The following is a 288,358-nucleotide window of genomic DNA, read 5'->3' on the forward strand; positions in this document are numbered from 1 at the left end:
GGGCTTGAACAGTTTTGGTTCGATTAAGACAATTTTGGTCACATGGTGGCATACTTTAAACCTATTATTCACGCAAAGTTTTACCCCGATATAATCATTGTTGCTTGATATGCATAGTGGATAGTGAAAGAATCAGATGGAATTGTAAATGGTGCTATATGGGAAGGAGGCGTGGTTGTAGTCCGATTTCGCCTATTTTCCCACTATAACATAGAAATATGAAAAGAACGTTATGCACCGAATTTGGTTGAAATCGGTTAAGCAAATCCCGAGATATGGGTTTTCACCTAAAAGTGGGCGGTGCCACGCCTACTGACTAATTTTGAACACGGTTCCTATAAAGTTATCTTATACCATTTCAGAGATAAAATTTAATGTCTCTGGCGTGTTTAGTGCTTGATTTATCGCGCTTTTAGTAGTTTTTAACAGTACCGTTATATGGGGAGTGGGCGGAGTTGCCACCCGATTTCAACAATTTTCACACTGTAGGTAGAGGTTCTAAAAACATAAGGATATATGCACATTAAACCTATTAGGGGCGGGACCATGGCCATTTAAAAAAAATTTTAACTGCAGATGCCCCTCCCTAATGTGAGCCTGTGTACCAAATAACAATCTTGTATCTTATTGCGGAGCTTAGTTATGGCAATTTATTTGTTTTTGATTAATGGCATTTTGTGGGCGTGGCAGTGGTCCGATTACGCCCATCTGCAATACCAACCGTCTTACGGTACCAAGAAACATGTCTACCAAGTTTCATAAAGATATCTAAATTTTTACTCAAGTTACAGCTTGCACGGACGGACAGGCGGACAGACGGACGGACGGACAGACAGTCACCCGGATTTCAACTCGTCTCTTCATCCTGATCATTTATATATACATAACCCTATATCTAACTCGATTAGTTTTAGGTGATACAAACAACCGTTAGGTGAACAAAACTATTATACTCTGTAGCAACAGGTTGCGAGAGTTTAACTAGATAAAATCGAATTAATACTACCCCTCATATACCTAACATAAGATTTTCAAACTTTCGTTGGCCTTATACCGTATATATCGGTCAATATGTAAGATATCTTGGCAAAATTATCTGAATGTATATTCGTAATTTTGGATATACTTCAGTTTAATGTCGAAAATACAATTAATTGCGATCTTCTGGTTTACGTTTTATATATCAACTCAATATATTAAATGTAGTTTCTTCGGTTAAAGTTTATGTCAGATATATCTCATTTCAAGATGATTTTAATATAATTTTCGCTGACGGGAAGTAAAATATATCAATAATATACTAAGTTTATTCGATATCAATATTTTTGATTTGATTGTAATCCATTCAGGGCAATGAATGCTGAATTCTTTGGAACATATTTCAATCTGAAATTTTGCCGTTACCTGGATGTATTTCCTCAGCTATGACCCTTGCAAGTTGCAAGAGTATGGAATGTTTGGTTCGACCCGAACTTTGCCCTTGCAAACGCAACTTTCATTATAGGATATATATTCGCTTAATTTCATGTTTATAATAAATCCAATGTAAATAACTCAAATGAAATACGTGTGATACCAACTCAACTAAATAGTATGTATGGGAGCTGGGGTGATTCCCAGACCGGTTCCGGTTCCCGGACAATTTCGGCAGCAAAGTATAATACATGCAATATATTTTACATATTAACCGATAGCCAACCGGAAGTTTGAAATTCCTATATTAGGTATATGGGGACCATTGGAAGTATTGATCCGATTTTCGCCTTTTGGCACCAGGACCCATTATTACCAAGAGAAGACGTTCTATTAATTTCAACTAACAGATCGATATTTTCTGTAAAAATTCAGCCACAGGCATTCAACTCCACATATGTTATTGGTCTCTTGGCTTCATGAGCTAGGTTCGGATTTAAACCATTTTTAGACGTGAGATGTTATACTTTGAGAGAACTATTTGTTCAGGTTTTATCCCGATATCTTCATTGAGTGAAAGAATCAGATGAATTAACAAGAAAGGAAGGGCTAAGTTCGGATGTAACCGAACATTTTATACTCTAGCATAGTCAAATGACATACTCGTTTGAGATTTCTTTATATATTTTAATAATTAGAAGTATGAACTGTTGCCTCAGTTATTTACATTCACTGTGAAATTAATTAGAATAATTTGTAAATCGTTCTTATGTTCTGTTGTACACGCTTATAATTGATTTTATATAGAATTAATTACAACTGTATTGAGGAGTATGAAAATAAATATTAAGTTTTTTGACAGTGAATAAAATTTTTTATTTATTTTATTGATATTATTATACATGTTTAGCTTAATATTAATTAATTTTAATAACTTTAAAAATTATATTATTATATTAATTTGTATATAATACTTACAATATTAAACATAAATTGTTATAGAGATTCTTATACATATATCCAAATTATATCTCTTTTCTCCTTATACTATTTAATCTCTATTATATATTTATACTATAATGTCTTAAATAATAACAAATTATACATATAATATAAATTTTCTTAATTAGATTGTTTAGATATTTTTCTTAAAATCGTCTTAAAAATTATATAGATATACTTGAAAAAAAAATTTAAGAACTATTGCAATAAGTCTGAAAACTTAAGTTCGAAATAGAGACACAAATACTGTCATGATAGCTGTGTACTGTCTCAATATTGCATTAACATGGGAAGGATCCATCTTTGAAAATGCCCAATCGATTTGTGTACCGGCAGGTGTAGTTGAATATTCTGCACCAAGCAGGGAACTAAAGTTTTTTTCTTGGAGCAGATTTCCTATTGTAGTCCCTGTAGACATTAAACAAATGTTAAAATCTCCAACAATTAGCACATTTTGATTGCCCAACTCAGAAGTAAGGACTTCCTGAAGTTCTACAATTAATTGTCTGACAGAGAAAGCTGAATTTCTATATAGAACCAGAATATTAATATTAAAACATTTAAACAAAACCGCTTCTAAAACTTTGCGTCCTGAATAAATTTTCTTTACAGCCTTTGATTCTATAGAGCAAGCAATACTATGCTTTGCATATATTATAATGCCCCGTTTATTTCTGTTGGTTGTTTCCGTGCTATCTATCCTCAGCTCGTTAGTTGGAGTAAATCTTGGCATATCAAAACTTTCGCAAGGATAACTCAAAGTTTCTACATAAAACATAAAATATCTGAAGATAGCATCAAACAGTCGCTTTTTATATCATTAATGTGAGCGTGAAGACTCTGAACATTATGGAATAAAATTTGATGTCCTGATGTTCGGGAAATCATAAAATTGAAACTTGTTGTCAAAGCTTTATTTGTTAGGAGGAATAAAATTCCCTGTGATGAATAGACCTTCTGCAGAAGTAGCTCGACTACAAGCGACATATATTGAAGCTCTAGGCATTCTGGGTCGAGTATGAACTACAACTTTATGTGGCACCCTGACTTTTTTGAATAGTTATTCCCTCAGCCGGAACAACTGGAAACTGATTTCTTTCAATTGGAATTTGTTCATTTCTTTTATATTGAAAAGATTTTAGAACTGTTTTAGTTGGGGTCCAAGAACTTTCTAGAGGACTGTGGTTATGCTTTTGATAACCCAAATAACTTTCTAAGTGGCTGACCGAAATTGTCATTAAGACTAATGACATCAGGGAATGTCTGAGGATCTTCAAGGTTGATCCTGGGCGCATTATTAAGCCAATACATGCCATGTACTTACGGGGAACCGTACACTCTCCAGTAGAAATTTGTGACAAAATGCTCTCCAAAAATGTCTGCGTTATCTTTAAAGAGCTTAAGAATTTGTCGATAGCGGTAGTCAAAATATCTAGCAAAAGTAACCGCGTCTGACCGAATTAAGGGATATCTATTTTGAGTTGTTAAACTGTTGGCTTCCTCTTCCGAAATATCTTCAGAATCAACAGTTTTAGAGAGGATGACCAAAAGGTCAACCCATTCAAGTTCTGCATCCGATAAAGAAGGTTGGAAGCCCAAATTGGCGAATCATAGCGATTGCCTTTTTCTTCTCAGCTTTCCAGTGCTCGGGAGAGGATCTCTTTCTCCCCTTTCAAAACTTTGTAACCATCATCGTATTGAATCAAGTTTTGAGCAAAGTTTTCGTTTAATAGATTTTGGGCCGTAACTCGGTTGCGGCCTGAAAACTTTCTAAGGCAAATGGATGTACTATTCTTAATTTGTAGCAGTTCTAATTTTTTGTAATCATAGAACAATTTTGGAATGTTACACGCTCTTGTGTCAAAACTGCGAATTTCAGAACGTATTATCTTGCTATACGTTTCAGAGCATGTACGCTTCTGCCCAACGTATATTGTTCCAAATGATAACTCTTCTGAATTATTATCTTGAATTATGTCAATTGGTCTTTGTCCTTCACCTGGCGTTATGACTAAATGGTTATAGTCCAAGTTTTCTACAGGAATATTGTCCAAAAGAGTTTCTTGGCCGCCGGGATTTAGCTCTGAAAGTAAAAGAGCCGTGGGAATATTATCACTTTAAGGATTATCATGAGAAGTTTGTTCCGCATGAAAAGATTGAACCAATCGGGAATCTTCTGAAGATGCAACAAACGGAACTTTTTCTTGGTTATTAAATTCTGAAATCCAGTTTTCATTAATATGTATATTGTGCTCATGACACAGAGAGGTATTCACTAAGAATTGCAAAGCTCCCATAACCTTTGCGGGGCGTATGGTATCGATCATGTAATCAGGATTGTATTCCAAACGCCTTCTTAAGTGAATTTGTATCACATGAGCCTTATCAAAGGACCGAGGTAGAGATGTCACAATTTTGTTAACAGAAATTGGTATTTCAGGAAAGTCTAGACCGTTAGCTAAACATTTTTTTGGAACGTTCTTTTTAACAATCACATTTTTGCAAGTAGCACAAAAATTGTAATTTCCATCTTCCGAAGGATATTTTTGCATTAAAAGAAGGCGTATGCAGGATTCGGGTGACCTTGCGCACAAGTTTCGGAGTTTTATTTGCGAACTTGGTATGAAAACCATAATCCGCCGCAGCAAATTTATATTTCAGTAGGGCCTTTATTTATATTTTGGAAATAAATGTTTTTGAAATTGCCACTATAATCAGTTTCTATAACATAATATCTTCTTTCGTTAATCGCATACGTTGGGACTGCCTTTCGTTTCCAATTTGCCTACTGACCTCTATAAAGGCGAACCTGACTTTGTCTAAGACGTCTCTGATTCAAAATTTCTTCCCTCATACCCCTCCTACTAAGCTCTCGACTTGTGTTTCTCTATCACGCTCCTCTCTCCTTACTTCAGGATTTCTTCTTGCATGTTCTCTTTGCATTTGATCACCTAGTGTTCTTACTTTGCTCATCATAACGTACCTCGGGATTTTCTCGACGAGATCTATGACCGCGAGCATTTTTTGTTTGCTCTTCAGAGTGTATTTGTGGATCTTGCCGCCTTGTTCTATGTTGAACAGTATTTACAACTTCCTTAACATATCGAACCTCGAGATTTTCACGCCGAAATCTATGTCCCTGAGTATTTCTGCTTTGCTCTTCAGAGCGGATTTGGGGACTTAGACGACTTGCCCAATGTTGAACAGTATTTAAATTTTGTTCAAAAGACCGTACCTCGAGATTTTCCCGCCTGGTTCTATGTTGATTTGTATTGATTATTTGTTCGGAAAGACGTACATCATAATCTAACCTACGATTAGCGTGACTTACAGTATTTTGTGACTGCTCACTATAACCTAGGCATAATTAATTAATAATAAATGGCTTATTATATAAAATATTTGTACAAGTAGATAATACTTATATAATTCAGTTCGTCCGGGTGTGAAAAGTTGGATCCTAAGTGCTGCTCGCTTTCACTGTAGTACAGTCCTTGCTATGACTCCTTTCCTGTTCGGTGTATAGGTACTATGGTATACTGGTGCACATATGTATATGTGTTTGCTCGCCACTGTATATAATTATAGTTTAAGCACTATATAACTAATACACAAAAATTAGTTTAAATAAAGCACTTTATGGTCAAGAAATCTAGTGTAACTGAAACTACAAACACAGTGTACTGATATTTATTATACTCTTGCAACATGTAGCTACAGAGTATAATAGTTTTGTTATGGTATATTTTTGTACACACAGCTTACGTACTTTTGTATACCTATATACTACATAGATATTCACAAACATAATAACACATTACATTTAGTTATATTTATATTTTAGAAATTAGTAATTTATTTAAGTGCTCGGAAACCCCCTGCGTAAATTGCTTTTGTCTAACGCTTTTTAAAACAGGGGTTTCAATGGTACCTATTTTAATGGCCTGCCCATGAAGGCTTAATTAACAATAACTTACATATGTTATAATTAAATACGGTATACATATATGCAGAGCAGGTATGGAGATTTTCTTCTTTCTGTCTTAATACCTAAACCTTTCATAAGCTGCCAACAGTTCGCAGTTTATCTTAAATTATTAAAAACGGTCTTTAGACCTTTTGATACTACACAACTAATATTTATCTCACGCGATTTTTTCTAAAATGATATTTTTGCTCTATAAAAAGGTCAGCACTCTAAGAAACTTGTTTACATTGTTGTCTGGTATATTTGTTATAAGTTCAACATGATGGCTGAGAAAATATGTGTACCTATCCACTAATTATCACCAAATATTAGAAGAAATAGATGTATATAGAAATCTATATCTATCTCGATTAGTTTTAGGTGATGCAAACAACCGTTTAGTGAACAAAACTATACTCTGTTTCAACATGTTGAGAAAGTAAAATAATCCTGCGAAAGAATTCAACATTTATTATTCGATTATTATTTGGTATCATATTAACTTATGTTATTGATCATAGATTTATTTAGTATCAATACTATTTTTAAGCTATTTACTAGCAAAAAGTTAACTTTAACAAAAAGAAGATATTTAACTCAATCATGCTATACCTATAAGATATAAACTGAGCTAAAAGGGGTTAGATTTAATATGTGGGGTATATGAGGTTGCTGTTGTACCAGAGGAGTGGAAATCAGTATATTAGGGTTATAAGGATTAAACAAAGGTCTAGACAAATTTCATTCGTATGCAGCGATAAACTACAATATTTTTAAGAAAAACTGTCCATTTAATTTCGTTAAATTATCAAATTAATGAAAAAAATTATATCATAAGTAGTACATGTAAGCTGGGCATTCGGCATTTAACTATTGTACAATATATCTAATATTTTAAGTTTATTTAAAGCCAAATGGAAGTTGCAATTTTTTACATATAGTATGCCAGAGCAAGGGTCTATGTATCCCCGATAATGGGTACTAAGGCTGAACGGAGAATTTTGTACTCTTGCAATTCGCAAGAACCAAAGGCCAGGAAATTCCTTTAGGTGTGGCAAAACCTTATATTAAAAAATGTTGAGAAAGAATTAAACATCCATTATTAAAAAAAATCGTGATTAAACTAGAATCAAATTTGGCATTTTCTTGACTTATATTAAAGGCCATAAACTTAGTCGCAGTTTTATTGCTATATTTTAGTTCGCGTCAGCGAAAACTATATTAAAAAAAACAAAAACATCTTGAAGTGAGATATACACAAGTATGAATGTGATATTAACTCGACCAAAGTGGCTAAATTTTATATTATAGGCTTGTTCCGGTTTAAAGTCAGGTAGAAAAACGGAAATCATATATATATTGGGGATAGAGAAAGATATTGTTTTTAACCCTGCTCAACTATACTTGAGTATAGAGAATATATTTTGAATCAATTTTATATATTTATAAAAAAGTAATGAAGTTCTAAGTTCGGGTGTAACCGAACATTTTATACTCTCGCAACTTGCAGGGATCAAAGCCCGGGAAATTACTGCAGGTGTTGGCAAAATTTTATATTGGAAGAAGTATTGATCGGATTGAACCAATTTTTGACACAAAGACATACATACATTTATATATTTAATATACGAATTTGAGTTATATGTCTTACACATTAACCGATATTTTCGGTAAAAAGTCATCTATAGGCACTGGGGTCCACATATTGAGTACCTAGGGGCTTGAACAGTTTTGGTTCGATTTAGACAATTTTTAGTCACAAGGTGGCACACTTTAAACGCATTATTCGCGATATGGGTAGACCCCAATACAATAATTGTTGCTTGATTTGCATAGCGGAAAGTGAAAGAAACAGATAGAATTTAAAATGGTGTTATATGGGAAATAGGCGGGGTTGTAATCCGATTTCGCCCATTTTCGCACTATAACTTACAAATAAAAGAGGAATATTATGTGCCGAGTTTGGTTGAAATTGGTTAAGCAGATCCCAGGATGTGTGGTTTCACCTAAAAGTGGGCCGATTTCACCTATTTTCACATTGTTGATAGAGGTGCTAAAAACATTTGTTATCAGTGAATTTTGTTATTATAGTTTGAGCGGTTTAGGAGATATGCACATTAAATCTATTAGGGACGGGACAACGCCCACTTTTGAAAGAAATTTAAACTGCAAATACCCCTCCTAAACGTGATCGTGTACACCAAAAAACAGTTTTGTATGTTTTTGTGGAGCTTATTATGGCAATTTATTTTTTTTTTAATAATGGCGATTTGTGGGCGTGGCAGCCCATCTCTTTCATCATTACGAGCGTCTGCAATACGAACCGTCTTACGGTACCAAGAAACATGTGTACCAAGTTTCATAAAGATATCGCAATTTTTACTCAAGTTACAGCTTGCACGGACGGACGGAGGAACAGACAGTTACCTGGATTTCAACTCATCTCTTCATCCTGATCATATATATATACATAACCCTATATGTAACTCGATTAGTTTAAGGTGATACAAACAACTGTTAGGTGAACAAAACTATTATACTCTATAGCAACATGTTGCGAGAGAATAAAAATTGTGTTGTATAGGAAGTTGCCGTGGTTGCAAGCCGATTTCGCCCATTATCACACTGTAACGTAACGTAAAGATGTCAGGATAATGTTTAGTTGAAATTGAGCGATTCATTTGCGAGATATAGGATTTCACCTAAAAGTGGGCAGTGCTACGCCCTATGTAATTTTTACACTGATAGGAAGTCCTTCGTATAATTTTTGTTGTGAAATTGAATGTTAATAGCGTATTTATTTAGTCATTTATCGCGCATTTAGAAGTAGAAACATAATCGGTGTACTCGAATGAGAGGTGGAGGTGGTTATCATCAGATTTCAACCATCTGATGAGGTGCCGAAAGGATTTGTTAGTTTAATTGATGTTATTTTAGTTTTTTTTTTTTTTAACAAATGTACATTAAATCAGTTAGAAGCCGGATCCACAAGCCAAATTGCAGTTTTGTGTCATAATTTGAACCTTACTCATAGCATTTTATCACGATGTCTCCATTTTAACTAAACAGTCACTCGGAATTTAGCTCGTCTCGCCATCCTGATCATTTATATATCACATTTTTTGTTCATTTCTGGACATATTTATTACAAATAACTCTCCAGAATACATTAGAGAATTAATTTCGTTGTTGTATTATATATTTGGATAAAATTCTCTGTGCTGTATTCATATATACTTACCTATTTGATTATTTTTTCGATCTCCATTTCCTTGCTTTGAAATTACTATGCAATATTTTGTAAATTATTAGAAACTCAATAAATTGTTTGTTGATATATCTGAAATATTTTAGAGTTACTCATACCATAGTTACAATTAAATATGTTTTTATTAATATTATATGTTCATATTTATTATTATTACCTATGATATCATACATAAAATTTCATTTGTGATTATCTAGTATTAATTCAATTGTAATACAATAATATTTTTTGTCATTCTATACTAAAATTAAGTTATGTTTGTAAATAAAGTTTATCAATTTTTTATTTGCAATACTTATTTTGCTACACTTATATACTTGTAATTAAATGCATATCGATATAGATTAACTTGGCTGTAACTTATCACAGCTTACACTGAACTGTTTAAGCTTTTATTTTTAAAGTAAATCTTTTTTAAAACAAAATAAAATCATTGTGGTGACTGTCTGTTGAGTTCTGTTCTGATAAATAAACATATGAAGCAAAAACAAGGATCTCAACAAATTTGATTATGTTCGGTACAAATTTAATTTTTATCTATGAGAGCTCCTCGTTGTATCTGCAATAATGCCTTTCAAGACTTCTTCTCATACGCGTAACAAGTTGCAAATGGACGAAGAAGAAGACAATCCTTGCAAAAAATTATGACAGCAATCTGTAAGAATTCAATTAGCTTGGAAACGGTCGGTCTAATTTTGTAGCCTTCTGGGTACAATAAGCATCCTGAACTTATCCTGGACTTGTCGAATTTTTAATTTTATGCTAAGATGTAATGCACTCCAATGCAATAAAATGTGTGTTATACTATTAAAGAAAATCCGTCTCCCACAAACTTTAGTTAAAACTCTTCAATAGCTCGAGGGATCTCAGAGTGATAGATATAAGAAAATTGTTTTGGCTCGAACGTATTCTATGTTATTGCAAAATGCTATATCTATGTTACCGAATTGGCTTTGGATATTCGTTTATATTCTACCTATGTGTTGGAATTATTATACTCTTATAAAACATTTTGCTCACAGTGCTTTACCGAAAACAATAAAGAATCGGTTAGGAATAGTAATCAAATGGTTTTTATTAACATTTTGGTGATATTTTTTCTGCTAAGCTTAAAAACTCCAGCACAAACTGCCATAAAATTGATTTTGTGTTTCATTTTCTATGCTTAATTTATAATATTTAATTAAAAGTTCTGTATGTGTTTATAATCAATTTAGCTGAGTCGATTTATTTATGTACGTCTGTCCGTCACCGATATCAGATTAGGATATAGCTGTAAACAGACTGAAATAAGAAGGGTATTGTAGCTTCAGTGCAGCCGAAGTTAAAGTTTTTGCTGTTTTTATTATTACATTTTCATTATCATATAGATGTATGTTATCATTACGTAAAACTAATTCCAAAATACAATCGAAAGCGTTATACGCACTTTTAGATATCTTTGCTGTAATGCGAAGTTGAAAAACTCGTACCCCGCACTTACGTATATAACTGCGCACAGGTATAAAAACACACTTGCAATAACAGTGCATAAAAGTGTAAATCACAAACATATTTTATGAATTTTTTCTGCGAAGTGTGGCTATGTGTGTGTACATATCGTTGTTATTTGTAAATATACAAGTATAGTTGCTATGGCCAATTCAATGAGTGCTGCCACACGACATGCACACCTACATAGATAAGTATATGTTTACTTCGTAGGCCCACGTACCTTGTTAATGAATAGATTTTCACCACTTCACAATATCAAAATTTTAGAAGCAAAAACCCGGAAGCCAACACATCAGAGGAGACAATGATTGCGAATATTTTTATTCCAGCGTAGTCCGTAAGCAATTAAATTTTATTATTCGTTCCGAGTAACGATAGGCAAGTGTTTGTTGAATGTCGAGATCTAAATTTCAGTTCATTCAGAAGGAAGCAGTATCATTTTCTTGTTTTATTAATGCTGATATGATTCTGATTCTAAAATGAATCAAATATGACAAATGCACTGGAAAGAGAGCTAAGATCATGTAGTTAATAGCTCAGGTGTTTAAAGTTCCAAGACTATCAATTCCATTGATAGCCTAGAGGGAACATTAAATAAAATTTATCAATCTTGCAGTAGCTTAACTTTAAGAATTCCGCAAAGTTTCCGCTACATCTGGCATCAATAAGGAAGTTATTAAGCTTCAAGTGTAGGGGGAAGATTATATTGAGACTCCCAGGAGGAATAACTTCATCTTGAACGGAGTCTATTTTGTGTACCATAAGTTAATTTTATAACTGTGGCTTTAAGTTTATGAACAACAATTTGTCTAAGTCCATTCGTGTGCATTAAAAAATTACTGATTAAAGGGAACTATATTATGTTGTCCTGCAGGATGCTCAACTGCAATATATTTACATACTTAAATACTTATCTGTGAGTGGAAATAGCATTCTACGAGCTTGTATGCTATATGGTAAATAAAATCAATTTGTCACATTTGGTTTAGTTAAAATTGATACTTGGTATAGGTCCTTGTTTGTGAGCGTGTATAAATGCATTTGTTGCCTTTGAGAGTTGATCGTTAGTTGATTTGTTGTAGTCAGTTTGCTTTATTTCTTCATTTTTCAGCGCGCGAGTATTTAAAATGCAATAGTTACTTTGATTAGGCACTCACTAGCTCAGCAGTGTACTTATATCAATGCGGTTGCATATGTGAATATTCATGGGAATAGTCCCCAATAAATATTAAACATGTATAGTATATTCCAGGCGCTCCTGCTCCTTTTTCTCATGGTATCTGTTGGACAAACGGAGGATGGAGATAAATAAGTAAAGAAAATAGTCGAGTGTTTGTAAGTGTGTAATTAGGAGGAGTAATGGACTACTAATATACCCCTTTTCTATTCACTTAAAAAAAATTGCTTTAACTCTATATGGACCAGGACAGATTAGAGCACGAGTGTGAACATGCCCTCTGCCTGATAGTGGTTTTGGGGTTAAAACCTCCACATTACATTGCTAACCTTAGAAATGAAGTAATAAAAGGCGATTCTTATTGGTGGAAAATTCTCCACAAGGAACATTGGTTTCACGTTCAATGTAATGGATATATTTTAATAATATTACTTCTAAATAGTAAATAAATATTTAAACTATGCTTGGTTCCAGAGTAACAATTCTCCTCTTGCCACACTTATTCGTCGTAGGACAGACGCGCATATAAATATCAATTGTTTACGAAAATTTAATGAGGTTTGCGTAAATAATTCTTACCTTGCTAGCAGTGAAGTCAATTCCTCTCGATCCATCTTGGCCAATTGTCCGTCGGTGTTTTCCATAACACGTTGCACTTCCAAGTCCAGTGCACGTTGCTCGCGATCGCATTCAGCTTCGCTGAATTCACGCGAATCAGTAAAACCCGACGGTGGACGAAAACCCAGGTCGCCCGCAGCCACAGCGGCTATGGTGGCCGTAAAGGAGGTACCCATATCCGAGTTAACCTCACTGTCTACACTGTGGAAAGCGATGAAAAAACACGAAAAATTTTAAAATTAAATGCAGCAATATTATAAACGCTTTGATGTACATAAGTATTTTTAAATAAATATAAGTAAGCATGAGTAATATAGAATAATATTTAAAGAGCGACTAGTTGCAGTTCTCACGGTTTACATACTCGTATTCGGATTCCTTTGAAAACTTGACAGATTTTGGCTTTAAATATACCTATATCTTCGAAACGAGTTTTTTTTAATATAATAGGCAAATAGTAACTTGAAGAATAAAGAGAAATAACATCAAGCAAGGATGATCTGAGGTCGGGTGTAATCAAACATTTTATACTTGTAATTTTCAATGGTCAAAGCCGGCATGTTTTCAGGTATTTACCAAAATTTAATTACTATTATATATATTTCTAAATAAAATACGGGACAGACTTCAGAAATCCCGCATTCAAAAAAGGTTGCATGGTGCGCAAATAAGTATCAAACGTGATTGGATTACTGTAGTGTTTACCGTTGAGTCAACTTTTGTATCGTTCAACCCCTTGAGACGTGTTTGTCTAAGAAAACGATAAACATTTATTCAAAGTAGTGCAAGCACTCCCAAAATATGCATGTTTATGGATATTTCTTTGCTGATCGATTTCGGGTTTTAAGTGGCTTCACAGAAAACCTGAACGCCATCAGAACGATAAAATGGAATAAAAATAATTTACTGGAGTCAGCTGCAATGCTTAACGTCAAAAATAACGGAATGGATACTGCAAGAAGACAATGATCCTAAACATACGAGCAGACTCTGTTCTCAATGGAAACAAGCAAACCATTTTGTTGCTTTAGATTGGTCATCACAGTCAACAGACGCCAATCCAATAGAGAATCTTTAATAAAAGCATTGATATCAGGAAAACTTTTAACGTTAACAAACCATTTCATTTGGCTACTCCAACATACCTAGATGTCGCTTCCTGTGGAATATGCAGAAAATTAGGTTGAAAGTTGCCATCTAAGATGTCCGGCTATAATAGACAACGAGGGAGATTGGAGTAAGTATTGATTTAACGCAGCTAAGACCAAACAACGTATTTTCTATAATTACAACATGTTTCCCAAAAAACGCTACCTACACTTTGGAAAACGGAAACGTTATTTTTTAAACACACTGTATATGGAGTATTAATAGGTTCCACGAATTTTCACACTGTCAGAGGTAATGCAAAGAGTACTTGCCCTCACAAATTTGGTTGATATGCAATAACTTTAGTGGTTTGGCGATAAATGCATTTAATCTATAAGGAGGCGGCCACGCCCACTTTTCAATAAATTCCCAACAATAGACGCTCTTCTTTACTACGTTTCGCTATACCAAATTACAGTTTTTTACCTTAATTTGCGGCATAGTTACAGAAGAAAACTTTTTTCTGTAGAAACGTGTCTGGACGTGTGTGAAATTTCAAATCGATATCTAAAACTGAAGGACTAGTTTTTGTATATACTGACAGATGGACGGACGGACCGACAGACAGTCGGGTATTGTAAAATTGACTCAGCTCTTCTCACTGATTATTTATACATTGTACAAGTATATTATATATAATATATTTTAAATTGTCTCCGAAGGTTCCTTCTGAGTGTTATAAACTTCGTGGCAATATTAACTTAATATACTCTGTTCATGCTACAAAAATAATAAATAATCGTCTTGTTATCTAAAGTTTATGTAAAAGTATACATGTAAGTACATCTAAGATAGTTATAGTATAGTAGTTTAAACCGTATATTTATACTCATATATCTGGTTTTAAAAAATGACAATTAAAATACTTCACTTATTACTGAAAATACTTAAGTCCAAATCATTGACTAAGAAGTAGGCGCCACTGTTAAGAAAAAAAGTGAACAAAAAATAAGAAGTAAATTTCAAATATTATATTACACTGAGTAACTTGTTTCGCATCTGGTTGAAAATAATTTCACAAGTGTTGTTTTGACTTTTTTTCGCAAAACATAATACTGCAATGTACATACCAACATATGTATGTATTTCATTACTCTAGTCTCTAACGTGTATTTGTGTCTAATTTGTTATCAATTCAAATCAATTTTCTTTGGTGGTGTTTGGGGTTTAGGTACCTGAACTACCTGTTGTTACTTCCAGGGCCTATTCTCCGGTCCAGCGTTTGATGCTCTTTTCCTTGCTGTTGTAATTGCAGTTGTTGCTGTTGTTTCCTACTACGATGTCCACGTTTGTCACTCTCTCCACTCCCAATTCCACCTCCAGCAATTCCTGCGCCATCAAGCACCTCGCCCAGTTGCCGCCGTCCACTTATTCGTCGGTCCACCGGTGAGGACTGTTCATTGTTGGATTCCGTGCTCGAGTCTGGTCGAAACATATCTGCAAAATTGTATAAATAGCGAGCGACAGGCTTATTAGCATGCGCGCCACGCCCATACGCACCTGCAGCTACGCGCCTATCGCTGCTGCGCATCGACTTACAAGGAACTCTATATGTTGGCATATTGGAAAACTCAGTACTGGGACTTATACTCGTATCGGACTCCGATTCACAGTGTGCGCCAGCCACTACTCCACCAGAATCGCCTACAACTCCACTACCGCTACCACCTCCACCACCACTACTGCTGCTGGCGCTCTTGCTACCGCGTCCGCTCTTCTTCGAATACCCCGATTGTGACCCAGCCACCATGGTCATCGATTTGCTAAGTGTAGATTCATCTAAAATACCGATTGAACAAAATAAAGAGTATACGAAAGGGAATAAATGTAAACAGTTTTCATGGGTAAATAAATATGTCTTAATTTATATGGTAGAGTAGTTTACCGTCCGTGTTGAAGTAGCGCTGCTTGTGCCAGCTAGACTTGGACTTGACATGCCCGAATCCGCCGCTGCCCGGTATCAAAGGATAAGCTGTAGCATTGAGATTGTCGCCCTCTGGATGCCCGAAAGTTTTAAATTGCATGGTGTAATCCATTGGGGAGGCGGAAACACCATCACGAGGTGGTGCTTTCGAAGAAGAGCCTGCACCCGTGCCCGTCCGTCCACCATTCACGCTGAATGTAGCATAAGGCGAAATCTCATACATTTCTACATTAAATACCCACAACAAGAAAATAATTCAGCAAATGATGAAGTTATCTAATTACTGCCATTCGTCTACTCGTCCGAAAAGATTTGCTTTGTTAGTGTTCCTCATACACATTGACCGCAAATCATCTCGCTACCTCACTTACCTGATTCGTTTCCTTTATCTACAGTTTTCACTGGAGAAGCGCTGTACACCTGCTGATTGCGTCGATTGTCATGGTCTTCCTTGTAATCACCGGGTAGTGTACGCGACTCGTAGCCATCGGCCATGGGGCCGCACAGAGTGCGACGATGCTTAATTGTTAAAGCACTGTGACAGAGCAACATGGAAAAGGGAGCAAGTGAAACGGAAAGAATCAGGTAGGTAAAGAGAAACAATGATAAAGAATTGTTCGAGAGAATGTTGAGTGTGTTCCTCGAGTGCAATAAAGTTCAAATGAAATACGTGATTTCGTCGTTGTGCCAATTAAATTGTTAGAATTGCTTAGAAAAAATGTTGGTCTATTAACACGCAATCTTCGCTGATAACAAATGTGTTTGATTGCGAAAGTAACAGTAACATCAACTACTTCTGAACATTTTCTTCTAACTCAAAAGTTTAATTGAATATAAACAAGTAGCATTTAGTTAATATTTAAAATGTGTAGGCTGTTAAGCAGGTTTTATGTTTATTGCAATACAATAAAATATGGCAATAAATTTGTATTATATGGACTGAAAAATATTTTGCCTAACAATTTATCTTAATTTTGATCTCGGCTTCTAATCGGTCCAATAATGTACATTAATATTGTTACCGATTGTATTGCCATATTCGAGGTAGTCGATAGCATTAATTCCTTGTTAGTGCCAACAAATACACTCTAGGAACCCGGTAGGTCGACTTTTGTATTTTTAGGCGTTTATTTTGACTTTCACCGCAACAATCATTCAGCGGACTGCCGATTGGACTCAGGTATTATATTACATATTATCATGATGTACCAATATTTTATCCCTTGCCCAAATCGGTGCAGAAACGTTGTACTATGAAAGTCGAACACGATTGTTTTTTTGATCGATGTTTAAGGAACGCTTTTTTTTTGTAAAACTTCGTAATTTATATGATAATATGTTCAAGGAATTCCTTTAAGATGCCAATTCTGTTGGTATGTAATTATTTTCAAATATAGAAAAAAACCATTCACTTCTGAAAAGTATTTTAAAATAATTGTGGAAGTAAACGTAAATAACTCACTGAAAAAATATTTTTATAGAGCCCTTACTAATTAAAACTGACAGCGATTGAATTTTCGATGTGCTTTATGCATTTCATGACGAGCCTGTCGGAGTAGAAGCCGCACAGCGCAGATGCCATAAGTACAAAAGAGTAGTTTTGCTGGCGACTCTAGACTTCCGATACGTCTTGAACAGCGCTAGATAGGCGGACATGATCGACGCTCTCAAAAAAAAACTTTAAAATCCCCAACTACCTCAGAGCTGTGGAGTGGAGCTACCTCAGCAATAGAACACTGCTGTACCAAACTAGAGAGGGATCACGACAGATAGGGGTTACGTCAGGAGCTGCACAAAGAAAGCTGGGGCTAAACCATACTTGTGGAACATCAGCTACGATGCCATACATAAATGGACGACATTGCTGCAGTAATTACATGAGACATAGAAGATGCGCGAAGAAAGCTAAACCAGGTCATGATGCGGACGCAAGCATGGCTCGACTTACAAAACATCCAGCTCACTACGGAGAAAACAGAGCTACTATTGCTAAGAAATAAGCACATACCTCCCAAAATAAGTATGCAAACGACTATGGATACTCTAAGGACACAAAAAGCGGTGAACTACTTAGCCGTAAGATTGGACCCCAGATTAAGCTTCTGGGAACAAATCCAGCACGCCGCAGGAAAGGCAGCGAAAATCACCTCCCAACTCAGCAGACTAATGGCCAACATAGGGGGGTCCAGCCAAGAAAAGAGAAAGCTTCTAATGTCCACTGGCGTAAGGTATTGGCAAGAGTACACCACACTGCAGCCCTCAAAGTTGCATCAGCTTACCGAACAGTGTCAGGTGATGCAATATTTTAAAAAGCTGAGGGAGCTAAAGAAAATGTCTGAATACAACAAGAGCGCATTAGACCAAATTAAGAAAGATACAGCGACAGATGGACGGCCAGACTTATAAGAGACCTAAACGATGCGACTGCAGACGACGCTGAACACATATTCCTTAAACGTGAGCAATGGAAAATGGAACAAACCGCCGTAGAAGACCAGGTCGGTCCAATAAACGCGAACAACTTAATCAGCGTCATGATGGAGAGCGAAGCTAACTCGGCTATTATACAGAAATTCGCAGAGACTTTGCTATGCAGCAAAAAGCGGTACCTGGACGCAGGTGAGCAGATGTAAATCTCTCAATGAGGAAAATGGAATCACTGATGATGCGGAAGGCATTTTTCACCCCCTGACCCGCAAAAAAAAAACCTGTCGGCGGCAAGACTAGAAGTGTGAGCTTGTAGCGAGCTCTCAGCCACGCTTTTTCACATTTCCGTGCACCTCAAAACTTCATATTTATTGCACTCTTCCGTTATTTTGAGTTTTACTTTTAATTTATAGTACTTACATGGTAATGATAGCCACGGTGATGATAACGATGACGATCAATGTTGAAAACCAATCACCGTTGGTGGGATTTGTTGCATTTATCAGATTGTTCATCAAATCATTTTCCGATGGGAAAACCTGTGGTGGTGGTATTGTCACTCCATCCAGACTCGTTGTTGCAAAATGATAGTGTTCAGTGGTTTTACCAGCATCATTTGTGGCCGAAACGCGCAGTTGATACCACTTGGCTGGCAGGAAATCGCAAAATATTAAATTTTCGCGATTCTCTTCGGCATTCGAGATGTCGGATGTGACGACCGTCCAACGGATGTCCCCTGTGTACAAATTTTAAATGGAAATGTTGATTGCTTGCGGTGCAACGCAAAGCGCTAGGGTTGACGTTAAGGACGCATAACACATATTACATACACATACACTCGGATCAAAGCATATGAGGAGCGAGAGTGCTGCGATGAGGTGAAATAAGGTAAATGCAATGCACCAAAAGCACAGCGGTATGTACTTATATATAGGTGCAAATAAGTAGTTATGTACGAATACATGGAACTTGATAACTGAGTAAGTATGACAGTAATGCAGTGCGATTTCTAAATACATTTGCTGTCACAGCTCTAAATACAATATAGTAGCAAATATTGTTGCAGTGCTCTTGCATAGGTTCATAAAAATACATTTACTCACTTCTATGTATGTGTGCGTACATGTAACAGTAACACCTCTGTAATCTCGCCAAACTAGCCAGGAAATATATCAGTTAGCATCTGTAACTTTGTAAATAAGCTGGAACTAGTCTGGCTCATAAATAATTTAAATTGTATTAATTATTGGACAACTGATAAATAAATATAATACACAAGTGTTTACTATATAATAATAATGCTATATATAAAGTTTATTGTTTTACAATATAAAGCAAAAAACGGAAATTTGATTCATAATTATATTCGTGTATTTTTTGAATTAGTATGAGACTGGCATATTTTGTACCAAAATCTAACAGAACACGAGATGTCAGGAATTCAGTTGACTAACAAGTTGCCCTTGCGGCATACACTAGTTGCAAAGTGGTTTATAACTAGTTAGTTGGATTGCAACTGTTCCTCCAAATTGACAACTTAATAATGAGGCTGATTGAATTATTGATTGAGTTGCATTTTCTCTCAGTTCACTAGGCCAGTATATGAAGTATAAATGACTGCCATTTATTGATTGGCATCAATTTTGTTAATATTGCAATTTATGAGCTTCGCTTTTACTTCTCTGACATATTACTGCCAATATGTCACGAAAACCCGAAATTTCATTAGAAGTTCAAAACCTAATAAACAGCCAGCTTGTGGAAAAGTTACAATAGTTCTCTAATTTTTCATAATACTAAATATATTGTACTACTATACTTTAATGCTGAAATTTTATGAAACCGGTTCACGCATTATCCCAGTTCACATATAAAATATTACATATTATACATATATTGATAACCATGACTCTAGCAGGCTCGATGGCACAAACCATCCCACACTTTCCTCACAATAATACAAATATTTTTCGATCAATATTACTGTCAGCTTATAAAGAGTGATCTATTTCGAGGTTCTCTACTTTTTTGAAGGAAAAAACACAGAAAATTGAAATTTTATAGAGAATGTTTATTATCATTCGAAAGAACGTTCTTTAACATTTACTTTTTTAAGATTATCTCTTTCAAATGTTGGCCGCGGCTACGTCTGGATGGATCATCCGTTGAGTTCTTTTTTCGATGACTCGTTCGAGCATTTACGACTGGTAACTGGTGAATGACACGCGTGATGTTTTGCTTAAAGGCCTGAATCGAAGCGAGATTGTGCGCATAGACTTTAGACTTTATATATTCCCAAACCGAATGTCGCCGAGATCACGAGCTTCAATTTCATACATCAAATAGTCAGTTATCATGGCGCGATAACGGTCGCTATTGATGGTTACGTTCTCACCGGCATCATTTTTGGAGTAATATAGACCGATGATTCTACCGGCCCGCAAACCACACCAAACAGTTGTTTTTTCTGGATGAAATGGCAGATCTTGCTCTTTGTCCCAAATGCGGCAATTTTGCTTGTTTACATATCCATTGAGCCAGAAATGGGCCGCATCACTAAACAAAATTTGGCTGGAAAACGTCGGATCTTCTTTTTTAGAGCCCATAGAGCGAAGCGATGAAGCTTGGGAAGGTCGAACGGCTTCAGTTCTTACACAAGCTGTAATTTGTTCGCTTTCAATTTAATATCTCGATGTAAAGTCGTTCCATACGTCAGTCCGAATTGCTGCGGACTGCGCCGAATCGACTCTCCATGGTGGTCGTGTATACTCTCAGCGCGTTTTTTAGTTTTTTTTTAAATTAATTATTTGTAACTTTTTAGTTTAATGGGTTATAAAAGCATGTTTTTATACTCTCGCAACATGTTGCTACAGAGTATATTAGTTTTGTTCACCTAACGGTTGTTTGTATCACCTAAAACTAGTTGAGTTAGATATAGGGTTATATATTAGGTAAGGTAAAAAGTTCGTTCGGTTTTTTATTGATTTTTCAAAAGATGATAACTTTGTGTACATTTGTCCGATTGAAGTCAAATATGCGCCGTTTTGTTCGTAAACTTGTTGCCAACGAGATGCAAACTTCATTATACCCCTCTCGTAGAAGACTGCGTCCCTATTGCCAAAAAACTCTCTTGAGACCAACTTCTCACCATTAAGCGCGTTCGCCATGAACAGAAAAAGATGGTAATCACTTGGTGCCAGCTCCGGACTATAAGGTGGGTGCATTAGAACCTCCCATCCGAGCTCCAGGAGCTTCTGGCGAGTCACCAAAAACGTGTGTGGCCTGGCGTTGTCCTGATGGAACACAATTCGGCCTCTGTTGATCAAAGATGGCCTCTTCTGGATGAGTGCTGCTTTCAAGCGGTTGGTCAAGTTGCCAGTAGAGGGCCGAATTGAGCGTTTGGCCATAGGGGAGCAGCTCGCAGTAGATGATTCCTTGCCCATCCCACCAAACACACAGCAAAACCTTCCTGGCCGTCAATCCGGTCTTGGCCACCATCAGGGCCGTTTCCCCGAGCTTTGACCACGACCGTTTGCGCTTGATGTTGTCATAAGTGACCCATGTTTCATCGCCAGTCACAATCCGCTTCAGAAACGGGTCGATTTTGTTGCGATTCTGCAGCGATTTGCAGATGGAATTTCGGTCCATCATGTTTTTTGCGTTAGTTCGTGTGACATCCAAACATCGAGCTCCTTTTTTGAATCCAAGGTTATGCAAATGGTTCCAAACGGTTTTCTGGCTTATCTTTAGTTCCTAAGCAATTAAATAAGTGCTCACGTGACGGTCTGTTTCCACTATTTCCATAATTTTATCGCAATTTTCGACGACAGGCCTCCCGACGCGTGGTGCATTTTTGACATCGAAATTACCGGAACGGAACCTAGCAAATAACTTTCGTGCTACACGTTCGTTTACAGTATCGGGCCCATAAACTAAATTGAAGTTTTCAGCCGCTTTGGCTGCTTTTTCGGTTTGATCGAAGAAAAATTGTAAAATATAGCGAATTTTCTCTTTGTTGGTGTCCATCTTTGACGAGCGCTCACAACGAACTGAGTAAATCAATCGAAAAACTGTTAAAGACAAACTTTTAGCGCGAATAAACACGATTTCAGCGTGACATGATGCGACACGTAACACTAGTACTATAGACAATAACGCCATCTCTTAGATAAAAACGGAACGAACTTTTTACTTTACCTAATATATATAAATGATCAGGATGAAGAGACGAGTAGAAATCCGGGTGACTGTCTGTCCGTCCGTCCGTCCTTCCGTCTGTTCAAGCTGTAACTTGAGTAAAAATTGAGATATCTGTATGAAATTTGGTACACATGTTTTTTGGTTCCGTAAGACGGTTGGTATTGCAGATGAGCGTAATCGGACCACTGCCATAACTAAGCTCCACAGTAAGATACATGACTGTTATTTGGTAAACAGTTTAAGTTTTTGTAAAAAGTTGGCGTGGTCCCGCCCCTTAATAGGTTAAATATGCATATCTCCTAAGCCGCTAAAGCTATAATAACCAAATTCACTTAGAACAAATGTTTTTAGCACCTCTAGTGACAGTCGGAAAATGAAATCAGGTGACATCCCCACCCACTCTCCATATAAAGGTACTGTTAAAAATTACTAAAAGCGCGATAAATCAAGCAATAAACACGCCAGAGACATTAAATTTTATCTCTGGGATGGTATGAGATGACTTTATAGGAATCGCGTTCAAAATTAGTCAGTGGGCGTGGCACCGCTCACTTTTAAGTGAAAACCCATACCTTGGGATCTGCCTAACCGATTTCAACCAAATTTGGTACATAACACCGGATTACAACCACGCCTATATCCCATAAAACACCATTTTAATTTCCATCTGTTTCTTTCACTTTCCACTACAAAAACAACAATGACCAAGCAAACCAAGCAACAATGATTGTATCGGGGTAAAACTTTGCGTGAATAATGCGTTTAAAGTATGCCCCCTTGTGACCAAAAATTGTCTAAATCGAACCAAAACTGTTGAAGCCAATTGGTACTGAATATATGGTCCACAATGCCTATAGTTGACTTTTTACCAAAAATATCGGTCAATGTGTTGTGTAATTGAAACTCATATAATAAAATAAAACAATGAAAATCGCGATACTTGTATGTTTTTGTGCCAAAAATTGGTTGAATCGGATCAATATATCCTTTTATGCAAAATTTTGGCAACACTTGAATTAATTTCCCGAGTTGCGAGAGTATAAAATGTCCTGTTACACCGGAACTCAGAACTTCCTTACGTGTTTGAACTATATTTATTACTGAGCCGCACGTGGTTTTTTCACTTTCTTTAATGATGTGTTTGAGTAAACTTGTTATTCAAATAACAGCATGGAAAGTTGATGCTTTTCGCTGCATAGATTTAGGGGCATTTTTTTGCGGGATGCATAGTTCATGCTTTTTGCTGCAAAGTTTTGTAGTCGTCTATTTTTCGGTTCGTCCCTTTTCACAGTGTGTAACAGGAATGGCTGGGTAACCTCACATACCAAATTTGATTGGAATTGGTGCAGTAACATCTGGATAGAGGATGTCACCTAAAGGTCGGCGGTCCCACGCATTCCACATTGTTAAATTTTTACAACCCCTCTTATAAAGCTCTATCAGCACTTTTAGTAGTTTTCAACCTAACATACCGTTATATGGGGAGTGGACCTGGTTTTTATCTGATTTTACCCACTCACAGCGTATGAAAAAGTGCTAAAAAGACTTCCTCTCAAGAAATTTGGTTGAGTTAGCTTCAGCGGTTTGGATAAGTCAACAAGGGTCCCTTCTTACCACGATCCTCTGTACTAAATTACAGTTCGGTATCTTAAGTTAGTGCTTAGTTATGGCTCTTTATAGGTTTTCTTTCAACGGCGTTTTGTGCGAGTGGTAGTCGTTCGATTACGCCCATCTGCAATACCGACCTCTCTTAGGTGCCAAAGAAAATAGGTATGTAGCAAAGTTCATTAAGATATTAAGATATCTCAACTTTTATTGCACATAAAGACGACCTGAAAAAAGTTACAAATATACAAGTGAAGCTAATAAAAGTGTTTTAAAAAGGAGTTAAGTGTTCTGGTAGTGGATCAATGTATGCCTCTACACTACGTCTTTGCTTTAATCGACTATGCATTTGGTCTTGTTTAGAAAATGAAAAGGCAAACGTTGGCACTAAGTGGAAAGAGATATTGTGAATTGGGGTGCTTTCCGACCCATGTAGAATTTATTATACACGTTGTATTGATATCGACAGGACTACCACCCTTTCTTCCAAAATTTTTTTCTAAATCAAAACAAACTATTATCAGATTATAAAGCAGTGTCAAACTTATAAGTTATTTCTCAAAATCCCTAATGAAGTTGAGTTTTACTTAAATGTTAAAAATTTAGCGAAAATCACAAATATATTGAAATTATTTGCTAGTTGCCTTAATTGCTTTCAGGATTAATTAAAATCTGTAAAACATGGATTGAATGAACCGTGTTAGTAACACACATTTAAAAAGTAAGGAAGGGCAAAGTTCGGGTATAACCGTACATTTAATACTCTCGAAATTTTCCGGGTATATATTATTAGGTGTCGATTCAACTTTATTTTAAAGAAGTAAGGAAGGGTAAACTAGGGAAAGTATCGCCGTGATTTCATCCATTTAAGGCAAGAAGATACAGTTTTTAAGAAAGAGATTATTTATTAATTTCATTACGATTTCTTACACATTGACTCATAGATGCGGTATAAAATGAACGGGAAGCTCGAAAATAATTATGTTAGGCGTATGAGGGCTAAGGAAGTGTTGACCCGATTTTACCCCCTTTTAGCACATATTATAGTTCGATTCGACAATTTTTGGAACTAAGAAGAAATATTTGAAGACACTATTTGTGCAAAGTTTTATTCTGATATCTTCGGGATGTTTGATTTGTATATTATAAAGTGATGAATCAGATGGAGTTTAAAAGTCTATTGTATGGAAAGTAGGCGTGGTTGTTATCTGACTTCATCCATTTTCACAGCGATGATAGGAATGTTTGGGTAATCTCACACACCAAATTTGGTTAAAATTGGTGCAGTAAGGAGAGAGAAATTGGAGATATAGGATTTCACCTAAAGGAGGGTGCTGCCACGGCCATTGTCCAAATTTTATACCTGCTCCTATAAAACCTGTACCGTGAGTGGACGTGGTTATTACCTTATATTATATTATCCATTTTCTTAGCGTATAAAGGAGCGCTAAAAGGAGTTAATCTCAGGAAGTTTGGTTGAGGTAGCTTCAGCGGTTTGAAATATACGAAAATTTAATCATTTAGAGAGCGGTGCTACGCCCATTTTAAAAAAGTTTTAGTCCACAGATGTCCCTAGTTATTGCAAGCCTCTGAACTAAATTACAGTTTTATATCTGAATTTGGTGTTAAGTTATGACCCTTTATAAGCTTTCGTTTAATGGCGTTTTATAGGCGTGGCAATAGGCAGAAAAAGTACGAGTATAAAGAAATTTTCATCAAGATATCTCAATTTTTACTCAAGTTTTCGCTGCATCGTCAAACGGACGAAGAGACAGTCATCCGAATTTAAACTTGGCTCGGCATCCTATCTCGAGTAGTTTCAGGTGATACAAACAACCGTTAGGTGAATCAAACAATCATTTATATTAGGGATATGAAGATTAGTCTAAGGTCTAGACCGATTGGGGCTATGAAAGGACCTGGATGGATTATGCTAACTTTTGACGTCACTTATGTATATTCGAGAATATGTTTCCACGCAATTCTAAGAAGATAACTCCCACATTGTCAGATACGTATAAAGCTTGATAGAATAACGAAAATTATTATAGGTGGTATATGGACGCAGAACAGATTTTACATATTTTCCGATACATACATTTACATATTGACCGATACATACGGTACAAAGTCAACTGGATGTTTGAAAATCTTATATTAAGTATTTGGGGGCGGTGGAAAATATTGACCCGTATTTAACTTTCCTTTTGCTTGTCATTAGAACACATGGTACCATGAAAGGCGGTCTTTAAGTTGTATTGTTATATTTAACATATTGGGCGTTATTTTCGGTAAAAAGTTATGATTCCGTTTCGACGTTTTTTAGATGCCAGTTGACCTTGCTTGAGCGGACTATTAGTGCAAAGTCTTATCCAGATATCTCGATTACTTGATTTTTATACTGTAAAGTGCAAGAATTAGATTGAATTTGAAATTGTGTTATATGGGAAGTTGACATGATTGCAGTCCGATTTCCCCATTTTCACATTGCAACGTAACGTTAAGATGTCAGGATAATGTTTAGTGGAAATTGGTCGAAATTCTGAATATTTGGATTCCACCTAGATGTGGGCGGCAGAAAGATATGTTTATTGAACCTATTAGCGGGGGACCCCCGCCCCCGTTTGAATATTCCTACTAGCAAGGAACTCGTACACCAAGATATCTGAACTTTTACTCAAGTTATTGCTTGCACTGGCAAACGGTCGGACAGACGTACGGACAGACAGTCAACCGGATTTCAACTCGTTTCGTCATTTAGTTAAGGTGATGCAAGCAACCGTTAGGTAAATAAAACAATTATACTCTGTAGCAACATGTTGCGATAGTATAAAAATAATGCGCCCTAATGCACACTGAATATTCAAACTACAACAGCAAATATACATACCATACATTATGCATAACTATATCTGTATCTATTCATAAGCATGAAAATGAATATAAACAGCGTACGTGTAGATTTCCCCACGTGCCTTCAATGTTACAATTAAACCCTGGCACTTTCCATACGCATACATACACATATATATTTACATACTGCTATACACCTGTTAGTGGCAAATCTAATTTTGTATAGGAAATGTGCGACTTTACCTAAATACAAGTAGAAAATGGCTGTTCAATAAACTCTAAAACCGCAACCGCAACTGCGATGCCTGAAATGCTTCGTAGCGGTCTAGTCTATCAACACTTTATTTTATTGTATTTTTGTTGTATTCTGCGTCGACTACTATCAAAAGCTGGTGACAAAAATATTCAATTACAAAATTCTGCGGACAAAGCCGTGTATGTGCAAACCACAATCGCGTAACGATTTTCCAATCAATGCAAACTCAGTCATACATAAATAAATACGAATCCAGCCCTATACGAAAATTACAATAAGTACCAGTGGCGGATCTACGGGTGTTTCGGAGAATGTTGGTACGATAGGAACATAATCGAAGGCTTTGGCAGCAGAGTTAAGAGATTGTATTACAAAGAAGTCTGCCAGAAAATCACCTTAAAAAAGTATGCAAAAAAACTGCAATCTAAGGTATGGGAATACCGTGTTTTTCTGAAATGTGGCTCCAACAGAAAATGAAATACCGAAAGCTGTATTCTCAGGCCAAGCAACTCTCGCTCCACTAAATTTAAATGCTCTACGTTTTATATTTAATGCGACACTTTCTCATTTCAGTAAATTACTTACCGAGCGGTCGGTGCTCAATGGAGAAGTGATGTATGGGGCAGCCACCATTGTTCCACGTTGATAGTTTCAAATTCACACAGGACGCGTTAGTGGCTATCAGTTCATTCCCGTTCGGCGCCTGTGAGGCTGTATTCATTAAAATATTTAATAAATATTTAATAAATAGTGTTGAATTGCTGCTAAAATTTAACCGCATATAAATATAGTTATAAAGCCAATTTTTACTCTGTACACACTTTACCCGTATACTCCTGTTAAGAGTTAATGGATAAAGGTCATTTAGCCTTTTGAATTGTCCCATATGCATACTTAGTTCTGCCATAAGTTTTGTTACAAATTTAAGTCGTTATAAAAATGAAACTACACTACATTTTTTAATGACGTTAATTATATTTAATAATGCATACATTAAATGATCGATATAAAAAATTTTGTTAGAATTGTTTCCCATTTGCTTTCACACAAGCCTTAAAACGATTCGTCCATCGATCAATAGCAGCATGCAGAGCTTCTATACCTATAATTGACGACGCTGCTCGAACCCGAGATTGGGGTATTCGAGAGACCATTTTCTCCAACACTGACCACAAACTGTAGCCCAATGGATTCAGACGTCCAATAATTTGCAGCTATGAAACCAGGAATATTGCTTTTAACCCAATTTATGGTTTTTGCCTTGCAAGAAGATTCAATGCCCTACATTAAAAAAAGTATTGCTTAACTGCCTTACCACGCCTTCTATAACATCTCATTCTCTTTTACAGAAGAGAAGAGATGCATTTACATTAGAATTCCCACGAACCATTACAGCAGTTGGATGGTGACCACGTTAAACCCTTGGAATAACTTTTTGTTTTGCTTTTTCGCGTAGATTTTGTCGTTTTACTTATAATAAACTTCTTAAACAGTGAACAATTTTTTATCTGTAAAAAATATATTTTCATGGCTGTTGACCGCGTGCCACTAAAGAAGCCGTTTGCTTCTGTTAGCCTAATTTGCTTCAGGCGCGTTGTCAGAAGATGACAAGCTGACCGACAGACCGATAGGGTTGTGGAGATCAACTCGAATATGTCTTGACATGGATCTGGTCGATATTTCCATCTCTCCTGACACAATCTTCTGTTTTCAAAGGGAATTTCATCAAGAAGTTTGAGGATTTATCGCTTTTCCGGGCCGGTAAACACACAATATAAAAATATTAAGTTTTTTGAGAAGTTTATAAACTTCACTTGCACTGTTTCCACACTTATGTAAAAATCAAATAACACGTAGAATGTTGTAGTCAAGGGGTGTATGGGCCAAACCACCACCATTTATTAAAATCACAAAAATAATACGTAATGTACGTAATGGAAAATTTTTGAGCTCAAATTCGTAATCAAGACAGCTCAAATACCCCCACAGACCAACTGTTACCTTTAGATTTGTTGAGTAGTGTTGTACAGGGAGATGGCTTGACTTTGAAGTGACTTATCTCCTAAACTATTAACAATTTTGAGTTGCATCAAAAGGTGAGAAAAAGGCCATTTTATTAATTTCCATTATGTAATTGAAATATATTTTTAAAAATTAAGATTTCTCCAAAGATTTAAAATCTTTTATTGCTTAGCCTTCCTTACGCTATACAAATCGACGATCTTCAGACTCAAAAAGATTAAATTTGGACTCTTCTGTAAAAATTACAGAATCCCAAAATTTGTTATCACGGTGGATATACTTTTTGAAATATAATAAACGTTTCGCAATATTTCTCTTCGATAAGCGTAGTTTACTCTTAAGTTATGTGAAACCAAGAAGTTCCGAACAGTTTGCGGGTGGCAACTTTGCTTTCAGCCTGGGGCGTGGACATTTTTTTGGGCTACTATTAAGTCTTCCAATAATAATATGTGTTTTTTGAAAATATTGTTTACTTCGCGATTAATTTTGTTCTCTTGCCCATATTTGACTACCTGAACTTCTAAATCTTTAGATGGACCATTTTTTCTTCAAAAACGCACAAAATAAATTCGTTTACCAAAGAACACATTTGACTTTACTCAAATAATACCAGACAAAAATAATGGTATCTACTTGATAACTGCATTTAAGGTTGCCAACACCAAGTTTTTGTTTGGCTGCTCAAAAGTGAGATATTCAAATTTTTTGCAAGCGGTAACATCAAAATTTATTAATTTTTATTTTTTTTTAAATATTCAAAATACATAAGATTCTCATACTGTTACTTTTGATTGCAGTTTAAAAGCCGAAATAGTTTATGAGAAAATTCCCTTTAAAATTTAAGCCTCTCTCTAGGTAAAGGTTTTTTTTTTGATTCTCTGTCTGAGTAGATATATGGTGGAATCCAAAAAATTATAATGAAAAATAACGGAATTTTTTCCTCGCTATATACATTTTAAACTTTGAAACAGAATTTATGGCAGAGCTAAGTATATAACTTTACATATGTATGGTATTTTTCGAGTCTTTATCCCATATTATATTAACCATATCCAGTTTCGCATTATTTCTGCCTACCTTCACATCGAGCATAAACACAATCTATTTAAATTTGCTTACCTTTGCCCTTGGTCCAGACGTTAATTTCCTCACTGGACACGCCGTCGCCGACAATGTTATGCGCCGATATCTTGATGATATACTGATTGCCACATTTCAAGCCCGTTATCGTATAAGCGTTATTCTCCGGCATCAATTCGGTCTGTGTCCATGTCTCTCCTGTGATGCGGTGCGAAATGGTATACCCCTGCAATGGGGCACCACCGTCGTCCGGCGGATCCCAGCTGACACGTATGCTATCAGCTGACGCATATTGCACAATGATTTGGGGGGCGAAGGGTGGCTTCATGGCAATCACTTGATATTGAATCTCATCGCTTCCGAACAGATTATTCGCCGTACAAGTGTAATTTCCGGACAGACTGCTCTCTACGCCTGTTCACCAGTACCGTTGTCGATTGCCATTGGCCATTCAATTTTCACCATCCCACGTGTGGTTATGTGCGATTGCCAAAATTTTCAATATGTAACGTAATTTTTTTGCATATTTTTGTTGGTTAATTTTCGAAAGCCGTTAGTTGTGGTTGTGGCATGCAACGCAAAATAAATTAAAATAGAAAAGGTTGCAAATATGTACAGCTACATGGAAAATTGAATTTTTATTTTACAGATAATTGGAATTCAACGCGGCATTTCTCAGCTGAGTGAGTGGTCGTGTCTGCTTGACTAACCAAAAATATGCACAAGAGTGTCGTTTGGCCACCAAAGTGGCCAGGCAGCGTAAACAGGCGGAAGTAACCGCATTGTGCGAATAATATATTAATTCGAGAAGCGCTTGATGGAAATTAGATTTTAAATTACCTAGCTGAAAGGCTATTAGGTTTGAATATTTCAGAAAACCATTTACGTAAACCATACACCAAATACCGGACATGTCTATAAAATAGAGATTATTAAAGTCATACTTACGGTGTAGTTTTAGATTTCCTTCGTTAGTCACCTCATAAAAGGGACTGAATGTGACAGGCCGGTCTCTAGTTAACCATCTAGCTCGCGGCGTCGGATTTCCCACAGCCAAACATTCCAAAATCAAGGCAGTGCCGACAGCTTTCCGAACTAGTTGGCCAAAAGAAGCGATCCGTGCAGGGGCTGTAAGATTACTAATTATTTTCAACTTTTACTTAGAAAATTTTGAAGCGCGAAGTGCAACCTTCACAACTTCTTAAATGAAAGCGTGTTGGCTATAAAATAATAAAACATTAAAGTCAGTTCAAACTGCTATTAAAACTACTAAGATTATGATATAATATCTTAATAAGCGTTGATACTTTCTTTTTTTAATTTGTTTTAACAGCTTTGTGGGAATATTTGTCAATAACAATTTAATCAAAGAAATTTTAACAAATCGCAATAATTTTAATTATTTTTTTTACATATACTAATACTCGTATTTAGATTTCTTTGAGTATTTTTAACTTTTAATTAAGTGATAAATAAAAGAAGAAACCTGGAGATATAAATTATTTAAAAATTAATCTTCGAACATAAATAAGTTATTGTTGAAGTGACGTGAAACCAGTTTCATCTATCCTGATTAAATTGGAAAAAAGTTAGTGTGCTTCTGAATCTTCATATTAAAGAAGATTTACTATTTTAAGTTGCAACACCTTGTGAAAACAGTGGCGATGTGCTATTTAATGAAATAGACAAAAAAATTAGTTTATAGAATTACCTTGGGTTTTACTGCTGTCGGGTCGCTCTTACTGACAGGTAGGTGACGCAAACGCTCACGATAATTTTTGGATTATTATTGATATAATTTAGATTGATTTATTAGATTAGATTAGAATAATTTAGTGCTGGGATTATAAAAACTAAGCTGCCAATTTATGATAGATTTTACAAAGCGAAATTGCTTAGCTTAGTTAGTTTATGTTATGCATAAACATGCGTGAGTGTACATACATATGTATATATGCATTCAGAATTTAATTACGAGTATATGTAGGGTAGGTGCGAAAATTTAAAACCATCTCGATTTCGCATACCTGTCTTTTAATTAAACTAAAGAAAAACCGAAATCATAACCTTGCAGGACACAAAAAATATTATACTTCAGTCATTGGTATCTTTTAAATAAAATTTGCGATAATCACGAGAACATTGATTTTTCTCCGTGAACGAATTAAAGCAATTACACACATATCAATCTTTTCGTTTTCACAATGAACAGCGCGGTGTAATAATATTTTTCACCTACTGTTAATTTAATTTTTAATTTTCTATAGGATCGATGAATTATGTTGTTGTTGTTATGGATGCCGCTTTACTGCATTAACGTGCTTACAGAGCCATCAATCAGAGGGCTGGTGGTCGAACGGACCGCATACCCTGTCACACCTACATACACTCTGACACACTTACCACGCGTATTTGTGGCCTGCGCAACCACAGATGTTGGTTCTCCCTCTCCAACGGATGTTGAGGCAGAAACCCAGAATTCGTACATTTGGTTTTCTGCAAGCCCGCGTGCTTCATAAGTCACCGGATAACCATTCTCATCGACGCGCACCATATGAGCTGTTCAATGATGGATAATCGAGGAGGAGATGAAAGAGTAAAAAAAATCAGTAACAACCGCAACAGAGTAAGGCCTCAATAACAAATCATATAACGCGTGAATATTTTTATATTTATTATAGTCAGTAAGAAACGAGAAAAAATAGTTTCGAAATTGTACAACGTTTAATCAAAACCTCCTTTCCCCATCGTGACAATATTTTTTTAATGGCGATTTTTGCGTATTAATTCTTACTTCTTGTACACCACTATGAAGATGAGAATGATATGGCTTGAATCTGCTCTTTTTGGTGAAATTTTATAACCAAACAATTTTTTGACTGATATCTTAATTAAATTAAGTGGACGGCACATGTCCAATCTCATAGGTAAATTTGAAAATTCGAAAACAAACTCAAACGGTTGCTAATTTCACCAATAACGAAAACTTGTTCAATAAAAAAATTAATATATTTACTTCTAACAAATAGTGGGAGTATTTTCTGAACATTTCGTTAATTAATGGAGTTTTCTTTTCTCGATGAAAGTGTTGTATACATACATACATACATTTCTATATATTGTATATGTACGTAAATAGACCATTACACCTTATAAATGTGCTCCATTTTTTAGATGATAGAGAAACAAAAATTTCGCCAACCAACTCATTCTCAATTTCCATTATTGAACTTGGCAAAATTTACCGATTCATTATGATTAGCAGAAAAACTTGATTTACAAAAAACTATAAAAGCGAAGAATAAACATCCGCTAGGCAACACGCAAATTTGACAAAATTTTTGTGAGATAAAAAACGTTGTAAATGATTTTAAATTAATCAGAAAAAACTAGCAAGATTATCTATTAACAACATTTTATTTTAATTAGCTTTTGCACTCACATTTCGCTTGCCCTTTCCGCCCAGCTTCGCGCGAATAAACTGTGTAATGCGAAATTATTCCATTGCGATTTTTTGGCGGCAACCACGAAATCAATATTGAATCAGCCGTTAATGCGGCTGCTTTTATAGACGCTGGAGCGTCCGGCACATCATCCTCAGTTTGGCAATATAACGGTTGACTGGACAAACCGTCCCCAGTTGCCGTATATGCCAACACACGTAGGGAGTAATTAGTCGCCTTATGGAGAGTGTGTAAGTAAGTCTCCAGATTGGAGGTACGCTTCACCTCCAATTTTGCGGGGAAGTCAACTGGAAATATAAAAACAACAAGTCATGAAGGGCTAAGTTTGAGTGTAACCGAACATTTTATACTCTTGCAACTTGCTAAATACCTTTAGGTGTTAAGGAAACTTTATATTAAATATTGCGATGGAATTCAACGTTCATTATTCGACGAAATCGTGAATGAATTACAATCAAATTTTTATCTTATTAACTTACATTCATTAAGATACCTCACATACCATCACAAATATATAAGGAGTCCCTAGATGTTTGAAAATTTTGATCGTAGTTATATGGGGGCTAGGGCAAGTTTTCGACAAATTTTATCCATTTTTAATACAAAGATATATTACGATTAGAGAAACACGCTTTTTCAATTTCAATTAGTCAAAATTTTTCAATAACTCGAAAATTTGTCTAATAGAAAAATAATTCTCTTTGACCTTCTATAATATGTCTCAGAGATTGACTGATATTTTCGATCGCAATAGGAACTGGGGTCTACATATTTGGTACTTAGGGGATTTTATAGTTTTGGCTCGATTTAGACAATTTTTAGCCTCAAGATGGCACGCTTTAAAGGCGCTATTAGTAGTAAAGCTCCATTCCGATATATTCATTGCATCTTGATTTCTAGTGGAGGTGGGAGGTATGCGAGGTTGTATTTTGATTTAGCCCATTTTCATGCCGTAACATATCTGTATAATGTTACCTACCGAATTTAGTTGAAACCGGTCTAGCAGGTCACGAGATGTGCGTATTCACCTAAATGTGGGCGGTACCATCCAATTTTGACAGCGGCGCCTATAAAACCTTCTCCTATCATCTCAGGTGTCAAATTTTATGCCTCTGATGCATTTATTTATAGATTTATCACACCTTTAGTATTTTTTAACAAAGCCGTTTTTTTGGGAGTGGGAGGGGTTATCATCCGATTTTAACCATTTTCACACTATCAGTAGGGGTGCTAAAAAGATTTGCCATGAGAGTGAATTTGGCTGCTATAGCTTTAGTGGTTTAGGAGATATGTAAATTAAACCTATTAGAGGACGGGGCCACACCGACATTTTCAAACTTTTTAAACCTCAGATGCCGCTCCCTAATGAGATTCCTTATACCAAAGAACAGCTTAATATCTTATTGTGGAGCTTAGATCAATTTATCTGCAATGCCAACCATCTTATGGTGCCAAGAAATATGGTCCCAAGTTTCATCGAGATATCTCAATTTTTCTCAAGTTACAGCTTGCACAGGCGGACGGACGGACGGACAAACAGTCACCCGGATTTCAACCCTTAATCCATCTCGATTAGTTTTAGGTGATACAAACAACCGTTAGTTGCAAGATTACAAAAATGTTGCAATAAATTTAGCATTTATTATTCGAAGAAATTGTGAATAAATTGCAATAAAACTGGTATCTTTTTGACTTACGAGGTTTGTTCAAAAAGTATTGCGAATTTTGAATTTTCGCGGGCCACGTATATTCGACTTTCAATCGCATTGTTGCGTTACTTGTATGTTGGTACTCATATCCCTTACTTATACTAGTCAGCAAGGTCTGGTTATGCAAGGTCGGTTTTGAATGTTTAGTTGCTTGGACGCGTATTGGTTCGTCTTAGATTTTTGCTTTTTCCAAAAAATGGGTCTTAGAATTTGTATACAATAAGGCCAACCGGAAGTTCGAAAATATTTCTATTAAGTTTGGTATATGGGGGCTATGGAAAGTATTGACTCGATTCAATCAAATTTTTTATATACAGATATATTGTTATGAAAAAAATATTCTCGCCTAATTTCAATAATATATCTCACACATTGACCGATATTTCCAGTAGAAAGTCAGGCATAAGCTCTGGGATCCACATTTAAGTTAAGTGGAGATTGAATAGTTATGGTTCGATTTTGACAATTTTTAGACTTGAGAAAGGCAATATTCGTGCAAATTTTATCCCGATATATTAATTAGTGCTGGAAAGAAAAAATATCATATGGAATTTTGAGTTGTGTTATATAGCGTAGGCGTGGTTGTAGTCCGATATTTAATTCCATTTTTGCACTGTAACATGGGAAGGTCAAAGTAGTCCTACGTATTAAATTTACTTGAGTAGGTCCGGAGATATATAATTTTGACATATGTTCCTATAAAGCCCTTCTGTGCCATCCCTGATGTAAAATTCAATGCCTCTGACGTATTTAGTTATTGATTTATCGCGTGCTGACGCAAGAGATGTTGAAATTATTTGTCCGGTACAAATTAGGGTGATTTAGCTTGAAGGGTGTGGGAGATATATACATTAAGCCTATTAGCGGCTTAAAACTTTCAAACCACAGGTGCCCCTTGCTACCAAGTTACCAAGTTTTATCTCGATATCTCAGTTTTTGCACAGGCAGACAAACAGACATCCGGATTTTAACTCGTATTCTACAAAACTCTGCGGCAAGAGTATAAAAATGTTGCGAAAGAATTCAACTTGCAAAATTGTCTTACAAAATTATACATATTATAGGTCGTAACCACTTATTTTTGATTTCGTGTCAAAAATACTCGTATGTAAATCAACCAAATTAATCAAATGAGTTATATGTGTTTGATATAAACTCAACTAAAGAGTTGATAGTAATGTATTGATTTTATTAGGAAAAATAATAATCGAGAATCATTATATAATATTAGAGACATGAGTTTTAGACAAAATTCTGGACCAATTTCATTCATAATTATATTTCAGCGCTATATCAAATTATGGTCCGCATAATTTCATTAAGGTGTCACACATTTTAAGGCGTTAGGGGTAGTCAGAATTTTTCGTTAAATGTAATATCTTGAAAATATTCTCTGAAAATTTCACGTTGATCCGATAATTACTGTTTGAGCTATTCCACAAATAACAAAGAGCCCTTGGGCACTTCAAAGCGGTCGGAAGCAGGTAGCTAGCGGCAGCTGCAAGAAACTTTAAATCCGTTTTTCTCAAAACTATGTTTTTCGAATTAGTGACAATTGTAACTCGAAAACCGCTCAGTAGATTTTAATGAAATTTATACAGCTTTTAGAATACATAATAAACTCTGGCCTGATCGAAGGATTTTTTTCTTTCAAAAATTTCGATTTTTTAACTGGTGATTTTTTCCTAAATTTTTGAAAAAAAGAGAAAGCTTCGATCAGGCCCAGGATTATCTATTTATAGAACTATTTTTTTTTATCCAATTGATTTTAAATGAATCTTTAAGGACTTACGATTGTCACAGCAAGGACCTTTTTTGGAATTGGGTCAACACAGACAGCTATAACTTTGAAAATTAAAATTTTTTTGTTTATGAAATTTTCGTGACTTCAAGTCAAAACATTGTATAATAATGCCATATTACTACTTTTGTAAAATAACATGATTTAATAGCAAAAAAAAAATTAGAATATTCTCACTTTTTCCTGCCTCTGACTACCCCTAACCCCGTAATAAAGTAAAATTACTGAAATCGCTTTTTTAGAGCTAGGAAAAAAACTCAACTTTTTGGACTGAGGTGGCATATCTTAACAGCACTATTTGTTCGAATTTTTGTCCCAATATATTCATTGGTGCCTGATTTGTATATTGTCAAGTGAAAGAATCAGATGGAATTTAAATTTGTGTTACATGGGAAGGTCGGCAAAAATCACACGCTAAACGCTTCCCGAGGGTGCCGATTGGTAATAGATACCACAGTATTACGACGTCACGACCCTACCTGGGAGTTCAATCTTCGCGATATTCGGGCTGAAAACGTCGAATACGGCGCACCAAACGCTTCAAGGTAGAATACCGCATCAACGTTTTGGCCGGGTGGTACAAATTCTTTGTGGACAATACCTTTGGAATCATAAAAACAAATCAGCATTGTCTTCACTTTTGACTTCTCCAGGCGCGATTTTTTGGGTTTCAGATCATTTCTCTTTTATGTCCTCACGACCACTTTGAAAACGTTGAAACCACTCGTGCATTCTGCTACGGGATAGGCAATCATCGCCATAAACTTGTTTCATCAATTGAAACGTTTCGGTAAAAGTTTTAACAATTTTAAAACAAAATTTAATGCTGGCTCTTTGTTCGAAGCTCATTTTCGCACCGATGACAAAAACATACTGACACTTAAAACGCAATCGAGTTTACTATGTTACTGTTTACGGTGAGTGTACTTCGAGGTCTGAGCTTGTAGACAGACTCTCTAATCTAGACACTGAGAGTGAGATTTTGAACGACTTTCAAGAAGACAGAGAGAAGACAATAATTAATGTGTTTTCTCCAAATTAATCCACCATCGCAGTTGTTGAAGGAGCTGGTAATAGACAGTAAAGAATCCAGGTGCTTGACTATACTTGGATGCGACTCCAATGCGATACACACGTTATGGAGCAGCACGTATCAACGAAAAGGTGAGTTGCTCTTTAACTACCTACTAGGCACTGGGTTGAGGAAAACTAACTGGCAGATGCACCTGCAGGAGCTAAAAAGGCGTATTCCTATGATTCCGCCATTTCAACCAAGAAGCAAGTAGGATCTAGACGCAGCAATTAAAGAAAGCCTTCTTGTACTGACAAGGAGTGTCCTCACAACAAGAAGTATATCTATATACACAGACAGCCAGGTAGCTTTGAGATCACTAAAGCCTTTTAGGATTTCGTCTAAGTTAGTGAAAGAATGCCTTGAGCTCTTTGTGGATCTAACATTCTATTTCACGATAAACCTGCAATGGATCCCAGGTCATAGTGATATCCCAGGGAACTGTGTAGCAGATAAACTAGCCAGAACAGGAACCACCGTACAACTAGAGTCCGGAAAAAAGGGAATATTTATGCCTCTGGCTCCTTGTAAATATTCAATTGACAAACTTGTTATAAACATAGCAGAGTCTCGATGGAATCAATCATTGACATGCTCAACAAGCAGGCAAACGAGGCAGGATAATATTTATATGCAATAACTATAAACACAAAAACGAGTGAAAGAACCACCTGTTGAGATAACCAAGAGTTAATATCAACTCCGTGTAGCGTACCAATTGTGCATATGTTTACGGGTCTTCGTGCTCTCGCATAACAGTTTCTTTCTAAATATAAACTTATAGATACACATTTTTCTTGTGCAACATTGATAACGGGACAGAGTAATATCTTACATGCACTTTAAAGGCACTACTGTCTAATACATATTAACACCATCCACCAGAGAAGGGCGATGGCGCTGCATGCTTTTCCTACTTACATTCCCGATAAAGTGGTGGCATGTGGGAATATGTGAGTGTAAAATACATGTATTTGTAGTGTTCGAACTCACTTTGATTCACAATTGGCCGATATAAAATTTTATAGCCTTGGATTATTCCACCATGAAATTGCAACGGCGGCTCGAGCCAGGATATCTTCAGACTTTGCGACGACAATGCGGTACAGTTAACATGCCGCGGCGGAGCTTCAGGAACTGTAAAGAGAAACCAAAGAAAAAATACACATTTTCCCTTTAATACTTGTAGTTTAAAATATAAACACATAGTTATAGCAATCGGTTATCTATGCTGCAGTTATATGGCAATACAAATGAGTAGAGTGTGCTAAGGAGCTTTACGCGGCAATCACAAATAACAATATTTCAAGTTGGAAAAATCTAATGATAACTGTTCTACAGCGCTTTTGTTGCCTCAGGTATAATATCGATTTTGGATAGATTTGTTCAGCTTAAGAAAATATCAATGGTTTTGAAAGATTTGCTGTTGTATATTTTAAAATCTTTATTTTCATTTTACTTTCCAAAATTTAGAAAAAAAATACACAAAATAACTGAAATCTTTGTAATGTCGGTTTTGTTTTCAAAAATAATGCATCCGAAGTAAATAGAAAAGCAAATGTCGAAAACATATGTTATATTTCCATAAAACTGCATTGATTAGCTTCTCTTTTATAATTTTCCAGTCGACAATCCTTTTTTAAGAACAATCAGTAATCTGCTATCATGTGACTATCCCATCAAAAATGACACCTTTTTTCCATCACTTTTAAATTATAGTTGAACCGTTTCCCTGTCCCTTACTATAATTTCCAAAATTATCAGATAATGTATCCAGATTATAATGGAGATAGTTTAACTCAATATATTTAAATTTGTTCCTGCATTCTGACAGTTTGCTAGCATCTTTTGCACAACTTTTTTTCATAATTCGGTACTTAATGTTTACCTAGGTAATTTTCGATTATCAACACAAACCTTTTACACGATTCACTTTTCAGACCAGTCATAACTTTGATAAAATCTGTATCTTTCAGTAATTGCTGTATCAGATCACCCTCTTATTGACATCCATTGGTAGACTGTACCGATATTTAGGTATTTGGCGGCATCATTGTTTCTGAGTAGTCCATGAGAATTACTTTTGAAACGGAAGCGAGATTTTCATTGAGGAAAGCAGGACATTCTGTAGACTGTAATTCTAGATATCTTAAAGTTAAATTTTTAATAAAGCCTTAAAACTTTGCGCATATTTTCGGAAAGGAGTCTAAAAAAGGGTATCACGTGATGTTGGTATGCGCGAAAACGATGCGCAGAACCCGAATCATGACTGGAAAACTAAATTTTTATTACTAACAAGCCGATAATTATCAAAATATTAGATATGCAATTATCATAAAAAGAAGAGCACATTCAATATTTTATGAACAAGGTCGAAATCTGGAAACCTCAAACCATTAAAATTTGCTAAGATATCCAGGGTAACAAACATTTTATTTGTTTTTAGAGCTGTGGAATGAGTATGGACTGAACGACTCTTAAACCGGTTCTCAAGGTTCGTATAACATTAACTATAGGTATGTAAATGAGCCGAAGGATCGATTTAGTTAAGGAAGCGATTGGTATATATAGCTTATATTCAGTCATTAAAAATGCGAAGTCCAATACAAAATTAGATTGTGTAGTTTCAATTTCGGATAACTTTAGCTGGTTCCCCTATGCTTGATTTGTCTTACAGGGAATTAGAGAAGAGCACATTGGCCGGCATTTACCCACACACTACTAAAAACTGCAGACAAACTGTGGTTATACAAACAGCACTTTTATGTAAGTGCCAGAGGAACAAAAGCTCTTAAAACAACATTCAACACCTATAAAATTACTCACCACCCTCGGCTGTCGTTCCGAAAATGGCAGCACTCCAGGGTCCCGAACCAAAGCTATTGAGTGCTCGCACAGTCACCGCGTACCTGGTGTATTTGCGCAACCCGCGAATGGTTGCTTTTGTGGTGGCCCAACCACTTACAATTACCGACTTGAGTGAATTATTGACAACGCTAATGTAGTTGATGTTCTGTTTTTCCTCGCTGCAGTTAACAGTATAGCCGATGAGTTCACCATTCCAAGATTCACGTGATGGTATCTGCAAAGACGTGAAAAATTAAAATGACAAGACAAAGCGTTATTTCAAGTAAGTAGAATGAAATATGTGCATATATTTGTATGAATAAGGGGAAAATTGTTGTTTTTGCGCCCACAAAAAACACATGATTGCGGGTGATTGCCGTTGATACGAGTAAGTGGCTCATATAAATGTTTATTTTTACGAAGAAAGCAGTGCTCTCGATAAATTAACGTCAGATCTGGTAGTCGCTCAAACTATTATATTATATTAGCCACACTAACTACGGGTTGATGCCCTTTTACACTATTCAGTGTGAGAAACGGACGTGTGAATAAAAATTTTAACAAGGTTGTTGGCGGGCTCACGAAAATAATTCTATCTAGTTTAATACAGGCAGTGGTTGAACAGGGCTATTAGCAAAGCAAGATTTTAAAAAATTAATTCGAATGAAATCTAACAAAAAATTTACTCTAATTATTGGAAGAGTAAAATGTATACAATTTGTAACGATGTAAGGAATCTTTTGTGTTTGTAAAGAGTATCATAGCTTCAGTACAATCGAAGTTATCGTTTTTTCTTGTTTTCCCCATATGTTGGTCAGAGTAATGCATAACATTTAACGCATTTCCATTTGTCATATACGTATTAGATAGGAAACCTAATACTACAACAAATGAGGATGAAGGTCAAGTTCGGTTGTAACCGAACATTTCACACTCTGCCAACTTTTAAGGATCAAATCCGGGGAAAGCATTATTTTAAAAATTTTGTTTGACGAAATCGTGAATGAATTACAATAAAATTTGTATATTTTTAACTTTTATTAAACGTCAAAGATTAAGTTAGTTTTATAACTATGTTTTACTTCCCTTCAGCGAAAATTACATTAAAAACATCTTCAAATGAGATATACATACATATATGATATCAACCCAACCGAAGATGCTAAATTTAATACATTGACGTTTTGTGCAAAACGTCAAACACAAGATAGGAATTCATTACATTAGGGTAAGGTATAGACCAATTCCATTGTAATTCAGTGCTGAACCACATAATTTTTAAAAGAGCTTGTCCACTTAATTTTACCAAAAATATCACATATTTTGAACAACCTAAACGGTATAAAAAGCGTGGGAAATCGAAAATCACTATTGGGGACAGAAAAGGTCTGGGCTAATTGCACACACTTTTGACATTACTCAGATATACTCGAGAAATTATTTAAAAAAAATTTTAACTCGTGTAATGACCGCCATATTTGCCATAAGGTTTGTTATTGTAACGAAAATCATTATACTTAGCATATGGGAGTTAGAAGTAAAGTTAACTAGACGTTTAAAAGTTCCGATATTAGTTATATGTTTAGAACAAGTTTTTACTTGATTTTAACCCTTTTAGGCACAAAAATGCACCATTATTAGAAAAATAAGCTATCTCACATATTTGCCGATATATGCGGTATAAAGGCAGCCGGAAGTTCAAAAATCTTTCTATTAGGTATATGGTGGCCAATGATTCAACCCATTTCTGATATACAGGCATACTATTATCAGAAGAGAGTACTCTCCGAATCTATAATATATATATTATTTCACAAATTTTCCGATGTTTTCGATAAAAAGTTCGCAATAGGAACTGACTTAAATAATTTTGGTCAGATTTGAACAATTTTTGGTCATAATGTGGCACACCTCAAAAGTACTATTCGTGCAAAGTTTCATTCCGCTATATTCATTGCTTCTTGATTTTTATACTGGAAAGAGAAGGAATAAAACGCAATTTTAAATTGTGTTTTATGGGAAGAAGGCGTTTTGTTTGTGTGATTTCGCCTGATTCGGCTTAAATCGGTCCAGTAGGTCCCGAGATATGGGTGTTCACCTAAATGTGGGCGGTGCCACACCCTTCGTCCAAATTTGACACCGGCTCCTATTAAGCCTTCTCCTATCATCTTAGGTGTCAAATTCTATGTCTCTGACACATTCACTTATAGATTTAACGCAGTTTAAGTAGCCGGACGGACAGACAGTCACTCGGAATGCAACTCATCTCGTTACCCTGATCATTTATACATTATATATATATATAACTCAATATCTATCTCGATTAGTTGTAGGTGATACAAAGAACCGTTAGGTGAACTGAAGAGCTGCAAAGTATATAAATACTACTTGTGAAGAGGTGGTCTGACCCTATTGGAGAAACTGAAAACGTAGATGACAATCCAGGAAGAGAGAGGAATCACGTGACATCTAAAAGTCTAACTGTTCTCCTTTTGGAGAAAAAACCACTGCTAAGAGAAGTTATAATGAGAGAATAATTGTAGATATATCTCTAAATCCAATATGATACAGACTTCAGAGATCTTGTATTAAACGCAGCAGAACTGTAATCTAACCGATACTTTTAAAAACACATATTGAAGAAAAGTTGCATTGGGCGCAGAAAGCATCGACCGTGATGTATTGGAGCAATGTAATATTTACCGATTAGCCAACTTTTGTATTAGCTAAGAAAAGGAAAAACATTTATTAAAAGAAGTGTTAGTTGAACCCTCAAAATATGTATGTTTAAGGATGCTTCTCTGTCCATAGGTTTTAGGTGCTTCACAGAAACCTGAACGCCATTAGAATGATAAAATTGTATAAAAATGATTTACTGAAATCAGCTGAAATTCATTATGGCAAAAAATACTGGTTGGATATTGCACGAAGGCTATGATCCGAAACAAAGGAGCAGAGTGTGTACTCAATAAAACCATATTGTTACTTTAGATTGGTCATCACCGTCAACGGATGGAGAATGTTTGCGTTTAAATGAATGACCAAAATGTCTAGACAACATTTAACGTCAACAAAAGATTTCATTCGGCTACTCCAACATACCTGGAGGTCACTTCCTGTGGAAAAATTTAGTTGCAAGTTGTCATTAAAGATGTCAGGCTGTAATAGGATTAGAGCAAGTATAGTATGAATGTCAGCTATAAATAACAATGAATTTTCTTAAACTACATTTTTGTTTAATTCATCAAACATTTTAATGTCTCTCAAACTTTTCTTTTATATCGTCTACTTCGAAGCCTGATTGATTTAAGATTAAACGCTTTGATAGAGAACGTGGAATGAATTTGACATCTGAATGGGGTCATTTCTATAACTGTATTAATTTTTATGAGATGATGCATATAATCATTACATAATAAAATTAATAAATTCTTAAAACTTGGCTATGGCATAATTATTTATTAACAGATATCTCTTTAGATTTGTTTACATTAAGTCGGCAAAACGAAAAGGTGAGAAAGAGAAGCTACATTAACCTGAATGTATTGTAATTTGAAGACTAGTGAATGATGCATTACATATTGAACAGAACGTAGTGAAACACATTAACTATTTACTTTTATTTAATTCAAGATAGAAGCAGTAATATTGTTAACACAATTTTAAATAGTTATTCAAAGCATTTTACGTGGCCGAAATACTATAGACAAAAGGGAAACGCCAACAACATAAAATAAAGTAAATTGTTGATATAATATACTTTGAATTTGTATACTCATGTTGCAATTTTTGTAAAGAGTACAATAGTTTTGTTCATCCAACGGTTCTTTGTATCACCTAAAACTAATCGAGGTATAAGGTTATATATACATATAGAAATGATCCGCATGTAAAGAAGAGTTGAAATCCGGATGTATGTCTTTTCCATCCGTCCGCCCGTCTGTCTATGCAAGCTGTAACTTAAGTAAAAATTGAGATATATTTATGAAACTTGGAACACATATTCCTTGGCAGTATGAGAAGGCTGGTATTGTAGATGGACGTAATCAAATCATTGTCACGCCCGAAAAACGCCATTAATCGAAAACAAATAAATTGCCATAACTAAGCTCCCCAACAAGATACAAGACTATTCTTTGGTAAAACGAATCGCATTGGGGAGGGTCATCTACAGTTTAAAAAATTTTGAAAAAGTGAGTGGGGCCCTGCCGTCTAATAGGCTTAAAAACAGTTACGCTATAATAAACTAAATTAACTCTGGACAAATATTTTTAGCACCCTTACCGACAGTGTGAAAACGGTTGACTTCTGACTCACACTCTCCATATAACGGCTTTGTTAAAAACTACTAAAAGTGCGATAAATATATAAATAAAACCGTCAGAGGTAGACAATTTTACACCCGAGATGAAAAGAGAAGGTCTTATAGGAGTCACTGTCAAAATTAGACGTTTGGCGTGGTAACGCCCACATTTAGGTGAAAACCCATATCTCGGAACCTGTAGGACCGATTTCAACCAAATCCGGCGGCAACATTACTCTGATATACAGATAGATACAGTCTGAAAGAGGGCACATTCGGACTACAAACACGCTTACTTCCCATTAACACAATTTTAAATCCCATCTGGTTCTTTCACTTTTCAGTATACAAATCAAGCACCAATGAATGTATCGGTACAAAACTTGGCACGAATAGTGCCCTTAAAGTATGCCATATAATGACCAAAACTTATCAAAATCGGACCGATATCATTCAAGCCCCACAGTTACCGAATATGTGAACCCCAGTTCCTATTGCGAACTTTTTATCGAATATATCGTTCAATCTGAGAGATATACGAGTATTATAGAAATTTGGAGATAATCATTTTTTGATAATAGTATGCCTGTATGTCAAAAATGAATTGAATCGGATCAATAATTCCCTTAGTTCTGATATATCCAATAGAGAAAGATATATCCGGAGAAAACTTCCGGCTGACTTTATACCGCATACCCATTTCAGCCAAGATGTATGTCAGTTATGTTATTGAAATTAAAAAAGCGTGTTTTTCTAATGATAATGTATATTTGTGCTTATAATGGATAAAATTGTGTAAAAACTTGCCCTGGCGCCCATATAACTAATATCAGAATTTTCAAACCTCCGGCTGATTTTACTCCTTATATAATATAATATATTGGTGGTGGTATATGAAGTACCTTAATGAAACTCTGATAGCATCTTTTTCTGTTAATAAATGTAGTAATACCAAAAATAGATAACATCGGGTCAGTACTACCCCTAGCTTCTACAAGTATATACCTAATATAAGATTTTCAAACTCTTGATTGGCTTTATACCGTATAGAATATCGGTCAGTATGTATATATCAATATGTATATACCCTGCACAGTGATTTTCGCTTTTCAGCTGACTTTAAACCGTTAGGTTGCTCAAAATGTGCAGAATTTTAATGAAATGAAGTGGTAATGGCTTCTTCAAAATTATGAAATTATATTAAGTTTAGCGCTGAATATGAATAGAGTTGGTTAAGACCTTGGTCGAAATCTCATATCCCTAACATAATGAATTCTGATCCTCTGCTTGACGTTTTTCACATCAACTCAATATATTAAATTTAGCTTCTTCGGTAGTGTTAATGCCAGATATATATTATTTGAATGACTGTAGTATAATTTCGCGGACGGGCAGAAAAATATAATTGTAAAAGTAGTTGGAACAATGAATGTTGAACTCGTTCGCAAGCTAATCGAACGCCAACAGTTAAATGTATTTCCCCTGCTTTGATCTTTATTTGTTACCGAAATTTTCCACAATATCGGATCATAAAGCACATGCGAGCTTTTATGGTCAAAAAATCTGATTTTTTACATTTGAAAGTCATCTGTTAGTGTTAATAGAAACCATGTAAGAAGTACATACAAGTATAGTATCACTAACCTGCCATGTCACAATCAGTTCACTTTCGCCACCAGTTTGCACCTGCACATTTGAGGGTGCTTCGGTTGGAGCCTCTTCTTGAGTTTTCAGCACAATAGGATCGGTGAATGGACTCCGCTCGATTTCGTTGATTGCCTGCATGCGAATGAGAAAAGTGGTTGCCGGTGTCAATCCTGTCACAATGGCACTTTCCCTCAAATCGGTGTCGTAGCTGTCAATACAAAGCAACAACAATGACCATGAATACCATATCTTCCATCCTACCAAGAGTGTGATGGGATAAGCAAATATAGCTTGTAACAGCGAATGAATGCATATATACGCGTGGTATATGCTGCACCCATTCATTGACTGAATATTAACGTACCTCCGGCTAATACTCGTCGACGGCAGAGTGACATTGATGATGTTTGGATCACTCCAATCCCCACCCGCCATGCCAAGCGCAGCATGTGACTGCAGATACTTCAATGGCTGATATTGTACGAGATAGCTGAGTACTGGCGAATTGCCATCGAATGGGCGGCGCCACGACAGTTTTACGGTGCGTGAGCCCACCTCAAAGACTTCCAGTACAGATGGAGTGTCAGGACGTTCTTGAACGGCCAAGAAGATGACGAACTCAGTGCGTCCATACGGATTTTCGGCAATGCAACGATAAATGCCCGAATCGTGACGATCCGAACGGGCAATGGTCAGCTGTGAGTCGACGCCCTTATCCGTTTTCATTTCCGCAATGCTAAAACGGAAATTGTTTAGATCAATTCGGCCATTGTTGTGTGTCCATGAAATCGCGATGGGCTCGTCGCCTTTCGCCTGGCAGTCGAGACTAACGGGGTCATTGCGTCGTGATGATACATTGCGTGCCCCTTGTTCGAAGCGGGCGGGTTCTAAAATAAACAGTTATGAATTGGCAAACCCCCACACGAGCAAAGTGAGGTAAAGGGTTGGAAAATCATTTGCTTGTAATTCCGCGTAAAAGTTCGCTTACCATTCACATTGATACGTATAATTTTCTTGAGACCGACTCCAATATCATTTGCTGCGTGACACATGTAGTAGCCCTCATCAATGTCCGTGGCTAGATTAAGCACTAGCGAGTTGTTGCGCATGCTGAGCGGCTTAAAGTCTTGTGACAGTTTGCCTGCAGAAAAAGTTTAAATATACATTCAGTGCGATACTTAATATATTTGAATGTTTATTTGTAAATTATATGGTGCTAAATCATGCTTTTTTGCTAATTTTTTGCATTATAGTTTTGAATAAGCAGTACCAGCTGCTCAGCGTATAATTGCCCATCAATGCTAAACTAGCTTAATTAATATTCTAACATTCCTGGCATAAGTTTATTTGCTTTTCTCAACACTCTCTTTCGCCAACATTTTTGTACTTTGTCTGCGGCTTTATCCTTTTAATGTGCTTTGCAGAATCGGCAACCACCCCAAAATACGACCGACCGTAATTTAACTTGCGAACACAAAGTCGTCGTCTATAAAACTTTAATAAACTCGTATTTCAGGATTGAGCTTACTACTGCCGAGTTCGCTCCTTTCACTTGCCTTGAGCAGATTGTTCATTTTAATCGATTTTTTTGACCGAACCTGGTAACCGATTTGCAGCAGACAGCCGCTAGAGATTTGCAACAGTGCGAGCTGTACCCACATAACGGTTTAACACGTATATACAACTACTACTTTTTCAAATTTCTCATGCTGTAGCTTTTTCGTATCCTTTTTATAGAAAATTTACTTCTGTGAACTACTTACCCTGCCCTTTGAACCAGGTAATAGTTGGAATCGGATATCCTTCCGCCTCGCAATTTATCGATATTGTATTGCCAAGCATGATGGCCGTGTCCATTGGCTCTAGCGCCCAGCGTGGCGCAACTAAACAAACACGTTCGACACACACACACATTCACATGTGCACAAGCAGCGAAAGAAGTGAAATCAGCGTGCGCGTCGGAAATGCGATAACGAACATGGTGAGTTATGTGTTGTTGGATGAGATGAGCAGCATCGTTTTGTGTAAGCAGAAAAGTAGCAAATATAAGAAGTAGAAAAGTAAATAATAAACTTAAAAGCAATGTGTTTATGTGAATAAGGAATGTAAAAGGTTATTTGCTCTATGCCTCTTAAGAGTTTTTCTATGGAAGATGCGGGGACTAAAAACCGAACGCGATTTATTTCAGTGAAATAGTCTTGTAAGGGTGTTTACATACAATACATACTATAATTATACAAAAAGAAAAAATATTCAAAGGCAGTAAAGATAACTAAATTCAGTCGTAATTGAAGTATTTAAGTATCAGTCTTGTCATTAAAGCAATGTTTCTGTAACTTCTTACAAACTGTAGCAAGGGATCTGTTAGATGGTCAAAATTGTATTATAAATGGCACTGACAAGCATTATAACCTGGTATACCCGCTATTGAGAATATTACTATAATCGAACAACTTCATTGTATTAATCGAAAATTAAAATGGGCAAACTGAAACATTTTTGTCCGATACAGCTATAAAAAGGAACAGACTTGGGAAAAGTCATTTAAGAATGTCATATGACTTATACATTTTTCTAAAAAATGGTGCTATTAAAAAGTCAAAAAATTAATTTTATTCCACATTGGGCAAAACGAATATGAGTTTTGTTCTTTAAATTGTGCAAAATTTGTGCGCTGTAGGACTGATAAACAATTTATTTCTTTTCCTATATAATAAATGTTACCGTTCTTTAAGAACTAGTGAAACTCTGTGAAGAGTTTAGGAATGAAACGTTTATAAATCAAATCGTTATTCCGACAAAAAAAATAGATAAAATAAATTAAATAAAAAACCTATACGGGTCAATTTTATCGTCATATGGAGAGAGATAGGTAGTTAAAACAAGTAAGGCACGGCTGAGTTCGGATGTAATCGAACATTTCATACTCCCGCGATATCAAAAGGTCAAAAGGGGAAAATACTTTCAGGTGTTGCAAAACTTTGTATTAAACAAGTAAGGAAGGCCACAGACAAAAAGATACACTGTTATTAGAAAGAGATTATTTCTGAATTACATTAAGATCTCTTCCATATTGACCGATATAAAGTTAACTGCAAGTTCGAAAATGTTCGGTAAAAAATCAGACAAATGCACTAGTGTCCAGATATATGGTGTCTGGGTTCTTGAAAAGTTATATCCCTATTTCGACAATTTTTGGACTTAAGATTAAATGCGTTGAGGGCATTACTTCTGCAAAGCTTTATCCCGATATATTCATTGGTGCTTGATTTTTATATGGAAGTGAAATAATAAGATGGAATTTATAGTTGCGTTATATTGGCTGTTGTCCAATTTCGCTCATTTTAAAAACAGTGTATGATCGGAATAGTTTGATAACCTCACATTCCAAATTCGGTTGACATTGGTCACAAAGTTCTTGAGATATATGTTTTCATTTAAAGGTGGGTGGTTCCACTTACATTCTCCAATTTTTAAATCTGCTCCTATAAAGCTCTTCTCCGGTATCGTGAATAAGTGAGATATCGCACTTTTAGTAGTTTTCAACATAACCGTTATATAGGGAGTGGGAGTGGTTATTATCCGCTTTTATCAATTTTCACAGTGTAGAAGAGATGCTGAAAATAACTTTTTTCTAAAAAAGTTTTATTAATTTAGCTTCAGCGGTTTGCAATAGTGCTTTGAGGTATTTCATTTCAAGTCTAAAAATTGTCAAAAATTGCCAGTTACCGAATATGAGGACCCCAGTACCTGCTGCTAACTTTTTATCAACAAGTGTGATAAATTATTGCAATTCGGAGAGAGTATCTTTCTGACAATAGTATGCCTGTATGTCAAAAATGAATTGAATCGGGTCAATACTTCCCTTAGCCGCCATGTACCTTATCGACATATTTTCGAACTTCCGGTTCACTTCATCTCGCTTATATCTGCCAATATATGAGCTATCTCAATAAGTTAATTGAATGTATTTTGCTTAAAATGGTGTATTTTTGCACCTAAAATAAGCCACATCGAGTGAAAACTTTCCCTAGCCCCCATATTACTAATCACAGAATTTTCAACGATCCGATTGATTTTACTTCAAATATGTTTGTGGGGGTGTGTGAGATACCTTAATGAAACTCGGGTCAATACGACCTAATATAATATTTTCAAACTTCCGGTTGGCCTTATACCATATATTATATATTAGTCAATATAGCATAGCAAAAATAACAGAATATATAATATTTAATGCACTACAGTTTAATGCCGGAAATTTCGGAATTTAGTCTACAAATCACCCCAACTCTCAAATACTACATATAATGATTATCGTTATTCTAACAAACCATATGCCGTTCAATGTGTTAATTATATATTTATAAAATTGCTTGAAAATGTTCTCTAAAGTATACCTCAGCAATGTCAAAATTAATTCAATCAGCCCTTACATTTCTCTTTCCCTCCGTAGCTGTATAATAATTTCCGACTTTCCACCTGACAGAATGCGTTACACTTTAATAAAATGAAATGAAAAGTGTCTTACAAATTGTGTGGAAATATGAATAAAATTGGTCTAGACTTATATGACCATTCGTCCGGGTTTGGCCGGGACAGTCCCGGATTCCGAGTTAAGCCGTCTCGGGTTTAGATATTAAAACAAGAAATGAAATTTTCTCAATAAACAGAACAAAAATACAACAATGCAGATGGCCCACTCTGTATGTTCTATTTCTACATTCTACATTCGGTTTGAATATACTTGTATTGAATTATGTAGTAGATTTTGGTGCGAACGTCAGCGCTGATCAAATACGATCAACTGGTTGGTTACTGCAAAACTCGGTTCATTGGCTTGAGAGAAGCTTTCACCCCTCAAAAAGCCGGATGTATCTGCCATTTTTTCAGTTCAGGGGAAAATATATTTTTATTAACAGAAATTTTTCCAAAATCGAAAAATGATTTAATTATTATTTCAATAACTTTAGGCCATGATTTTCGAAGAAACAATAAAGAAAAAGGCGATGATATTCCAGCAGTTGCAATTTACAAACACTTGCAACATTTAATGAACACAATTACTTTCCGTTGCAAATAAAAGCGGAAATGGAGAAGCTGAAGAAAGAAAACTATGACTTAAAGCAATTTGAAGTAGAGGCGAAACAATTTCGAAGTAAATATTTCATTTTACACTTCAATTTCCGTTTTTTCATTTTTAATTGTGTTCAATATGTCAATCAGGTGATTGGTACGAATATCTTGATATTTGGTTGGGTGCCACTCACTGATAAACTAGACTGGGAAATTAAAAATACTTAATTTTCATCACAAAAAATATAATTTGAAAGCATCACTACTACACTACTTCACATAAGCTGTTCGAACAATTCACTTATATTTCTCAATATATAGGTGACAAACGAATTAATGAATGAAGCAAAGAGCAGACATCCGTTGACAAACGTTGGGTTCAATGTTTTACTTTTCTTTTGAAGCAAAACATACCATTCGTTGAGCTCCCAGAGATCGTTGAATATGCTCTGACACTACCAGGAACATAGGCACCAGTGGAACGCACATTTTCCACCACTCGCCTTAAAGTAAGCACCGTGAAATCGATTTTATTTGTTAAAAATAAAATAAAATTGTCTTGTTTGGAATTTTTCACTCAATTAAAATCGCATCCCGAGATTCTTCGAAAAATAAGTCAACAAGAGATGATGTATTTGTTTAAATAAAATTACCCTTAAAATAACGATAGTTTTAATTATAACGTTAAATATTATTTATTATTTATAATTACTAAGTAAATCTAAAGATAAGTCAATGACGCGCGGATTTTTGAGGGAGAAGTCATAAAAATTTTCATTTGTTAACTTAAGAGTTAATTAACAATATGAAAAAAAAGAATAATTTAAATTCATACAGATTTCGCATAGTACAATTATTGAACTATAACTTCTGAAAATTTCATTAAAAAATCACTAACAGTTTTATAACTATTAATTTTTTAACTAAAAGCAGTAAAAATTTAGAACTAAAAAAAAATTGTTGCTAAAATTAAAATTTAAAAAAAAAACTGAGCGGCGGATTAAAGTACTCACATTCAAAGTTGATGATCAAGCGGAAAATGGGAGGTCCACTTGACGTGTTTTCACTCATTAAAATTTGCTAAGACCAACCAGGACAAAAAAAAATATTTTGTTTTTGTAGAACTATGTAACATAATGTTTCAAATCGTATCCAAAGTACGATTTACAGAAACGCTATTGGCTATAGTCTTAGGCGGCTATAGTGTCAATAAAGTGCAATGAGATATTAAAACTTTGATCTCAGGTTAACTAACTTTTAATCGCAAGAGTGCTCAGCAATGATTTCCTCTCAGGCAAAGTCCTAAGGCAATTACTTTGAAATCTTCTTAGATTCATTTGCGGGTATTTGAGCTCATAATCTAAAAGAAAACTCAAGAATGTGCACATTCGTGTATTTCACATCCCGTAGTCATCCCTTGTCCCGTTACTTACCTCGGACTTGTAATTCGGCAGTGTAGTTCACCTTGGCTGCCGCATTACTCGCATAGCAGGTATATTTCCCGCTATGCTTTGCGCTGATATCCTTGAACACCAATAGCGAATAGAATTCCTCCTTTTTCTCAGTAATCTGTGAATTTGTGGAACAAAAATAACACACGAGAAATTTAAAACAAAATTAAAACGTCAAGTGAAAGCACAATCCTATAAAAATATTCGGAAGTTTGGCTGTCGTGCAGATTCGTGAAGTATGCTTGTAGTATACCAAATGCCTGTATGTTAATATGTATGAGTACTTGGTGCATACCTGAGAATAGTATATGCCCTTGAAAACGCTTGGTATCTTTTTTTTTGTTAATTTAATGTTAAAAACAACTTTCAGACTTTGTTTCAAAAGTGTTGCTGTGCAACCCTCCGGTAGATAGACCTCATACCAAAAGGAAGTGCATTTTCGCTTATTTGTCGTGTAATAAATAAGTTTTTCACTAGCACTTTTCAACTTACTGCAGTCACATTTGAACTTCTGGTTTTATTCTTTGCTACTCACTGTGGTCGATCATGTGTATGTGTATGCATGTACTTTCAGAGTCCCATGGATTTTTGGATTGATCAACTCACCTGCAAACTTGTCGGTATGGACATGTCATCCTTCTTCCAACTGAAATAGATTGGCATATCACCAGATGAAACGGCACAAGTTATCTGTGCACGTCCTCCCTCTTGCAGATTCTTGGGAAACTTGAATGCTTCAATCACTGGTGGACCTGTAGGGGAGAAAGCACAGTAAGATGAGAAGAAGATGAAAGTTATTTTGACACACAATAGTTGCGGGGGAAAGTTTATTGAACAAAAATCCAATACACAGTGCGTTCAAAAAATAACATTTTTCCTTTGCGCGATCAATTCGCGAAAAACTGTTTTTATTTTATTTTTTGCAAATTAACACGACCACTGACGCCTAAAATTCGAGCAGTTTTTACGATCTTCTTAATGTGTCACGTCTTGCCGTGAAATACAAAAACACAGTATTAGAAAAAGTTTGAAGCAGCCTTTCTATTAAAAAAACTGCAAAGTATTTTATAACGAGTTGTGCATTTGTAAAGAAGAGGTCTGATCATTATGGAGATATTGGAGACGTAGATGACAAGCCGAGAAGAGGGAGGAATCACGTGACATCTAAAAGTGAGAACAAAGCTATTGTTCTCCTATTTGAGAAGAAACCATTGCTTAGTCTAAGAGAAGCTACAAACATTTTTTTAAAAATAGATTAGATATATCGTTAAATACAATACGGGACAGACTTCAAAGATCTGTAATTCAAAAAAGATTGGATTGAGCGCAAGAAAACATCAACCGTGATTGGATCACTGTAATACATATTAACCTATGAGTCAACTTTTTTATTGCTCAACCTTTTGAGACGTGTTTGGCTAAAAAAGGACAACATTTCTTTTCCTTTGGTCATGGATTTGGGGTTTTGAGGTGCCTCACAGAAAACCTGAACGCCGTTAGAATGATAAAATTATATAATATAAACAATGATTTACAGAAGTCTGCTGAAATGCTTTACGGCAAAAATAACTATTTAATAAACGTATTCTTGTATGATATGAAGTGAAATATTATTCGCTATTAAATTCCAATTTAATTTCAAATTCTGCATAAAGAGTCACATCATATTTCTGCCGCTCTACTTGATCTTTGTCGAATATAAGCAAATATGTGAGATCTTTAACCGGCATTAGGTAAATATGTGATCATAGAAGTAACGTGGTAATAAAAATTGGTGAAATCGATGAAATTAATTTACATATAATATGTTCCCCAAACCTCAATATAAGCAATATTGGTATTTCCGTTTTTCCAGTTGGTTGTAATTCATTCATAATTTCGAATATTCATAGTCATATCCAATTGAGATGAACCTTTTTATACTCTCGCAACATTCTGAGACCCTTAGGTTTTCAGATGGTCGATCCACAACCACGCCAACTGTTTAAGCGTTTCCGTTAAGCGGAAATTTGTTAAAAGAGTAATCAATTAAATTGTAGGTAATATGAAATTCATGACCTCACTCGTTTTTACTTTGCAGTTTTCTACAAAATTATTCTTATTGAAATATCCATATCATATATGCGAGTTTTCCTTAAACTCCTATAATAACCATGAGCAGATACATAAATACTAATTAGATAACACGCTCTAACTTTCTATTACATCTTCTCTTAATCCTAACCAAGCGTAACATCCTCTCTACTTACTGTTAACATTTAGTTGCACATCGCGCCGCGCCTCCTCTCCGGCCCTGCTCCTTACAATGCATGTATACATGCCCTGATCACGGGTCGGTTCGACATCCTTGATGACAAGATAGCCGCCCTGCTGCACTGGTGTCATCAAGTAGTGTGTGTCTGCAAATAGAAAATAGAGCCCAATAAAGTACCGGCAAAGCAAAAAGCATATGTGTGTGTACACATAAACGGTGGGAATACAAACAGTAAGTGCTAAACTGGAGCTGACAAATAAAGTGTAGTGAAAAAAAGAAAAACTCGCGCTCGTAAAGTTATGGTAGTGAATGTTAAAACTATCACATTGGAAACTGCATTTGCTCACAAAATCCTGAACAAACGGACAGCAGTATTGAAAACAAAAGCCCGGAGGGACGATGTGCTGAACCAACAAAGGCAAAAATTAGATTGCGAAAGCGTTAATGCATTATTGCACTGCTTTAACACTCCGTGCTGTCACTTTTCTTTAAACCTTGGCGTTTTTACTGTTTGTCACTACACTTTGTTAGTATCTTTGCTGCATATGATGTACATAGCAACACTATAACTATACAATGTACATGTATTGTATCTACTATATGGATGTGCACGTTCGACGACAATTTGTCTTACTTGATGTCAATTCCTGATGTCCTTTCTCCCATCTAATTTGTTCGATTGGATAACCGGAAAATGGACAATGAACAATTATATCTTCGCCGGCGACAGCTTTTATGGGGCCAATGGCGCGTACATATGGCGGACCTGTAAGATAAAGAAATGGGAATAAGAAATGTTATTAAGTATGTTGCAGAATATATTTTAATTATTAATATATTATAAAAAGTATATATCATGTTTTCTCCAAGGTAAACTACTGAATCGATTGTAGTAAAATTAGGACATTGTGACCAGTTTGGTACAACTTAAAAGATAGGATAAGTAATATTTCACTCATTTTAAAAGTAAAACAAATAAAAATAACAACAATATATATGTATATTTCTAAATAATATTTTCACTGAAATGAATAGTTTATTACAATAGTATTTAATGTATATCATAGCCACAGCAACGTGTGTATGGTATATATGCATGTAGTATTATCTAGGGAGTATTCACGGTCATATCCTTCAGTTATGCGATTAATATTTCGTACTGATTTCTAGGTGCTTTCGAGGTAACTCCAGAGCATAATAAAATTTCACAAACACTCGCAACTGAAACCCCTACACATTTTGAGGCATCTCTATTCGTGTATTGTGCAGGGCTTGCTGGAACACGGTTATTTTTCAAACATTTTAAAATTACATACTCCTTGAAATCACATGACGCTGAAATTAATACACCACTTGTACATGAAATTTTGAATAAGCTGTGGCATACTTACGTTATATATACACTCAGAAGAATCCTTTTTCAAAGATATAATAAAGTTGTTTCATAAAAAAACATTCAAAATATTTTTCTTGAAATTTCTTAAGACAAAATTTTGTATGTGTGCTAAAATTATTAACATTTTGCACCGAAGGTTTCTTACTAAATGTATTTTTGATAACACAATAAGGCTTTCTTCAATCAGCATATTGTCTTCCAGGACAAAAGCTAGGTAGAGATTGCATTTGATTGCATTTCCATCAAGTTGATTCAGCGCAACAACCCGTCGGTTGTCGTCCAACATTTGTTTAGCGGCATAATTGTAGACGCAAGGCATTTCACTAATTTACATTCATTGCTAGAATGCGCATATCAATAATTTATGCATGCTTTTATGTGTCCCTAGCAGATTAGTAAACACGCCAAACTTACATACACAGATGTTAGTGCAAATGCAATGCAAATAATGCGAAATTCGCAATTAGTTTACACATGTACATACATATATTCATATAAGCACACACACTCGCACTTACACAATGAGAATAATACACACCTGTGTTGTAGCTCGGTAAGTTTGTTTGGTATTTAGTTCTTACACATAAATACATACATATGTACTAACGCATGTACAATGAAGCTAAAACCATAGCAGCATTCAGCAGCAATAAATTATGAGCGCCACCAATGCACACACAATCTCTGTTGTCATAAAATATGCATTTTCTGCTGTACGTATTTGCTTAAAGCCGCAGTTGCCAGGAGATGTGCATTATCTGCTTAAGTACACTAACACACACTCTCACGCATGAGAAATAATGGCTTGTACATAAACAATTGTTTCCCGCTTCGTCCGACAAATAATGAGCTTTGCACTGATATACAATATATGCATGAGCATGTATGCGTGTGCTATGTGCGTGTGGTGGTTGTTGTTGTTATCGCCAAAATGTTCACTTCACTTGACATAGTCATAGTGGTGAATTGAGCGAAGTTAATCATTATCTTATTAATGCATTACCACGTTTTTAATTATCGCAAATTTGTATTGTGATGAAAATTAGATTGACTAAAAGGATTTGATGTCGGATAATAAGGGAAATTAATTAATCGTAGTGTGGAAATTATATAATTCCTCAAATTGATTTAATTAGTTATCTGAGGCCATTATTAAATTACAGATGAGTTAGTTCCATTTTAAAAGATATATTATGTTTTAATTGGAGATTTTAGCGTTTTGTAAATATGAGATTCGAGTTTTCATTCATTTGTTATTAACGAATGAATCCAATTGTAATATTATATAACTCTCAACCTTTTAAAGAACTTTTCGCCTGGAAAGTAGTTTTCGAAAAGGCTTTCCAACTGGAATTAAATGACAAGATTCCTCCCAAACACAGTTTCTGAATAAAATTTTATTCATGAAGTTAAAGGTTTCTTGCATCTACTGGATACTGGTCTCCACTCAAAACTCGCTTATTTTTACAAAATTTCACCCATATTGATCAAATAAGCTGCTTTTGATTTTGAAATGCGCATTTGCCCAATCAATTCCACATTTCTATATCAGAATATCTTACTATAATTTCTCATCAAACGTGCTTAAAAGTCTTCTCTTCTCCAACATTTAATGAAATGTCAACAGGGAAATCGGCGCTAAAAGAATCTGATGAGAAAAGAGAAAACGGCATGTCTAACTTTCCTTTCAAAAAGGATATTAAATTTAGCTTTTGTATAACTTTTAGTTAAATATTTTAAGTTCTTCATATATTTTGAAGTTTAAAAAGTAAGGAAGGGCTAAGTTCGGATGTAACCGAACATTTCATATTATCACAATTTGAAAATATCAAAGGCTGTGAAACATCTACCTTACCTTTAAAAAATCCTGCGAAACAATTCAACATGCATTATTCAAAGAAGCAGATGTAGCAGATACTTAGTTTTATTAATATGTTTTGCGTGTTTGAAATATTAATATTAAAATCAATTTTTTTTTTCAAATAAAATAATTCCTGGATCGATATCGCACATTTTCGGCACTAAAACAAACCATAATAACTTTTTTTTTAATCAATGTACTATTTTTTTTTATTGTATAGGAAATTGTATTTTATTTTATATAATTAATTATTTTTAAAAATTGTGGTACGAAAATGATCTCCATGCTCAGCCACGCATGCGACACCTAATTAGAAAATTATTTATTGCGGCCTGAAGTGTTGAAGTCGAGATTTCCTCAATTATTTTTTTAATAGACTGCTTCAAATCAGTCAGATTTATGGTTTTGTGCGCCTCTTTCTTGACATAAGCCTATAAAAAAAGTCTGGTGCAGTCAGTTGATTTTGGGGGCCAGCGGAAAGTGGAGTTTCTTGATATTAATTTTTTTTCAAAATTTCGTTGGAGCTCCGCAATAACCGGTATGGCTATGTGGGCAGTTGATCCATCTGGCTGGCACCAAACGCTATTTAAAGAGATACGTCAAAGTTTTTTAAATATATTTTTTAGTAATTAATCGAAGAATTTTTCTCTCCGATAAATATTTTTGTTTTTACAAACAATTTAAGGCCGAAATTTCGGTGAAAAATCGATTGTTGTTTTTGAGTAACCCCCATTTTACTAAGTCTTAATATATATGTAGTTAAAAGATACAACAATGTGTATACATTTTTGTATCAATAAATTTAGAAGTTTTCTCAGAAAAACTTCTGGAAAATTCACTTTTTTCGGCTTTCTAACTGTATATAACCCCTTATGAAACTGTGCACCACACAGTGACTCGTTCTGGTTAAAGTTCCGTCTCATGGATTATTTCTGGATTTGATTCACTCCATCGATCTTGGATTGCCTGAATTGACGATGCAACAGCCACGATTGTTTCTTGAACACGAACATACGGATCTCGATGGTACGGTCTTCTTGCGATACTTCCAGATTCGGCAAAAATGTTTACCAACCTCATAATGAAAAATTTATAAACCGGGTTAATACTACCCTCTACTACCAGATACCACTTATAATACTTTTCGTTATTACACCCAATTTAATGCCGAATATGTCTGGTTCTGAATATGTCGGTCAGTGAGTATTAACATTTTTTTATACTCTCGCAACATGTTTATATATAAAATTGATACAAAATATATTCTCTATGGTCTAGTATAGCTGAGCAAAGTCAAAATTAATATTCTATATCCTCAATATATAATATATATGATTTCCGTTTTTCAACCTGACTTTAAGCCGTATCAAGTTTATAATAAAAAAATTAGCCACTTTGGTCGAGTTAATATCACATTCGTACTTATATACAATATATATATTGTATATCTCACTTCAAGCTGTTTTTTGTTTTTTTATACTCTCGCAACCTGTTGCTACAGAGTATAATAGTTTTGTTCACCTAACGGTTGTTTGTATCACCTAAAACTAATCGAGTTAGATATAGGGTTATGTGTATATAAATGATCAGGATGAAGAGATGAGTTGAAATCCGGGTGACTGTCTGTCCGTCCGTCCGTCCGTGCAAGCTCTAACTTGAGTAAAAATTGAGATATCTTTATGAAACTTGGTACACATGTTTCTTGGTACCGGGAGACGGTTGGTATTGCAGATGACCACTGATCGGACCACTGCCACGCTCACAAAACGCCATTAATAAAAAACAAACAAATTGCCATAACTAAGCTCCGCAATAAGAGTTAAATTTTTTTTTAAGTGGGCGTGGTCCCGCCCCTAATAGGTTTAATGTGCATATCTCCTAAACCGCTAAAGCTATAATAACCAAATTCACTGGAAGCAAATGTTTTTAGCGCTTCTACCTACAGTGTGGAAATAGTTGAAATCGGGTGGCAACTCCGCCCACTCCCCATATAACGGTACTGTTAAAAACTACTAAAAGCGCGATAAACCAAGCACTAAACACGCCAGAGACATTAAATTGTATCTCTGGGATGGTATAAGATGACTTTATAGGAGTCGCGTTCAAAATTAGTCAGTGGGCGTGGCACCGCCTACTTTTAAGTGAAAACCCATATGTTGGGATTTGCTTAACCGAGTTCAACCAAATTCGGTGCATAACGTTTTTTTCATATTTCTATATTATAGTGCGAAAATGGGCGAAATCGGACTACAACCACGCCTGCTTCCCATATAACACCATTTTCAATTCCATCTGATTCTTTCACTTTGAACTATGCATATCAAGCAGCAATGATTATATCGGATTAAAACTTTGCGTGTATAATGCGTTTAAAGTATGCCACCTTGTGACCAAAAATTGTCTAAATCGAACGAAAACTGTTCAAGCCCCTAAGTACTAAGTATGTGGACCCCAGTGCCTATAGTTGACCTTTTACCGAAAATATTAGTCATTCCACAAAGAAATCTCAAACGAGTATACCATTTGACTTTGCGAGAGTATAAAATGTTCGGTTACATCCGAACTTAGCCCTTCCTTACTTGTTTTTATGTAATTTTCGCTGACACGAACTAAAATATAGCAATAAAACTGAGACTAGGTTTTAGGTCTTTAATATTAGGTCAAGTAAAAAGGATTTTCGGTTTTTATCTAAGGGATGGCGTTATTGTCATACATCATGTCATACTATACGGCGCTAAAAACGTGTTTATTCGCGCTAAAAGTTTGTCTTTGACAGTTTTTCGATTGATTGACTCAGTATGTTGTAAGCGCTCGTCAAAGATGGACACCAGCAAAGAGAAAATTCGATACTGTAAACGAACGTGTAGCACAAAAGTGATTTGCTAGGTTCCGTTCGGGTATAAAATTATGGAAATAATGGAAACAGACCGTCACGTGAGCACTTATTTAATTGCTGAGGAACTAAAGATAAGCCAGAAAACCGTTTGGAACCATTTGCATAACCTTGGATTGAAAAAGAAACTCCATGTTTGGATGCCACACGAACTAACGCAAAAAAACATGATGGACCGAATTTCCATCTGCGAATCGCTGCTGAATCGCAAGAAAATCGACCCGTTTCTGAAGCGGATTGTGACTGGCGATGAAAAATGGGTAACTTACGACAACATCGAGCGCAAATGGTCGTGGTCAAAGCTCGGGGAAGCGGCCCAGACGGCAGCCAAGACCGAGTTGCTCCCCTATGGACACACGCTCAATTCGGCCCTCTACTGCCAACTTGACCAACCACTTGAAAGCAGCACTCATCCAGAAGAGGCCATCTTTAATCAACAGAGGCCGAATTGTGTTCCATCAGGACAACGCCAGGCCACCCACGTCTTTGGTGACACGCCAAAAAGCTCCGGGAGCTCGGACTTGAGGTCCTAATGCACCCACCTTATAGTCCGGACCTGGCACCAAGTGATTACCATCTTTTCCTGACCATGGCGATCGCGCTTAATGGTAAGAAGTTGGCCTCAAGAAAGGCCTGTAAAAATTGGCTCTCCGAGTTTTTTGCCAATAGGGACGCAGCCTTCTACGAGAGGGTTATAATGAAGTTGGCATCTTGACTTAAATCGAAAAACCGAACGAACTCTTTACTTGACTTAATATAAGTCAAGAAGATATTCAATTTGATTGTAATTTAATCACGATTTTATTTAATAATGGATGTTTAATTCTTTCTCAACATTTTTTAATATAAGGTTTTGCCACACCTGAAGGAATTTCCTGGCCTTTGATTCTTGCGAATTGCAAGAGTACAAAATTCTCCGTTCAGCCTTAGTACCCATTATCGGGGATATATTGACCCTTGCTCTGACAAACTTTATGTAAAAAATTGCAACTTCCATTTGGCTTTATATAAACGTAAAATATTAGATATACAATAGTTTAATGCCGAAAATGTGTGAAATCGGTCCACGAATTTCCCCAGCTCACATGTACCACTTACGGTATATTTTTTTTCTTTAATTTGATAATTTAATGAAATTAAATAAACAGTTTTTCTTAAAAATAACGTGGTATATCGCTGCATATGAATGAAATTGGTCTAGGCCTTTGTTTAATTTTTATACCCCTAATATACTGATTTCCGCTCCTCTGGTACAACAGCAACCTCATATACCCCTCATATTAAATCTAACTCCTTTGGTTCAGTTTATATCACATATATCATGTTTGAGTTAAATAGCTTATTTTTATTTAAGTTAACATTTCGGAGAAAAAATGGTATTGACACTAAATAAATCTATGGTCAATAAGATAAGTTAATAAGATACTAAATAATAATCGAATAATAAATGTTGAATTCTTTCGCAACATAGTATAGGTTTGTTCACCAAACGGTTGTTTGCATCACCTAAAACTTATCGAGATAGATATAGATTTCTATATACATCTATTTCTTCTAATATTTGGTGATAATCAGTGGATAGGTATACTTGTACATATTTTCTTAGCCATCATATTGAACTTATAATAAAATGTAAAAAAGTTTCTTAGAGTGCTGGACTTTGTATAGAGAAAAAATATCTTTCTAGAAAAAATCGCGTTAAATAAGTATTAGTAGTGTAGTATCAAAAGGGCTAAAGACTCTATTTATGTGGTAATAGATAAAAGGGGGCCACATCGGTTTAAATGCTACTTTCTATTATTTCAGTTTTGCGACACATTTTAATATGAAGGTCATGAGGTGAACTGTAAACTCAAGAAAATTACATTTAAGTACTTTTTGGGATTTACCCAGCGCCGTTGGCAGCTTATGAAAGGTTTAGATATTAAGAGAGAAAGAAGAAAATCTACATACCTGCTCTGCATATGTGTATACCATACCCAATTATATGTAAGTTATTGTGAATTTAGCCTTCATGGGCAGACCATTTAAAATAGGTAAAATAGATACCCCTGTTTTAAAAAGCGTTAGACAAAAGCAATTCACGGAGGGGTTTTCCGAGCACTTTAATAAACTACTAATTTCTAAAATATAAATATAACTAAATAATCTGTATTATTATGTTAGTGAATATCTACGTAATATATAGGTATACAAAAGTACGTAAGCTGTGTGTACAAAAATATACCATAACAAAACTATTATACTCTGTAGCTACATGTTGCAAGAGTATAATAAATAGCAGTACACTGTGTTTGTAGTTTCAGTTACACTAGATATATTGACCAGCAAAGTGCTTTATTCAAACTAATTTAAGTGTATTAGTTATATAGTGCTTAAACTATAATTATATACAGTGGCGAGCAAACACATATACATATGTGCACCAGTATATCATAGTACCTATACACCGAACAGGAAAGGAGTCATAGCGAGGACTCAATTACAACGAAAGAGAGCAGCACCTAGGATCCAACTTTTCACAGCCGGACGGACTGAGTTATATAAGTATTATCTACTTGTATAAATATTTTATATAATAAGCCATTTATTATTAATTAATTATGCCTAGATTAAGTAGAAAAGTCGTCTTCAGAATCGAAGACGTATGAGAGTTCTTCGTGGAAAATCTTTATAAAGTGATAGTGAGAAGTCACAAAATACTGTAAGTCACGCTAATCGTAGGTTAAATTCTGATGTAATTTTAATACTGTTCAACATAGGACACGACGTCTAAATCCCCAAATCCGCAGAGCAAAGCAGAGATAGATAGATAGGGGACATAGATTTCGGCGCGAAAATCCCGAGGTTCGATACGGTGCGCAAGCTGTAAATACTGTTCAACATAGAAAAAGGCGGCAAGATCCACAAATTCGCTTTGAAGAGCAAATAAGAAATACTCGAGGTCATAGATCTCGTCGAGAAAATCCCGAAGTACGTTATGATGAACAGAGTAGGAACACTAGGGATCGTAGAGAACTTCGCGCAAGAAATCCAGAGACGTCTTAGACAAAGTCAAGTTTGCCTTCGTAGAGATAACCCGCTCAATAGGCAAAAATCAATGACAGTCCCAACGAATCTGATTAACGATAGAAAAGAATGTTATAGAAACTGATAATATTGGCAATTTAACGAATTTCAAAAACATTTATTTCCAAAATATAAATAAGGGCCCTACTGAAATATGTATTTGCTGCGGCGGCTTATGGTTTTCACACCAAGTTCGCAAATTAAATTCCGAAACTATTGCGCAAGGTCACCCGAATGCCGCATCCGCCTTCTTTTTAATGCAATAATTTCCTTCGGAAGATAAAAATTACAATTTTTGTGCAAAAATGCGATTGTTAAAATGAACGTTCAAAAAATATGTTAAGCTAACGGTCTAGACTTTCCTGAAATACCAGACTGTTTGAAAAGTTTAGCCCCAATTAAAATAATTTCAATGCCTTCAAGCTCAGTCGAATCCCAACTGAAGTTATCCTTTCTACTGCAAAAGACTTAGTTAAACGAATTGGTATAAGTAAAAATAGAATATTTTGGAAAGAGTTAAACTTTTTAAAAAATTTTCAAATATATGATTACAGTATATAAAAAAATTGTTCTTTTTAACAATTCTGTGGGTTAAATTTTTGGAACCTTCTGTTAGTTTGATAGCACGATCAAAAAGCCGCATCCTCTAGAAAGTTCTTGGACCCCAACTAAAACAGTTCTAAATTCTTTTCATCATAAAAGAAATGAACCAATTTCAATTGAAAGATAGCAGTTTCCAGTTGTTCCGGTTGAGGGAACAGCTATTCATAAAAGTCATGGTGCCGCATATAATAAAGTTGTAGTTTATACTCGACCCAGAATGCCTAGGGCTTCAATATACATATGTCACTTGCAGTCGAGCTACTACTGCAGAAGGTATATTCATCATAGGAAGTTTTATTCCTCATAACAAGTTTTTTTAATCGGATCCTGTACTTAGGGTACTGAGGGAATTGAGCACAAATAAAGCTCTGACAACAAGTTTCCTTTTTATGATTTCCCGAACATCAGGACATCAAATTTTATTCCCTAATGTTCAGAGTCTTTATGCTCACATTACTGACTGTTTGATGCTATCTGCAGATATTTTTTTTGTTTAGTAGAAACTTGGAGTTATCCTTGCGAAAGTTTTGATATACCAATATTTATTACAATTTTAATACAAATGATGCATAATCGTTCGTAAAACTATTACCTATAGCTGAAACCCGCGACTTTGTCCGAGTTAGAACTATCAAATTTTTATGAATAAATTATGATTTAATAGTTTAAATGAACAATTAACGATATGTACTACCTTGTAATAATAAAGAAAAATTCTATGTGTATTTATCAATGGTACGCAATTTGTTTTTTATTATGAATAAATTAAACAATTAAGTATAAGTTAAAACGTGTTTTTTAGAGATACGTATTGTTTTTTAAAAAGTTAAAAAAATGGTATTTTTATAGCTCATATAATTTTTTTAATTACACAACTTAAATAATCTATACAATTTACAAAATAAAATATAAATTTTTTCACTTTCAATTAAATCTATATGCTATTTAAATAAAAACATAAAAACAATAAAAATAAAAACAAATAGATAGGATATATATATTTATAAACTTATAAAAACTTCAAAAATGATTATAATAAACTTATTATAATGCCTCCTTATAAACAATATTAGGTGTACAGTTATCATTTGTTAACATAACAATATTTGAGGCTTCACTTACACGTGAACATGCGACATATAATTGTCCATGACTAAAGCATCCTTGACTCAAATCAATACCAGTTTTCTTTAAAGTTTGACCTTGCGATTTATTAATTGTCATTGCAAAGCTAACATTAATTGGAAATTGTAATCTTTTGAATTGAAATGGATAATTTGATGGAATGATAGGTATTCTAGGTATAAATACTGTTTCGTCTTTACCATAACCAGTCATAACTACTGCTTCAATGATATTTTTTTGTAGAGAAATTACTCGTAATCTCGTTCCATTGCAGAGTTTTGGTGGATTTAAATTTCGCAGTATCATAATAGGAATACCAATTTTCAAATCTATTTCATGTTGTGGAAGACCAGGTGCGTTTATGCTATTTATTGCCAGGAATCTTTTCCATTATAAGCGTATTAAGTAACGATACTCGATCATTTCTTGGTGCTAATATAGATCTCTCGCACAACCACGAATCTTCTTTGGAGGTTAGATTGTGAATATCGTCATAAATATCTGATATTAAAGTTTGAGTATCGGCAACGACATTACAGAGAGCAGATGGGATTTCAATGTCGTGGTTAGAATTTATTTCTGGATATTTTCCTTCGCCAATATCTAGGAGAATTTTACAAAATTCTGCGCCACTGGATTGTGCTCTCATATTTTATTTTAGATGAAGCTTCTCGATATTATTCCATAGTACTGAACGTTTCAAACATGCATTAACCTCATCTGCTCGTGTGCCTTTAGCTATAACAGGTAATGTTTGTATAAAATCTCCTGCAAATAAAAATACTACTCCACCAAATAATTGATTATTATTTCTTAAGTCTTTCATTGTTCTATTCACTGCTTCAATAGATACTTTGTTGGCCATAGTGAATTCATCCCACACAACAAAAACACAATCTTGTAAAACTTTGGCTTTATAACTATTTTTTGATATACCACAGACTGGATTTTCCATATGGATAACTTCTATAGGAATCTTGAACATAGAATGGGCTGTTTTCCCTCCGGGAAGAAGAGTTGCAGCTATTCCTGATGATGCTACCGCTATAGCAATTTTCTTCTCTGAGCGTATTTTTGCTAATATAAGGTTAATCAAAAATGTTTTACCAGTACCACCTGGAGCATCTAAAAAATATACACCTCCATCATTTGTATTTACTTTTTCGATAATAAGTTGAAAGATTTGATTTTGTTCATTATTTAATTTTGGTTCATTATTATTTATCGTATGTTGAAGTTCAATTGGATTGAATTTAGTTTGCTCAATATATTCTCTATTTAATGTATTAATAGATTCGTCAACTAAATATGGATATGGTTAACCATAATGATCAATGGTGTTTCCACCTATTGACAGTACTACGTTTTGTAATGCAAGAAGTGCACGATTAATTATATCATCAATATAAGAATTTATATCAGCATCTGGGTATTGACGTTCAAGATTTCTTCTAAAATCTAATATAAAGTGACTTTTGAACTTATTCCATAATTCTAGTGGATAAGAAGTATTACAAAAAACCAATATGATAGCGAATAATTCGCGCAGCTTAGACGCACTGCTGCTTATCGTGGCATCTGCTAATGTATCGTGCCAGTGATTATCATTTTCTAATAAACCAAGAGCTAAACATGCTGCTTGATATGTTGGATATACGATACCGTTTACTATTCTTAATTTTTCAAATGAAGTTGGACCTCTGACAATATACAATAACATTCGTAGATAATCTCATTCTTGATTGTTTGGGTGTACTGTATAAACTCTTCCAAGAGTATGCTCATGAAAAATACCAGGATAATTATTGACAGGAGTACCACGGCGTCGCCGTTGAAACGTTCCATTGTTCTTGTTAAATGTATAGTAAGCTGGTACCTCTTCATAAAGTAAGGTAGTTGCGAATTCGTCGCTCTGACATAACTTGAAAAATGCCATCAATGTTGTATTTTTTGGATTGTCCATTGCTTCTTGGATATTACTTGGATCAAAGTAAACTCTTTGACCATTTTCCAAATATATATCTAGTGTGTAACTGGTGGAAAGCGTTCATGAATAGAAAACGATAGCATACGCCATACTACTTCAGAAGTACTAATGTATCTTCCATTTTGATATGAAGTTATTTCATCTTTATCATTTTGTACACTGAATATAGCTAAGTCTGAACCTTTATTGACGTATTTGCATATATACTTTATAGACTTGACACTATTGCAAAGTTCGACATTGATGGGGATTATGAGCGCCACATGGACCATGCACCATATGCGTTTTTACAATTTCAAATAATTCGGGATCATCTTCTTTATCTGGCAATTCTGCAGAAATAACATCATCAATTTGTTCTGCTGTCATTTTTATTTCTAACCATATTAAAATATGAGCATGTGGTAATCCACGTTTTTGCCATTCAACACTGTACATATAACAGCGGACAGAACCAAAAATTTTTCCTTTGACTAAAAGATCCATCATTCGTTTCAATTTTTGTTTAAAAACTCTCGACACTATGTCATGACGATCGGAAGCTAATTGTCCCGCGAATAATTCACGGGTGATTTCATCCCATTTAGGATTTGTTGTAAAAGTTATAAATAGATCAGGCCGTCCATACTTTCTAACATAACAGAATGCATCTTGTGTACGTTCATGCATGTACCGAGGTCCTCCCGTGAAAGATGAGGGCAAAATAACCAACCGTCCTAAGTTATCCGCATCTTCATTTTGATTCAAAGCATCTCGTAGGTGAATATAATTTTCGACTCTGAGTTTTTTCTGATTACATCGAAAATACAATAGTCTTTCTGTTTCAATTTTTGCATATACATCTACTATGTATTGATTAAATAATTGTTTGTACTGATGTAAATGATTGTATTCGTTTTTTTGAATCATTAATCGGTAGCAATAATATTGTAGTGCGGAAACTTTTTTATTGAAAACTGTTCTACCTGTATTGGGATTAACTTGATTAATTGTGATATGGTATCCGTCCTCACCAGTCATTTTTTCTATGAAGTATAATATCTCGTTTATCACATTGTTGATCTACCAAGAGTATAGACACTTCGTTGTTGCTGGTTCATTATGGCGACCTCTATGCTCTGTTGATGGACGATGATCCGCATTTACAACAATTTTGTAATTACATTCATTTGAGTCAGTTGGGAATAACTGAAGCGCCGTTTTGAAATCACGGACGTAAGGATTCGTTTCATCAAGCATTGACTGTAAGCACTCTAGCAACGAAGCATTCAGAACTGGAAAATGATGTAATCTCGTATCCCTTTGCTGCTTATAATCACTCAGAAAATATATTTATAAGAATGATTCTCGCTGATTATTCTTTGGGAGAAGGGAACCGATTAAGTGATACACTTGTACTTGCACTTTAAACGTTGGCATAAAATTCCCTTCATTTACTTCTTTTGCACCAAATGATGTCATTTGGAAGGCAGAATTATAACGTCGAATGTTGTTAAGAAAATACTGCGAATATATGTGATCACCGCACAATAAAGATTGAAGTGGTTCAGGTGGCTGCTCAATTGGATCTAGACGTACTTTTCCTCCAGAACAACAAATACCAGTTGATTCTTCTTTCCATTTCAAAGCTTTACAATACTTGCACACGTCAGTCATTGAACCAATTTCTGCTTCAGTGGAATAACTTACATTGGGATCATATTCAAATCCGCTATTATATTTACCTTGCCATAGACTATTACGTCCAGTAGTTTTTCTTATTTGATCATTTCTAAGGCGTCGTGATCTAGATTCATCTGACTCTTGATTTCGTGTATTTGCATGTCGTATACGATTTGCTTGATTTTGAATATTTTTATTACAGTAAAATAATATTATTCAATATTATGATGTTTTGCCTTTGTGATATTTCTAAATTTGTCCTCTTCATATGTGTATTAAAGCGACTAAGATAAAAGACCGCAGTGCGACGAATTGTGTTGAACATGTCGATGGGAACTCGAGTCTCAGTCAATGTATCTCTTGGAAGATATAACAGTTGGAAAAAAGTGTCCTTTTCTGGATCAATATTTTTGGATATGAATTTATTAATTATTAAAGATACATCTATGACTACAAATAAGTTTTCGGTGACTACAAAAGCGTTACTTACATTTGAACTTAACCTGAGGAAAATACTATTTGTCCATATCAATATATTTCGTTATTAAACAATAATTATATGTTTGGTAATATATATATATATATTATATCGTTTGGTAACTCAACTAAAAAAGCAAACTGCGTTTATTTACATAAAATATATCCTATGTTACTCCCAAAGGCTTCCTTTACATGTCTGCAAAATTTCATTAATCGGTTCAGCCGTTTCGGAGATTACCCGGAACAGACAGACAGACAGACAGACAGACAGACAGACAAAGAATTTTATAGGTATATTTTATAGGTATATCAGCATCAATTACTGCTTGTAAATGTCGTGGCATTAAATTCTGTAAATTTTCAGTTACATCGGGAGAAGTTTCGGTTCAAGTTCCGGCAAGGACAGTTTTTAAAGTTTCATATTTGCGTATTTTGTTTTTTAGAACGTCCTAAGAGGCCAGTCTCGAACAACTTGCGCCGTGTTCTTTGGTTAAAAATTCCAATGCTTTATAAGACTTAAACTATTCCTAGTTGCCTTCAAATTGTGTTCCAATACGTTTTTATAAACATTGACAAAAATTTAGAACACCTTTGATTAAAATTTAAAGTATTACCTTTGCTTATAAGAGAGCGCATTACTCTAAAGTCTCTTGATAGAAAAGTGCGCTAAATCCATGTCCATGGCTAAATTTATATACCACACATAGTAATATTAATACTTAAACTTACCAATGAACAAATCAACTATTGTATATGGTAAATTGTCTAGATAAACCGGTTATTGACATGAAATTACGCGGTCAAAATGAACTTTGAAAATTTACGGAAATATATTTCTCCTAGCATGGCAGCATACTGAGTGTTGCAGGGTATTTCAAGTGAATATGCTAAAAATGGAAATCAAGAAAATTGAGTCGCAAGAGATGTTGTTAAAATGTAAGAAAACACTCAAACGTTGGTCAAAATGGGTTCTGTTTTTATACTCTTGCAGTCCAGAATGACGAGACGAGTTGAAATCCGGGTGACTGTCTGTCCGTCCGTCTGTCCATGCAAGTGATAATTTTAGAAAAAATTGAATAAATTTCGCAACCAAGATGGTAGAGATAGGCTTTTTAGGATATGATGTGAAAATTGGACAAGAGGGGCGGCACCGCCCACCTTTAGGAGAAATCCTATATCTCAGCAGCTACTTGTCTGATTTCAACCAAATTTGTTACGTGAGGTTACCCAAACATGTCCATTAGATTAGATACTGTTAAAAGGGCGAAATCGGATGACAACCACGCCTAATTCCCATATAACAAAATTTTTAAATTCCGTCTGAATCTTTCACTTTATAGTATACAAATCATACATTGCACAAAAAGTTTCCACAAGGTATTTTATCTTGCGTAGAAATCGCACTATAAATTATGCCAAAAATGGGTAAAAGCAGGTCAACAACTCCCTTTAGCCCCCATATACCTAACATAAATATTTTCGAACCTCCCGTTCACTTTATACCGCAACTACCAGTTAATATGTAAGAAATCTTAATGAAATTCAGAAAGATTCTTTTTCTAGTAACAGTATATCCGCTTTTCTTAAATGCATGAAATTACGGTGATACTTTCCTTAGTTTTATATAAAGTTTTGCCAAAACCTAAATGTGTTCCTCCGCCTTTATTCCTTGCAAGTTGCAAGAGTTTGAAATGTTTGCTTACGCCTGAATTTAGCTCTTCCTTACTTGTTTTGTTTGCTGTGAAAATAATTGTATGCCATTTATGATTTGAACAAAATGTTAGCCAAATGAACACAATGGGTCCGTTTGCATATTTCCACCCGTTTACGCCAATGACGAAGACCGGTGCAGAATTTCGGCTGGAAGTTCGACTATAGTGCGCTGAATGTCGTCTTCGAGCTTCTTGAACGTTGATGATTGATTGGCGTAAACCTTTGACCCCAGAGAAGATAATATATAGGCGTTAAATCGCATGATCTTGCCAGCCATTTGACTTTGCACGCAATGTGTCCATGTTTATAAGAAAGAAGATAATTTTTCAGATTTCTGGATTTTCTGGAGAACGTGAATTTGCGTAATAATCTTGGAAAATTTCCAAGCGTTGTACCAAAATGAAACGTGACACGTTGGCAAATTTTACTGAACACTTACTGTCAAAATAACGTCATCTCTGTTGGTAGACGCTGTCGGTACAGCTCACACGATACTCCAATGTGTACACGTACTTTACATATTTACAAACACACACACCGAAGTAACTATTTCCTTATGAAAGTATAAAAACTCACATGAGCTCATGAGGCATCTGTGCACTGGCATATTAATAAATAAAATCGATTTCGACGTCACAACTCGGCAACGCTTCGGTTATTTTTCCTCATTTGCCGCATGAACGCAAACTCTAAATGTGCTCAGGATTGCACTTTTTATAAGCGACCGTTTGCGGTAACTATGTACATAGCAATAATGTATGAGTATGGAGTATGAAAAGCAGATGGTTATGTACAGAATCGAATAGTCAGTCGGGTATCTCTTCGCACTGCTGCGCATGTATAAGTATACACTTGATTGGCACAAGCAGTAGTTGGTTGATAGACTCACTCGTAGGACAACTACATTTATCATCTATTTGACTATTCGAGTATATTCGGATATACTTGTGAGCATGCGAGTGTTTCCTCAATGGAAATGCATACATTTGCCCAGCAACAACTGTGCGCTGCTTGTTGACAATGAATGCAATAAATTCCTTTATTCAATTCTTTATGGGGTCGTTATTGCTTTGGTACAGCGTTGGGCATGAGTGCAAAAGCAAGAGGCCGAAGAACGGTCTCACAAACTATAAATAATAATAAATAAGTATCATTGTATTGGTTGCAAAATGTTTATAATGCTTATCAATCTCGCATATACAGATATACATTTTTGTAAAGAAAGATAAGTGCTGTCTCCGTATAAAGTTCTTTCACAATTTACAACACTTGATTTATTTCTCCGCCACTACAACAAATATTAGATATTAGTTCTTTATTGGGTTATTATTGTCTTTAAAGTAGACCCATTTTAAAATTTGTTTGATCCCCAATTCCAAGTAACAGAACCTAATCCTTTTTTTATACGGCTGTTGTCAGATAATTTGAAACAACACTTATTAGACGCCTTTTTCAAAAAAAATTCTGTTAAAGTCACTCCAGAGATGTTCTATTGGGTCAAGTTGTGTGGAGGATTACAAAATATTGCTAGAATTTTCGTATCCAAACTTTTCCGTTAGTTTCGCTGCGGGCTATGAGTTTTTATCTGCATTTGCTACAAATATTATAAAATTAAAAGAACTGAATTCATAAAAGCCACGACTGTCCCCAGTTTCTTACCAACACATTTTTTTTGTAACAGTAGGCACCCCACAGTTTTAAAAAACTTCTCATAAATAGAACATTCATTCAGAGACGGCTGATAACATATAGTACATTCTCATTAGTCAGACGTTATCAAGAAACAAAACGCTAATAGAAAATGGCAGTTCGCTTCAGCATATGCCATATACAACATTAAGTTTTAACACTAGGATTATCTAAAGCATACGTCTACAATTATTGGCATCGATCTCAAAGTTTCGCCCAAAAATTATTTTACGATTTGTATGCTTTTAAAGAAACTGGGTTCAAATGCTCTGTACCTCTATGGAAATACATAATTTTTTAATCTGTTTCAAAATATATGGAAAGAGCTCGCCTTAATGTACCTAGACCTCAACAGACATACCATAAACAAACGAATGCCGACTCAAGCTCATAAGCTTAATAAAGTAGAAATAAAATTTTGATTCATGTGCTTTGTACCGAAAAGACCCACATAAATGTATATGTAATCGTTTCTCGATGCATATTATTACATATGTATGTATGTGTATGGATAAACCATATGCACGTTAGCAAAGCTCAAATTTAATACAGACACAAAATCTTCCATTAAGTTCTTGCTGTTTATTTGAGAATTTTAACCTAACAATCTTTTGCGCAATATCTGGCTCTATGAATATAACATACCTATTGGACATATGCGAAATCTTGCAGCATCAAACGTCAGAGATTTCCATGTCGGTATCGTCTTCGGCACATAATGTACATGTATAATACATACGCATACATCAGTACATACGAGTATGTGTGCTTTGATACATGAGTGTTTTAATGAAGCAGAATATATGGTAAAAGCTCACCGCTTGTCGAGTATTGTTGCTTTCCGGCATGTTTATGACATTCTATTTCTTTTTCGTGTAGACTTGGGCCGTAAAATATTTCCAATCAATGTTCGTTAGTTATGCTGGCAACAAACACAAAAACAATATCAACGCCAACAACAATAATCCAGGGCTGTAAAACCAAAGTAGCAATAGTTGATAAAAAAGGCCAGTCCCCAACCGAGAGCCAAATAAATATGCATGTGTTATGCTATAAGTATAATGGGATCCTCCCCACATCATAACGGAGTTTAGCGCTAAAGAAAGGGCAAGGTTGACATGGAAGGTTCGTGCCCACATATAAATAAATGGCAACGAAAAAGTAGTGCCCTTATTAGAGATTTGAAAGTATATGCAATAAGTAGAACTACTGATGCAAGTGCGGAGTCATGCATAAGTATATAAGTGAAAACTATACTCAGCAGCTGGGTTGACTACAGCTCCCTCGCTTTACAAGCAGATGACTCGAAAAGAAGGATATAAAAGAGATACGACGATAGCGTTGCAGCAGCTGAGTTATCATTACCGGCGATACCATCGTCATACCCTTTTACCCTCCTATCAAAGCTCTGGTTTTGTTCAGTCGCATCTATATTATTGCCGTTGTCACCGATGCTCCCTGGCTCTATATCATCATTACCCGTTTTTCCATGCCCAAGCTGATAACAATGACAGCATCACAATGCGGCAGCCGCAGCCATGGTCGACACAGTACAATCGGCGGTGACGATATTGGAAAAAATCTTCAAATTTTGTACATAAGTATGTATATGTTCAGTAACTGTAACAATAAAGTTTGAATAGATGTGGCTCGAGGGCAGAGAATGGTAATAGCGAGCAAATAACTTAGTACAAGTATTTTCCCCTTTTGTGCTCGCCAGCATAATTGATAATGAGGAAGTGGAGGAAATTGATATTCTGCTGCACTTGAAATTGTTTTCTTGTAGTGAAGTTCCTTTATTAAATTTTACAAAGGCAATAGGAGCCACTATATGTGGACTTTATACGTACATACACACATACATATATGTCGTATATGTATATTTGTGGAGGTATACGTTTTCAATTAAATGACTTAACTAGCTTCAAACGAATTAAAAATTTTAACTTCGGTGTTTCATAAGACATGTCATTAAACGAAACTTAGCTACAACAAGAAAAATGTTAACTTCAGTTGCACCGAAACTATAATGCACAAATACAAAGGCTCCTTAAAAGAATTTGATTCCGTTCGTTCACTTTGTATGGCAGCTATATAATATAGTGATCTGATCTTAACAATTTCTGTGGAGAATACATCGTTGCCTTGAACAATAATTCGTGCTTAATTTCGGGAAGATATTTCGTCAAATCAAAAAGTTTTCCTTTCAAGCATTTTACTCCGATCGTTCAGTTATTATGGCAACTATATGCTATAGTCATCCGATCTATACAATTTTTTCGAAGATTGCATTATTGGCTTAGAAAATAAAAATTTTGTAAAGATATTACGTCAAATAAAAAAGTTTCCCATACAAGTACTTGATTGAGCTCATCATGCTGATGATTTATTTATATATGTTTAAGGGTGTTCCGACCTTTCCTTCTGGGTGATACAAACTTCGTGGCAAACTTAATATACCCTGTTCAGGGTATAAACATAATAAAAAAGAGATGGTTTCGATGGAAAACATAGTATTTTTTACACTCTCGCAAAATGTTGTAATAGAGAGTATAATAGTTTTTTTCAACTAACGGTTGTTTGTATCATCCAAAACTAATCGAAATAGATTTAGAGATATATATTTGCAAATGATTAAGCAGGCGAGACGACTTGAAAACCGGGTGACTGTCTGTCCGTCCGTCTGTCTGTGCAAACTGCAAATGGGGCAAAAATTGTGATATCGTCGGGAGGCCGGTATTCTAGGTGGGCGTAATCGGGCCGCTGCCACGCAAACCAAATGGCATTAAGCGAAAGCCTATAAAATGCTAAAAATAAGCTACAAATGAAGATATGAAACTGTAATTTGGTACAGGAGATCGCCGATGTGAGGAGCACCTGTGGGTTGAAAATTTTTGTAAAATGAGCGTAACTCCGCCATTTTTAGGTATGTATATTTCAACCAAGCTTGAGTTATGCTGCTGCACCAATTTCAACCAAATTCGGTACATAACACTACCTAAAAGTTACTATTTCCCGTTGTGAAAATAACGAAACCGATTAAAACCCACGCCTAAATTCCGTATAACACTATTATAAATTCCATCTGATTTTTTTGCTTTCCAGTTTACAAATCAAGCTTCATTGAATACAACGGCATAAAATATATACGAGTATAGTGTCTTTAAGGTTTGGCTTTCCGTGCTTAAATATGGCAAAATCGGACACTAATATTGTTCAAGCATCCAGATACTGAATATGAGGACCCCAGGGCCTATTTCATACTGAATATGGGGACCCCAGAGTATATTACTAACTTTTTACCGAAATTATCGGTCAGTCTGTGAGATATATTATTAAAATTCGGAGAGAATTCCTTTCTGATAATAGTATGCCTGTAAATCAAATTGAATCGAGTAAATACTTCCCTTGGCACTCATAAACCTAATATTAAGATTTTCGATCTTCCAGTTGACTTAACACTGCAAATATCCGACAATATATAAGTTATTGTAATGATTAATTACTTTTAAGAGCTTCTAACATAATTCAAATTTATTATATTGTCTTGCAACGTGTTGCGAGAGTATGCGAACATATAAATGTACCTCAGAATACTCTCTTATATCAATTTAACTCCATGACTTTGTTGTTGCGTTGTCATGCTATGCCATGTCTATATTTTCCGTGTGCCCCCATATTTTCTATTTCACGAAAATGTTGCTTACGATTACAACACTGGACTTGAACGGACATATTTTGTATAACACACATGAAATTTTAATAAAACTTAGTAGCCATGTTAGCTATAGTATAGTAAAAGCAAAACTAAAACTAAAGATGTTTAAAGCAAAATGCACAAACATATAACAATGATGTTGTATAATATTATAGGAGACTTATTGAAAATGTTTATATATTTTATAATTAAAAAAAAAAAAACTTTCAACGGATTGATATGCGATTAAGAAGCTATACCTATGTCGTAATAACTGAAAATTTGAAACATTTTCTCGGCACTTTCAACATATTAGCTACTCTCAACCTCTTTAATTTGATATCCAACTGTCATCCTTTTAACTTTATTTTCTTAGTACTCTACAGTTCTATATCAAGATTGTATTATTTTCTATCTCATAAATTTTTATACTCTACAGAGTATAATAGTTTTGTTCAGCTAACCGTTGTTTGTATCACCTAACCTAACCTAACCTAGATATAGGGTAATATAGGTATGTACAAGTATTATATCCCTTTTGATCAGGATGATGAGACGTGTTGAAATTCGAGTGACTCTCTGTCTATCTGCCACACAACGTCATTAATCGATAACCTATAAATTACGATAAGTAAGCCGCAAATTAAGATACAAAACCGTAACTTGGTACAACTAATCCCAATTATGAGCGACAATTGAGGTTTGAAAATTTTTTAAAAGTGAGTATGGCCCCACCCCCTAATAGGTTTAATGTATATATCTCCTAAACTATTTAAGCTATATCACCAGAATTTGCACAGGACATATCATTTGGACACTTTTTGTCACAGCATGAAAATAGGTGAAAAAGTCCCATCCACATTCTTCATGTAACGGTTTTGTTAAAAACTACTAAAACTGTGATAAATCAATACCGAAATGCATCAGAGATATTAAAATATACGTCCGAGATGAGTTAAAAGGATTTTTTTGAAGTCAAAATTGGATAATGGGCGTGGCACCGCCCACATTTAGGGGATATCACATATCTTTGGACCTACTTCACCAATTTCAAACAAATTAGGCACATCAGATCATTTTTACATTCCTATGTAACAGTCCGAAAATAGGCGGAATCGGTCAGTAACCGCGACTTCTTCCCATATAAATTCAATCTGAGTTTTTTTCTTTCAAGTGTACAAAGCAATCACTAATTAATATATCGGAGTAAAAATTTGTATGAATCATTCCTTTAAGGTATGCAGTTATGTTAAGTATGCCATCTCAGATCTTAAGTTTGTCAAATCAGACCATAGCTATTCAAGCCCCCATCGGGAATGAGGACTCCAGAGCCTATGGCTGACTTTTTGCCGAGAATAGTGGTCATTATGTGAGATATATAATTGAGATTCGGGAAAAGTGATTTTTTGGCAATAATATACCCATGTGTCAAAAAAAGGTTTTATCGGATCAATACTTCCTTAAGCCCCCATATACCTAATATAGAGATTTTCGAACTTCCAGTTGACTTTAGACCACATTTATCGACCAAGGTGCTAGTTCTTTTAATGAAATTTGTGCTTAAAATTTATAAAATCGGGCGAAAACTTGCCTTAGCCCGCATATAATTGATATTCGTGATTTTGAAACGTCCGGCTAACTTTGCTCAAGATATTATATGTATGCATAAACATATATATTTATATATAATATTTATAAAATTGCTTGGAAATAACTTCTCAAGTATATCTGAACAATGTCAAAAATTAATGCAATTAGTCCTTCCATTTCTAAAATATAGTAATAAAACAAAGTGAGTCTATGACCTTCAAAATAAGTTAATATGGTACCAAATTGGTTTTTACTGTTAAAATATTGCATTATTTTAAATTATTTTCGTTCAAATGGGTGCATAATGTAATTATTTAAACGCTAATTTCATTGCTCATTAACTATGTACATACATACAAGTATATCAATTTAATATTCGCTTAAAGGTAAATATCAACAATTATGTACATAAATTTCATAGCTATCCTAAAATAATAAACAATTCACATTAATCAATAAAAAGTAGAGGACTTACGGTATGGAGTATGAACAATAATGTACGCACTCACCATAAACATTCAATCTCGCCGAGTGCTCCACACTTCCCATCGAATTGGTGGCGATACACTTGTAAAGGCCGCCATCGTCTGGACGCACATGCGACATATTCAAGTGACTAATCACATCGCCAGATATATCGACGAACTGACCGATGGCAAAGCGGTGATGCAGCGAAACGTCCATTATCGGCTGGGAGTCCAACACCCAGGCAAACTGCAAAAAAAGAACAAAAACGACTCCATAAAATAATCCCTTATGCAAGCAACGCCATACGATTTTGCACCGTAGTTTACGTATATTTAGGTATGTCTGTGGGTGTGTATATGTGTTATCGCATTTAAATTGCAGCAACAAAATGCCATTGAAACTTGCAACTTTTATAGGTGAAATATGAAGCATGAGCGTAGCGAACGATGTACTTACTTGCGGTGGCGGCGAACCACTGGCAGAGCACTTAAGCGATATTAATGGCCCCGGCCGCACATTTTGCTCAATAAAGGTGTAAATTAGTTCAGGCACGGTATCTAGAAGAAAAACGGGAAAACTCGTCTCTTGTAGTATTTTTAAGTTTTAAATACTTCGATATCGGTTATTAATTATTTATTTGTTAAGCAAGATGTTATGCCACATTTGCACTTACCGCCCAACTTCAATTCGGCCATGGCTTGGGCACTGGCTCTGCTATTCTTCACCAAGCACTGATAGACTCCCCGATCTCTACGTCCTACGTTATGTACCATCAGCGATGTTTTCGTAAGAAACTGTATGCTGTAGATGACAAATAAAAATGTTGACATTAGCCGAAATATTCATACACAATATTATGTACTGTACATATGTACATACTACATTTGCACAATATATGCCACACCCCTAATTACGAGAAACCAAGGTCATGTGTATACATATGTACATACACACTTATGTGCCAACTGTATAGAAAATGATGCTTACTGCATATATATGTGTGAGGGATGACGGAAGCGTCGCATGTGTTTAGATTTACATAACTGCATATAAATTGGTTCACATATTTCACATGCATATGTAAATTCGTTCGTGAGAATGAACGGGTTTATCGGCACGTGGGATATGCAACATATTGTTTGCATTGTACAAAAATACCTGCCCCGTTAGCACAGTGTGTAGAAATGTGTATGTGATTCCTGACGGAACCTACTAGGGAGGTTGGTATTGCCAATGGGCGGAACCGGACCATTGCCACGCCCACAAATGCCATTAAACAAAAACATTTAAAGTGCCATAACTAAGCCGCAAATTAAGAGTACAAGAGATTGCCGTAGCCAGGGACACCCCTGGGATAACATTTTTTTAAAGTGGGCGTGGCTCCTAAAAGGTTTAATGTATACATCTTCTAAACCGTTTTAATATATCAACCTTACTTGCTCAAAAGAAGTAATTTTATCACCTCTTCAAACTCTGCGAAAATGCGTAAAATCGGATAATAAACACGCCCACTCCCCATATAACGGTTATGTTAAAAACTACTAAAAGTAGTACTATAACTGAATAAATGAACCACAAGCATTAAATTGTCAAAATCGCATTATAATTTGTCCCAAAAATGGGTAAAAGCAGTCCAACACTTCCCTTAGTCCCCATATACCTAACATAAATATTTTCGAACTCCAATTCAGAAAGAATATTTTTCTAATAACAGTGTATCCTCGTTCCTTAAATGAATGAAATCACGGCGATACTTTCCTAAGATTGATAAAAATTTTTTCTAAAGTCTGAAAGTGTTACTTCGCCTTTGTTCCTTGCAAGTTTCAAGAGTATAAAATTTTCGGTTACACTTAAATTAGCCTTTCCTTATTTGTTAAAAATGTTTATGGTGACAGTTTCCCAGTTTACTATTAACTGTCTTCCACCTCTGTAGACTTTTGCAGTAAGGATGTACAAGTACAAAAAAACTTTGATTGGATTAAAGTCCTTACTTATTACTGACCATTGTAATAAGTGGAGGTTTTTCGACTCCAGAAATGAGATCGTCCAAATACAATATAATTTTTCACAATATGAGTCATTAAAAAAATTTTTGAGCTGCACTCTTTATTGATATTCTTAAGACTTGTTATATAGATAGTGTGTCTACTTAATCCTAGTACATACACAGATTCTTTTGTAACCCAAACCGGTTTATTGTGGGCGAGTGGACAACGAGGAAAGACGAAGCTTTGTGTTCTTGTTTATAACAGCTCGCTGCTATGCAATTCAGCCTTCCTTTTCATTTTGAGACTCTTTTTTATGGTTGCAATTGAGCTCGGTTTCAAGTGAATATATACGATATGTATTATGCAAATATTTATGTATAGAATAATAGAAATATTTTGAAAAATTGTAAATAATGTTAATAAGGAGAAAATTAAGTTACTCAAAAATATTTAATTTAAATTTTAACAACATATAGCGATATTATACCTATGTAATAATATACGAGTATACATAAAAGAATTCTAATAAAAATGGTAACTTTACTTTTTTAGATTTACATAAAATATTAAGATGGTTTCATATGTATTTCTTTTAACCGCAAAGGATTTAGTTCGAATATCATTTTATTTAAAACAAGAATGGTAATTAACTCAAGGACGTTTTATAATATATATAAAAAAGTATGTAGGAAAAAATTATGGATTTTTAATACTTAACGATTAGGAAATTATATTGTTATAAATTTGGCCTTGAAAATATTAGTAGAGGGTATATTGTACATTATGGTGGATTCGGGAATTCCCGACTTAAGTATTCCTTTGAACCTATTAAGCATTAATTATGCATATTGTTCTACCTTATTCACGGTAATTCATTGCAAGCAAAATGTGAGACCATAGTCCCAACATACAAATGAAAATTTTATAAAAAGGAATGACAGAAAAACTCGATTTGAGAATATTTTTGCTCGTGTGAATGCACAGAGCGACACCAAAAGAGAATTTGCGATAATGAGGGTCAAAAGAGTCCCCATGTAAACTCAGTATTATTACTATAAAACTTTGCGGATAACATTATTTTAATATTCTTAAGAACATATTGTGAAAATGTCCGAAATTGCACGACAACCACGCCTAGTTCCTACTTGTATATCGTATATAACAAATATAAATTCTTTATGATTCCTTCGCTTCACAGTTTATAAATCGAGAGCCAATGGCGATATCGAAATAAAAATTTAACACAAACATTACCACTAAGGTTTTCTATCTCACGTCATAAAATTGTCGAAATCGGACCATAACTTTTTAAAGCCCCAAACACCGAATATGTGAACTTCAAACTGCGAAGACTACTATTAAAATTAGAAGAAAATATGTTTATGATAACAGCAAGCTTTTTTGTCAAAAATGAATAAAATCAGGGCAATTATTCCCTCAGTCCCCATATGCTTCATATAAAGCTTTTCGAACTGCCGGTTGACTTTTATTTTTATATTGGGCTGTTTAGACAAAAAATATTCAAAAATATTTGTTGAGTTCAAAACTTCAATGGAGATTTCCTATAAGTATATTAAGGTGAGCTAAATTTTTTCAAAGCTAAGTGGATAAATTTACATTTTAAACTATTTTTTCAAGTGACATTATATTCTTAGTCAAGCACATAAATTGTGCAGTTTCGTTAATCGATGTATTTTCGAGATAAAAACTATTAAGGTTTGAGATGAGACTACAGATAGACTCATTGCTTTTCCTTCCTCCTCTTTTTCCTTATCCAACAAATGTGCTCACGGAAAACTTTTAAGTCACCTCTCAACCACTGCTGAATGTGTTTACAGACATATGTATAAGTAATAAAATGAATAGTAAAATATCTGCAGTTTAAATTTTTTTTTAAAGTGGGAGTGGTCCTGTTCTCTAATAAGTTTAATGTGCATATCTCCTATACCACTGAAGCTATAATAACAAAATTCCCTGAAAGCAAATGTTTTTAGCAACCTCTAACTACGAAATCGGACAACAACCACGCCTATTTCCCATGTAACACCATTTTAAATTCCATTTGATTCTTTCACTTTCCAGTATGCAAATCAAGCAACAATGATTATATCGGCGTAAAACTTTGCACGAATAATACGTTTAAAGTATGCCACCTTGTGACCAAAAAGCCCCCAGGTACTAAATTAGTGGACCCCAGTGCCTATAGTTGACTTTTTACCGAAAATATCGGTCAATGTATATGATATATTATATAATTGAAATTCACATAATAAAATTCTCGATAATGGTATGTTTTTGTGTCAAAAATGGGTTGAATCGGTTCAATATTTCCTATAGCCCTCATATACCTAATATAAAGATTTTTGAACTTCCGGGTGACTTTATACCGCGTATATCGGCCAATATGTGAGTTATCTCAATGAAAATTAGACAGCGTGTTTTGCTGACAACAAAAAATCTTTGTATCTAAAATGGATGAAATCGGGTGAAAATTTTACTTAGTCCCCATGTAATAAATATCAGTATTTTCGAACATTCGTCTGACTTTACTCCATATGATTGGTGAAAGATCCACAAATTCGCTCTGAAGAGCAAATAAGAAATACTCGAGGTTACAGATCTAGTCGAGAAAATCCCGAGGTACGTTATGATGAACAAAGTAGGAACACTAGGGATCATAGAGAACTTCGCGCAAGAAATCCTGAGTATAGGACTTTAGAGGGCATTCGTGATCAAATGCAAAGGGAACTTGCAAGAACAAATCCTGAAATAAGGAGAGAGGAGCGTGATAGAGAACCACAACGTCGACAGCTTAGTAGGGGTTGTATGAGGAAAGAAATTTTGAATCAGAGACGTCTTAGACCAAGTCAAGTTTGCCTTCGTAGAGATAACCCGCTCAATAGGCAAATTAAAAATCAATGACAGTCCCAACGAATCCGTTTAACGAAAGAAAATAATGGTATAGAAACTGATAATCTTGGCAGTTTAACAGATTTCAAAAACATTTATTTCCAAAATATAAATAAGGGCCCTACTGAAATATGTATTTGCTGCGGCGGAATATGGTTTTCACACCAATTCGCAAATTAAATTTCGAAACTATTGCGCCTGAATGCTGCCTTCTTTTTAATGCAAAAATTTCCTTCGGAAGATGGAAATTACAATTTGTGTGGTACTTGCAAAAATATGTTTAGCTATCAGTCTAGACTTTCCTGAAATACCGGATTGTTTGAAAGGTTTAACCCCAATTGAAGAATGTCTCATAATGCCTAGATTGCTTTTTATGGCAATCCGTCCGTTAGGATATCAAGGTCAGAGTTTGCTCAAAGGTGCTGTTGTTAATATACCAATTTCTGTTAACAATATTGTGACATCTCACCTCCCTCACTGAAAAATTTAGGCACTATGAAAAATTGTTCAAATCTTTTAAGTGCCTGAATAATTCTCACGAATCCTCTAAACCTGCTCCTAAGCGTAAACGTCCTTCCGATGAATAGCACTTAGTTCTTCTGTACAGAAAAGAACGTCTCCTCCCAATGACCTAATAAATCTCTCTTCTCCTTGCCCTCAATGTGATAAGCCGTCAACTTCCAAAGAGCTCAATTCCCTAAAAGCTCTATCTAATAGTAATAAGTGGCTCACAATTCCAGAGGCTCCCCATATTAACTTAGTAACATCAGTTAATAATTTGATAGTTATTCCACCTAAAAAGTTTATATTTATTTCGAGACTTGCCAAAGATACCTTGGTGGAGGACATTAAATCTTACATTTCGCCACGTTTTAAAATCGATGATATCAATATCCGTAAATTTAACTTCAATTATAATAGAAATATATCATCGTTTAAAATAGACGTATCTCTTGAAACATTAGAAACGATCTTAGATAGTTCATTCTGGCCACCTGGGGCTTTTGTACGCGAATTTAAACTTAAACTTAGAAGTTAAACTGAGGAAAACATTGTTAAATTACCAAAAGCAACCACCGATTTAAAAAAACTGATTGGTAGAAATTCGCTAAGCATTTATTATCAAAATGTTAGAGGTCTGAATACAAAATTAACCGGCTTGTATTTGAACAGTTCCAATTTTAATTTCCATATAATTGGATTTACAGAAACTTGGTTAAAACCTCACATTTTTGATAATGAGATTTTAAACAGCGAATTTAAAATTTTTAGATGTGATCGACTGAACAGAATCGGTGGAGGTGTTCTATTTGCCGTGCATTCCTCTATCCCATCTGAAAATATTCTTGTTTCAGGGACCGACTCATTTGAATTTAAATGTATTAGAGTCTACGTTAATAGTTGCTTTCTTTATTTAACCCTATCTTATATACCACGCCATTCGGACTTATCTGTATACATGCAGCATGCTTCTTTAATAAATAGTGCTACCTCGATGGCAAATAATGCAGATTCAATAATTGTATTAGGTGATTTCAATTTACCGTGTGCTTCGTGGAAACCTTTCGATGACTATATTGTGCCGATTTGCAATTGGTCATGTTTTAAGGAGTTTTTCGAAAAAATGTCCGAGCTGAGTCTGAACCAAATTAATTTGATTCCGAATAAATTTGGTAAATGCTTAGATTTAGTATACGTTGATACCTCTTCAAAGTGTTCCGTTATTCAGAGTAATCCTCTTGTTCTACCAGAAGACGCATATCATCCTGCTTTGGAAATATCTGTCGAAATCTCAGGCATTGTACGGGATAATAATCATCAAACTTCGTGCTTCTGTACTCGGTTTAACTTTGCAAAAGCTAATTTTAAAAAGTTAAATACAGAACTTTCTACAATAACATGGCCTAATTATAATGGTGACATTGAATTGAGTGCCTCTCATTTTAATAACATTATTATGAAATTATTTGAAAAGTATGTTCCAATAGTAATTGTTAATAAAAGCAAAAGTATAAGTCCGTGGTTTTCGAAAGAGTTATATAAATTGAGAAACAGAAAAACTCGAGCCTTTAAACATTTTAAAAAAACCGGTTCACTTGTCGACTATTCTAAATATTCTCTATTGCGTCGACAATATTTTTACCTAAACAAAAAATGTTATAATAATTACTTAAATAAAGTAAAAAAGAATATTGTAAGTAATCTAAAATCTTTTTATGATTTTGTCAACTCCAAACGCAGGATTTCCAAATTTCCGTCCGCAATGAAATACAAATCTATCATTTCAAGTGACAATGATATTATATCCAATATGTTTGCAGAATTTTCTTCCAAAACTTTTTCTTATCAGCAAGTGCTGTGTTCGAATATTTTAATTAACGCTCCAATTATTTCTGAAGAAGACGTCCTACTTAATTTAAATAAGTTAAAATCATCTTTTAGTTATGACCCAGACATGATACCCTGATGCTTCCTAAAATATAGTGCCAAATATATTTACTTGCCTTTGACAAGGATATTTAATTCCTCTTTTAAACACGGTATATTTCCTTCAATATGGAAACAGTCATTTATAATTCCTTTGCATAAATGTGGAAACTATAGAGGTATCGCAAAACTATCAGTTATACCTAAACTTTTTGAAGCTATCATCACTGACCATATAACCTTTTCGATTTCTCCGTTAATTTCCCCATCTCAGCATGGATTTCGACTAAAAAAAAACTTACTTGAATTTGTAAACCATGTATCATTGGGTTTTAGGGAACATAAGCATACGGATGTTATATACACAGAATTTAGCAAAGCTTTCGATAAAGTAAATATCTCAATTCTCATACATAAACTTGATCTGCTGGGCTTTCAGTCAAGATTCCTTCAATAGGTATCTGCCTATCTTTATAATAGAACACAACGAGTGATATTTGAGGATACACCTTCAGATACAATTAATGTTTCTTCAAGTGTTCCACAAGGTAGTCATCTTGGCCCGATTCTGTTCTTGTTGTTTATTAACGATATCTCTTCAGCAATAGAATTCTCAAAAATTTTATTGTACGCTGACGACGTAAAGCTTTTTAAATCATACACTCCAACTGAGGAAAGGTGTCTGTTGCAGACTTAAACAATTTGGTTGCATGGTGTGATAGAAATGATTTTGCCATTGAATCTCAATAAATGTAAGACGATGTGCTTTTCCCGTAGATCTGTGCACCCCTCTTCTTATGTAATAAAACACCATATTCTAGAGCAAGTTTTTAACTATGATGATTTGGGAGTTAATATGGACCCTAAGCTTAATTTTAGTCTTCATATTGATACCATGGCCTTGAAAGCAAAAGCTGTCCTCAGTTTTGTTAAACGTTGGTCTAAAGAATTTAGAGATCCGTATATTACTAAAACACTTTATACAACTTTGGTTAGACCTATATTGGAATATGGCTCTGTGGTATGGAACCCTAGCTACCAAATCCAATCTGACAAGTTAGAGTCGGTTCAAAAACAATTTTTACTTTTCGCCTTAGCGCATTTCCGATGGGATGCTAGGGTAAGTCTACCTCCATACACTAGTCGTTTAAAACTTATTAATCTACCTACACTTTCTAGTTGTAGGGAAATGCTTGGCATAATATTCTTAGTGAAACTTTTGAATGGAACGGTTTGCAGTTCTTTTCTCCTGTCAGAAATTAAATTTAATACCCCAGTTCGCCTTTCGAGGCAGTTTAGACCTTTACTGCTAAAATCCTGTAGATCAAATTTTGAAGTAAACGAGCCATTCCACCGTATATGTCATGATTTTAATTCTTATTCCAGCACATTTGACTTATCTGACTCACTTTTCAAAATTAAAAAGACTTTATTGTTTTCTCTTAATGAATGAAAATGTAACAATTTATTATATTGTGACTTTAGATCTTGGCTGTTGGAATTTTTGTTTCTGTAGCTGAGCAGTTTTAGATCTAAAAACTTAAAAAACTCTCTTGCCTTTTCTGACTCGGCTAATTCCGCACGTATGGTCTTTTGATGAGGCTCATGTGATACAAACTCACTTAAGAAGGCGTTTGGAATACAATCATGATTATATGATCATGACATGATCGATACCATACGCAACGCAAAGATTATTGAAGCTTTGCAATTAGTGAACACCCGTCTGTCTCGAGAGCACAATATACATATTATATTAATGAAAACTGGATTTCAGAATTTAATAACCAAGAAGAAAATCCGTTTTTTGCATCTGCAGAGGATTCCCGATTAGTTCAATCTTTTCATGCGAAACAAACTACTCATGATAATCCATCAGTTAATAATATTCTCACGGATCTTTTACCTTCAGAGCTAAATCCAGGCGGTCAATAAACTCTATTGGACAATATTCCTGTAGAAAACTTAGACTATAACCGTTTAGTTATAGCGCCAGGTGAAGGACAAAGACCAATTGACATAATTCAAGATAATAATTCAGAAGAGTTGTCATTTGGAACAATATACGTTGGGCAGAAGCGTACATGCTCTGAAACGTATAGCAAGATAATACGTTCTGAAATTCGCCGTTTGGACAGAAGAGCGTGTACCATTCCAAAGTTGTTTTATTATTACAAAAAATTAGAACTGCTACAAATTAAGAATAGTACATCCATTTGCCTTAGAAAGTTTTCAGGTCGCAACCGAGTTACGGCCCAAAATTTATTAAACGAAAACTTTGTTCAAAACTTGATTCAACACGATGATGGTTACAAGGTTTTGAAAGGCGTTAGATCATCTCCTGCGCACTCGGATGAAAAATGCAATTGCTTTGATTCACAAATTTGGGCTATCACTTTATCGGCTGCAGAATCTCAGTCGGTTAAGTTTTTGGTTATATTCTCTAAAACTGTTGATTCAAAAGATATTTCGGAAGAGGAAGCCAACAGTTCAATTCGAGGTTCCCCGCGTGTACATGGCTTGTATTGGCTTAATAATGTTCCCAGGATCAATATTCAAAATCCTTAGACATTCTTGATGTCATTAGTTTTATTGACAATTATATTTCTACGGCTGGTTCGGTCAACCACTTAGAAAAATATTTGGGTTACCAAAAGCATAACCACAGTCGGTCTTGTACTAGGGAAATAAGAGGACAACAGTTTTGTCGTTTTGGTATACCATATTCACCAATGCCTTCAGGCCAAATACTTTTAACATTTACAGAAACAAGTCAAATTCACAAAGACACAAGGAAAACTTTTTCAAAATTTAAATAAAACATTTTTAATTGAAAGGATTTTGAACATATCCCGTCTGATAGTAGAATAAATATGTCTTTTGATGACTATTTGTTAGCCCTTACATCAAGTTTAACAGAACCCAAAGTTTTTCTAAGGCACAGAAATATCTGCACAAGAAGCAGTACATTGAAATATTCGTAGCCGGTATTTTAGACCGTTATAAGGTATAAATATTTTAAATATAGAAGAGCACAAGACAGTGATCATGACGAAGAAGAGAGGGAAGACGATAATTTACCAGAAAGCGGGGTTGTCATGCCTCTTAAAGACGGTAGTAATTTTGTTAAACAACGTACCAAACCTTGTATTATTCGGTATAGAAGGTTTAACCCAGATTTGGCCAGAGTTGAGTATTTCCGCGAAATGGTAATGCTTTACCATGCATGGCGGAATGAACAGCAAGATCTCATTGAAAACGATAATAACACATCGTATTCTAATTGAGGAAAATCAAAGAAAATATGATGCAGGTGTAAAAAAGAGCCGTTTGATATCTGCAATATATGAAGCTCTTAACTATCCTTACATTTCTACACCTGGATTTAATCCAAGTTCCAAAAAAGTTCTTCTTCAACCGATTCAAACGATTACAGTACAGCAACTCTCACCTGTTGAAAATAGGTGAATATTCTCTCCTAATCAGCACTTTAGTTGGTTCCCTGTTGTGGGAGTTATTTAAATACTTTGAATTAACAGAAATAATGAGACAACGGGAGGATCAGGCCTTTTCAATTGCATTAAACCATATGGCATCTGGTACTATGACAAATGAGGACATATCACTCATTGAAACTCGAGTAGTTAATTTCGAGTAAGTTCTCGATGATGCCATACATTTATTTTGGTCCAATGAACAGACAAATAATTTCAGTGTCCTTAAGCTCAGTCGAATCCCAACTGAAGCTATCATTTCAACTGCAAAAGACTCAGTTAAAGGAATTGGTATAAGTGAAAATGTTAATATTTTGGAAAGAGTTAAACTTTTTAAAACTTCTTAAACGTAGGGACTGTCCTATGAATTGACACTAAAAACCTCCGCCAAATATATGATTACAGTGAACATAAACACGTGTGATGGCTTGGTTAATGGGGCAGCTGGACAACTTATGCAAATTGATTTCCATTGTTCTTTTCCAACAATTCTGTGGATTAAATTTTAGGAACCTTCTGTCGGTTTGATAGCACGATCAAAAAAGCCTCATCCTCTAGAAAGTTCTTGAACACTAATTTAAAAAGTTATAAAATATTTTCAATATAAAAGAAATGAACAAATTTCAATTGAAAGAAATCGGTTTCCAGTTGTTCCGGTTGAGGGCATAACGATTCATAAAAGTCAGGGTGCCACATATAATAAAGTTGTAGTTCATACTCGACCCAGAATGCCTAGAGCTTCAATATATGTCGCTTGTAGTTGAGCTACTTCTGCAGAAGGTCTATTTATCATAGGAAATTTTATTCCTCAAAACAAATTTTCTGAATCGGATCCCGTATTTAGGGAACTGAGGGAATTGAACACAAAAAAAGTTCTGACAACAAGTTTCAGTTTTATGAATTCCCGAAGATCAGGACATAGAATTTTATTCCATAATGTTCAGAGTCTTCACACTCACATTAATGATATAAAAAGCGACTGTTTGATGCTATCTTCAGATAATTTATGTTTTGTAGAAACTTGGAGTTATCCTTGCGAAAGTTTTGATGTACCAGGATTTACTCCAATTAACGAGCTGAGGATAGATAGCACGGAAACAACCAACAGAAATAAACGGGGCATTATAATATATGCAAAGCATAGTATTGCTTGCTCTATAGAATCAAAGGCTGAAAAGAAAATTTATTCAGGCCGCAAAGTTTTAGAAGCAGTTTTGTTTAAATGTTTTAATATTAATATTCTGGTTCTATATAGAAATTCAGTTTTCTCTGTCAGACATTTAATTGTGGAACTTCAGGAAGTCCTTACTTCTGACTTATGCAATCAAAAGGTGCTAATTGTTGGAGATTTTAACATTTGTTTAATGTCTACAGGGACTATAATAAGAAATCTGCTCCAAGAAAAAACATTAGTTACCTGCTTGGTGCAGAATATTCAACTACACCTGCCGGTACACAAATTGATTGGGCATTTTCAAACATGGATCCTCCCCATGTTAATGCAATTTTGAGACAGTACACAGCTATCATGACAGTATTTATGTCTCTATTTCGAACTTAAGTTTTTAGACTTATTGCAATGGTTCTTAATTTTTTTTTCAAATAAAATCGAGTTAGACAGTAGTTTTTAAAACAATTTTAAGAAAAATATGTAACTAATCTAAATAAGAAAGTTTAAATTATATGTATAATTTGTTATTATTTAAGACATTATTTTATTATATAGGTAAATATATCAGAGGAATTAAATAGTATAAGGAGAAAAGATATATATTATGGATATATGTATAAGAATCTCTATAAAAATTTATGTTTAATATTGTAAATATAATATACAAATTAATATAATAATATAATTTTTAAAATTGTTAATATTTATGATTTTTAAACGAAACATGTTTGATAATATCGATATAATAAATAAAAAATGTTATTCTTGTCCAAAAACGATTTCTTTTCATACTCCTCAATACAGTTGTAATGCATTCTATATAAAATCAATTATAAACCTATACAACGATTTCTCATGATTTGTGTAAATTTAGTTTACAAATTGCTTTAATTAATTCACTGTGAATGAAAATAACTGAGGCAACAGTTCCTACTTCTAATTATTAAAATATATAAAGAAATCTCAAACGAGTAAAATGTTCGGTTATATCCGAACTTAGCCCTTCCTTACATCCTATTTTTTGGAACCTTAAGCACGGCTGGTGCGCCAACACAAACATCAAGCAACTTGAGCCCATCTATCACGCCTCAATTCGTCGCAGTATTAACGCTTTCCCTACATCTCCTATAAAATGCATCCTAGCAGAGGCTGGGTTTCCGGCATTGCGACAAAGAGTATACGATACCACGATTCAACTCATTCCAAAAGTTTTACATTCTCCTAACTATGAACTTCATAAGATTTTAATAGCTGCCTCCAGACACAAAAGAAATTTCCGGCTAAAGTCGACTCTTCGTTGATGCGTCAGATATTGTCAACTTTTGAAAATCAATATACCACCGAATTTTAATAAAACCAATACGCATCCTGATTGGCTTATTGGCCAATCCATGATAGATACATCACTTCACACCTTAAAAAAATCAAACACAAGTAACACAACTTTTCAACAACGATTTCTGGAGCTAGTTGACACTTACAAACAAAGAAACTTTACACCAATTTACACAGACGGCTCCAAAGCAACAAATACTGCCTTTGCAGCCACCTTATCCAATGGAACTATTATAACAGGGGGTATTCTTACACCTCACTCGTCTGTATTTACGGCCGAAACTTTTGCTATCTACAAAGCATTAGAGTACGCAATTCATCAAAAAGGTAAATACGTGATTTGCTCGGATAGCCTCTCCTGCTTGAACGCAGTAACAAACATACGTAACAGCTCAAACGTTATTGGAAAAATCCGAGATCTATGCATTAAACATAAGCAAAAAATTGCTTTGCTCTGGGTACCTGGCCACGTCGGAATTCCCGGTAATGAGCAAGCCGATAATGCAACGAAATATTTCGAATCAGCGCCAACCTTTCAATATGAGCCCCAGAACCAAAATGATGTTAAGAAAATGCTTCAAGAACATAGTCGCAATAAAAGTATTATGGAGTGGAGACGCTTTGAACACCGATACACAAATCTCAATCCTGCTCGGAACAAAGTCATTTACCCCACCAGCATCAGTCGCCTACAATCAACCATTTTCACACGCCTAAGGATAGGTCATACTCAGTTATCACATCAACACATTCTCACCGGCAGGCAGCCACCAAATTGCCATTACTGCGGGAACAACTTGTCCATCGATCATATTTTCAACAATTGTTTGGCTTTAGAGAGTATTAGGAATAATCACTTCATCACTGAGCAGTATCATAAATTATTAACTACACCATCTTATGATAATATTACAAAGATTTATAATTTTCTAGTAGAATGTAACTTGCAAAATAGAATATAAGTTTTACTTTAGCTTTTTCTTTATATAATATATTAACATTCGGAGCCGATGGCCACCGTTGCTTGTGCTCCTCCATGTAATTAGGTCTAATATTTGTATATTATTCCTAATAAACAATAATAATAATAATAATAAACTTAAGAGAATGTGGGGGAAGGCCGCTTGGGTTCAAGGAATTGAGGAACTCCTGTGGGTAATGAACTACATCTTCTTGATCCATCACGGTATCAATGGATGTGTAGGTTACAATATCTCCTGGGAGTTTACTCAAAATGATATCATTTATTTCGTCAACGCTACTATTTCTTGCCGCCAATATTGCTCTTTGACACATCCATTGATGGTCCTTGTTTTCTATTTGGCTGATGTCAGGGTATACCTTAGTTACTAATTCCTCGATGTTACCCACTTTTACTCCTAAATCGCAATCAATTTCAATTCTATTATTAGAATGAGGTATTTTACCGTCTCCTACGGAAAGTAATTTTGAAGGGAAAGTTATACTACCTCCCCCCAAATGTGCTCTCATATTTGTCGATAATTTTAAAATATTTACAAATTTCCATAATGGAGAACTTTTAAGGCAAGCCTTCACAATGTCTGCTCTAGTTCCCCTTACTATTACCGGTAAAGTTTGGCGAAAGTCCCCAGCAAACATAACAGTAATCGCACCCATGATTTTATCACAGCTTCTAAGATCTCTAAGAGTTCTGTCTAGAGCTTCTACGTGAGCTCTGTGTATCATGGTACATTCGTCCCAGATTATTAGACTGACGGCTTGTAAAATTTTTCCCAAAGGGCCATTTTTGCGTATAGAGCACACGCTATCTTTCTCTAAAGACACAGTTAGGGGCAGTTTAAAAGTGGAATGAGCTGTGCGTCCACCTGCTAATAAGGTTGCAGCAATACCTGACGACGCTACTGCCAAGGCTAGCTTTCCTAGAGACCTTACTTTTGCTAATATAAGATTAGTGATAAACGTCTTGCCGGTCCCACCGGGAGCATCCAAAAATAAAATTCTTCCTTCATTAAAACGAACACTTTTCATGACACAATTATACGTTGTCACCTGGTCATTAACTAATCTTGGTTCATTTTGTGTGATATACTCATTTAATTCATTTATGTTATATGGTTTTCGCAACGCTACTTCTAACGGGTCCAGAAGCGAATTATTTCTTTTAGCTGCAGGAAGCCCAAAGTCGGTTAGGGATTTATCTAAAATCTCATGAATTTTATCTTCAATTGTGATTAGTCCATCATTGTATATATCATCATTTTATGCTAATGTCATATCCTGATTCTCTTTACGCATTCTGTTTAATATATCTTCACATAAAGCATCACGAAATTTATTCCATAACTCTAAGGGGTCAGATGGTTGGCAAAATATAAGGATAGTGGTAAATAACTCTCTTAATTTTGTAGCTGGCTCGGATATGATAGCATCGAACATGGTATTTTGCCAATGTTCATCTCCCTCCAGTAAACCTAATTCCTTGCAAGCGCCTTGGTACGTTTGGAAAATAACACCATTCACGGTTCTTAGATGTTAAAATGACATTGGACCGCGAACATATTGCAATAACATTCTTAAATAAAAACATTCAGTTTGAGTTGGATGAACGGCCTAAAGTTGTGTCTTTTTTTACACCGGGATATCCCCCAACATCTTGCCCGCGTCTTCTTCTAGAAAATGAATTTCTTTGCCAAACGTAATACTGGGGAACTTCGTGATATAAAAGGGTTTTTGCAAAATCGTCGCTTTTACAGAGATCAAAGAACGCTGTAAGTGCCGTTGATGAAGGATTGTTCACACGATCTTGGAGATTTTCATTATTATAAAAATATACTCTTTGTCTACTTTCCAAATGAACGGCTGAATGAACTACTGCCGGAAAACGTTCATGAATATAAAATTGGAAAATTCTCCAAAACGCCTTCGAGGAACTTATATAGCGACCACTTAGACATTTTTCTACTTCATCGTTATTACTTTGTAACGAAAATGTGGCTTGATCAGAACCTTTATGAATATACTTACAGATGTATTTAATAGCTTTGACCGATTGACAAAACTCTACGTTAATGTGTGCATTGAAAATTCCTGATAGCAGTGGATTATAGGGAACCACCCAACGATCCATTATCTACGCTCATTTCTGTACCTTTTACACGAATTATAGCTGTGTTTCCACCACTATCTGGAGACCTGCGTCTGTAGGTTGGATAACCGTCATCCCCCGTTTGTGTTTCCGAAATAAAATGCCTAGGCAACTTTTTAGAACAAACGTTTTCTTTCATACATGGTGATGTAGGATTATGAAATCCGCAAGGACCATGTATCATATTTTTATGACAATATTATGAAGAATCGGATCTTGTTGTATGTCACGTATTTCAGCCGATATTATTGCATCTATAGAATCTGGTTGAACTTTGTTAGCCAGCCACAATAAAATGTGGGCGTGAGGTAAACCTCTTTTTTGCCATTCTACACTGTAAACAAAGGCTTTCGATGGGCCAAAAATATTTTTCTTCGTTAATAGGTCTATCACTTTCTTGAGTTTTAAATGAATTACCCTAGAAATTAAATCATGTCTATCATAAGGATGTTGATTGGGCAATAACTCACTTTTTATTTCTGACCATTCGGGGTTACATGTAAATGTAATGAAGAGGTCAGGTCTTCCAAATTTCCTGACATATGTCATGGCATCTTGACTTTTTTCATTCATGAATCTGGGGGATCCTGTAAATGACGACGGCAATATAACGTGCTGGCCAATATAAGAAGCGTTTATATGTCCATCATTTACGACGGCATCTCTTAAATGAATGTACTCTTCTGCTCTCAATTTTTTTTGATTTCTTTTGATGAAGTCTAGCCTCTCAGAGATCATTTTTGCCGCCATATCAACACAATATTGGTTGAATAATCCTTTGAAATAATGTATACTGTTAAAGTCATTTATTCTCACCATGAATCTAAATGCATAAAACTGCATACATGAAACAGTTTTAGATGTAGCCGTAGTATTCTGCTGTGGAATATTAATGCAGTATCCGTCGTTTCCAAAGGGAAACAGTAAAGGATATTGCAGCGGGTCATAAGATCTATGAATTTCAGAAACTCGTTGAAGTCGACCATCTCTCGCAGTCAATACAATATCACGGGGACCTTTGTCTTCATCTATCATAAGAACAGCTACTTCATCTACTACCGGCGCATTATACCGACCTCTATGCTCATTAGGAGGTTTTACATCAGCATGAATGATAAGTTTTAAATCATTCGGTGGTCTATTTTCTAGATTGTACTTAAAACTTTGAATATACGATTTGAAAGCTTGGGTTTAAATTTGAGCGCAAGGATACCTGATCTGCATTGGAAACAAAATATATTTGCAGGAATTCGGGTTGTGCCCCTACAGCTGGAAGTAAGTCACCGATTAAATGATAAACTTGCCCTTGGACTTTAAAAGTGGGCATAAAGTTTCCCTCACGAATTTCTTTGGCACCAAATGAAGTCATCTGAAATAATGTATTATATTGCCTTGAGTGATTTAAGAAATGCTTAAATGATGGATGTGAGCCTGATATCAGTTTCTTTAAAACAGATGTTGGTTCCGGAATTATAGGTATATTTACTTTGCCACCACTACAACACAGTCCAGGAGTTTCAGCTGCCCATTTTTTTGCTTGGCATAAGTTGCATATTTTATCCATTCTACCAATATCAATATCATTTAGCTCAGAATAGTCAACGGTACAATCATAAGCAAAAGCAGCATTTAATAAATTATGTTGTCTGCGAGTTCTATTCCTAGTTGATCGGGCATTTTGCTGTGCTAATCGGTGGGATCGTTCAGCGCTTGATTCCCGATCGCGGTTAGCCAATGTTCGGGCATTATGTGAGGCCAAACGTTGAGAACGTTCAGCACTCGATTCCCGATCGCGGTTAGCCAATGTTCGGGCATTCTGTGAAGCCAAACGTTGAGAACAATCAGCACTCGATTTCCGTTGCCGGTTTGCCAAAGTTCGGAAATTTTGTGAGGCTAAACGCTGCGAACGTTCAACGCTTGATTCCCTTGCACGGTTTTGTTCAGTAATTGCTCGTTGTGTAGCCAACCTGTGCATATTTTCAAAAGAAAAGAAAATGAAAACTTAACTAAAGCGTATCTCGTAATAAAAAAAAAGAAACGTAAGATTAAGAAGATTAATAATTATCAACCTTATTACTTTTATTTTTAACGATTATGTCAAAAGAACAACCGTAAAATGAAAATAAGGTAAACTAACTTTATGCTTAAACTTAACCCTAATCTAATGAGAATAAATAGGTAGACCACACCTATTTAAAGGTTTTATCTAAAGCAAAAAAAAAAATTAGAAACTGAATACGTTAAACTAAACCCTAATCTAATAAGAATAATTAAGTAGGCGACACCTATTTAGGTACCTATAGGTATTATGTACCACAAAAAAAAAATATTAGAAACTAAATACTATTTTTAAAACAAACAACACTATACTTATAGAAAACACATACTTATAAATTAATAATCTACATGAAAACAAAAAAGTGTTATTATTGTGTAATTAAATACTATCCTAAAACAAATAAAGTACCTACTATATAGAAAACAACTACAAAATGAAACTGTGTTTAAAAAGTAATATTACGATGATAATTATATCGCATAAACAAATTAGCGCTGCATTCAACCGTTCAGTAGGGAGCCGACCGCGCGAGTGAGACGCGCGGCATGGTATCTCGTTGAGCTACACCCCCCTCCCGGCTTGCCCGCAAGTACCACCTCTCTACCGCCGCGCCGGCCAGCGCAGAGAGTGAGTTGGTTTTGTTTCGGAGTTATTTATCATTGTAATCTTTAAAGTTTTTTGTTGAAATTAAGTTATGTCAAAGACAATTTTATTCACAATGAAGTACTCTTAACCAACAACATATTTATTTGAATAAAGATTAATATTATTATGTTGATACAACTTAAACAAACTATTTCGATCAAATTAGGTACCATAAAAACGGTTTTTGTGAGTTAATCTTAAAAGATAGACATATACTATCGCGGACTGTTTTTAGATCATTAAAAGAGCTATTATTCATTAATACATATTTTTTGTGTATATTGAACCGTTTTCACGGCGCACGCAACGGAAGGCTTCAAAGATGAAATAATTTCTCCCGTTTTTTACACATTTACCACTATATCTTTGCTCCTATTGGTCATAGCGTTGTTATATAGCCTATAGCCTTCCTCGATAACTGGACTATCCAACCCAAAAAGAATTATTCAATTCGAACCAGTAGTTTTGGAGATTAGCGCGTTCAAACAAACAAACTCTTCAGCTTTATATAATAATATTAGTATAGATTAGTAGAGCTATCACAACTCATTCATTTTACCGAGTGAACCATAGTGTGCCTTTTTATACTCTCGCAACCTGTTGCTACAGAGTATAATAGTTTTGTTCACCTAACGGTTGTTTGTATCACCTAGAACTAACGAGTTAGATATAGGGTTATGTATATATAAATGATCAGGATGAAGAGACGAGTTGAAATCCGGGTGACTGTCTGTCCGTCCGTCCGTCTGTCCGTCCGTGCAAGCTTTAACTTAAGTAAAAATTTAGATATCTTTATTTAACTTGGTACACATGTTTCTAGGTGCCATAAGACGGTTGATATTGCAGATGGGCGTAATCGGACCACTGCCACGCCCACAAAACGCCATTAATCAAAAACAAATAAATTGCCATAACTAAGCTCCGCAATAAGATACAAGACTGTTATTTGGTACACAGGATCACATTAGGGAGGGGCATCTGCAGTTAGAATTTGTTTTTTAAAGTGGGCGTGGTCCCGCGTCTAATAGGTTTAATGTGCATATCTCCTAAACCGCTAATGCTATAATAACAAAATTCACTGGAAGCAAATGTTTTTAGAACCTCTACCTACAGTGTGGAAATAGTTGAAATCGGGTGGCAACTCCGCCCACTCCCCATATAACGGTACTGTTAAAACATATCAAGCAACAATGATTATATCGGGGTAAAACTTTGCGTGAGTATGCCACCTTGTGACCAAAAATTGTCTAAATCGAACCAAAACTGTTCAAGCCCCTAAGTACTAAATATGTGGACCCCAGTGCCTATAGTTGACCTTCTACCGAAATTATCAGTCAATCCACAAAGAAATCTCAAACGAGTATACCATTTGACTTTGCGAGAGTATAAAATGTTCGGTTACATCCGAACTTAGCGCTTCCTTACTTGTTTCCATATAAAGACATTTCGAAAAAGTTAAGTTTATTGGAACCGACATTATATAAGTCAAAAATTTAAATGGGACTGAAACAAAATTAAACTTTACGCCACGATTGATATGTTTTAACTGTCTTATATACTCACAACGACTTCCAGTCCCCATTCTGTATATAAGGATCTCGTAGGAACGTATAAACTTGTTCTGAATATGAGATAATTTTATGAAAGTACTTCATACTTAAAGTCACAATGTAACAGTATGTCTAATGCACGCGCGCTCGCTACATTCGTACGATTGGGGAGAATATTACATCTTTGATTCCGACCAAACTCAATCCTTCCCGACTACAACACTTCTACTTGCCGCTGAAACACACTGCTTCCATTTTCAAATTAACAAGTGTCCTTAGCAATCGGTTTCGACCGCACTTTCCGCTTACCTACTCATTTTATATTCGGATTGTGTCTCTTAAGGAACAATGTTGTAACAATGTTGTAACAATGTTCAATGCACCGAAACCTGGACGTTTAAATCAAAAAGCTGAAAACCATATCTACAGATCTACAAATCCACTAAAATTTATGTGTTTTTGCTGTTGCCAGTGCAGCTAAAAGCAAATCACTTGACAATTGTAGCAAAATTTCGATGCGAGTTTTGAAGAAATTCAAAACTCCAATTTACCAATCAGCTTACTTTAAACAATTCCAGTCTTACGAAAAAGTAAATTATAACGAAAGCGCTTTCTAATGTTAGTAATACAGAGTTTCAAGTAGTACCAGAAGCCCCAATCTACGGATTCGTAGCCATGCCTTCAGATGTGGAAACAGGATATATGTATGTATGTATAAATGTGCTTGCATTTATCTAAGCTTTAATTCAGACTTCAAACATTCACTTACTTCTCCCGGCCGTTGCTAAGCGCATTGTTGCCCTGTAACGGCATTCCATTGTGCAGCCACTCGACGCCATCGATAGCTGAACCCGTGGTCGAACAGTTGAAAATTGCCATTCCGCCCGAATTGACAATTTGCACTTGCGGCAGAATATGCACCGACACATATGAGTTAACCAGCAGACGGATTTCGATGCGCTGTTCGCCGAATTGATTCGCCGCTTGGCACACCTGGGCATAAAAAAGACGGAAAAAATTAAAGTGATGTGAGATGCAGTACTTATGTATGGAAAACATAGAAAATCTTGTAAGCACAGAAAAAACGCTGGGGCTTGCGTTCAATGGCAACATGCCACTGCAAATTGACAATTTCCTTGGCAAATTACGCAGTTTTCCACAAGTTGCCGTTAATGAGATTTCTAACTCGATTTCCACTGCAAAGTGCGATGATTGAGACCCACGGTAATATAGGCTTTTATGCACACATAACTCATTTCCTCTAGCTCAGTGTATCGTAGAGCAGTCCACTTTCTTAAGTTGAAGCTACTTTTCAGCGCTCACTTACCCATTTGCCGGCGTCCCGTTCGTCAGCATTTTTGATAAGTAACAGCGTGCGTGACAATATTACACGCTGTGAAGATGGAATCGGGTACAATGCTGATGAATCCGAAACACGATACCATCTGCAAGCACAAAATTACAAAAGTACCAGACGTTAGTAAAGTGACAAATAAGTAAGAAAAAGAACGAAATAACATCAAACAAGTAAGGAACGTCTTAGTTCAGGCGCAACCGAATATTTTATACTCTTGCAACTTGCATGGATCAAAGCCGGATAAATACCTTCAGATGATGTGAAAATTTTATATTAAATGTTGCAAAAAAATTCAACATTCATTATTCGACAAAATCATAAATGGATTACAATCAACTTTGTATCTAATTAGCTTACGTTCGTTAAGGTACTTCACATACCATCACCAATATACATATAAGGAGTAAATTATGCTAAATTTTTTAAAATTTTGTAATTAGTTATACGGGGGCTGATGCAAGTTTTACCCAACTTTATCCATATTAAGCAAAAAGATTCATTATTATTAGAGGAACACGCCTTTTCAATTTCAATAAGTTAACTTACATATTGACCGATAAACCACATAACTTTTAAGAAAACTTGCGCATTTAATTTAATTTTTCATTATTTTGACATTGTAACGACATATGGGAGTTGGGGGTAGTATTGACTGTAAAAAATTTTTGCCAATACCACATACTAATAAAATGCTACAGACAAATAAAATGCCTCCAGAGTTTCACATACCATCACCAATCATAGGTTATGGAGTGAAGAAAGCCGGATTTTCGAAAATTCTACCTCTATAGGGGCTAGGTCAAGTTTTCACCTCTGTTATTAGCAAAACACGCCATCTCATTTTCATTGAGTTAACTTACATATGGGCCGATATATGCGATATAAAGTCACCCAGAAGTTCGAAAAACTTTTTATTAGGTATGCGGGGGCTTAGGGAAGTATTGACCCGATTCAGCTCATTTTCGACATTAAGACGTACTATTATCAGAAAAGTATTCTCTCCAAATTTCATATATATCTCACATATTCACCGATATTTTCGGTAAAAAGTCAACTATAGCCACTGGGGTCCACATATTCACAACCTAGAGTCTTCTACAGTTTTGGTTCGCTTTGGTGACACACTTCAAAGGCACTATTCGTGCAAAGTTTTATCCCGTTATATTTATTAATTGGTGCTTTATTTGTATACTGGAATGTGAAAGAATCAGATGGAATTTAAAATTGTGTTACATGGGAAGTAGGAGTGGTTCTTGCCCGATTTTGCCAGTGTGGCATGTTATGTACTGAATTTGGTTGAAATCAGTCTAGCAGGTCCCGAAATATATGATTTCACCTAAAAGTGGGCGGTGCCACACTGACCCTTCAATTTTGATACCGGCTCCCACAAAGTCCTCTTGTGCCATCCTGGGTGTAAAATTTAATGTCTCTAAAACCATTATATGGGAGTGGCCGAGGTTATCATCCAATTTCACACTATCGTAAGAAGGATTGAAAACATTTGACCTGCGCAAATCTGGGTGATATAGCTTAATTGGTTTGGGAGATATAGACACTAAACTTATAAGAGGCCACGCCCACTTTTTAAATGTTTTCAAACGACCCTCCTCAATGTGATTCGTTGTGCCAAATTTGAGTTCTGTATCTTTATTGATGGCTTAGTTATGGCACTTTATACGTTGTCGATAAATGGCAATTTATGGGTGTGCCAGTGGTTCGATTACGGCCATCTACGAACTCGACCTTACTTTTTCGCCGAGGAACGTGCTTAATAAGTTTCATCAAGATATCTTAATTTTTACTCAAGTTATCGCTTGCACAGCCGGTTAAACGGACGGACGGACAGATGGACGGACGGACAGTCACCCGGATTTCAACTGATCTCGTCATCCTGATCATTTATATTCATTTATAGAATTCCATATCTATATCGATTAGGTTTACGTGATACAAACAACAGTTAGCGGAACAAAACTATTATACTCTGTAGCAACATGTTGCAAGAGTATTGAAACGACCTTCGAATGATTGCTTCAAACTATAATTTTATGGTATCTGCTTGCGTGCGTGTATGGGTAGAAAGTAACTCGGCAAATATCCACAGTATCCTAAGCGTGCTTGTAACACCTGTGGCCGGCTCTGCATAGACATATAAACTACTAGGTGTATGTGCTACACGGTCTGCAACCATGGCAATGAATTATTTGCCTCATTGTCAGCCCAAAAGTTTCTCTTCAGACGGATGCGTACAAATTTCCACATTCCCACATCTACCGTTATCTGTTTTCACTGCCACTGGCAGTCTATCTCCCGCGAGCATTTCGTTTAGCCAATATATGCAATTCATTTTCTTTTTTATACTCTCTCAACATGTTGCTACAGAGTATAAAAGTTTTGTTCACCTAAGGATGTTTGTATCATTTAAAATAAATCGAAAAGATATGCAGTTATATATTTACATATAAATGATCAGGATGACGAGACGAGATAAAATCCGGGTGGGTTTTTGTCCGTCCGTTCGGCTGTGCAAGATGTAGCTTGAGTATATTGGGATATTCCTATATATGTATGTGTATTGGTTGCACCCAAGGGATCTTGGCATTGTAGTTGGACAGAATCGGCGTATTGTCATACCTATAAAGGCCATTTATCGAAAACCTATAAATTGCCATAAGTAAACTCCACAATAATATACAAAATCGGTATCTGTGGGTGGAAAAATTCCCAAACCAATGTGTGAAATAATATATGTGATCAAATGTTCGGTTACGTCCGAACTTGGTCCTTCTTTACTTACTTTTTGCTGTGGTCTTGCTGAGTTTGTGTGTTCAAAAGTTGTTTATATCGTTGCAATTTTTATAGTGAATTATTATAATAAATTTACAACTTGCAATAAATGTGCTTGTAAATTATATTACAGCTAAATGTTTTCGACATACCTTTAATAATATAAAAATGTGTGTTTTCAGTTCTTTAGGCTTGGTGCACACGGGTGTTGCACCCTTGGTGTTTACTCTTTACTTTTGGAGAATATATATTTATCTAAAGTATATCTAAGTGTAAATAACGGTACGTAATATTTCATATTAACCTTAAAAAATTTGGAAAAAAGGGGTCTCCTCGTTATCAAGTTCTTCACTTATAATAACAAATTCCAACCATTTCTATAAAATTGTCTCCTTACTAAAAAGTTGTTTAGTTTAGTCCAACCGATCATCCCCACCACTAATAGGTTTAAGGTACATATCTCCCGAGCCATTAAAGGTAAAACAACCAGACTTTCTGAGGACAAGTTTTTGTAGGCATCCTCAGGCAGTGGGGAACTGAGTATTAAAACTACTTACGTGGCGATAACTTACTAAATCAATACGTCAGAATCAATAAAATTCATAGTCAAGGTGCGTTTGGAAGGCTTGGAAGGCTTCGAAGGGATCACTGTAAACATTTATGTGATACAATCCGAAACCGGACAAAATCGGACTACATAAACGCCTCCTTCGGATATATAATAATTTTAAATTTCTCAAGGAACACTCTCTCACTCTGACAAATATTCGAAATCGGACCATAACTTTCAAGTCGCAGAATATGTGGACCTCAGACTTGTTATGAAAAGTATCAGTCAATCCGTCAGTTAAATTATTGAAATTTAAAGAGAATTACCTATATTTCCTAATCAAAATGTGTCCTTGTGTCAAATCGGGTCAATATTTTCCGAAGCCCTCGTATGCCTAATACAAAAATTATTGCACTTCTGGTTGACTTTATTCTGTATATATTGGTTTAAAAGTAAGTTATCTAAATGAAACTTAGAAGAGTCTTTTTTCCTGGTAATAGAACATCGTAATGCCAAAAATGGATAAAATCGGATAAGTACTACCTCTAGCCCTATATAGGTATAGCACCTAATATAAGAAATTCGAATTCCGGTTGGCTTTATATCGTATACCCATCATAATTAGGTGAATTTTAATATAAATATCTCGAACACGAAGCAAAATTTTGTCGTGAAACTTAATGAGTCTAGGACTTGTAGTACATATTCATGCTATACTAAATATTAATGCCATCCAATTTCAAATCCAAAATTTCATCTAAAAACTGCTCTTTCTTACTTGTTAATAATAATTAAAATAATAAAAATTGTTATTTATTGAAATGAAATTTCAATGAAGGTAACACGCATGAATTGGTAATTTACAACTTAACTTAACTTACGACCAGAATGTTTTAAAGTTTACAATCATAAGTATGTACATACCTATGTATGTGTAAACAGTATACGAATAAAGTATTGATAGAAAAAGACAAAAATAAATAAAAACGGGAAGATAAATGTATTTCGGTGTGTCTTTTCATTATTGGGGTTTGTTAATTATACTCAAAACTTATCGAGGCAAAACGTTGCATAAATAATTCTACGGGTGTGGGCTAACTTATTTATTATTTTTTGTTTAATATAGTCTAAAAATAACCATTTGGTTGACTTTTAAATGATGAATTCAGTCCCTGAAATATCCAGCATGTTCAGTCAGTATAAGAATTAAATATATTAAATTAAAGTAAAATTTTAAAATTGATTAAATTTTTCGACCTAATTGAACTACCGTTGTTCTCTTTCAATATGAATGTCCCTCGAATGTATGTGCTTGCAGTATGTTGTTCCAGTTAACACAAAATCTGGTTTATATAAATATTAACTAATTATGCTGATTTGGAAATAAAAACATAATATTACAGGGTTACAAACTACACACTAAAGGTGACATACTGTTAAGAGGCATAAAAAATTGAAGAAAATAATGAGAAGGCAACCTTGAGAATCTATAAAAACCGGAGTTTTGCACAAACGTTGTGGATGGCGTAGACAGGTTTTGTCCGTTCGTACATACTGAAAATAAAACTTCACTGGAGAAGCATTTCTCTGACCAATATGGTAGCACCCACTTTGGGCAATTTTGCTATCTTATATGTACTATACATTCTATATAGAGTTTAATAACTGATGGCGCGAAAATTAAAGAGTTCTCCGAAAAAAATTAGTTTTGAAAACAGCGTGTAACCTCTCCAAATTTAACCTGTTTAGCTTGATTCAGAGATAATTATATAATTATTGTAAATATATCTCCTCCCATTAGAGCAGTAAGCTTTAAAGAAATCATAAACATGTAGAAAACATAACTACGAGTATATTGGTCAACATGGTATAAATAAATTTATCTCACTGAATTAGGCAGAAATTAAGATAATGGCCAATATTATTATGACAATATGATTGAAATCGGCTACCAAACCCTACTCGTCCTCCTACTGTTAATATCTAGCTATTTTTCATATCTTCAATTATATAATCCACTCTTGAAAGAAAAATCTACAAATTACGGCAACATCAAAGTTGTGAGAAAGAGAGGAACCTGCATACATAGCGGATGAGTAATCTACATCATATGCAATCAATCACTGTCAAGAGAGCCAAACACCGCTGCATATATATATTTTGTGGCAAAGTCCAATACGCTAGTACGGCGTTAGTTTTACTCACGTGCACATATGTACCATATGAATATGTGTTGAAGATTCACTTGCCACATGACAGAGTTGCTCATTTAACGATTTGCGTTTTCTGACCGCAGGACTTCTTACCAAAATTTGAAGAAAATAAAAAAAAATAATAAAATATAATGCCAGAAAGTAAGAAAGAGCTAAGTTCGGGTACACACGAATATTTTGAACTCTCGCAATTTGCAGGGAACAAAGCCGATGAAAAACTTTCAGGTATTGACAAAGCTTTATAAAACAAAGTTTTGCGAAAATATTCAACTTGTATATTCGAAGAAATCGAACGAATTATAATAATTTATAAGCCGCAGGATTACTTAATTTTATTACTTTGTGTTCAAAATATTAAATTTTTGGAATTAAGCTGTAGTATATTATACGCACATCTTACTTATAGATCGATAAACATATATATAAGTTTAACCGAAAGATTGAAAATCGTATATTGAAGCAGGAGTAATGTAGCCATAATTTTAATACATATTGACCCCAACTTTTCTGATTGTCACAAATGTGTCTTACCTGATCATATATACTAAATTTTTAATTTGTGTAAAGCGAATCTAAAAGAAGCAAACTAACTAAAGGGTTAAATTAAGATAATTTATAAAACACATAAATAGATGATATAATGTATATAGCTGTATTTTGAAATGTATATAGATACATACAAATATGATGCGGTTAATCTGGCACCGCTCCTGTAACTATTCATTAAAATCAATCGTTTTTTACATGCATACATTTATTGTTTCATACTCTAAATATGCATATTTTTATACTCTCGCAACCTGTTGCTACAGAGTATAATAGTTTTGTTCACTTAACGGTTGTTTGTATCACCTAAAACTAATCGTGTTAGATATAGGGTTATGTACTTATGTATAAATGATCAGGATGAAGAGAAGAGTTGAAATCCGGTTGACTGTCTGTCCGTCCGTCTGTCCGTCCGTCCGTGCAAGCTGTAACTTGAGTAAAAATTGAGATATCTTTATGAAACTTGGTAGACATGTTTCTTGGTACCGTGAGACGGTTAGTATTGCAGATGGGCGCCCACTGCCACCCCCACAAAACGCCAATAATAAAAACAAATAAATTGCCATAAGTAAGCTCCGCAATAAGATACAAGACTGTTGTTTGGTACACAGGATCACATTAGAGAGGGGCATCTGCAGTTAACATTATTTTTTTAAAGTGGGCGTGGTCCCGCTCCTAATAGGTTTATTGAGTAGATCTCCTAAACCGCCAATGCTATAATAACAAAATTCACTAGAAGCAAATGTTTTTAGAACCTCTACCTAGATTATGAAAACAGTTGAAATCGGGTATCAACTCCGCCCACTCCCCATATAACGGTACTGTTAAAAACTACTAAAAGCGCGATAAATCAAGCACTAAATACGCCAGATACATTAAATTTTATCTCTGAGATGGTATGAGATGACTTTATAGCGTGGCACAGCCCACTTTTAGGTGAAAGCCCATATCTTGAGATCTGCTCAACCGATTTCAACCAAATTCGGTGCATAACGTTCCTTTCATGTTTCTATGACATAGTATGATAATGGGCGAAATCGGACTACAATCACGCTTATTTCCCATATAACACCATTTTCAATTCCATCTGATTCTTTCACTTTCCACTATGCATATCAAGGAACAATGATTATATCGGGGTAAAACTTTGCGTGAGTATGCCACCTTGTGACCAAAAATTGTCTAAATCGAACAAAAACTGTTCAAGCCCTTAAGTACTAAATATCTGGACCCCAGTGCCTATAATTGACCTTCTACCGAAAATATCAGTCAATCCACAAAGAAATCTCATACCCATTTGACTTTGCGAGAGTATAAAATGTTCGGTTACATCCGAACTTAGCTCTTTCTTACTTGTTATTTAGTTACATTTGAGCAAGAACGCGTTTTTATTAGAGAGAGATATGTGAGATATCTTAAAGAAATTATGTTTAAGATATCTCACATATTGACCGGTATACCATATACCGTATATAGTTTGAAAATCTTTCTATTAAGTATATATTATATATCGGGGCTAGTGGATGTATTAAACTGATTGTAACCATTTTTGGCATCCCGACATATTATTTCGTAGGTTGCACGGACGGACTTACGGACAAACAGTCAGCCTGAATTCAACTCGACCGATTATCTTGATCATTCATTTATTTATATACCATACATACCATATATTTATACTCCATATCAATCTCGATTTGTTAATGGTGTTACAAACAACTGTAGGTGAACAAAACTATTACACTCTGTAACAACATGTTGCGAGAGTATAAAAATAAAACAAACACACATATACGCTGTACTAAAAATGTGCTCATCGGTGCGCTCTTAGCGACGGAACACCATTTATTGATATCAACCAAACACCACTGCTTTAGGGTTCTCTCCTGTACTAAATTAAACGTGGGGAAACATATGATTTTTACGGTTGCGCTGTGCAGGTGTGTGTGTGTTCACTTTAGCTCAATTGTCTTACCATTAAATTGCGCTTCGCACATGCCACGAATGTTGAATGGAAAAATACTTTGGCTTTGCTGGCGTACCTTTTTGCAAAAAGCAAACCTGTTACAGATTAAGCTTAAGCAGCATTTATTGATTTCCAAATACGTTGCCTGTCGCGTGAAATAACGAGCATATGCTGAAAAAATATGTGGTTTTGCACAAATCTTCTACCGCAGGTTATGAAATTGAGATTATAAGTATTTACTATAGGTTATTATACTCCTCATATTATATTATATAACATATTACACACAGCGTATAAAAATTGTTTTCATGTGGTGATTGTTTGTGTTTCATAAAGCTCAACTATATACAGGGTGGCTCACGAAACGTGCTACATAAACAAACTGAAATAAGATGTTTTTTAATAAATGCATTATATTTATAATTTTTTTTGTTTATTGTATAGCAAATTTTATTCTTTTTATTATTTATTTATTTTTAAAAATTATGGGCTGTAAATGACCTCCATGCTCAGCCACGCATATGCGACACCTCATAAGAAAATTACTCAGTGTGGCCTGAGGGTTGAAGTTGGGATTTCGTCAATTATCGTTTTAATGGACTGTTTGAATTTAATCAGTCTTCTGGGTTTTCTTTTGTACACCTCTTGCTTGACATAACCCCATAAAAAAAAGTCTGGTGCAGTCAGGTCAGGTGACAATGGAGGCCAACGGAAAGTGGAGTTTCCTAATATTAATTTGTTTTAAAATTTTCTACGGAGCTCCGCAATAATCGGCCTAGCTATGTGTGCAGTTGCTCCATCTTGCTGGAACCAAACGCTATTGAAAGAGATATATATTCGGCGCAGTTCTGGTTAACAAAACTCATTCAACATTTTTAAATAACGGTGCCCATTGACAGTTACTGTTACACCGTTTTCTACAAGGAAGTATGGCCCGACCATACACCTTGATGAAAATGCGCACCACCAAAAATTACATATTAAACATATACATATAAATAATATACTCACGATAGGCAGTTTACAACAGTTGATATGAGGTTTTATACCACACTTATCGGGCAATAGGTGAAGATTCCTTATGAAATTGATTAAGTATATATATTGGAGAGCCTCCTTGTCCAAGTATACTCCTGATAAAGAATTTCGGTATACATGCATACTTTATATCTAATATATATATCATATATTTAATTGTGTTTTGGCCACTAATTTTGGTAAAAGCGGTTGCGAACTTCATTAGCTTTTCTCTACTTATTATACATTGAACAGGGCATATTTAGTATGCTACGATGTTTGTAACAACCAAGAAGAAGCATCGGAGACCTATAAAGTACTTGTACATATGCATATAAATGATCGGCGTGACCAGTTGGGTCGATTTAGACATGTATATACGCGACTACTAGCCCACAGTTTTTGAGATATCGATCGAAAATTTCGCACATCATTTTTTCACCAAGAAGATACTCATTTGTCGAAAACGCTGATACAGTACAACTAAAGCATATAGCTGCCTTACCAACTGAACGATCAAAATCAAGTCCCTGTATGGAAAACTCTCTTAATTGTCAAGATGTCTTCACGAAATTTGGCACAGCTTATTACAAACCATCGCTACAATATTTGAGCATATTGTTCAGATCGGACCACTACAGCTTATAGCCATTCAAACTGACCAATCAAAAAAAAAATGTACCTGGAAATGATATTTAAGCTTTTGTGCGGCCAAAGTTAACGTTTTTTCCTGTTTTTTTTTTTTGTTACGAGAAATTTACATTTATTCTTCAGTATATACAATACATATATACATATTATGTGTACAATAAGAATGTTAATGTAATATTATACGTTGAAATTCGTGTTTCCTTCTTCCGGCTTTTTTCACTACTCGCTATTTAAATTTTATTTCCTCTCAAATTACCTTTCATATGTGAGCAGGAAAAAGGAATTCATGGCCACATTGAATTCGAATAGCCCATTGCTGGCAATGAGCAAAATATGCTGCTAAGTAAACAATATTTTATAGCCCTATCAATCTACGCCCAAAATGGTCACAAAGCAAGCATAAATGTTTTCAATAATCAACACGAAGTTGTAGTTCATAACCTACATTATTATTGAACGGAGAAGACTATCATCATTAACTTAAACTTGTTGCCTCCTATGATACAAGTATGTATTTGAATATCTGTATGATATTTTAGATTTAGAATGGGACTTCTAGAGTTGTGCATGTGCAGAACATTATTGGCTATAGCACATATGTATGTAGATGTGACCGGCTAGCAGCGAAAATAAACTAAATGTTATCATTTGCTTTTGCTGCTGCTCAAACGGCTCTTTGGTGGTGGCGAGCACATTACTTATTGGACCAGTGAACTTCACATACATATGTATAAAAACTTACATTTATAAATACAAACACAATTTGATATGCAAATATTTACAGAGAAAATTAACTTATATTAATGCCTCTAGTGAAAAGTTAATCAACACAAAACACATGTATGCCAAGCCGGTAAGGGCTTACTCAAGAGACATATAGGTACTTGTACTTGTATTTCATTATTATTCATATGAAAATATTTCTAAATGTTTGATTTGGAAAAACATCTTTTCTTATTAAAAAAACAAAAAAAAAATATAAAGCAAACTTTTATACGAAAACTCGATATATATAAATATATACATATTTTTATAATAATGCCGTATTATATCTAAATAGAAATAGAAATTTACTTAATTCAATGTAAAATGGTATGTACTAATCGACCAGATCTTTGTTAGTCGGTACTTTTAAAAGATCTTTAAAATTAACAAAAAAAAGTATTTTTAAGGTCGACAGCACACCTACTTTAATAATGCATTTTGAGATTAGAGTACGATTAAAACAAACTCTTTTTTTTCATCAAAGGCGGTTAAATACTTTTGGTAGTATACTTTACTCGTAAAACGAGTAAGCAAGGGCTAAGTGTGACTGAACATTTTATACTCTCGCAATTTTCAAGGATAAAATATCGTTAAAATATTTTTCTTCGTGCCGAAATATTTTGATTGAAGTCAACCGGAAATTCAAAAATCTGTATGTTAGATATGTGGTGGCTAGGAGAAATATTGACCCGGTTTTACCCATTTTGGACACAAGAGCACATAGGTTAAGTTATACTGGCCTGATGTCATGTCATACATAGACCTACTGGTCCTTAATAATGCCAGATGGAGGTTTAGTTTAATTATAGGTGAAATATTCGCAAAGCAGGACGACAACGCTTTTTGCGAACTTTAAGAGCGACTTGATATCTATGTTTACAAGTAATACTTCGTCTAGTCCTTGGAACAGCGAAGCAGTTAGATATTTAAGACGAGTTTTAGATAGATCTGAACATAGGCATAGGAGGTGTTCCAGCGTCACTCTCATGCCTGCTTCTCTGCCTTTTCTACATGTGTCGTCGTCGGCAGTAGGTTGTGACCTGTCTGTACTTCCTGTACTTGGTCGTAATTGGTAATTCACCTAACGCTTCCAATAATGCAGCTGATCTTGCTGCATAGCTTTCCATTGCAATGTGGAGTGGTGGTAGGTGGAGTAGCCTTTCTATTGTAGCTGTTGGAGTGGTTGTTAGCGCTCCCTTTATGCAGAAGAGAGCGAGTCGCTGTATCCGCTCCAACGGTTTTCTGTATGAAATTTTGCTAACAGCGGTCCACCACACCAAAGCACCGTAAATCAAGGTTGGCTTGATTACAGCCGTGCAACGCCTATACATGAGGCCAGATGATAGCATGTGGACCTTATAGGGCGCCACTGACATTTTTTACACTCTCCTCCGTTGAGTTTACACATCAATTAGCTATCCAAAATTACTCACAGGTACTTGGCATGTTCCTTATTTGTTAGCTTAACCCCGTTGAGCTTCGGGGGTTTCCATGTCGGGATTTTGTACTTCCTTGTAAAGAGTACCATATTTGTCTTATCGGCATTTACCTCTAGGTTGGTCGATATCGCCCATTGGTGTATGATTCTTAGAGTGTTGTCCATCACGTTACTGATTGTTTCTAAGAATTTCCCTGTCACTAGTATAGCTATTAGTTTGCTCATTAGCTACAATTTACCATAGGAGTGGTGGCAATACACTCTTCTGAGGAATTCCTGTTTGCGCTAATCTAAGCAATCTGGAATCGCTTCATACCGCGTTAATCCTCCTACAGCTCAATAGAGCTTTTATCCATGCTATGATGGCATGCAGGTAAACGATGTCGTTATTGGAGACATTGTTGAATGATTCACTTATGTTAAGAAAGACGCCCAGAATATATTTAGAGTTAGCGAGTTAAATGTAGTCTTAGTTTATGTTTGTATATGCGTGCGGTGGTTTCGATATGTTAGCCCATAGAAGCTTGTCTCTAATATAGGCGTCTAGATTTTTTTCAAATTTCTTCAGAAGAAATGAGGTTAGACTTACTGATCTATTTTCTTTCGAGTAAAGGGGGACTCTTTGCCCGCCTTCGGTATGAATACGACCCTCCTTAACATCCTTCGTATATTGTTATCAGGTAAGGCACCAACGTTTTGATATATTCTGCACCATGGCTGAAAAAATACCGTCCGTACCAGGGGACTTAAACGGTTCGAGGCCGCTGATTTCCCAAAGTATTTTGGCCTTCGTTATGATGTCGGTAAGGACGTACTCTACGCTTTCTCCTACAGGTTGGAAATTTATAGCATCCGTACGCCCTGGAAAATGTGTGTTGACCAGGTCTACCAGTGATACCTTACTGCATCCAGTACACTCTCGACATTTTTACGTAGTATCCTAGATCTTGGCTTTGCGAGTTTAATTTTTATACTCCTTCAACTCACCTTTATATGCTCTCCAGCAGTGTTCTTCATCGGCCATCTTGGTCAGTTTGAATAACTCATTAACACTACGCCTACGTGATCTGAGCTACTTGTTCCACCAAGGCCTTTTTAAAAATTTCAATAAGCGTGACTGTCCGTTCCTCACATTTCTCAAGCTTATTTACATTACCTATTACTATCTTCCTGTGTAGATCCCAGTTAGCATTCTTAGCTCTTCGAGGTAGGGCCAATATATGTTGGTTTTTCCCCCCGGTTAGCTACAGTTATGTTGCTAATCAATATAAAGTTTAGTAAAAACTCATCTCTTTCGTTGGTATTCCTGCTTCCCCATACTGTGTGGTGCGCAATGTCGTCTGCGCCACCAGGGGCCATTTAGCTTTTTCAGCCGCCTCCACCAAACCTGGAGTTCTACTGGTGGCACTTCACCATCGTGTGGCACGTAACAGGATGCAAGGAGTAGCGTCTCATCCTTGCCATCCGTTACGACTACTACAGTCGGGTCATCTGAAGAGAAATTTAGATCAATATATGAATACATACTTTTCTTAAACAGTATGGCTGTTCTCACCTGTCTGTTGCACTTAGGAAAGAGGTAAAGTATGCTGGCGACTTTATTCCAGATACCATGTTTCCCGAGGCTAACTATGGTTCCTGAACTAAAGCCGCATCGCAGCCGATCCTCTCTAAATTGAGGAGGAGTTCGGCAGAGGCGACTTTGCTTTTATGCAGGTTTATTTGAAGAACTTTCACAAGTAGACATAACTATCGAAAGAAGATTCTCTCCGCATGTCAATGATAAGTGCACATCTCAGAGAAAGAACGATATTTTTCTTAAAAAGTCTTCCATAAACACTTGGATCCAAATATTCGGCTTAAAAAATTATGGTCCGATGTCGGAATTTTCAAACGAAAGATGAAATACCTAAAACACACTACTAGTGCACAGCTTTATTTCGATAACGTCATTGGCTTTATATACCGTAAAGTCTGTAGTGATTTCGCAATTCACATAAGAATGTCGGGAGTGTGCTGGGTTACCATCCGATTTCATAAATTTGGCGAAAATGGTTTGTGAGATATGTACATTAAGCCGATTAGAAACGGGGACACGCCTAAGTTTTCAGCAGTCCCTCACTATTGCGATCCATGTATTAAAATTCAATTTTGTTCGATTTTCTTATATATATACATACTTGTATATTATATATTCCTTTAACTCTATATCTATATCGATTAGCTTTAGGTGTTTCAAACAACTGATAGTTGAACAAAACTATTATGCTTCTGCTGTTACAATTGTTCACGCTGAAAAATGTATGTAATATTATTTATAGTAGATATGTATATTGAAAAAGTATTGAACTATATGAAATAGTCTAAGTTTTACAGACCTCAAGTTTTCTAAATCTATCGCAATTTACATTTTTTGATTTGCATTTAAGGACGCTCATTTACCACCATATCAGAAAATACTTCAATTAAAAATTAAAGGGCAAGCTTTCCTGATAATATTGTAGCATTGTACTTAAAATAATGCCCTAAATGCATCAAATTGGATGATAAATTACTACTGCTCTTCCATAGTATATATATTGATTTTCGTTGTTCTAGTATATACCAGGTGTACCGGTATGAAGTTACAAATGTGTTGGGGGTTCACAACAAATGTGTACGAGCCTTAATTTTTTTTCTGTTTGGTTGGCATGACACACACATATTCAATAACCTCACAGTCATTGAACCAACAACATCATATTTTTTGATTGCGTTGAAAATGTCAAATTTTGTACCGCAAAGTGATGATTTGCCGAAAGCATTCATTTTTTGTTTCCATTTGAAGAAAAGTGCTGCAGAGTCGCATCGAATGCTTGTCGAGGCATATGGCGATCATGCTCTATCAGAAACAACAGAAGATGGTTTCAACCGTTCAGAGATAATGATTTTGATGTGAGAAAGGAAGAACGTGGAAGACCACCAAAAAAGTTTGAAGACGCCGAACTATTGTACAAGCAATACCATATTGGATGAAGATGATACTGACTTTGAACTATACTTTGATCGAAAAACGACCAGAATAGGCCAGCAGATACGGCCAAGTAATTTTGTTACCCACCAATGCACCTGCACACAAAGCAAAATCGGTTCAGGATACAATCAAAGTACTGCGCCGTATTCACTAGAGTTCCGATTACCATTTGTTTTCATCGATGGGAGATGCATTGCCTGAGGAACACTTCGATTCCTACGCAGGTAGTTAACGGATATATCAATAATTATATGAGATATAATTAAGGCAAAAAATTGATTTTTGACTTACCGGCGACTGCCTTTAGCGTTAAATACCCCGACACCAAATAACTTACCAACATAAGAATAAGTAAATTTTCATATCTATGGTGACAAAAAAAGGGTCGGCTTTAGTACACCCTCCCACGATTTCAGGGTTAAAGGGGGTGTGGTTGGATAGAGGAGATTCTCCAGATAAAGAATATATATAATTATAGCCGCCGGAAACTTATAGTTTTCGAGATAAATAAGCATTTTATTTTTACACAATTTTCGTTATATGCACAATAACAAATGGGTTCCATGTTGATAGATAATAAGTGTTGGCATATCTATTTTATATACATATATATATTGCAAATGAATTACCCCAAATACATTAACTATAATTTTGTTCGTTCTCTTCTCTTGATAAACCATGGTATTGGATTGGCCAGTGTTATTTTTATCAGAAAGAAATAGGACGCAAAAGGGATAACGACCACCCTGGTGTTGGATCGGCCAGGGTTATTTTTTTGAAGCGCGGCCGAAAGCCGCCAATGCAAATAGGAAATCTAACCAAAAAAAGTAATTTTGAAGAGGTTATATTAAACTTCATTTTCTATAACGGATATTGTTACAACTAAACAAGGTACCTTTTTTTTTGTTCGTTTTGTCGTTGAATTAGTAAATACTGTGCCTATAAGTTAATTTTGTAGAGGGTCATTGGGTATTTTATTTATTTTGATTGCTTTCATTCGTTTAGATATGGCAAGACTTATTATCTGTCAACATGGAACCCAAAAATTAACAAATTATTGTGCATATAACGAAAATTGTGTTAAAATAAAATGCTTATTTAAAACCAATATTAAAATCATTAATATAAAATAAATATGTAGAAACATTGGAGTGAAGAGTTAGTGTATAATAAGTGCATAATATAAAAGAAAAATTAACTATAAATCGAGAAATTGTAAGATAAAATTTGTGAAATTCTCAACTTAAAATGCAAATATCTCGAAAACTATAAGTTTCCGGCGGCTATAATATATATATTCTTTATCTGGAGAATCTCTCCTATCCAACCATACACCTCTTAAATCGTGGGATGGTATACTATAGTTTCCCCCGAAAAAATTCTGCAGCTAAACAATTTACGTGTTGCGTAATAATAATAACAATAGTAATAAGACACTTACGTAAATATAGGAAAAGGATTTCCCTGGATGTTGCACGGTAAATGGACATCATTACCCCGTTCCACATGTATTTCCATTACTGGCTTCTGAGTAGTACGTGGAGCAAGATTTTTACTCAGCTCTGCAAACACAACAAAAGATGATAAAAATATATATTTAATTATCTTTCATGTTGAAAATAAATACAAATTGTGCGCAAACACAGGAAAAAAAATTTAAATACCAATGAAAGAGTTTGTTATTATGTGTGTAAGTAATTTTGAACGAAGATCCCAGCTTTGCCAGCCATATATTAAAAATGCTTATATATTACATTATGTAGATAAAATTAACTTTCGGTAGTCAGTTAGACTCACAATTTCTTGCATGTATTTGCATACCTTTCACCTGCAACATTATAGCATCACTGCGCTGCTTATCCCCATTCAGTGTGTTTGTCACCAGGCAAGAAAACTTCACTAAGCTGTCCTCTGTGCGCACCGAGCGTATATAGAGATCCCCATTTGACGAAAGTACCACATAACGGCCAGCTGCATCAATAAAAACGAAAATGATGTGTAAGAGGAATAAGAATATAGTCGTCAAATCCTAAACAAATACTAAAACGAACAAGCAAAAAAAATTGTATTGTAATGTAAATTGACGTTTCTTCTCAAATTCCTATTTATAACTTAATTTTTTTTAATTATTTTAACTTTGTTCACACACATATTTAGAAAATATATGTATTCCAGATAAGCCTTATCGTCTTAAAGAAAAACAGAAAACTCGATATAGTTGCAATCCAAGGCAATACACTAAATACAGTGATCACCAAGTTTTTTTTTACCATTTCTATAGTAGGATTTTTACTTTGTTTCAATTCAGGCGTTAGTCGCGATGATATCATTTTCCTTATATCCTGTATCAAATCACACTTACAGTTATTACAAAGAAATTCGATCTAAATTTCAATAAGACTCTGACCTATATAGCGATATATATACGCTATAAAGGCAACCAGTATTTTGAAGATCTGTGCATTAGGTTAGAACTAGGGGAAGTATTGCCCCGATTTTATCAGTTTTAAGCATACGGATACACTGTCTGCATTTCACTCAGATAACTTACATATCGACATATCTATAATAAGTCGATTGATAGATATATGGATACTAGGGAAATCATTGGCCCGATTTTACCTCTTTTTTGCTAGTTATTACTATTTTTTGCTAGTTATTACTCCCTCTCTGCATTTCAATAAAATATCGGCACTAAGGTCCACATATTCGGTATATTGAAATTTTAAAAGTTATTAACCGATTTCAGTAATTTTTAGAGGTTAGATGGACTACCATGAGGGTACTATTTGTGCATAGATTTATTTTCATATCTTCATTATTGCTTGAATTTTATAATGTCAAGTGAAAAGGCCAGACAATATTTAAAATTAGATTATATGAAAAGTATGCGTGTACAATTTAGCCAATTTTAACAATATGGCATAAAAATACAAAAATAAAGTTGTGCACCAAATTGGTTTAGTAATTTCTGAGATATATGATTTCACCGTAAGGTTGGCGGTGGCACGCCCACGTAAGATGTGAAATCTAATTCTTCTGACGAATTTATTTAGTGAGTCACCGCTTTATATGCAGTTTTCAACATAATCGTTATATGCAGAATGGTTAGATAGTTATATCGCATTATCAACCTATTCAGAGTGCCAAGAAACACATGTATCAAGACACACAGACACACATGTATCAAAAATATTGTAATAAAAAAGGGGTTTTGTCATATGATACCTCTATTTTACATATATTTCATCAAAGATAGTGTATTACTTTAAGAAAATGAGGTTTTGTCAGATATCCTAATCTACAAATAGAACCCGGAATTCACTCGTCTCCTCATCCTGATCATTTATACATGTATAAATAATTCTATATCTACCCCGATTGCTTTTAGGTATTACAAACAACCGTTAGGTGAACAAAACTAATACATACTACCTTGTGCAATGTATTGTTAGAGTATCAAAAGACTGATAGAGAAAAAATTGGTTCCTGTTTCCTTACTCATAGAATAAATATTTAAAGTTAGGCAGTTTTGAATGGTAATCAGTATCGATATATTTGTGTAAAAAACAATGTCACCTACTTTTTATTGCTTCAGATCTTACAGCAATAATTTTCGATTTCAATATCTTGGTATTTACACTGACCGTCAATTGGGGAAAATAAATATGGACAACTCGCTGTAATAGCGCTTGAAGAGAAATCGTTTAACCCTTATGTTAGTAACCAACTTTACCGAGGTCTTTTAGCAACCGTGTACCGGCGTACCCACGATCTGAGTATTAGACAACGAGACTGGGGACTGGCAATATTTATAAATGCACGCGCTTGGTTTGTGCGCCGAGGTGTGTATATATGAGTGTGTGTTCAAGAGTATTTTCACAGCATAAAAGCATTTCCCAATGAATGTCAACTGCACTACATTTACGCCTCACTACACCAAACAACAGGGACACTGTAATGATCTTCAACACATCCCTTAGGTCCCAAGAGCTATCACTGCAATATACTTACACGAGTACATACAACAACAGTTTTTACTGAATCGACAAGTCAACACAAGAACGGTAAAACGTCATAATAATATGGCGGTATTCGAAGAGGCACAGTGAACAACCGAAACTGCAGCGCCAAATATAATATTACAACAAGAAAAGCCAAAGGTTTCGAGCTGAAATTTGACACCGAAATGTGCTAACATGTAAATTTATTAAACGTATTATTATTTTAAAATATATTCAATTATCTTATGATTCTGTGTAAATTTAATTAATATAGTTTGACACATTTTTTAAAATTATAAAATCGTAAAAGAATCGTAATACGTAATATATCAGGACAACGAAAACTTTGATACCCTAAACGTAAATCGGAGGCCCTAAAATATGTACATAAAATTTTCAAAACTAGCAAATAATATCACATTAACTACATATTGCTACCTATATAGGTTTTCATGTATTCACCAAAATTCTTATATTAGAAATATTTTCTTTTTGCACGTTATCGAAAACACTAATTAAGTCAAAGAGTACATCAGAATTATAAACAGATTTATAAAACTGAATATTCCTTCAAATGGCGCTGAAATCTTTGAAATTGCTTAAATTTGATTTTGAATTAAACACTGAGATTTGATATTTGGCTTCATAATGAGGGCTGAAGGTTTTAAACTTGTCGTATGGTCGATAATGTCACACGCACTTTACAAAGAGACCTTCACAAACATATCTCACGCGCAGACTCATCTACATACATAGGTATCTAGTTGCAATCGTAACTGTGTCACCTGTTACGAATACAACAAGAATAAACTGTAAAAAAAATTCCAACGCCAAAAATGCAAAAGAAAAGCTGATGCGATGGAAAATGTAGAAGTAAGAATGTTACAAGTTCCAGCGCATACACATACAAGTATATGGTGCATACATATAGAAACCATGTGTACATAAAAGCATCAGTTTATATTCAGGATTGTATGTACAAATAACAGTTTTTATACCTTATGATGTACTCACCAACATCTGATAGATCGGGCAGTAGTATCTCCTCACCGCGATGCCAGCTGGACACCTTAACATACGGTCTCACATAGTCCGGAATAGCGCACTTGATCAACGCTGAATTTCCCAAATAGACTTCGGTGTTTTCCACGTGCACATGAAACTGTCGGCGAACAACTGCAAAAAAGAAAATGATGAAAAGGCAACAACTACCAGAAGAGTGTAAAAAAACTACTATTGTGAATTGTGAATGGTTATATAATTGCTCCGATACATGTAAATACTTGTATGGGTATTTGGTCATACAAGTAAATATGTGTGCGTTTAGTTAACATCCAAGTGTAGTTGCGAGTGTGGTCACTGTTGTGAATGACACCTAGCAACATAGATACGGGCATAAAAGTGTTTTTTCTCATCCATCCGACAATTATAAAATTTGAGGTGCCTTGATGAAACTTCATATTTTAATTTCTGGCTCTTGGAATAAGAGAAATCATAGATACACCCACAAAAGGGCTTGCTGAAAAAAATACGTTAACCGTAAAACTACTAAGAAAATTGAAAACCGAATTATAAACACAGCAGTCTACAAAATAATGAAGCTGTTACCCACCAATTATTTAAAAACTCTCCTAAATAATAAACTTTTCTCATAATCATCTGGTACTACCTTTAAAATGTGAACTAAACCCGGCAGTAGTCATGACAATCCGCAATGCAACTATGTTCATTAAAAATCTTCAAAGAAAAAGATAAAGGTCAAAAGTATAAGGGATTATAATATATTAGACTTCCATATGAAAAATTAAAAATAAATAGTTTCGGCTTTACAAAACAGAATAAAACCTTACTAGCGTCATATTGAATTTTAGTAGTTAATTTCCGTACGCAACCCGATCAGCAGCAACGATCTGGGTCACATATTTAGTTATTTCTCGTGAACATTTTAGACATAAAGTTCCAATTCTAGTGTGCTACGGTAACCATATGTATGTGTGTGTCACTCTTATTCTGAATTTTTATTCCAAAGCATTGTTCCTTACTACAATACAAGAAACCATTGAAATGTTTCCATCGTTTTCACATCTAACTAAAAACGAAAAATTTTGAAAAAATATCGTTTGAAACCTCAATATTTTATATTGTTTGCTCCTTTTTAATGCCCGTAGAGTTAGTGTAAAAATTTACTTTTCTTCCTCAGTTAATATAATATTTTAAGATTGTTTGCTGTTGTAACCAAATTCGCATCAACTGATGAGTGTTAAAGCCTTAGAAACCATGTATATATGTATGAGTCACTATATTTGTGTTGATATGGGTTCCTGAGCATTCATGATAATATGGAAATAATAATAAAATATTTTAATAAAATCCAGATGGCTTGATACTGAAGAGTGGTAAAAACACTCGCTATATTGATCCAACTATATCTTAAAAATACTCAAGTCCGTTATATTAATGTATACCTTGGACAATACACTTAACAGACATTTAATTGCTTAAAAAATAATATATTTTGTAAGTTTTATTTGATCACATTTAGATATCCGGGTATAATCTAAACGACAAAATCTCTCAAAACACATACATACATCAGATTGTTCTAGGTGTATAATGAAGTAAAGACTAAGAAGGGTCATTAAGCAAACCTTTTTGTTTTTCGACATAATTTATTCGTTGAAATATAAGATCCTGTGCCAAGGCATCACTTTAGCTTATTGAACCATATACTATACATATTTGATATGCACTCTATAACTCAAATGATGCACATTTTACGTGCGTGAGTGGCAGTGACCTGAATTATAAATTATTGATGAATGATTTCAACTCTGCAAATTTACATTTATAGGTATATGGTGAAGTTCAAAACATATCATCTCATGACTTAATATACTTCCAAGTGACGTAAGAATATTTTCCGTAATGTTTAAAACACTAGAAAAGTCGGGTTGGAGTTACAAATTTGTCTATAACAAATAAGCAAATAACACAAATGTACGAGAACCTGAACGTTGCAATGTTCGAAGGCGGATGCATATACATATAAACGTGACGGTAGTAGGCAGACTATGAAACCCCAAATATAAATGTTGAATGAGCTTTAAAGCGAATCATATAGAATCGGTTGTTACGCTGCCCTTTCCCTGCTGTCGCTGGCCACCGCTTCTCAGCAAGCAAATGGCTGCTCGCAATGTTTTAAATACGTAAACAGTATTATTTTGTATATCCACATTCGCTGTTACGCTTTTTTCATTTCATGCCTTACCAATTTTACTTTTTGCTTTCGCGGCCAGTGAAAGTCAAACAAATGAAGTATCAGCAGATTTTTCACCAGTAAATTAAAATTGACGTGGGAAAAGCGCAAAAGCAAAGCAGCGTTGAGGTAAATAAAAACAAATGTGCGCATATATGGGCTTATCGGCGGAGTATCACGACATTTACGAATATTTACGAGGACTCCAAAAATAGATGAAAAACTCACTGTCACGCTGGAAATATTTTATCGCTCTTAATTGTTGCTATTTACTTTTTTTACTTGATGTGGCACATAAAGTGCATGATAAATGAACGCGAATGGCAAGTGCAATCAATTTGTTTGTGTAGATGTGTATATGTATTTGTATAGTATTTTCTGTCATATTTGTATCTGGTATTATCTATTTGTAATTTGAGCTCAACGCCTTTTGGTGATAATATTGTCAACACTGGCAAAGTAACCTCATTCTTATCAGCAGAAGCTGTGTTGCGCGGGAAAATCTTGATTAATTTCGCCTACAGGTATGCTATGGTGAAATGATTACTTTTCATGCCGCTTTGATGTCAACTTGCTTGTTGACTAAGAGCTAGGGAATAACGTTGACTAAAAGCGGACTCAACAGCCCAGCAACCAACAAAAAATATCACGGCAAACACGCAAGCATTTTGACATATAAGAAAATTAATCTTCTAAGTTCTCTGGTTGTACACTCTTTACAGTGTACGATACTAATAACTAAACGCAAAGGATTGGGAAATAAAATAAAGCAAATAATAAAATTGTAAACTAAAATTAAATAATTATAAAACACCAGTTTGCGAAATAAAAGTGTAAAATAAATTTTTGTAAGGCAAGGGTTTCGAAATTAAAGTATTATATTAAATAAGATCCATTTTTTCTAAAGTATTACCGGCACGAGTATTAAGTGGAAGTGAGTGAGTATGCATTGGTCTTTCGAGCCTTTCTGAAAGGCCCTTATGATGACAAAATAAAAAAATACATTATTATTAAAAAGTGAATAAGGAAAATATGTATAAAGTTATATGGTGGTTATGAAAAAATATATATATAAATATTAAAATAAATAATACATAGCTATAAACAGTGAGCTAACGGATTAAACAAGTGAAAAAACAAAACCTGTAACAATTTAAAAAGCAAATTATTATAAACACTCGCGAAATCAACTAAAATACAAAAACAAAATCAGTAAAACTGCAAGCGGGCGCGATACAATAAACAGTAACACGGAACAACGAGGGAGAACGTCACCAAAGAGAAAAATAGTTGGGGGCATGTTAGGCAAAACACAAAAAAACGCAAAAAAATCATAAGTATACCCAAAAACCCTTGGCGGAACAATATGTAAGTCTACTCCAATTATCTTATATTATATTATATATAAACAATTAAGAAAGTTCTAAGTTCGGGTGTAACCGAACATTTTATACTCTCGCAAAGATCAAAGCCCGGGAAATCACTTCAGGTGTTGGCAAAATTATATATTGAAGGATATATTGATCCGATTCAACCCATATTTGATACAAAACATACTATTATCGAGAGTTTCTTTTATTTATTTTATTATATGAATTTCAATTACATATCTTACACATTAATCGATATTTTCGGTAAACAATCAACTATAGGCACTGGGGTCCACATATTCACTACCTAGGGGCTTGAACAGTTTTGATTTGGAAAATTTTTGGTCACAAGGTGGCATACTCTAAACGCATTATTCACGCAAAGTTTTGCGCCGATACAATTGTTGTTGCTTGATTTGCATAGTGGAAAGTAAAAGAATCAGATGGAATCTAAAATGGTGTTATGTGGGAGAAATGTCACCCGGTTTCTCCCATTTTCACACTGTCGATAGAGGTGCAAAAAACATCTGTTCTCAGTGAATTACTTATAATAGCTTTAGAGGTTTAAGAGATATTAAACCTATTAGTAGCGGGACCACGCCCACTTTTTAAAAAAAATTTAAACAGCTAATGCCCCTCCCTCATGTGATCCTGTATACCAAATAACAATCTTATTTCTTATTGTGGAGATTAGTTATGGCAATTTATTTGTTTTTGATTAATTACGTTTTGTCGGCGTGTCAGTGGTTTACTGATTATCTATCTGCAATACCAACCGTCTTACGGTACCAAGAAACATGTGTACCAAATTTTATACAGATATCTCAATTTTTACTCAAGTTACAGCTGGCGGACGGACCGACAGACGGGCGGACAAACAGTCATCCGAATGTTAACTCGTCTTTTCATCCTGATCATTTAAATATACATACCTATAACTTAATATCTCACTCGATTAGTTTTAGGTGATACAAACAACCGTTAGATGAACAAAACTATTATACTCTGTAGCAACATGTTGCGATAGTATAAAAAGAAACGCTATTTCGTTATGTACCCGTAGAACTTCCGAACCACAGCTCGGAAAGACGTGAAAATGTGCAAAGTTATTCCTGCAGAGGCCTGTAGGCCTTTTTTACAGACTTTGATTTTGCAATATATGTGTATATGTACACATATGTAAACTAAGATTTTAAATCAATTAAAGTTATAAAGGTCATGTAGAGCCGCTACTCCTCCTCTATGAGTAGTAACAAATCAAAGAGAAGACCTAAATACAAGCATATTTCTAAAAGTAACAGTGTACTTTACAGAAATTTTTGGAGGTTTGATCAATCACCGTCCTTCCGGGATATGTTTACAGCCGTTTAGAAACACAAAAAATTTCCACCGATTCATGAAAATATTTGTTATTCTATTCTAGAAAATATTTGTGCAGCGACATTACCCGATGCCGCTTTGCTACAAAGGGAGCAATCTCTAGTAGCAAGAAAAAAATCTACAAAATCTCAGCACTCAATATGAAATAGCAGAGCGAGTAGACAAAAAGAAAGCTAAGCAAAAAAGTCATCAACATGATTAAAACAAAAACTTTTTTAAACCCTTAGCCAGTAACAACTGTTAATAAAAGTCAAACATTCATGTCCAATGAAACAAACCAATGGCAATCATCATGTGTTATATGCAAAGGGGGTCACAAAACTAGATCTTGCGAGATATTTAAGAAAATGATATGAAAAAAAAACAAACGCAATATTTTCCGACAGCACAAAAGTTGTATCAGCTGTCTGTCCAATTGTCATGTGACAAAAGACTGTGAAAGCAAATTTAATTGTACAAGTATTTACTGTCAACGACGACATCGTTCAGTGCTTCATATTACCAATTTCAAAAATATGAAGCAAAATCATATTCATTAAACCACCGGGTTAGTCGCGACGAAAATGGTTAGGAACAAGCATGTTGCTCAAAAGCAGCGAAAATTCAAGCTCTTCATTCAGAGAATGAAAGCAAAATTCTTTTGACCCTTCACCCACTGCGGTTGCCTCTATTGAATATAGAGGAGATTTATTTAAACTAAGAGCATTAATTTATCAAGGCTCACAAATATCATTCATATCATCTAAATGGCTAAAATTGACAGTTAAAAATCCTAATTTTCAAATATCGAAAATCATCCAAAATTCCAAAAATAAAATATGTCTAATTACCATAGTATCTCAAAATGCGGATGAAAGAATAGATTCCTAAGACATCGTTCTACCGCAACTTACAAATTTGCTTCCAGGTTATGAAGTAAACAAAAACCATTGGGAAAAGCGCTAACAACTCAAATTACCAGATCCAAACTGCCATAAACCATCACAAATCGACAATAATATGACAGTGATCCATCTTTCGATAGTGGCCAGATGACAACTTAGGTTGAAAATATTTCAAATGAATATTTAAATAATTAGCTGAGAAAGTTCTGGGAAGTAGAAGAGCTTCCTCAGATCATTCAGCCATCACAAGAAGATCAGGCGTGCGAAGAAGTCCACAACAACCTGAAACGAACAATGTCGTTATGTAATGCGACTTTCATTAAATGTGCTTATGATAATGTAATGCAATAATATATCGACCTAAATCATATGGAAGAAACACAACCATATGAAAGAATTTTAAAATACAGATATTTATCTTTTTATCTTCCACATCATGGAATAGTGAGGCCAGATAAAATAACAACAAAAGTACGAGTGATTTTTAATGCCTCAAAATGTACAAGCTCAGGCAAATCCACTCAATGATGTACTATATACTGCTCCAACATTACAACCTGGTTGATGTAGAAAAAAGGTATAGACAAATATTAGTTCATAAATATTACCAAGCTTTCCAGCGCCTAATCTCTCGTAACTCGGTTAGTAGTCCAATCCGCGACTACAAACTGAACACAGTTACTTTGGCATCAATTGCGCAACCAGTTTAGCCATTAGGACATTGCATGAAGTGGCAAAAACCTGTGAAACAAATTTGCTTTTAGCAACTTCTGTGCTACATAAACAAACATATGTTACGTGGGCGATATACTATCAGGTAGCTACAGTCTCTCATTAGTTTGCGAATCACTATCTCTAAAAAAACATAAAAAAGGAAGACTTATTAGATACAAACTTCCTTAAATTTAAAAAAGACTGTACAACAAAAACCTTAGGAATTCAATGGAATGAGATATCAGATCAATTCTCATATACTATTAAGTTAATATCTGCAATGTCCGCCATAACCAGAAGACAAATACTCTCCTCGGTGGCAAAACTTATCGACCCTGCAGGATGGCTTTCGCTAATAATGATACAAGCAAAAATCCTCATTCAAGAAGTGTGGCAAGATGGCAGTGAAAGAGATGAGCATATAAAACCTAATAGTTTAACAAATGGTTTCAATTTGCTAATAATTTACATACAATATCAGGAATTCGAATGCCTCGATGGGTAATTTTCGCCCCTAACAATTATGTAAAATTATACGGACGTTAACAAAATAACGTCACATCTTTTGGTAGCCAAAGCCAAAGTTGCACCCTTGAAAACACTAAGCCTGACACGGCTTGAACTGAGTGCTGCCCTTCTTTTAGCAAAATTAGTTGTAATTGTCCAAATTCATCTTAAATTAACCGATAATAAATTCTATATTTTGTGAGACTCAGAAATCGTTTTAGCTTTGTTAGAAAATCCATACTATTCTTGAAAGACTTATGTATCCAATCGTATATCACAAATATTGGACTTAGTTGGCCCAGCAAAATGGCAACATGTATCACGCGCAAATAACCCTGGGGATATTGGAACAACAGGCTGCAAACTATTGTACTTCACTACACTACACTACACTTTGGTGGAACAGTCCATCGTGGCTAACAGAATCCCACGAATCATGGTCAAAATCTCTAGTTCGCAATATAATTCCTCCGGAAATTCGAAAGTTTCAATACCATGCACGATGATGATGATATATTGAATAAATTCTCTTCATTTTCTAGGGCACTAAGAGTAATTACTTATATGCACAAATTCATCCAAAGACTTAAATAATATTATATATTAAAAGATTACCAAATTATTCTGCCCAACTCAACACAACAACTCACGCACTCAAATCTCCAAACTATTAAGGTCTGTCTTATATCAGTAGTAAGAACAGCTTACTTCTCACATTGAACCCATTCTTGTACTCAAAAGGATTGATGGATTGATCCATTCAAATGGAAGACTGGTGAACTCCAGGCTCAGTTACAATGAACGACATCCCATAATTATCGCCGAGAAATACTACATTATACTTAACATTTCTTCATCAGCATAGTTACAAGATGAACATCGGTTGATGTAGCAATCGGTCCGACAATAATTTTATATCCCGCGACTAATGCCACTAATAAACAAGAAAAAACGTTAGCTTCCGCTGCACCAAAGCTATAATATCCCTTACAATCCTTATTCCCATAGAAAAGGACGTAGAGAAAATCGCCAATCCCATGCGGAAAGCGACACATTTTTCAATTTCCGTCCGAGATAAACCGAACGTCGTACACTCTTTAAAGTGAACTAATAATTAAATATAAAAGATTTCAATAAAAGCTTTGAAATAAAATATTGTAAATAATAAGATTATAAACTAAAACTTGTGAAATAAGCTATTGTAAATTATTAGATTATAAACTAAAGGTTGTGAAATAAATAATTATAAAACACCAGTTTGCGAAATAAAAGTTGGTAAAACAAGGGTTTCGAAATTAAAGTATTATATTAAATAAGATGCAATTTTTCTAAAATACTACCGGCACGAGTGTTAAGTGAAAATGAGTGAGTATACATACTGTATAAATTTAAAATGAAGAGCTTGTTTATACTTGTAATGAATCCTTGTTTTTAATGCCAACACTGAAACTCCGGGGGCGTTTGCAAAGAAAATCAACTTAGTAAATAACGGACAACCTAATGTATATACATACATCATCCGCTAATCTTTGAATCATGTTAATTGAGAAGGGACATGACTTGTCAGAGAAAGACATCAATTTATCATATGTAAGTAAGAAATTTATTTCTTTGGTTTTGTTTGATTATCATAAGGATATAACCATCCTGTGCATCCATGTAAAATTGTTCTCACTCAAGAACTGAAGCCAAGAACCTGTATAGTAGTAGTTGTGGTAGTAGTAGCAGTTGATCTTGAGATTCGATAATTTCAAGGAATTGTGACATTAAATGGTCTTCAAGAAGTTGTGATTTAACATCATTAGACTACTACTTGTGGGGTTATTTGAAGTCATTGGTCTTTAGCAATAAACCAGACTCTCTTCATACTTTAAAAGTCAATATTAAACGTGCTATTCATGACATACGACTTGATTTAGTGGAAAAAGTACTCAAAAATTGGGTTCATTGAATTTGTTCCTGTAAAATAAGTTGTGGAGGCCATTTGAATGACGTTATATTCAAAGCCTAATTATATCAATTGTACTTCACATTAAATAAAAAACATTTGAATTTCTTTCTGTTTTTTTTTTTAATCATGTCACTCTTATTGGAAAACCCTGTATAACTTGTATAACTTATATTAAACAAGTAAGGAAGGAAGTATGTTGCGAAAGAATTAAACATTCCATATTCAATGAAATCGTAAATAAATTACAATCAAATTTGGTATCTTCTTGACTTATATGGAAGGCCATAAACTTAGACTCAGTTTTATTGTTATATTAAAAACACCTTCACTGAGATATATGTATGTGATACTATCTCGACTGATCGGGGTTAAATCTTATATAAATTGAGTTGATGATAAACCACATAATTTTTAAGAAAACTTGTCTACTTAATTTCATTAATGTATCACATTTTAACCAACGGCAGTCATTATATGGAGTATATTGGGACATATAACGACATATTTGACATAAAACTTGTTAGAAAAACGAAATTTATTATATGCAGTATAATTCAGATGTTTTCCTTATACCTATACCTAATTCGTATATTAAATTTCACCTATTTGGTTATAGCACATACTTGAGTTAACTAGATTGATTTAAACACGACACGAAGCACAATATACTTGTAGTAATGAAACTGAGTGAGTCTATGATCAAAAATGTAGGTTAATACGATACCAAATATGATTGTAATGCGCGGTACGTCGAATAATGAATGTACATACATATCTCACAATCCATACAAGTTAGATAGACCCAACTTTTGAGGGTTAATTATTTTGACATTTCCTCATACAGTGTGAAAATTAAATTGAATGATAACCACGCATATAACTTTATTTGTATGAATTTTGGCGTACGAACTTAAATGTAATTTACATTTTACATATCGCGCTTCGAATTAGTTGTATTTCTAACGCTAGTACGAGTATTACTGATAGAAGCGACTGGTATCTTTTCCTGAAGAAGAGTGCGCACTACTTGTTACGAAGATTCCATTCTGAATTGGCGTTCAGATCATGGTCGAATCCCTGTAATTGCCACATAGTATAAAGACGAAATTATAAGAGAATATTTTTTTAAGATAAATTAGCTGCAAATCATTCAAACCAAACATCAATAACATAGTCTCAGTCAACGTGTGACACCTGCTACAAGCATATATCGTCTACCAACATATTTTCTGAGTCAAATAAGGACAATTTCCACGCCCATAACATAACAGCTATAATCGGAAAAATATAAAGTGTCATAACTAAGATTCTCAATACATAAAATACAAAACTGTAATTCAATACAACGAATCGCATTGGGAGGGCATTTGTGGTTGGCAAAAAGGTGGGCGTGATCCCGCCCTTTTATAGGTTTAATATAGACATCACGCAAAGTACAAGAGCCATATTAACCAAATTTGCTTTGGACAAATCTTTTCGACATCTCCTCTAATAGTGTGAAAACGGGTGACCTACCAACTCTACATATAACCGTTAAGTTGAAAACTGCTAAAAGTTAAAAAAAAATTAATAAATAAATGCGTCAGAGACAAAAAATTTTATACCCGCGATGACACAAAAAAGTGCCGAAAGTGGTCAAAGTGAAAGTGCCAGTGTCGAAAAAGGTTAATGTCCGTATTGGTTAATATGTGTGGCATTTCACAGAATCGTTATACAAGAATAATATATAAGTTAATCAGATACCAAATATGATAGTAATCCATTTACGGTTTCGTCGAATAAAGAATGTTTAATTCTTTCGCAACATTTTTTAATGTAAACTTTGAAAGTATTTCGGGCCTTTGACATATTGCGTGAGTATAAATCGAATACAGGAATTTCTTTCGTCGATTTCATATTTTTATTTTTTTATTCTTGATCATGTTTAAAATGTATGCTGGTCCATATGGACCAGATGGTTTAGTGGTGGTATGGTTTAGTTATTATTGAAAATCACATTAACGTATAAAATTTGATGACAAATGTTGTTAAATCGACTAAGTTCTGACAAGGATTGTTAGTCCCGACGTAGAGCCTCAGTATACAATTAGCACAAGTTGGTCAATGTGAGTGGGCTTTTCCTGGCTGCGTATTCGCCAGATCAGAGAATTGTCGGTTTCACATCATGCAAAATAGTCTCCATTAATTTAAAATTAGCTACAGCTAATGTCCTGAATAGTTGGCAGTAATAGTAGCCAGTAGCACCTCTCGACGCCATCCACTTCGAACAATAATTCTTGAGCAGCCTTGTTTTGAAATGAGGCCAACATCTTTAATCCTTTCTATCCGATATTCCTGTTCCATCACAAGCGGAGCCCAGAGTTGCAAGTATAAATGTCGAAGAAAATTTTTAATGCCTTCGTTTTCGTGTCAACGTGATGACATTTTTTATATTCTTATACTTGTTATGATTCTAAATTAAGCGGCCAAAGATTTGCTGCAGAGATATTGCGGGAATAGATGCCTTCTCAAGAGTTCACATCAGCGGCTACTATCTGAGTTATCTTCATAGCATAAGGGTTGTTTCCGACCGATAAATAACATTTACTTATATCTAAATATTTATGTAGCCAGAATATCGTGCCTTAAATTTTTATGAGCACCAAATGCAGTACCAAGCGCAGTTACTTTTCTTCTTATTTTAGGCATCTTTATTATAAACGAGTTTCGCACGATTTTCGGCATGCGTGAGTTAAGCTGCACCGAAATGTGTACTCTTAATTGATACCATTTTCTACAATCAACGGCGTCGGCCACATGCTCGCTCGTAAGACGAGATCTTTCGCGAAATACCATTGAATTATGGTCAAAGGTACTGTGAAATCATAAGAAGGTGCTGAATAAACTTGACAGTACAATTGAATTGAAGTGGATATTTGCAATAGTTTGCACGTAAACTCAATTAAAAGAAATTTTCAAATACGCAAAAAGACTACGTGCTTTTCGTCTATCTCAATAACATTATTCTTCGTTGTCGAATTGTTAAATTTCGTCGTACTTTGCATTCGGTGAGAAACTGTGTTTCGTATGTGAATTTCGGTTGAAGTAGAATCGTATGTGTAGAAAATTGTACACAAAGCAAAGACCGCATTAAAGAGGTGTTAGGAAGAATACATAAAGCGTGCGAATCGGATTTTGAACAGTGTGAAACTCAGAGAATCGACGTTGTGAGTATTTGTTAGCAGTGCATTATATATCAGATCTGCCAACATTATGGCGGGCGACACTGAAATCGCGGATGAAAGCGGTAAAGTTTTTAAATGTCACTCAAATTTGAGAGTACCTAAAATAGTGATTTGTTTAGTGTGCGAATATGTGTATCATGTTAATGACTTTAATCGGTTATCCAAAGGAAAAGGCAAATTTATAAGTGAAATGTTCGTAATATGTCCAGAGCACCATGGTAATATAACCTCAGACATAGATAATGTAAACATTGAATTGAACGAAGAGGCGAGATTGCTAATTACAGGAATAAAGTTATACGAAAAAGAAAAATGTAAGGAAGATATTAACAAAAGCATTACCTCAAGTCTTACCAAGGATACATTACTGCTGGACAACACAGTAATCGAAGATGATTTAGCTCTGCTAAGAGTAGAAAACGAGCTATTAAAACAGCTCAATCAAGAAATACAAGATAAAAATGCGCTTCTACAGGAATTACTTGCACGCAAAAATAATAATATAATTAACCAAGATGTAACCAGTTATGCTGATAACATTAAAAAAGATAACAGCAGCACTAGAGAGGTTGTTCCTGATATTATTGTTAAAGTCAAATATAATAATAATACTAAAACTCTGGAACATGTAAGAAATAAGATCCTAGTTGATATTGCAGTTCCAATTAAAATAAATTTTGCTAACAAGAATGGAGAAGTAACGAATAAATGCCAAATAAAATAGATGTAACAAGAACTACTACTCTATTAAGTGAAAAAATGGATAAGGACTATATTTTAGTATAAATGCAAAAACAGTGAAACTACCAAGAGTGAAAATACATGATGTACAAAATGACATGAGTATACAAGAAATAGAAGAGGACATAAAAAACAGAAATTCAGTTATGTTTAGTGATAATTTCTCCTTAATATCTGATAACAGAAATGCTAGTAAACAGAGAATTATAATAATGGAAATCTCCCCTGGAATTTATGAAAACATTGCCAAAAATAATTACAAATTATTTCTCAAAATGAAAATGACACATCAGGCTGTGAGTATATCAATCATAAAATTCAAAAATTACTGAAAGAAACAATTTACCGTTAGGTAAAAAACCGGGTAAAGTAGTTTGATTTCATTAGCTGGTGATACATATTTTATCCTCAAGTGCAAACAGGAAGTAATTTTTATTAAGCGATTTAAATGGAAGACTTTTGTGAATATAAAGAAGCAAATAATATAGAAAGATAAGTGAATAGTATGCAAGAGTTGAATAAAATATTGTTGCCAAGTGATATGCATATAATACAACTAAATGTCAGAGCTTTATAATCTAACCATAGTAATGTTGAAGTGTTGATTAAAAATATGGGTAATAAACCAAATGTAATTGCATGCTCTGAAACATGGAACTCTAGCATCATTTAAATACATATTATAATAAAGGAAGTATCAACAAAGCCAATGGAGGGGTTATCTACGTAAAATCGTCTCTGATACAAGAAACTAAGACAGAGGAGATAGGATCCTGTAAAATACTAACAACTACTATTCAAACTGTAAACGATTCATATATTAAAATCTCAGGATTATACAGAAGTCATGATATAACTAAAGAAAATTGTATTAAAGATTTCTACAATTATTTAGTCCGTTGTAAAAAAATTTAATACCACTGTATAGTTGGAGATTTTAATATTGATATACTGAAATCATAATAATTCTACTACATTTTTTAACAAATCTATTAGAAGCAGGCTATATTCCTTGCTTTAGTGGAATTACCAGACCTAATTCTAAAAACATGGAAGGCTCCTGTATTGACAATATATTTGTTAAATCGTCAATAATGAGTATAAAATCTTATACATACACGAATATCTTTACAGACCATTATCCAATCCTGATATCAATAGATTTGAAAAGCGAAAAAAGAAAAACTAATTACAAGAAGACTATAGATTATAAAAAACTAAATACACTGAGTCATAGTACTGATTTGACAAATATATTAGAAATACAGGATACAAATCAAGCTTTGGAAACATTGATACATGAAATAAAGAATTTAACAAATAAAGCTATAGTAAAAAATAGCGGCAAGAATAAAAAGAAAGACGATATTCCAAGAAATAACTGGATAACTAAGGGAATCATTATATCTTGATATAAAAAAGAAACTTTATATAATATAAGGAAGTTAAATAAAAATAATGTAAATACTAAAAAGGAATATAATCAATATTGTAAAATGCTAAACAAAGTCATTAAATGTGCTAAAATATAATTAAATAAAGTTCAAATATAAATAATAGCAAAAAACTATGGCAATACTTAAATATAAAGTTAAGTAGAAATGAAAAAAATTAAACTAAAATTGAATGTCTAAATGTAAGCGATAAAATAGTAACGACTACAGAAGATATTGCAAATACATTGAATGAATTTTTTAGTGAAGTAGGTATCAAATTAGCTAATAATAAGGGGTTAGATAAAATGATAATAAACAATGCGTCAAATGGCATTCCACATAATAGTAAATCGATCTTTATACAACCGATAACTGAGTATGAAATCTTAAAAGCTATAAATAAAATGAAAGACAAAGCGGGTGGAAGAGATAAGATTAGTACTAAGATAACAAAAAACTTAGATCACTAAGTTAGCCAGCCTCTCGAATATATTTTTAATCTATGTATTTCTAAAGGAATTTTGCCAAAAGCTCTGAAATCAGCGCTGATAGTACTGATTTTTGAAACAGGTAAAAAGGATAATCCAAGTAACTATAGACCGATGTCTTTGATATCTAATATAGCTAAATTGTTTGAAAAGCTGATACATAAAAGAATATACGATTTAATGGAGAAGTGCAATATTTTCTCAGATAGGCAATATGGTTTCCTAAAGAACAAAAGTACATCAGATGCACACTCTTATATTACTAGTTACATATATGAAAATTTGTATAAATATAATAAAACTGCCATAGCTTTCCTAGACCTAGCCAAAGCGTTCGAAACAGTGAACCACAAGATACTAATAGATAAATTAGAAAAGTATGGTATAAGATGGATAGCACTTGACTTAATAAAAGATTATCTGAGTGAAAGAACTCAAGTAACTAGATATAGAGATAGTGTAAGTAGCGATAAATAGGTATATAAAAATAAGTGTGCCTCAAGGTACAATCCTAGGTCCACTTTTTTTTTGTATTGTGTAATAATGATATATTTAAATATATAGAAAGAGGGTCAATAATTTCATATGCGGACGACACTGCTATTTTATGTACTGAGAAAAACTGGGATGATGTTAAAACCAAGATAATTATCAAATGTTTGTAAATGGCTAAGAAATAATCAACTAACTATGAACGTTGATAAAACAGTATATATAACTTTCTGTGGTAATAAACGTAATATCCCAGATAAATTAATATTAAATATAAACAACAAAGAAATAAAAAGAGTGAACAATTATAAGAATGTAGGAATAAACATCGATTACCTAATGAAATGGGATATGCATGTAAAAGATGTAATTAAAAAAGTCAGATATTTCGAATTCATAATTCATAAATTAAAACAAATCATGGAAAGTAAGACCTTAAAAATGTGCTTACAGAAATGTAATTCAACATCAACTATAAGGGAAGGTCAAGGCATAAAAAAGTAATGTAAAGTCAACAAAACAGTATATAGTAAAAATTCGTATTATGTAGCTATGAAATATTACAATCTAATGCCGACTGAATATAAGAATTTCATTGTTATAAACAAGCCGACGAATTTAAATTAAAACAAGTAAGGAAGTGATATTCTCGGTAGAAGGTCAACTATAGGCACTGGGGTCCACATATTTAGTACTTAGGGGCTTGAACAGTTTTGGTTCGATTTAGACAATTTTTGGTCACAAGGTGGCATACTTTAAACGTATTATTCACGCAAAGTTTTACCCAGATATAATCATTGTTGCTTGATATGCATAGTGGAAAGTGAAAGAATCAGATGGAATTGAAAATGGTGTTATATGGGAAATAGGCGTGGTTGTAGTCCGATTTCGCCCATTTTCGCACTATAACATAGAAATATGAATAGAACGTTATGCACTGAATTTTGCTGAAATCGGTTAAGCAGATCTCAAGATATGGGTTTTCACCTAAAAGTGGGCGGTGCCACGCCCACTGTCTAATTTTGAACGCGGTTCCTATAAAGTCATTTCATACCATCCATAGATAAAATTTAATGTATCTGGCGTGTTTAGTGCTTGATTTATCGCGCTTTTAGTAGTTTTTAACAGTACCGTTATATGGAGAGTGGGCGGAGTTGCTATCCGATTTCAACTTTTTTCACACTGTAGGTAGAGGTTCTAAAAACATTTGCTTCCAGTGAATTTGGTTATTATAACATTAGCGGTTTAGGAGATATGCACATTAAATCTATTAGGGCGTGACCACGCCCACTTTAAAAAAAATGTTTAACTCTTATTGCGGAGCTTAGTTATGGCAATTTGTTGGTTTTTGATTAATGGCGTTTTGTGGGCGTGGCAGTGGTCCGATTACGCCCATCTGCAATACCAACCGTCTCACGGTACCAAGAAACATGTCTACCAAGTTTCATAAAGATATCTCAATTTTTACTCAAGTTAGAGCTTGCACGGACGGACAGACAGTCACCCGGATTCCAACTCGTCTCTTCATCCTGATCATTTATGTATATATAACCCTATATCTAACTCGATTAGTTTTAGGTGATACAAACAACCGTTAGGTGAACAAAACTATTATACTCTGTAGCAACAGGTTGCGAGATATTTCCCATATAACACCATTTTAAATTCCATCTGATTCTTTCACTTTCCACTATGCAAACCAAGTACCAATTTTTGTCTCGGGGTAAAACTTTGTCTGAATAATGCGTTTGAAGTATGCCACCTTGTGACCAAAAATTGTTTAAATCGTACCAAAACTGTTGAAGCCCTGAATATGCGAAGCCCAGTGTCTACAGTTGACTTTTTACTGAATATATCGGTCAATGTATACGATATACAATACAGTAGATTTGAAATTCATATAATAAAATAAATAATAAATCGGGCAGTCTTTATTAATATTTTTTTCTCAAATGTTTGTTTTTGCGAGAGTATAAAATCGGTTAAATACTTGTTTTTTGTGTATATTTAAACATTTGCTTTGTTTTAAGATTAGTCTGTTTTGATGTATTTTATTTAATGTTGTTTTGATACATTATCTTCGTTCAAAGACGAGGTTGTTTTGATATATATTGTTTACTGAAACGTAAGGCTGTTTTGATGTTTGTTTGCTTAGGATATTTTGGTGATATAATGTTATAAATAATACGTTCCTTAACTCGTGCGCACAATTTTGATAATTTTTTTGTACTGAAAAAATACAAGCGAGCAACAATATCAGGTGGCGGAGAGTTGGACGCGTGATTGATTAAAGAATTATGTACCTTTCTGTCACTCAATTAAAGTACGCACATGTAATTTAACTACGTTTTTCTATAAAACCTTGTGTCATCTGAAGATGAAGTAGAAAAAAGACATTCCGAACCATCTTCGCTGTGAAATGTAATGCTTCTGACGTATTTACTTAGTGAATTATCGTACATTCAGTACTTTTCAAGACAACCGTTAAATAGGGAGTTCATTTTGAAAAAAAAATCCTGAGCAAATTTGATTGATATAATTCTGGTGGCTTGTGAGATATGTACACTTAACCCATTTTAACATTTTCACCACAGATGCCGCTACATAATGCTAGGCGCTGTACCAAAATACTGTGTTGTCTTAATGTGGAGCTTAGCTATGGTACTATGGTTTTCGAACATGGTGTTTTGTGGTCGAAGCTATTATGCGATTACGCGATTACTCAAGTTTTACTAAAATTATATCCAGATATATCTCGATTAGTTTTAGGTGACACAAACAACCGTACAGTTAACAAAACTATTATACTCGGAGGCAACATTTTGCGAGAGTATAGAAACCAATAAATAGTTTCAAATGCTTTATATACATATGTAAGAGTAATCTTATCAAAGATACAAAAGTAAATAGCTATTTAGTATTTCATTTATCATCAATTGGAATGTTTCTTTTTAATTTTCTTTTAAAAGATTATTCGTTAAAGACTATTATTGAAATATCAACTTATTAATATTGCACCCACGAATTGAAAGGTCCACGGAAAAATTAATTATAAATAGTCCGTAGAAAATCTTCTATAAATTCACAAAGAAAAACATGTATGCCACTTTTTAAAATAAATGTTGGGTATATTTCTTTGGCTCTAAAATTTTGATGTTCTGAAATTTGGGAATTTTTGAATTAAAAAAATGTGTATTAGAAATTAATTTTCATTTTTTAATCCTGATGTTTGGGATTATGATTTAAAATTGATAATTTTATTTTTTTTATTTGAATCAAGTGCGCAAACGCGGAAAAATATTAATTTAAAAACAATTTTGTTTTTTATTCTTAATTATTATAGGTTTAAATTTTTCTTTTTTAGTTTTCAATCCGGTGAAAAATGTATAATTTAAATGTTTATTCAATTATTTTTTAAATTCATTATTTGTAAACCTGCCCTAGACCCGGGCCTCATCGGCCTAGGCGTTAACCCATCAACTGCCCACATACCAGAAAGACAACGAAGCCAAACTAGCTAGCAATGTTGTAGTATATGCTAATAATTGAAGTACAAATAAATAGTCCACTGAACTTGATTTAGCCATTAGTATATGGTACTTGGACTACTTCCACCACGTAAGTAATTCGACAACTTAAAAATGTAAAAGGCTGAACGAAATATTTTGATAAATATTTTTTTAAGTCTGCAGCCGTATAAGTTTAATTTCATCACATCCTGTCCGTCTCTAACAATGCTCTCTATCTTCCTTCAAACTTCAAAACCTATTTAGCTTAAAGCAGAGCTTTTATATACAACATAGATATTCTTGTACACATGGATACTTATGTATGAGAGTTGTACATTTTGTCAAAAGTTCTTGCACTCACCTGCTTGCACCTGCACGTTCCGGCTCAACACAGTGCCGGCTTCATTGGCTGCTCGACAGCGATATATCGTCTCGTGCACGTCTGTGCGATAGTATTGCGCCAAAAACGGTGGGAAATATAATGTGCCATTACCAGTAATTTTTCTGCAAGACAACAATAACAACAACATTGGCAAACAAATTAAAAATGTAGTAAATTTTTGTTTCCTTGGTGTATTTGTAACAGAAAGTGTATGTGGATATGCGCGAATAAGTGGCTACATTAAGCGCGAGGAAATGTTCTTATTAACGCTCTTAACATTTGCACACATACGCAGATTATCTGCTGTTAGTGAAAATGCAATTTTAACCAAAATGGGAATAGGAAACATTTTAAAACAGCATAATATTATTAGCGTATTTTCATTTTTTTTTAATTCAAACTTTTTAATAGGAACAATTCTATACTTATGCTATTTTGTGTTTTAAGTTTTTAGAAACGGAGGTAATTGTAAAGCTCAATTTTTTAATCTGTTAAATGAGTACAGATCGGAGCTTTGCTGTCTTTCCTTCTTTCTCGAAATAAATTGTTTAATTATCTAAAATATTATAAATTAAATAAAGATATTTCCTCATAAACCTTGCTATCTAAGACAACCTTGGTGACAGTATTTTGTATTGTCATCGAAGTTTATGAATATATAAACAGCCACAGAAGTCGTTTCTACTTAAAATGAAAAACAACTTTGACTGCTAAAATCGCATAGAAAAAAGAGCTGTCCACTAATGGAACATGTCCGGAGAAAAGTTATTAAGTTATATATATATTAAGTAAATGTTGCGAAAGAATCCAACATTCAGAAGAAGGATTACAGGAAACTCACTTAGTTTCAATACTATATTTTGCTTCATCACCGAGATATGTATATGTATAAAAATTAACCTAATTAACCCAACAGATTTAATATATGCGATATAATCTCAACCAAAGTTACGACATTTAATATGTAGAGAAAAGGTCAACCAGAGAAACGGAAATCAATATATTAGAGCTAAGGGACTTCGACCACGGTCTATAACGAATTCATTCATATTGAACCCTAAATTTCATTGTATCTAAGAAAACATATACATTTCTTATCGCTGAAATAACACTCTTATTGAACAACATTAGCGGTTTAATGTCAGTGTCAGTTAAGTGGGTGCCAAAGAACAAGTGTATTAAGTTTTATCGCGATACCTCACATTTTATTCAGGTTAACACTTGAATGGACGTGGAGTCACCCGGAGGGTCCTATTAAATGAATAAAACTAATATATTCTGCAGCAACATGTGACGAAAGTATATTAATGCATGATATCACACTGCTAGATTATTGAATATACATTTTTGATGATATCCAAATAGAAGTGTGTTTCATTAACTCACACAAACACTTTCACAGTAATTCCAAATGCTTTTACGCTACATTTATCTATTGCAAAAAATATTTAAATACCCACATTATCATATATCTGGAAGCAATTTACTAAACCATTTTATATTTGGTTATGCACGAATTTCTGCTTAACAAGTAAAAAGGGCTAAGTTCGGGTGTAACCGAACCCTTTCTACTCTTGCAACTTATAATGAACAAAGCAGGGGAAATATCGTCAGCTGTTGACATAACTCCAAAGTAAGGAAAAAATCTTGCGAAATAGTTCAACTTTCATTATTTGACGAAATCGTGAATGAATTACATTCACATTTTGTATTTATTAAGTTATATTATAGGTCATTTAATATGTTGTGTACTTGTACTTGTAAACCGGAAGATCGGAATTGATAATATTAGGGACATGAGATTAAGACCAAGGGGTATACCAACTCCATTCATGTTTCGCGCTAAACCATTAATATAATAAGGTTTGTTACGATAACGGACATTATTATATGTGGTACAATATAATTTGACATATTTTATATTATACGTTCAGTTAATTTTGCTAAAATATCTTACATATTGATATTATATACGGTATAAGGCTAACCGGAGGTTTGAAAATCTTTTATTAGGCATATGGAAGATAGGTGTAGTGTTAACCCAATTTAATCTACGATATTTTTGGCATTACTACATATTGTTAACTCCCTGAGTTTCATTAAGGTACCTCACATAGCATCAACAACATATAATATAAAGAGTAAAGTTACCCCGATGTTTGAAAATTCTGATATTAGTTATACAGGAGCCAGGACTGGTTGTCACACGTTTTTATTCATTTTAGGCACACAGATGTACTGATAGGAGAAAAACACGCTCACTCAATTTAAGTAAATAAGATAACTTACATAATATCTGATACTCGTATATGTGGTATGAACTCAGCCGGAATTTCGAAAATTTATCTATTAGGATTGGGGTCCACATATTCGGTATCTAGGAACTTGAATAGTATTCATTTTTTTGGAATGCGAACGAATCTGATGAAATTAAAAATTGTGTTATATGAAAAGTAGGAATGGTTGTAGTCCGATACTCTGTACTGCAACATTAAAATATCAGAATAATAATTCTTAACAAATTTGGTTGAAATCGGTCGCGTTAGTCCTGAGGTATGGGTTTTCACCTACATGTGGGCGGTGCTACGCGCAAAGTCCAATTTTGACAACGGCTTTACAAAAGCCCTCTTGTACCATCTCGAGATCTTGTGCCTCAGACGCATTTATTCATAGATTTATCGCATTTCACCCATTTTCACACTGTAGGGTGCTAAATATATTTGCCCTGTGTAAAATTGGTTATTATAGCTTTAGCGGCTTAGGAGATACAAGTATGTGCATTAAACCCATTAGAGCTTTATCTTATTGTGGAGCTTAGATATGGCTATTTATAACTACTAGATTAATGGCGTTTTGAGGGCATAGTCATGGTTCGATTACGCCCATCTACAATACCAACCGTTTTACGGTGTCGAGAAAAGTGTATATCAAGTCTCATCAAGAAATCGCAATTTTTACTCAAATTACAGCTTGCACAGACGGACGGACGAACGGACAGACAGTCACGAGGATTTCAACACGTATCCTCAGATATAGATAATGAAATTGTTCTCACTCTATAACTGAAGACATGGTATCACCGCAAACGTGTTGAATTTGCTAATTTTGCCGTCTAACAACTTGAAAACGATGAGAGTTTAAGAAAACTATCTTCTCTGATGAGGCTCACTTTCATCTGAGTGGTGCAGTAAATAAACAAAACTGTCGATTCTGATGCGAAGAAAATGCACATATTATTCATGAACAACCATTACATTCACCTAAATTAACAAATTGGTGTGGCTTTTAGTCTGGTGGAAAAATCGGTTCAAACTTCTTTCAAAATGAATCTGGTAACACCGTTACTGTCAATGGAGAGCGGTATAGATTGATGATAACCAACTTTTCATGGCCGCAATTGAAAGAAGTTGATTTTGACAACATCCACTCGATAATTTTAATAAATTGTGACATTAAATGGCCTCCAAGAAGTCCTGGTTTAACACCATTAGAATATTTCTTGTGAGGTTATTCGGTTGTATCCACCTGAAAACGTTCTGATATTTCTTTTAAGCCAAGATCTTTATCTGAATTTTGATCAGTAAGTTTGAATGGCACCCAAATGTTTAATGGTCCAGTCTGAACAATTATTATACAAAACAAGTAAGGCAGTTCTAAGTTCGGGCAACTTGCAAGGATCAAAGCCTGGGAAATTACTTCAAGTGTTGGCAAAATTTTATATTAAAGGAAGTACTAATCCGGTTCAACCCATTTTTGACACAAAATCATACTATTATCTAGAGTTTCATTTATTTATTTAATCTATAAATTTAAATTATATATGTTACACATTGACCGGTATTTTCGGTTCAACTATAGGCACTGGAATCCATATATTCAGTACCAAAGGGCTTGAACAGTTTTAGTTCGATTTAGATTTTTTGTCCCAAGGTGGCATACTTTAAACGCATTATTCACGCAAAGTTTTATCCCAATACAATAATTGTTGCTTGATTTGCATAGTGGAAAGTGAAAGAATCAGATGGAATTTAAAAAGGTGTTACATGGGAAATAGGCGTGGTTGTAATTCCATTTCGCCGATTTTCGCACCATAACATAGAAATATGAAAAGAATGGTGTGTTCCGAATTTGGTTGAAATCGGTTAAGCGATTAAAATTTAATGTCTCTGTCGTGTTTATTGCTTGATTTATCGCCCTCTTAGTAGTTTTCAACAGTACCGTTATATGGGGATTGGGCGGGGTTGTCACCCGATCCAACCACCAACTCTTTTCCGCACTGGTGGCCTTCGGCCGCGCTTCAAAAAAATAAAGTTGGTCGGTTCAACACCGGAGTGTTCATAATTCAATCGCGTCAAACTCCTTTCCGTGAATTTTGTTATTATAACTTTAGCGGTTTAGGAGAAATGCACATAAGACTTATTGGGAAAGGGACCACGCCCACTTTAAGCAAAAATTTTAAACTGCAGATGTCCTTCCCTAATCTGATCCTGTGTATCAAATAACAGTTTTGTATCTTACTGTGGAGCTTAGTTATGGCAATTTATTTGTTTTTGATTAATGGCGTTTTGTGGACGTGGCAGTGGTCCGATTACGCCCATCTGCAATACCAACCGTCTTACGGTACCAAGAAACCAGTGTACAAAGTTTCATAAAGATATCTCAATTTTTACTCAAGTTACAGTTTGTACGGACGGACGGACGGACAGACAGTCACCCGGATTTCAACTTGTCGCTTCATCCTGATTATTTGCATATACATAACCCTATATCTAACTCGATTAGTTTTAGGTGATACAAACAACCGTTAGGTGAACTCTGTAGTAACATGTTGCCAGAGTATAATTATATTAGGAGGTGTGGTTTAAGCCGACTTTAATCATATGCAACTAGTGGTTAAGAAAATACTTAATATCATTAAAAAATCTCCTATAGACACCTTAATAAAATGTTTAAATCGAAATGAAATCCGAAAATAACTGTATTAGGTATATGGTTGCTAGATAAATATCTATATATCTATATGGGGGCCAGAGGAACTATCGACCTTTATATTTGACATCGTGGCACACTATTACCAGGAAACGATGACCTCTGAACTTCATTAATATACTGGTTGGTTGAAAAGTTTGTGAGCTCGAAATGAAAAAATACTGTTTTTTGTACGAAATATGTATATTTTTTTATTCAATATAATCTCCCTTAACTTCAATACACTTATGTATTCCCATGATCCTCCAATAGTTTTATGCCATCCCTTTAATGACTTTCCGGAAGCTCTGCAAAATACCCGTCTACGGCTGCAAAGCTTCTTCATTCGACGAAAAACGCTTTCCACAAAGGAATTGTTTCAGGTTTCTGAAGAGGTAGTAGTCGCTGAGAGTTAAATCTGCTGAATACGGTGGATATTCAAGCAATTCGGTTTTTAAGTTGTTGAATTTTGTCATTGTTAAAACACCTTTGTGAGCAAGTGCATTGTCTTAATGAAAATTAATTTTTTTGTGCTGTAAACCAGGTCTTTTCTAACGAATTTTTTCATCCTGCTAATCCAAACGACTGCAATAATATTCAGAGTTGATTGTTTTACCGTTCTGGAGATAATCAATCAACAAAATTCCTTTTGCATCCCAAAAAACTGATGCGATAACCTTCTTTGCTGATCGTTGTGACTTCACCTGGTTTGGAGCTGAACAACCAGCTTTGGTCAACTGTAAACGCTCTTGTTTCAATTTAGGATTATCGTGTTAGATCTCATCTCTCTCATCCATAGTTATAAAACGACGCAAGGAATCGGTTCTATTCTACTTAAAACGCTCCAAATTATGCTGAGAAATTTTTTTTTGATCCAGTTTTTATTGAAACAGATGTACCAACTTGAGAAAATAAAAAAATAAGAGCTATTAGTGCTATTTTTTGGTGAGACCAACCAACTTTTCCTCCAACCTGTGTCTCAATGGCTGACCGATAATTTCGGTAGACAGCCATATTAATGGGGGTCCAAACATTCGTATATGACAGCAAGAAAATTTATCGTCCGATTTCGAAAATTTTTAGACGTGAAACTGCGTATCTCAAAAGCACAATTTGAGCAAAGTTTTACTTAGATAAAGTCATTGGCTCTCAATTAATATTCTGTAAATGAGAGATTTAGATGGAATTAAAATTTTTATATATGGGTAGTAGGCGGTTCGATTTCACACATTTTCACAATATCACTTAAAATGTCAGGGTTGCGCTACGCACCGAATTCGGTTAGAATTAGGCTCCTAAGACGTCCTATTATGTAAGATGGGAAAAAAATATAATATTTTTTTTGTAAAAAAATAGGGGAAAACACTTTAAAATTTAAACTTTGCAAAATGTTCAAATTCAACATTATTATTATGAAATTATAAAAATGTACTAACCTGACAATCTTTCCCTTTGCAAGGAAAATTAAAAATTAAACTCTGAGAGGAAGGGTTATCTCAACAAGCAAGATTTTCACCATATAACAGTGCGTCCAAAAAATTAGGGTTTCGTTTTCCAAAGTGTGGGTCGCATTTTTACGAAATGCTGTAATTAAACAGAGTATATTTTTCTGTTATAGCTGACATTTCTTCAATACTTGCTTCAGTCTCCCGGGTTGTACTTGTATAGCCTGACATCTTTAGGCTTTCTGTGAAGCACCTCAAAACACTGAAACCATGAGCAGAGAAGCATACATAAACATGCATCTTTTGCGGGTGCTTGACACTTCTTTGAATAAATGTTTATCTTTTTTTAGCCAAAGCGTTAAAAACGTCGAACCGAACAATAGGTACACTCATTTTTTGAACATGTAGATTAACCAAACCATTTCACACAATGACCGATAATTTATACATAGCATAAAAGTAAAGGCTAAGTTCGGGTACAAGGACATATTTTATAATCTCACATATTTCAAAGAACCAATCCGGTGAAAAACTTTCTATTGTTGGTAAAACTCTATATTAAAACAAGTACGGAAAGGCTAAGTTTTATAGTCTCGCAAGAGTCAAACCTTGGCCTTTTGAGTCATGTCAAGCTGTTATGTTATTTTTGTTTGGTATTGTTTGGCATTTCATAGAAAGACTTACGTTTAAACAATGTTAACAATCGTTTAACTTTATTACGAAAATTTGCGTTCTGTAAAGAATGTGTTTCGCGCGAGTTATGTATAACGACGGCATGTACTGCACTACATCGCATGATGTGACCCGCCAATATGTGACCCAAAGAGCAGACGCAGCATATTTTGAGCTTGCTGGAATGTGCGGTACAGCCGGACATAGCAGCAAGCTCGAGTTGTTGATGGAAGAGGCAGTCTTATTTGCTAAAGAGAAGAAATTAGTTGGCTTTTTAGTTCAGTGTTTGTTCCTAAAGATCCACAGTTACTATTCACAAATATAAGTGTCGACGTTCCTCGTTTCAGTTCACAATCAAAGCAGTTAAAAGAAAAGCAGAATCAGGTGCTGTGATTTTAAACTACAAAAAAATTTTACTTAATAATTATTTTAAATATCAATATCAATTCAACAATGCAAAATGTTATATAGCGCAGAAAAGTGAAAGCTTAATAGAACTTTTTCAAACTTTTTCAGTTTTATTTGGAAAATTCAAAGGACTGAACACAATCGTTTACAAAGTGATATACTTGTATTTATAAAACAAAAAACAAACCAATGCGATTCCTGAGATTTTCCTGCTGAAAACCGTACGCCAGTCGAAATAACAGCAAGTTTTATAATAAACCTACAACAGTAGTAACAACAGCAGTAGCAGCAAGCAACAATAGCAGTAAGGGCAATAACGAAAAAGAACAGTAGCGTAGTGAGCATTGACTATACTAAAAGCGGCAAGTGAATTTTTTAGATTCGAAGCATACTTTTATAAACTTATATTAATTTAAATTATGTCATTAAAATAATTTCAAGCATACTTTTACGAGAGGTTTAAAATACGAATTTTTAAATATACAAAATACATTTATTTATTGTATTGTAGCAAAACTAACAGGAATTGAAACAACACACAATACAAGAAAGAAGTAGGTACAGAGAGGACTACGAAGAACTAAGATCGTCAGGCCCAATAAAAAACTACAAACGTGTACGACATAAGGACGAACCGTATATCCACCCCGACGAACCGTATTACCCCCCTGCAAAACATTAATGTAGCAAACATAAAGAGGCCACTTAAATTAGCTAAAGCAGAGAAGTTAGGCCCCGAAGAGGAGGATGAGAATTTGAGCATAATAGTACATAATAGTGGAACATAAAAAAATGCTAATTAACGGCCCAATGTATTTAAAGAAAATGTAAAATTAATTACGACATTACCAAATAAACAAAACTTGCAAATAAATCAAGAAGATAAATTAATTGTAATAATAAATAAGTATAAGAAAAATATTGTATTTATAAAATTCAAGCTGAGATAGAATTGTATCTTTTCTGATGATTGTGAATTTATGTATAATAAACTACAATATATTCACTAATTCAAGAAATAAGTGATGACACCTTAATCACAAAGAATGCACATATTGAAAGCCTCATTCAGACTTGTGATGAAAGAAACTTCAAATGGCAAAATAATTATAAAATAAATTTCGCAAATTGTAAAAAAAATTAATCAAGAAAGTTTTAGTAACAACAAAACCAAATTCATTGAGAAACTTGTACATCCTGTGAGGATGTTGAACCAAACTTATGAAACAAAAATAAGCTTTGATTATATTGTACTAAATAATTTTAAAAACATCAAGAAAATAGAAGAGTTAAAATATCATAGGAATGTATCTTATGGCATTACGCCACCGTAATTATCATTACATTAATAAGTATAACTATTGTTATTCTCATCTTAAGAAAAATAAATAAAAATGTAAGTTTTAAAATTATAAATAAAAGAAGTCAGGATACTTCTCAGAGTGGCTTTGGGGGAATTATGTATAAAGACGGCATGCACTGCACCACATCGCATGATCCGGCAATACGTGCTCCAAACAGCAAACTCAGCATATTTTGAGCTTGCTGGAATGTGCGGTACAGCCGGACATAGCAGCAAGCTCGAGTTGTTGATCTGATGGGAGAGGCAGTCTTATTTCCTAAATAGAAGAAACCAGTTGTGTTTTTAGTTCAGTGTTTGTTCCTGAAGATCCACAGTTACCATTCACAAATATATAATTCGCTTAACTTATGGTCGACCTACTGAGGGTACTATTCGCAACACCATCACCCATCTTGATACCCAGCATTCATTATTGGATAATATTCGACCGAATAGACCACGTCCTGCGGCCGTAGCTAAGAGTGTACACGAAGACCGTGGAGAGTCGATTCGGCGCTGTTCGCAGAAACTCGGACTGACGTATGGAACGACTTGGCGCATTTCACGTCGAGATCTTATATTGAAAGCGTACAAAATACAGCTTGTGCAAGAACTGAAGCCGCTTCCCAAACGACATCGCTTCGCTTTATAGGCTTTTGAAAAGTTTCAAGAAGATCCAACGTTTTCGAGCCAAATTTATTTCAGCGATGGGGCCCATTTCTGGCTCAATGGGTATGTAAACATGCAAAATTGCAGCATTTGGGACGAAGATGAATATGAAGAAATGTAAGAGTTTTCTCATTTGGTATTTATATAAACATTTTTTTTTTAGAGTTTCTATTATTTTTTCCTTATCTGATTCTATATTATCTTTTAAAAGGCTTTATGATCTATTTAAATGTTCCTTAATTTCTATTTGTTTATTTAAGTTTACAATAGCATTATGACTATTTTCTTCAATAATTTTCAAATGGTCCACAACGTCTTGCCTGTCGTCATCATCCATAACTCCAAACATCAATTTATAGGCTGTTCCCCCAATATTTATTAAGCCTCTTTTCTTTTATTATTTATTACTTCTTTGGATTTTATTTGAGTCGCCTCTTACGACAGGCATCACTTACCATGGGTGTATTCTTGGACAACCCCGTACCCACTGGGGTACAACAAAAATTATGTAATAAAATATTTTTTTCAAGTGTTATTATCCCCATTAAATTTTCTTTAACTAAATGCAACATCATCTTTCTCGTTTAGGTTTTTTATATAAGCCAATTTCATTGGTCTTTTTATATTTGCGGGATGAACATTTTGCAGTAGATTAATTCGGTAATATGGTTGATCTTTATGCCGTACTCTTTTGTAGTTTTTAATCTGCCCTGTTTCTCTGTTTTCCATGTATTCTTCTCTGTTTTGATATGAGTACAAATGTTTTCTTTGGCGTCCCTTGGAGAAAATTTTTCGGCATTAAATATTGTATTAATTGTTCTGCTCTAAATTCATTATCCATAATAATTTTCTAAGGTTTACCGAATTTTGCAAAATGTTCTATAATTATTGTCTTTTTAGCTCTCCAGTTTCTATCTGTTATTCTGTAAGCTGCTGCAAATTTGGTTGACTTATCAATCGCTGTAACAAATGATTGTTTGTTGAAATCGAATATGTCTATATGAATTATTTCATTTTTATTGGTCGGAGTTCTCTTCTTCTTTTATTTCTCAGGCTCTTTTTGTGTATTTTACAAAATTTAAACTCCTATCCTGAGCAAACATTTCAATGAGTAATTTCTGTATTTTAGTCTGCTTCAGACACTTATGAAAATATTCCCACTACTCCACTTCTTTTTATACATGTTTTTAAGGTTTCCTTGTTCTCTTCTTCTTCATCCATTGGGTTTATTTCAATTATATTTCCTCCATGGATTCCTTGCATCTGAGCTTTTGGGCTATGTGTCAATATAATTTGAATTTTGTTTTAATTTACAATTTATTCTTTAATTGGGAAGTGCTCAAGCAGTTCTTCATCTGTTGCATGAATTGTTTCTGACAATTCCCGGTTTGATTCATTGTCGTTACCTTCTTTAATTTTTGATGAGTTCTCAATTCGACTCAAGAAATCTACAACATAATTTTTTCAATTTACGTATTCAATTTCAAAGTTGTATTCCTGCAATATCAATAACCACCTCTGATGACGTTGAGAAAATCCCTTTCCCTTATATTTATTAACAAGATTGGACAGTGATCTGTGATTATTTTAACTTTATTGCTATATACACATATATGGTCGAAAATATGTGATTAAAAAATTACTGCTAAAAATTCTGTATCCGTAGTCGAGTATTTTTGCTAGGCTTTATTTAGTGTTCCTGAAATGTAAAACACTGGTTGACCTTGCTGTGAAAGTATTGCTCGAATGGCATAGTCACTAGCATCAGTTGTGATACTGAGTTCTTTATCATACTCTGGGAGTTTTAGAATTGGCTGAGATGAAATTAATGACTTTAAGTTCTCAAAGCTTTCAATGTATTGTGTTTCAAATATTTTATAATGGGATAAGCTATTTTTGAATAATCTTTCATGTAGTTTCTGTAATATCCTGTTGCTCCTAAAAATCCTTTCAATTGTTTTTCAGGTTTTGGTTTTGGTAGTTTTCGAAATGCTACAATTTTATCTGGATTAGGCTTGGTGTCTTCTTTTGTTAATGTGTGTTTTGTTTCTCTTTTAAGAAATCTGCATTTATCTGCCTCTATTTTTATACTCTCGCAACCTGTTGCTACAGAGTATAATAGTTTTGTTCACCTAACGGTTGTTTGTATCACCTAAAACTAATCGAGTTAGATATAGGGTTATATATATATATAAATGATCAGGATGAAGAGACGAGTTGAAATCCGGGTGACTGTCTGTCCGTCCGTCCGTCCGTGCAAGCTCTAAATTGAGTAAAAATTGCAGATGGGCGTAATCGGACCACTGCCACGCCTACAAAACGCCATTAATCAAAAACAAATAATTGCCACAACTAAGCTCCGCAATAAGATACAAGACAAGTTATTTAATACACAGGATCACATTAGGGAGGGGCATCTGCCGTTAAATTTTTTTTAAGTGGGCGTGGTCCCCCCTCTAATAGGTTTAATGTGCATATCTCCTAAACCGCTTATGCTATAATAACAAAATTTACTGGAAGCAAATGTTTTTAGCACTTCTATTGACGGTGTGAAAAAAATGGAAATCAGGTGGCAACTCCGCCCACTCCCCATATAACGGTACTGTTAAAAACTACTAAAAGCGCGATAAATCAAGCACTAAACACGCCAGAGCCATTAAATTTTATCTCTGGGATGGTATAAGATGACTTTATAGGAACCGCGTTCAAAATTAGACAGTGGGCGTGGCACAGCCCACTTTTAGGTGAAAACCCGTATCTTGAGATCTGCTTAACCGATTTCAACAAAATTCGGTGCATAACGTTTTTTTCATGTTTCTATGTCATAGTGCGAAAATAGGCGAAATCGGATTGCAACCACGCCTACTTTTCATATAACATCATTTTAAATTCCATCTGATTTTTTCACTTTCTACTATGCGAGAGTATAAAATGTTCGGTTACATCCGAACTTAGCCCTTCCTTACTTGTTTTTAATTTGTTTTCTTGTAATTTTAAAAATATTTTTCTCAATGAGCTTATATGCTCTTCTAATGAAGTTGAAAAAATTAGTATGTCGTCTGAATATACGACACATATTTTATTTATGTATTCTCTCAATATGTCGTTTATAAATCTTTGAAACGTAGCTGGGGCATTTTTCAACAAAAAGGCATTCGAACGTATTCATATATGTTCGGCCGCAGTAACATAAGCTGTTTCTCGATGTCCCTTTCTGCCATTAAAATCTGGTGGTGACCTTTGGCTAAATCTATTGTGCTAAAGTACTGTGCCCAATTTATCCAAGATTCCTTCGATATTTGGTAGATGATTCTTATCGTCTGCAGTTACATTAAATCTCCTATAATCAACTCCTAGCCTGTGTTTCCGAATTCCTTAATTATCTATATAATAATATATATTTTTCAATTTCCCTTTTCTCATTTGATTTTAAATCCTGCATCGTCTTCATATGGAATGGAACATCAATTGTTTTTACATTTTTTAAAATAAAATAATTTTCTATTTTGTACAAGGGCTCTTTACCTTAATATTTGGCGTTTCAATTATTCCGTTTAAAGTATTCACCATAGTACTTTTACTTTCAAGCAACGCTATCTTATATTTGTCAAAACTAGATTTTTTTATTATGCTTATGGTTGAGCCTGAGTCGAGTAAAGCATAAAATTGTTTCAGAAAAAGTATTAATATTATTGTAATATAATTTTACTTTCCCAAGATTCTGAGGCTAGTTTGTAAAAAACTCCTCGTTCATGTTTGATTCTTGTGGATGACCTCTTCTACTCATTGTGTCCACGTCCAAGGGCTCTGGTTCCCTTGTTTGTAAATATTGTCTATTATTTACCTAGCTTCTTAGCATCCCCAAAAAATTTTCGCTCATAGTGTCACCATTTTCGTTTAATGCACTTTATTCTGTTATACCATCTATGATTTCGTTTACTCTTTTACTGATTTCCGCTATTCTGTTTATTCTCAGTAGCGAAATTTCTTTCGTGATCATCATTTGTTTGCAAAAATTTTTTTGCTGAACCACCAATTTTTAAGTGATAGATCACTCTAAAAACTATTTCTTCCTGTCCTACATAGTCCCTTCGTACTCTGTCAATAGCTTCAATGAAGGATGGCAATTTTTTTACATTCCCTTCGAAAGGAGCTAAATATTTTAAGTCCTTTTCGACTCTTTGCATAATTGCTACATTTTGCGCAGTTATCTGCGTTAAAGATGCTATGTATCGAGTTAGAAGCTCTATTTGGTCTGCCATTATTTTCCTTACTGGGAGTTTTTATTTTACCTTCAAAACAGCAGCAATTTGTTTTTTTAATTTTTTTAAGCTTGCAATACAAACCACAACATATAAAATAATTTTTTTTTAGAAAAATGGTTTTGTATGATGAATCTGATGTTCTTTACATTTGGTATAGGTGTATGTATTTTTATATTTTATTGTACTTAACTTTAATTTATATATTAATATCGATTTTTGTATTGTTGGCTGTGCAAACCTATTTTATGTATGTGTTGGTCAGTACCCTTCTGTTGTTGTTGCTGCTGTTGTTATTGTTGTTGCCCTTACTGCTACTGCTACTGTTATTGTTGTTGTAGGTTTATTATAAAACTCTTATCTTGCAGCTATTTCGGCTGACGTACGGTTCTTAGAAGGAATATCTCAGAAATTACACTGATTTTTTTGGTTTTAGTCCTTTGATTTTTCCAAAAAAAATTACTTTTTGAAAAAGTTTTATTAAGCTTTTACTATTCTGCACCTTCGCTATATTACAATTCGCTGAGTTTGCGTTTGCTGTTAAGTTGTTGAATTGCTTGCAACTGCATTGGAGAATTTGTGTTTAGTTTGCATTTCCGATAATTAAAATATTTATTAAGTTAAATTTTTTGTAGTTTGAAATCGCAACACTTGATTCTGCTTTTACTTTAACTATTTTTTTTCTTTAAAGAAGTAGGAAACCTCGAAATGGGTCACCCTTTATATTAAGGGTTGCTGCGAAAGAATTTAACAGTTATTATTTGATGTAAGGGTGTAAGGATTACAATCAAATTTGGTATAATAATAAATTATATTAAGATCGCAGACGCATTAAGCTTAATTACTATATTTTGTTCCATATCAGAGATATTCGTACTTAAATCAAACTAATTAACTCAAATGAGTTATATGTGAAATAACTCACTAAAGAGATTCAATTTAATATATTGGGTATATGAGGGAAAAAAGACCTAAAACCACGGAATATACCGATTTCATTTATATTTAGCGCTAAATCACATTATGTTCATGAAAACATTAAAATTTCACAGATAGTCACCAACACAAACGGCTTAAAGTCAGAAAGAAATTCGGAAATAATTATATCGGGTGAATTTTGGTCTTTCGACATTACTCAAGTATATTCGAAAACATGTTTCCATGCAATTTTATGAAGATAACACACACTCTGACCGACTATGCGGCATAAAGTCTGGTAAACTAACGAAAATCATTATATGCACATATATAATATGTGGTAGCTGGGGAAATTCGTTGACCAATTTCTTTCATTTCCTGCATTAAACTATAATATATCCATGATCATACGTTGGCGTAATTTTGATTTTTATCTTATATATTAACTGAGGTCTACATATTCGGTATCTTGGGGCTTGAACAAATATGATCCGATTATAACCAATTTTAGACTCGAGTTACCATATCATAAAGACACAATTTGTGCAAAGTTTTACCCCGGCATCTTCACTGGTGCTTAATTTGTATACTGTAAAGTTAAAAACTTAATTGGAATTTAATATTGGGTTATATGTGAAGTAGGTGTGGTTGTGGTTCGATTTGGGCCATTTTTATATTCTTAAAACATGTTGCCCCAGAGTATAATAGTTTTGTTCGCCTAACGGTTGTTTGTATTACCTAAAACTAATTGAGATAGGCATAGGTTTATATACATAAATATAAATGATCAGGATGATGAGACGAGTTGAAATCCGTATGTCTGTCTGTCCGTCCGTCCGTCTGTCTTTGCAAGCTGTAACTTAAGTAAATATTAAGACATCGTGATGAAACTTAGAAACGTGTAATTAAGAAACAAAGCTGTAATTTGGCACAACGAATCGCAATAATGAAGTCACCTGCGGTTTGAAAATTTTAGAAAGTGGGTATGGCCCCGCCTTCTTATAGGTTTAATGTATATATCTCTCAAAGCATTCAAGCATACAAGTACGAGTAGGTGTCCTTCACCACTGGGATCCCGCGAAATTAAAGTTTTGTGTCTTAATTTAGTGCTTAGTTATGGTACTTTATATACTTTTGTTTAATGGAATTTTGTGGATGCGGATAATGTTGTGCACCAAAACTTGGTACCACTATAGTGATAGTGATTTTCATAGCAAGTTCGATTGGTTTTGCTTTTTTTGGTTTGTGAGATATGAATTACTAGGAAGGAACCGCATCCACTTTTTGAAACTTTTTAAGTCCCAAATGCTTCTCTGTATTTCGATATCTGTATCTAATTATAGTGTTGTCCCTTTTTGGCGGTTTAGTTATAGCTTTTTATACATTTTCTATCAACGCCATTTACGAGCGCGCCCGGGCGTGGTAATAGTCCGAGTTCACCAATCTGCAATACCAACTTCCACAGTGTGCCAATGAACGCATGTACCGAGATATGATATGCTATCATAATTTTTACTCAAGTTATCACTTGCACAGACAGACGGACGGTCGTCCGTCATCGTGATCACTATCTCGATTAGTTTAATGTGTTTCAAACAACCGTTATCTTGTTGCAAAATGTTGCGAGAGTATAAAAACAGTATTAAAAATATATTATATACATATAGGTAAGTACATCACTGGGTTCTTACTGGATGAAAGTTAAGTAGCGATTTCGTAAGTTTAAGAGGTTGAGGTTCACAAATAGGAACTCTCGAAAATAACTAGACCTGATTTTATCACACAGCCGCCATAAATTTTTCGAGTTCAGGTCGTGGTGTAGTCAAATCCGAGATGTCCCAAATCTATGGACGTTTGGCCATTCGAATAGTCCAGTCTTCTACACCAAATTCTAAGGTATCGAGATGAAGCTGAAGCTCGCAAGCACAAATTCCTAAGTGAGGTCGAACTATGTAATTCTAAATATACTTATGTATGTGTATAATTCTGGGCAAGATCTTTACAAAGCTGGAACAAATTACTGCTGAGTGTAGTATTTTTACTTTCAACAGTCAATGTCTACATTACAACACAAGCATAAACAAGATTTTATACTCATTTGTGAGTATCTTCGTCAAAAGCTGTCAAAAACACTTTAGAATACAGACACCATCCCTGAACCTATATGCAACAACGTTTATCAAAGCGTTCCCCGTTCTTCTCCTCCCTTTCTCTTCAGTCAGATTAAGTTTGAGTCAGACAGCCAACATATACATTGGTGACGTTTTAATGTTCTTAATAGCCATGACAGCATAAATCATTTAACCCCACCACACACTTCCAATCATATACTCGACATTTCAACTACACATTTTTACGCCAACGAAGAGATTCTTCCCCTCATAACCACATACATTCTGCAGGCATGAATCGCGAATCCTCAAACCCTCTCTTTAAAATTTCAAACATTCATACATATCTGTGGAGTGTGTGAGCAGGCATGCTGCAAGTAACAATCCACATGTATAGGTACATAGCATCGCTGCATATCCCGTCCGCGGTCGCCCGGGCCTAACCCTCAGCCTCAGCCACATTTATGCAACCGGTTCATTGTGTTGTATTGTCGGTTATTCATGTTTTCTGTCAAATGAATGTTGCTTTTTCTTTCTCGCCGGCAATTTATTTATTTTTTTCTCTTTTTCAAATTTGTTCTTATTATTTATAAGAAAACTAAGCAGTTCGTTTTATAACTACGCGTCGAGTGTGAATTTATGTGTGTATGTCTTGCCTTTGTGCATCTTTAACTTTTTATCGCATTTTTTATGTCATACCGCAATATCAAAACCTCAACATTGATTTTGACATGTTTCTCGTACTCGTTCTCTCTTCACCACTCACCCTTCCGCTGCCGTTTACTTTTTATTTATGATTCCTAAGCGTAAATGCTCAGCACATTCACGCTGTAAATCTCTGTTCCTACAACTTCATAGCAGCAATTTTTTTATAGCAAAAAAACTCCTTAGCTTTTAGAGTTTATTTGTGTTGCAATGCGGCGAGCAAAGTAGCGATGACTGTATGGTATCCACCTATCCTCTGGAGAGTATCGCTTAAGATTTCAAACTTTTGTCTGAATCACGCACGCACAAGAAGGACTTTTACATGTTCTGCATTTATCTATGTGTGTTTGAATATAGTATCATTTTTTATTTCTTTGTCAATTTTTTGCAAATTTGTGCATTGAAATCTCAGCGCTTTTAGAATATTTGTTTGAAATTGTGGATTTTTTTCTGAAAGTCATCGTCGCTTAAAATAATTGTGGTTTGTACTATACTTTACACACTCCGCTTTATGTTAGTAATCACTATATTCTTATGTTGTGACACTTTAATTTATCATAAGGAAGCTCATCAAAGTGATCTAAATATTCGTCCCGACTTACTAAAGGTTTTTATAGATAGTTTTTAAAGAAACACTTATCAAGTATAATATTTTAAAAATAATAATATTTTTTACGTGAGTATTTACAATACGAGTACTAGATCCCTTAAAATTTCAATCAATTGTAAGAAAAAATTTGTCCAAAAACCAATCAGACCACCAACTTACCTCCTGAACCCTACGAGGTTGGTAAAACTGAAGGAAGTATGTCAGCCGTACGGTTTGTCTGACGATTTTTACCATGCAAAAAAAATTTTACTTCAATTTTGTGTTTTCAATGGAATGACGGCTACCGAATTGGTATAAATGTTGCAAAAGTGTTTTGGGGAATATACTTTATCACGAAAACAAGTATTTGAGATGCACAAAACATTTAATGAAACTCGTGAAGTCATCGAAAGATTGCCTCATGGTCCATCCACTTCTGTTAAAGAGGAAAACACTGAAGTGTTTGAAAATCATCGTCTTGGCATCAGAGAGTTAGCAGAGTATCGCAACATATCTTATGGATCGACTAAACCATTTTACATATAAATATCGCTAGGCAAACTCTGTCTTAGATATATTACATACAAGAGGAGGAAGGAAAAGCAATGAGTCCATCTGAAGTCTCAACTCAAACCTCAAAGTTGCACTAGAAATTAGTTGATTAAGAATATAATGTCACTTGAAAATAGTTTAAATGGTTTAAATAGTTTAAAATGCTTTTAGGAAATAATGTACAATCTCCATTGAATTTTTGAACTCATCAAATACCAAATAACAGTTTTGTAGCTTCGTTATAGCAATTTATTTGTTTTTGATTAATGGCGTTTTATGGGCGCGGCAGTGGTCCGATTACGACCATCTGCAATACCAACCGTCTTACGGTACCAAAAAACATGTCTACCAAGTTTTCCGTGACATCCAAAACCGATACAATTTCTGTTTCGAAAGTCAAACCAGTAATATCTGAATTCATGACACCTACTACATTTTTTACCGGTTTCAATTCTGATTCCGACAATTATCAGATGCTGCAACACCCCTGATTAATAACTGCTTGATTTGTATACTTGAAAGTGAAAAAATCAGAAGGAATTTAAAGTTATGTTATATGGGAAGTAGTAAAAGTTTTCGCACTGTTACATGGGCATGTCAAAATAATCTTATATACTAAATTTAGTTGAATTTGATGGAGTTGATTCGGTGATACATATGCGATTTCATCTAAATATGGGCGGTGCCACGCCCATTATCCAATTTTGACACCTACTTTTATAAAGCCCTTCTGTGTTTCTTACACATTTTGCTACAGATTTATCGCAGTTTTATTAGTTTTTAACAAAACTGTTATATGGGGAATATGTGTGGTTACTATCCGATTTCAACTATTTTCATGCTGTCGCAAGAAGTGTCGAAATGAAATGTCCTGTGCAAATTTGGGTAGCTTCAACAGTTTAGGAGAAATATATATTAAACCTAATAGGGGCGGGGCCACGTTCTATTTTAAAACAATTTTCAAACCACAGGTGCCCCTCGCTATTACGATTCGTTGTACCAAATTACGCTTTTATACCTTAATTTGCGGCTTAGTTATGGCAAAAATTGGGTTTTCGATTTATGGTGTTTTATGGGCGTGGCAGTGGTCCACTTACGTCCATCTATGAATTCGTCCTCACTTTTTTGCCAAGAAACTCCTGTACCAAATTTCATTAAGATACCTAAATTTTTAGTTAAGTTATTGCTAGCACGATATTTCAAAATCGATTAATTTTAGGTGACACAAGCAACTGTTAGGTGAACAAAAGCATATTAGGGGTGCCTCACATCAGGGCTGCAAACCACTACAAAAGTCGATGGGGTTCGGTTCAGTGGATCGAACTACTCAGAAAATACTTATACCTGTTTAAAAACCGGTTTATGAGTATCTTTGAACCACGGTTCGGTTCGTTTAAAACTTTTGGCCCACATGGGCCACTTGCTTCTGCGATCACCTGCGCCAAATTACAAATATATATCTTAATTTAGTGCCTGGTTATTGCTCTTTATAGGTTTTCGTTTAGTGGCGTTTTGTAGGCGTGGTGATCCGATTACGCCAATCTACGAACTCATCCTTACTTTTTTGCCAAGAAACATGTGTACGAAGTTTCATTGCGATATCTCAATTTTTACTCAAAACGGGCTGACGGATAGATGGACAGACAGACCACCGGATTTTAACTCGTCTGTACAGTGCTTTTGGTATTTCTTTTTCGAAATTTCGCTAACGATCTTCTCTGAATTATCAGGGAGCTTTCTTTGTATGTGCCTCGCCAAATTTGCTGTATGCTTTTCTTTAATTTTAAATTTGCAATGTAGGTATATATCGTACTTACTTGTATAGTAAGATTTGTAAAAATAAAAGCTTTTATGTACTGGATTCACACTCATTTCAAAAATAAAGAGAACAAAGATGCGATTATTTACAATGAAAAATGACATCGCATGGCATTGAATTTTTGCAAATTTGTGGGATCTGATCATAAGGGTTGCATTTTTAAGTCCTTCGTGTATTGTTTAACTTAAAAATGCTTATTGGGGATTTTCATTTTGAACCGAATCGAACCATTTTTTTTCGAGTCGTTGCCGGTTCGGTTTTCGCATTTTAAAATAAAAGGGGTTTGGTTTGGGGTTCGGTTCAAAACCGGTTTGCAGTCCAGCCTCACATACCATCGTTTAGCCAGATGTATGAAAATTTTTGATATTAGTTATATGGCACAAAGTTATAAGTAAAACACGTTCTCTAATTTTCATTGAGATAAGTCACATATTGGCCGATATATGCGGTATAAAGTCACCCGGAAATTCAAAAATATTTATGTTAAGCATATGGAAGTATTGACCCGATTCGATCCATTTTTGACATACAGACATACTATTATCAGGAAAGGAAAACTCAATTATATTATATATCTCACACATTGACCTATATTTTCGGTAAAAAGTCAACTATGGGTACTGTGATCCACATATTCGGTACCTAGATGCTTGAAGGGTTTTGGTTCGAATTGGAAAGTTTTTGGTCATAAGGTGCCAGAATTTAAAGACACTATTCGTGCAAAGTTTTATCCCGTTGTATTAATTCGTGTCTTATTTTTATACTGGAATGTGAAAGAAGCAGATGCAATTTAAAATGATGTCACATGAGAAATCTAATTATTGTTACTTTACATTTTACAATGAAATTTGGAAGTAAAAATGTATGGAAAAGTCAACGGGACGAATCAGTATCCGGATGAAACGATGTGACGTGCCGGATCGCCGTCGTAATCGAAAAGTTGATATAACGAATTGAATACGTCGAAAAAGGTAGTGCGCAGGTTCATTGCCGTAATCAAAAATATAAGGGAATGTCTACTGTTGATATGGCGCTCAGGCTGGTACGGCGAATGTGTACGATACTGTAGCAGCTGTTCAATAAGCAATGCTGCGGTCCTTTTTGCTAGGGTTTTTCGTGCATCTTGTTCTCAGAGGAGTGTGGTGATGTCGACGTTAGGGGTGAAATTCCTTGAGTGTTCTAAGGTGTGGTGTGTTTCATTAGAGTGGTGTGTATGTGTAGGGAAGGCTTATCTCATCCAAACAGGGATTATAATTTAATGTCTCTGACGTATTTATTTATTAATTTAACGTGCTTTAAGTAGTTTTTAACAGTATTTCATCCATTTTTACAGTGTAGGGGTGCTTAAGGGATTCATTCTAAGCGAGTTTGTTTATTTTAGCTTCAATGGGTTGGAAGATATGTACATTTAACCTTTTAGAGAGCGGGGCTGTGCCCAGTTTTCAAAATTTTTAGCCCACAGGTGCCCCTTACCTTTAATTAATGCTTAGTTATGGCACTTTATAGGTTTTCTTTTAATGCCGTTTTGTAGGCGAGGCAACAATTAGATCACGCCCATCTACGGATTCGTCATTACTTTTTTGCCAAGGAACAGTGTACGTTCTTTACGATATCTCAATTTGTACTCAAGTTACAGTTTGCAGAGACAGACATCCGAATTTCTACCCGTCGTGTCATCCTGATCACTCATATATATGTAACTATATCTATCTCGATTAGTTTAAGGTGAAATAAACAACCGTTTGGTGAAAACTATTATACCCTTTAGCAACATGTTGCAAGGGTATAAAAACTAAATGTATGGAAGCAAAGAGTGTGTAGACGCTGATGTGAAAACATATTTAAAGCGGCAAAGCAAAGACACCACATTATTATTGAGGCAGTGGTCTGACCACTAGCACGTTCATGGCAACAAACACACCCACAATGTAAACAGATAATACAAATATATGTATAAGCATATGTATTTATACGCCCAACATATGTACAAGTACATATGCTATATTCGACGAGAAAGAGACACTGTCTTTCAACTGGTAGCAACAAAAGTGGAAAAGCTAGATAGAAAGAGGGAGTCATAGAAAGTTTTAAATGGTACTGTAACAAACAAATGACAACAAAATCGTGTTCACATAATAAAAATTATGTAAAGCGCACTTGTGGCATGTTAAGCATAAAACTTGTTGCGTGCTACTCGCAGTAGCCAAAGTAAAGGGGTGTCCACTCGCATACATAAATATATTTAACAAGTAAGGAAGTTCTAAGTTCGGGTGTAACCGATTATTTTATACTCTCGCAACTTGCAAGGATCAAAGCCCAGGAAATTACTTCAGGTGTTGCCAAATTTTATATTAAAGGAAATTTGGACCCCATTCAACCAATTTTTTACACAAAAACATACTATTATCGAGAGTTTCATTTATTTATTTTATTATATGAATTTCAATTATATATCTTACACATTGACCGAATCATTGTTGCTTGATTTGCATAGTGGAAAGTAAAAGGATCATGTGTAACATGTTTCTTAAAGATACCTCAATTTTTACTCACACACTCACTTACAGCTTGCACAGACTCTTTCCCAAATCCCAACTTTCCTAAATCCCACAGCTTCCACTGGAAGAGCTGCAACTGGCCGCAGACAAGCTCAAGACAAACAAATCACCCGGCCCGGATGGGATCCCAGCAGAAATCCTTAAAATAATCGCTGCAGAGCGGTCGGCAATACTTCTGAAATGTACAACGCCTGCCTCGAAGCCGGAATATTCCCTGAACTCTGGAAAACACAACGGCTGGTCCTAATCAGTAAGGGAAAAGGAGATCCCAACTTGCCATCAGCATACCGTCCACTATGCATGCTCGACATAGCGGGAAAGCTTTATGAAAGGCTACTTAAACCCAGACTCGAAGCGCCCATCAACGAAGCTGGAGGACTCTCCCCTAGACAACATGGATTTAGACCCGGCAGGTCAACCTTAGGAGCTATCAGATGCGTCATTGAAAGTGTAGAAGCCGCACAACGCAGATGTCATAAGTACAAAATAATAGTTCTGTTGGTTACCTTATATGTTGAAAACGCCTTCAACAGCGCTAGATAGGATGTACTAAACTAGAGAGGGATCACAGATCAGTTACGTTAGGAACAGCACAAGGATCCATGATCCTCCGATGCAATATTAGTTATAATCGGTAATATCCCAATTGATCTCCTGGCATACGAAAGGAAAAAGCTGTGGGAGCTAAAGAGAACATCTGAGAATAATAAGAGGGCAATCGAACAAATACAGAAAGATACGATGTCAGCATGGCAACGAAGATGGAAGAAAGGAAAGTCGACTTCTACACGACCCAACCGCTATCCCGCCACGGATACTTTAAAAAGTATCTCCACAGAATGAGAATAGTCGAAGAGCCGTCATGCCCATACAACGACGCGACAGAAGACGACGCTGAACACACATTCTTTGAATGTACGCGATGGCAACGGGAACGTACCGCCGTAGAAGACCGGGTTGGTCCAATAAACACGGACAATTTAATCAGCGTCTTGCTGGAGAGCGAAGCAAACTGGCGGATTATCCAGAAAATCGCTGCAAATTTGCTACGCAGCAAAAATCGGGACCTGGACGAAGGTGCGCAGATGTAAATCTCTCAATGAGAAAAATGGAACGCCACCCTGAAGTAATGCAAACGTGGTTTCAGGGTGGGCGACGGTTCCCTAGAGGGGGGGTTTTTAGTGACCTGCAAGCGGCACATACCACTGCTGCGACGACAGCGGAAGGCATTTTCTACCCCCTCACCCGAGAAGCAAAGAAAAAAAAAACCGTTAGGTGAACAAAACTATTCTACTCTGTAGCAATATGTTGTGAGAGTATAATAATGCTACAGTGGTGAAAGCAAAAAGTTTGATACAACAGCAAAGGCGATAAAGCAACTGGACGGCAATGTGGAAGTGTGGCTACCGGCAGTTGTTGCAACTTGTTGTCCGCCCGCAGCAGTAGTAGTTGTATCAACCAGACGGCATGTGGTGAAATGCGATGGGAACAACCGCAAAACACTATTCACATACACCGCTGCACTAACTAACAACTATACTGTTGAAGTGTCGCAGTCGCACCACAAAAAATAATAACAACAATAATTCTAAATATAACTATGACTATTACTGCATTGTTGCAACAACTGGATCAACAGCAACAACTTGCAACACCTCACAAGTGTAAAAGTGTATATTTATATATTAAGGATTGTGTGTATGGAAACAGGGTCTTTTAGGAGGAGTTTTTCAATTGCGATTATAAAGAGGTTAAAGATTTTAGAGATTTATTTATTTAGAAATTTAGGTAGGAATTAAGTAGTCATAAAGATCAAAAAATAAATATTTCAGACTGGCTTTTTTCTATTGGATTATATTCTTTAAAAGCTTTATCAAATGTTTAGAGTTGAATTGAAAGTGGTCGGGGTTTTAGTTGTAAATTCTGTTTCAATTTGCGGGTCCATATTAAGATCCGCCATAATTGGGTGGGATTACTAATTTAACCTAATTTCTCACTCCTGAATACAATACTTTCATCAAAATAATCATGGAAAACTAAACCTAATCCAGCCAGAGAAAGAATCCATACCAGTTTCATCAAAAATTGGTCAAATCTCACAGCTACGAGGAAGTCTAACAATATATTATACATTCATACAATTAGATTCAGGTATAAAAAGGCTTGAAAGCAACAAGGAGAATAAAAATACTTTTGGGTGAAAGGAAAGACCAACTCGAATTTGTGCACATACATATATATTTACCGTTAGGATAAATCTACATATCCTAAGGATAGACCCTTTAAAGGTATGAACGTACCAACCTACAAAGGGTGAATGTAAGTTATTACTAGTATTTACATCTGCCGGCACCGTTGTACCCATGTTTGCGTGTTGTTATGCATTTAGCCAAAGTGGGAGCAAAGTTTTCCAAGGCTAATTAAAAACCATACACAAGCTCCGCTAACAAATAAAATAAATACCAACAACACAAAAACGCAGTAACCAGAATACCATCTGTAACGCCACCAACAACAGCAACGATGTCATTTATTATACCTTAAGTATGAAAACAAATGCACAAAATCCATGTGACGACAACAAAAAACAAACAAAACAATATATACTCGTAAAACAACAACAAGCAAGCAGGCTAATACTCGAATAAAGTTGAAGCATTGAAGTTTACAACATTTGCTTCAACCATTTTGAGAACAGCACTTCCCACAACTTTGCAGTAACCCACAGAAGAAGAAAAAAACAAAAACCCGCTAACACTTCTAAACACATTTTGATAGACAGGGACTCTTTTTCCTCTATTATAACGCACCGAAAAAATAAATTGTCCCTTACTGTTCCTTGACTCTCAATTGCTTTACTCTCTCACCACCTCTCTAATTTAATTTTGTGGAAGCCGCAACAATGTGACCCTTAATCGACTTAATCCGCTCTCAGTATACTCGAACCATAGCAATCTTCGTTTTCTAACTCACCTGAGTCCCGGCACCTGCGTCGCCATCGTGCCATCCTTGAGCACCCACGATACCACCGGTGGCGGATTACCATGCGACGTGCAGCTGATCTGAGTGCCGGTGTCATTGCTGAAGAGCAGACGCGCCGGCGGTTCTTGCATGAAAGTGGGCACGCGTAAGCCGCTTGTGGCTTTGGCAACTGGCGGCGTCGGCAGCATGACCATCAGCACTGCTAACAATGGTAGCAACAGCGAGGACCTGGGCATGGTACCTGGAATAAAACAAAATTATTACAACAACTGCAATATGTTGGATTAGCATGTATATAATGTGAATAAGTTACCCATAATTATAAATACATATATGTATTGTATATAAGTACTTATTATCGTAAATATATACAATTATTATTTTTAAATATCGGTATGACGCAACATGTTGCAAGAGTATCAAAATGGCAATAGACGGAGTAATATCTACTTATAAGACTTTCAACAAAACTTAGTATTTCAAAAACCAATTACTTAATTGCTATATTTTCGGTCCTAAGTTATGTAACGGGTGTTGTTTTGGACGTATGGTTTTCAATGAGACAATACATTTTCGTAGTTGTTTTTTTAACAGCTTTTACTTGATTTACAAAATCAAAGAATTGTAGCCAAACGACTATCAATCGCGTCGCACGTTCGCTTTATGAGCCTTAAACGAGATGGCCACCGATCCCGATTTTCACAAAACAATTTTGTTCAATAATAAAGCTCACTTTAGATTTAAAGGGATCAAAAAACAAAATTGTCGCATTTGGAGTGATAATAATTCACAAAATATTGTTGAGACGCCGCTACATCCTCAAAATGTAACTGTTTGATGTGCTCTATAAGCAGAGGGAATCGTTGGTCCATATTTCTTCGAAAATGAATTAGGCCATAATATTACACTCCATGGAGAACGCTTGAGAACTATATTATTAGCTTTTTCCTGCCTGATTTGGAGAATGTTGATATGGACAACCCTTGGTTCCAACAAGACGGCGCTACATGCCATAAAGTCCACGAAACAATCAATTTTTTAAAGGAAATTTTCGGTAAGCGCATTATCTCGCTTCATGGGTCTGTGGCGTGGCCTCCAAGATCGTGCGATTTAACACCGCTGGACAATTGTGGGGTTACATGCAGTCGCTTGTCTATGAAGATAAGCCCAAGACAATTGACGCTTTAGAAGGCAATATTCAACGGGTTACTGTTGACATACGGCCCTAATTGCTGCGAAAAGTGGTCAAAAATCGGTGGAATTTATTATAGCCAGCCGCAGCGCTCACTTGTCCGAAATCATAAAGACAACACCTTATCTTTATAATAAAGCTAAATTCTTGGCCATAACATTAAATTTATGCGTTTTATTTCCTCTTGAAAACCACATGTCTTAAAAAACACCCTTTATTTCACTAAGTATCAATGAGACGCCTCACTCGCTCGAGAATAACATATGCTAAAGCAGCGTCCCTCATATTTTCGTAAATAGTATAATGAAGCGTTCACAGTAAAATTGTTGAAGAATTGGTAGTTGGCAAATAGTTGTTGTCACTATATGTATATTGCAACATATGCATGACCTGTTACGTTTTTGGTAAATTTAAGCAATTATTTTCTATTTTATTTTAGGAACCGTATTTATAATTTGTTGTATTTGTAAGCTCCCGTTGTTACATTTTCGGTAATACCTATGCTTGCATTGTGCCGCAGACAAACACTCCATTCCACATCAAGCCACTACTCAAGTACAAGTTAACACAAAAATTAGTGCCACTTCAAGTTTAACTCAAGAGCCCTGTGTACTGGTAGGCAAACGCATGACTGCAACATATGCAGCCCCACAGACAGACGATATGAGCTTGTATTTGCCACATGCACAACCTCATGCAGCATTCAGCAGATAATGCATATGGCAGCCACAAAAATTTCGCATTCCTTGCTTTTGTTGCTTATATACCATATATGTATGCATATGGCCGGATGTGTACGAGTATGTGTGGTCTCCATAATATGAAATTGAACTCAAGTTGTTTTAACGTCAACAAGTGCGTTGTGAAACCGCCGTTGCAACAACAGGCTTGACAGGCAGAGGCACGATGTCTGACATGGAGAAATATATTTGGAGTATATTCAAACGGTCTTACATGCATAAATAAGCACTTATATATGCACATATGTATTTCTGTTTAAATGTACTAGCTTTAAATCTAGAATTGCTTGAAGAAAATCCAACTAGTCCAAAAATTATCAGACTTATACAATTTCCAAAACATTTGACTACTTTTTATACTTCGGACAGTGTATATTAAGTTTGCCACGATGTTTGTAATGTCGGAGACCTTATAAAATATATATGTATCTAAATGATGAGCGTGACGAGCCGAGTCTATTTAGCCTTGTCAGCCTGTCTGTATATACACGAACTAGTCCTTCAGTTTTTGAGATGTCGATCTGAAGTTGTGCACACATTCTTCTCGCCCGAAAGGAACTTATCATATCGGACACTATGGCATATAGCTGCCATACAAACTAACCGATTGGAATCAAGTGCTTATATAGAAAACTTTTTTATTTGACGAGATATCGTCTCAAAATTTGGCATGGATTATTACCTAAAGCAGTAATGTAATCTCCAGAGAAATTATTCTGATCGAATAACTAAACTATACAGCTGCCATATAAACTGAACGATCGGAAGGAAGTTCTTGTACGGAATCTTTTGTATTTGTTTTTTTTTTTTTGTTTTACTTCATTTCTGTATTTATTATACTTTCGCAACCTGTTGCTACAGAGTATAATAGTTTTGTTCACCTAACGGTTGTTTGTATCACCTAAAACTAATCGAGTTAGATATAGGGTTATGTATATATAAATGATCAGGATGAAGAGACGAGTTGAAATCCGGGTGACTGTCTGTATGTCCGTCCGTCTGTCCGTCTGTCCGTCCGTCCGTGCAAGCTCTAACTTAAGTAAAAATTGAGATATCTGTATGAAACTTGGTAGACATGTTTCTTGATACCGTGAGACGGTTGGTATTGCAGATGGGCGTAATCGGACCACTGCCACGCCCACAAAACCCCATTATTCAAAAACAAATAAATTTCCATAACTAAGCTACACAACAAGATACAAGACTCTTATTTGGTATTCAGGATCACATTAGGGAGGGGCATCTGCAGTTAACATTTTTTTTAAGTCCCGCCCCTAATAGGTTTAATGTGCATATCTCCTAAACCGCTAACGCTATAATAACAAAATTCACTGGAAGCAAATGTGTTTAGTACTTCTACCTACAGTGTGAAAATAGTTGAAATCGGGTGGCAACTCCGCCCACTCCCCATATAACGGTACTGTTAAAAACTACTAAAAGCGCGATAAATCAAGCACTAAACACGCCAGAGACATTAAATTTTATCTATGAGATGATTTTATAGAAACCGCGTTCAAAATTAGACAGTGGGCGTGGCACCGGTGAAAACCAATATATTGGGATCTGCTTAACCGATTTCAACCAAATTGCAGTTGCGGTGCATAACGTTATTTTCATATTTCTATGTTATAGTGCGAAAATGGGCGAAATCGGACTACAACCACGCCTATTTCCCATATAACACCATTTTCAATTCCATCTGATTCTTTCACTTTCCACTATGCATATCAAGCAACAATGATTATATCCGGGTAAAACTTTGCGTGAATAATACGTTTAAAGTATGCCACCATGTGACCAAAAATTGTCTAAATCAAACCAAAACTGTTCAAGCCCCTAACTACGAAATATGTTGACCCCAGTGCCTATAGTTGACCTTCTACCAAAAATATCAGTCAATCCGCAAAGAAATCTCAAACGAGTATACCATTTGACTTTGCGAGAGTATAAAATGTTCGGTTACATCCGAACTTAGCCCTTCCTTTCTTGTTTTACTATATATTTTATAAAAAAATGTGATTTCTTCTAAAACTACGATGATACTAGTGTGAAAGTAGTTTTTTATGACCGAAAAGTGTCAATTCACAGAGAAGACTAGTTTGACATGCACTTCATACTATTTATAAAGTGGCTTAAATCAGCTCATTTCACTGAGGAGTATATACATATGTATAATAACAAACAAGAGTGTTTACATATACACACTTACATATTATGTATATTATAGCGTATTATATGTTTTCTTGACATCTAACTTACTTTTTGCCTTGAGTAATGTTAACAGCAGCACGCACATCCTTGTTCATATGAATATGTGTCCCTCTCTTTAATTTACTGTTTGTTTACAGCGGTTAGAACTCAGACAGTTTTTTGGTTAACTATTTCCCTTTATTGCAGTTTTGCTTTCAATTATTTGGCATTTGTTGTAATTACGTAGAGTGCTGAAAAAATACAAATATGTATTTGGTTGTCATTTGTTTTTTCATAAAGAATTTATTGTTATATCTGAATATACATAAGTGCATACCTATGTACATACATGGTAGGAACATTTGTTTTTAAAAATGACTGGTATTTCCAAAATTATAATTGCGAAGTTAGGACTTTTTGTAATGTTTATTGTCTTAAGTAATTTCATTCAGTGCTCAAAGATATGACAGGATTTCACGCTTGCATGTACTTACACTGGTCTACAGTGGTTTTGTTGCCCTAGATATAAGATCGATTTCGGATATATTTGTGTCCACAATTCATGAAACTATCAATGATTTTGTACGATTGGCTCCCGTTAATTTTTAAATATTTATTTCCAATATTATACAAAACAGAAATCATTAACGAAACAACAGATTAACATATTTATAATTTCAGTTTAGTTTAAGAATACATCGAAGGAACAGATAGACAAATGGAAAACATATGTTATACTTCAATAAAACGCCTTCTATGAACATTTCTTTTATAATTTTCCAGTTGATAATCTTTAAGGACCAGCAGTAATCTGGCATCATCCTTGATACTTTTCTTACCCTCACTTTCAGATTCTGTTGGAACTGCTCTTCTTTTTCCTAACTATAATTTCCTATATTATCCGAAAATGTCTTCAGACTATTGCGGAGATAGTCTAACTTGATATTCATATTTGTTCCTAGGGCCCCAAATTTGCCAACAAATCCAAGACAAGAAAGAAATTTTTTTTGTAAAGCTGTTGTATTTTGTCATAGTTTAAGTAAATTAACAAACTGAGGTAACTTCAAAAACGCTGATGGAATTAAAATAGCAACCCCGAATTTTGTTTACAAACTTTAACTTGTAAATTTGTATACATTAAAATGAATTCCATAGCTAATTGATTTTTATTGCAGAATTGCTAAGAGGAACTTAAGAAGCACAATCCTTCATAATTTTGCTATTATGGAAAAAATGTTTATGAAGTTCTATTTTAAATGGTCAAGAAGAAATAAAAAGCATATAATTTAATATTGTGGTCAAGCATTTAGCTTTTTTTATAAAGAAATGGGTTTGATATTATATTTTTAAAATAATTTCGGTCAAGACATGTCAGCAATAACCTGCCGACTATTCTCCTTCAAGGCATCAGTCGTCTCGGGCTTATCTGCGTAGACTATCAACTTCACCTAACTTTAGAAAAAATAATTCAGATTAGGTCGTACGATCTTGAAGACCACGCTATATACTCGCGACGCGAGATAACGCGCACACCGAAAGCTTGGGTGCGTTCGAGCTACGTAATAATTGCAGCAGAACAAGGTGCGTTCCAAAGTAAACAGAACTTTTAACAAAAAGTCATAAAAAATGATTTTATCGGTAAAATCAATTCATTTTATTCAAAATAGTCTCCTTCTGCTTTAATACAGCTTTTTGCACGGTCCAAAAGCATGTCGAACGAGTGTTTTAGCTCGTTGGCCGGTATGGCCGCCAGTATGCCGGTGCAAGCCTTTTGAATGGCCTCCACGTCTGCATAACGCTCTCCTTTCATCGGCAAATGCATTTTTCCGAAAAGGTAGAAGTCGCACGGTACCATATCAGGTGAATACGGGGAGTGGTTGATTGTTAAAATGTGATTTTAGGTCAAATAATCGGCCACAAGCGTCGATCGATGAGACGGCGCATTATCGTGCAACAAACGCCAACTTCCTCTCCGAATACGGCGCACCAAACCCTTCAAAACTTCAAGATAGAATACCGCATTAACGTTTTGGCCGGGTGGAACAAATTCTTTGTGGACAATACCCTTGGAATCATAAAAACAAATCAGCAATGTCTTCACTTTTGACTTCTCCAGGCGCGATTTTTTTGGGTTTCGGCTCATTTCTCATTAATGTCCTTACGACCACTTTGAAAACGTTGAAACCACTCATGCACTCTGCTACGGGATAGGCAATCATCGCCATAAACTTGTTTCATCAATTGAAACGTTTCGGTAAAAGTTTTACCAATTTTAAAACAAAATTTAATGTTCATTTTCGCACCGATGACAAAAACATACTGACACTTAAAACGCAATAACTTCACTTCCAATAAATGAAATGTTATGAAATTTTTACTGGAAGGATAGCAGATTCTAACGCACTGGTCGACATATAGACAGCGCCACTAGACTTTACTTTGTTACCATTTTACGCACCTTGTACAGCAGCTATGTTCGATATTTGCTGATACTCTGCTGATGTGCAGACAAAAATTGAGTGTTGCCGATTATTTGCATAAATTGCGCGCAAAAAGTAACAGTAGAACGACATGCTGTTATAAGTGTTGCCAAAAATTCACGCAAAACGTGACACTTTGACAAATTTTCAACACTGCTGTCATGATTGCCATCTCGAACGCACCTTTTATTTCAATCAATTGATTCTTGCATTTGCTGTAAGGCATGTTGTGCAATGTTGTTAAAACCAAAGATCGTTCACATCAACATTCTCCAATTCGGTCACGAAAAAATCATTAATATTAGCACTGTAGCGATCCTCATGGACTGTAACATTATGGCCGGCTTCATTTTTGAAGAAATATGAACCAACGATTCCCTCTGCCCATAGAGTACACCAAACAGTTACTTTCTGATGATGTAACGACTTCTCAACAATGTTTTGCGACAATTTTGTTTATTGTCCCCTTTCAACCAAAAGTGAGCTTCATTGCTGAATAAAATTTTCTAGCGAAAATCGGGATCGGCGACTATCTCGTTTGGGGGCCCATCACTGAACGTGCGACACGCTTGATGGTCATTTATCTTCAATTCTTGCACGACTTAGACTTTGTTAGCTCGTGACTCAAGGTCCTTCCGCGAAATCTTCCATAAAGTAGATGGGCACAGCTCCAATAGTTTCGCACGATGGCGGATGGACTCATTCGGGTCTTCTTCGATACTCTGCTTCACAGCAGCAATAGCTCATTAGATTAGCACTTCAACGTCTCTGAGGATGCGCATTATCCACTAGAGTAACCGTGGTGCGAAACTGCTCCATGGTGGCTCGAATCAGCGACTTTGTTGGGCGATAAAATCAACCGAATATTGTATGTTACGCAGCGCGCAATGCGTTACGCGAACCGAACCATTATTTTGGTAATAAATTTGCACGATTTACAAACGCTGTTCCAAAATAAGTCTGTTCATTAAGAAATGGAAACCCCATTGGGTATAAATCAAGTAACAACTGTCAAAAAGACCAACCCCGAAACAAGTATTGCCTCATTGAAAACCACACGTCCAAAAAAACACTTTATTATAAGGGGCTACTCGTGTACAGCAATTTCACCGATTTTTAAAATTAATGTTCAAACCCTATATTTATTTAAATACAGTCGATTTCACTGAAAACATAGTTTTAACTTTAGTACCGCATATAGATTGTTTAAATTATTCTTTAGTAAAAACTATTGTTTGGAAGATATCTTAATCATATTTATGGCGTAGGATGAAAAAAGGAAAAAACTTGACCTTAACATTCTTTACAAAAAACTGTTATATTTTTTCTTCGATGAGTTTTAAACGTATGTAGTTTACTACTATTATTATTTTCTAAGAGTATTTTCGGCATGTCTTAGGAACAAATAAACACATTAACAATACATTTTCGATTAGATAGTTACCTATATTAATCCTCACATAATCTCTTAATAACACGCATTCAAAATAACAACTTTAACTTCCTCAACGAAGAAAGCTGCCAACAAAAGCCGTACAAAGTGGAAAAAGTAATAACACGAGTAATAATGTACGTAATGTTTAAATGGCTAAAAATCATCGGTAACGCACATCAAATGTCAAATTTGTTGACAGACAATTTAAGGAAAACAAAGCGCGAAGGTACAGCAACTCTCACTAACACACAGCAGAAGTATACCGAGTGTAGCCACACAAAGAGCTGATAAGCGCGCCACACATGTTGTGCATATATGGTACACATACAATCGAAAAGAGTTCAGCATCAATTGACGATGGACAAAACATTCGGAAGAGGGGCAAGAGCAATATGAACAACGAAAACAATAGCAATTTGTATATGTATTTTTAGCACCAGTAACACTAACGATTGTTAGAAAAATACGGCCTCATTAAAATGGACGCAAATAAACAGCTGAGTCAGGTATAGTATGCTTACAGGCGCACTACAACTGGATGCGTGTAGGTAGATAGAGCGCAGGCGCCTTTTGTACATATGTCCTGTGAGAAAAATCGCTGAAGGCGAAATTTTAACATAAGCTAAAAATGTAAACAAATCATTTGAAAGTCTCAATTAAATACATACACACACACAGTGTGTGCTCATACACAAACACACATGCAAATCATTCATGTGACTCTTAATGGACGTGAACGTTCAAGCCAGTAAGAACGACAGATTTACAACTCAAAGGCTAAATGGATATCCCGATTACGCACTCAGCTAAAAACACACATAGTACTCACAAAAGTACAAAAAATTAATGAATGAAAACACCACTGGAAATACAAGTATACAAGTCTTTACCTATATATGTATGGGGTAGAGAGGGTCGAATTGTAGGCGGCCGAAAAAACGGAAAATTCGCATAAGTGGAAAATGTTCTACGGATTACTCTAAACAATGTTGCCTAAGAAACTATGGGTCTAAAACCGGTTTCGAGACAGCGATTTTCAAAGCAAAGTTTAGCTTTTAGGAATTATAAAAATTTGTTCGTCAATACTTGTGCTAATTATTTGTCAGAGTAATCCAGATCGGACAACTATAACTTATATCTCCTATAGAACCAAATTATTATTTAAATAGAAATTAAATTAAGAAACAGTGCTTCTTAGTATAATTTAAAATATTGGACTTTTGAGTAAGGTTTCCAAAGACATGAACTGCAATATGTTTCAAATAACTTAGAACTTTGCCAGGTGTACTTAAATATGTGATGTACTAAAATGAGTGCAAACATAAAGACTCTTTTTGTTTTATCATCGAATTTCCATTAAAATGTATCGATTTTATCGATGGCTCGAAACCGGTTTCAGACCCAAAGTTTCTTAGGTAAAGTTGTTCAGAATGATCCGTAGAATACTTTCCGCTGTGTGATTTTATGGAAGAAAAATCGACCAACTCTAATATGTTTGTATATGCATTTATGTAGATCTAACGGGCGTCATGATAATGTTTGTTTTGACGCTTTCAAATTATGAAAAGAACGCTTTCAAGTTGAATAAATGTGTTAAATATAGATTAGCGTTCATTAATATGCACATACCGACAAAAAAGATCATACATACAAATACAAAAACACCTACGCGAGTCGAAAATTGTTTTGGTAAGCAAAAGCTCGCAACGTCATTGGACGATGACACCAAATCCTACGTATCCCCTAAGCAACGCATAAAACATGTTTACAAATTGGACGAAAATGTTGTTCACCGTGTTTTAATACAAAAAATAGATGTATGTTGGAGTCTGATATATGATTCTGATTTTGTGAAACCACAGGTGACTATTTATATCTCATGATTTTTTTATCTTTGCGATATATTTAGTTAACATAAAAATTACAAAATTAAATCCCCATTTCTTCAGGAGAGCCTGGGGGGATAGGACATATGTGTCCCATCATCAAACACAATATTATTACTAACAAATAAACCCAACGATACACTCATAAGCGAAAATGTGCTAAAGCAACCGAATATCCACATATAACTAACAAACTGTCACTTTCAGAGGAGAACTGAATGATTTAAGTGTAAAATAAATTAAATACAATAGGTAATCTCCATTTATTGTGAGAAATCTTCTGTCGGGACGTGTGTGTCCCAATAAGTCCGAAGGGGTTAAATCGACACATAATATAATCGACCGATACTCCTAGTAACTTAAACACAAGATCCACGTTTTGATACTCTTTTCATTTCATACATGCATATTGCCAAAATCTGGTAAAATTAATAAGTAATTTTTAACTTCGCTTTGCTTAACTTTGCTGTTCACAAACAAGCTCCATTCTTCAGCTTTGTACCTCGAGAGTTATTACAATAAACAATATCATTTTCTGAACAATAAAATTGAAGAATATTATTATTTTTCCCGATCACGACATTGTTTCTCTCATTTATTCTAGATGTTAGTAGCTTAGATCGTTCTCTTGAAACGAATAGGCCATGCTGATAGGCATAATTTCTAGGGAACTTAGTAGAATAATTTGACTTAAAAACTTGAGCAAATATATTAGAAATAGCGTTAATGTCTCATAGCAGGGTAAGTTTCCCAGCGGTCGAAAATTTAGAACCCGCACGAATTGGATAACTTTGTAAATTTTAAACCACTTCGAACATACTTCTAAAATAAATAAAAACAAGCAAGGAAGGGCTAAGTTCTGATGTAACCGAACATTTTATACTCTCGCAAAGTCAAATAGTATACTCGTTTGAGATTTCTTTGTGGATTGACTGATATTTTCGGTAGAAGGTCAACTATAGGCACTGGGGTCCACATATTTAGTACGTAGGGGCTTGAACAGTTTTGGTTCGATTTAGACAATTTTTGGTCACAAGGTGGCATACTTTAAACGCATTATTCACGCAAAGTTTTATTCCGACACAGTCATTGTTGCCTGATTTGCATAGTGGAAAGTGAAAGATCCAGATGGAATTTTAAATGGTGTTATATGGGAAGTAGACGTGGTTGTAGTCCGATTTCGCCCATTTACGCACTACATAGAAACATGAAAAGAACGTTATGCACCGAATTTGGTTGAAATCGCTTAAGCAGATCTCAAGATATAGGTTTTCACCTAAAAGTGGACTGTGCCACGCCCACTGTCTAATTTTGAAAGCGGTTCCTATAAAGTCATCTCATACCATCCCAGAGATAAAATTTAATGCTTCTGGCGTGTTTAGTGCTTGATTTATCGCGCTTTTAGTAGTTTTTCACAGCACCGTTATATGGGGAGTGGGCGGAGTTGTCACCCGATTTCACCCATTTTCACACCGTCGATAGAGATCCTAAAAACAATTGTTCCCAGTGAATTTTGTTATTATAGCTTCAGTGGTATAGGACATATGCACATTAAACTTACTAGGGGACGGGACAACGCCCACTTAAAAAAAATGTTAACTGCAGATGCCCCTCCCTAATGTGATCCTGTATACCAAATAAGAGTCTTGTATCTTGTTGTGGGGCTTAGTTATGGCAATTTTTTTTTTTTAATAATGGCGTTTTGTGGGCGTGGCAGTGGTCCGATTACGCCCATCTGTAATACCAACCGTCTCACGGTATCAAGAAACATGTCTACCAAGTTTCATAAAGATATCTCAATTTTTACTTAAGTTAGAGCTTGCACGGACGGACGGACAGACAGTCACCCGGATTTCAACTCGTCTCTTCATCCTGATCATTTATATATACATAACCCTTTATCTAACTCGACTAGTTTTAGGTGATACAAACAACCGTTAGGTGAACAAAACTATTATACTCTGTAGCAACAGGTTGCGAGAGTATAAAAATTTGTTACTAAAAAGTGAAATACTAACTTTAATATCTTTATTATAACTTGGCTAAGTTAATTGCGAAAGTTCCTGATTCATCTTCTCGAAATTAGATTTAGAAAATTTTTCAATAACCAAATGTTTAATTAATTTTTGTAAAAAAAAAAAACTTTTAGAAGAACTAAAGGAACACATCGAACTGCAGAAAATTTTAAGCATTTTCATCATTGAAAAAATCAAACCGAAAATTTTCGTACTTGTTAAAGCATAAAACTTGAGGCTTAAGCAGACTTTTTTTATTATACTCTCGCAACCTGTTGCTACAGAGTATAATAGTTTTGTTCACCTAACGGTTGTTTGTATCACCTAAAATTAATCGAGTTAGATATAGGGTTATATATATATAAATGATCAGGATGAAGAGACGAGTTGAAATCCGGGTGACTGTCTGTCCGTCCGTCCGTCTGTCCGTCCGTCTGTCCGTCCGTCCGTGCAAGCTCTAACTTGAGTAAAAATTGAGATATCTTTATGAAACTTGGTAGACATGTTTCATGGTACCGTGAGACGGTTGGTATTGCAGATGGGCGTAGTCGGACCACTGCCACGCCCACAAAACGCCATTAATCAAAAACAAATAACTTGCCATAACTAAGCTCCGCAATAAGATACAAGACTGTTATTTGGTACACAGGATCACATTAGGGAGGGGCATCTGCAGTTAAAATTTTTTTTTTAAAAGTGGGCGTGGTCCCGCCTCTAATAGGTTTAATGTGCATATCTCCTAAACCGCTAATGCTATAATAACAAAATTTACTGGAAGCAAATGTTTTTAGCACTTCTATTGACGGTGTGAAAATAGTTGAAATCGGGTGACAACTCCGCCCACTCCCCATATAACGATACTGTTAAAAACTACTAAAAGCGCGATAAATCAAGCACTAAACACGCCAGAGACATTAAATTTTATCTCTGAGATGGTATAAGATGACTTTATAGGAACCGCGTTCAAAATTAGACAGTGGGCGTGGCACAGCCCACTTTTAGGTGAAAACCCATATCTTGAGATCTGCTTAACCGATTTCAACCAAATTCGGTGCATAACGTTCTTTTCATGTTTCTATGTCATAGTGCGAAAATGGGCGAAATCGGATTACAACCACGCCTATTTTCCATATGACACCATTTTAAATACCACTTGATTCTTTCACTTTCCACTATGCAAATCAAGCAACAATGATTATATCGGGATAAAACTTTGGGTGAATAATACGTTTAAAGTATGCCACCTTGTGACCAAAAATTTTCTAAATCGAACCAAAACTGTTCAAGCCCCTAAGTACTAAATATGTGGACCCCAGTGCCTATAGTTGACCTTCTACCGAAAATATCAGTCAATCCACAAAGAAATCTCAAACGAGTATACCATTTGACTTTGCGAGAGTATAAAATGTTCGGTTACATCCGAACTTAGCCCTTCCTTACTTGTTTATTGTTTGGTATTGAAACCTCTAAATAGTAAATACTAGGCTAACGTTCTTTATTCAGTTCTTTTTACTTCTTTTCCCTTTTTTGACTTAATATTTTTCCTTTTTTATAAGTGCAATTTTTAAAATCGCCTGCAATATAAATGTTATTTTTCAGAACGATATTTATTGAGTTGACAGGACGGGATCTCATCAATAAGTAAATCACTGATATATAGAATAATTAAACACATTTGCGCGAAAATTTTGAATGAACATATTCCAATACATATTTGGGTATACTAATCTCATAAAATAATTTTAGAATTCCATAAAAAATAATTGTTTTGCGGAGCTGATCCAACGTGAAACTGAAAACTACTTTTCCGCAGGCGAGTATAAAATACGTTTAACTCAACCTGCAACACCATAAAAATTGCCTCAACACTTCAGCACCTACACGCCCACCCACGCCAGAAATAACTGAACCGCAAAAACTTTTCAACTCTAAGTACACTTATTCAACATAGACAGTCACAGCATTATACACATATATAAAGTTGAACGTGCGGCAACAGTCAGCACGCCAACCATGCCCCAATGTGCATGCAAGTCCATTGAAATAAACTTAGATATAATACAAATGTGTATACATATTTATATTAGCTTAAATGCTATCCATGTGCATCTGTATGGGAAGAAGTATTAAGAAAAGCTGTGTTGGCAACTCTTTGCATTCAAGTTAATACCACGCACACACACCTGTGCACATGCACCTAAGTAAAAGCACTTCCACACACACCCACTGGCACAGCAGCTTTATCATTGTACGTGTCGGACGCACGCCGCACCAAACACAATGGAGCAAGTGCAGCTCTAAGTACACTCCAAGCTCTGTGCAGCCATGGTGCTATATGGGATTAATCGAGTGTGTTGCTTGTGTAGTGTCTGAATGCGGCATACGGCGTGTGGCAGTTTACTCGTAAATGGATTCTTTTGGGAGGCCCACCATTCGGCCGCATATTGCATTATATTCTCTAAACCGCACACGACGCCCACAACGTTTATAATTCCGACCGCAGAAGTAATGCACACACATATATGTATATACATACATATTTATAAATACGGGTGTAAGCACACACAGTTAAGAGTGAGTTGAGCCGAGTTATTGAATCCTTTCAATTAACATTATCTTTTTTGTAAAATAGCTAAGCGCAAACTCCATTGTAACTACTTTAATGGCTGCCACGAGTAAGTGGTGGTGGCTTACGGTCAAGGAAATGACGGAATACATGAGCCCCACTAATTTTAATCAACAGATATTTCATTTTAATGTATGTGAGTTAAGAACACATTACATTAACTGGTGATGGCAAAAGAAAGACGTCTGAAAATAAATTATGTGCCTATAACATTTTTTTTTTTTTTGAATGTACCAAAAATGGTAAACCACATACATGTGGGGAATTGCGGACAACACGATCCGGACAAACCTACTGAATTCGACCCTGTATACTGGAAACTGACACGACGCTTTGGACGGCACGATTAAAGACGAACGAGAATGTATAGTTTAAGTCTGAGATAAAAAGATGCCCAACTCATCTCTCACTGGAAATGAGAGCGCAATTGCTAAACATCAAAACCTCCTGAGGTCGAGCAACTGTCAAAGTCCAGGAGGTCTGACGATTAACAATTGGAAAAAGAGGGGTGGCCAGATTGAAATCCTACAGAAAAATATGTAAACAGAGATATTTGCTGCTGCTGCTAAAGATCACTAACAAAAATTGGAAAACAATGAAAATGAAAGAAAACGCGAAATTAATAAAAATAAACATTGATTAATTGAGAGCTAATTCATTTATTCTTTTGATTAAGTATTGAAATCAAAAATCATTTGTTTTAATATATCACAAAGTCTCAAAAAAAAATTTAAATAGTTATTTCATGTGTTAAACGGATATATTGTATAAATAATAATTTTTAATATTTATAAGTGTTGGGTGCTTTAATTGAAATGCCCAACAACTTTTATACTGACTAATCTGACTACAATGCAAAACGTTTAAAAAACCCTAATTTTGAGTAAGTTGGACATCCCTTTATGTATGAAGTTATTGCGTTTTAAGTGTCAGTATATCTTTGTCATCGGTGCGAAAATGAACATTAAATTTTGTTTTAAAATTGGTAAAACTTTTACCGAAACGTTTCAATTGATGAAAAAAGTTTATGGCGATGATTGCCTATCCCGTAGCAGAGTGCACGAGTGGTTTCAATGTTTTCAAAGTGGTCATGAGGACATAAATGACGATGAATTCCATCGAAACTGTGAGTGAATTCATAAAAAATTGGCCGAAATCCTCATTGAAATTCATGGAAATAGAATTGGACATCTCCAAAACATCGATTTATTGCATTTTGACCAAAAAATTGGGCTTACAAAAGGTGTGTGCACGGATGGTTCCGCACAAATTGACTGACGACCAAAAATTGTTCAAAATTCAACATTCGAAGGACATCATTAAAGAGGCAAAAAAAGACCCGAACTTCCTTTACAAGATTGTGACTAGTGACGAAAAGTGGTGTTTTCAATATGATCCCGAAACGAAACGCCGGAGTGCTGAATGGAAGGCGCCGGACGAGCCGAAACCCAACAAATCGCGCCTGGAGAAGTCAAAAGTGAAAACAATGCTGATTTGTTTTTATGATTCCAAGGGTATTGTCCACAAAGAATTTTTTCCACCCGGCCAAAACGTTAACGCGGTATTCTACCTTGGAGTTTTGAAGCGTTTGGTGCGCAGTATTCGAAGTGGAAGTTGGCGTTTGTTGCACGATAATGCACCGTCTCATCGATCGACGCATGTGGCCGATTATTTGACCTAAAATCACATTTTAACATGCCGATGAAAGGAAAGCGTTATGCAGACGTGGAGGCCGTTCACAAGGCTTGCACCGGTATACTGGCGGCCATACCGGGCAACGAGCTAAAACACTCGTTCGACATGCTTTTGGACGATGACACCGAATCTTACGTATCCCCTAAGCAACGCATAAAACATGTTTACAAATTGGACGAAAAAGTTGTTCACCGTGTTTTAATACAAAAAATAGATGTATGTTGGAGTCTGATATATGATTCTGATTTTGTGAAACCACAGGTGACTATTTTTAGAGCAGCAGAGCAATCTACGCTGTTATGATTTTTTTATCTTTGCGATATATTTAATTAACATAAAAATTACAAAATTAAATCCCCACTTTCTTCAGGAGAGCCTGGGGGGATAGGACATATGTATCCCATCATCAAAAACAATATTATTACCAACAAATAAACCTAACGGGATACACATAATCGAAAATGTGCTAAAGCAACCAAAATCTGGTAAAATTAATAAGTAATTTCCAACTTTACTTTGCTTAACTTTGCTGTCCACAAACAAGCTTCATTCTTCAGCTTTGTACCTCGAGAGTTATTACAATAAACAATATCATTTTCTGAACAATAAAATTGAAGAATATTATTATTTTTCCCGATCACGACATTGTTTCTCTCTTTTATTCTAGATGTTAGTAGCTTAGATCGTTCTCTTGAAACGTTAAAGTCTCTAATCAATTCGCATACAAGTAGAACATCTTGAGAAATCGTGGAGGCGCTGTTGGCACAGAAAAAATTTCCACCATCTCTGTGTCCGACTAATCTGACTAAAAAGAGAGGATACGTCATCTAAACAAACAAATTATTTTGTAAACGTGTGTAAGTTTGATGAAATAGGATTTTTAATTTCTTTAGACTTTAGTTACAAAGAAAAAATACTTTGTTTATTATTTAAGGATCCTTTATTAATATAAACATTCAAATTAAGCTTAGAGTAAATTTTAAGCTAGGCAAAAGCTAGTTCGTTTATGCCATAAAAAACAATTAGAATTTTAAAATATTTTATCCTCTTAACAATAAATGTTTAAATACATAATTTTCCTTTTTATAAATAAAAAAAAACAAAATCTGACCAAGACGACTCCCTTGTGTAATACATGAGAAGATATCAATTCAATTCGCTGCGTCCTCTTTCTTAAATAAGAAGATATTTATTAAAAAAGTATTGGCTGAAAAGGAATAAGATCTATGAACGCTCGAAATATAGCGCACAAACTCAAGTAACTGTGTACGTTTACATTTCCCTTTCTAAAATCCGTACAGAGAACGAGTTATCAATAAAGACATACAAAAATTAATCTGACCAGTAATAGTTTATGCAACAAGTGTAGGTGTGACCGATGTCTATAAATCTATAAAATTCCTTATATGATATGTTAGAATTCTTATGCAAAGGACTCTTTCTATGTTGTATATAGACTCTCTTGTTCGTTTTCCCCAAGTTAGTGTATTCATTAATGTAATCGGACATAGGCTGATAGGCATAATTTCTAGGGAACTTAGTAGAATAATTTGACTTAAAAACTTGAGCAAATATATTAGAAATAGCGTTAATGTCTCATAGCAGGGTAAGTTTTCCAGCGGTCGAAAATTTAGAATCCAGACGAATTAGAGGAAATAATTCGGGTGGTATTATAGGACATTGATGAAAACGTGTTGAGGTGATCTATAAAAGATGTTAGGATACTCGGCTTTCTCTCTGATGCCAACATCACGACGATTTTCAAGCACTGTTTCTTTAACTTTTTCGGTAATTTCATCATTAACAGAGGTAGACCAAGAGGCAACTTTTCGACGACTTTACGACCTTCACTGAATACTTTGTACATCTCAAATATTTGTGTTGGTGATAAAGTAGACACCCCAAAACAATTCTGCAACATTTTTAACAATACTCTAGCCGTAATTTCATTACAAAAAAAACACACAATTTCAAGCATTTATTGTTAATTTTTTTTTGCATGGTAACAATCGCATCCCAAACTCAAACTAATTGACAAATGGAGATCAAACTTCAAACGAACATAAAAATGGTTGTACGAAAAACAATTTATCGAATCGGTTTACGCGCGCAGTTTAAACTACAATTATTATAATTTTTTTACTTAACATAGTCTTGCCATAAGTTCTGTTACAAGCCCTTATAAAAGTAAAACTATTATACATTTTATACATAGTTAATTATATTTCTTAATACATATGTATATTAAAGATATACAAATTTTTAATCGAAATGGTCGCCTTTTGATTTTACTTGGCTTGTCTCAAACGATTAGGTCATTGATCAACAACACGCACAGTTTCCATTGGTATTGACGACCCTGCTCGAACCGAAGATTTTTTGAGACTCTTCAAATTTCGGTGGGGTATTCAACAAACTGTGTTTTCCAACTCTGATCACAAACTGTATTCCAATGGATTCAACTTTGAACTTCTAGACTGCCAACCATCTGTAGCTATGATAATATTCCTTTTAAGGCACTATTGAATGGTTTTAACTTGTATGCTGAAGGAGAATCTTGCTAGAAGATCCACTGCTCTCCATCGAAGAGAGTATTATTTAACTGCTTTATCACGCCTTCTAAAACATTCTACTGGTACACTTTTGCCCCAATTTTAATCCCATTTTTTCAGAAGTGCCTTTACATTAGACTTCCCACTACGTTGAACCCTTGGAGTAATATTTTTCGCGTCTTTGGAAGTTCTTCGGTAAATTTAGTTTTTTTGCTAATTAAAAACTTCTTCAACAATGAACATTGTCAGAAAAGGACCAATTGATCCATGGTAGCCTTTCATAATTTCATTTCATATGAACACTTTTTCCAATTCCCATTGACATAATTTTCTGTTTTCGAAGAGAATTTCTGCGAATGCATTCGCGTACAAATTTTATAGCTTGTAAGATGTTGCAGAGTATAAAAGTTTTGTTCTCCTAACAGTTGTTTGTATCACCTAAAACTTTCGAGATAGATATGGAGTTATGTATATACAAATGACCAGGATGACAAGCCGAGTTGAATTCCGAGTGACTGGCTGTCCGTCCGTCTGTCTCTGCAAGTGTAAATGTTAAGATATCATAATGAAACTTGGTACACGTGTTCCTTGACGAAAAACTGAGGAAGAGTTTAAAGATCGACGGCATCGGACCATTGCCACGCCCACAAAACGTCTTTAATCGAAAGCCTATAAATTGCCATAACTAAGTCGCAAATTAAGAAACAAAACTTTGGTAAAACGAATCGTAATGACAAGGACAACCTGTGGTTTGAAAATTTTTAAAAAAGTGGGCGTGGCCCCCCGCTAATAAGTTTAATGTTTATATCTCTCAAATCATTAAAGCCATATCACATGAAATCGGATGATAACCACGCCCACTCCTCCTATAACGATTTTCTTAAAAACAACTAAAAATGCAATAAATCAATAACTAAATGCGTCAGAGTTATTAAATTTTACATCCAAGATTGTACAAGAGGGTTTTATGGGCGCATGTGTCAACATTGGACTATAGGCGTGGCACGGCCTATTTTTACAAAATGGGCGAAATCGCACTAACCACGCCTACCTCCCATGTTAAACAACTTAAAATTCCATTCGATTATTTCACTTTCCAGTATATAATCAAGAAAAATTTAATGTATCGGAATAAAAATCTGTACGAATATTGCCTTTATGGTATACCATCTCAAATTTAAATTTTGTCAAAATCGGAAAGTAACTATTCAAGACTCCAAATAAGGGAGAGAGCCTATGGCTGACTTTCTACCGAAAATATCGGTAAATGTGTAAGAGATATTATTGAAATTAGGAGAGAGTCCGTTCCCCATAATAATATGTCTGTATATCAAAATTTGGTTGAATCGAGTCAATATTTCTTTTACTAGTAGATCCCATATACCATACCTAATAGAAATATCTTCGAACTTCCGGTTGGCCTTATACCCCGTATATGGTATACCCAATATATGCTTAAAATGGATAAAATAGGGTGAAAACTTGCCCTAGCCACCATATATAATAACTAATTTCAGAATTTTCAAACATCCGGTTGACTTTACTCCTTATATGGTCAATGAAACTCAGAGGGCATATATTTCTATTAATAATATGTAGTAATACCAAGAATCGTGTCAATCTCCCATATACCTAATGAAAGACTTTCAAATTTCCGGTTGGCCTTACACTGAAATGAAATGAACGTATAATAGTCAATATTCATTAGTTTAATGCTAAAAATATGTGAAATTAAATTATACCACATATAATAATTTCCGTTATTCTAACAAACCGCTGAACATAAATAGAGTTGGTCTAGACATTGTGCTTAATGTCATGTCCCTAATATCATCAATTGCGAACTTCTGCTTGACTTTTTGCACATCAACTCAATATATTAAATTTAGCCTCTTCCGTTAAGTTTATGTCAGATATATCTCATTTGAGGGTGATTTTAATATAATTTTCGCTGACAGCAAGTAATATAGAATTGTAAAACTAATTGAGTATATGACCTACAACATAATATATTAAGCTGATTCAAAAAAAAAATTAAATTTCCCATTTAAATAACATGGAAAAACTTTTTCTTTAATTTTAGAATTTTGCAACTCTGAACCGTTTAACGGATTGTTGAACCGAATTTCCCCCTGCGGGTAGGTGGAAAAATTTACCCGCGGTAAGGCATGCCTGTCGTAAGAGGCGACTAAAAGCCAAATACACTATGACTGTTATTTTACCTTGCCTAGAAATATCAGCATAGTAATGATGTCAGAAATAGTGCTTTAATACTGAGCCTGAACTGATATTATAGATTTTAAATGAGATTCCAAATAAAAAGACATTTGAAGTTCAAGCGACAAATGTCACCAGTCATTGAGTAAGGCGGAGCTCAACTGGCATAACTTCGGCTACAGAGTCTTACCGGAGACTCGACTCTGGTACCACGGGGAGCAGAATGCCCTTGGACTTCGGTTCAATCTGCTCGTTGGGTTCGGCCCTTTGGGGAGTATCGTGGTGGCTGTGGTTTGAACCTAAATGCTGGAAGAACTGAATTTTAAGTTCAAAAAAAGAAGGTGCACTAGCAACTGGGTTCCATACCCGAAAACGGAAGAGGTTTTAGGTCGGCCTCGAATCCTACCAAGATGGTCAGTGTGCCCCTATACACTGGCCACTGGTAACCAAATTAATACTTGCAAATAGCTATTATTTGGGGCGCTTATCAACGCATGGTTTTGATACGTTGTGCTTTAGAGCACCGTGAGGTAAGGCCGTCGCCGGCAGGTCCTCGCGTAAAACACACCGGACGTTGTTGAACCAAATTATATTCTTATAGGAAACTTGACGCTATACAAAAAGGCTTTAGAACATTTTTCATTATCCTAACCACTTAGCAGTTATTCAACGCCAAAATTAAGGTTATTAAAAATTCCATCTGTTTTCCGATGATATTATCAATTTTTTTTAATATTTTTTTCTAAATCACATTTTATGGTGTGTTTAGATATATAATGGATTTAAAAATATACTTAGTGGGTGAAATTCACGAAAATTTTGTTGGTCGAAAATTACCAACAAATAAAGAGGTTCTGTCTGTATTTTTATATCAACACTCTATACACAAGCTAACATTGAAACAAAGTGCTTCCGTTACAATAAAAAAAGTTGAAGAGAAATGGTTGCAAGCTGAAAGCCTCCAAATTGCAAAATTGCGGAGCCCTATAAAGTACAATATATATAGAAATAATCATCAGGACGATATCGGACCACTAGCTGCCATACAAACTGAACGATTGGAATCAAGTTCTTAGAAAGAACATTTTGTATTTGTGAAAGGCATTATAGCTTCAGTTCAACCGAGGTTAACGGTTCTTCTTGGTTTTTATTATATTTAATTTGTATGCAGTGTCTACGCATGTATAGTATTCAGTTCAGTGCTTTCGCTTATTAACAATGGATTGGGGAGCTAAAGAAAATCGTATCGAGGTGATTGCATTACATAAGTATGGAAAAGCTCAAAAAGTGAAATTTATGAGCTTCTCCAAACACTTAATATTTCGCGAAAGATTGTTTATCGCACTATTGATCGTTTACCCAAACGTCTAAAGTTGATGACAGAAAAAGAATTGGTCGTCCTCGCTTAGTTCAAACTAATTCAGGCATAAAAACTGTACGATACATCAGAACAATGTCAAGACTTATTCGAGATGGTCATCACAACAAAGGTTCTCTTCAGAGAACGCGCCACGTGGCCAACAGCTATGAAAGTATCCCTTTTACAGATGAAGATATTTTCATTGTTGAATATGTTTTAAGTGAGCAAATGGGCAAAATCTATGCAAAAACTTCCAAAGGTGCAAAAATGTTATCCCAAGGTTTTATGTGGTCACCACGCAGCTGCTGTAATGTTTTGGTGGAGAGCCTCCTGTAAGGGTGTTACATCTCTTCACTTCTGTGGAAACAGTGTTAAAACTAGGGCAAAAGAGTACCAAGAGATGTTTTAGAAGGCTTGGTAAAGCAGTTAAGCAATGCTTTCTTCGATATAAAGCAGTGGATCTTCCAGGAAAATTCTGTTCCAGCATAAAACACAAAAACCGCCCAACAGTTGCTTAAAAGCAATATTCCTAATATCTGTCTGGAAGTCCAATTTTTAATCCATTGGACTACAGTTTGTGGCTATAGTTGGAGAAAATGGCCTTTGGAATACCCTGCTGAAATTTGAAGAGTCTCAAAAACATTTGGTTCGAGCAGCGTCGTCAATACTCAAACTGTGGGTGCTGCTATTGATCAATGACCGAATCGTTCGAGATAAGCCAAGTGAAATCAAAAGACGACCAGTATGCTTAATAATGTTTCACTTTTTTTATTGAAGCTGGCGAGTTAAATATCTGGAATATTTTTTTCAAAAGGGTTAAGGCAAAGTATTAACAAAAGGATAATGTCCGTGTTTTGCGTTTTAAAACTTCACTGGCTTTCTAAAACCATTTCACGCTTTACATTCAATATTTGACTATGTACTTTTGCTTTGTGAAACAAAATATTTGTCGCCCACTCAACTAACACCTTTTTAAGCACTTTCAATGCACATTTGTCCTCAACAAAAACAAAAAGTAAACAATAAACAAGCAACAGCGACAACAAAAAGTAACAACGCCAAAAGGCCTAAACAATATAACAAAGGGTGTCATTTCCGCCTGCAACAATAAAGTGCACCTAACGCCTACAGCTGTACCACCACCACTAACATGTACATCCATTCGTTCTTCATCTTAGTAATTTCAGTCGTTAGTACTTCGCTTCAACACTTTCCAACTGCCGACCTGTTGACCTAAGTGTACCTATCGAGCGAAAGGCTAGTGCGATTCACGTCAAACAGCAACCATCACAGCGTCCATAACTCGCTCTGCTTCTTCTTCTTCTTCTTCAATACATGCCCCCTTGTTTTCATCTCTTATATTCTTAGTGTGGGCCACTGTTTACCCAACAGCACCATCAGCAGCGGCTAACAAGCGCTCATTCATCATTCATTGAGGCTCACGCCCCGCAGTTCGCTGTTAAATGGCAAGAGTTTTTACACTAGTGAGCGAAATAATTGCAATTGCAACCGAAGTTTCAGCATGCAAACAATGCCGGCTTTGGTCACAGGGCTGAAAAGCTTTTTAAAAGGACCTAATAATATTTGCCAGGATTTTTGCACGAATACGAGTACATTGCGAACATTATTAACTGCTCGAGCTCTCCCTACCACAAGCTTGAAAGCATCGTTCCATTAATGTCGAACGTGACGTGAAATGGCCTGGTTGACGTAGCTGGCAAATCAAAAGGCCACAGCGGAGGCGGCAGCAACAGCAGCGAGCCGAAGTGTTGTGTAAATAATACGTAAAACTTTGTAGCCAACATTGTTGGTGAACGAGGCGAAGAGGCTGGAGAATAAGAAATACATAAATACAAAATCTAAAATATACAGAAATATAAATGCACACAAACCGGAAGACAGCGGCAGTAAGCGGTTGGTACGAATGATGCTGTACATTTGTGTTGATGGCAAAGACCTGTGCATCCAAACAAATACACTAACGTAAAGTATGGCTGGATCACAAATTCCATCAAAATATTAGGTGTAAAAGCAAACATTTTAACCCTTTTCTAAACAAAAAGATAACAAAATAGGCTACAGTATAATTGCTTTACTTAAGGGGTTACATGGGTTTCACGGCTTAAAAAAAAATATTTCTTATTGCCTTATTTAATTCTATAACACCTCTAGAATATTGTCCTAAATTCTCAAGTTGATACCAGTAATAATTTTCGAATACAGCTTTGCGCGCACGAGGTTTGGTATATGGTCACATAAAACTATGCTTTCAAAGTCGGTTGTCAAGATTTCTCGAAAACTACTCAACCGATGTTGATGAAATTTTATAGAGTTGTTTGAGATATAATTTACTCGTGGTTGGACGAAGGATTTTTTTTCAATTACAACAATAATTCAATTATCAAAAAACAATTTTAATTTTGTTGGAAAATTTAAACTTTTTTCCTTCGTTCAAGCACGAGTTTATGGTCTTAACTAAAACACATATATTTTTTCATTTTAGATGCTCCTGTCAGTAGTTATGCTGACAACGCGGACGCATCTTTTTTTCGAGGGGTCACCGGAAATAACCTTACAATGGCGGAGTTTTAATTTTTTTTTTTTGAAAATCTCAGAAATTATTCTTTAAATGTGTATTTTTAAGCCAGAAAAAATATTGAATTAAATAAATAATTTTTTATATACAAAAAAAATTATTGAAAATAGACCTTTTTTACCCGACGAAACCCATGTAACCCCTTAAGTGATCTTATGACCAGATTTAGGGCGCCACCGTATTTCCAGTCGAATTTTATAAAGAGGAAATCCACTAAATTCATTTCTGAAAAATTTTTGGATTTTGATAACCGCAAAACCTTAAAGTATTGACTGAGTGGCTACTTAAGGCGAGACCCTTATACCATGTTATATGTATAATCGGGCACATTATCTTTTAGTTAAAGTTAAGTAATTTTAATACCCTCGCAACACCTCCGTAAGAGGTTTAAAGTTCATATCTCATAAACCGATTAAGATAAGTGAACCAAATTTTATGAGAACAAATTCTTACACAGCATGATAATTGATAAAATCGGATATAACCACGCCGACTACCCGTATAACAGTTACGATAAAAACGACTAAAAGTCCGTTAGCTCACTAAACGGATTGCGAATTTTTTCATTCAAAAATTTTGGGATTAAGAAAATTGTATTTTTAAGTTTGAAATATTGAAAATGACGGTTCTGTGCGAGTCCTAGCTTAAAATAGTAGAACACGAAGTACGCAAACGAGAAAAAATGTTTATTCCAAAAAAATGTATATTTTTTACTCTTAATTATTCATATGCTTGAGATTAAAATTTTTGTTTTTTTTTTATTTTTGCGATTACAAAAAAAATTTCACATGGTTCTTTCACTTTAGAGTAAACATATATGTAAATCAAGCAGCAATGAAGTTATCAAAATAAAACTCTACTCTAATTGTTCGATTTAAGGTAACTCATCTAGTAAGATTTAAAAATTCTAACTTTTTCCGAAATTATCAGTCATTCTGTTACTCTAGCTTTCATGTGCTACATACTTGTATAACGATTTTCTGTAATCTAGCGTAATATTATGCCGAATATGTAAGTTGTCTCTGGAAAAATGTTTACAAATATGCTTGCAATTAGTCGAGACCTTTCCCTAGCCCCTGTACATAATTCCAGCTAACTTCAAACCGTCTATGTTGTTCAAAAAGTTTTATATTTTAATGAAATTAAGTGGATATGTTTTCTTAACCATAATGTGCATTATATACGAGTATATATTAAATTTGGACCCTTTGGTGATTTTATATAACATATATCTCACTCGAGTTATTTAGCTTGATTTTAGTATAAATATTTCGGACAAGCAAAATGTAGTAATGGAACTAGAAGAATATATGGCTAATAATTTAAGTTGATAAGATACCAAATTTTATCGTAATATATTCGTTTTCTTCCAATAATGCATATTAAATTCTTACACAACATTTTTAAACTCTGACAACATGCTACAGACTATGAAAACTATTATATTCACATGACGGTTGTTTGTATCACCTAAAACTAATCGAGATAGATATAGAGTTATGTACATGTAAATGATCAGGGTGAGGAGGCGAGTTGAATTCCGAGTGACTGTCCGTTCGTTTGTACACGCTGTAACTTGAGTAAAAATTGTTATTCCTTGGCATCGTAAGAAGTTTGTTTTTGTAGATGTGCAGAATCAGACCACTGCCACGCTCATAAAACGTTATTAATCAAAAACATATAAAAAGTTATAACTAAGCCGCATGATAAGATACAAAACTTTAATTTTATACAACGAATGGCAGTAAAAAGGGATTGGCCCCGCCCCAAATGGTATTAATGTATATAAGTCCCAAACTGTGCAAGCTATATCACCCAAGTTTGTACAGGACAAATCCTTTTGACACCTCTTATGACAGTGTGAAAATAGATGAAATCTGATGATACTTCCTCCCACTCTCCATATAACGGATTTGTTAAAAACTACTAGACCCGAGATGGTACAAGAAGGCTTTATAGAAGCCGGTGTCAAAATTGGATAAAGGGCGTGGCACCTCCCTTTAGGTGAATTCATATAGTATCTCTGGACCTACACGAACAATATCAACCAAATTCGGTGGGTAACATTATTTCGACATCCTTATGTTACAGTGGGAAAATGGGCGAAAGCGGTCAACAACCATTTCTCATATAACACAACTTTAAATTTCACCTGATTTTTTCACTTCCAGTATACATATCAAGCACCAATTAATATATCGGGATAAAACTTTGCTCAAATAGTGCCTTTAAGGTGTACCATTTCAAGTATAAAAATTGTAAAAATCTGACCAAAATTATTCAAGCTATCAGATACCGAATTTGTAAACCTTTTACCTAAAATACCAATCAATGTGTAATATAGGTATATAATTGAAATTCGCAAATTTCATATAGCTTTAGTGGTTTGTGAGATTTGTATTCACATAAAGTTTTCTTTTTTTCAAACTACGGATGCCTCTTCCTAATACGATTCATTGTATTAAATTACAACTTTTTGTCCTTATTCGCGGTTTAGTTACAGCACTTTACAAGTATTCGATTAACAGCATTTGTGGGCGTGACAAAGGTCCAACACCGGCCATTCGCAATACCAACCTTCTCATGGGGCCTAGAAACAATATATTGGGTATGAAGAAAAAAGTGAGCCACAGGATCAAAACTCATTATATTTAGAATATGAGATTAAAACCAAGATATATACCAATTTATTTCATATTTAACGCTAAACCACTTTATCCTTAAGAAAACTTTTCTACATAATTTAAATAAAATAGCATATATGCTTACCATGTTACCACCCAATTTTGTAAATATAACTCTCCACTAATCGACATTTTTGGTTGAGTATGCTAGAATAACGAAAATCATTATATATATACCTATATAGAGTATATGGTAAGTATTAATAGCGCTTCATAAATTATGATTCGAGAAGGTGAACTTGAAGACACTATTTGTGCAAAGTTTTGTCTTGATAACTTTATTTACTGTAAAGTGAAAGAATCAGAGGAAATTTAAAAGTGCGTTATATTTGTGCTCCAATTTCGCCCACAGTGTAAGTTAAAAATGTCTGTAATATTATGTACCGAGTTTGATTGAAATTGATTTAGTCGTTCGTGAGCTATAGAATTTCACCTAAGGGCGATGCCAAGCCCATTGTTCAATTTTTACAACGATTCCTTTGAAGCCTTTAAGACTTCTTCTGACCGCGTATTTAGTAATTCTGAACATAACCTTTATATGGGGAGAAGGCGTGGTTAGTATTCGAATTCATCCATTTCCACAGCGTTTAAAGAGGTACCGAAAAGATTCGCCCTCAGCAAGTTTGCTTATCAGAACTTTAGAGGTTTGTGAGATACGTCCATTAAAGCTATAATTGGTCGGGCTGCCGTGTACTACTGTGATCCCTTTGTATCTTCTTGTATCTTAATTTGTAGTTTCCACTTTATAAGTTTTCGGTTAATGGTGGACAGACAGCCAACCAAAATTCAACTCGTTTCGTCATCCTGATCTTTTATACACTTACTTTATAGCTCTTTCGATTAGTTTTAGGTATTACAAAGAAAGAAACTGTTATTCTTTGTAGCAACATGTTGCAAGGTATAAAAATTATATGAAAGATGTGAATGATCACTATAATCGATATAATATCATCAAAGGTAAATAACAAAATCGATTTTGACAAATAGAACTTATTCCTTAAAAACGGTTCGAGCTTTTCTTCCCGCTATTACTATATTGAGAGTATTCAGGAGTTCGACTATTTAGAAGGCGGTCTTCTAACCCTTTTGTGATTTTCCTCTCAAATCCTGAATTCAATCTTAAAAATATGATGATCCATCATATGTGTATTTACCCAGCAAAACTCGGTCATTCAACAGTTTTGCAAGCGCGTTAAAACCCATATTTTTATTTACGCTATTTACGGCACAAAATTATTTTATAATTTGAGAAATCACAAATCATTTGCTGAAATTAGCTTGTTATCTTAGCTACATTGCCAAAGCAGACCACCGAAACTAGCCGTTATTAAAAAAGAAAACGTCGACGAACGAGAAGAACACGCAAATGCAACAAAATTTGGCGCTAACTGTGATTCTATTATTTTTGGCAAATGGCCAAATCAATTTATCTGCTTTGAAACAAAACCCCCTCGCTAGCACGAACATTGGCTAGGAGGAGAAAACCAATAAACACACACACAATCACGCAATAAAACCTGGAAAGCAAGCTCGCTAGTAGCAGAGCAGAAATTAAGGCAAAACCTAGCAGATCAGGGTCTATTGAGTTGTCACATACGCGATACCACAGACACAAAAAAATCCGAGCTGGTGCGACACAAATTGGAAATGCATATGCCAGCAATGGCGGAGTTTGCACCGATATCAGGGTGAACATTGTAAAATAAATACAATAAAAGTGTATTTGTGTGGACTCGTGCATGGCTTGGAACGTGCTGCACTGCTATCTTCATTCGAGTCTTTTTGTACGCTTTACTATGCGCCCTTTGATGACTGACTGCGAACTTTTGCCAAAAATTGCTGATAACGGAGCCAGCGTTTTAGAGAAACAATCAAAAAATAATAAATGCATACATTCACACATTTTGTTGTAGGTAGCCACTTTTGCACTGCATGCAGAGCAATGAATTTATTTCTTGTATTTACACACATATATCTGTATGCCCGTGCTTAAATATCTAGAAAAGTTAACCTATTTGAGGCGTTTGCCACAAATTGTTGCTGCTCGTATTGCTGCAGGCTCTGCATAGAGCATGGAAATTATTTTAGTGAATGCTATTTTTGTTATTTCAGCTAAGATTTCTTTTAACTGCCCCCCAAACGGGAATTCGCGCGAATTTTTATATACATCTTTTTTGGGCTTTCATTATTATTTCTGTTGCTTTTGTCGCTATTCTATCGCAATTTGATAATCGCCGAGCACATTTTTCACAATTAATTTAATTTGCTCGTCATCGCTGGTACAAAGGCAACGCAACTTTACACTCAATAAATTTTCATGGCAGTCTATAAAAAATCCTTTTTTTGCATGTACATTTTCCTTCCACATCATGCTTCCTTACCATTAGTTGTCCAACATAATTGTTGCGCAATTGGATAGTGCCAAAGAGGTGTTGGAAGTCAATGGAGTTGATCTTGCGCACCGCCTGAAATGCTGCTATGACTTTTATTATTATTACACCCACGCTTGGTTAATTACGTGCTTTCACCTCATCAACTCAGTTACAATTCCTCTTCGCACGCCGTAATTCCATTTACACTTTTACACACACTTTTTATTCCAACCTAGTTTGGAATTTCCAACTTTTGATACTTCAACCTTCCCTTGTTTTAATTTGGCTTTCTCCTTATTTTGCATACACACCTTTACGTTCACATTCCATTGTACTCTTAAATACTTTACTATCGCTCCTCATCATAGCAGCAGTTAGAGCCCGTTTGCTCCTTGAGCCCTTGTGCAAATTCAGGCGAAAAACTTTCAGCCTTATATTCAATTTTGTTTTTTTTTTTATTTTATAATGTATGCATTTATTTTATTACCGCTGTTCACTCAAAAGCAGCAAACACTTCAGCGTTCGTTACAATTCAGCTACATTTTTCGCTTTAATTGCGTTCGTTTATAAATTTTTTATAAGCACATTTTTGGGCGAAAACACTCTGGAAAATTGCGCTGTTGACGAAAATACTAAAATACGGCACTAGAAGCGACTTAATTTACGATTCGACCCGACCGCGCAATACTCTGCTGCATTTAAACCGTCCGCACCGTGCGCGCACAGCGTTAACTTTAATTCCGCACTACTTCCACCAAACGGCTCTAAAACAATGTGGCATAGTACTAAGCGCTACACCGCTTATGCGTGCTTTCAATAACGCTTCCAGATGCGTGTGATGTGACGCACTAAAATACATTTAAAGGAAACTGTTCGCCCGCATCTTTACATTAAAGTACACAAGAGGCATATGCAGCATTGTGAGTGTGTAAATTTTATGCAAAATCTAATCTTTTTACACACACGAAACAGCAAATGCACAAACACATCACTTAAGCATTAACTGACAGCCAGCATCAACATTGCCAGCTCCACCAATATTAATGCCATTTAATCTCAAATAGTCACAAATTCGAAAACCCAAAAAGGACACAAACACACGCGTGCACAATGTTACGGTAGTATTAGTGACAATTAAGGTGGTGTGGGAGTGGTTGTTGTTGTTCAAATCAAATCACTACCAACACACAGTGGTCCTCAGTTTAGTACAGCCTACCTATATGTCTGCTATCTATATTTCTGGCCTTCTTCAATCTCTCTTGTTTCTATATGTTTCGCTATTTTCCGCTAAGTACATCCAAACTGTTCGAAATGCCGGCTATGACTGACTTCTAAAATCGCTTTCACAGCTTTGTATCAATTTCATTGCTCGTTTACCAAGCACAATGCGACAGGCCGAGACTTTGGCAGCGACGGCGACTGCTGCGTTGTTGTTCAGTGCAATTCGATGATATTAGCATTCATGCTTACCATGATAGTTCACTACAACGTGTCGTGCTGTTATTATTGTTACTGGCTTTGTTTTTGTCACCACTTGCTTTGCTATTCTCGGCTATCAGCTGTTAGCTTCGCTGCTGCTGCCTCCGGTATATCTGTCTTTGTTACTCTTTTCCCGTTTGCAACTGTTGCAAGAAGACGATCCGTAAACGCTCGCACAGACGCGCCGCTGCACACCTACAGCATTACTAAACACCTTATGCCACGCACCACCCACTTCGGCCCTGATTATTTCGCACTGCGCTCTTACCCATTGTGCTACTTTTTCTCTTAACTCAACAGTTCACTCTCTTTAATATCTGTCTGCCTGGCGTTTTTCTCGCTTTTGCTTAGTCGTTTATGTTGATTTGCTTGCGTGCGCACATACACACTCGCGAGTGCCCTTGTTGGTTTGTTTCTAGTGTGATATTAGGCGCAGTTACTGGTGTGTGTGAGGTACTAAAAGAATTGTCATACAGAAAAATGCACACATACACAAATTTAAAACAGATGCATTTCAAATACATATATCAATTCCTTATTTTGAATTTTAATCGAATAAAACCTGCTAAATATAATATATGGTACACGGAGTTCATACTTTACAAAAAATATACGGTAACGTAATAACGAGTACGAAGTTTTGCATAGTTGTTGCATATTAATTGTTTGGCGTACCTAATTTAAATTAGATATGTAACAATTCTGTTTCCTCCATGCTTTGATGCATAGAACTTTAAACTGGGTAAGTGTTGAAAGAGCTTGATATTTTTAATATGGCACCAAAAAATCTCAATAAAATATTATATATACAAACTATACTTAATAACATTTACCTGAGGTAACAAAAAACTTAACTAAAAAGTTTGTTAAAGACTGTATTGCCGCTAAATAGATTAAATAGTTAGGGTAAGACTAACTTAGGGGCTGTTTGAAAAATCTCTAGTAATTTAATTTTTGGTCATAAGACGTCGCACTTCAAAGACACTATTCATACAAAGTTTTATCCGGCTACATTGACTAGTTCCAGATTTGTATACTGGAAAGTGAAAAAATCAGAGGGAATTCAAAATTGTGTTAAGTGAAAAGGCTTTTGTCTGATTTCGCCAATTTTCGCAGCGTAATGTGGGACTGTCAAGGTGATGTTATGTATCGAATTTGGATGAAATCGGTCGAATAGGTCCGAGATATGGGGTTTCTCCTAAAAGTGGGCATTATACAAAATTGGCACCGCATCCTATTAAGCCCTCTCGTACCATCTCGGGTGTGAAGTTTTATGTCTCTGGCGCGTTTATTTATAAAATTATCGCTCTTACAGTAGTTTCTAACAAATCCGTTATATGGGGAGTGGGCGTAATCTGCATTCACATTTCATCACAAGGTGGGTAGGGATGTTAAAAACATTTATTCTGAGCGAATTTTGTTATTATAGCTTAAATGGTTTTAGAGATATGTACATTAAATTTATTAGAGGGTGAGGCCAAGTCCACTTTTTAATATTATTAAACCATAGATGCCCGTCCCTAAATTTAATGCGTTGTACTAAATTGTTGTAGGGCTTAGTTATGGCACTTTTCGGTTAATAGCGTTTTATGGGCGAGAAGTGTGTCCGATTACGCCCATCTTTAATACAAACCTTCCTTTGATGCCAAGGAACAGGTTTACGAAGTTTCAACAAGATATCTCAATTCTTACTCAAGTTATCGCTTGCACAGATAGACGAACGGATGGACAGACAGTCACTCGGAATTCTACTCGCCTCCTCACCCTGATCATTTATATATATATAACTCCATATCTTTCTCGATTAGTTTAAGGTGATACAAACAATCGTTAGGTAACCGTTAGGTAAACAAACCTATTACACTTTGTAACATATGTTACTACTATGTATAAAAATGTTGCGAAAGGATTAAACGGTCATTGTTCGACGAAATAGTGAATGGATTACAATTAAATTTAGTATTTTAGTATATCATATTATAGGGTATAGACTCACTTAGTTTTATTTCTATATTTTACTTCACGTCAGCGAACGTTATATTAAAATCAGGTTAAAACAAGAACATGTAACCGAACATTTTATACTCTCGTAAAGTTAAATGGTATACTCGTTTGAGATTTCTTTATACATTTTAATAATTAGAAGTAGGATCTGTTGCCTCAGTTATATACATTCACAAATGATGATGGTGATAGTTGGTAAACTAAATTTTCTCAAATTAAGAGAAATCGTTCCTGTATTTTGTTGTATACGCTTATAACTGATTTTATATAGAATGCCTTACAAATGTATTGAGGAGTATGAAAAGAAATGGTTTTTGGACAATGAATTACATATTTTATTTATTATATCGATATTATAATACATGTTCAGCTTAAAAATAATAAATATTAACAACTTTAAAAAGTATATTATTAGATTAATTTGTATATAATACTTACAATATTAAACATAAATTTTTATAGAGATTCTTATATTTATATACAAATTATATTTCTTTTCTCCTTATACTAGTGTGTTTAATTTCTATCAAATATTTATATTTACATAATAACAAATTATACATATAATTTAAATGTTTTTAATTAGATTATTTAGATATTTTTCTTAAAATCGTCTTAAAAACTATTGTCAAAATTGCTATACAATTCTGATTCGATTAAATTTGAAAAAAAAAAATTAAGAACTATTGCAATAAGCCTGAAAACTTAAGTTCGAAATAGAGACATAAATACTGTCATGATAGCTGTGTACTGTCTCAAAAATTGCATTAACATGGGAAGGATCCATGTTTGAAAACGCCCAATCAATTTGTGTACCGGCAGGTAGTTGAATATTCTACACCAAGCAGGGAACTAAAGTTTTTTTCTTGGAGCAGCTTTCCTATTGTAGTCCCTGTAGACATTAAATTAAAAAGGTAAAGGAAGTAAGGACTTCCTGAAGTTCTACAATTAAATGTCTGACAGAGAAAGCGGGATTTTTATATAGGACTAGAATATTAATATTGAAACCTTTAAACAAAACCGCTTCTAAAACTTTGCGGCCAGTATACATTTCCTTTACAATTTCTTTCAATTGAAATTTGTTCATTCAATTTTCATTTATATTGAAAACATATGTATTTTGAAGCTTTATTATATGTGGCACCCTGACTTTTATGAATAGTTATTCCCTCAGCCGGAACAACTGAAAACTGATTTCTTTCAATTGAAATTTATTCATTTCTTTTATATTGAAAAGATTTTAGAACTGTTTCAGTTGGGGTCCAAGAACTTTCTAGAGGATGAGGCTTTTTTGATTGTGCAATCAAACTAACAGAAGCTTCCAAAAATTTAAGCCACAGAATTGTTAAAAAGAACAATGGAAATCAATTTGCATAATTGGTCCAGCTGCCCCATTAACCAAGCCATCACACTTCTTTTTATATACTGTAATCATGTATTTGACGGAGGTTTTTAGTGTTAATTCATAGGGCAGTCCCTGCGTTTCAGAAGTTTTGAAAAGTTTAACTCTTTACTGAATCGTTTGCATTTGAAAGGATAGCTTCAGTTGGGATTCGACTAAGCTTAAGGGCATTGAAATTATTTGTCTCTTCATTGGACCAAAATAAATGTATGGCATCATCGGGAATTTCCCGAAATTAATTACTCGAGTTTTAATGCCAGCAAAAGGGCCAAAGCAAAGGCCTGATCCTCCCTTTGTCTCATTATTTCTGTTAATTCAAAGATCCAGGTGAAGAATTGTAACGATGGTTAAAAGCTTGATATATTGCAGATATCAAACGACTCTTTCCTACACCTGATTTGTTTTTAGGTGGTGCATCAAATGTATCAAATAGGTTCTTTGCTTAGTATTTAGACTTTGAACTAAAGAAAATAATTCCTCAACTGGAATTAAAGGGGGTAGTTTAATAAGTCTAACATTGCAATCAGATTCAGTGCCATTATCTGTTGAATCTTCGCCATGCAAGTCCAGCAAATTTATATTTGGGTTTATTTCTGGAAGTGCCAACACTCTGAACTCATTTTCCAGGTAGGTAGTTCATTTTGAGCACCTTCGTCCAAGTCTATTTCATTATAAAGACTTTCTAGAACATTTTCAAGTTCTCTTTGTTCAAAAACATCATATTTTCTTTGATTTTCCTCAATTATAATACGATGTGTTATGCAAGTCTGCTCATTATCGTTTTCAATGACATCTTGCTATTCATTCCGCCAAGGATAGTAAAGCATTAACATTTCGCGGAAATACTCAACTCTGGCCAAATCTGGCTTAAACTGTCTATACCGAATAATACAAGGTTTGGTACGTTTTTTCACAAAACCGCTACCGTCTTTAAGAGGCATGACAACCCCGCTTCTGGTAAATTATCGTCTTCCCTATCTTCTTCTTCATGATCACTATCTTGTGTTCTTCTACTGGATTTAAAATATTTATACATAAATGCAAATCAGCTAAACAAAGAGTTTCTAAATGAACGTAACTTTGAACATAACGATCTAAAATACCGGCTACGAATATTTCAGTCGAGCCTGAAGGAAGGTTCTGAAGTTCCGCTCTAGGTTTTACCATTCGAACACGTTCCTCAGGTCGAGAGGTATTTATAAATATTTCTGAATTACTTGCTTCCGAAAGATGGAGCCCAATGCAGCAATATACTGCTTCTTGTGCAGATATTGCCTGATATAAATTTGTGACCTATATGTTTAAGTTTTTGCTTAATAGTATAATTTCCAGCATTTACCTCTGATATAGCTTCATTTAAGAGCCTAGAAATTCCCCTGTTAGACTTGTTAATATAATTAAATATATATGAACAGCAAGCATATGCATCCAGTATATATTGGATATCCATATTTGCTCTATGGAGTTCCAAAATCAGAGGATTATAAGCGTTTATAAAACGATCCTTTAATTTTATTTTTTAGAAAAATTTTGGGTTTTGATAAACTTGATCTAAGGGCTAACAAATTGTCATCAAAAGATATATTTATTCTACTATCAGACAGGAAATGTTCAAAATCGTTTAAATAAGAAATTTCTTCTGTAGCCATATTTGAATTTAAAACGTTTTGAATTTTGAAAAAGTTTCCCTTGTGTCTTTCTGAATTTTGACTTGTTTCTGTAAGAGGTAACAGTATTTGCGTTGAAGACATTGGTGGATATGGTATACCAAAACGACAAAACTGTTGTCCTCTTATTTCCCTAGTACAAGACCGACTGTGGTTATGCTTTTGATAACCAAAATAATTTTTTAAGTGGCTGACCAAACCATGTTTAGAAACATAATCTGAGGATCTTCAAGGATGATCCTGGGAGCATTATTAAGCCAATATATACCCCTCTCCAGTAGAAATTTGAGACAAAATGCTCTCCAAAAATGCCGGCGTTATCTTTAAAAAGCTTAAGAACTTGTCGATAGTGGCAGTCAAAATATCTAGCACAAGAAACCGCGTCTGCCCGAATTAAGCGATATCTATTTTGAGTTGTTAAACTGTTGGCTTCCTCTTCCGAAATATCTTTAGAATCAACAGTTTTAGAGAGGATGACCAAAAGATCAACCCACTGAGATTTTGCAGTCGATAAAGTGATAAAGAAGGTTGGAAGCCCAAATTGGCGAATCATAGCGATTGCCTTTTTCTTCTCAGCTTCCCAGTGCGCAGGAGAGGATCTCCTTCTCCCCTTTCAAAACCTTGCAACCATCATCGTGTTGAATCAAGTTTTGAACAAAGTTTTCGTTTAATCGATTTTGGGCCGTAACTCGGTTTCAACCTGAAAACTTTCTAAGGCAAATGGATGTATTACTCTTAATTTGTAGCAGTTCTAATTTTTTATAATCATAGAACAACTTTGGAATGGTACACGCTCTTCTGTCAAAACGGCAAATTTCAGAACGTATTATCTTGCTATATGTTTCAGAGCATGTACGTTTCTGCTCAACGTATATTGTTCCAAATGACAACTCTTCTGAATTATTATATTGAATTATGTCACTTGGTCTTTGTCCTTCACCTGGCGCTATGACTAAACGGTTATAGTCTAAGTTTTTTACAGGAATATTGTTTAAAAGGGTTTCTTGACCGCCTGGATTTAGCTCTGAAGGTAAAAGATCCGTAAGAATATTATTAACTGAGGGATTATCCTGAGAAGTTTGTTCCGCATGAAAAGATTGAACCAATCGGGAATCCTCTGCAGATGCAACAAACGGAACTTCTTCTTGGTTATTAACTTCTGAAATCCAGTTTTCATTAATATGTATATTGTGCTCACGATACACAGCGATATTCACTAAGAATTTCAAAGCTTCCATAACATTTGGTATCGATCATGTAATCATGATTGTATTCCAAACGCCCTCTTAAGTGAATTTGTATCACATGTGCCTCATCAAAAGACCTTGGTAGAGATGTCATAATATTGTTACCAGGAATTGGTATATGAACAACAGCACCTTTGAGCAAACTGTGACCTTGATATCCTAACGGACGGATTGTCATAAAAGGCAATCTAGGCATAATGAGAGGTTCTTCAATTGGGCTTAAATTTTTCAAACAATCCGGTATTTCAGGAAAGTCTAGACTGTTAGCTAAACATATCTTAACAATCGCATTTTTGCAGGTAGCACAAAAATTGTACTTTCCATCTTCCGAAGGAAATTTTTGCATTAAAAAGAAGGCGGATGCAGCATTCGGGTGACATTGCGCAATAGTTTCGGAATTTATTTTGCGAACTTGGTGTGAAAACCATAATCCGCCGCAGCAAATACATATTTCAGTAGGGTATTTATATTTTGGAAATGAAAATTTTTGAAATCTTTTAAATTTCCACTATTATCAGTTTCTATAACATTATTTTCTCTCATTAATCGGATTCATTCGGACTGCCTTTGGTTTTCAATTTGCCTATTAACTGGGTTATCTCTACGAAGGCGAACTTGACTTTGTCAAAGAAGTCTCTGATTCAAAATTTCTTCCCTCATACCCCTCCTACTAACCTGTCGACGTTGTGTTTCTCTATCACGCTCCTTTCTCCTTATTTCACGATTTCTTCTTGCATGTTTTTTTTGCATTTGATCACGAATGCGCTCTAAATTCCTATACTCAGGATTTCTTGCGCGAAGTTCTTTATGATCCCTAGTGTTCCTACTTTGCTCAGCGGGTACGATAACGATCAGCAGGTACGATAACCTCGGAATTTTCTCGACGAGATATATGACCTCGAGTATTTTTTATTTGCTCTTCAGAGCGAATTTGTGGATTTTGCCGCCTTGTTCTATGTTGAACAGTATTTAGATTTTTTTCAAAATACCGTACCTCGAGATTTTCAAGCCTGGTTCTATGTTGATTTGTATTGATCGGACAGTTGTACATTGGAATCTAATCTATGATTAGCGTGACTTACAGTATTTTGTGACTGCTCACTATCTCTATATAAAGAGTTTGCACGAAGAACTCTCAAACCTCTTCTTTTCTGAAGACGACTTAGTAATACAGATTTTCTACTTAAGCTAGGCATAGTTTATTAATAATAAATGGCTTAATATAAATATAAAATACTTATATATAATACTTATATAATTCCGTCCATCCGGGTGTAAAAAGTTGGATCCTGGGTGCTGCTCTCTTTCACTGTAATTGAGTCCTTGTATATAGGCTGTATATACTGGTGTAAATGTGTGCACATATGCTTGTATAAACACTATATAAGTATTAAACACTAAGCACTTTTGTGGTCAATATATCACATGTAACTGAAACTACAAACACAGTGTACTGATATTTATTATACTCTTACAACATGTTGCTACAGAGTATAATAGTTTTGTTCACCTAACGGTTGTTTGTATCACCTAAAACTAATCGAGTTAGATATAGGGTTATACATACATATATATAGAAGTCAGAATAAAAATACGAGTTGAAATCCGGGTGACTGTCTGTCCGTCCGTCCGTCTGTGCAACTGTAACCTGAGTAAAAATTTAGATATATTTATGAATCTTGGTACACATGTTTCTTGGTACCCTAAGACGGTTGGTATTGCAGATGGGCGTAATCGGACCCTGCCACGCTCACAAGACGACATTAATCAAAAACCAATAAACTGCCATAGCTAAGCTCCAAAATAGGATTCAATACTGTTATTTGTTATAACGAATCACAATAGAGAAGGGCATCTGCAGAATAATTTTTTTTTTTTAAGTGGGCGTCGTCCCGCCCTCGAGTAGGTTTAATGTGTACATTTCCTGACCCGCTAAATCTAGAATAAGCAAATTAACTTAGCACCCTTATCTACAGTGTGAAAATGGGTGAAATCAGGTGATAACCCCGGCCACTCCCCATATAACGACACTGTTAAAAACTGCTAAAAGCGCGATAAATCAAGCACTAAACACGCCAGAGACATTAAATATTATCTCTGGGATGTCATGAGATGACTTTACAGGAAGAGCGTTCAAAATTAGGCAGTGGGCGTGGCACCACCCACTTTTAGGTGAAAACCCATATCTTGGGTTCTGCTTAATTGATTTCAACCAAACTCGGAACATAACATTCTCTTCATATTTCTATGTTATAATGCGAAAATGGGCGAAATCGGATTGCAACGACGCCTTCGTCCCATATAACACCATTCTAAATGCCATCTTATTCTTTCACTTTCCCCTATGCAATCTAAGCAACAATGATTGTAAATTGTCGGGGTAATAATGCTTTTAAAGTATGTCACATTGTGACCAAAAATTGTCAAAATTGAACCAAAACTGTTCAAGCCCCTAGGTACTGAATATGTGGACCCCAGGGCCTATAGTTGACTTTTTACCGATAATATCGGCCGATGTATAAGATATATAATTTTAATTCATAAAGTAGAATAAATAAATGAAACTCTCGATAATAGTACTTGTATGTCTTTGTGTCAAAAATGGGTTGAATCCTTCCTTCAATATAAAATTTTGACAACACCTGAAGTAATTTCCCGGGCTTTGATCCTTGCAAATTGCGAGAGTATAAAACCCCGAACTTAGAACATCCTTACATGTTTTATTATAATATCACACATTAACCTAAACGGTTTAAAGTCTGGTGGAAAGTTGGAAAACATTATATAGGATATATCGTAGGCAGAGAAATTGAAGGGCTGATTGTAGTAAGTTTGGCATTGCTAAGGTATACTTAAGAACTTTTTTTCAAGCAATTTTATAAATAAAAATAGTTATATGGGAACTGAGGTAAGTAAGGTGAAAGATACACTATTATTAAAACAAGTAGAATCAAATGTGGTATCTTCTTGACTTATATTGAATGTCATTAATTAAGACTTGATTGTATTGCTATATAAATGAACAGCAATAGCAGTTAACACGTCTGGAACAACAAGTAACTTTAAATAATAAATTAAGGCAGGAAAATCATGAAGATATGGATCTAGATGGAAAAGTTCACAATGAAAGAGTTTTTGAAAAGGCAGAAATAGATACTTTAAAAATGGAAGTGGATCTGCTTAAAAATTGAATCTAGAATTAGAAGACAAAAATAATATACTGAAGGAATTGCTCAATAAAGAGAAAAAAAGTTAAATTAGAAATTTCAATGCTAATACTTTTGCTGAAGTTACGGCAGGAAATATCTTAAAACCAAGTAATAGCACAAGAAATAACGATAAAGAAAACAAATAAAAAAGGAACATTAAAAGAATTAAAACAAAAAGTAGCAGAATGCCTAACAAGTCAAAAAATGATACAAACAAATAAAGTTTATAAAAAGACAGATAAAAATGAAATAATAGTAAGTGTACGTCATAATCACAGTGTAGAAAAAACTGTTGAAATTGTAAACTCTAAGCTATCTGATATGTGTAACGTTAAAGTAGAAGAGATCAGCAAACCGAAGCTTAAAATAGTAGGAATTCAAGACTTTGATAAAATGAGCAACGAGCAAATTCAAAAAGACATCAATCAGGGAAATTCGTTTAATGTTGTAGAGGGATGTACAGTATTACACATGTATACTAATGGCACAAAGGGAACACAAACAGTTGTGACTAAGGCACCTTGTTTGTGCCGAATCATGGAAATTAGAATATTGTAAATGTTATAAACTAAACTGTAACCGAACATTTTATACTCTCGCAAAGTCAAATGGTATAGTTGTTTTAGATTTCTTTGTGGATCTTGCCGCCTTGTTCTATGTTGACCGATATTTTCGGTAAAAAGTCAGCTATAGGCACTGGGGTCCACATATTCATTACCTAGGGGCTTGAACAGTTTTGACTCGATTTAGACAATTTTTGGTCACAAGGTGGCATATTTCAAACGCATTATTCACGCAAAGTTTTACCCCGATAAAATCATTTTTGCTTGATATGCATAGTGAAAAGTGACATAATCAGATGGAATTGAAAATGGTATTATACGGTTCCTATAAAGTCATCTCATACATCCCATAGATAAAATTTAATGTCTCTGGCGTGTTTTATCGCGCTTTTAGTAATTTTTAACAGTACCGTTATATGGGGAGTGTGCGGAGTTGCCACCCGATTTCATTTTTTTTCACACTGTAGGTAGAGGTTCTAAAAACATTTTCTGCCAGTGAATTTTGTTATTATAGCATTAGTGGTTTAGGAGATATGCACATTAAACCTATTAGGGGCGGGACCACGCCCACGTAAAAAAAATTAACTGCAGGTGCCCCTCCCTAATGTAATCCTGTGTACCAAATAACAGTCTTGTATCTTATTGCGGAGCTTAGTTATGGAAATTTATTTGTTTTTGATTAATGGCGTTTTGTGGGCGTGGCAGTGGTCCCATTACGCCCATCTGCAATACCAACCGTCTCACGGTACCAAGAAACATGTCTACCAAGTTTCATAAAGATACCTCAATTTTTACTCAAGTTAAAGCTTGCACAGACAGACAGACGGACAGACAGACAGACATCCAGATTTCAACTCGTCTCGTCATCTTGTTCAGTTATATATATGTAACTATATCTAACTCGATTAGTTTTAGGTGATACAAAAAACCGTTAGGTGAACAAAACTATTATACTCTGTAGCAACAAGTTGCGAGAGTATAAAAATCATTTTATAATTGGAGATTTTAACATTAATATATTGAAATGTGATAATATAAGCGAAGAATTTTTAAATAATTTCATAGAATATGGATTCTTTCCGAGTTTCACAGGTACAACTAGTCATTCTGATAATGGAGCGAAGTGAAACGTGTATTGACAATATTTTTATTAAAAAAATGGAAAGAATAGAGCAAAAACTTTTAAATTAAATACACCAATGCCAGACCTTTTTTTTACTTTTCACTTTTTGTTGATATCAGGGGGTCATTAGAAAAAATAGATAAAGAAAAAAATTAGAAAAAAATATATAATTATAAAAAGCTAGCAAACATAGCAAGTACAATTAATTGGTCGCGGTATGCGAAATATGAAACAAATGAAGCGATAAACTTAGTGACACAAGAAATACAAAACTGCCTTTAAAAGTCTGAAATTGTAATGACTAATAAAGGTAAAAAAAGAAAAAATTTACCACAAAAAAATTGGATTACGAAATCAATCGTAAAATCATGTAGAAAAAAGGAAGCATTATACAAACAGCTAAAATTAGATCCATTTAATGTAAGTTTAAGAAACAAATATAAACATTATATCAAAATATTGAATAGAATAATAAAAGACGCTAAAATCAATTACGAAAAAAAAATATTTAACAAAAATTCTAGAAAATTATGGGAAATAATTAATGCGAAGATGGGTAAGAATAGATCTAATGATAACAATATAAGTGAAATAAAAATATCTAGCAATGAAATAATCAGGGATGCAAAGAAAATTACATTCTCACTACTGCACTATGGGAAAAGAAATGAGAAAATATATAAAAATTCCTAAAAACAAAACAATAAATTTACCTCAAATGAATGCGAACTCAATCTTTATAAAACCAACTACAATACCGGAAGTTTTGAAGATAATTGATAATTTGAAAAACAAAAATGGTGGTATTGATAAGATAAGTGCCAAATCTATTAAGATAATATCTATTCTAATAAGTGATACGTTAGCAAGTATATTTAATAATTGCATAGATAAATCAATTTGGCCAGATGCACTTAAACTGGCAGAAGTGATTCCTATTTTTAAATCTGATAGTAAACAAATAATTGAAAACTATAGACCGATATCATTAATATCCAATATTGCCAAAATTTTTAAAAAAATTATTTATATTGGAATATCAGATTTTATAACAAAAAATAAATTACCGAGTTCAAAACAATTCGGCTTTATCAAAAATAAAGGGACGAAAGAAGCACTAAATTATATCACAAGTAAAATATATGAGAATTTAGCCAAAAGTACTCCGATAGCGATAACCTTCATTGATTTAGCAAAAGCTTTTGACACTGTAAATCATAGAATACTACTGGATAAGTTAGACGCAGAATATACTGGATAAGTTAGACGCATACGGTATAAGAGGAAAAGCCAATAATCTAATAAAAATATATTATATCTTAATGGTAGAAAGCAAAAGATCAGAATAGGTCAATATAATAGTGATTTCAGAAACATGGACACAGGAGTACCACAAGGTACAATCCTGGGTCCATTGCTGTTCATATTATACGTAAATGATTTATTGTTAAGTATGCCTGAAAATATAGTATCTTATGCCGATGTGCATGAGTAGCATTATGGCTTGCATTGAATAAATTAACATTAAATATAAAGAAAACGGTATATGTTGCCTTTGGAAACTATAGTGATACAAGTAGTGTTAGATAAATGTAAATATTTAGGTATCATTTTTGATTTTAAACTAAGATGGGTTGAGCATATTGAGCATTTATCAATAGAAAAAGATATTTACTTTTTATTTTTCATAAATTATCTAAAATTATGACAACAGATACACTGTTAATGATCTACTACGCATTCTTTCATAGTAAAATATGATATGGCATGGGGAGGAGCATATAAAAGCAATTTACAACTACTACAAAATCTTCAAAACAGAATACTTAAAATAATAAGTAAAAATTTTTCCCACAAAAGAAACCAATAAATCTTACAAAAATGTTTGCACTAGAATGTCTCAAGTATAATTATACCGTTTTAAAAAATATATACATAAACTCGAACAGTACTACGAGACGTAAATTAATACAGCTTCCAAAAACATACAGAACTGAAAGGAATAAAAATAATAAAATTAAGGCAATAAAATATTTAATATGTTGCCAAATGAACTGAAAGAACTTGATAAAAGTAAGAAAGCTTCTCATAAAAAATTAAAAGATTGGATTAGTGAATAGATATATATATATAATTACTATTAAAACATGAACAATGATCTCAAAGACATAGATTATAAAATGGGTAAAGTTAAATAAAATGGGTTTTCTTGTTTTGGGTATTATATTTCGTTAATAAGTATATATAGATAAGACTTGATCCTGTTAGAGTTTAACAGATGATTTAAGTCTATCATCTAAATAGGAATTATACCGACGTTGTTAAAATAAATATTATTGTATTAAAAAATGTATGTACTGTTACTTAGAACATAACTGTTTATATTAGTTTTAAGTTAGTTTTTAAGGTGAACAAGCATGGTTAAGAGAGTCTTGCCGTGCTTGTCTCGCGTCTCCAGACTGACGAACAGGAAACTCGTTTTCCTCTGTCGGATTACTTTGTGATTTGTAGTACTTTGTAATGTAATGTACTGTTACTCTGGTAAATAAATAAATTAATTAATTAAAGCTAAAATTATATTTAAACAAGTAACGAAGGGCTAAGTTCGGATGTAACCGAACATTTTATATTCCCGCAAAGTCAAATGGTATACTCGTTTGAGATTTCTTTGTGGATTGACTGATATTTTCGGTAGAAGGTCAACTATAGGCACTGGGGTCCACATATTTAGTACTTAGGGGTTTGAACAGTTTTGGTTCGATTTAGACAATTTTTGGCCGCAAGGTACTTTAATTTCATTATTCACGCAAAGTTTTACCCCGATATAATCATTGTTACCTGATTTGCATAGTGGAAAGTGAAAGAATCAGATGGAATTTAAAATGGTGTTACATGGGAAGTAAGCGTGGTTGTAGTCCGATTTCGCCCATTTTCGCACTATGACATAGAAACATGAAAAGAACGTTATGCACCGAATTTGGTTGAAATCGGTTGAGCAGATCTCAAGATATGGGTTTTCACCTAAAAGTGGGATTGTGCCACGCCCACTGACTAATTTTGAACGCGGTTCCTATAAAGCCAATTTATACCATCTCAGAGATAAAATTTAATGTCTCTGGCGTGTTTAGTGCTTGATTTATCGCGCTTTTAGTAGTTTTTAACAGTACCGTTATATGGGGAGTGGGCGGAGTTGCCACCCGATTTCTACTATTTTCACACCGTCAATAGAAGTGCTAAAAACATTTGTTTCTAGTGAATTTTGTTATTATAGCATTAGCGGTTTAGGAGATATGCACATTAAACCTATTAGAGGCGGGACCACGCCCACTTTTTAAAAAAAAAGTTTTAACTGCAGATGCCCCTCCCTAATGTGATCCTGTGTATTAAATAACAGTCTTGTATCTTATTGCGGAGCTTAGTTATGGCAAGTTATTTGTTTTTGATTAATGGCGTTTTGTAGGCGTGGCAGTGGTCCGATTACGCAATACCAACCGTCTCACGGTACCAAGAAACATGTCTACCAAGTTTCATAAAGATATCTCAATTTTTACTCAAGTTAGAGCTTGCACGGACGGACGGACGGACGGACAGACAGTCACCCGGATTGCAACTCGTCTCTTCATCCTGATCATTTATATATATATAACCCTATATCTAACTCGATTAGTTTTAGGTGATACAAACAACCGTTAGGTGAACAAAACTATTATACTCTGTAGCAACAGGTTGCGAGAGTATAAAAATCTTCAAATGAAATATTTGTATGTGATATCAACTCGACCAAAGAGGCTAAATTTGATATATAGTGAGTAGATGTGGAAAACGTCAACCAGAGGATCGAAATTCACTATACCTAGGTATAGTTTACGCCCAATTTTATCCATTTCAGGCACAATCATACACTGTAGTAAAACACACCCATTTTCATTTATTTATATAATATATTGGCCGATATATGTGGTATAAAATCACCTGGAAGTTCGAAAAACTTAATATTAGGTATATGGGCAACAAGGGAAGTATTGTTGACACACAGACATACTACTATAAGGAATTTCAATTATATATCTCCCACATTGACCGATATTTTCGGTAAAAAGTCAACTATATGTACTCTGGTCCACTTATTCGGTACCTAGGGGCTTGAGCAGTTTTGGTTCGATTTGAACTATTTATGGTCACAAGGTGGTATCTTTTAATGACATTAGCGTGCAAATTTTCATTCCTTATATTAATTCATGCTTTATTTTTATATTGGAATGTTAACGAATGAGATGGAATTTAAAATTGTGTTATATGGGAAGTAGGCATGGTTGCAGTCCGATTTCGCCCATTTTTGCGCTCTGTCATAGGAATGTCAGAAAAATGTTACATACCGAATTTGGTAGAAATCGGTCGGGCAAGTCCCGGTATATGGTTTTCTCCTAAAGGTGGACGCTCACGCCACACCCCTTGCCATGTTTTGTTTTAGCTCCTATAGAGCTTAATTCTACCATCCTATGTGTAAATTTCAACGACCCTGACTAGTAATGAGTTATCGCTTATAGTAGTTTGAATTAAAACCGTAATATGGGGAGTGGGCGGGGTTATCACATAATTTCACCCATTTCCACACTGTAGATAGGGTGTTAATTTGCTTATTGTAGATTTAGCGGGTCAGGAAATATGCACATTAAACCTACTAGAGAGCGGGACGATGCCCACTTAAAAAAAAAAATTATTCTGCAGATGCCCTTCCCTCACGTGATTCGTTATAACAAATAACAGGATTGTATCTTATTTTGGAGCTTAGTTATGGCAATTTATTGGTTTTCGATTAATGATGTATTGTGGGCGTGGCAGCGATCCGATTACGCCCATCTGGAATAAAAACCGTTTTACGGCGCCCAGTTTCGTTAAGATATCTCAACCGTTAGGTGAACAAACCTATTATACTCTGTAACCAAATGCTGCAAGAGTATAAAAACTGTATCATCGTGCCTTTCTAATAACGGTGAATCTTTGTGCTAGAACTGATAAAATATTGTGAAAAATTTCTCTAGACCCCGTAATTAGTTATATCAGGTTTTTTAAATATCTGGTTGACTTTACTCCATATACTTGTATGTATGTATATACAAGTATATTGTATGTATGTATATACAAGTATATTGGTGAGCTTTTCTCTTTATCTGTTAATAATATGTAGTAATGCCAAAAATGGATAAAATCGGGTCAATACTATTCCTATCTCTCATATACTTAATATAAGATTTTAAACTATCAATATGTTACGATATCTTACCGTTATTTGAAATTAACTGAACGTATAATACTGTATATAGTATGTTTAATGCCGAAAATATGCCAAATTGGTACAGGAATTACCCAAACTCCCATGTACTATATATAATATAATATAATATGTTGATTTTCGTTATTCTAACAAACCTTAACCATTAAATTGGTTGAAAGTATGTATGTTCTCGAGTATACCTGAGTAATTCCAAAAGTATGTGCAATCACCCCAGACGTTTCTGCCCCAATATACCCTATATAGTGATTTCCGACTTCCCACCTGTCTTTAACCCGTTTATGTTGGCCAAAATGCGTGATATTTCAATGAAATAAACTGAACAAGCTCTTATAAATGTATGTGGTTTAGCGATTAATATGAATGAAATTGATTTAGATCTTGGTCCAAACGTCACATCCCTAATGTAATAAATTCCGATCATTTGGTTGACGTTTTGCACATCACCTCTATGTATTAAATTAAATTATTTAAAGCCTCTTATATTGAGTTGATGAAGATATGTCTTACTTGAGGATAATTTTATTATAATTTCTTTTAATAAATTTTTGCTGACGAGAAATAAAATATAATTTTAAAACTAATTTTCGATTTGATTTCGTCGAACAATGAATGTTTAATACTTTCGCAACATTTTTAAAATAAAGCTTTGCCAACCCCAAGGTATAGGGTGGCTCACGAATCGTGCTACAAAACGAACTGTAATGCATTACAACTATTTTTTTTTATTGTATAACAAATTTTATTTTATTTTAATATTATTTTTAATAATTATGGACCGTAAATGACCTCCATTCTCAGCCGCGCATATGCGACAACTAAATAGAAAAATATTCATTGCGGTCTGAAGGGTTGAGGTCGGGATTTCCTCAATTATTGATTTCATGGACAGCTTTAATTCAGTCAGATTTCTGATTTTTGTTTTGTACACCTCTTGCTTGACATAACCCCATAAAACAAAGTCTGATGCAGTCAGTTTAGACCAAATTGCCTTCTTCGGTCATTTCAATAATTTTTTTGGCAAAATTCCAGGCAAATAGGCAAATACTGAATGTTTATCCGGCTTGTTATTTGAACTATGTACGGAAACGGGTTTAAGTCATCATGAATTATTCGTTGCAATGACCGTCTGCTAACTTCAAGTTGCGCCGATAAGTTTGAATCGGGTCAATACTTCCCTTAACCCCCACATATCTAATATAAAGATTTTCGAGCTTCCAGTTGACTTTATACCACATATATCGTCCAACAAGGGAGTTATTTTAATGAAAGTAAGAGAAGGTAATTTTCTAATGACAATGTATCTTTGTGCCTAAAATAGATTAAGGCGGGTGTAAATTTGCCTTAGCCCCATATAAACAGTATTCAGGATTTTGAAACGTCCGGTTAGGTAGGTAGGTAGGTAGAGTGGCTGTCTAACGACGCACCTAGGCATATGGGAGGCCCATTGTGATACCACCGGGACTAATGTTTCCTCACTCTATCTTCTCCTCTCTGAACCAACCTGTGCTCCTGATGAAGTTCATCAGTACAAATAATTTTATATTAGCAACTTCTGATACGTCGTCTAGGAATCCACGACCGATAGTTGCGATTCTTTTCCTGTATAGAGCTTTACATTCGCATTTAAGATGTTTTACAGTCTCTTTTTCTCCTTCTTCTTGACAGCTTCTACAATAGTCGTTGTATGGTACACCTAGCCTACTGGCATGTCTACCAATTAGACAGTGGCCGGTTAGTACTCCTACCAGAGTTGTTATATCATTCCTTTTAAATTTTAATATCCGGTTTGTGCGACTCACACTCCATTCCTGCCACGTTAGTCTGCTGGTTGAGCAGGTTATTGATTGTCTTCACCGAGACTCTGCTATATTTATAGCATGTTCGCTGATTAAGTGTTTGCAAGTTGCCAGAGGCATAAAAATAACCTCTTTTTCAAGGGTAAAAACTATTGTAACGTGGTGCATGTTCTGGCTAGTTCATCTGCTTCGCAGTTACCAGGGATATCACTATGTCCTGGAACCCATAACAGGTTTATTGAGAAGTAGGAGTCAGATCCTTTAATAGGTCAAGACATTCTTTCACTAGCTTGGATGAGACCATTGGAGACTTGAGTGATTTCAAGGCCGCTTGGCTATGTGTATATATATATATGCTCCTTGTTGTGAGCACACTTTTTGTCAATACCACAAGGCTTTCTTTGATTTCTGTGATCTCCGCCTGGAAGACACTGCAGTGGTCTGGTAAACGGAAGGCGATTTTGGTGTCTAATGTTGCGCAAAAGACACCACCTCCCACTCGATTTGGATATATCTGTGTATATGCTAATTCCTGTATTCCTCTCTGGTAGGGAAGGCAATATTGTAGACCGAATTTGGCTTCAATTCGTTAATATACTGAGTATCCTAGAATGCCCCTTGTTGCATGCGACTCGTTGGGAAGATTCCCTCAGTCAGAGGGCTGACTTCGCTGCCATTTGCTTACAGAACAGGTCTGTTGGTAGTAAAACTAGAATAGCGTTTAGAACCTGGCTTGGCGTTGATCTAAGAGCTCCACTAATGCATATACTGGCTGCTCTTTGTATACTTTCCATACGCTTTACCGCGTATTTCTTTTCCATTATTGGCCACCATACCAATATACCGATAGCTTGCCTTATCTCCAATTGTTAGTCTGCAACCATTTAATAACGGCGCCGTAACTTCTGGAGTATTATGTTTTCTGGTGAACAATACTAGCTCTGTCTTACCAGCATTTAAGTTTAATCCGCACGATACAGCCCAACGATTTATATCGTCAGAGATCGTTTGCATAAGGTTTGCGAGAGTATTCGGGAATTTACCTCTAACCGATACTGCCACGTCGTCAGCGTAGGCCACAACACGCTATCCCGTACCACCTCTTTTACCATCAGAGGTGGCACCAGCTCTTGCTCGTATGGCATATATAACGACACCAGCCGGTAACTGCTTGTGCCCGTTTCCCAGCTTACTGCTGCTGTGTCGTTGTTGCTGTAATTATGTAATATAAAAACATTAAGGTTTTTCTTTACCATTATGCAGGCTCTGATTTTATCTTCACAATTAGCCATAAATAACTTATAGTTCGGCGTCCTTAGTCCGCAAATACAACCTCCATTAACCCATGGCTCGTGAATGAGGACAAATTCAGGCTGTTTCATTGCCACGCGGTTAATTAGGGCTGCTGAAGCTAGTTTGCTATGATGAAGATTAATTTGTAGAAGCCACATTAACTATTGTTATATCTGCGTCTTCCTGAGAGTCGTTTAAAAGCTCTCTCTCAGTATACAAGTTTGAGAGTCTGGCAGCAAGCTCAGACCCGGAAGAAGAACACTCACCTTGCCCTATACTTTCCGCTTCGCTCGAGGACTCCATAGGATTTTTTCTACTTCGCATATCTCTTTCGCCGATGCCAGATGGTCTGTAGCATCGGCGTCCGACTTGTAGGGCATTATCCTCACTTACGTGAACCCGTAATTTATCTCCCCGCCACTTTTCGCCAGCGGTTCGATGTATTCTTTCGTTAATAACAGCAGAATCTGCATCGTGGCCATTTTGATCCCCACGCCAGATTCTGCTATGCTGTCCTCAAATGTCTTGACGTACTTTCACCCTTCCGTGGGTAGGCTCGGATTGTAGGCTATTATGAGCTGCATAATCTGGTCCGGCTGTGATGGTGTTGCCGGGATCCATACCCTTGCCCTTGGTCTGGATGATATGTCCATTCTGCCCACTGCTACCAATTTTTCCCCGGGGTATACCTCTCCCACCTTTGCTATAGCAGCTTTGTATAGAGCGAACGATCTTTCGTCGTCGCAAGCAATAATTTTGATCTGGCCCTGGTACCAGCCGGTATCTGTGCATGACGGTGGCGGACCCGGATTACTTAGTAGCACTTCCAGCGCTACATTTGTCAGTGCAGCCTGCACCCATTTCCATTGAGCTCTGGGGATTCTTCCTTCGGGATCTCCCTCATCCAGAACGCCAATGACAATTCGGTTCTGCAAATGATTTTGTAGGCGTTACGCCCTTTGTCTTCGGCCTCTTGGCTACCGGCTTAGCCTTTGCCGGCGGCTCCAGCTTGAAATTAAGTATGAGGGAAAGTATGTCCGCTTGCGCATAGCCCCCGCTGCGCAAGTAAGGCTATCTTATTACGGAGGGCGCCAGTTACCCGTAAGCTCCGTTCGAGGCTGGGCTATTTAAGGGCCCCCAGCCAGGTTGATCCTCGGCACTGGTCCCATGACACCTTGATCCAGCCCTTTATACTACCCCCGACCATGGTAAGGCTCCTTATCTGTATGCTGTGCTATTGAGGAGCACCGAACACACAGATAAGAAGTCTGACCTTAGCTAGATTCCTTACGTCTACGGCAGGGGCGGACTGTTACCAGCTCGTCCCCGCTTGTCGTGAATCTGTGGTATATATTATCAGTCGGCACCCTCGGGGTGGGTTCAGTGGGGGATTTTTGCCAACTCAACGTCCAGCTAACCTTAATTAAAATTGCTTGAAAATAAGTTCTCAAGTATACCTGAAGAATGTCAAAAATTAATGCAGGGTTGGTTGCATTCATTTCTCTGCCCAGAATATACCCGATATAATGATTTCCGACTTTCCACCTGACTTTAAGCTAATGGTTCGGCGCTCAATATAAATGAAATTGGTTTTAGTCTAAACCTCATATCCCTAATATAATGAATTTGCTTGACGTTTTTCACATTAACTCAATAAATCGAATCTTCGGTTGAATTGAGTTTATATCTCATATATTTACATATATCTCATTTGAAAGTTTTAAGGATAATTTTCGTTGACCGGAAATAAAATATAGTATTAAAACTTAGTGAGTCTATGACCTTCTAAATAAGTTAATATGATACCAAATTTTTATGTCGTCCATTCACGATTTTTTCCAACAATGAAGTTGAACCCTTTCGTAACACTTTTTAATATTGACAATACCTGGAAGTATTACCCCGTCTTAGGTCCTTGAAAGTTGCAAGAGTATAAAATGTTCGGTTACACCCGAACTTAGCCCCTCCTTAATTTTTTTTTTCAATTTTCAACAAATGATGTACATCTGTACTAAGAAAATGTATACTCTGATATTTTATTGATGATTATATATTAAATGAATAATTTAAATTAAAAATTAATTTAATTAAGAATGTGGCCATCGAGATAAATTGTTCAATAAATTTTGTATAAAGGTTCTTAAAGGTTGAATAAAGTAACAGATGCTGCACCACATGAAAGGAAGGGAAAAAATCGAAACTAATTAAACAGATATCACAAATAAACTATTATACAGTAATGGATGCATACATAATATTATCAACTTCGCTAACATCGACTGTTTCATATGGGTATCTTGAACTGCATATTATTCTTTGTTTACTTTGTTTATTCCAAAACAAACAACTCTCAAAAGATATATTAATGAAATATATAAAATGAACACGCAACTAATTTAAAACAAGCCTCAACACAAAACACGTATCAAAGGAATATAAAACTAAAATTACGAGTACAAAATGAAATAATTAAGTGAACAATGAACTTATTGGTACAGCGATATTGAGGTTTATTTGATGACCACCTGTGAATGCTGGACAAGCGATATACAAAAAATATGTATGTACACAGACATGATTTTTCTCCTTTGGCATGCAACTGCCCAGTGCACCAGCAACGACATATTTGCATGGAACTCCAAAAAAGCAAGCGAGCGCGTCGACTTTTGCATCGCGATTTGATATCCATATCACGTATTTATATATTTGCTCATTTACAAAAAAGCAGCATTTCATAACAAAAACAAATAAGCAAATAAAACGCACGGGGTCTAACGGGGAGTGCTGTGCAAACAAAGCGCGCCAAAATCAACAGACGGAAAATGAATCAGATAAACGTGTACATACACATAAACACATACATGCATGCATATTCGGACAGACCCTGCTGCGTAAAGATATTAAAGCTATCGCTATTTTCGGCGTGAACCCCCGATCATCAACTACTTCCTACTATTTGTTCTCAGTTTCCACATTCGCATTCGTTTTCGCATTTGCATTTGGCGCGCTTTTCCACCGCGCTTCGGTTTCCCTCCTTCGTCGGGCACTTCCATTTTTTACGCGATTCCGCCAAATTTGTTTACATCCTTTGGTAAAGCGGCAAAACACGTGGCAACGCGGCGCACATGCACACACACATATTCATAAGCCACATATCCAAATACTTGTAATTGCAAACATACAAACATAAGAACCACTATAAAATGCCCACAGAGCGCTCTTTTCGTTGTCGCTCTTTAACGCCTGCGCAGCTCTCTCGCGGTGTACTCTTAAATGCCCTGTAGGTATAGTGCAACCCCCCTAATCTTTATCAAGTAAACAACGACGAAGCGTCAGCTGTGGCAGCATCAGTCTTTGCAGCAGTGGCGGCAGCAGCCAAACGATTTTGACTTTTGAACAATCCCTGACCTGTGGCACTACAAACTCAGCTGTATGTGGCTTGCAACTAACGAATGAGCCGAATTGACATAACATACTCCGCATGTACATGAAAATGCATGAGCGTGTGGTATGTGTGTATGTATGTTAGACGTATGCAAGTATAGAATTGACTTGACGACAAACTCTCATAAACTTCCGGTCAAAAGCTATTGTCGTGCGCCATCTCCCTCTCTGGTTTTGCCTTCGTGACCCACACAGTTTCCTGACAATCCACACATCAAGTGATTAGTGATGTAAGGTCCCACTCGATGAAACCAACAATAAATCTAAACTTTGCATCCTTGTTTGGTACGCACGTATATAATACATAACATTTTGGAACAGGGTCGACCAAGAATACAATATATTTGATAGTTAATTAAATTTTTTTGGCTTCAAAAATATAGCAATACTGCTATATGATTTTTTTCTAGTTAAGGCTCATGAAATATTGTAGGCAGTGGCGGCTCCACGAGGGGACGTCCTTTCATTTTAAATGCTCTCTGTTCCATTGAGAGACAAGTATAATGAACTGATTTTAGGCACCGTAAGAATTTTTTTGTAGTACCCGGTAATAAGTGATATAGAACTGTGATTATTAAGTAAAAATCTTTGAAAGATACATGTAATAATGATGAAATTCCTAATTTGTAAATATTCAACCAAAGTCGATTGTGTCCCACCACAATCCCAACTTCATACTCATACAAGTTTTAAAATGCCTTCACTATTTGAGGCTTTTTCTTTAAAATTATAATTGAATATTATATATTTTTACGAATCTTATGAAGATGGATAATGATTTGTTTTTCTTTCTATTAATTAACTAGAGTAGACACAGAGGTGAGCATTACGAAAAAAGGAATTTCAACCAACGCTTTAGCTCAATTTGGGCACCCAGTATTTCAGCATGTTGCAGCATCACAAGCACTCATACATCAGCCGATGTATATGCGAAAAGGAGATGCGTGATAACTCCAGATGGTGTGTGTTTTCTGATTTTGACGCACGCTTCCACATAAAGTGCATTTCATTTTGCTTTCACCATTATCTTATGTCAGCTGCATCGCTTCATGATACAATATATTTACGCAATTTTCTTCCAAACAAAAACCTGTTAAATATAAATGCATACATGCGAAAATCTACTCACGGGCATCCCTTTGGGAAACCCAGACAGAAATGAACTCCCAAATTTGAAATTTAGTATCTACATACTGGTATATGTAGATACAATTACATATACATATGTACACACTTAATGCGTTGTATAGTTAGAAATGCGTATGACCAAACTACACTAGTATATCCGGTTTACTGCTTGCCCACAATTGCTCTGAGTTTATTTGGATATTTGCTTTACCCAGGATAATTTACGTTTTGCACTTCTGATTCCATCTAACTACATGTACATGGGCGGTAGCTTGTGAAATATTTTCAGTATAGATATATTGCAAAGAAATCTCGAATCACTTCATATTTTCACATTTACCTCCCATTCGATAAACGCTCCCAAACAGAATAAACTTGTACGTGTGGACAGTCAGAACAGGTTTAAGAGAGAATTTCACAATGTTTGACAATTTCAACCTATGCTTCGAAAGATGTGTTTATAAAGTTAAGTCCCAAGTTGCTTATAATCAAACTCCGGGTGGTTCTGATCCTTTGAATGTATTCGAGATAACTAGTTAATTCCTTCCTATAATGGAAAACTTGGTTTTGATTATCCATTAAAATGCACAAAACCGGAGGTAATTGAAGCATAAAAAATTTTTTTTCTAAATCGATCTGTTTGAATAAGTGCGTTCTTTTTGCTAGAACTGAACGCTGTAACAAGCCAGCGTAGCTAAGTTGTGGTTATAAAATTATTATTCAATTATATAATGATGTAAAGAAAGTATAGCAAAGAAACAAGAATTTCGACTAGAAATTATATGCCCTAAAGAGAGATTTTTAAATTTTAAATAAAGTATGAATTACATATTTTATTCCAATTTTTTGTTAGCAACGTGGATGGAATATGCCATGGCCATGAATATGCAGTTCTGTACCAAAGCTAGTTTCAACGCCAGTCACCCACGCGCTTTTGCCTCGTACCCTTTACCTCATTTGCATAAATTCAATTTGTGTAATCATCGGATGTGAATGGGAGTGTGTGTGTGCCCATTTATGTAGAATAAGATACTTTTTTCGATTTTAAAACATTAGAGATTTGTCATTTGATGCAAATATGACATGAGGCTTGAACTAACATGCTCGTGGAATGCAATTTGGTAGTACTTATCGTATGTATATACACACGTAGTAAGTATGTATGTAAATACTATAACTATAATACATCCCTTACCCTTTAAACTCAATACATAGTACGGAACGATCACAAAGCTTTACAAGATATGATATTCATCAGTAACTTTATTGAGAATATGCATTTATTCATACAACTCATTCCTTTTCAATATGTATGTAAGACCTCGATATAAGCATATGCACATACATACATCCATTAATTGTGTCATCTTCATACCTCTTTACTCTACATTAAAATTCTTTAACTTTGCAACAGACAACTCAAATATAAATTAAGATAAAGGAACAATCTTGGTGCCCTGATGATTTGAAACTCCTTCCAAAATTATAAAAGTTATAATTTAAATATTCTTTTAGACTTTGCCTGCAATATGTAATCTCTACATTGAATTCTATGGTTTTCACTTCATTGGCCGACTTATTGGTTGTCTTTAATTTGCTAAGAGTGGCTGAAAAAGATCCGTCGAACTGTCCGTTCGTTGGTCCGTGCAAGCGATAACTTGAGTAAAAATTGAGATATTTTGTTCTTGTTGTTATAAAGTTCAATACCTAAACACTAAATTTAGAAAAAAAACTGTAGACGCACTTATGGGCTAAAAAAAGCTAACTCAACCAAACTTGCTGAGAAGAAGTATTCTCAGCATCTCTTCATACACGGTGAAAATGGGTAAAATCAGATAATAACCACGCCCACTCCCCATATAACGGTTATTTCGAAAATTACTAAAAGTGCAATAACTCACTGACTAGAAGAGCTACAAGCATTAACTTTCACAACCAGGATGGCAGAGAAGGGCTTTTTAGGATCTGGTAAAAAAGTTGGACAATGGGCTTGGCTTTAGATTAAATCCTATATCTCGGGAAGTGCTTGACAATTTCAACCAAATTTGGTGTGTGAGGTTATCCAATTAGTATATATTATATATATATATATAAATATGGAAATGGGCGAAATCGGTTGACAACCAAGACTACTTCACATATAACCAACTTTTAAATTCTTTATGATTATTTCGCTTAAGAGTATACAGATCAAGGAAGTTATTACAGTAAAACTTTGCACTAATTAATCTGACGCCCAAAAACTGTCGAAATCGGACTATAACTTTTCAAAGACGCATACACCAAATATGTGGGCTACTATGAATATGATGATTTTTTGCAGAACATATCGATCAGTCTGTGAATTCTATTATTCGGCGATAATATTTTTGTAACAACAGCATGCCCTTGTGTCAAAAATGGATAAAATCGGGTGAATACCTTCCTTAGCCCCCATATAGCTAATAGAAAGATTTTCGAACGTCCGGCGGTATGAAGAAAACTAGATGTTGGAAATACGTGCACCAAGTTCCATTACGATATCTCAATTTCTCATCCTGATAATTTGTATATATGTATATAACACCATATCTATCTCGATTAGTTTTAGCTGATAGGAACAACCATTAAATGAACAAAGCTATTATATTCAGTAGCAATATGATGAAAGAGAATAACAAGTAAGGAAGGGCTAAGTTCGAGTGTAACCGAACATTTCATACTCTTGCAACTTGCAAAGGAACACCTTCAGGACGAACCTCCTTTATATCAAACTAAGAAAAGTATGGCCGTGATTTCATTCATTTAAGGAAAGAGGATACACTGTTATTAGAAAACGATTATTTCTGGAGGTTCGGAATGTTTATGTTATTTATATAGGGGCTAACAAAAGTGTTGACCTGCTTTTACCCATTTTTGGCACAAGTTATAGTGCGATTTGACAACTTTTGGACGTAAAATGAAATACCTTGAGGACATTTGGGTAAAGTTTTATGCTGACATCTTTATTGATGTTTGATTTGTATCTGTAAAGTGAAAAAATCAGACGGAATTTGGAAGTTTGTTGTATTGTTATATAAATACCATAATATGCCGTAAAGATGCATGCGTGTGTGTTTTTCTAATCGGCGCATCTGTTGTCTAAAATGAATAAAATCGGGTGAAAACTTTCCCTAGCCCCAATAAAACTAATATCAGGATTTTTAAACATCAGGTTGACTTTACACCGTATATATTGGTGATGGTATGTGAGGTATCTGCATTAAACTCAGAGAGCATTTTTTCAGTTAGCAATATGTTGTAATGCCAAAAATAGATCAAATGGATACTACCCCTATCTGCATATGTATATAAACTAATTTTTTTTATTTTTACCAACCTTATACTGAATATGTCGGTCAGAGTGTGAGTTATTTATTTAAAATTTGCTTGAAAATACAAACAAGCTCAGACCTTTTTCTGCCCCCAATATACCCTGTATAGTGATTTCCAACTTTCTAGCTGACTTTAAACCATTTAGGTTGATCAAAATGTGTAATATTTTACTGAGTTTAAGCGAACAAGTTTTCTTAGAAATTATAACATTATATTAATGATTTAGCGCTGAATAGGTAAGAATTCGATGTAAACCTTGGTATAAGCCTCATATCCCTAATATAAGAGTTTCTATGCTCTGGTTGAAGTTTTCCATATTAAATCAATACTTGTATATACAATTTAGCCTCTTTGCCTTTGCCAATACTTTGACGGAACTTATTTGCCTGACGATATGAGTTTTTGCAGTAATCCGACCTCCATGTCATCATATCACGTCTTCAAAAGGACGGAATCTAGTTCCTTTTGGTTCGGCTTCTGTACGTTTACCTGTTTCTTAACAATCTCCCACAAGTTTTCGATTGGGTTTAAATCGGGGCTGTTTTCAGACTGCGCCAACTGCTTTATTTGTTTCTCAGTCATAAAATCTGAAAAAAAACACAAGGTCAAAATTAGTTAGGAATGAAATTGATCACAGGTAGTGTGTATAATTAGTATAATTACTAATTAGTTCCCGCTGACTGGCTGGCGTACTGTAGTGTGTGGGTATTCTCCACTGAACCGTTCGCCTGACCTTCTCCATACATGGTGAATACCATCTGGTCCAAAGTTATTAAACTTTCATTCAATTGATAAAATTACAGTCTACCACTATTATTTCGACCGATTTCCATACATTTTCTGCCATACCACGGTTTTCTCATTCGTTGGCTCATAAAAGTTTTTTTGCGGGATGTCGGCCGTTGAATTTTGCCTCTCTGAGACTGAACTTTCACAAACTTCATATAAACACAATTGATATCTTAATGATGCAAATCAACTCCTTACGCCATTTGAGTTCTTGTTCGTTGCAATACCTTTTCATTTTGAATTTTTTTGCATGATTGCAACTGCGCTCGGTTTCAAATGAATATTTATTATATGTTCGGTAATTTCCAAAAATTTTTTGCATATAATATACAAATGTGTATAATATAATATACAATACATTAATATTTTACAAAAGGGGGAATGAGGATAAAATATGATAGTTAATATTGCTTATGAAAAATATTTGTGTGTACAATTTAAATGAAATCAAAGGGAATGCAAATAATTGTCCGAATCGAGTTCGGCAACTAAACGATAGCCGTTGATTCATTATATACCAGATATACATTCGAGAATTGGCGGCTTATATATTATAGTTTTATACTTAGTTGTTAAGTGAGGTGATAAGACAAAAAAAAAAACAGATAACACTGGTTAACAAAATGTTGTTTTTTGTCACATGAATTTTCGTGAATCTTTGTCTTCTGGAAGATCTTTTTTAAGTCACCAACAAACTGCCAGCATTCCTGCGCTCCATTTTCCTTGATAGCTCTTCTCTATTAAAGAAATGTCTTGATGGAACCTCGCCTTGTTCGTCACGCACAGCACCCAAATCTGCCGGAAAGAAATGCAGATGGTAGTACATCATATATATTTTTAAGGACATATTACACCCCAAAGCTTTATATGACGTCACGATGTCAAAATTAAAAAAATTTCGTGTTAGGAAAAAGTAAATTTCAGTCGTTTAATCTAGACCTTAAAAACTCAGCCAGTTTTTTAGACATATTTAAATCACGTACTATATCGTTTAAATCATTGTGCCAATAAGTGCGGTTCTTTAGAAGTTGACGGTTCATAATGCATCACTCTCTTCAAATACCCCATCGTGCTGAGCTAGAACAAGTTCCAGATTTTCTAATCTTCCGATTTGGAGGCTTTGGCACAGGCAATTCAGCACTATAAAGGATGGAAGAACCGAAGAAAAAGAAGAAAAGTTTGAATACTGGATAGTTTGGTTGGACTTGGTTGTAATGCCTTTTGTTTGAGTAAAACAAAAATAACAATTACTTACCATACATGATGCTTTGTCTCGGTCCAAATCATTTAGCCCAACCTAATAGAAATCCCACACACGTTACACAACATTTATATGGAGCCCAAGATTTATCTTGATTCCTCACAGGAAATCCAAAAGAGTACTGTTAAATTAATAACGTGAAGTTACGACGCTAAGATTTAGAAGTAATCTTTCCACACACATAACAAAAACTGTCGGAGTCGTCACAATACTTTCGTGGTATTTTTACGATATAATAAACGAAAAAATAAATATGTAATGTACAAGTAGGTTAGCCGAATGCAATAGTTATATAGTCGTATAAATGAAGTTATTTAGAAAAGACACATATATGAGGTCAGAAATTAATATGTAGCTGTCACGTTTTTTTTAAAACTATGTTTTTTGAACTGGTGACATCTGTAACTCGAATATAGTAGATTTTAATTCAATTTATACAGCTTTTAGAATACATAATAAACTCGGGCCTGATCGAAGAATTTTTTTTTTTTTAATTTCGATTTTTTAAGACCCATTAACGGTTGATTTTTTCCCAAAAATCTAGAAAAAAATTTCCTGAGGCCGCCATTATGTTAATTTTTGAAAGAAAAAGCTCCGATCAAGCCCAGGAGTATCTATTTATAAAGCAAATTTTTTTCATCCGACTGATTTTAGATGAATCTCCAAGGACTTATGATTGTAACCGCAAGGACCTTATTTTGGAATTGGGTCAACACAGACATCTATAACTTTGGAAATTAAAATCCTTTTTTTTTTTGAAATTTTAAAGTCAAAACAATGTATAATAATGTCATATTACTACTTTTGTAAAATAACATGATTTAATAGACCAACAATAACAAAAATGATCACAAAGTTCGTCAAAACAGTATAAATTGCGACGTAGAATGTGTTCACTATAAGATAATTGATATAGTCCTGGATATTCTTTAAAAATTTATTATAATCGACGTAAATAGATAGTGTATTATACAATTCATTCAGAGACGAACAAAACATACGCCATACAAAACTAACTAGAACTGACAGAATAATTAATTAAGATTATTTTAAGGTAATTGTTAATAACGATATAAGTCACGAACATGTTAGGAACCAAAATAATTTGGCAAAAAAAAGAACTATGTATAACAAAAAAGTAGAAATAATATATTTTTATGAAAGAGACCCAAGGCAAAGTCAAAAATGAACATAATAAACGTACTCATAGTCTATTTGACTTACTTGCCCATTTATTATGGCAATGCCATGTTTAACGGGAGCTACGGTCGATAGCTAATACAAAAACCCATACCACGATAAAACAGGAAATAGCGTAAATTTAGAACGGTTACTGCAAAATAATGTCGAACCTCAACGACATAAGACCTATTGTTTCTAAATTTCGCAAATTGAATTTCCTAGAAGGACAAGAAACGTACAAAAAAAAAAGAACATTGCACCGAAGCTATAACACCTCTCACAAATAAAAAAGCTTTACAACCAAGAACTTGATTTTTGCTCAGTTAATTTGAATGGTAGATTTATACTGTAGTGATCCGATCTAAACAATATAAAAGGAAATCGTAATCTTGCCTTTGACAATAAAGCGTGCCAAATTTTGTGAAGATAATTTGTCAAATCAAAAACTTTTGCAAACAAGTACGTGATTTTGATCGGTCAGTTTGTATGGCAGCTATATGCTACAGTGGCCCATCAAATAAGCAGCTGCTTGAGTCAACATTTGTCAAAAAATTTTTTTATTTACATGCCCCTGAAGTACGATAAAATGTACAGCTGTATTCATTGCTTACTTTCCCTGTAGCAGCCGCTAAAGCCGTGTTTTTATGAGCTTGGTGATATATATGATCGATAATACATCTGCTCACACTTCATTGCTTGTTCGTAAATTTTTTTACCAAAAACAGTACTATTATGATGCCTTAACCTTCATATTCGCCAGACATGACTCCGGGGAACTTTTTTCTATTTCCAAAAGTAAGAGAACTTAAAGGACCGTCGTTTTGCAAAATATATGAAAATCGCTGAAAGAACTTAAGTCTATCCCGAAAATCGAGTTTGAGAAGTTTTTCGACGATTGGAAGAAGCGTTGGCATAAGTGCATTATATGAAAAGCCGACTATTTGAAGGCGACAACGATAATGCAGACGAATGTAAATATATATTTCTTCCAAGAAACTAAACACATTTGTTTTCTGAACAAAGCTATAAAAAGCGGAAATTCAATCAAATAAATTAGTTCCATACTTTATCTTTTCCATAAATTTAATATTTTTATTCAAGTCTTCGGTTAGAATCGAATAAAACATTGTTGTTGCTTTTACATGTAAATTTTCGATGGAAAGAAGCGCTCGAACATTGAGAAAAATGGCTATAAGTTAAAATTTGAGAATTTTTTAGAAAATTTTTTGATAATATTTTCCTTCATATTTTTATAATTAAATTTGGGAGAAAAAACTACGTGCTTGAATTAACACCATAAGACAGACGTTTTTACAAAAAAAAGCCAATTCCGGTGAAATTTTCTGGATTATTTTTTAATAGTTCCAATTGAAAAAAATGCTTCGCTCAAGGCATTGTAAATTATATCTCGAAGACCTGTGTAAAATTTCATTAAGATCGGTTGAGTAGTTCGCGAGAAATCTTGACGACCGGCTTTTAAAACACAGTTTCGAAAAAAACTGACTATAGTATATGTAGCGCACAACTTTTTAAGGTTGTATCTCCAAAACTATTACTCAGATCAATTTGAGCAATTAGGAAAATATTCTAAAGATATTGTATGTTAGAATTAAATAAGACAATAAAAAAATAAATTTTTGAAGCCGGGAAGCACATGTTACCTCTTAATACAAATTTACATTATGTTAGCTTACCGATTCATTTTCAAGCGCACCTTTACAAATTACCACCTTACAGATGCCCATCTCTATTGCCATCCTCTGCACCGAATGGCAGTTTTGTGTCTTAGTTTGTTGCTTAGTTATAGCACCTTATATACTGAAATACCAACCTTCTTATGCTTGGCACTTGCACCAAATTTCATCGTGATATCGCAACTTTTAATCAAGCTACCGCTAGCTATATATTAAGGGTTAGCGTCCTGAGAAACAGAAATTCGGTAATCGCATTCGCATGCGATGTAATTCAAAATCGACTGTAATCAAAGAGCTTTAAGACGATACTCGTAATTAATAAATTAGTATATATGTAAAATTCAAAATATTAAGGCAAAAACAAGTATAGTATTTTAAATTATTTTTACGGAAATCTGCTAGACACAGCTAATCCAGTAAATAACGTATTCGAGAAAGTTCACCTCTTTGGTAACTATTAAAAACCAAGTTTTCTGTTATATCTAAAATTATAATTTCCATGTTTACTTTTACTCACTTACTTATAATATAATATAAGTAAGAATATATATACGAACATGTAACTTGCGTCACATTGGCGGCAATTCTGGAACGGAAACCTTAAAATATCAACAGCAGTCAACGAGCACTCGACGTTGTCAGCAAGCCTCATCATTCTGATAGCCAACCGTGCATGCATAAAGGAGCAGACACACAGACACATATAAATATCACAGTAACCCGTTGCCCGTCCTCCCCACGACCGGCAGCTTGCAGTTGCCGCCGCTGATGCTTTCATAGTCATGAACTTGGCCATTACACCAGCCGCCCAGCTGTGGGCTTAACAGATGGGACCATTTATGCGCTGCTTTAAAATAAATTACAAAATTATAATAATTTTCTGCCTCAACGCCGAGGCCAACGCTGACGTTGGCCCATCTTTCTTGTGCCAATTTCTGGTTTATGCTCTTAGCATATCTATACACTACAATGAAAAAGCGAATATCGGTATGCTCATAAGTCTTTAGACGAGGCAGTAAAGCAACAAGACGCAAATAACGAGTGAGTAAATTATAGAGTAATGAGGTTGCCGCTTGGGGTGGATAACAACGATACTAAAACGCTTCGTCGTGGATGAGCTAAGAAAGCCAGCGATGATAATGATGAATATCACAACTGATGTGCTGATGCGACCGACGCGGCATATTTCAACCTGTGTACATCAGCGTACAACAAAGCTGTTATTACCGTTAATATACATCCAACTGGTGTTTTGTAGCCCTTTATGATCCCTGTAGTTATTTTAATTGTATTATTATGTGTGTGTATAGAAATCCAACGGCCTCACGTTTCTGTGGTTGTTTTTGTTTAGCGAAAACCTCCACACCTACTTTACCCCATAATAATTTACAGTTTATAAATACTGCAACATTTATATGAGTTCATAAATTTGTCCCAATGAAATAAAGCTCAAAACAGTTTATGAATTCCGAGGCGTTATTGAAACGGAAATATTCGAGAATGAAAATGATGATCACACCATGTTATTTTTTAATATGTAGTACTTTGTTAATTATTTTATATAAAAAGTGAACAGATCGAAACGAATCGAATCCAAACTCTATATACGCCAAATATCAATAATAGAGAAAGAAATATAAATTAAACCACATTATTGCCAATCACTTGTTAAAATATTTTACAGTTCTTATGTTATAGCAATGAAAGAATTTAATTCGAATGGGGCTCAAACAATGTAGCACATTCCATACATCTGCCTTCTTTATTTAACACAAAAGAAACAAGGTAGAAATAACTGTATTTTCAAAACTTTTTGAAACCCTGTGTACTGCCCTGCACGGATAGACGAACAAACGTACAGACTGGGTAAATCTATTTATTTTGTTGGTGCGGTTACTTGTTGCATGATTATACAAATGATCGTTAGACTCAAAATAGTTATTTTCTTTAATCAGTGGTTATTATTTCATTACTTAAATAAAAGATTTTTGTCATATCAAACGAATTCAGTTAAAGAGTATAAACGGAAATGTACACCCTACATTGGTATTTACCTCCCAAAACCCCACCAATAGTAAAAATACGACAGCTGTCAAAGGAATACAGCTATGTTAGAGTTTGAATACAAGCCAGTACTTTAATACCAACCCCAATAATGACGTATACCGTATGTACAGTTGTTCGTCCGTTGGCTTCTTTCTTCTTGTTTGGGTTAAAATGTACGGATGGTCATCTGAATCATGAATCAATGTTTCGCTTATCGTAAAGAAATTTATTACCAATTTTAATATAATGGTTATAAATTGGCCCAGAACTAATATGATGAATATACTACCTTGTGTTGGCCAGATGGACTTTAAAATAGATACTTCGAATATTAAGCAAGATAACTTACTGAAGCTTTTTCGGTATGGGGCCCAAACAATAAGCTAAATTGGTCGAAAAAAGTATGCATAATAATCTCTCTTCTAATGGCGACCAATGATTTCGTATTTAACATTTCTTATAATAACCTTATTCAGTTCTACACATTTCGAGAGTAGGACTATATCCGAACTTAACCGCTTCTTTACTTGTTCACTTAAATGAAATACGTAAATAATATTCATTATCAGTTATATCCTCAATCACTTTATAAATTGTCTAGATTATTCACATACTTTGAACTCACTCCAAAGATACAATTAAAGTTGTGGAGAGGGTGTAAAAACATCAAGAGCCACACAAATTCAATTTTTAAAGTTATGTTTTTAATCTTATTTACTTCGCTTTTCAGACCATTTTACGAGTATTTTAAGCCGAAAACTTTGCTGACTTTGAAACTTAAACGATGCCATCACCAAAGGTTCAGCGGCATGCTGCAAGGAGTCCTCGAAGGTGAGTTGCTTGAGGAAAGTAAAATAAACTGCAACTAAATGCAAAAAGACCGTATCACTACTCTCCCCGCTGGACCTCCCTTGACCTACGATAACTGAATACATCGCATGAGTGTTGAAAGGAGATGACAAAACCGGAGAAGGCCAATCATCATTAATATTTTTAACGCGTAACTCGTTTGAGGATAAGGAATGATTAGCTAGCCTTATTAAGCAGAAGTGCTCAATTCAGCCTCATGCTGACATGACATTGTTTCGCAATTTTTATAAAGTAAAGGTTTTTGAAATATATCAATGAATCGGGCAACACTTTATTACATTAATGTTGCGAATAAATTCAACATAATTAGCTTGCGCTATAGCTAACATTCCCACATACTTATTTTCATTGACATATCGGGACTGATACTCGAAATATCTGGTATCTGGTTCCACAAATTGTATGGAAAAGCCAGTCAAACACTTAGCACTATATTTATACACTTTTAGTTCACAATGATTTTCGATTTCATCCGTTTTTGGTTAAATTCCAAACGAAAAGCTAAATCGATTAAATTAGTTTCATATACTCGTATATAATCATGTATATTTAAGGGTTAAACGTTAAATGAATGTGATACGTTCAAGCCACTGACGGAACTAAATATATGACATAGATGTGGACACAAGCGGCACGTATAAAACAGGCGAAATGGCGGAGTGGACCATCAAAACTTTTATAACGTTACTGTCATAAGGATACTAAAAGAATCAGTCGTGACGCGTAAAATAAAAACTTCAACCCTACAACATTTAATATCTTCAGAGAAGGTTGGCTAAACCTTTTAAGCGGGCATTACTATAGAGTGTTAGCTCGTAAACATCTTTGACCCTACCTTTGGTAAGCAGTTCGAAGTGACTAGGACAGCGTAAGATAATGAGAAACTGAAAATAAAAGCAAAATGGAAAAAGCTCGAGGAGAATAGGACGTGACGCGCGAGCTATGAAAATTGAAATGAAATTGACTTTGCCGTTGAAGCGATAAAAGTAAATTAACATAAATAAAATTTTTTTAACTACTTATTCCATTTCGTCTTTCTTACATCATTTCCCGCACAACACATTTTATTCACACAAAGCAGGATAAACACAAAAAATTTCCTTTGCTTTAGAAAAAGTTCTAGATTAGCGTAATTTAAGCGTCACTACGTAGTAGTCGCGCAGTCGAATGAGGAGGATGGATAAGTATTAGGGCACGGATCAAAACGAAAGAAAAATCAATTACATTTTTTACTGTGGTAACCTGGCTACGGTGAATATACCTAATCTTGCAAGAATACAGCGAGAACAAATTTTTATTAGTATCTGTTATGCAGTATCTTATATATAATAATCAGTTCAGTGTTCAATGTCAAAACTTATTCGAGATGGTGACCTCCACATGAAAGGTCGTCTTCTAACAACGCGCTTGAAGCAAGTTAGACTCAGCAGATACAATCGGCTATTTCTGTGACACGGGATCAACGGTCATGAAAGTATCCTCTTTACAGACACACAAATTTTCACTGTTTAAGAAATGTTGAATAAGAAAGACGGCAAAACTTTCCAAATACGCAAATGCTATTCCAAGGGTTTAACGTGGTCCCCATTGTTCGTCTGCTATTAGGATTTGGTATGGTGTCTCCTGCAAAGGCGTTACACCTCGTCATTTCTGTGAAAACGGGGTAAGGGCGGGGGCAAAAAGGTGTACCAGTAGGAAATTTTATAAAGTGTGGAGTGTAAAGAGAGCAGTTGATCACCAAGCAGTGGCTTAAAAGCAATATTCCTCGTCGCAGATTTTGAACACTGCCTCATAAAGGTGTGCGCCAACCCTCGGCTTGGCCCCGTATTTCAGATAATTTTGGGACCTTTAAAGGCAGCTTCGGGAGGAGTCATACAGATATGAATATGAACAAAAACAAAAACAAGGTAAAAACAGAAAGAGAGAAAAGGAAGGCAAAACCGACCTCGTTGAAATTAGACAGTGCCTCTGGTAGGGCACTATTACCTAGCGCGAAGCCGTCCCCCGCAAAGGTGGATGTTAAGACTATCGTAGCACGGTCTATCCTCACTAGAGGCGGGTCGTCAGAGGAATTCGGAAGGTTTGGCGGTATCGCCAGCTCTAGCAGAGGAACCTCTGTTTAGGGTGGGGTAGGGTCTTTACTTTCAAATAATCAATTTTTTTTTGTTTCTCTTATCTTATTGTTTAACATTTCAAGAATATGTCCTTAAAATTTTAGGTCGATAGAAACAATATTCTTAAAGTGATTGTCTTATTAATTTCCTGGCTTTTAACGCTCCAACCAATAGTTCATAATCTTTAGAAGCGTTTTTCTCAAAACTACTTTTTCAAAGTCCGAGTTCACTGTAATTTCAAAACTACTCAACCAATTCATTTCAAACTTTATACACATTTTCGACATATAAAATACCGCCCCCCTACGTTTAGTAAAATTTTTTTTTTTACATTAAGGGTGTTTTAGTGGAAAATAACAGTTTACACTTTAAATAGTCGTCAAAAATTTGTAAATGAAAGAAAAAATTATAAGAGAACGTAGGGGGGAAGATTTTGAATTTTTCTTGGTCTTTTTCTTTCGGATAATTTCCAGCCGAGTTATGGTGAATACCCCAAATTGTTTTTTTCTCAAGACGTTCTGGGGGAAGCTCCGTTACCGGCTTATGCTTCAATATTCCTGCATGAAAAAATTATCCTATCTTGCCGAAAGTATGCTCAATAATGCACAAAAAGTCCGAATAAAATTACTCAATCCATATTTAAGAAAAAAATTCGCAATAAAAGTATTTTTTTTTACCTTGAAACCCTACCCCCCCCTTAAAATCATAAGTTGTAAGGGGACCAAACCAACCGTTTAGGACCCTAGTAAGAATCAGGTAACTGCTGCTAAGAAGCTGATGTCGTATCGTCGATTGGCTGCCTAGATTTTGGAGCGCTAAGGAGCAAGAAATTGGGCAGCATGCTAAAACACTTGGATGGGTCAAAAGGGTGCTAAGCGGCGTAGATGACGAAAAAGCGGGATCGAAGGAGGCCCTTCAGTCAAGTGACAGAGGTCACAAGAGGGCAATCCTCTCCCGGTAAGATGCCACGAAATCGAAATCACAAATGAGATAAAAGCTCTCCCTCAAGCTTAGTTTAGGCTATTAGATCGCTGCAGCGTTTTTCAAGCAGAGATGGCAGCCATTTATGGAATAGAAGTGCAACCTCTTTCAGGGAGGTGAGCATTTACTCCGACAGCACAGTGGCAATAATAGCTTTGAGCGCGCTTGCTGTGCTTAGTTAAAGAGTGGCTGTCCTCCATCTATAGTATGAAGCTACTTTCTTATCAGGCTCATCTGGACGCATGTTGTAGCGGAATCGCCAGAAAGAGCAAAACCGATAAGCTCGAAAGAGAGGCAAGGGTTGTCCCGATTACATCGGATTGAGAACGAAATAATAACGAAACAGCCGGAATTGATATTAGCCACCTCAACAAATCTGCGTCAAATAGACCGTTATATATTATATATCGTGAGCGTTTCAGACATTCATGTACCATTCCGATGAAAAAACAATGTATAAGCTACGAAAAATTATACCGATTTGACGACAAAACCAATCCGATCCGAATAGAAATCACTACATATACAAGTAAAACACTAATCATATGATCGAAGCTACCGAAGTAATGTTTAGGTTTCTGGCAATTTAAAAGATGCAAACCAAAACACAAAAAGCAAATTCACTCAACCAAAAATGACTAACTAATTTGACGGTACGTCACAAAGTTCATCTCACTATGATGCATAGTATAAAAATACATTTTTCATTAATATTAGGTCAAGTAAAAAGTTCGTTTTCGGTTTTTTATTGATTTTTCAAAAGATGATAACTTTGTGTAAATTTGTCCGATTTAAGTCAAATATGTTGTAAATATGTGCCGTTTTGTTCGTAAACTTGCTGTCAACGAGATGCCAACTTCATTATACCCCTCTCGTAGAAGGCTGTCCCTATTGGCAAAAAACTCGGAGAGCCAATTTTCACAGTTCTCACCATTAAGCGCAATATGTGCTAATAGCTTTATTGTTATATTATATATTATATTGAACAAAACGTGATAAAATCCATGGTCAAAGCATTTCCGCTAGCTCTGAGTAGTTATTATTTAACTCGTATTTGAAAAGAATCCGAGGCTTGTTGAAGTACGTATTTATCATAAAATTGCATGGAATATAAATGTATATGGGGATGTTGGAAAAACCATTTCTATTCAATTTTCTTCATTTGAACTTCCTTGTGCCAGGTATTAACTCACTTGATCCCTTACCTACTTACTTCCAAACTCCATATCCTCCATAAACAACAGACGCAGAAACAATAAGAGTTTCAGAAGCATGATAAGTATCAGCAAAGATAATATTAACAAGTTCAGAGAGAGAAGGGTATAAAAAATACAACAAAAGCAATTCCACCTAATATTACAAGTATTATATATATATATTCTTAACCCCATGAAGTTTTAGTTTCTGTCCTAAAAAGGATCCAATCCGTAAATAAGCTCTTTGTTTTCAATTTAAGTCGTGCATAAATCATATTTTTCCTCTTGTATGTATGGTATATGACATGGAGTTTTTTGATATTTTTCATTAAACAAGTAAACCTACAATCTTGAAAAAATTACATTTAATTCGTAACATTAACTGCGTAAAACCTTTAAACAAATGTTTTTGTGAAAAAGATAATCAAAACCTTTTTCGTAAATCCTAAATTGTAGGTTTATTTGCTTTGGAGATAAAAAGGAGGTAAAAGTCCCATATAAAATATATGGGAAATGAAACCTTGCTATCATTGGATAATTTTTTCTATCGCAAACACTAAAGGTAGAAAATAGCGGAAATAGACCAACTCCAATCATGTTCATCGCTAAACCATTAATATAATATAATGAGGTTTATTAGAATAATGGAAATTATTATATGTAGTACAATATAATTTCATATATTTTCGACATTAAACTAAAGTATATCCAATATTATACGTGTAAAGCCAACTTGAAAATACTGATATTAATTATATGGGGGCTATGGTATTCACCCGATATGGTATTATCCAATTTAAGCATTTACGATTCTCTCTGAATTTTTATAATATATCTCACAAATTGAGCGATATTTTTGATAAAACGTTCGGGACTGGGATGCACATATTCTGTACCTAGGACTGGAACTATTTTGGTTCGATTCATAAGGTGACACACTTCAACGGCAAAGTTGTATCCCGTTATATTTATTGCTGCTTAATTCATATATTGGAAAGGGAAAGCGTCTGATTTGTGTTATATGAGAAGTAGGCGTGGTTGTCGTCCATTTTCGCTCGGTAATATGGGAATATCAAATTAATATCACCTACCGAAATTGGTTAAAATCAGTTGAGTGGGTCCCGAGATATGCATTTTCACCTAAACGCCCAACCTCTAATTTTGACAGCGGTTCTAATAAAGCCCTCTTGTACCTTCTGGGTGTTGATTTATCGCACTTTAAGTGGTTTTTAACAAAACCGTTTTATGGGGAGTGGGCCTGGTTGTCATCCGATTTCGCAACCCATTTTCACACTGTCGGCAAAGGTGCTTAAAATATTTGCCCCGTGTAAATTTGTTTATTATAGCTTTAACGGTTTAGGAGATATGTACAATAAACCCATTAGAGAGCAGGGCCACGCCTACATTTAAAAAAAAAACTACAGATTCCCCTCCCTACTGCGATTCGTTATACAAAATAAAAGTCTTGTTGCTTATTGTGGAGCTTAGTTATAGCTATTTATTGGTTTTATATTAATGGCGTTTTGTTTGGGGTGGCAATGGTCCGATTACGCCAATCTACAATATTAACCTTCTTATGGTGCCCAGAAATATGTACACCAAGATTCTTCAAAATATCTCAATTTTTACTCAAGTTATCGCTTGTCCGGTCAGACGGATGGACGGACAGGCAGTCACCCGGATTTGAACTCGTATTTTCAACTTGATCATTTATATATACAAATCTTTATATTTAACTTAAATAGTTTTAGTTCACAAACAACCTTTAAGTGAACAAAACATTAGACTCTGTAGCAACATGTTGCTATTTTTTAACACAATCAGATATAAAGTTCGAAAGCACTATTTCGGGAAGATTTGTGATAAGGAAAGACTGACTGCATTAACTTTTGGCATTATTAAACTATAGTAGAGTATAGTATAGTAGAGATTATTCCATATTTACAGTACCGTACAATATAGTACCACCCGAATATTTGAGACTCTTATATTAGGTATATGGGAACGAGGGTACAAATTGATCCGATTTTATCGATTTTTGGTATAATGATATACTACAAGTATTACAAAAAAATATGCTCTCTATATTTCTTTAAGATAACTCACATATTAGCCGATATATGCGGTGTAAAGTCAACTGGAATTTCGAAGATATTTTATATGTATATGTAAGTAAATATTGACTACGGAAAGTATTGCCCTGATTTTAACCATTTTTGGGACAGGGGCACATTACACACACACCAAACGATACTTTCAGTAAAACAGTCAGTCAGCACTAGATTCTACATATTCGGGATCTGGGGGCTCAAAAAGTTATGGTCCGATTTCAACAAATGTTAAACGTGAGGTAACATTCCTTTCAGGTATTGTCCAAAGTTTTATTCCGTTAACTTTTTTGGTACTTGATTTATATGCTGTAAATTGTAAGACTCAAATGGAATTTAAAATTAAATTTCATCCACAACGAAACATAACAATGTGAGGATAATGTTCTCTAAAAGTAGACGGCGCCACGCCCTTTGTATAATGGCTATGAGGCTCATCTGTATAATGTAAGATATGAAAATTAATGCTTCTGACGTATTTATTTAGTGAGTTATCGCACTTTTATCAGTTTTCTATATAACTGTTATATAGGAGTGATCGTGGTTATCATCCGCTTTCACCTTTTTCACACTGTCCCTGAAAAAGTTTGGTTAATGCGACTTTAGTGCTTTGTGAGAGATGTACATTAAACTTACAGGTAGCGTTTATTTACAAAAATACTGTAATTATAGAAGTTTCAATCATGATTATTTTTACCGGAAAGCATTTCAGCTGACTTCTGTAAATTCTTTTAATATAATTTTATCATTCTATCGGCGGTCAGGTTTTCTGTGAACCACGTAAAAACCCCAAATTTATGTGCAGAGAAGCATGCATAAACATTCACCTTTTAGGGGTGCTTAACACTCCTTCGAAAAAATGTTTGTCTTCTGTCCCGTATTGTATTTAGAGATATGTATTTCTAATGCCTTATTAAACAAGGTTTTTTTAGCTTTAATACAATAGCTTTGTCTTCACTTTTAGATGTCACGTGATTCCTCACTCTTCTAGGCTTGTCATATACTTGTATGTCTCCAGTTTCTCCATAATTGTCAGACAACCTCTTCACAAATGTACTACTCGTATTTAAACACTTTGTAGTTTTCGAAGTGAATACTTCCGCATCAGAGTGATTCTTCAAGGTCACATCACGACACTTTTTGCTGTTTGCTGTGAGCAACTACGTGTGTGTGCGTGCAATGCATGTGTTGTTGTTTTGCGCTCACTCTCCGACATACATACATTTTGATACGTATGCTTGGTCGATTCATTTAAAGAGAGAGTGAATACTTCTTTGGCCTCATCAGAGTGATTTTTTAAGATCGCGTCAGGACACTTTTATTCATTTCCGTATCGCTTTTGTTTTTGCAAGATGAATAGTTGAAGCCTTTAGCTGCATCGTTTAAGTCTCATTTTTTTTGAACGAATATGGTGGTTCATGTATAGGTTGAGAAAAATACGCTGCCATTAAAACTTTGCGTTGATTCACGAACGTGATGTAACATGAAATTTAGCAAATTGGGCAGCAAGAGTTTTTTTACAAAAGTACGTGCAGGGCACATTTCCCTTAGCGGTATGACCATGTAAGACGTTGTTTCGTCGCTCTTAAAAATTTCAATAAAAAGAAACCGGTGACTTAATCGATAGGTGGCTTACAGGGTTATCATTAAGTCTAGGTGACTTATTTGTTAATTTATGAATACACATATGAAGTAGCACAAAATATGTATCATATCAAATTAATATATACGTAAGTATTAAAAATACGTTTTTTTTTTGTATTAATGAATTGTTTTTAAAAAAAATTCTTTTATATAGACAATTTATTCGAATTAGTTTAATTTCGGCACTCTCAACTACATTTTTGGGACTAAATTCGACACAATTAAAAACAAATATCATTCATGTTTCACGGCAGCAAGCTTGCAGTTGTCGCTCACGATAAGTTAAAACTGTTTCTATTTTTGCCGGTGACATTAGGCAGCTTTAGTCTTACCACTAATATGTGCTCTAACAAATGTTATGTTATTTTATCAAGAATTTAGAATCTTACAATAGCACTGATATATCATTTGTAATAACAATTGATATTTTAAAACAAATTAATCGATTATTTTTTGCACAATAAATTTCGTTTTAAACAATATATTAAATTTCATTTAAGTGTAATATTTTTGTACGGCAACAACGAAATTGCTTACATCAGATGTTAGATTTGTCGCTGCCGTCTTTAAAATGTTCTAGAAGCTGGCTTCAAGACGACATTTTCCGAGACGAAAATTTCGCTGTCGTGCAGTCGTCTTATTTTTAAAATCAATATATTTTATACTTACAAATTTAAATTCGAAATCACAGTTCTTTCGTAATTTTGTATTCTATCAATCTTGTCATCGAATTGAGGTTGACAATGTTCTTCTGTGGGCATGTTCTATCATTAAATAATCATTCAGTCGTCGCCTAGAGTTCGCGCTGATAAGACATCTCTTTCGAATTCCGAGTGTTTACGTTTAGTTCTTCGGACATTTGTTTTCCCCTTTTTCAGACTTTTGCTATACGTTTAATCCGTTTTTGATTTTCTTACTTTTTCTTCTCTACTGTTCGCTTACGGAAAGTGCGCTCCTGTTTCCACGTGCATAATGGCCCCGGGGCCTCAAAACATCGAGGCGAATCGTTTCGCCATACTCTATACGGGACCTGGTAAAAAGAAACGGAAAACTGGTAAAAGTCTTATCGATTATGGATTTTCCAGAGTTAAAAGTTGACGACCCAAAATTCGTACTGATTGAAGCTACTGACACGGCCAAACCCCTTTCTTCCTATTCTTGCTATGCCATTTATCGTTATATTAAGCAAATTAGCAGTCAAATCCACTCTATATCTACCCTTCAAGATGGAAAATTGGATCTGCTTGTTAAGAATAACGAATTTGCGAAAAAAATCATGAAAGTAAAAGAACTGTTGAACATATGTTCAGCCACCCTACACGAATCTCTCAACCACGTAAAGGGCACGATATTTGCTCCATTTCTAAACAACGTATCAGAGAAGGAAATAGTAAATGAGCTCAGCTCTCAAGGTCAGTGTTTAAATTTAATAAGTTTATTGAAGGTAAATCGCACCCCTTTTTGTTACTAACTTTTAACCTTTCCAAGCTACCAAATAAAATCGACGTTGCTTGGTGTAAACTTTTGGAACGTCAATATATACCTTCGCCAATGCGTTGCAAAAACTGCCAACTTCTTGGTCACACGGCAAAGCGTTGTAACCGTTCCCCTCTTTTCGTAAATTGTTCCCTCCCTCCTAGTGCCCCAGCCGATTGCGAACGCATTTTTTGCATCAACTGTTACCAACAACATGCATCATCCTCTAAAGACTGTACCAAATTCTTGCAAGGGAAAGAAATTATAAAAGTTAAAACAATAAACAAATGTTCAATGCGCGAAGCAATAAAAATTCATAAGCAACAAACAACACCAGCTGTTTCATCCAGTAACTCATATGCTTCAATAGCATCCAATTCATGCATTATAAGTTCAGGCGAAAATATAGAAACAACAAACCCAAACGTTGTCTCTCCCACCACTGTTAACACCAACACAATTAATCCCCCTAGCAACACTCAAAAAAACAAATTAAGCAAAATACAACTCAAATAAAAATACAAACTCTCCATCTTTAGAACAAACCATTATTTCCGAATCGCCCATAGTGGAATCCGCTCAAGAATTACGTAGAAACATCTCAACGACACCAAAAACAAACGCAACTAATCTCTCTCTCCACTCCACAGACTCTGATATCTCACTTGGACTCTCTTCCTGCAATGAAATCACCTCTAACCTTCCGTCATACATTAGATCATCTTTGTCTTAAATAGTCTCACCATACTCCCAAACGAACTCACCTTTCTATCCCTCTTCCAAATTCCAAATCTCCATCTTTCGAACCTCTCCCATCCCTTTCAAAAGTACTTTCCAACACTCAAGAACCAACAACATCCGAAAATTAAATTTAATACGCACAACATCTAAACATACACACAAATAACAAATATTTTTTTGTCTGCCTTAGTAATGACGCTAAAAATTGTCCAGTGGAACATAAACGGGTAACAATAATTACGATGAACTCCTATTACTCATAAAAGAGCAGAATCCAAATGTTATTCGTATTCAAGAAACACATATTCCAGCTACTCGCAGCAACAACATTTACTTTCCTAAACAATACAGTGGTGATTTTTCGAATTCACATACCATCCAAACCAATAAGCAAGGCGTTTGTATTTTTATAAAAAAAATCATACCACATGAAATTATAGATTTAAATTCCTCTCTATCAACAATAGCTCATAAAATCCACTTAAATTTTAGCTTTACCATCAGTAATACATATATACCACCCCAGCAAGTTTTTAACGAAACTGACCTAAAATATTTATTTTCCCCATTATCCCTACCGGATTTGTGGACAAGGGACTTCAATGCGTGGAACCCAATTTGGGGTTCCCGCAAATCAAATACCAGCGGTTTAATAATTGAGAATTTCATTTTAAACAGCAATCTAATCCTACTTAACAATGGCGCCTCTACACAATTTTCTACCCATTCGTTCCTAACGAACGTCGACCTTTCTCTATCCACTCCCCAGCTCTCCCCCAAAATCAGTTGCGAAGCTTACTCTATTCTCATAGGTAGCGACCACTTCCCCATATCAATTTCCCTTCAAACAAACTTCAACTTTGACAAATATAAACATCTCCCAAAATTTATAATTTCACGCGCAAACTGGAACGTGTTTCAAAGTGAAATCCTAAAAAGCTTACCCATCACTCCAATCGACAACATTAACCAAGCCACATCTACGTTCACGAAACTTGTTCGCTCTGCTGCAAATAAGTCGATTCCTCAAACCAAACGCAGGTTTTCAAAAGACTTTTCTATCTGGTGGAACAAGTATATTCAATATATGCGTGATAAAAAAATGAATACTGGAATACTTTCAAGAGATCAATGTCGGAATATAACCTTAATATAACCTTAACAATTAAAAGAGCTGTAAAGATTGCTAAAAGGAAAAGTTTTAAGGTATTCACTTCAAAAATTTACCCTGCTTCAACTACCAAAAAGATATGGTCAGAATACATCGCAGAAAAACAACAGTGATTATCTGCCACCTATAAAGCAACGAATCTCTCCGCATAAACAAGAAGTTTAGAGTGCGAAATTACAATCTGCGAATTAGAGTCCGCTTTACAACAGGTAAGTACATCGATAAGATATCTTACCCGATGCTTGCAAACCTACCTACAGCTGCCAAAAAACACTACTCCGCCTGTACAACACAAATTTTAGCTACCATTGTCCCAATTATTAAACCAAATAAACCAATTGACTAGTTCCTATAGACCCATTTCCTTGCTATCCTGCTTAAGTAAAACCTTCGAAAAAATTATTGCTAGGCGACTTTCATGGTTCGCTACAAAAGTTTTTTTATAAATCAGAACCAAACGGCTTTTAAACATCAGCACAGTATAATGGATTCACTTATTCAACTCCAACACCATGTATCTGACGCTATCCTGGTCACTGATTTTGTGAGAGCTTTTGATGGCGTAGGAATCCATTCAGTGCTAAGCCAATTAGCAGCTTGGAAGACTGGTCCAAAAGTTTTTATAACAATAAAAGCTTTCATGACCATAAGAAAATTTCAGGTTCGCATAAACAAGGTTTTATCTAGTTTGCATCCTCTTAAAAATGGTATACCGCAGGGCTCACCGCTATCGCTATTTATTATCGCTTTTGATAAGCTAACTGAAATACGCAGACGATGCTATTATTTATTGTAATATAAAAGATTCCCACACCGCTAACAATATTTTTAAGAAAATACTAACTGAATTTAAGAAATGGGGCATGAAATCTGTTGCAACAATTTCCACTGCTATATATAAATTGCTACATATTTGGAAACAGACAAAATGTGAATATCCACAATTAATTTTTGAAAATATTGTAATAGAATCAGTAAGCAATATAAAAACAATAGGAGTATATTTTGATAAAAGATTTAATTTTCGGCATCAATGTCTTAACCTAATAAATAAGTTAAAAAAAAGATTACACATAATTAAATATTTAACTAGTAAACAATATTTTATTCATCCCAAGGATTTTTATTTCGTCCTGAAGCTGTTAGAACCTCCTTATCATGCAGCGAGCCGTCGGAGTATAAACGCTTTTCCTACGTCACCTATTAAGTGTATATTGGCGGAATTTGGCCTACCAACAATAAAGGAGAGGGTATACGAAACAACGATGCAGCTTATACCAAAACTGATATACTCTCCAAATGCCAACTTACATAAAATGCGGCACGACATAAACGGAATTCAGGCTAAAATCCACTTTACGCCGCTGTATTAAAAACTGAAAAGACTTAAACATACATCCTTCCCAAAAGTGCAAAGAAGTCAACAAACAGCCGGAGTGGTTGTTAAAAAAAAAAACTATCAACATAATTCTTCACACCTTAAAAAAGACCAACACCATGTATTATTTCAGAAAAATTTTTTAGAGTTAATGAAAAACTATGAAGAAAACAATTGGAATGCAATTTATACGGGTCCAAAGCGACAAATACAGCTTTTACTCTCACCAAAACAAACGGAGAATTAATAGCAGGCGGGATTTTTACGTGTTACTCTTCGGTATTTACAGCTGAGGCTTTTACCGTTTCAAAAGCGCTAGAATATGTGATACATAACAAAGGCAAGTTTGTTATTTGCTCGGACAGCTTTTCTTGCTTATCCGAAACATTGCTACACTTATTTCGAATATCCGTGACCTGAGCATTAAATACAGCCATAAAGTCGCACTACTCTGGGTACCATTACATGTTGGTATTATGGGAAATGAACATGCAGACCTCGCAGCTCGGTTTTTTGAATCAACGCCTAGCTTTCTAAATGAGCCACATGACAGAAACGACCACTGTAATATGCTGGATCGCTACGTTCACGAAATTAGACACACGGAATGGAAACATTTCGACCATCGGTACTCAACCTTCAACCCTACAAGGACAAAAGTTGTTTATCCTAGGGAAATATCTCGCCCACAAGCTACCATTTTCACACGTCTAAGGATTGGCTACATACAACTCATACATCAGCACCTCCTTGCTGGCAAAGCAAAACCATCATGCCCTTTCTGCAAAAGTACGTTATCTCTTCACCACATCTTCAACGTATGCTCGGCTTTAGCGAGTATTAAGCAAAAGCACAACTTTTTTCAAAATTATCAAGAAATGTTAAAAATTTCAACGTATGCTCGCCTTTAGCGAGTATTAAGCAAAAGCACAACTTTTTTCAAAATTATCAAGAAATGTTAAAAATTTCTTAATTTGTAAATATTATGACTATTTATAACTTTATTACCGATTGTAACCTACAAAATAAAATATAACGGAATATTTAGTTTGTAATCTTAGAATTTTTTCTCAGAGTCAATGGCTTTAACAGCTCATACTCTTATATTTTTTAAATTGGGTTTAATACTACTTTGTATATTGCTCCTAATAAATAAATAAAAAATAATCATTCTCGAAATTTCGTCGGGTGGGTATGTTCGAGCTAATATAGCGTATGTTTCAGCTCTTGAACCGTTTAAACATTTTATGATGATGACAAAAATTTATGTGGATAATAAAAGTATATCTTTTTCTTCTTTTTTTGGAAAAATAAGACTTCATATTTTAAGACATAAATAATTGTTGCAAAATGTTTATTTACTAATTCAATAAATAAATATGAGCAATAATACTTACAAATGCTAACGATTATCATTAAAATATTAACCATACATATACATACATTTGTATGTATGTATTGTAATTAATTACTATTTTCAATGTTTTGGTAAAATTTATGTTTTGTATATTACTTAGCTAAATTGCAGTTTATGCAACAAAATATAAAATATTGGCATTTCATCTTAGCTCGCATTATGCGATCGAAGCTAGCAATGTATGGCATGAAATATATTTAGACACCAATTGCTAAATATTAGCAATGTGCAATCTACATTGGCAATATTGCTATCAAGTCAGATTTTTAGCAATCTTTGATTGCCTGTCGAGATGCCCCGTTCGAGTGGGGGAATCGACACCACACTGACAGCTGACCGCGTACACTGTTTTTCAGTAAGAGTTCAAACTGAATTTGAGGTTGTAATATTTTATGTTGAATGACAGTTAACTTTTTATAAAATTTTAGAAACAAATAGTAACGTAGTATCCTCATTATATTGTTATAAAATAAAGAATAATGTAAATTTTACCTAAATTACATAGAAGTAATTGTATATTTACATTTAGGGTACGTGTCCTCAGGGTATATATATTGTCCATAGTACTAGTGTTACGTGTCGTATCATGTCATACTATACGGCACTGAAACGTGTTTATTTGTGCTAAAAGTTTTTCTTTGACAGTTTTTCGATTGATTGACTCAGTACGTTGTGAGCGCTCGTCAAAGATGGACATCAGTAAAGAGAAAATTCGCTATCTAAATCGGACAAATGTACACAAAGTTATCATCTTTTGAAAAATCAATAAAAAACGAACTTTTTACTTGACCTAATATAATTGAAAAACGTGGCTGCATACGTGAGAGTGACAGACACACCACAATTCGTAACTGACTTTCATTGATCGAACGTTTATTCTACAGATTTCGCAATGCCTAAAATCATTGCAAAGAAAGCTCCAGAGATACAAGCTCACAAGAAAATGTGCCACATGTTAAGAAAACGGCTAAATCAAGATAATCGAGAATACAAAGCACGAAAGAAGTATTAAAAAACTGCTCTAAACCAACACCCGATTGCATGTAGCTCTTCAACTAAAACAGCAAAATGCAATCACAAATGAAAATACTTCAAGGGGCTAAAGTCATTTTTAGTTTCGTGAATATTTTCATAGTCCAGATAGTACTCAAAATTTACAAGATGATGATAATCATCGATTTATTATTGTTTAAGCTGACATCCATCACCAAGAACCATATTTGCCATCACAACATCTGGTTGAAAATACAATAAAGGCACAATTTACTGATTATAGTGATAATGTAGTAATAAAAAAGCAAACGAAAATTACAAAAACATCAGCCAAGCGTTGTAGGGAATATATATATATATCCATTCACGCATTCAATACGGTATCTATGGACAAGTCATAAATGTTCGGGTTTCAGTGCATACAACGATAGAATGTCTGCCAAGAAACATCGATGATGATCACTGTATAAATGTACATATAAAACGTGGGAAGATCCACAAATCGAGTTATTTACACGACATAATAAACAAAAGTACAAAAAAAATTTGATTAGAATTTTGGTTACTATCACCATAGTATACAATGTATGGCATTACAGTAGATCAGTCATTTTTCAATAACGATACAATTCTCTCTGCTACTTCTCATGAGGACGCCAGTGAACATATTTCGATTTAAAAGAGTCTTACTGTTCAACAGCAAACGCTGATATAAAACGAAGAGTAATATTTATGCATTGCACCAGGAGAACGCAATACTCCGCAAAGTTTATTGTTCGATGAACATGCGGAAAACTTTATTTTTCGAAACTTCAAAGAAGACGTAACAGTGACACCATTTATGATGGCAACAAGTAAGCTGCGCAGATCAGATCGCCGCGCCGTAACGTCATATCACTTTTTGTACATGGCTTGAAAATCATGCGACATAGAGTTCGTGATTCTGTTACAGTAGCATTCAAACATATTGGTAAAAAAAACATTAATCTCGCATTTCTATGATCGATTCCCAACTCTACGTGGTATTGGAGTAATCTAAAAAAAGATTTCTTCGCTATGATAAGACAGTTAGGCAAACCAACTATATATTTGACAGTAAGTACTAATGAAATTGGCTGGAATGACTTCCTCAAGAAAAAATACAAATTAAAACATCACGGAATGGAGATTTTGGAAAGAGTCGCTCATCAACTACATTATCTTGAGAAAACAACGCTTGTTAATGAAGACGCTATGAAATTTGCCATTTATTTCTATAAATTAGTCAATAGCTTAATAGGTATTTTACAGTCAAATAAGTTTAGTTCGTTTGGCAGCTACTATGTTGTTGATTACTTCAAGAGAATCGAGTACACATACACACATTTTAATGTGTGAAGCACAGAAAATATAAAATTACAGACATAAACACACATTCACATACTATAAGAAATCGTTACAAATAGACCTTAACAATACAGATTTGAAGCACCTGTTATGCCCTGCCCAAAAACAATAATGTTATCGCCAATGCAGAAAGAAGAACCTGGTTTTCATGATTATGCTGGACATTACAAAAGCATAAGGCTTAACTTTAAAAATAACGATTTTATTGATTTGGTGACTTTTAACTAAAATAATATACTTTCAGACGAACAGTACTGCAATATAGCCCGAACTCGAATCAAACGGTCCAGAGTCTTCGTAAAACGTCAACCATATTAAACCAAGAAATATCGGCATTAATATGCTAAATAGTGTAAAGATGACAAGACAAGAAGCTGTTTGGTATCTGCTGCGAGAACCAATGTCGAAGAGCTCTACTATAGTGGTCAATATTTCTACTATATGGCCTGTTGAAAAACTCAAAAAGAATAAGATGAGATGGCCATTGGAGATAATTCAACTGATATTTGGAAAGACGATTGATTTACAAAGTAGGAAAAAAGACATAAAGAACTGAAAATGGTAACTCTAGCGCAATTCATTCTAAATTATTGTATTCATTCTGATTCATCTTACGAAATAAGGTAAAAACCACGCATTATTCGTTATCGCAATGATGACATGGGTCAAGACTTAAAATTATTATAAGCGAGAGATGGTCTCTTTGCATTATCCATTTCGCAATGAAGATGCTGAAATACTAGCAGAATTGAAATTCGTTATGAAATAAAAATGAGAATTTGATTTTGAATCGTAGAAAAAAGTTTGAATCTAACTTCGAAATTCAAAAGACAATAGCAATTTGTCGAGATTTATGTCGAATAGATTAGAACCATGATGATGAATTAGAAGATTTTGCCGTAGCTAACACATTTCCTGACGCCAGTTATTCAGTATTCCCAATGCAGACATGAATTCCGATATTCGTCTGCCTGTTTTAAATAAACTTGAAGCTGTCGCAAAAAGAAGAGAAAACTTAATTGAACACTTAATAATGCGTTTGTAATCCTTCTGTGAGCTCATGAGAATTATGTGGACATCTCAAGCCATTTCAAATATTTGAACGGGTTCAGATGGTTGCGGTAAAACATTTGTGATCAAACTTATAATGAACATAACAAATCGCTTTACCAATAATGACGGTCATTCCAATACATACATTACATGTGCTTCAACTGTTAAAGCTGCCGTAGCTATTGATGGTACCACTACACTACACATGGCATTAAAAATCACACTTTCAAAATTGCATCCATTGAGTATGAAAGTAGCTCATCAATATCCAGCATTATTTAAGTATGCTAAAGTAATAATACATATAATAACATCGATGATGTAAGTATGATTGGCGCGGAATTACTGACACAAATCGATGAACGCTTAAATCAAATTACTGGACACTACAACATCAACTTTGGGGGTTTGGATGTCATCTTTATTGAATATTACCAAAAGTTGGTGAAAAAATTTGAAAAAAAGTTGCAGGGTGTGTAACCGCAAATCAAATTAGTAAAACAGCTGTACCAATCCGTAGAACAGTAGCTACAATACCTCTCAATAATAACCAAACGATCCATGCGAAACGATCACATATAGCATTACATTGTGCTTGTAGAATCACTATACATAAATCTCAAAGAAGTACTTATTCTTAAGTTATTGTATATATGAGTATGATAAAAAACAGTCGCAATCCTTAGTATATGTCGCTCAGTAACGTGTAACTAGTATCGAAGGATTATGAATAACTAAAACAAATGACAATTTACGTTTTTATCATGGTCGGAGAGCTGCAACAGCAATGACATATTTGTTGACATAAACAAATGCTTTATTTTATTCGCCAAAGGAAAATATTATCAATATACACCCTTAATTGCCAAAGTATTCAAGCTCAGTCTCTGGATCTCACAGATGCAGTAATACGAAAATCAAATATTATGCTGTTAACCGAAACTTGGTTAGACAATTTTGAGAACGCCAGCATATCAAACTTCACTTGTGTCGTCAAATATAAACGACGGAACATTCGAGCAGGAAGTGTTGTGATCTAATATAATGAACGCGATACACTAAACATTGACACTCCACATTTTCATACGAGTGCAACAAATTCCACTGCACATACAGTAAGTTTGACTGAAATTGTCGATATCCGCCTGTTTAAATATAAATTATCAAATGGAAAAGAAATTGTCTTCGGAGCGATCTATGTATCTCCTAACCAAAAAAAAAATTTATAATATCATGTATTTCATACAAAGTACGTTGCTTAAGTACACTCATGGCCCTGCTGCGCTCCTTGGCAGGGGTTATGATCACATACCATTGATTCTGGGGACTTTAATGTAAATTTTGCGGAGGATGCGTCCTTGCGTATGAATAACGGCCGGAAAATTGCCACGAATAAATCAGGAACAACGATTAATGCTCTATTCTCCAGAAATCTCGATTATTTAAACTGTTTCATACTTCAGTTACCATAAAGTCATAATATCCGCTATACATATAGCTGATCCGATTGAAGATAATGTACAAATTGAAGAAATAAATTTAATATTAAATTTATATACCACATCTTATTATTTCGATTATCCTTGTAATATGTACAATATTTCTTTCTGTTGAATCAGTAAAGAAGTATTCACTTCTATCACGTGTACTTTGCTGCACGCGATTTTTTTTTAATAGCCCATTTGGGACCTTTAGGATGCTTGGTTAGAAATGTTGCTTCAAAACGTTTCTTATACTGAGCACACATTTTTTTTATTTCACGGCACGACGGGACACATTCAGAAGATCGAGAAACAGACTGAATTGATTGCGCAAAGGAAAAACGTTATTTTTTGAGCGCACTGTATATCCCGTTTATTTCTAGGTGCAACAACCGTTATGTGAACAAAACTCTTATACTCCCTATCGCAACATGTTGGGAATATATAATTACTATTTAACAAAAAATTAAAATAGAGAAAATATGGGAAATTACAACATATAAAGAATTAAGTAAGAAATGAAGAGTCCTAGAAGATTACACTGGCAGCGATAATCAGTACATCTCTTTTACGGTGGACACCGGAACAAACGCTACACAGTACAAGAAAAATACTGTCGTAAGTCGTGAATTCAGCCAAGTCGACTTCTACATAACACAGCTGTTATCCGGTCACGGATACTTCAAAAAGTTCCTCCACAGAAAGGAAAAAGTCTAAAAGCCGTCACGCCTATACAACGACGCGACATAAGACGACGCTGAACACACATTCTTTAAATGTGTGCGATGGCAAAGGATGCGCACCGCCGTAGAAGACCTATACGGCTCAATCAACGTGGACAACTTAATCAGGGTCATGGCGGAAAGAGAAGATAACTGGAGGATTATCCAAAAATTCGGAGCAATTTTGCTACGCAGCAAAAAGCGGGATCTGAACGCAGGTTCGCAGATGTAAATCTCTTAATGAAAATAATGAAACGCCACCCTGAAGTAATGCAAACGTGGTTCCAGGGTTCGCGGTCCTTTGCTGCGACGACCGCACTGATGATGCGGAAAGTATTTTTCATCCCCTCACCCGCAAAAACAAAATCAATATTAAATATTCTAAATGTTTTATGAAAACAGATTATCATTCTCCAGTTGTCATTTGTATATCGTTTAGTACATGTATACCTAATAATAATATACAATACGTAAATAGCGTCGTCGTACATAACCACTGATCTCGCGGACATACCGAAGAAGTCACATATTTTGTTGAGCACTAAAGGTATACTGAAAACGAATGAATATAATGCTAAGAGTGTCAGTGCGACGGCGGATGAGCTCAAAAGTGAAGCTGTGAAGTTGTGTAGAAAATATCCTGTGCATAGAATATCCGCTAAGTCTCAACGCGCCAAGCTGAAGGGGGCACTCAACATGCTTTTACAAAACTGAAGACTTAATTTATTTGGCATAGAAATGAAACTCCTTATGAAACAAAGTAAGAAGTACCATAATTGAAAGAGACTTGAAGTTGATTTTTGACTTCTCTTTACCAATGCTGTATTCACAGTTAGAGGGTGGATTCTATGTTAAAGGGGCGCTTTATTATTTAAAAAGATGTGAGTGCTTTTAAAGTGGACTTCTCGTATTTCATCTTAACCGCTTACTAAGGCATACTCTTGGTTATAACTCAACGGTATATATTTATGTATATGTCTCGGCTGGTTAAATTTTTGTTAAGTAAAGATTCTACCTCCCATTTATGCAACTATTCCTTTTGTAAATATATTATTGTCCTTCATCAGCTTGTTAAAGAAGCTTCGCATTTATATGATAAAAGTGAGATACGCAATTTATTTAATAATTTCAGCCAGATATTGCTCATCCTAATGCAAAGTAAATCTATCCAACCTTAACAAATCAACTCTGTCGGCAGCAAGAAGCTCTAAAGATAGCTTAATCATGCATCAACCAGAAAAGTAATCCCGATCCATGTTGTTCTGATGAGACCAGGTAGCTGCAATTTAAACTGAACGATTAAATCAAGATAAAACTACAATATTTTTATATCCTATTAAGTATAAGAAAATGCACCTGTGAAGGGGTATAGTATATTATAGTTTTTGTTTAGCCCAAGTTAACGTTTTATCTTGTTTTTCTAGTCATTTGCATATTAAATATATATAAATTATAATATCTTTTTATCTTCGTCTAAAGTGAAAAAAGTCTAAAAAGAAGTGAATACTAAGAAAACTTATAAGAAACAATATATAAAACTGTGTTATGCCTTTGAGCTAGTTATTTATTTCTGCATAAAATGCTTTTGCCATTTAAGAATGTCACTCCGTATATAAGTATTAATGTTTGAGTTTTGTAAATTAACTCCGCACCGCTGATGCTATCGACACCAAATTTGAAAATGAAACAAAAACAATATGCATCGAACACGACCTAGTAGATCTATCGGCAGGTCAAAAAAAATACATCGAAACATTTATCAGCAGCTGATAAGCAGCAGATATTATAGCAACATGCATTATCGGGAAATAAAACGGACAAACATTGTAACAATAGGAATGCACTATCCAACTTGTACATAAATACATACATATGTAATATGATTTATATAACATGATCTACAAAATTCATACTTGTAACATTTTAGTATAAATAGCACTAAAATCTGTGTAATGAGTTAGTCTTAAGATTATTAATAAGACACAACTCGATGCAGCAAAATTATATTATTTTACTCATTTTTACAAATGTAAAAATTAACTCCCGCAAGAAGCACAGCATCATCCAAAATGAATAGACATTTTCTAAAAAAACTAAACTTCTATCCCATTTTATTTATTTTTCAAAGAGAGAATAACTTTATTTTAAGAATTAAAAAAAAAAAGAAAAGAAGGGCTAAGCTCGGGTGTAACCGAATATTTCATACTCTTGCAACTTGCAAGGATCAAATCCGGGGAAATACCTTCGGGTGTTGGCAAAATTTTATTTCAAAAAATGTTCAATATTCGTTGTTCGATGAAGTCGTGAATAGATTAAAATCAAATTTGTTTTTTTATTAACTTATATTATAGGTCATAGACTCAATTAGTTTTATAGGTATTTTTTACTTCTTGTCAGCGAAATTTGTTTTAAATCATCTTCAAATGAGACATACACTTAGCCGAAGAATCTAACTTTAATAATAAATATTATATTGTTCAGATGGGCAAAACGTCAACCAGAGGATCGCAAATATAAGATTTAGGTAAGGTCTAACCAATTCCATTAATATTAAGCTCCAAACCACAAAATGCTTAGGAAGGTTTGCCACCTTATGTTCATTTAAATGTCATTTTGACCAACCTAATCGGGTATATAGGAAATAAGGGATTATATCTAATTTTTGCAATACCACATATTATTAATTAGAAGAAGATGCTTTCAAAGCTTCATTAAGGTATGTATTTCAGATACCGGACGTTTCAAAATCCTGAATATCAATTATATGGGAGCTAGGGCAAGTTTTCAAGCGATTTTATGCATATTAGGCACAAAGTTACAGTGCTGCTAGGAAAACATGCTCACTCAAATTTATTAAGATAACTCACATATTTGCCGATATATGCGGTATAAAGTCAACTGAGAGCTCGAAAATATTTACATAACATACATACATAAACAAGGGTATATTATTATCAAAAAAAAATTCTCCCCAAATTTCATTAATATATCTCACAGATTGAACGATAATTTCTACAAACGATCATCCATACGCACTAGGTTCACATATTTGGTATGTGAGGTTTTAGCCTAATTTGGGTGTTATAGCTTAAATGGATATAGACAATGCAGCTATTAGGGGGCGGTCCACGTGTTAAAATCACAGATGCCCCTGCATAATCCAACTTGTTGTATAAAATAACAGTTTTGTATCTTAATTTGCGGCTTAGTTATGGCCTTTTATTGTTTTTCGATTAATGGCGTTTTTGTGCGTGGCAGTGGTCCCATCCCGCCCATCTAGGAACTCGTCCTCCTGATTTGACCAGAGAACGCGTATACAAGGTTTCTTGACAATATCTCAATTTTTACTCAAGTTACAGCGTCGCAGACAGACGGCCGGACGGATGGACAGACAGTCAACCGGATTTCAACCCTTTTCATCATCCTGATCATTTATATATATATAACCCTATATCTATCTCAATTAGTTTGAGGTGTTACGCACAACCGTTAGCTGAACAAAACTATTATACTCTGTAGCAACATGTCGCGAGAGTCTAAAAAATACCAAAATGATATTTTATTTCCTCCAGATTAAAGACTGGGTTATGCAGAAGAAATACCAGAATTCCAAATCTTAATCTTCTTTTCAGATTTAAGGTTTAGAGTGGATACAGGTTCGTTTTTGAGCATTCAAGCGGGAAACTACTTTAAGAATTAAACCTGTCCTTTATTTCTCTCAATTAATTACAATTAGAAAATACCCAGAAATGCACTTTCTCCAGCATTCCATTGTATGCCTATGCAAATCTCGTAGAATGGTCATTGAAAGTTTTAATTCCACTTATGGTATACAAATAAAGCCACTAAGCATTAACACAAATGTTGCCAAACTTATTTTATATACTTTGCGAAAATGTGTTGGAGAAAAGCGAAAAAGCGAACTTGAAATCGTGGAAAATACATAATCGGAAAATACATAAGGCTTCAATGAGTAGAAAGCAAAGTATGGATTAATTGCGAGCAGTGTAGTTCAGTTTAAGTAAAAAACTTTTCGAATGCTCATACATCAGGATTGCGTATTTGATTAATGTTTAGGTCAAGAAAGAATAATATTTTATAAAATTTCCCTTTTGTAAAGTTGTTTTCAATTCTTCACCAACTTAATAGCGTTCGGTATTAGTCCATCAAAAGCGGTAATTTGTAAAATAAGATGTTGTATTTAGTTATCAACAAACTGCAATGTACTATTAAACAATAACGAAATAAACTAAGAACTGTAAGATCAACGCTTAATCTAAGGACATACTTGTACAAGTATAAGCCATTTCGTTTATAACACCTGCGACCTAATGCAGTCGACACTCTGATATTTACCTCACAAATCTGCAACACTCGCGATCATAAAATGAAGAAAATCAGTATTAATAAAGAAATTATATATTACTAGTAATGTATCCATATAATAACTGCATTCGTTTTTTGAGAGAGTGGACACAGTGTTTCGTTAACACACGATTTTCCCTTTTATCTAGTTTGTTCACTCAACATGCTGTGTCGTTCGACGAACATCGATATGATTTCCAAAACATTTTTGACCCAAGCAAAATTAATTTCTTTTATGCGAGACCAAAAACTGTTTGAACGTATGTACACTACGAACAGTGAAGAAAACTCTGAGTGAGATTCATCTTTATTTAATGAAGTTCATTTAGTAATTGTAAGATTCGAGGAATGATTTTCTCCCCGAATAGCATTCAGATGAATTGAATCGCACGTCTGATTGTCTTATCTATACAGTAAACAAAAAGAAAAATAAATAGTACTTGATTGAGCTAAATCTCTGACTTTGAAATAGATGCATCTCTCGTCAATTCATCAATAAGACGACATAATTTTTATTCTGTACAAAGGTGCAGAGAGGTAGTGTGTCACCTCAACGTACGTCGCCTACGTTTACGATTGTTTAAATTATATATATATTCAGATAATTTTCTGTATTTTTTCATTCTGACACCCCGAAAAAATTAACCGCAAAATCCCTCTGGGCGGGCAGGCATTAATAGCTACTTAGGTTCAGTTTAAAGACCACTCTTGAATATGAATACGCCGACATTCCAACATAACTATGATTATCGTGATTTGTGAGATATGTTAGTATCCGTGCGCTACGTTATACATTTCTTGAGAATAATTGAGTTATCAAAATAAAATTTGGTTGGGCAAAATATTAATTTCTGTAGGCAATAAGTAGCCATTAAAAATGGGGAATTGTAGTCCCCAAATAGGCTCGGGAAGAGTTGATGATCGTGAGTTCAAGACATATTTAAGCTCTTTATATTTTTCCAACCAAGGAAATTTAGTAGTCTCATTACTATTATTTTGAACTAAACTGTAAATGTGAGCTGGAAGGAGTAAAAGTTGTAATGCAAGACAAACTTGATAACTTTTGTTTGTGTTTATTAGTAGTCAAAAATAAAAACATAAACTGTATTTAACCTTTTACATTATTTTCCATTACTGCTCCCACATTCACCCGTTATTACCATCTAGTTACAATACTATAGTTTATAAACAGTGGTCGAAAGCAAAGTAGCGATTAAGGCTGCAGATAAAGTGTCTTGCCACAAAATTGCATAAGAAACCAATTCTAACGGCAAGCAAAATTGCACGCTTACAAAATTTGCACTGGTTAGATTGAATTTATGCTCGGAAATGGAAATGATAAATAGGTTAATAAATATGTGTGCTAAAAACAGCTCCAAAATGGAAACACAAGCCACTCTTATGAATAGCGTCAATTTATTTGCTACTTCTGGCATATTTCGCCAACAATCTAGCAACTGCGTTTCGCTCTTACTCAGAATCATTTTAATACTCTCGCAACCTGATGCAACAGAGTATAATAGTTTCGTTCACCTAAAGGTTGTTTGTATCACCTAAAACTAATCTAGTTAGATATAGGGTTATGTATATATGTATAAATGATCTGGATGAAGAGACGAGTTGAAATCCGTGCAAGCTGTAACTTGAGTAAAAATTGAGATATTTTTTTGAAACTTGATTACCTGTTTCTTGGTGCCGGAAGACGGTAGGTATTGCAGATGGGCGTAATCGGACCACTGCCACGACCACAAAACGCCAATAATCAAAAACAAATAAATTGCATAACTAAGCTCCACAGTAAGATAGAGGACTGTTTCTTGGTATTCATGATCACATTAGGGAGGGGCATCTGCCGTTTAAATTTCTTTTCAAAAGTGGGCGTGGTCTCGAACCCTAATAGATTTAATGTGCAATACTCCTTAACCGCTAAAGCTATTATCACAAAAAATTTACTGAGATCAAATGGTTTTAGCACCTTTATCGATAGTGTGAAAATGGGTGAAATTGGGTGACAACCCCGCACTCTCCCCATATAACGGTACTGTTAAAAACTACTAAAAGCGCGATAAATCAAGCTCTAAACACGCCAGAGACATTAAATTTTATCTTTGGGATGGTATGAGATGACTTTATAGTCCGGAAGCGCTTTCAAAATTAGACAGTGGTCGTGGCACCTCCCAATTTTAGGTCTCCTCAAACCGATTTCAAATAAATTCGGTACATAATATTATTTTCCTATTATTTATATAATATTACAACCTCGCCTATTTCCCATATAACACCATTTTAAATTCCATCTGATTCTTTCACTTTCCACTATGCAAATCAAGCAACAATGATTGTATCGGGGTAAAACTTTGCGTGAATAATGTGTTCAAAGTATTTCACCTTGTGACCACAACTTGTCTAAATCGAATCAAAACTGTTCAAGCCTCTAAGTACTAAATATGTGGACCCCAGTGCCTATGGTTGACTTTTTACCGAAAATATCGGTCAATGTGTAAGATATATAATTGAAATTCATATAATAAAATAAATAAATGAAACTCTCGGTAATAGGATGCCTTAGTGTCAAAAATGAGTTGAATCGGATCAATACTTCCTTCAACACCTGAAGTAATTTCCCGGGCTTTGATCCTTGCAAGTTGCGAGAGTACAAAATGTTCGGTTACACTCGAACTTAGAACTTCCATACTTGTTGCCTTTTTAATTTGTCACTTTTCATCTAATCAAATTATTTGGCCCTCTCTCGGTTTTATTTGCCCAACTTTTCAACTGCTGTGAAGCAATAAGTTTTCATATCAAACAAACACATACACGCTCAAACATGCGCCATGCCATGGGAGACCTCCTGACCACAACAAGCTATGTGTACGAACTCTGGGCAGCGTGTCGCGCAGTGAGCAATAAGCAAACTCTAATGTTGTATAGAGTATATAACTCACAATTAGTGCAAAAAAACTGCAATGCACAAAACTCAGATTTAGTATGGTTCTAGCTCCTACTAGTATTATGTGGGTTTATATGACGCTTAATTTGGAGATTTTTCACTAAGTGCAAACCAAGCGAACTCGATAGCACATGATGGAAGTGATAACGTTAACTTTATTTACTGTTATAAACTTGGTCAGTGCTTCCGTAAACATTAAAAGAGAACACAAGTTACACATAAAAACATTTTGCCCTAAAAATTAAATTATTTTATAAAACCAAAATACTTAAATGAAAGAAATCTTCATTTATATGTATAGAAGAAGAACTTTTTTATGCATGCAACTTGGAGTATAAACATTATATTGAACCAAAGTCAAAGTACCAAAAAACTCCACACAGATATTACGGATAATTTAAACGTACATTGTGTTTAAAATCAGTTTATATCTTTTTAACCAATTATAGCTATATGACCATTTTTGATTTTCGCGCCCATATGCCCATCGCTGTCGAATCGTTACCGTTATAAGTACGTAAGGTTCGCCAGACACCATATTCGATCATTAGATATCGGTTTGTGCGTAGATCTCTTATGAGCACACTCTGAACCTGGCGTAAGCCTCTAATTGTAGTTCTGTTGTACTAAAATTTTTGAACATATCCCTCGCAGCTTCTATATTAGAAATAGTAATTTGAACTTTTAACTTTCTACAACATATCAAAAATCTAAACTGTTTTTCTGTCCACATAACACCTTGTTAGCACAGACATTTTTAAAAATTGGTAAATTGGGCCAAGTGCAGGATATAAAATGAAATCATCGTGAATTATGTCATTAAAATTAGTTGGCAGCGGCCTTAGCCAAACACTGACATATTTTACTAAAGCAAAACCAGTGAGCCAACTAAACTCTTAGCTTGTACTTGTATACCTACATAAGGTCACCACAGAAAGTGTGTGGAATGATAGATCAAACGGTTGTTGGAGCGACTATGGTGTCCCGAAAGTAGCGAACGATAATGTAGACGGTCAAAGTGAATTTACGACATGTCAGCTGTAATAAATTAGCAACTCAATTGTAACCAAAAATGTCACTCAAATGTGAAATAGAGAAAGAAGAGAGCAGAAAGTATAAAAAGAGAGCAAAAAAAGTTGCGAAATTCGTGGATTCCGGCCAATGTCAATGCGGAATCGGGGGTATAATGAAAGCTGTGATACAGAAGAGACTGCAAAGAACGTTGTAGTGGTGTAAATTACTACCAAAGTTGAAACAATACAACTGGACAACGCACAATGGTCTGTAACTGCCATGCCAAATTATGTCTAGGAGGATGAACGAAGCGGAGTGAACCATGGTGCATGTGGAATCGCTGCTGGCGTTGCACAAGTATTCATTGTTGGAATTTTTTTTTAGTTGCTGCTTTTCTGTTGGATTAAATTGTCATTGGAAGCTTAGAACGAAATGCGCTTACGAAATTTACCAAACAAACAGTGAAAATGCTTTAATCTCTTCGAAAATGTGCATGTTTCAACATCAACGAAGCTAAGTGACAAGTATATATGAAATGGTATTTTCTACATGCAGTTGTGTTCATATTAATAGCAGTGTTAGTTGGAATATACCCAATGAAAAGCACAAATGGGTTTGCTACAGCAAAAGCAGCCAAGTTGTGTCATCAATTTAACATAACTGTATAAAAGTTTGTATTCCGATTTTGTCAAAGTGATCATATCCTTAACGTAACCATAATCTTAATTGCATATTGGGTCATCTTAATAACCAGGGGAACCCAAAACAGATTTATGTAGTTGTCAGAATTGCAAACCAATTCTGATTTTCAATGGTGTCACAGAATCTAATTGGACTTTCGACTTTTCGAATATATGCAAAACCAATATTCGAATCAGTTGTTTACTAATGTGATAAAACTTGCAAATCAATAAATTTGGAAGCTTTTGATACATTTCAAATATTGAATAAAGTCTACTAAAGTTTACAATGAGTTCCGCTATTTTAGCTTTTATTTTATACAAATGGAACAAATTTCCATCAATTTCATTGGCACATTCTGTAAATCTCAAAGAATACGAATTACGACCGTATTAAAATGCTATTAACGGCATCTAAATATATAATATATACAGAACACAAGTGGGAAGTTATTGCAGACTCCAAGATGGTGTATTTTTTGACTGGAATGCAACGTGGCTATACTAAATTCTCCTGTTATCTTTTCCTGTGGCATAGTAAGAATAACGGTAATCACTACCTCCAAAAACATTGGCCGGTATGTACAGACTACGATTACGAAGTGGCGAAAAGGAAATTTTGAATGGGAAGCAGTTATCGATGCTAAAACTATATTAATGCCACTATTTCATATTAAATTGAGTCTTATTAAACAATTTATTAAGGCTCTTAATGATGAGTCCGAATCTTTCATATATTTGAATAATTTTTTCCAAAGCTTCCAGTGGCGAAAATAAAAGCTGGAATCTTTCCAGACTCTAAAATAAAAATATGGATTGTGATATTATCCTGAAATTACTTAGCAATGAGGAGAAAAAAAGCTAGAACATTTTTAAGGCAGTAGTGTATGGTATCCTTGGAAACCATAAGGCTGACAATTATGACGAGATGATCACTGACGAATTTCTCCATCATCGAATGTAGAATGTCTCTAAATATGCACATGTAACATTTTCATTTAGATAAATATAAGTTTTTATTATTATTATTATTTTGGTACAAAAGCAAAAATAAGGTATGAATAATTAGTGCCCAAAAATGCTGGTGACCGATGTAATGCACCGAAATAAGACGCATTTGTTATGGTGTTAAATTATGTTTAATACATTCATTTCATTTTTACGTTTTCCCTATAGCTATAAACATAAGTTTATTCGTAACAATAAAATAAATTAATTTCTAACATACATTTCAAATCTGTCAGCGACTATCCTCTTGCTTCCTTTCGGATAACAACATACAATTTCTGTTTCGAACGTCAAACCAATAATATCTAAATTCATGACACCTACTACATTTTTTTATCGGTTTCAATTCTGATTTCGACAACAATCAGATTCTACAACACCCCTGATAGTTAGAAGATATTAATATTATTTACATGCAAGTGATCAACCGGAGTTCTACATCTAACAAAGCAACGCTAGTAAAAAATATTGGTGTTTCAGAATAACCACCTATCGGATCGGAATATCGGATATATGAGCCTTTAAAAATAAAAATTACCAGAAGCATATCAACAGATAAGGAGGATATATATTTTTAATCACAGCAATACTGACATACATATGTATGATATATGCAGATCGTTTAGTTTGAAAACGAATTGAATTAATTTTTTCATTCTTGAGTGAGCACTGCTATTATTATAAACACAACTGTAAGAAAGGGCTAAGTTCGAGTGTAATAGAACATTTCATACTCTTACAACTTGCAAGATCCAAAGACGGCTAAATATTGATATTAAAAATTGTGGCGAAAGGGTTCAACTTCATCGTCCGCCGAAATCGTAATTGGATTACAATAAAATTTGGTATCATAATAACTTATTTTGAAGGTCACAGCCTCCCTTGGTTTTATTACGATATTTTATCCCCTCAGCGAAAATTATACTAGAATCACTGGGAGCAGAGAAATGGACGAGCTGATTGCAATAATTTTCGACATTGCTCAGGTATACTTGAGAACTTATTTTCAATTTTATGAATACGAGTAAATAAATATAAACATGTACATGGAGTAAAGTCAGCCGTACGTTTCATCCGAATACATTGATTGGTTCTTGATTTCTATACTGGAAATTGAAGGAAGAAACAATGTCGGTAGGTGCTCTTAAGGGATTTGCTTTAAGTGAATTTGGGTTATATAGCTTGAATGGTTTGGGAGATATGTGCATTAAACTTTATATAGGGCAGGACCACGCCCACATTAAAAAATTTTTAGCCAACAGGTGCTCTTTGCTACTGCAATCCAGTTATGGTATTTTGTATGTTTTCGATTAATGTCGTTTTGTGGGCATGGCAGTGATCCGATTACCCCCATCTAAGAACTCGTTTTTACTTTTTTGCCAAGGAACTCGTGAACAAAGTTTCATTCCATATTGATTCTATTCAACTCGTCTCGTTATCCTGATCATTTATATGTATATACATAACACTTTGTAGCAACATGTTGCAAGAGTATAAAAATACTTGGCATCTCAGTATTATGGAACTCTTCCGACGCATTATGCAATGAAAACATATGTTGAATAGAAAATGAATTATACAAGTATAATATTTAACATTTGATTTATTTCAAATACTGATAAATATTAAACTAAATCAACAATTTTTAGTTTTTCGAATGGTTGTAGAAGTTTGACGTGAACTTTTTAATCAATACAAAATGCCTACAATCAGTTTCAATATTTGAACATCACCTCTATAACATCTGTGTACAAGGAGATGTTATGTCGAAAATATTGCTAATCAGCTGTTATTTAACTCTTTTCCCATTTATAAAGTTAGCATAATGAATTTGTTACCAAAGATTGATGTGATCTTAAATGTTTCCCTAAGAATTTAAACACACTTGACTTTAATTATAGCAAAATAATAAAATTATAGAATATATACTCGTAACACTGCTCTACAGTGGTTTTGTTTACCTAGATATAAGATTGATTTTGGAAATACAGGGTGGCTCACGAATCGTGCTGCAAAAACAAACCGTAATAACTTTTTTTGTTTTAACCAATGAATGAATGAAGAACTATTTTTTTTTTTGTATTGTATAGCAAATTATATTTTATTTTATATAATTAATTATTTTTAAAAATTATGGACCGTAAATAACCTCCATTCTCAGTCACGCATATGCGACAATCAAATAGAAAAATATTCATTGCGGCCTGAAGGGTTGAGGTCGGGATTTCTTCAATTATTGATTTAATGGACAGCTTCAATTCAGTCAGATTTCTGGTTTTTGTTTTGTACACCTCTTGCTTGACATAACCCCATAAAAAAAAGTCTGGTGCAGTTAGGTCAGGTGACCTTGGGGGCCAGCGGATGGTGTTTCTTGATATTAATTTGTTTTCAAATTTTCGTTGATTCACTTTGATTCATTTGATATATAGCAAGTATGCTTGTTTACACTTCCGTTTAGATCAAAATGGGTCTCATCAGACATAAACAGGCAATTTATCAAGTTATTGTTTTATTCAGTCATTTCAGTCGTTTTTTGGCAAAATTCCAGGCGAATAGTGGAGTACCGCCAAATCCCGTCTGAATTCTCTTTGGACGGAAATGACGGACTTCAAAGCATGGTACCGCTGCATTATCCAAACCCTCTTTTCGGTATCCCAAGCATTCACTTTTAAAAAATCTAAATAATAACCTGCCAAATAGAGCAAAAGTAAGTCGATTACTCGCACAGAAAAAAAGTTATTACGCTTTGTTTTTGTAGCACGAGTTGTAAGCCACCCTGTATTTGTACCGACAGTTCATAAAACTAGCAATGATTTTGTAAGATTTGCTCTTGCTTAGTTTTAAATCCTTATTTTCATTTTACATTACAAAAATCCGAAGTCATGATCAAAATAGTAGATATATAAATAGATCAGTTTTGAAAAATAAGGATACGTCAAAATAAACAGAGAGGAAATCGTCGAAAACATATTTTATACTTCAGTTAAAGCTCTTTTTATGAACATTATAATTTTCGAGTTGACAATTTCTTTTTAAGAACCAGCAGTAATCTGTCATCATATCACGATCTCATCAACTTTCATTAACTCCTTTCATCACTTTTAAATCCTGGTGGATCCGCACTCTCTGTTCCTTACTATCCAAAACTCCTCCTCCAGTCCATCTCAACCGGTGTGAGGGGTTCCATACAGCACTCCTCAGACAGGCTGCCTGGGGCTACAAGCGTGCTGTCACCTCCTAATCCAACGTGTTATGCGATTCCCGTGCCCATTGGATGATTTGCAGCCAGGAGGTAAATTCGGCTGCATTTTAACAGAGCCTTCTCAACACCGGGTCGGCTTGAGAAGTAACTGTGGCCCTACCGCATCAAGGGACTCTGGCGCGGCGGACTTTTATGTTCCCCCTAAAACAGAATAGACCTGGAAGCTCACCATGTTGATCGGTCGTACGAACCAGCGTGCATATAAGCAAAAAATAAAAAAAAGCCCAAAAGACAGAGCAACAACGACGACATCAACAGCAACCACCAAAAACGATAACAACATCAGAATGCAATGCGTCCGTTGCAGGTAAGAGGGGACCAGGAGCTAGGTGCACGTTCAGCTTCCTGGACGCTCTTACGCCAGAAGAGCGCGCACTGTTCGAGGAGCTGCATGCAGTGCCACTCAAAAGGCGTCTACTGCAACGGATGCAGGGGTAATGCAGTTGCGGATCCCACAACAATCTCTTCAAGCAGGTTTAGCTGCTCGGAGGCGGACGACCCCAAACGGGACGGGACAGAAGGTGCGCGCAAGAGGAAGAGGAAACCAGGGGGAAATGCCCCCAGAACCGGCAGCGGGATGCCCGGGTGGCCCTGATGATCTTCGCAGTAGAGGCATGAGCGGTGCCACTCTGCTATGGTACCTCAGGCACTTGCAGGACCCGGAGGAAGCATTGAAGCTCTCTTCATGCAGAAAAAAACGCCGCGTCCGTTGCTGGACGCGAGAATTAGAGACGCAGACTAGTTAACACAACCCCGTCTGGGATACGAGGAAGGAAAAGGGTTGCACCACTGAACGCAACAGGACAAACCGCGAAACGTAAGAGCGGGCAGATAACGCCTCAAGAACCCACAAATTCAAAAAGTCAAAAGGGGAATTAGCCAGCGGCGATCGAAGGACAACGTTCCGCTCCAAATCCAGCCCTTAAGGCATACGGATGGCGGTGCTGCCTCGCAATTACCCGGCGGAGGTTTTGGGATCGGAGGAACTGACTGCACTGCAAGAGAGCGTCATGGATGAGGTTTATAATGGTTGTGGTTACACCGGCTCATTCCATAGTGTCTACTTCAGATCAGAAATGCTGCTAGTCGACTGCAAAGACGAAAAAACGGCCCCGTGGCTTGCGGAGATCGCTTCGAATCTAGAAGGATGAAAAGGCCCGGTCCTATGCGCGAAGAGGAGTGAAGATATACCGCCAAGGCACAGCATGACGGTGTCTCTTCCCAGGAGCGCAGGAAAACCCTACGAGTTGCGCTTGGTCTCATACGTAACAAAATGAGAGGCTCAGTACCTCAGCTTGGAGGGTTTGACAGCAGCATGAAGGACGCCGCATGGAGGCTCAACATCACCATTGATGATGAGTCCTACAAATTCATCAGGAAGAAAGGATTTAGGCTGAACTCTAGGTTCAGCAGTGTGATAACGAGACCTTGGAAGCCTAAAACCACAGCGGCGGAAGGGACGGCAGAGGAGGCAATGCTGGTGGATGAGGCGCCCACTCAGTACGGCACCGGCACACAGAGCAGGTTGCTACTAACACTGCTCTGTACCAACTAACGGCTGAAATCCAGAACTCGCTGGAGAATAATGAGATGGCGATATGTGCTTTCCTAGACATTGAAGATGCTTTTGATAATACGATCTCTTCCGAGCTTTAGAACTCTATCCCTTGGTGGCAGAGAGCTAGAAGTGTCTAGGGAAGTTAAATACCTAGGTCGCACACTAGACTCTACCTTGCGGTGAAATAAGCACGTGGAGTTAACACTATCCAAAGCCACAAAGGCACTCAGGGTGTGCAGACGCCTGGCCGGCAGATCCTGGGGCTGCAAGCCAAATGAGAGCCTTGCAGTAAAATTCGCAACTGGCCTTTCTTTCAAGAGACGGCGTAACGAAAAGGGTAAACTTTACGAAAAAGTTTAAAGTACCTCTCAACAGTAAGGCGGTCTGGAGTGGGGGTAAGGATCCACCTAATAAAACCTGATAGGTCGGGGTGTTTGTGTGGGGCGCGTCGTGAAGACTGGGTTCACTTGATCGCGGAGTGCCCGATGTACTCGGACATTAGGGATCTAGGGGGTATGGGGATTAGCTGGACTGATGAACGGTTAGATATTAGCGGTGTGATCTCCACTAGTCGGAATGCCGAACAATTAGGGTCGTTTGCGCGTGAATTGTTTAGGCGGCGAAGGCGTTTAACTGTGCGTTAGGGTTAGCTTCTTGTGTGAAAGGTGTGTGCGTGTAATGTGCGTATGGGGTTCAACCCTTGGTTACCAGTCCAGAGCTGTATGAAGGCTCAACTGGTAGTAGCTTCGGCTACGAGGTCTGACCGGAGACTTAATTCTGGTACCACGGGGAGCAGGGGCCCTTGGAGTTCGCTCCAACCTGCTCGTGCGGACTGGCCCTTCGGGGAGTATCGTGGTGGTTGTGGTTTATACCCAAATGCGGGAAGAACTGACGTTTTGTCAGTTGAATGTGGAGTTGCATTGCAACCAGGTGCCGGACCCAAAGTACGGCAGAGGTTTTAGATAGGCCTCGAACCTTACCAAGGTGTGTAGTGTGTCCATCCCACACTACCAATCGGTACTGAAAAATGCCTAGCATTTTCGGGGCGCTGATCAACGCATTGTATTGATACGCTGTGCTTTTGAGCGCCGTGAGATAAGGCCGTCGACGGCAGGTACTCACGTTAAACACACCGGACGTTGTTGAGAGGCACTACCCCTGCGGGCAGGGGATAGAATATGCCCGCGGCAAGGCATACCTGTCGTTAAAGGCGACTAAAAGCCAATATGCACTATGACTGTTATTATATACCTTGCTCAGTAATATCAGCATAGTATGTTTAGGAATAGTGCTATAATACTCAGCTTGAACTGATATTATAAACACTTTAAATGAAAAAGCGAATAAAAAGACATTTGAAGTTCAAGCGACAAATGTCACCAGTCATTTGAGTAATGGGTTGCTCAACTGGCAGTAGTTTAGGCTACGCAGTCTGACCGGAGACTTTCCGGTACCACGGGGAGCAGAAAGCCCTTGGACTTCTGTTCAATCTGCTCATTGGGTTCGGCCCTTTGGGGAGTATCGTGGTGGCTGTGGCTTAAACCTTAATGCTGGAAGAACTGAAAATTCAGCTTAACTGTTTTTTCAGTTCTAAAAAGAAATTGCAAAGCAAAACGGAAGAGGTTTTAGGTCGTCCTCGAATCTTACCAAGATGGTAGTGTGTGCCCAGACACACTGCCACTGGTATCCAAATAAATACTTGCAAATAGCTCGTATTGTTTGGGGCGCTGATCAACGCATTGTTTTGATACGCTGTGTTTTTGAACACCGTGAGGTAAGGCCGTCGCCGGCAGGTACTCACGTAAATCAACAACGAAAGTTGTTGTGAGGCACCGGTACAAGCATTAGCCATTGCATTTCGGCTGAGTTGACCTTTACGATTATTCCTAATGGGAATAACTCGTTGGTGTATCTTTTGGTAGCCGGGAATGGCTTTCGGGCCATCCAAAAGATTCGTTGTTTGGATTAATTGGTGATTTTTTCGATTCTCTATGACCTTGGCATATTTGTTGACTTCAAAGGGGCATTTGATTACCTAAGCTGGGATCGAGTGTTGCAACGGCTGGAGGAGCTTGGCTGTCCGGAAATTCCTCTAGCCGGAATGAATGGGAGTGTGGAGATCGGAGTGGTCCGTGGCTGTCCTCAGCGATCCATTTGCGGTCCATATATTTGGAACCTCATGATAGACTCTCTGCTTGGACAGCTCGAGCCCCTCTGTAAATGTTGTGCGAATGCGGACGTCCTTCTCCTTCTGGTTGAAGGTCGAGCGCGATTGGAGTTTAGCGCACGGGAGAACAATTTTTAGAAATTGTAAATAGTTGGAGTTTAGGTGTGGGGGTTGACATATCGATGGACAAAACGGTGACAATGCTGCTTAAGGGCAGATTGTCGCCGGTTCGTCCACCGATTGTCTGGGTGAATGGGGTCAGCATCAGGTATGTGATGCAAATCAAATACCTGGGGCTGACCATGAGTGAAAGGATGTGTTACTCCACACTTGGCAAATCTGAAAGAGCGACTGCAGGCGATCGTAGGCAAAGTGCGACGCATTTTGAGGAACGATTGGGGCCTTGGACGCCGTGCTGTTCGTACCATATATCGTGGTCTATTTGTGGCTTGTGCCACTTATGGAGCCGTAATATGGCGGGGATCAGCGATGACAGTCTCTGGTCGTCGAAAACTCCTCTCAGTGCAACGTTGCATGATGCTTGCATGTCTGCCTCTATGTCGCACTGTTTCCACGGATGCGATGCAGGTTTTATTAGGTGCACCCCCTCTTGACCTGATTGTTGTACAGCGAGCTGTTTCATTCAGCTTAAGAAGGGGCTTGAGTGTGTCATTACTGCGGAATGATTGGATTTCCGATGATGATGTGGAGAGGGAGGGATTTCTATGGAGCAAAAGTACATCCGGGACGTTAGGTTCGTTGAGGGTAACCCAGACTTCAGATTTTGTCTGAGTCCACACCAATCGGTACTGAAAAATGCCTGGCATTTTCGGGGCGCTGATCAACACATTGTATTGATACGTTGCTCCTTGGAGCACTGTGAGGTAAGATCGTCGACGGCAGGTACTCACGTTAAACACACCGGACGTTGGACGTTGTTGAGAGGCAGCAAGGCCGTCGACGGCAGGTACTCACGTAAGTCCCACGAAAGTGGTTGAGAGGCAGCACTATTCAGTGGTACACTGACGGCTCGAAAACACCGGAAGGAATTGGAGCTGGCATTGCGGGACCGCAGACCAAGCTTTCCATACTCATGGGATATTTTTCGAGCATCTTTCAAGCAGAAGTATTTGCCATATGTCAGTGTGCAGTAATTAACCTGCAACGCAGCTTTCGCAATAAGAGTATTGCTATACTCAGCGGAATCCAAGCGGCGCCATAGCTCAGCGTGCAACCGTGTACACCTGATCTGGGTGCCGCGGTAGCCGGCAACGAGTTGGCCGACGTACTCGCCCGCTCTGCTGCTGCATCTAGAATCATGGACCCAGAACCATGCATTGCGGTGGGGTTTCTTACAATAAAGGAGCTGCTCCTCATGGATGAGAGAGTGGGCACAGAAAGTCACTGGAAGCAAACAACAGATATGCGCCATGCTAAACTGCTACTGGGATGGTACAACCTAGCGAGGTTTAGAGCTTTAATAAACCTCCCCAGAGACAAATTCTGGCTCCTTGTCGCGCTCTACACTGGGCACTGCAGCTCAAGAAACATCTGTCCAACATGGGCATAGCTTCTTGTGGAACCTGCCGGTTCTGCGACATGAAGCCAGAACACCAGGACACCTGATTCTAAATTGCACAGCAATTTGTAGACGCAGGCTCAAGGCCCTCATTACCTCAATAGTACTCAGCAGGTTTCTGGAGTTTATCAGGATACTGGGACTTTGGGAATACATGTGATGGTGGAGAGGGGACAATAGACCCTAGGTCGCGGTGCAAACCTCATACTATTCTAATTCTAATTCTACTTTTCAAAAGTATCCGAAAATTTATTCAGAGGACTTAATACTCATATTTGCTCTTAGAGTATGAAAATGTATCATGATATTTTACTCAGTTTCGATCTTGGCGATTTATGGTTACCTTGGAAATTTTCTACTATCAACACAAAACTTTTCCAAATTTCAATTTCCGGAACAGTCATAACCTTGCTAAAATCTGTATCTTTCATTAATTGCCGTATTTGAAGAACTTAAAATATTCCACCTCTCCACTTTTCCTTACTAAGCTTCGGAAATTTTCTAGAAACCGAATTAAAACAATATTCTTCCACGTCCAACGCTTTGACAAATTGCTTTATCATTCCGAGCTTTAAACACGGAGTGTATTTTGAGAAAATAACTTTGGCGTAGATGCTTCATCGACTCATCGGTAAACTGTACCGATATCTGGGAATTTAACGACATCATTGTTTCTGAGTAGTACATGCGAAATTTCCATTGAGTAAACTAAAATTTTGTAGACTGTCCCAGCCAAACCGCGACGAATGGTCAGCTAAGTCTGAACCTTAATCCTCAAGAAATGAAAATCAATATATTGCCGCTTCTCTGATTGACTTTTTCTCATATGCCTAATACCTATTTCAAATTTAGCCACTTTGGTTGAGTTTATATGACAAACAATATATCTCATTTTAGACAGATTTTAATATGAATATGAGGGCCATGAAGCAAAACATAATAATTAATAAGATACCAAATATAATTGCATTCCTTTCAAGCTTTCCTTGAATAATGAATGTGGAATTATTTCGCAACATTTATTAATATAAATTATAAATAAAATAAACAAAGAAATAGTCGCTTAATTGAGGGTTGGACCCTGAATGGTTGGACGCTCTGGTTAAAGCACATGAAAAAAAACCATAAGAAAATATTTATGTAAGAAAGATAATTTAATTTGATGTTGAAGGTTAATATAGCAAGAAACTTCCTGTAGTAATTCACAGCTCTATATGTATCTACAAATATACATTGTTGTCGGTAGACACGACACTATTATGTAACAAACTTTCCTTTTATTACTCATTCAATTAAAATGACTTACGAATGAAAGGGTCTCTAGTCGGATACACTATCACATCTTACGTTCTACCACAAAGCCAAATTTTAATGCGACCTGCGTCAATTTGTATATTTCTGACAGCAACCCTCATAAAAGATATAAATTCCAAAACAATTAACAAGCAAGATAAGCATGACATCTGCCATTCGCTGCAGTTTAGATCGCCTCAGCACATTGTCTTACTGGCGAACCAATACATACTCTTACAGTGACCATTAACTTTTTCCACCACATTGCAGGATTGTTAGTATCATTGCCACTGATGAAGATGGTCATGATAATGATGGTAATTTGCAAGCATCCACAGCTAACGGCACGGACCGGAAATGGGAAAATAAGCCGGCATAGGAAGAATGGATAGCAATCATGGAAATTGAACACAACCAAAATCAATTTAGCAAACCCGAAATGTAGATAAATAAAAAAAGAACAAGTAAGAAAGAGTTAAGTTCGGGCGCAACCGAACATTTTATACTCTCGCAACTTGTAAAGATCAAAGCCAGAAAATATGAAGGTATTGGCAAAAGTTTCTTTTACCAATGTTAATCTGAATTAATATTATATTATATAATATACATCATATTTTACTCCCCGTCAGCTAAAATTATTGGGAAGTCGAAAATCACTATATAGTGTATATTGAGGGCAGAAAAGGTCTGAGCAAATTGCACAAACTTTTGATATTACTTAGGTATATTCGAGAACATATTTTCAGGCAGTTTTATAAACATACAACTCCCACATTGACCGACATATTCCGCATAAGCTTTGTTAGAATTACGAAAATCATTATACAAGTACTTGTATGTACAATAGTATATGGAAGTTGGATTAATTCGTAGACTAATTTCACATGTCTTCGGCATAAAAATATAGCATGTCCAATATTATACGCTCAGTTAATTTTGTTAGGTATATGGAAGATAGGGGTAGTATTGACCTGATTTTATCCATTTTTGACATTACCACATATTATTAACAGAATAAAAGTTTCATTAAGGTACCTCACATACCATCACCAATATATAAATAATAAACTCAACTAATCCTGGTATTAATTATGTAGGTACAAGGCAAGTTTTCACCCGATTTTATCCATTTTAAGCACAAAAATAAACTGTTATCAGAAAAACTCGCTCACTTACTTTTACTAAGATAACTCACATATTGGCCGATATAAAGGTTGAAAAGTTGGTTGGTCTCACCAAGAAATAGCACTACTAGCTCCAAATTTTTTTCTTTTCAAATTGGTACACCTGTCGTGAGAACAAATGCAAAGTCACAAGTCATTCTGTCAATTAATTAATTGTTTACAAGCCATTTGATGTTGTTTTAAATTTTTTTATATTGAAAAAATTTAATATCGCGCAGTAATTAGATTCTTTAGTTTGAAAGGTTTAAAAGAAGAGGAAATGTATAAACAATTGTTAGTAGTGCATAAGGAGTCCTCACCTTCAAAACACATCGTTGAATTTTGGGCTGGTGAATTTAAACGTGATCGTACTAGGCTTAGAGACAATCCACGCGAAGGACGACCAAAAACCGTAACCACACCAGAAATCATTGGGTAAGTGCATAATATTTAGTGAAGATGCAAGTTTGACTAAGCCTGAAATTGCTAATGCCATAGGCATCTCAGACGAACGGGTACTTCAAATTTTACATAGAGAATTACGTATGAAAAAGCTGTTTGGAAAGTTAGTGCCGCACACGTTAACAATTCAACAAAAACTGGATTGAAAACCAATTTCTCCGTATAATTTGGAACATTTTAAGTAGAATGAAACCGATTCCTTGCGTCGTTTCATAACTATGGATGAGACTTGGATCTAACACGATGATCCTAAATTGAATCAAGAACGTTTACAGTTGACCAAAGCTGGTTGTTCAGCTCCAAAGCAGATGAAGTCACAACGATCAGCAAAAAAGGTTATGGTATGAGTTTTTTGGGATGCAAAAGGAATTATGTTGATTGATTTTTTGCAGAAAAGTAAAACAATCAACTCAGAATATTATTGCAGCCTTTGGATCAGCTGGATGAAAAAATTTGTGAGAAAACACTTGGTTTGCAGCACAAAAAAAAATAATTTTTCATCAAGACAATAGACCTGCTCTTAAAGGTGTTTTAACAATGACAAAATTCAACAAATTAAAGAACGAATTGCTTGGGCATCCACCGTGTTCTCCAGATTTGGCTCCCAGCGACTACTACATCTTCAGAAACCTGAAACAATTCTTTCGTGGAAAGCGTTTTTCGCAACATGAAGAAGCTATTACAGCCGTAGACGGGTATTTTGCAGAGCTTCCGGAAAGTCAATATAGGGAAATAAGGATATTGAAGTTAAGGGAGATTACATTGAACAAACAAATTTATTTTGTATGCGGTATAAAGTCAGCCGGTTCTTTCGAACTTTCTATTAGGTATATTTTTATCTAAGGGAATTATTGATCGAGTCTACCCATTTTTGACATACAGACAAATAATTATCAGATAAGGATTTTCTCCAAATTTATATAATATGCCTCACAAATCGACCGATATTTTCGATAAAACGTTCCAATGATGCCCCTCGCATTTTTATATCTAAATAATAATTTTTAAAGCTTACACGAACGGTCGAATGGACAGAGGTACATTCACCCGGATTTCGACTCGTCTCGTCATCCTGATCGTTTATATATTACTCTATATGTCTCGATTATTTTTAGGTGATACAAACAACAACAAAACTATTATACTCTGTAGCAACATGTTGCAAGAGTATTAAAACTGAGATGGTCACATTTGCCCTCGCACTACATGGTGCGGCATGGCAAATATGGCAATAAAGTTGAGAAAATCATATAAGTAATAAAATTTTTCTGCCATGGTTGAGGGCCACAATGAATAAACTTGCTATGAATGGTCAGAATGTATCCATTTGGGTCATTTTAATCAATTTCGCATGCTTCGCAACGAAATAGAATGTTTGCTCGAAAAATTTTTGTGTTCATTAATCAGCTAACATTGAGCTAAAAATCCATATAAAACAAAGAAAAACAATGTCGTAATCATTTAAGGCATGTAAAGAAATTGACCAAGCAAAGGATAGCGGAAGTAACTATTAAGAGCGTGATTCAGTAACTGAAAGAGACAGTAACGCAAAGAGCTGAAAATAAATAAAAGATATAATTCAAATCGAACTGTACAATCTTGATAAAAAAGAGAGAAGTTGAGGGGGTTGTTGCATTAGTAAATTATAAGTAAAAGACAATTTCATTTTAGCAACAAATGTTTGGGTGACTGTCAGCGTTCCTCTACTTTAAAAACTTACTTCTTAGAGTTAAATTACCATAAAACCACATATATATATATGTAAACTTTTTCCTTGACTGTATGTATAAAAAGATAAGTAATTCTAAATATATATTTGGTTCTGAGAGTAAGAAATGTAGTATAAAAACACATTTCCTATGCCTTTATTCCGAGCATGACTTTAAAATGACATACACACAAGTAAGTGCGATTTTACATATATACATATGATTACATGTTTAATTCAGTTACGAAAAAATTATGATCTAAAGATGAATATTAGTACTAACATAGAGATGCAGATATATGCTTACTTTGAAAAATGTCATTTGTATGTACCTCAAATGTCTATACTTGTATGTATGTACAAGTATATGCTAACCTATAACATGGTAGATACTTAAATACAGAATACTTAAAATGCGAGTATTATCGAAAAGAACGTGTACCCGTGAAATAGACTTAATTGATTAGTTTATTGTGTAAAAGTTTTAGTGGAAAGAGTTGGAAAATGATTCGGTAAATACTTCAATAATTTTTATACTCTTGCAACATGTTGCTACAAAGTATAATAGTTTTGTTCACCTAACGGTTGTTTGTATCACCCAAAACAAACCGTGGTAGATAATGGATTATATATACATATATAAATGATCAGGATGAGGAGACGAGTTGAAAAGGCAAGAGAGTTTTTTAAGTGTTGAGATCTAAAACTGCTCAGCTACAGAAACAAAAATTTCAACAGCTAAGATTTATAGTTACAATATAATAAATTGTTACATTTTCATTCATTAAGAGAAAACAATAAAGTCTTTTTAATTTTGAAAAGTGAGTCAGATAAGTCAAATGTGCTGGAATGAGAATTAAAATCATGACATATACGGAGGAATGGCTCATTTAGTTCAAAATTATATCTACAGGATTTTAGCAGTAAAGCTCTAAACTGCCTCGAAAAGCGAACCGGGATATTAAATTTAATTTCAGACAGGAGAAAAGAACTGCAAACTGTTTTATTCAAAATTTTCACTAAGAATATTATGACAAGCATTTCCCTACGACTAGAAAGTGTAGGTAGATTAATAAGTTTTAAACGACTAGTGTATGGAGTAATATTATATAACTTCCCTATTTTTAAAAACATTTTCGCTCGGAAGAAACACTTCATTACATTATTTTAACAATCGAAGCTAGATGCTTTCTACATGTCTGTTTAAAAACATGTTGTCGAGAAGCCATTTTTTCCATCAATTCTTTCACTTTCTTTTTTCATCTTTCACTGGTAATATTTGCATATAATACAAGAAAATTTTGCTTTAAACATCGCAATCGCAACGCACAACAGATAAAAGTATTTATTAAAAAATTATTGAAAATTAAGTCAAATATTTTCCCGAAACATTTTCCAACCCTTTTTTTCACGATTATTGTAACTAATAAATTAAGTACATTTCCCTAGTTAACAAAACTGTTTACGTGTTTGTGTTTTAATGTCATTTTACAGTTTTTCTATGTTTCTACGTGGTTTAAGAAGTGATGTTTTTTATTTAGTGTGAAGTACAATCAATACAATTAAGTTCTGAATATAACATCATTTAAATGGCCTTCACAACTTCTTTTGCAGGAACGAATTCGATTAACCCAAATTTGGAGTACTTTTTCACCAAATCAAGTCGTATGTCATGAATAGCACGTTCAATATTGACTTCTAAAGCTCGAAGAAGTTCAGGTTTATTGCTAAAGACCAAATGATTTCCAATAAGAAGTAGTCCAATGGTGTTAAACCACAACTTCTTGGAGGTCATTCAATGTCACAGCTTCTTGAAATTATCGAATCTTCAAACTTTTCTCGCAATCATTCGGTTGTTGCACGTGCTGTGTGGCACTTGGCCCCATCTTTTTGAAACCAGATATTGTCAAGATCAACTTCTTCCAATTGCGGCTATTAAAAGTTGGTTATCATCGATCTATACCGCTCTCCATTGAAAGTAACGGTGTCACCAGCTTCATTTCGAAATAAGTACGGACCGATGATTCCACCAGAACAAAAATCACACCAAACTGTCAATGTTGTGGAATGTAAATATTATTCATGAATAATTTGTGGATTTTCTTCGCACCAGAATCGACAGTTTTGACACAAACACAGCGCACAAAAAGTTGCAATGGGAGAGCGATTATTCTGATAATAAAATTGAATAATTTTTAAAGGTTGTTCTTGCGTTTATCTTTCCATGATAAAATTGTAAACATTACTGAATACAATGAAAAAAAATTACAGATCATGACATATGAAAAATGGCCGAAACGACTCTTAGAAACCATATAATCCCTATGGGAAAACCCGACCCTGACCATTCGTCTTGGTTTGGTCGGGACAGTCCCGGATTCCGAGTTAAGCCGTCCCGGGCTTAAAAATTACAAACAAAAAGAAAATTTCTCAATAAACAGAATAAAAATACAACAATGTAGATGGGCCACCCTGTATGTTCTATTTCTACATTCTACATTCGGCTAACGTCAGCGTTGTTCACTGGCAGCTCATTACTTTCATTCAACATTCAAAATGAAACATAAAACAATTTTGTTAATTTGAAGCATAAATATTTAGAAATAAATATCAATTTGTGAAATGTAGAAACGAAAGTGTGTTTTCAGTGATGATTTGAAGAAGAACTATCATTTTTTGAGAGTCACTTATAATGATTCTAACGTTCGTTGCGACAAATGTAATGCAACTTTTTCGGTTGCTACACACAATTAATAAGAATCGCAGTTTTAGGTTTGTTTTTCAAAAAATCATTTAAAAAACAACAGTTATCGTCCGATTTTCAAACTTGTTATTGTAGATCAAACGACTGCGCAACCAAAATATTTCGAACCTGTTTCCAAATGAAACAATAATCGTGTTCAAGAACAAAAAGTGAAGCGATAAGCACCATACGCAATGGAATGCCTCAAGTCTGATTTACATAAAGCCCGATTTATTTGTTTGTTGACCGACGCTTCCAATCGGAAAACAATCAAGATGTTTCCTGTGTTTTCTTCCATTATCTGGAGTTAATGGTAAAATAATTGAACTTTCACAAGAAAAAGGTGAAACGTCGGATATAAACTTTTCATTTAATAAAAGAGCCTTGAAAATTTTTAATTTGACTGTTAATAGATCGCTTACTGAGGTGACAATGCGCTAATTAATTTCGATCGCGTTGATCGGAAAAGTGAAGGATATGTTTTTGCAAAATTAAAGAAATTAAAATCGAACATAGTTGGTGTAGGTTTTCCAGCGCATATCGTGCATAATGCGATTCGTAACGCATGGATTGCACTTGATGTTGAAATAGAGAGCATTTTTGTTCAGATCTGCACGCGTTTTTACATCCACACAATTCGCACAAAAGCCTCAAAGTCAGTCTGCGAGATTTCTGAAGACGAATACGATTGACTGGTTGGTTACTGCAAAACTCGGTTCATTGGCTTGAGAGAAGCTTTGGGGAAAATCATTCGAATGTTCCATCGTTTGAAAACGAATTTCGACGACCTTCTTTCACCCCTCAAAAAAGCCAGATATATCCGCAATTTTTCAGTAATCCACTTTCTAAGCTCTGGTTCATTTTTGTTCATGAACAGTTGAAAATATATTTTTATTAACCGAAATTTTTCCAAAATCAAGAAATGATTTAATTATTATCTCATTAATTTTAGGCCATGATTTTCGAAGAAACAATAAAGAAAATTGAAGGCGATGATATTCCAGCAATTGCTATTTACAAACACTTGCAACATTAAATAAACAATTTGCAAACATCCAACCAACACAATTACTTTCAGTTGCAAGTAAAAATGGAGAAGCTGAAGAAAGAAAACTATGACTTAAAGCAATTTTAAATAGAGGCGAAACAATTTCGAAGTAAGTATATCATTTTACACTTCAATTTCCGTTTTCTCATTATACTCTCGTTTTTAATTGTCTTCATTAGGTCAATCAGGTGATTGCTACGAATATCTTGAGGCATGGACTCAACAGTTTGCTCATGTAAAAGTATTTGGTTGGGTGCTACTCACTGATAAGCTAGACTGGGAAAAAATTGAAAAAACCTTTATTTTCCTCACAAAAAATATAATTTGAAAGCATCACTACTACACTACTTCACATAAGCTGTTCGAACCATTCACTTATATTTCTCAGTATATACAAGTAGGTGACAAACGAATTAATGAATGAAGCAAAGAGCAGACATCCGTTGACAAACGTTGGTTTCAATGTTTTACTTTTCTATTGAAGCAAAACATACCATTCGTATAATATGCAAATATGTATGCATAGAATAATAGAAATATTTTCAAAAGTTGTAAATAAGGAGAAAATTAAGATATAGATTATGGAGTAAAGAAATTATGAATTTTTAATACGGAGTAAAGAAATTATGAGTTTTTAATACTTAAAGATTAGGAAATTCCTATTATAAATTTGGTCTTGAAAATATTAGTAGCGGATATTCAATACATTCTTGTGGATTAGGGAATTCCCGTCTTTAGTATTTCTTTGAAACTATTTAGCGGGTAGGTACTTGTATTATGCATATTCTTCTACCATATTCATGGTAATTCATTGCAAGCAAAATGTGTGACCATCATCTCAACATACAAATGAAATACGCAGCACGCAGTGTTGCGCAGTCGAACCGCACAAATATTTACGAAAATTTTGTGAAAAGGATTGCAGAAAAACTAGACTCGAGTTGCTGGACTCTTTTTGACCGTGTGAATGCACAGAGCGACACCAAAAGAAAATTTGAAAAAATGAGACTCTTTTGAGTCCCAAAGTAAAAGCACACTTTCCGAACAAATTATCAATAAAAATCAACATAGAACCAGGCGGGAAAATTTCGAGGTACGGTCTTTTGAACAAAATTCAAATTCTGTTCAACATAGGGCAAGACGTCTAAATCCCCAAATCCGCTCTGAAGAGCAAATAAAAAATACTCGGGGACATAGATTTCGGCGCGAAAATCCCGAGGTTCGATCTGTTGAGCAAGTTTTAAATACTGTTCAACATAGAACAAGGCGGCAAGATTACCAAATTCGCTCTGAAGAGCAAATAAGAGATACTCTTGATCATAGATCTCGTCGAGAAAATACCGAGATACGTTATGATGAGCAAAGTGGGAACACTAGAAGCAAATGCAAAGAGAACATTCAAGAAGAAATACTGAAATAAGGAGAAAGGAGCGTGATAGTGAAACACAAAGCCGACAGCTTAGTAGGAGGGGTATAAGGGAAAAAATTTTCATTCAGAGACGTCTTAGACAAAGTCAAGTTCGCCTTCGTAGAGATAACCCGGTCAATAGACAAATTGAAAACCAAAGGCAGTCCCAACGAGAGAAAATAATGTTATAGGAACTGATAATAGTGAAAATTTAACAGATTTCCGAAACATTTATTTCCAAAATATAAATAAAGGCCCTACTGAAATATGTATTTGCTGCGGTGGATTATGGCAAATTAAAATTCGAAACTATTGCGCAAGGTTACCCGAATGCTACATCCGACTTCTTTTTATTGCCTTCAGAAGATGGAAATTACAATTTTTGTGCTACTTGCAAAAATGCGACTGTTAAAAAGAACGTTCCAAAAATATGTTTAGCTAACAGTCTAGACTTTCCTGAAATACCGGATTGTTTGAAAGATTTAACCCCAATTGAAGAACATCTCATAATGCCTAGATTGCCTTTTATGACAATCCGTCCATTAGGATATCAAGGTCACTAATACTAATTTCTGTTAACATTATTGTGACATCTCTACCAAAATTCACTTAAGAAGGCGTTTGGAATACAATCATGATTACATGATCGACACTACATTCCTAGAGGCTTCGAGATTGGTTAGATCTTTTCATGCGGAACAAACTTCTCATGATAGTTCCTCAAATAATAATATTCCCACGGGCCTTTTACCTTCAGAGCTAAATCCAAGCAGTCCAGAAACTCTTTTGGAGAATATTCCTGAAGAAAACTTAGACTATACCGTATAGTATATTGAAATATTCGTAGCCGGTATTTTAGACCGTTATGTTCAAAGATCCGATCAGTTAGAAACTCTTTGTTTAGCTGATTTTGCATCTAGGTATAAATATTTTAAATATAGAAGAGCACAAGACAGTGATCATGACGAAGAAGAGAGGGAAGACGATAATTTACCAGAAAGCGGGGTTGTGAAAAAACGTACCAAACCTTGTATTATTCGGTATAGAAGGTTTAACCCAGATTTGGCCAGAGTTGAGTATTTCCGCGAAATGTTAATGCTTTACTATCCTTGGCGGAATGAACAGCAAGATCTCATTGAAAGCGATAATGAGCAGACTTGCATAACACATCGTATGCTGTTGATGTTTCTGAGCAAAGAGAATTTGAAAATGTTCTAGAAAGTCTTTATAATATAATAGACTTAGAGGAAGGTGCTCAAAATGAACTACCTATCGTGGAAAATTACTTCAGAGTGTTGGCACTTCCAGAAATAAACCTAAATAAAAATTTCTGCACTTACATGGTGAAGATTCAACAGATAATGACACTGAATCTGATTGCAATATTAGACTCATTTAACTACCCCCTTCAATTCCAGTTGAGGAATTATATTCTTTGGTTCAAAGTCTATATACTAAGTAAAGAACCTATTTGACATATGATTTGACACACACACCCTATGAATTGACACGAAAAACCTCCACCAAATACATGATTACACCGAATATAAACACGTGTGATGGCTTGGTTAATGGGGCAGCTGGACAACTTATGCAAATTGATTTTCATTGTTCTTTTTAACAATTCTGTGGATTAAATTTTTGGAACCTTCTGTTGGTTTGATAGCACGATCAGAAAAGCCTCATTCTCTAGAAAGTTCTTGGACACAAATTGAAAAAGTTCTAAAATCTTTTCAATATAAACGAAATGAATAAATTTCAATTGAAAGAAATCAGTTTCCAGTTGTTCCGGCTGAGGGAATAACTCTGAATAACTATTCATAAAAGTCAGGGCGCCACATATAATAAAGTTGTAGTTCATACTCGACCCAGAATGCCTAGAGCTTCAATATATGTCGCCTGCAGTCGAGCTACTACTGCAGAAGGTCTATTCATCATAGGAAGTTGTATTCCTCCTAACAAGTTTTCTGAATCGGATCCAGTATTTAGAGAACTCAGGGAATTGAACACAAAAAAATGTGGAAAACGGTTGGCCTCAAGGGCCATCCCTGCAACTTCCCTCTAATTTCATACGCTAACGTTCAAATTTCGCTTTTTTCACTGCTTTTGAGCTCTTCGAAATTTTTCGTTTTCGATATCTAGCAAGTAAATCAACCGATTTCGACCCGGTTTGCGGCAAACGATGTGTTTCTTCAAGGTTTAGAACTGATTAGTTTTTGGTGTCGATCGGTCAAGAAATTCGGAAAAAACGATTTTTCAAAATTTTTATTTTTGAGATTTCTCAAAATCTACTGGTCCGATTGGGTCCAAGCTCACACGAAATTCAAGTGCAATGAAACCCTTTGAAATGCCGTTTAGTTTATTCAAATCGGTTTAAAAGTTATAAGAGGGTCACCTACATCCACACACACACACATACATACAGACATACGGACATCATCGTAGAAATGTTCGGGGAAGCTTCCTCGACCCTCAAAACGTCGAGATCTGTTGAGAACTCGATTTTTGCAAAATGGGGTGAAACCAATATCTTCCCGATTTTTAGAAAATTTTTAATTTTCTTAGCGGGAAGTTAAAAAGTTCTGACAACAAGTTTCAGTTTTATGAATTCCCGAACATCAGGACATAGAATTGTACTCCATAATGTTCAGATTCTTCACGCTCACATTAATGACTGTTTGATGCTATCTTCAGATATTTTATGTTTTGTAGAAATTTGGAGTTATCCTTGAGAAAGTTTTGATATACCAGGATTTACTCCAATTAACGAGCTGAGTATTATAATATTTGCAAAGCATAGTATTGCTTGCACTATAGAATCAAAGGCAGCAAAAAGCAGTTTTATTTAAATGTTTCAATATTAATATTCTGGTTCTATATAGAAATTCCTCTTTCTCTGTCAGACATTTAATTGTAGAACTTCAGGTCCTTACAAGTGCTTACAAGCCCTCACTTCTGAGTTATGCAATCAAAATGTGCTAATTGTTGGAGATTTTAACATTTGTTTAATGTCTACAGGGACTGCAATAAGAAATCTGCTCCAAGAAAAAAAAACTTCAGTTCCCTGCTTGGTGCAGAATATTCATTTACACCTGCCGGTACACCAATTGATTGGGCATTTTCAAACATGGATCCTTCCCATGTTAATGCAATTTTGAGACAGTACACAGCTATCATAACAGTATTTGTGTCTCTATTTTGAGTTTTCAGACTTAGTGCAATAGTTCTTCATTTTTTTCAAATATAATCGATTTACAATGGTATAGCAATTTTGACAGTAGTTTTGAAGACAATTTTAAGAAAAATATGTAAATAACCTGTTTAAGAAAATTTAAATTATATGTATAATTTGTTATTATATAAGACATTGTTGTATAAATATATGATAGATATTAAATAGTATAAGGAGAAAAGAAATATAATTTGGATATATGTATAAGAATCTCTATAAAAATTTATGTTTAATATTGTAAATATTATATACAAATGAATATAATAATATAATTTTTAAAGTTGTAAATATTAATTATTTTTAAGCTAAACATGTATAATTATGTCGATATAATACAAGTAAATAGAAAATGTTATTCATTGTCCAAAAACGATTTCTTTTCATACTCCTCAATACAGTTGTAATGCATTCTATATAAAATCAATTACTCGTATAAGCGTATACAAAAAACACAAGAACGATTTCGCATAATTTGAGTAAATTTAGTTAACAAATTGTTCTAATTAATTCCACTGTGAATGTAAATAACTGAGGCAACAATTCCTACTTCTAATATAAATAAATATAAAAGAAATCTCAAACAAGTATTTTGTCTACTTAACAAGGACTAATATGGACATGTATCCAAAACATATGGATTATATACAAAAAACTAACCATACATAACCGAATTAGGCAATAGCGAGGAAAAATTCGACGAAGTACAATAATTACCGAAATTGAAGATTTTGAGGACAGTGGAAATTAAAATCTTCGCAATACCTGAAATAAAAGAAAAAGAATGCGTGTCATTTCAGACTCTGAGAGCGAAAATGAGATGGAAGTTGTTGATACCTGTAATTTAGAAAATTTGATCGAACGTTCTGCGGATGGAACTTTATGTGAAACACTAAAAGAAGGTGGGGATCGTGATAGAAATGTAGTATGTTCAAGGATGTACCAGGATCAACAGCGTACGCAAAAAAAAAAATTATGCGGCATGATTGAGTACATAAAAATATGTACTGAAACAGATGCTCGTAAGATTTTGAAAAAGGATGATTGGTCGAATACAGAGGTACAACTTCGAACTTTTATATCGTTCACCAGACATACCTTTAGGCGAATTAATTGTGCTCGACCTTACTGAACCATATTTTACGAGACAAAAAAGGATTGCCAAAATTTGCAAAGGCTAAGAAGGATAAAATTATCCGATATTCTACAAAACTTTATAAATCAGATGAGTACGTTCTTATAGTTTACAAGTCCAAGCCAAACAAACAGATATTTTTGCTTAGTTCAAAACACAAAAATGTCAAAATAGAAAATGATGCTAAGAGTGTCTCAGAAACAATTGCATATTACATTAAAATATAGTTTGCGGTGGATATTGTAAACCTAATGGCAAGAAAATATAGCGTGAAAGCTGGATACCGTAGATGGCCACTTCAAGTGTTTTATAACATTTTAGATCATCAATGCCTGGATATTGTACAAGGAGACCACTGGAAGAAAAGTTACTCGCAAGAATTTTATTTTCCAATTGGCTGAAGAACTAGGCAGTGACCATCGCGATGAACAAAATACAAGTTTTAATTCATTATCTGATTCACAAAATCCAAATGTGCGAAAATTAGGTTATTTAAAAAATAGGTCTAATAACATTTGCATTAAATATAACACGTATGTATGTAGAAAGTGTGCATGCAAAATAGAGTTTACATGTAAAAAAAACGCCCACTTTAAAAAAAAACAAATTTTAACTGCAGATGCCTCCCCTGGTCGATAAATGCGTTATAAAGTCACGCGGAAGTTTCAAAAATCTTTATATTAGGTATATGAGTGCTATAAGAACTATTGTTCCGATTCAACCCAATTTTTGACACAAAGTCATACTATTATCGAGAGTTTCATTTATTTATTTTATTATATTATTATTATTATATTGTATATTGCTTTATAAGAGTACATTACTCCCTCATAGCAAGAGGTTGTTAAAAATTTACATAAATTATCTGTTCAATAAAATGCATATACAATACAAAATTATAAAATATTTAGAATTTACAGCATCAAATTTGTCTCTAACTCACTACCATACCACACTACATTCAGTTTCATACCACTCATAGTTCTAACATGTACAGTATAGAATAAATTCTTTTTTTTCACTTTAGTTTAATATAATTTAACTTAACGACAAGAATGATATTGTAGCTTATTTCTCTAATTTTAGTCTGGTGAGCGAATCCATATTAATTTATATTTCTCAGTACGAGGGCATCCTTCACGTAGTTGTAGATTCTTATTAGATTAGCTTTATTTTGGA

General features: G+C 35.1%; 1 protein-coding gene and 1 long non-coding RNA gene across 7 annotated transcripts; one reads left to right on the forward strand and one right to left on the reverse strand.

The window, feature by feature from the left end:
* Window positions 1-10,398: 10,398 nt before the first annotated feature.
* Window positions 10,399-199,011, reverse strand: Dscam3 (Down syndrome cell adhesion molecule 3). 6 transcript variants are annotated; one of them, XM_036365031.2, is made up of 34 exons: window positions 197,709-199,011; window positions 171,851-172,032; window positions 167,651-167,900; window positions 141,639-141,781; window positions 122,340-122,501; window positions 119,143-119,292; window positions 118,763-118,883; window positions 102,346-102,463; window positions 101,788-102,011; window positions 80,986-81,113; window positions 80,769-80,869; window positions 80,354-80,558; window positions 56,714-56,845; window positions 56,075-56,224; window positions 54,432-54,577; window positions 53,808-53,943; window positions 49,062-49,181; window positions 48,287-48,439; window positions 47,663-48,185; window positions 47,296-47,506; window positions 41,328-41,583; window positions 39,495-39,638; window positions 33,898-34,206; window positions 32,859-33,014; window positions 31,404-31,583; window positions 30,495-30,869; window positions 27,939-28,064; window positions 18,860-19,175; window positions 16,384-16,547; window positions 15,974-16,237; window positions 15,628-15,867; window positions 15,273-15,525; window positions 12,901-13,140; window positions 10,399-12,424 (listed from the first exon to the last, which is right to left on the reverse strand). In XM_036365031.2, the coding sequence occupies exons 2-34, from the start codon at window positions 171,885-171,887 to the stop codon at window positions 12,373-12,375; spliced, it is 6,285 nt and encodes a 2,094-aa protein (XP_036220924.2). In that variant the 5' UTR covers window positions 171,888-172,032; window positions 197,709-199,011; the 3' UTR covers window positions 10,399-12,372. The 6 variants fall into 6 exon arrangements, 5 of the variants coding, with proteins under 5 accessions (XP_036220924.2, XP_036220922.2, XP_069969267.1 ...); XM_036365029.2 differs by having other exon boundaries at window positions 15,589-15,867; XM_070113166.1 differs by having other exon boundaries at window positions 15,273-15,867; window positions 198,011-199,011.
* Window positions 199,012-280,239: 81,228 nt separating this feature from the next.
* On the forward strand, window positions 280,240-280,753 carry LOC118681258 (uncharacterized). Its single transcript, XR_004976927.2, has 2 exons — window positions 280,240-280,388; window positions 280,456-280,753. It is a non-coding gene; the product is annotated as an uncharacterized lncRNA (long non-coding RNA).
* The last annotated feature ends 7,605 nt before the right edge of the window (window positions 280,754-288,358 follow it).

This window comes from Bactrocera oleae, chromosome 2 (assembly GCF_042242935.1).
Source record: "Bactrocera oleae isolate idBacOlea1 chromosome 2, idBacOlea1, whole genome shotgun sequence".
In the NCBI taxonomy this organism is placed as follows: domain Eukaryota; kingdom Metazoa; phylum Arthropoda; class Insecta; order Diptera; family Tephritidae; genus Bactrocera; species Bactrocera oleae.

What these genes read in the sequence shown, in the direction of transcription:
- Dscam3 (XM_070113166.1), bottom strand. Translation starts at nt 171,887, where the DNA reads ATGTGCGTGCTGCTGTTAACATTACTCAAGGCAAAAA. An exon ending in TCGGCCAATTGTGAATCAAA is followed by an intron (nt 34,207 to 39,494) that starts GTGAGTTCGAAC and finishes TTATATTTCCAG; the next exon opens with TTGACTTCCCCGCAAAATTG. An exon ending in TTGACTTCACTGCTAGCAAG is followed by an intron (nt 12,425 to 12,900) that starts GTAAGAATTATT and finishes TTTGTCCAACAG; the next exon opens with ATACCATGAGAAAAAGGAGC.